The 288,358-nt window shown below is 40.6% G+C and overlaps 1 protein-coding gene and 1 pseudogene across 1 annotated transcript; both read right to left on the bottom strand.

The window, feature by feature from the left end:
• Window positions 1–71,726: 71,726 nt before the first annotated feature.
• Window positions 71,727–218,767, bottom strand: Arhgap18 (Rho GTPase activating protein 18). The gene is made up of 15 exons (XM_032894913.1): window positions 218,550–218,767; window positions 145,633–145,832; window positions 142,075–142,310; window positions 137,340–137,403; window positions 131,204–131,382; window positions 122,375–122,540; window positions 119,899–119,990; window positions 115,287–115,364; window positions 113,857–114,016; window positions 112,197–112,279; window positions 105,530–105,736; window positions 103,716–103,856; window positions 84,571–84,695; window positions 72,577–72,638; window positions 71,727–72,037 (listed from the first exon to the last, which is right to left on the bottom strand). The coding sequence occupies exons 1-15, from the start codon at window positions 218,660–218,662 to the stop codon at window positions 71,946–71,948; spliced, it is 1,998 nt and encodes a 665-aa protein (XP_032750804.1). The 5' UTR covers window positions 218,663–218,767; the 3' UTR covers window positions 71,727–71,945.
• LOC116892963 lies at window positions 136,701–136,975 on the bottom strand (annotated as a pseudogene).
• Window positions 218,768–288,358: the final 69,591 nt, after the last annotated feature.

Here is a 288,358-nt window from a genome sequence, read left to right as displayed (position 1 = left end):
GGAGCTGGGGACGGGCAGGGCCTTATGCGCTTGCTAGTGCGCTCTACCAAAGCTAAATCCCCAACCCTGGTTTTTTTTGTTGTTAGAGGTGGAATTATGTTTGTGTGTCTCTCTTCTTTTGGTTTTGTTGCAAGGAAATTACTTTCTTGCTTTTTCTAGGGTGTAGTTTTCCTCCTTGTGTTGGAGTTTTCCATGTATTGTACTTTGTAGGGCTGGATTGATAGAAAAATATTATGTAAATTTGGTTTTGTTTTTTCCAGCTATGTTAATTGAGAGTTTTGCTGGATATAGTAGCTTGGGCTGGCATTTGTGTTCTCTTAGGGTCTGTATGACATCTGTCCAGGAACTTCTGACTTTCATAATCTCTGTTGAGAAGTCTGGCATAATTCTGAGAGGTCTGCCTTTATGTTTCTTGACCGCTTTTCCTTACTGCTTTTAATAGTCACTCTTTGTTTTGTTCTTTTGCTGTTTTGATTATTATGTGACAGGAGGAATTTTTTTTTCTGGTCTAATCTATTCAGAGTTCTGTAGGCTTCTTGTATGTTTATGGACATCTCTTTTTTTAAGTTAGGGATTTTTTTTTTCTATAATTTTGTTGAAGATATTTACTTGCCTTTTAAGTTGGGCGTCTTCACTCTCTTCTATACCTATTATCCTTTCGTTTGACCTTCTCATTGTGTCCTGTATTTCCTGCATGTTTTGGGTTAGGGGATTTTTGTATTTTATATTATTTTTGATGGTTGTGTTGACATCTTCTATGGTATTTTCTGCCCCTTAGATTCTCTCTTCTATCTCTTGTATTCTGTTGGTGATGCTTGCATCTATGGATCCTTCCCCTAGGTTTTTTAGCTCCAGGGTTGTTGTCTTTGGCTTTTTATTTCCAATTTTTTTTTTTCTTTTTTTTTTTTTTTTTCTTTTTTTTTTTTTTTCGAGCTGGGGACCGAACCCAGGGCCTTGTTGTTTGCTAGGCCCTTTCGTGAGCTAAATCCCCAACCCTCTATTTCCAATTTTAAGTCCTGGATAGTTCTGTTTAATTCCTTCACCTGTTTGGTTGTGTTTTCCTGTAATTCTTTAGGGGATATTTTTGTTTTCTCTCTAAGGGCTTCTATGTGTTTACCTGTGCTGTACTGTATTTCTTTTAGGGAGTTATTTATGTCCTTCTTAAAGTCCTCTATCATCATCATGAGATGTGATTGTAAATCCAAGTCTTGCTTTTCCAGTGTGTTTTGATATCCAGTATTTTCTATGGTGGGAATACTGGGCTCTGATGATGCCAATTAGTCTTGGTTTCTGTTGCTTAGGTTCCTGTGCTTGCCTCTTGCCATCAGGTTGTCTATGGTGTTAGCTTGTCTTGCTGTCTTTGACAGTTGCTTGACCTCCTGCAGGCAGGCCCACATGTAGACTCTTGTAGACCTGTTTTCTTTCAGCTGGAACTTGGAACAGAGAGATGTTCCTGGGTTTGTTTGACCTGAAGCCTTCAGGCCCACTTTTCCCACAGCTCCATTCCCGCCAACAGTTAATTTGAGTCATTCCACACCATAATCAAAGCAATCCTCCCCAAATATGTTCAGAGGCTCACTTCCCAGGTAATCAATTGTTTTTATCAAGTTGACAACTCTAACTATCACACCATCCCACTAAATATCATGTTTTTTTTGTCCTAGAAAATGTCAAGTTCAAGTCCACCCCTTCTAGATCTTCATTAAAATACATTAGAAGTTGCTGTGGATTTTAGTCACAGTAATGTGTCACACTACAAGTTATTTATACTGTCTAATTGAATTTCATCATTCATTACTAAGATTTTCTGTGTCCTTCTTGGCTATGATTCCTAACCTTTAATGACCACTCTTCTACTCTCAACTGCTGTGAAATCAATGTTCTCAGCTTCCACATGTAGATGATGACTTGTGTGGCATTTTCTTTCTGTGTTTATCATAATATCCTGCTACTGTAATCATACTGCCACAAACAGCAACTTCATTCTTTTTGTGACTTAATAATATTTCATTGAAAAAATACTTTAGCCATTCATCTGCCAGACAACTGCATTAATTCCACATCTTGCTACCATGAATAGTCCTGCAATAAACATGGGAATGTGGCTTTCTCATTGGTATATTGATTTCATTTCTTTTGGATACATAGATAGCAATAGAAATTCTGATACTTAGTTACAGTTTCTCCAGTGGAGTGCAAACATTTCTCTTTGCCCAATTCTCATAAGCATTTATTAAATGTTGTCTTTTTTATATAATCATTTTGTGTGGGATGAGATGCTAGCACACCGTTGCCTTGATTGGCGTTGCCCTGAAGATTAGTGCCTTAGAATATTTCTTCATCTATTTGGTGGCTATTTATATAGTAATGTCCACTAAGAAATACCTATTCAAATCAGATTTTCCATTTTTAAATCTTTCATTGTTATGTCACTTAATCCTTTGCCAGATTAATAGTTTGCAAATATTTTTCTTCATTATTTGGTTTGTGTCTTTGTTGTATTATTTGACATAATCTTATCTGTCAGATTTTACTCTCACAGAAAATGAATTTATTTATATCTCTGGTTAGTATATAAAACAGGTTTTGATTGAGATTGAATTGAATCTCTACAGCACTTTGGGTAGTATAAATCTTTTAACTGTAATAAAATTTCTAACTAATGAAAAATAATAGAACATGCTACTTTGTTGTCAGTAAACCCATTAAGTTAGCAATGTAGCTTTTGTTGAAACTGACAGTTATACTTCTGGTAACTTGCATTTTTATTTGTCAGAATTCCATGCATATCAGGTTGAAGTAAAATTTTTTTCTTCTGAAGCTAAGTTCAATCTTTATTATTATTATTTTGTTATTATTATTATTATTACTATTATTTCTTATTCATTTTACATCTTGCTCCCTTCCTCTCCCACCATCCTTTCCCCTATCCCCCTCTCTTTCTTTGAGACAGTAGAGGTTCCCCTCTGTATCTCCCCCCAACCCCCACTGGTCCTGGCACATCAAGTCTCTGTGAGACAGCCCACCTAGGAAAGATAACCCACATACAGAAAATAACAGCTTAACATTTTTGTTGAAATGCCCATTCTTGGCATGTTAGCTGGTCCTTGGGAGTCTCTACTTTATCACTGGCCCTTGCTTCAGGAATGTAGTGCCTCAGCCCAAGTCTAAAGCCACACTGATTATGGTGTTTTGAACTGGATAATTTCAGAGCAACATCATTTTATTTTATTTAACTCACAGATTTTATTGTCTTAATTCAGTAAATATTTATTGACTCTGCCTGGTCCAGAAAAAATTCCTTCCCCTAAGGTCAGGCATTTAGACAAAAGCCCCCCTGTCCAGGGAGCTTAAGGAAGTTTCTACTTGCTAAAAAGAGAAATCTTATCTCTGACAAGGAAACGTGTGGCTCTCCATTTACATATGACTGTCCTGCCTATTAACTTGTTAAGGTCACTGCCAGCCTCTAAGCTCCCTCAGTTCCATTCACAAGCCTCAGCCCAGCTCACAAGCCCTCTTTCTGGCTTTCTATTTAACCAGAGAAATCCTTTCTCTGTCACCTTTTGTTTTCCCAGGAGACAGGCTCAGCAGTTTTGGAATAATCATTTCCCTTTTTACCATGGAGTGGCTACTTTGGTTTCTTTACTGTGCCCACTTTCATTCAGAATACATACCTGAGATTTGGTGGTGAAAGAAAAGTCGTATTTCTTTGGAAGAAGCAACAACAAATACATAATATAATTAGGAAATATTTAATTTCTGAGAAAAGTCATCCGTATTATGTAGCACGTAACTCAGAATGAATGAGTAGATTTCCAAGGTGAACATATCACAAAGCAAAAATCACAAGTCGCCTGTTGCAACATGGTCCAGGAATGGAGGAGAGGATTCAGAGGGCTTGTGAGAACACTCCTAGAAAACAGAGGAAGAGTCTTTTAGCCTCAGTTTCATCAAAGCATAGGGTTGCTCTTGAAAGCTGTTTCCATGCTTCTCCTAGTTGTAGCAGACAGGAGTGGGTTTACTTCAGATTACTCATTGCCACTTGCTTTATTATTCAGATAATGTTTAAATGATTCTTTGTGTGGCTACGTGTAAAAATGTTTTTGACACATATGGTTGGCTTATCTTTGTGATTGCGTACAAGTCAAACTCATATGAACTTTACTCACCTTTCTGTACTCCCCAATATAAATTAGCTGAGGCACTGAATAAATGTGGCTATCACATGAGACTTTAGTTTTTCTCATTCACTGGCTTCACTCTCCCAGGTCCTACTACCTCTGGAGCAGTGACAGTTGACAAGCACAAAAAGGCTAACACCATTTCCTGTTTCTCTGCATCACAACCCTAACACCTCAGCAGCCACAGACCTGACTCTGGTCAAGTGGTAGGTAGAATAGATTCTAGATGTGCCTGGAGAATCTCAAGAACAAGGTAGACGAGCACACAGAATGAATGGTGTTGTAGCATCGCTACCTGCAGAAAACACTGCTAATGTGTACATGCCCTGTTGTCTAATTTAGTTCCTAACACATGATATTAAAGATAAATTAGTAGATTCTCTATCATAACACTTTTGGACAGTAAAAAAATTAAACTTTTCAAAAACACGAGATTATCATTCCCATCTAAATTCAATGAGAAAACAAATCGACTAATTGTTTAAGGAGAATTTTGTTTTTAATTTTTAAAACCTACATTGTGATAATTTGGAACACATGTAGAGAAAGAAAACACAATATTTCTAAAGGGTTAAATAAAAAGTTAGTACTCAACAGCTTGTGATTTTGAGAATGTCTGAGCAGATATCGCTCAGTAGTCCATGCTTATGATGCTGCACTACATTAACTACCCTGACATTTGCCACTCATAATAGCATTGCCATGTTTATTTTATTGTATGTCAGATGTATGATTACTATAATTTAACTTCTCTGCAAAGATGCTATTTACCAAATTACTTTGACTATTTAATCTTATGCAAGTTACTAAGAAACTATTTAACCAACAATTAAAAAGTAAACTTTAGGAGAAGGGTATTTCCAGACAATAATTACATCTCTTAGAATAAATTATGAGAGTAATTTAAAGACCCCACTTTTGAAGTCAGACTTTAGATGTGGCTAGAATTGGTCCAATATGCATCTTTAACTCTATCCACATAATTCTTCTGTACTTGTATTCAATTATTCATTTGGTAATCTATTGATTCTCTCATTTGTGTGATAGATGTTTACTTCTTGTCATAATTCTGTCATGAATAGTTATGAGTGAGAAGTCAGAGATTAATCAAAGCCTGTTTGTGACCTTGAGATGTTTGCTGACTAGTTTATAAAGAGTTATTTACCCAAATAATAATAATTCAAAGGAAAAAGGGTCATAGACATTTAAAAAGTTAAATAATTTCAGCATTTCTAACCATGGCCTTCTAAGAGATTTGCTTTAAAACCTAGATTTGTGCTAGACAGTCCTCAGTTTAGGGCTCCTCGGGTCTCCTCCATTCACCATTCCTGATTTTCTTGTATACTACTAAAGATAGGGAAAGTATTTTTAAAAAATCTATTCCTTTTGGCACTGGGACCTCTGCTCTTCTTTTATTTCCTTGGTCTGGGAGGCAGGCTCCTGCCCATTAACACATAGTCATACAAAGGCCAAAATACAAACAAACAAAAAAACCCCAAAAGGCAAAAAACAAAAAACAAAACAAAAAAAACCAAAACAAACCAATAGTTTCTTTGGTTGGGGAGATAGCTCTGTAAGCAAAGTGCTTGTTACATACACAGAGACTTGACGTGGATCTGAAGAACCAATATATGTCAGGCATGGTGGAACACTTGTAATCCTAGCACTGGGAGAGAGAGACAGGAAGAGCCTTATGGTTCATCAGCCAGGCTCATGGGAGACATTGCTTCAAACAGCAGAGTGGATATCTCCTGAGAATGGCACATGAATGTGTCCCTGGCTCCCACACATGTGAACATATGTGCAATGTACATGTGTACCAGTATGTATACATGGACCTGAATATGCATGAACCAGCATGCATACACTCATATGCACAACAAATTTAAATAGCATTGTGATCAAAAATTATACGGCAAACAAATCATGACTAGATTTAAAATGTTACAAAGGTAAGCATCTACCCATTATAACCACCCTGTTTTAATGTTTACCATCAAATTGTGATTCCTTGATTGATAGATATATAAATTAAGTACTTGATACAGATTATAATTTCCTCAGTAAGGGAAGTAATCAAATTTATTAAGGATCAACTGCTGGCATATAGCTTCAATTACTTATTATTTTCAACAATGAAAATTTAAAAGTGTTTTCAAAATGACTTTGACTTTCCTTTAAAAGCTGAAGGTGGTAGGTTTGACTTAGTCTTACTGACTTTCTGGCATCAAGGAAAGATAGAAAACAATAAAAATAATCCAGTATGTTATTCTTTTTTGTTTGCTGACATGTTTAGCTTTTCAAAATCAGACAGAGCTCCTTCATTTTGGTCTAGACTATTCACAAAGAACTGCTTGTGAGACTTTAGGAAAAGTTTTATTTTCATGCTAAGTAGCTGACTTTTTTAAAAATTTAATTTATTTTTTAACTTATTCAGTTTACATCCTGTTCACTGCCCCCATCCCAGTCATCCCCTTCTATACTTCTTCCCTCATCGCCCCTCACCTTCTCCTCTGAGCAAGTGGGACCCCTCTGGGTTTCTTTTCACCCTGGCACCTCAAGTCTCTGTGAGGCTAGGCACTTCCTTTCCCACTGAGGCCAGACAAGAAAGCACCAGTTAGAAGAATGTGTCCCATGGACAGGCAACAGCTTTGGGGATAGCCCCTGTTTTCTTCAGGACCTACATAAAGACCAAGCTGCACATCTGCTACATATGTGTGGAGAGGCCTAGGTCTAGCTCTAGAATGTTCTTTGGTTGGTGGTTTAAACTCTGAGAGCTCCAAGGATCCATTTATGTGGACTCTGCTGGTCTTCCTGTGGAGTTCCTATCACCTTCAGGACCTGAAATACTTCCTTCTATTTTTCCATAAGAGTCACCAAGCTCCATCGACTGTTTGGCTATGGGTATGTCTGAATCAGCTGCTGGGTAGTGCCTCTCAGAGGACAACATGCTCTTGTCTGCAAGCATAACAGGGTTATTAATATGGTTAGGGATTGGTGCTTGCCCATGGGATGGGTCTCAAGTTGGATTGGCCATTGGTTAGCCATTCTCTCAGGCTCTGCTCCATTCCCTGTGCCTGTATTTCTTGTAAATAGGATACATTTTGGCTTGACGGTTTTGTGGGTGGGTTGGTGTCTCTATCACTCTACTGGGGTTCCTGCCTGGCTACAGAAGGTGGCCTCTCCAGGTTCCATGTCCACAGTGTTGTGAATCACAGCTCAGGTTACTCCCATTGATTCTTGGGAGTCTCCCTTATCCCAGGTCTCTGTCATATCCTGGAGATGCCTTCCACCTCCTCATCCCCATCAGTTGCAGATTTTCATTCATTTACATGGTCATCTAGCCATTTCTCCAATCCTTCCCCAAACCTGATTCTGAACCTCCCATTACCCTCCCCAACCCCTCCGTCCCAGTTCCCTCCCTCTGTCTGCCTTTTATGACTATTTTATTCCCCACTCTAAGTGAGATTCAAACTTTGTCTTATGGGCCTTCCTCCTGTTGTTGTAAAATACAAAAAATAAAAAAAGTAGTTGTCTTTTATCCCACTAGGATTGGCACCTCAGTGCCCCAAGATATCTTGCCAGAAGCACACATTCCAATTCTGTGGCGGCCCAGACCAGCCACCCCACACTCCATTACATTTAAATCTATACATGAAAGAACATACGACACAATAATCTTAGATCCTATTGATAAGATATAATTGCCCACCTAAACATGCAAAGCCCAATACCATCCATCCCTTAAGAACATTAATAACAACCTGTAAATACACAGAGCAAAATCTTTTTTTTTGTATATTATTTTTTTATTTTTTTTTTAACCTGTAAATACACAGAGCAAAATCTTAATCCCCTCCCCTGCCATGGGTGTTCTCTCCCTCCCCCTCCCCCCAACTCCTGTTCTCTTCCTCCTTCCCTGTTGCTCCAGTCAGGTCCAGGGTCCCATCCTTAGTCCCTTCTGGTTGCTTCAAATATCTCTCCTCTTCAGCCTCTGATCCTTCCTATTCTCAGTTCAGTGGTTTTTCTGCTCCAATGACAAAATCTTAACACCTGCCTCTTCTTCTATCTTCCTGTTCCACCTCCTCTTCCTTCAAACTTCTCCCGCCCATCCTTCCTTCTCCTCCACCTATATTTTATATTTTACAAAGTCAATGGGAAGAAGGTTCTGGAGAAGCCACCTGAGTCTTGAGTAGTGACTAGGCAGCTGTTCTTGGGGCAGTGGAATTAGCATCAAAATACAGAACTCCAGGGCAAACCACAACATCCTTCTTGTTTAGCTTCTTTAGGTCTGTGGAGTCTCGTATGGTACCTGTATTTTGAGGAGCACTTAAAGAAGTGTTCAAAGTCCTTAGGCATCAGGGAAAGGCAAATCAAAATAACTCTGAGGTTCCGTCTTACATCCATTAGAATGGCTAAGACCAAAAACTAAGATTGCACGTGCTGGCAGGGATGTGGAACAAGGGGAACACTTTTCACTGATGGCAGGAGTGCAAACTTGTATTTGGATATCAATTAGATTGTTTCTCAGAAAACTGAGAATAGTTCTACCTCAAAGTCTTGAGGTATACCACTCCCGGACATATACCCAAAAGATGCTCCAACATTTTTCAAACTATGTTTATAGCAGCTTTATTTATAATAGCCACAAACCAGAAACACCTAGTTGTCCCTCAAGTGAAGAATGGAGAAAATGTGGGATATCAACACAATGGAATATCATTCAGCTGTTAAAAGCAAAGTCATCATGATTTTTTCGGGTAAATAATAGAACTTGAGAATTTCATTCTGAGTGAGGTAATCCAGTCCTAAAAGGATATCCATGGTATGTATTCATTTATAAGTTGATAATATGTTTTAAATACATATTTGAAATAACTTGTAATACAGCAGACTGAAGTGATAGAATCATTGAAACAAGACTCATCGAGAGAGAGACAGACAGACAGACAGACAGAGAGAGAGAGAGAGAGAGAGAGAGAGAGAGAGAGAGAGAGAGAGAGAGAGAGGAGATCAAGCAGAAGAAGTGAGATGATTGGCTCTGATATTTGTAAGGAAGGAGGTTTCCCGCAGGGTGGGGGTCGGGAGTGTCTTAACTTTCTCATCTAACCTCAGAGAGACCATTTGATACTGAGAAGGGAGAGAAGATCTTTTCTCACACATTAAGCTTAATGTGCAGGTACAGACCAGTGTCCTGTAACTAGGATAGCCTGCAGAAAGCACCTCACCAGGTCAGAATGTGCAGGTAATTAGGTGAGGCCTGTCTGAAAGTATAACTGCTGTGTGTCAGCAGATGTGCCACGCATTGAACATTTCTGGACAAGGTTCTGCCTGTTGGTGACTACTGTAACTCTTTTTGCTATTTTTATTCTCTCGTAAATGAAAAGTATTATTTGATATCTTATGTATATTTGTTGGTAACATGGTTTTAAATTCTTTTCAATAATTTTATTCTCATGCATCTTGAAATTTCTGATCAAAGTTCCGGAACTCATCCAGCCATGTATCAAATCTAGAGAAAAATTCTTGGGCAAGCAATTAAGTTAGTGGCTATGTAGTTACTATTGTAGGGAGTGTCATCAACCAAAGCACAGTGCACAGCTAATCCAACTGTACTTCCCCTGGTAGAGTCAAGAATTGCAGGTGCATCTCATCAATAGAATTACAGAATTAGATGGCATCATATTTCTTGCACAACTCCACAAGCAACTGCTTCTCTGTGTGAGCTTTTTCTGAATGTCTATGCATTGATGAATTTTCAAGCTCTTCTTATCTATCATACCTCTGTTCTTTTGAAATACTGAGCAATATCACTTTATTGACTGTTTCTACTGACAATAATAATACACACCATACATTATTCCCACACCATAGTAGTTTATAGTCTGGAGCTAATAATGAAGATAATTTACTGTTGTCTATAGATGACAATATGGACACTATAATAGAGCTGCCAACTGGAAAGTACACATAAATGAACTACCTAAAGCCTCTGCAGAACCACATTAATACAGCGAGAACATAGGAGAGGGCAGGCTTTTAAAAGTCAGTGTTGCTCCGATTTCTGTTGTAAATACAATACACGGAAGCAATTCCTAGAAAATTAAGAAACAAAACAAAACCAAAAACAAACAAACAAAAAGCTCAAAAAAAAGAAGAGTTTTGCAAATGTCTTAGTAAAGTCAATGAGAAGGCAATGAATGAAGTCTTTTAATCTGTTATCTCTAAATCCTGATATCTCTAAATCCTAAACCCTGCATCTAACGTAAATACATTTCAACATGTGTTTGTGAACTGCTGTGTTGGCACATATACACATACAGAAAATACTAATAGCAGGACTTTTGGGAATTAACTTATTCAACATTTTACATCCTCAAGGGAGTAATTTTTAAGATAAAATTTAAACAGTTAGTTTACATGTTAGCATTGATTGCAATGTTGCATATATTTTATGTTAGCTTGACATAAGTTAGAATAACTTTGGAACTTCAGTTGAGGAAATGTCCCCATGATATTAGCCTGTGGAAAAGCCTATGGTGAAATTTCTTGATAATTGGAAGTGTGTGCAGTGCCAGCCCTGGGCTGGTGGTCCTAGGTGTTATAAGAAAGCAGGATAAGCAGGCCATGAGAAGCAAGTTATTAAGGAGATTCTTCCATGGCCCTTGCTCAGTTCCTGCTCCAGGTTTTCTGGCATGAGTTTTTGCTCTGATTTTCCTCAGTGATGGAGTGTGACAGTTCCAAGATGAATTAAACACTTTCATTCCCACAGTGCTTTGTTTTGGTTATGGTGTTTTACCCACCCAAACTAAGATAAATACTTTTTACTTATCAAGTTTTTAAATTTAAATTTCATAGTTTCTAATATTCATGGTATAGATAAACTGATTTTTTTATATCTTTCTGTGATGAATATAGTGGATCAGCTCTTCCATATACACCATCAATATGTGTCCTTTACTAACTAATTGGAATCAAATATACAAAACTATTAAACCTTCACTGAGCCTATACAAAACTAGTAAACCTTTTCCTGATAGTTTAGCAACTGCAGTATTGAACATTGCTCATGTGTAGACTTTACTGCTGCATCCAAGAATTCAAATCAAAAGTTGTCATCAACTATGCCAATCATTCCTTCCTGAATAAAGACCTTTAATGTCACTCAGAAAAAAATACAAAAAAATAAACCCACCTATTCTTTTCATTTTAGTATTCTCCAAAGTAATACTAAGTTTTACAAAAGTATGGTTTTTGAACACAACACAACACACACACACACACACACACACACACACACAACCTATTGATTTTCTTCATTTAGAGAACCTATTGTACGGTTTTTATTGGACAGAAGAGAAAATCCCTGTGCTATTTTGCCCTGGCCTCAGGATGGAGGTCTCCTCTGGGGTGGAAAGCAGAAGAACAAAGGGTATATCTGGCCCTAAGTTACACTTGTCTCATTTTTCTTTAAAAAGTTGTCTGAAGCAAATGAGAAAGAGCAATAATGCATATTTGAACTTGGTAAAAGTTATGCAGTGTCTGTTTGAATTTACTTTACCGTCTAATTGAATAGTTTAAAAATAATCTTAAATTCTATAAACAGGTTTCATTTTCCAAAACGTCATTTTTTTTATTGGAAATACATTTTTTAATACAATGAATTCTAATTTTGGTTTCACTCCCTCTCCAGCTCCTCACATCTACCCTTTCTTCCCACCCAAATAAATCCATATTCCATTGATGTTTCTCATTAAAAAACAAACAGGTATCCAAAAACAGTCTATATAGTCTAAAGTAAGAAAATCCTATGTGCTTCAGAGTTTATTAGATACACAGAGAGCAGGCTTCCCAGGTATGGTATTAATTGCCACATTTAAATTAAATTAACAAAAAGTTTAACAAAATATATGATGAGAAACTGACAACTATTAGATAATTCACACAGATAAACTAAGGGGCTCTATGCCTGTGAATAGTATCAACTCAAATTTTAATGTCTTTGCTGACCTTTAGAATGTCTTTTTTTTCTTTCTTGAACTTACTGTGTAGTTTAGTGTGAGCTTGAACTATTTTTTTTAAAAAAAGATTTATTTATTTATTATATATAAGTACACTGTAGCTATCTTCAGACACACCAGAAGAGGGCATCAGATTTAATTACAGATGGTTGTGAGCCACCATGTGGTTGCTGGGATTTGAACTCAGAACCTTTGGAAGAGCAGTCAATGCTTTTAACCTCTGAGCCATCTCTCCAGCCCTTAGAAACAGATTTATGTGTACTCTGGTGAAGTGAGGCCTTGCTGGGATAGAATGGGCTCTAAATCTAAACACTGGTATCCTTAGAAGATAAAAAAATGTAGAGACCCAACATTACAGAACATGAGATCATTTAGTTAAAGACAACAGAATGCAGGGGATGAAACAAATTCTTAAAAACCAAAACAAAGCAGGTGATGCAAGCCAGAGACAGTAAGAGGCAGGTAGCAAAGTTCATTCCTGTTCACGAGGACCTAGGATGACAAATGACCCTGTTAATACTTTGCTTTTTCAAAAGAAGCTTTTTAATTTTTTTTTTTAGAATCGCTCCTCTCCCTACACACACCATCGACTGAGTCCATTTTTGTTGCTTAAAAGTATATATGTGGGGCTGGAGAGATGGCTCAGCAGTTAAGAGCACTGACTGCTCTTCCAGAGGACCTGAGTTTAATTCCCTCTTCTGGTGTGTCTGAAGACAGCTACAGTATACTCACATAAATAAAATAAATATTTTTTAAAAAGTATACATGTTTAGGGCTGGACAGTTATTGAGATTGGGTAACTTATCAGGGTCATTCCTGAAGAGGACTGATTCCTCCTCTTTTGGTAGCCATTGATTACCTATAGCTCTTCATCAAGGGAGTCATCCATTTATGGTCTTGCATTTCATTTTGGATTTCTGGTCTCCAGAACTATGGGATAATCAGTTGTGGTTGTTTTAGGCCCCCAGTTTATGATAATATGTTATGGTTGCCACTGAATTCTAATATTTTCTAATTGGTGATGGGGGCTGGAGCTCAGGAAGGCAGATAGAACTTCCAACTTTTCAGGAATTTAACCCCCCAAAGTCCACATCCTGTCCAGAAATAGCTGAGCTAGGCAGCCTTAACTTCAGATGAGAAAGCAGCCAGAAGTGCCTATAACTCCCCATGATATAAAAAAAGATACAAAGAAAATCATAGAAACTCTTTGAGAAGCTCATATAGTTCATAATTGGCAAAGGCAGTCTTATGGAGGCAGAATGATGATATCGTTTAGGTGGAAGCAGCTGGTAGGGACTCATAATTTTCTGCAGCTTACTTCACAATGAATGAGGACTAAGGAGACACTCTATGGAAATGTAGATTCCTCTTATGCACACACACATGCACACACACACACAGACATAGACATACATACATACACACACACACACACACACACAACACACACAATGTGAGGGAAATGAAAATGAAATTTGAAGAATAGTGGGCCTTGGTTGAAAGCTGTCTCATTAATGAATTCAAAAAGGATTGAAGGAGCTGAACGGGCTCGCAACCCCATAAGAACAACAATGCCAAATAACCAGAGCTCTCAGGGACTAAACCACTACCCAAAGACTATACATGGACAGACCCATGTCTCCAGCTGCATATGTAGTAGAGGATGGACTTGTTGGGTACCAAAGGGAGGAGAGACGTACATTTGGAATGTAAACAAAAAATATCCAATTAAAAAAAAGAGAGAAATGCTCAAAGTGAATTGTATTTTCTCTGTGATTAGGGAATGAGGCAGGAGCACAGGGCTGATTATTAATGATATAGATACTTGGTACAGCCTAAGTACATCCCTCAGACATTTTGAAATACTTACGGACAGTTTTCATTTCGTTCACTTACATAAGCTTAGAGGTGTAGAAGAACATGCAGACAGGATCTGACAGCCAGTATATGTGCCATACTGCACGTCTAAATAACCATGCTCACCATGCTCCTGAAGCCAGAATATTAAATTATGAAGTCATGTGAGTAGCTGGCCTGTGAATGAGTTTGCCCTCTCCACATCTCTTTCAATGTCCTCCTTCTGCACCGAGATCCTGATGGGATGAGTAGTCACTGTGCAATCTGAGGTAATGTGCTAACCAACCAAGTCTACAGGCTTTCACTCCATAAATAGTTGCTCGCATGCAGTGTTCCTTGAGATCATCTTTGGAGTGGTTTATCTCTGTACCTTCTGCTGACTCATGGGCCTTGCTGTCTTGTTGTGGTTTGGCATAGAGGACATCAGGATGTATACCCTGCACCGTGACCTGGTTATCCCCAGGCATGAGTGACATCTTATGGGAGTTACCGTGTGAGGTTTGTCAGTACAGAATTAAGGCATGGTTTCCTTACTGCTTTTTGCAATGGAAATGTTTTGACATTAAAAACATACTAACATAAATCTTCGGGAAGGTAGTATTGAAGTTGAATAAGAGGCACTTAGGTAGAAATGCTCTATCTGCTGATACTGTTGCTAAGTGCTGTCCTTGAATTCATCTATTGTTCAAATTAAATACCACATAGCCATTCAGCAACTGTGAATCACATGGCCATGTCTTCCCACTGCCAGAACAGTTAATTAGCTCCAGTGGCCTGAATGTCTGGGAAATTGCAAGAAGGATTTATAATTGTGCAATGAGGTACAGCAAGTGGCTTAAACGTCTTTGTTCAGCACTTACAGTTTCTAGACCATTTAGAAACTCAGTCATCTGATCTAAATAGAGCACTTCATTTTTTTTTCACACCCTGACAGTGGCCTTAGAATCATTTTAGTTGCTGGATAAAAAAGGGGACTGGTTCTTATAAAAGCAAGTAATTCTATAAAATCTAGAGAAAATAACTCTACAGAGCCCATAACATGAAATTTACTTTATTTTCTTTAAAGGCCTCAAAGTTGAGGGATTTGGTGAAAAATCTTTCTTATCGTATTTTGTGAATAGAATAGTTTATTACAATCATGTGTTGCTTCTGTCTGCCTTGCCCATTCAGTCTGTCTGTACATGAAGCCCTGCTCTCTGGGAACTCTCCCCACTCACCTTGGGGAGAGCCCAGTTAGGGTGAAGGGAGAACCCAATCTCAGGTCGTCTCTGGGGTCAGGAGTGATATGCACTCTGTACAAACTCTTGCTGATGACTTTCCTTTGCCTCATGTGGTGCTTCTGTGTCTTTTCTTAAATTGCAAAATTCAGAGGTCAGGACAGTGCGAACAATACCATGGAAAGATTCCTGTGCTTGGAAGGCTCCATTATATCATTCCCCCAGGAGCACAAGTGGCCTAGCATGATGACTTTCAAATGGAATCCCCCACTCAAGTTGACATACACAGATGTAATCTTAAAAGAAAAATCATTAAAGACTGTGGCCTATTGAAGAGTTACCAAAAAGTATGGTAAACAATCTGTGCATGACAGTAAGTGTCTGTGGAACAGGATTTCAATCTTATCATCAGCTACACAGCAGTATAAGGCTAGCCTAGGGTATATGAAAATCTGGCAAAAAGTAAATAAATGAAAGTGTGCTCAAAAGCAATAGCCTTGTGGATTGATTTTCTGAAGGAAAGGTTTTAATCCTAATGATGCCTTCTGAAAATTTACTCAAACTCTCTGAATCTCTGTTTTCTTAACTGTAACAATGCAGACTTAGAAGTCTGACAGAGGACCTCAATGAAATGAAGTGAGATTTTTCTTAGAAGTGTGCTGGCAAATGGTTAACAGTCATCTCCACTTGCTACTGTTATGTGTGGGCGACAGTGGTGAAATTGCCAATGATACTAACACTGCAAGCAAGGTCGAACATCAAGTTGCTGTACATTAACACAAAATGAAAAGGCTTGAGGCTTTAGGAAAAGGGCCACAATCCTTTTTATGACCAAAGGACCATTGAGAAAAAGACTTAGCAAAATACAGAGGGAAGCATCAAGGCAGCAAATCGCTTTCATTTCCATTCATTAGATTCAGAAGGGAAAAATGAAGTCAGCACAATTAGAGATGTATGTAATGGGAGATGGGGCTGGCTGGTGGACTTTAGTTATTTAGGCACTACTGTGGTTTGTCTTTGCGCAGTGGGTGTATGTTTTCTGGTAGCTCTAAAAATATGTAGTTTTTCTCTACCTCTTCTATTATTTTTCTTGCTTTCTTTGCATACTGTATTTCACTTTTCTTTGTTCCTCCCCCTTGCCTTTGATCTCATAAATAATATGCTGCTTTTCTGAGTCATTGTAAAGGAGTTTTGGTGATATTAAATTGGTACTCATAAACAAGGAAGAGAGGTAAGGGAGTATGCTGTTACTTTAGGGTGAAAAGCTATGTTGTTTGACTGCCAAGAGAGTTGCAGCTTTGATTGACATGAAGCATGAGAAATAGTGAACATTCCAGAGTGATATGAGATCTCTTGGGCAGAGGAGAAAAGCTCAGTACAAGCCTGGTGCAGGTAGGGTTCCCGCTGAAAGGCAGGAAAGAAGCAGTAGTTTAACACTGAGGAGTAGCAGTCATGGAGGGAACATGTATGGCTCCTTGTCCAGGCCTGGAAAAGGGCTATTCTTGGTTTATATTCTTACAAGCAGCACAAGTGTATTCTTTAATGCATGCAAGGAGTATAAGTCAGGGATTTATGCATGATGAACTGGCACATAAGCATTTTGGTTACTTTCATTCCAATGTGTGCTCTTATGTGCATGTGTGCATGCAAGCACACACACGCATGTGTATGTGTGTGTTGTATGTGTCCATACTGTGCATGTTCAGTCATACTCAACTGTATGCTCACATGTGAAGGACAGACTTTAGGTATCTTCCTCTACCACTTAACAGATTAGTTTTTGACTCAAGATCTCTGGAACTTGATTCTTTTTGGCTAGGTTGGCTGGCCAGCAAGCTAATAGGGGTCATCACATCTGTGCTTCTGTCCACAGTGCTGGGATTACAAGTATGCACCACTGTGCCTGGCTCTTATGTGGGTACTCAGAATCTGACATCAGGACAGTACCTTTGTGCAGTATGCACTTTGCCAGCAGTAGGACTAGTAGTGGCTATTCCCATTTTATCTGTTATTTATTTACTTACTCACTTGCTTTACATCTCAATCTAAGCCCTCCCTTCTATACCCTTATCATAGTCCTGCCCTCCCTTCCCCCAGATAGTCTCAATGTTTGTTAGTGGTGACTGGTAACAACTTCATCACACATTCTTTATCTGAAGAAAAGCTGTGAAGTGGAAGAAGAGAGGAGTTGGGCAGATCCACACTGGCATTAGCAGTATATGAAAATTATCCCCTTTCTATTTAGATAGCTGATTGTTCAAGGTAATGGTCTAGATTAGGAGAAACACTCTGATTAAACCAAGTCATCTGGCCTAGTTCCATACTGAGTTTCAGGGGCACTAAATCTTTTAATTTCTCATTCTTTCAATTGAACCATTAGCTAGAATACCATGTTCCTTGGCTGTGCTAGTTAAGAGTTCTCTATAATTAATTGTAATAGCAGCTTAGCCATTCAAAATACCTGAAAGGGTAATTATTACCCTAACAGAGAGAACTCGTCTGTATTTCAGACAGCCACTTGGCAATGGCATTATGGGCAGGGCCGCAGTACTTAATGAACTGGATACCAGAAAGTCAGTTTTCTGAAACACACATTCGGTTTCCAAGGTGACATAAGTATACCAGGGGACACAACAGATCTATGCCTTTCTTTCAAGCAGTGTAAACGAAGAACTATAGGGGTCAGTACAGAAAATGAAGGACAGCAATGGGTCCCTCAGGAAAGACAAAGTGGATAACAGCTTAATGTAGAGTTACACAGCAACACTTTCTCTTCCTTGTAATGGTTTCATGCATTTAAGATTGCTTTCTAAAACACAAATACACATTCAAAAATATTAAAGCCAGATGTGATTGTGCCTACCTGTAATCCCAGTCTCTGGGAGGTTGAAACAGGCTGCAACTTTGAGGCCAGCCAGGGTTACAGTTACACTTTAAGTGTATGCCCAGTCAGGATGTCACATTATACCCTATCTCAAAAATTCTTTAATGGTGCTGGGGAGGTGACTCAGCAAACAAATCTTAAAATTTAATATTTAAAGTTTTTTATATTTTTGAAGATTGATGTTATGTACTTTCAAATGTTACTTGTGATATAATTCAAAATAATGTTACAGTATAAAACTTACAGTTAAATTTCCATGCCTTTAATGTTCCTCATCTGGTCTCAGTGAAATTAGTGTTTTCAATATTCTGGAATAGAAACCTGTGTTGGCAATTGCAATGACAAGGAAATATTTACAGCACAAGAATCTAGGGAAATGGGGATTGTGGGCTATGCAAGAATTGTTTATATCTATATCATTCTCAAATTCACTATTATGCTTATAATTCTATTTCATTTCTAGATTTATGCAGTAGGTGTATATAATTAACAAATAGCATCTGCAACCAAACAACAACAACAGCAACAACAACAACAACAACAACAACAACAGCAACAACAAACCCATGGGAAAGGAACTGGAGACCTTATCAGAAGAAGGACTAACAGGTACTCCAGTTGGTGGTAATAGTGTATATGATGCCTTTGCCTTTGTAATATGAGATTAATTTCTTAGAGAGCTTAAAGGATCCACTGGGAATTTACAAGAGATATATTAATTCGTCTTATTCCTGTCAATTTTTACAAGTTCTTGTCAATTGTGATAATTGCTTTGGCTTTATGTTTATGACTAAAAGAATTTCATCTTTATGCTGTATCTTTATACATTCTAGAGATTTTGTTCCCATAAGTTACAGAAATGCTCTTATTTGTCAATAATGTATCAAAGCGTGAGATGGGATCCAAAGGTCACTTGCAACTCACCCAAATACCTCACCTTGAGTCATTCATTGTTTTGTTTATTCAGAGCCTATGTTATTCAGAAGACACATCCTGTTATGAGCTTTGATGGCTTCACTTACCTATTCATTATTCTGCCTGGTTCTATTTCAGTCTTCAAAACTAAGCTTAAGGAAGTCCATACACTAAGGAGAGATGTGATGGCTATTATTCGCTGTCAATTTGTTTATGTCCAGAATGAACTAAAATCCAAAACCGAAGAAGGCACATCTGTGAGAGATATTTTGCTTGGTTTGAAGTGGATGAATTTACTTTTAGTCTGGACTTTTTTTTTTCTTTTTATTTTTTTTTTTTAATTAACTTGAGTATTTCTTATATACATTTCGAGTGTTATTCCCTTTCCCGGTTTCGGGCAAACATCCCCTAATCCCTCCCCTCTCCCTTCTTTAATGGGATGTTCCTCCCCCATCCTCCCCCATTGCCGCAGTTTTCTCCCCCAACAATCTAGTTCACTGGGGGTTCAGTCTTAGCAGGACCCAGGGCTTCCCTTCCACTGGTGCTCTTACTAGGATATTCATTGCTACCTATGAGGTCAGAGTCCAGGGTCAGTCCATGTATAGTCTTTTTTTGGTAGTGGCTTAGTCCCATTTTTCTGTATCCATTCCTCTGTTGAAGCTCTGGTTGCTTGGCATTGTTGTACATATATGGGGTCTTTGAGCAAGCCAGAATCCCTTCTCTCTCCTTCTCCCTCTTTCACAGTTATTGAGATTAACTTTATAATTTCTGTTACTCTAAAACTCCAACTAATACACATTTTGGTATCAGAATTGGTTCTAGAACAATATAAGTATGAGGATGCATTTTTAAATATTATTGGTATATAACTCTTTTTTCTTTTAATTTTTTATTGAATATTTTTTAATTTACATGTCAATGTTATTCCTTTCCAGTTTCCCAGGCATAAGCTCCCTCTATCCTCCATCTCCCTTCTTCTTTTCATTCTTATAAGGGTGTTCCTTCCACATCCACCATTCCCATTCCTACCTTCCTGATGTTCCCCACACTGGGGTTCTAATCTTTGGCAGGACCTTTTGGTTTGGATACTAGGGAAAAAAGAAACCAGAATGAGGGTATTTTTCAAAAGACCCAAGTCTGGATAGAGAGGAGACAGACATGGCATTAGTGAAAAATGGCAAGGCCATCCTCTACAGTAGTTGGAGGCATGGGTCAGTCCAGGTATAGTTTTGGGTAGTGGTTTAGTCCCTGGGATCTCTGGTTAGTTGGCATTGTTGTTCTTATGGGGTTGCAAGCCCCTTCAGCTCTTTCAGTCCTTTCTCTAATTCTTCTAGCGGAGTCCCATTCTCAGTTCAATGGTTTGCTGCTAGTGGTTGCCTCTGTATTTCACATGCTCTGGCTGTGTATCTCAGGAAAGATCTATATCCAGTTCCTGTCAGCGTGCATTTCTTAGCTTCATCAATCTTATCTACTTTTTGGTGGCTGTGTATATGGGGCCACATGTGGGGCAGGGCTCTGAATGGCATTCCTAAAGTCTCTGGTCCAAAATTTGCCTCCATATCCCCTCCTATGAACATTTTGTTCCCCCTTTTAAGAAGGAGTGAAGCATCCACTTTGGTCATCCTTATTCTTGAGCTTCCTGCGGTCTGTGGATTTTATCTTGGGTAATTAGAGCTTATGGGTTAATATCCACTTATCAGTGAGTGCATACCATGTGCCTTTTTCTGTGATTGGGTTACCTCACTCAGGATGATATTTTCTAGTTCAATTCATTTGCCTATGAACTTTATGAAGTCATTGCTTTTGATAGCTGAATAGTACTCAATTGTGTAGATGTACCACATTTTCTATATCCATTTTTTTGTTGAAGGGTATCTGGGTTCTTTCCAGCTTTTAGCTATTATAAGTAAGGCTGCTATGAACATAGTGGAGCATGTGTTTTTGTTGTATGTTGGAACATCTTTTGGGTATGTGGGCAAGAGAGGTATAGCTGGGTCCTCAGGTAGGGGAATGTCCAATTTTCTGAGGAACCTCCATACTTATTTCCAGAGTGTTTGTACCCATTTGCAATCCCACCAACAACAGTAGAGGAGTGTTTCTCTTTCTCCACATCCTCGCCAGGATCTGATCATAGAGTTTTTGATCTTAGTCATTCTGACTGGTGTGAGGTGGAATCTCAGGGTGGTTTTGATTTGCATTTTCCTGATGACTAAGGATGTTGAGCATTTTTTTAATTACTTCTCAGCCATTCGATATTCTCAGTTGAGAATTATTTGTTTAGCTCTGTAACACATTTCTTTTTAATAGGATTATTTTGACTCTCTGGGTTCTAACTTCTTGAATTCTTCATATATTTTGGATATTAGTCCTCTATCAGTTTAGGAACATAAGATCTTTTCCTAATGTGTTGTTGCTATTTTGTCCTAACGACAGTTCTTTTCAGTCTTACACCCAGGACTTTGGTAGTTTTACTGAGATCCCAATTGTTGATTCTGATCTTAGAGCCATGGTCAGCCATTGGATGTTTTTTAGTTTTAGGGAAATTTTGTTCATTGTTGCCCATATGGGGTCTCGAGACTCTTCCCCCAGTTTTTTTTTTCCATCAATTTGAGAATATTTGGTTTGATGTGAAGGTCCTTGATCCACTTGGACTTAAGCTTTGTACAGAGCCATAAGAATGGATAAATTTGCATTCTTCTACATGCTGACCTCCAGTTGAACCAACACCATTATTTGAAAATACTAAATGGGTGTCTTTGTGTCTGTTTTTGATCTTTTGCCTCTATTCCCCTGCCATAGGGTATTTCTTTGTTCCCCTTTAAAGAAGGAGGAAGCATTCACATTTTGATCATCTGTCTTGAGTTTCCTTTGTTCTAGGCATCTAGGGTAATTCAAGCATTTGGGCTAATAGCCACTTATCAATGAGTGCATACCATGTGTGTTTCTCTGTGATTGGGTTACCTCACTCAGGATGATATTTTCCAGTTCCGACCATTTGCCTACGAATTTCATAAAGTCGTTGTTTTTGATAGCTGAGTAATATTCCATTATGTAGATGTACCACATTTTCTGTATCCATTCCTCTGTTGAAGGGCATCTGGGTTCTTTCCAGTTTCTGGCTATTATAAATAAGGCTGCTATGAACATAGTGGAACACGTGTCTTTTTTATATGTTGGGGCAACTTTTGGGCATATGCCCAAGAGAGGTATAGCTGATCCTCAGGCAGTTCAATGTCCAATTTTCTGAGGAACCTCCAGACTGATTTCCAGAATGGTTGTACCAGTCTGCAATCCCACCAACAATGGAGGAGTGTTCCTCTTTCTCCACATCCTCGCCATTTGCTGTCACCTGAGTTTTGATCTTAGCCATTCTCACTGGTGTGAGGTGAAATCTCAGGTTGTTTTGATTTGCATTTCGATGACTAAAGATGTTGAACATTTCTTTAGGTGTTTCTCAGCCATTCGGCATTCCTCAGCTGTGAATTCTTTTGTTTAGCTCTGAACCCCATTTTTAATAGGTTATTTGTCTCTCATGGGTCTAACTTTTTGAGTTCTTTTGTATATTTTGGATATAAGGCCTCTATCTGTTGTAGGATTGGTAAAGATCTTTTCCCAATCTGTTGGTTGCCGCTTTGTCCAACCATGTGTCCTTTGCCTTACAGAAGTTTTGCAGTTTTATGAGATCCCATTTGTCGATTCTTGATCTTAGAGCATAAGCCATTGGTGTTTTGTTTAGGAAATTTTTTCCAGTGCACATGTGTTCGAGATGTTGCCCTAGTTTTTCTTCTATTAGTTTGAGTGTATCTGGTTTGATGTGGAGGTCTTGATCCAATTGAACTTAAGCTTTGTACAGGCTGATAAGTATGGATCGATCTGCATTCTTCTACATGTTGACCTCCAGTTGAACCAGCACCATTTGCTGAAAATGCTATCTTTTTTTCCATTGGATGGATTTTGGCCCTTTGTCAAAAAAAATCAAGTGACCATAGGTGTGTGGGTTCATTTCTGGGTCTTCAATTCTGTTCCATTGGTCTATCTGTCTGTCTCTGTACCAATACCATGCAGTTTTTTATCACTATTGCTCTGTATACTGCTTGAGTTCAGGGATAGTGATTCCCTGAAGTCCTTTTTATTGTTGAGGATAGTTTTAGCTATCCTGGGTTTTTTGTTATTCCATGAATTTGCAAATTGTTCTGTCTAACTCTTTGAAGAATTGGATTGGTATTTTGATGGGGATTGTATTGAATCTGTAGATCGCTTGGTAAAAATGGCCATTTTTACTATATTAATCCTGCCAATCCATGAGCATGGGAGATCTTTCCATCTTCTGAGGTCTTCAATTTTTTCTTTCAGAGTCTTGAAGTTCTTATTGTACAGATCTTTTTACTTGCTTGGTTAAAGTCACACCGAGGTACTTTTATATTATTTGGGTCTATTATGAAGGGTGTCGCTTTCCTAATTTCTTTTCTCGGCTTGTTTCTCTTTTGTGTAGAGGAAGGCTACTGATTTATTTGAGTTAATTTTGTACCCAGCCACTTTGTTGAAGTTGTTTATCAGCTTTAGTAGTTCTCTGGTGAACTTTTGGGATCACTTTCTAAATATGCTATCATATCATCTGCAAATAGTGATATTTTTATTTCTTCTTTCTGATCTGTATCCCTTTGACCTCCTTTTTGTTGTCTGATTGCTCTGGCTAGAACTTCAAGAACTATATTGAATAAGTAGGGAGAGAGTGGGCAGCCTTTGTCTAGTCCCTGATTTTAGTGGGATTGCTTCAAGTTTCTCTCATTTAGTTTAATGTTAGCTACTGGTTTGTTGTGTATGGCTTTTTACTATGTTTAGGTATGGGCTTGAATTCCTATTCTTTCCAGGACTTTTTATCATGAAGGGGTGTTGAATTTTGTCAAATGCTTTCTCAGCATCTAATGAAATGAATCATGTGGTTTTGTTCTTTCAGTTTGTTTATATAATGGATCCACGTGATGGTTTTCCGTGATATTAAACCATCCCTTCATGCCTGGGATGAAGCCTACTTGATCATGGTGGATGATTGTTTTGATGTGCTCTTGGATTCGGTTTGCCAGAATTTTATTGAGTATTTTTGTGTCGATATTCATAAGGGAAATTGGTCTGAAGTTCTCTTTCTTTGTTGGGTCTTTGTGTGGTTTAGGTATAAGAGTAATTGTGGCTTCATAGAAGGAGTTTGGTAGTGCTCCATCTGTTTCAATTTTGTGGAATATTTTGGATAATATTAGTAAGAGGTCTTCTATGAAGGTCTGATAGAATTTTGCACTAAACCCGTCTGGACCTGGGCTCTTTTTAGTTGGGAGACCTTTAATGACTGCTTCTATTTCCTTAGGAGTTATGGGGTTGTTTAACTGGTTTATCTGAACACATTTCTTTTTAATAGGATTATTTTGACTCTCTGGGTTCTAACTTCTTGAATTCTTCATATATTTTGGATATTAGTCCTCTATCAGATTTAGGATTCATAAGATCTTTTCCTAATGTGTTGGTTGCTATTTTGTCCTAACGACAGTGTCTTTTGCCTTACAGAAGCTTTGTAGTTTTATGAGATCCCAATTGTTGATTCTTGATCTTAGAGCATGAGCCATTGGTGTTTTGTTTGGGAAATTTTCCTCAGTGCCCATGTGATCGAGACTCTTCCCCACTTTTTTTTTTCTATCAATTTGAGAATATTTGGTTTGATGTGAAGGTCCTTGATCCACTTGGACTTAAGCTTTGTACAGAGCCATAAGAATGGATAAATTTGCATTCTTCTACATGCTGACCTCCAGTTGAACCAACACCATTATTTGAAAATACTATCTTTTTTTCCATTGGATGGTTTTAGCTCCTTTGTCAAAGATCAAGTGACTATAGTTATGTGGGCTCATTTCTGGGTCTACAATAGTATTCCATTGACCTACTTCCCTGTGTCTGTACCAATAACATATAGTTTTTATCACTATTGCTCCATAATACTGCATGAGGTCAGGGATGGTGATTCCCCCAGAAGTTCTGTTATTGTTTAGTACATTTTGAGCTATCCTGCATATTTTGTTATTCCAAATGAATTTGCAAATTGCTCTTTCTAACTGTATAAAGAATTGAGTTGCAATTTTGATGGGGATTGCATTGAATCTATAGATTGCTTTTGGCAAAATGGCCATTTTTACTATATTAATCCTGCCAATCCATGAGCAGGGGAAGTATTTTCATCTTCTGAGATCTTTTTCAATTTTTTCTTCATAGACTTGAAGTTCTTGTTATACAGATATTTTACATGCTTGGTTAAAGTCACACCAAGGTGTTTAATATTATTGGGAACTATTGTGACAGGTGAAATTTCCCTAATTTCTTTCTCAGGCTGTTTATTCTTTGAGTAGAGAAAGGCTACTGATTTGTTAATTTTATATCCTGACATTTTGCTGAAGTTGTTTATCAGGTTTAGTAGTTCTCTGGTGGAAATTTTGGGGTGACTTAAGTGTACTATCATATCATCTGCAAATAGTGATTTTTGATTTCTTCCTTTCCAATTTGTATCCCTTTGTCCTCCTTTCATTGTCTGACTGCTCTAGGTAGGACTTCAAGTACTATATTGAATAAGTAGGGAGGGATTGGGGAGCCTTGTCTAGTGTCTGATTTTTGTAGGATTGCTTCAATTTTCTCTCCATTTAGTTTGATGTTAGCTACTGGTATGATGCATATTGCTTTTACTATATTTAGATGTGAGCCTTGAATTCCTGATCTTTCCAGGACTTTTATCATGAAGGGGTGTTGAATATTGTCAAATGCTTTCTCAGCATCTAATGAAATTTTTTGAGTTTGTTTATATACTGGATCATGTTGATGGATCTCTGTATATTGAACCATCAATGCCTCCCTGGGGTGAAGCCTACTTGATCATGATGGATGATAGTTTTGATGTATTCTTAGATTCATTCAGTTTGCAAGAATTTTATTGAGTATTTTTGCGTCAATATTCATAATGGAAATTGGTCTGAAGTTCTCTTTCCTTGTTGGGTCTTTGTGTGGTTAGGTATAAGAGTAATTGTGGCTTCATAGAAGGAATTTGGTAGTGCTCCATCTGTTTCAATGTTGTGGAATAGTTTGGACAGTATTGGTATGAGGTCTTCTATGAAGGTCTGACAGAATTCTGCACTAAACCCATCTGGTCCTGGGCTCTTTTTTGGTTGGGAGACTTTTAATGACTGCTTCTATTTCTTTAGGAGTTATGGGGTTGTTTAAGTGGTTTATCTGTTCCTGATTTAACTTTGATACCTGGTATCTGTCTAGGAAATTGTCTATTTCCTGCAGATTTTCAAGTTTTGTTGAATATAGGTCTTTGTAGTAGGATCTGATGATTTTTTTTAAAAATTTCCTCAGATTATGTAGTTATGTCTCCCTTTTCATTTCTGATTTTGTTAATTTGGACACACTCTCTGTGTCCTCTCATTAGTCTGGCTAAGGGTTTATCTATCTTGTTGATTTTCTCAAAGAACCAACTTTTGGTTCTGTTGATTCTTTCTATGGTCCTTTTTGTTTCTACTTGGTTGATTTCAGCTCTGAGTTTGATTATTTCCTGCTTTCTATTCCTTTGGGTGTGCTTGCTTCTTTTTGTTCTAAAGCTTTTTGGTGAGTTGTCAAGCTGCTAGTTTATGCTTTCTCCAGTTTCTTTTTGGAGGCACTCATAGCTATGAGTTTTCCTCTTAACACTGCTTTCACTGTATCCCATAAGGTTGAGTATGCAATTAATTAATTAAATTCTAAAAGTCTTTAATTTCTTTCTTTTATTTCTTCCTTGACCAAGTTGTCATTGAGTAGAGTGTTGTTTAACTTCCATGTTTATGTGGGCTTTCTGTTGTTTTTGTTATTATTGAAAACTAGCCTTTTTCTCTGGTGATCTAATAGGATGCGTGGGTTTATTTCTATCTGTTTCTATTTGTATCTGTTGAGGCCTGTTTTGTGACTGATTGTATGTTCAATTTTGGAGAAGGTACCATGAAGTGCTTACAAGACGGTATATCCTTTTGTTTTAGGATGAAATTTTATTCTACAAATATCTGTTAAGTCCATTTGTTTCATAACTTGTTAATTTCTATGTTCTGCTTAATTTCTCTTTATGATCTGTCCATTGATGAGACTGGGGTGTTGAAATCTCCCAGTATTATTTTGTGAGGTGCAATGTGTGTTTTTAGTTTTAGTAAGGTTTCTTTTATGAGTGTAGGTGCCCTTCATTTGGAGCATAGACATTTAGGAGTAAGAGTTCATCTTGGTGCATTTTTTTCTTAGATGAATGTGAAGTGTACTTCCTTATCTTTTTTGATAATTTTTGGTTGAAAGTCGATTTTATTCAATATTAGAATGACTACTCCAGCTGGTTTCTTGGGACCATTTACTTGGAAACTTCTTTTCCAGCCTTTTCCTCTGAGGTAGTGTCTATCTTTGTCTCTGAGGTGTGTATACTGTATGCAGAAAAATGCTGGGTCCTCTTTAAGTATCCAGTCTGATAGTCCATGTCTTTTTATTGGGGAATTGAGTCTATTGATGTTGAGAGATGTTAAGGAATAGTGATTTTTGCTTCCTGATTTTTCATTTTTAGGGGTGAAATTATGTTGTTGTATCTCTCTTCTTTTGGTTTTGTTGTAAGGCGATTACTTTCTTGCTTCTTCTAGGGTGTAGTTTCCCTACTGGTGTTGGAGGTTTCCATCTATTATCCCTTGTAGTGCTGGATTTGTAGAAAGATAATGTGTAAATTTCTTTTGTCATGAAATATCTTGGTTTGCCCATCTATGTTAATTGAAAGTTTTTCTGGATATAGTAGCTTGGGCTGGCATTTGTGTTCTCTTGGGGTCTGTATGAAATCTGTCCAGGATCTTCTGGCTTTCATAGTTTCTCGTGAGAAGTCTGGTGTAATTCTGATAGGTCTGCCTTTATATGTTACTTGACCTTTTTCTCTTACTGCTTTTAATAATCTTTCTTTGTTTTGTGCATTTGGTGTTTTGACTATTACATGACAGGAAGAATTTCTTATCTGTTCCAATCTATTTGCAGTTTGTATGCTTCTTGTATGTTTATGGGTATCTCTTTCTTTTGGTTAGTGAAGTTTTCTTTCATAATTCTGTTGAAGATATTTACTGGTTCTTTAAGTTGGGAGTCTTCACTCTCTTCTATACCTATTATCCTTAGGTTTGATCTTCTAATTGTGTCCTGGATTTTCTGTATGTTTTGAGCTAAGAGCTTTTTGTCTTTTACATTATCTTTGATGGTTGTTGATGTTTTATATGGTATCTTCTTCTCTGAGAATCTTTTCTTCTACCTCTGTATTCTGTTGGTGATGGTGCATGTGACTCCTAGTCTCTTTTCCTGGTTTCTATCTAAGTTGTCTTCCTTTGTGCTTTCTTTATTGTTCCTATTTCCACTTTTAAATTCTGAATGGGTTTTTTGTTCAATTCCTTCACCTGTTTTGGTTGTGTTTTTCTGTAATTCTTTTGAGGATTTTGTGTTTCCTCTTTAAAACTTCTACTTGTTTCTGTGTTGTCCTGTATTTCTTTAAAATTATTTTATGTCCTTCTTAAAGTCCTCTATCATCACCATGAGATGTGATTTTAAATCTAAATCTTGTTTTTCTGGTGTGTTGGGATATCCAGTACTTGCTATGGTGGGATAATTGGGCTCTGATGATGCCAAGTATTGGTTTCTGTTGCTTAGGTTCCTGCACTTGCCTCTTGACATCTCCTTATCTCTGGTGTTAGCTTGTCTTGCTGTCTCTGACAGTGCCTTGACCCTCCTGTAAGCCTGTGTGTCAGCTCTCCTGTAGACCTATTTTCTTACAGCTGGATCTGGGTACAGAGAGCTGTGGAACTGGTTCAGCTCTGAGTGCAGGTAGAAAAGGGATGAGGCCTCTCCCAAACTGCTCCTGGGTTTGGGCTCTCTGAGGTCTGCAGGTTGAATGGAGCAGAAGAGTTGATCTTACCTCTGCTCTCAGTTGCATAGGTGCTCCTGGTGACTGGCTTCCAGCTCTGGGCATGGACAGACACAGGAAGGTTCCTGCCCCTAGGTTCCTGTATCCAGAGGGCTCCAGACAGGTTCCTCTTGGGCCAGAAATGTGAGCAGAAGTGGTAGTCTCCTCTGAGCTCTCAGGACTGTCTGCACTTCTGAGGGTCCAGCTGTCTCTCCCATGTGATTTTCAGCATTAATCTTTAATAATTCAAGAACATTGTGCTGAATAAAATGAGCCAAAGAAACTGAATGATCTAATGTTTACAAGTCTTAAATTTTTATACTTTAAAATATCAAATGTTTCATTTTGATACCTTTTTAGTCTTCTTTATGCAATTAAAAGAAGTTTCATATCATTACATGTAAGTACATCTCAAAAAAGTGTCTTGTTGTGAATGGTTCCAGTTAATGGAAATTAGATGCTTCTTTTCTCCTTGTCACAGTTTTTTTTAATGTCTTACAGGCAATCTTAGTGTACAATTCAGAATATAAACTATGGCTCTCAGGAATCAAATGTGGAATTTTTCATAATATTTACAGCAAGGTGTCTGGCATCATGAATGCAGTGCTCTTCATCTGTTTTTCATTCATTGTTTTGCATTAATCAAGGTTCTCTAGAGAGAAAAACTGATAGAATGAGTATATATTACAAATGGGGTTACTAGATTGGCTAACCTAATAGGGACTGAGTAGTCAACACTGGCCACTGGTAAGCTTGAGGGTCTTAGCATTGTTAAGGCCCCGAGACTAGAGGTCTCATCCATCTCAATCTAGCACTGAAGGCCTGGAGGACTCTTTCAGGGCCAGTGCTCTGCCATCCATGCTGAAAGACTGAAAAGTCTGGGTTCTGATAGCAATAAAGGATGGTGGCGGCAGTGTTGCAGCCATAGTAGATGCATTTACCAGTACAAAGTAAAAGCAGGCAGGCAAAAAGCAAAACTCTTTCCTCGGGCCCTCTTATACCTGGGCCATGTTGAAGGTCCTGCCCATTCTGAAGGAAGAGTCTTTCAATCTTACTTAATCCTTCCAGGAGTTCCCTTATAGACTCACCTAGATCCATGTTCCTTTGGTTGTTTCAGGTCTAATCAGCTTGACAAGATTAACACCATAACAAGTATTCATACTTGGTGTATTCCAGTATTTTCTCAACTGTACCTAGTTAGGAGAACAATTTCACATTATCCTAAATTACATAATGCTTTTTAAAAGGGAAACACAGATATTTGCCACCTTTGTGTTACAAAGACAAAAACTCCCTTTAACTCAGAATTATTCATGATAATGCGTAGTTTTAGCAAGACTATTCAAGTCATATTGCCGAGACACTTCAGTGGGTCATACCATGAAATTACAGGATATAAATGGATGATTTATATAAGTAAGTTGAATGAAAGAGGAAAACAATAGTAATACCAAAGTTCATCATACCAAGTGACAAGGACGTCATGAACTTGGTTTGATAAACAAGAATATTTGTGAGTATGCATTTTAAATATAAGGTATACGCCAATGACTTTACTTCTGTGGATTATAATTTTAAAAGGATGAAGGGGATATTATCAAAAATAATAGTATGATAGAAAAAAAAGGAATCAGTAGAAATGCTCCCCCAACAGAGTGTATTTAACAATTGGTCCCCAATAGGTGGTGCTACAAGCGTTAGAAGGTAGACATTTCCTGTAGAAAGTATGTCACTGATAGCCTTGACGGACTTCCTGTTCAATCTCTCTGTTTCTTGTGTATGGATAAAAATGGGATGAGGCAGCCTCCTGCTCCCACAGCTCTGCTTCCTGACTGTTGCCATACCTTCACTACAATGACTTCTGGAAGAAGTCAAATATACTTTCTTCCCCAAGTTGCTTTTGACATTGGTATTTTATTATATGAATGAAAGTAACTAATACAAGTGATTTTTTTTTATTTTTCTGATAATGAATTAAGAATAACAATAATAAAATAATTTTAATTATTATACTAAGAAGATGTGTACAAGTTATCTACTAACCCAAATAATGTGTGTTTGCCTAGACATTGTATACCATTTAACTAATTTCCTAGAGATATTGCATTTAAAAGTATGCCTTAATCAGGCTCGGGCTTATTTTCACAGGCTAAAGATTGTGAGGCTGAAGATTTGTCATGAGCTCCAGAGACTATAGAATAAGACTCCATGTCTAAAACCAAAAAAACATTTAAAATTATAATCAACAGCTTCTGTAATAGTCATTGCTTTGATTCCAACAGATACCAAGTCTTCTGTCACAGCCTGAAGCTCATCTCTAAAAGAATGAAGAATCCCGAGAACAGACTTCTGGGTTCAAGGAACTGAAGACAGAGTTAGCACAATAATGTTCAAAATTCTGTCTTTGAGTTAAAACATTGCAGAACCATTTTTTTTTTTTTTTTTTGCTTTGCTTTTGCAAACTCTAAAATGGAAAGATCTTCAAAAAAAAAGCATTGAGGAATCAAATAAAAAATGCAAAGAACAACTTCAACAAATCAAATTTCATTGAAAAATCATGTATTTCTCAGGACCTGTTTTTAATAAAACCATCACACCAAGATAAAACTAATGAAGATTTTACATAGCTAATGCATAATAACGTTTTGCAGAAAACAATAAACTGCATTTTGTTTGCGATGTTTTTAAATCTTTGTCCAGAGCAAAGGAGCTGTGAACTTTTTGCAATTAAGGAATGAGAGCCACTCACTCTTTTTCTTGGAGATCTGGTCAGCCCATGAATTCATTTCCAGAAACTGAAAATTCAACAAGTGAACTTTTCCCCATCCTTCCACCAAGTCTTGGAATGATAAAGCCATGGCATTTCCAGTGAAGCCTCTTGGAAGCCCCACCCTCCTGCATGGGGAAGTAAGATGTGATAGTTGGAATGGTGGCGCCCAATGTGGGGAGAACCAGTAGATGAATAGAAACAGAGATGGTGTTGTGAAGAGTGAAGGGGAAAGATTACATTCTGGAATTTTCTGTCACTCTGGCCTTTTCTGCTTCACAACCACCATGGTTCTTGTGCTGTAAGGCTGTGAGTAGCATTGCCCCATGCTTGTAACTTGGAATTCTAATTGTTGGCCATAAGAATGGCATAGAAGGTACTGTGTACCAGATTTCCTAGCTGATTTTCATAATAGTCCTTGATGGTGGTACCATCATCTCATCTGCATTTTAGATGTGAAACATGATAGGTTTAAACTGTTTATATGGTCATTCCAATGTCACCAAGCCAGGAGATCCCAAAACCAGGAATCCGAATCTTAGCCCATTCTCACCTCATCAGACTCAAATGTTCTCTGAAAGTAAAACTGCCCCCCTCCCTTAGACTTCAAACACTTTAAAGGTGAAACTAGCAAGCCTAAAGTGGAAGAGAGTTGGAAGATCTGACCATTCTTCCCATATGTTATTTCAGTCCTAACATGTGCAGTCACTATGGCGATAATACATGTGTAATCTTACTTGCTTTTCCTTAGTTTGTAGGTAAAAATGTTAAACCAGCCGAAAAGCCAGAAGAATATTTATTAGCAGAGATTATCATAGAACTTAAAGACAGAACAGCAACCTGAGCTCATAAGGGCCACAGCTAAGGACTGAAAGCTACTGCCTCCTGTAGTCGCTCTGTGCATCCAGTTTGGCTTCCCACTGTATCTAAGCTTCAGTCTTTTCTTCTTCTGAATTGTTTCTCAACATTGACTTGTGGAAACAGGCAACTTCCACTCATATCAGCACTTTTTCAAGGGGCCCACGGAGGAGCTCTAGCTATGCCTAATCTCAATTTTAAATCCTCTAACACCACAGATTGGGTGGCATGAGTCAACTCTTGCTACCAGCGGTCCAATCAGCAGGGCCACTGAAGGATCAGGTAATACAGTCCTCACTGTATAAAACAAGCCCTTACACCAAGAGGTGACTGGACATCCTGGAGGGGCAGAAGATTGGCTACAGCACAAGATAAGGTAAAGGTTGACTTCATGGTGTATGCAAGTTCAGAGGAAGCTTTGAGTACTGATGGGCAAGAGGGGAGAAGGTCACAGAAAGGGGAAGCCTCGATTCAGATCCCACAGAGGCTGACTAATGGATTTTTCTAAAATATGCAATAGTAGAAACAGATACTTTAAAACGATGGACTGATGTTTGAAAGCAGAGTTTTTAATAGTCCAAAAGACGCTGTAAGAATGATGGAGTCACTTCAAATTCTTCCAAAGACAAGATGATAAATGAACTTCTCAGGAATGTGTTTTCTCAAAATGAAAGCCATAGTACCATACCACAACTAAGGAATAATCAATCATTAATTAAATGATATAGACGTTTTAAAGTCCGTATTCTTCCTCCTGATTTTTCTAAACAACCCATCTACCTGATAAATCAATCTAAATTGCTCCATAATTTAAAGGGCTGGTTATCTATCAAAATGTTTGCATGTTTATTATAGTCCACATAGTACAAATATGAAAACAAAAGGCCTAATTTTGTTAATGGAAGTTCTGTAATTGAAACAGTCTAATGCATTTATGAAAGATTAATATGGCAACTTTTCTTTGTGGTTGTAAGACAGACATTCAAAAAAGAACCCTCAACCCAACAGCAATTGCAATGCCTTCTTTCTGTCACTGGCAAACACTTTCTGAACACATTCAGGGGGAACATGGCTACAGGATCCATGGTCTTCTCTTCCAAAGTAAATAGATTGTTTCTTATTTTAATGGAATCAAATGTGTAAAGCTAAACTAATAGTATGCCTCCAAAGTAGTAGTGACCTGGAGTAGGGCGTGTTCACAGAGAGAGACAATATCACATACTGAATGGTTCTTGCTATATGATTTTCTGGAGGAAAAAAAATATAGAGTCTATAAAAGGACCAGTGACTCTGCAAGATCTCAAGGGCAAAGGAGGAGTAGGGGTAATGTGGGACTTTTACAGCATTGGGGCTGTTCTGTGTGAAACTGTGATGGCAGACATCTATAATCATGCATTTGCCAACTTCCACTAAAATACAGTAAGCCATAATATGACTTGCAAGCTGCAGTTAATAATTTACCAACATTTTCCTCTGTGCCAATGCATTTGAGGCTCTTTCCCATCTTCTCTTTGATTAGATTCAGTGTATCTAGCTTTATGTCGAGGTTCTTGATTCACTTGGACTTGAGCTTTGTACAAGGTGATAAATATTGATCGATTTGCATTTTTACATACAGACCGCTAGTTTATTTGTTGAAGATGCATTCATTTTTCCACCGTATCTTTTCGGTTTCTTTGTCAAAGATCAAGTCTCCATATGTTTTTTGGGTTTACTTCTGGGTCTTCCATTCCATTCTATTAATTGAACTGTCTGTCTTTGTACCAATACCATGAAGTTTTTGTTTCTTTCTTTCTTTTATTTTTTTTTAATCACTATTGCTTTGTAGTATAGCTTGAGGTAAGAAATGGTGATTCCCCAAAAAGTTCTTTTATTTTTGAGAATTGTTTCAATACCCTGGGCTTTTTTATTTTTATTTTTTTAAATATGATATTGAGAATTGCTGTTTTGATGTCTGTGAAGAATTGAGTTGGAATATTGATGGGGATTACATCGAATATGTAGATTGGTTTTGGTAAGATGGCCCCTTTTACTATGTTAATGCTCCCTGGAGCGTGGGAGGTCTATCCATCATCTAAGGTCTTCTTTGATTTCTTTCTTCAGGGACTTGAAGTTCTCCTCATACACATCTTTCACTTGCTTGGTTAAAGAAACACCAAGATATTTTATATTATTTGTGACTGTTGTGAAGGGTGTCATTTCCCTAATTTCTTTCTCAGCCTGTTTATTCTTCAAGTAGAAGAAGGTTATTGATTTGTTTGAGATAATTTTATATCTAGCCACTTTGTGGAAGTTGTTTTTTCAGCTCTAGGAATTCTATGGTAGAATTTTTAGGGTCACATATGTATACTATCATATCATCTGCAAATAGTGATATCTTGACTTCTTATTTTTCAACTTGTATCTGCTCAATCTCCTTTTGTTGTTTAGTTGCTGTGGCTAGAACTTCCAGCACTATACTAAATAGATAGGGAGAGAGCAAGCAACCTTGTCTTATCCCTGATTTCAGTGGAATTGCTTCAAGTTTGGCACAGGGGAAATTTTCCTGAACAGAACTCCAATGGTTCAGGCTCTAAGATCAACAATTGACAAATGGAACCTCATGAAACTGAAAAGCTTCTGTAAGACAAAGGACACTGTCAATAGAACAGAACAAGCCACGGATTGGGAAAAGATCTTCACTAATCTAACATCTGATAGAGGGCTTATATCTAAATATACAAAGAACTCAAGAAGTTAGACTCCAAATAGCCCAATTTTAAAATGGGCCACAGTGCTAAATAGAGAATTATCAACAAAGGAATTGTGAATGGCCAAAAAGTACTAAAGAAATGTTCAGCATCCTTAGTCATCAGGGAAATGCAAATCAAAACAATCCCAAGATTCCACATTACACCAATAAAAATTGTTAAGATCAAAAACTCAGGTGACAGCAAATGCTGGCAAGAATGTGGAGAAAGAGGAACACTCTTCCATTGCTGGTGGGATTGCAAGCTGGTAAAATCATTCTGGAAATCAATCTGGCAGTTCCTCAGAAAACTGGAAATAATTCTACCTTAAGACCCAGCTACACCGCTCATGGGCATGTATGCAAGAGATGCTTCACCACAAGAATATGTGTTCAACTATGTTCATAGCAGTCTTTGTTGTAACAGCTGGATGTTCCTCAACTGAAGAATAGATACAGAATATGTGGTTCATTTACATAATGGAATACTATCCAACTATTAAAATTGAGGACATAGTGACTTTATAAGCAAATGGTTGAAACTAGAAATCATCATCCTGAGTGAGGTAACCCAGACCCAAAAGGACATGCATGAAAATGCAGGGACAAAAATGGAGGCGAGACTGAAGGAAAAGCTACCCATTGATCAGCCTGACTTTGGATCCATCTCAGGTGTAGGCACCAAACTCTGACACTACTGCTGATGCCATGTTGTGCTTGCAGACAGGAGCTTAGCAAGGCTGTCCTTTGTGAGGCTCTACCAGCAGCTGACGGAGACAGATGTAGATACAGCTAACCATTGGACTAAGGTAGGGAACCCCTATGGAAGAGTTAGGGGAAAGACTGAAGAAGCTAAAGGGAATTGTAACCCCATAGGAAGAACAATAGTAACAACTAATCCAAACCACTCAGAGCTCCCAGAGGCCACCACCCAAAGAGCATACATGGGCTGGTTCATGGACCCTGGTTCATATGGAGCAGAGGACTGCCTTGTCTGGCCTCAGTGGGAGAGAATGAGTTAATTCTGTGAGGTAGGGATGTGTGGGGGAATGGGGAAACATTCTCTCAGAAGCAGAGTAGGGGAATGGGGTGAAGAGTTCAGGGAAGGGGGACCCAGAAGGGGACAACATTTAGAATGTAAATAAATAATTTAATAAAATTACAAATTAAAAAAAAGCTCATGTCTGGCAAACTGGGAAATTTGAAATGTATATAAAAAGTCCAATAAAAAACAAAAAGTTATTTACCAATATTCATGCATCAATTTTAACAACAAATCATGCAAACAAAACATTCCAATAATGGAGAAATCCACATATATTATTTGTCATTACTTAAAATTAAGTTTTTTTTTCCTATCAACAAATGGGATAAACAGAGTTGTGTTGTTGGCTAATAGTGTTCATGATAGGGGAGCAAATGAAGTGTCATTCCTTCTCAAATGTTTTGATTTTAGATCTAAGGATTCATGCGACCATATCAAACAGGCAGACTGGCCCCTGAGTTTGACTCAAAGGAAAAATAGGTGAATGAGATTCCATTTTAACAGGCAGAGATTCAAGAGTCTGTGGAAACTGTTACACTCTCCAAGGGAAACTGAGAGAAGGAATCTCCATACGTAAATGTTGGGTTTTAAAAAGATAAGAGTAAAGAAGAATGAGAAAGAAAAAGTGGAGAGATTTCAGAGTAGTGTTTGGAGACAAGTATTAAGACTTTACCCTCTGAGTGATACATTGGTGAAGAGTCGGGCATGCTCATTCACCTAACGGGATTTTCTACAGTACATAAAATATCCCACTATACCCCAGAGCCATGCCCAATTATTGTTTGTCGAATAACATGTATGGGACCTAAAAATAATGGATTTAGGCTCTCTTAAGTAACTAAAACCTTATTGTAAAATACTTGCAAACAAAAAGCCACGTGCTAAGTCTGGTCAGACCCAAAGTGTAAACCTCTCAATAGACTTCTACACATTGAGAACAGCCATGCTGAAGCTCTGGAGCATCACATTACATTTTACACCGTATCCGTTATGCTTTATATACTATCGATTATATTTTTATGTACTTATTGACCACAGGGGAAAACAAAAGAATCCAAAGTAGAAAAACAATTAGCTTTATATGGTCCTGCATGATTATGTCTCCGGTACCACCATTCAATCCTCACTCATAATCTAATCCTCTTTCTTGTTCATACTTATACATATTATAACCACATGTACATCTGTCATCATACATGCATAACAGGATTCATGTATGAGAGGATATATTATTTTTGTTTCTGAAATTGTCAGATCTTGCTTAATATTATGTGTTCTGAGCCCATCATTTTTCTATAAATTTTATGGTTTCAGTTTTCTTTAGAGCTGAATGGAGTTATATTTTATATATATATATGTGGCTTATGTTATTCACTCATTAATTGACTGACAGGTAGATTGATCAACTGCTCGATATGATGAATAATGCAGCAATAAAAAAGGGGGTACACAAATCTGTGGTAAGCTATGGAGTTCTTGGGTGTACGCTTGGGAATGAAATAGCTGGGTCAGGCAGTAGTTCTATTTTTAGGTTGTTATTTTTTTCTTTTGAGGAATCCAATTTCCACAATGTCTGAATTCATCTTTACCTTCCCCAACAGTGAAGATGGGTTCCTCTTCACATTTCTCCAACATTCACTGTCAGATATCTTGATAGGCATTCCGACTAGGTGGAATAAAGTGGTGTCTCAAAGTGGATTTAATCTGCATTGCAATGGTGGGCAGAGACATTTAACATATGCTAAAATAGTCATTGGCTATTTCTGTTTTTGGTTTTTTTAAGTCTCTGTTTTTCATTAGCCCATTTGCTGATTGGCAGTTTTATTTTCTTGATATTTAATTTCTGCAGTTCTTTGTAAATTCTGGACACTAGTCCCTTGTCTTCAATACACATGGTAAAGATTTTCTCCCTTCTGCAACTCTGATAATATTTTGCTATGAAGAGACCTTTTTTTTTTTTTTTTCCATACAGACCCATCTGTTTGGCCAGTTCCTGTGTTGTTGCCAGTCTGTTGAGAAAGAGCTTGGCTGCCTCTATGTCTAGAAGCATGTTCCTAGTGGTTGTTGGTTCTCAGTAGTTTCAGCATTTTGGGGTCTTACATTCAGGTCCTTGATCCACTTTGAATTGATTTTGGGCAAGGTGAAAGATACTGATCTAATTTCATTCTGCAAGTGGACATCCAGGTTTGTCAGCACAATTTGTTGCACAAACCATCTTTCTCCATTTTCTTTCTCTTCCTTCCTTCCTTTCTCTCTCTTTCTCTTCTTTCCTTCCCCTTTTCTTTCTTTCCTTTTCTTTCTTTCTTTTTCCTCCTTCCTTCCTTCCTTCCTCCTCCCCTTCCTCCTCCTCCCTCCTCCTCCCCTCCTCCTCCTCCTCCTCCTCCTCCCTCCTCCTCCTCCTCCTTCTTTTTTGGTCTTCTCTGACAAAAATTAAGTGGGCATAGCTTTGTGTTTTTTTCCCTGGGTCCTCTTTTTCTGTTCCACCAGTCTCCTGTCTAGTTATATGCCATTTTAAGAGTATTTAAAAAGAAAGATAAGTAAGAGTATTATTGGATTCAGAGAATGTGGGGTGTGCTTTTAATGATAAAAGCTAAAGGCTGTTTCTGGATAGAACTTAACCCTGACAAGGACAGTTCTGTAAAGACTTGAGCCCTGAAAGGGAAACAGGAATTAAAGAGGGATTTTGTAGATAAGCAAATTTTTTTATGAAGGGATTATCATGTTGTCAGCCTATGCCTTGCATATCAATCTTGCTCTTTCTCACCCGTGAATAAAATTAAATGGGAACATTAAATTACTTGAACATGTGTGTATCCACATGACTGATAAAAGATGCTGTCTTTACGAAGCCAATCTAGTCTTACGAAGAACCCTTATGCTCAGCAAGATGTAGCTCCTGTAAATGACACAACATCAAGTAGGCAGATCACATCTGTCTGCTTGCCAAAGCCCTCCTAGACATGTATTTTTTTTTTAATAGAAGAAAGGTCTTTCTAGATTTCTATGCCTTAAATCATTTACTTAAATAAGTCACTGAGTCCACCAATAAGTAATAAAGTCTTATGGGCTTGATGGAGTAGACTGAAACAAGAGAAAATGTCAAAAGACAAATGTAATCTACTAGCCTACAGTAACAAAAAGATGACAGCCATATAGAGCAGGGCACAAGCACCACTGCCCTCTTCCTGCTACCCAGGCAAGCACACACACGTACTTCAGAAGATATTGGCTTCTGAGAATGAGGCACATCCTAGACTGTGTTCTGCTCCTCCTGCAAAAGACACCCATTCTAGGACTAAGCTCCATTCTTAAGATACATGATCACGAAATCCAACAGAATCTGTGGGTTCACCTCAAGAAATAGCACAATAAATTTGAACGTAACTTGGCGTAATTGAAATCTGTCATTCTATTTCAAAGTCAAGGTATTGTAATAAAGTTAGGCTATGAGAATGGTTATGTCAATCAATTTAGGGCAGTTAATATGCAGTATTTGAGAAACTAGAACAACAATAATTAATGAAGCTATGACGAGATGATTGTGCAGGCAAAATATTTGAATGAAAACAGTGGCTGTGGGAGCTGGTGTAGAAGCATTCAAACCAGACCAGGAGACGGTCTGGTAAGACACACAGAGACAGAGTTCCTCTTAAGGGTGAGTTGGGAATTGTAGTTCAATAACAGAAAATAATCTACTCCTAAGACCAAAGCCCAGAGATTACTTATACTACCTACATAATTGAATGCAGGTAAAATGTTTATAGTTAGATAGCTAAATAGTAATATTTGAACCCCATATGTAGGTAAAAATACCTCCTTAATTCCTTTTCCCAGAGAGATATAAACATTTAGTCTATCCTGATAACCCAACGCAAATCAAAGGATGATTGCATCAAAGTTCACCCTGGGAACTAATGATTTCATTGTGTTTACATACAGCGTGTGTATAAGGGAATAGTATTTATAGGAGCATGAGAAATCTCAAAGCAGCTGAACTGGAAAAGTTTCTCTCAGCATTGATGATGGCTTCCCTGTTCCTACATAGATAGAGCCCTGCCTCAACCTTCCTTAGCTTATATCTTGGTCAGGGTTCTATGCTGTGAAAAGACACAATGACCGCAGTAACTCTTTTAAGAGAAAGCATTTGGGGGCTGGAGAGATGGCTCAGTGGTGAAGAGCACCGACTGCTCTTCCAAAGGTCCTGAGTTCAAATCCCAGCAACCACGTGGTGGCTCACAACTATCTGTAGTGAGATCCGATGCCCTCTTCTGGTGCGTCTGAAGACAGCTACAGTGTACTTACATATAATAAATAAATAAATCTCTTTAAAAAAAAAAAGAGAAAGCATTTAATTGGGGCTGGCTCACAGTTTCAGATTTTTAGTCTATTATCATCATGGCAGGAATCATGGTGGCATTCAGGCAGAAGTCGTTGCCAGTTCTACATCTGGGTACTTAGGCACTAGGAAGAGAGAGCCTGGCTTGGGCTTTGAAACCTCAAAGACCACCCAGAGTGACACACTTCCTTCAACAAGGCTAGACCCATTCCATCATGGTCACACCTCCTATTCCTTCTCAAGTAATGCCATTCCCCAATGACTAAGCATTCAAATATATAAGCCTATAGAGGCCATTCTTATTTAAACTGCCATACTCTATGTACTCTAGCATCTGCAGAAGTTCTAGGCCTCACGCAATTAGTGCAGAATTGCATGTAATTGTCTGGGAGGAGCTGATGGATAGGCCTATGGGAGTCATGAAGTTTCATAAGCCCCCCAACTCACCCTTCTATGAAGGGATGTCAATAATTCACATGCCACTTCATAACAAACTCTTGCAAATAGGCACAGCTAATTTCATGAAGATGGCAGTCACCGCCCCCCAACCCCAATCACCAGGGATGACATTCTACAACAGACTTCAATTTTGGGCCTTTCTTTTCCAATTTGAATAATATAATTCTTCCTCCCTTAAAAAAAAATCTCTACTGGTTTTGGAGTTGGATTCCTTACTTGTCTTCTTTTGAATTTTAATTTATGGATAATTCTTAAAGTCTAATTTTGATTTGGTTAAAAACCTTTAATAGCTGAGAGAGAGAGAGAGAGAGAGAGAGAGAGAGAGAGAGAGAGAGAGAGAGAGAGAGAGTGTGTATTCTCTGAATTAAATTTTCCATAGTTGGTTACTAGTGATTTTTGGCCTGCTTTTAGATAGTATGTGTTTAGGATTTACCAACACTTTAGTTTATTATCACGTCCTCAATTTTCCCTTTCCCCTGGATTCTTTCGTTCTATTGCTAAAAATTATTAAAGTAGCTCCTTTTGTGGAACTAAGCCTCTTGATGTAAAATTTCTGGAAAAGTGTCTAGCTTTTAATCTTAATAGGTTGAGGGAGGGGTTGGGGATTTAGCTCAGTGGTAGAGCACTTGCCTAGCAAGCACAAGGCCCTGGGTTTGGTCCCCAGCTCCGAAAAAAAGAAAAGAAAAAAAAAATAGGTTGAGGGAGAGAATTCTAGACAAACACCTTCAGTCAGTACTCTGAAGACTGGAGTCTACTTATTAAAGCTGTCTAACAGATCCTGATTAGCATTTTTGGGCTGTTTTTGTCTTCTCCATGATAGTTCAGGGTTTTTCTCAGTCTGCAGTCACCTGCTCTTTGACTATAACTCATCAGGTGAAGGCTCGCTTGAATTTGTGTTATTCAGATTTCAATGTACGTTTTTCAACTTAAGACTTGAATATCCTTCAAGGGTCTCTTTACACATTGTCTCTTCCAAATTCCCTTTTTCCTCTTCCTTTGAATCTTAATTAAATTGGAGGTTTTCAGTTTGGTCTTCTGTGTGCCAATCTGTCTTTCATACTTCCAGGGACAGATCCAGGATTTTTGGAGTCTGCACTTTACACAATCTGGGACTCATTTAGGGGATGATATAAAAAGGTGAATATAAAATAAAATGCAAAAATAGAATGTCTTTAGAATGTGAGGGGAAAATCATTTAAATTATAAAAATTATAAATAAAGTGAATACACAGGAACTGGAGAAATAAATGCTCAGTGGTTACAAGTTAGACTGCCCTTGACCTGGATTCTAAGTACCCACACTGGGCAGCTCACAGCTTACTGTCCATTCAGCTCTGAGTGTCTTTGGAGGATGGGTTTGGTGTAACTACTGCACTCACTTGTACAAACCCACATGCGAATCTATAAACGCAATTTAAAAATAAAATCTTAAAAAATAATATACCAAATATATTCCTATAAATACCATGATATGTATATTAACTTCTGTACAGACTCCGTAATGCATTTTCCTCCTTTATATTTGGGTACTACATTCTTCTGTGACAATGGCATGAAGTCATTTTTAGTTGAGAAATGTATTTCAGTGTCTCCTCTAATGGGCTTCTATCAGAGCCTCTTTTAAAGCGTCCTTTGATCTCTCAGCACCTCATTTGTATGTATAAGTGTTGTCTTTTTTTTTTCTTGTTTTAATTATTGCTCATTATGGAGACATCTTCCTTTTGTTTATATAAATTCTTGTTTCTCTTCCTGGCACGTGGTGGCTATGTAGCCTGGGAAAAGCAATTCTCAGGTGTGAAAGTTGATTTTTAGCTCAGTCTAAGAGCCATCCATCCATCATACCAGGGGACTTAAAGCATCCTGAAGCATCTGGTGACATCTCAGCCACTGTCAGGACGCTGAGAGGGTGCAATCATGCTTGACTTGCTTTATACAGTCCAGGATCCCTGTGCAGGAAACGGTCCTGCCAACATTGATGAACTTCGTCAAGATATTCAGCGCCCTCCTCCCCAAGTGGTTCTAGATTGTGTCCCAGTTAACACTTTACCATCCCAGAATGTAAGTAAGATGTCCTCAACTCCATACATCTCAAACTTAGCTCTTTCTTCACTCTTACTGTCTCAACACCCGGTGCCTCAGGGTATTTTTGTATTATAAAGTGTTCTTAGACCTTAATCCTGAATGCCTGTCATTCAAAGCAGTGTGGCCAAGTAAATATTCCTAGATCCCTCTCCTAGGTGAGGATGCCTGCCGTAATAAATATACAAAGAAATTATGAGAACTCCAAATTCACCTCTTCAAACACAGGCTGAGTAGCCCCAGGGCAAGTCTACATAAAACGTGTGAATGAAGCTGTGTGACATAGTTTTAAGAGTTGTAAATTGCACTTCAAAAACTTCACTTTTGTGCACTGTAGAATCATAAAATATGAACACATCGCTGAAGGGATTCTTCAGCCGGGTGGGATCCATGTTGGCAACTAAAGCTTAAGGCTTCCTATTTCATTAAGTGTTTTTTACATCTGCCTCTGGATGCGTCACATGGCTTTCTTTTGTGTTGAGATTTCGCTTCAATTTTCAGTTATCTCTTCACCAAAGTCTACCAGTTAGCCTATCTGCTGCTCAATTCATTATAATGATCTTAATTTGTGATTTTTTTTATTATTTCATACCTTCCTATATATCTTATTTAGAATGTGTTCTTGATTTCTTATTCAGTTTCTTATGAATCATCATTGGTCATGGTAGCTCATTAAACACTTTAAATCCTTACGTCCTTATTTATTCTGTTGTTTTTATTACCTATCATTTTTTTAATGCCAATGCTTCCAATTATTTTGTCTGCCAGCAGCATCAGAATAAGAATGTGTTGTGGTTTTTTTTTTAAATTTGGGGGTGTATGCTTATCACGAGAGTCTTCTATGTGCTTTGCTTATGGACGTATTCTATGCAACATTTGGTTTTTATTTTCATGAATAGAGTGCAGATTTCGTGTTGGGCTACCTGTGGGCTTCGGTCCCGAGGCCGCTGATGTTAAAATCCCAACTCCTGCTGCAGACCAGATGTCAGGTAATTTGGCCATTTATCAAGCAGCAGATTGAGAAGTAAATATTATGGTAACACTCAGACACACAAATGCTTTGATGCCGCTCAGAGTTAACCTCAGCAGCAGATGGTCCACGACAGAGAAATAAACCCCTGACCATGTTTAGTGTTCAATTTTCAACAAAAGAACCCAAATATTATTAGAAAGGAAAGTATAAAAAGTCGTTCCATGAATTCAAAGCCCAAGGACAGAGGCCCTCCTCCTCCTATGGCCCCAAACTATATGGCCTTGGTAAGGATAGACAAGAATGTCACGCTGGCTCTCCAGCATGATAGCTATGAGCTTCCCTAGACTTCCTGGAATTTTACACTTCATATTTTCATAGTATTTCAAATCTAGCATTTATCTTAAATATGACTTATTTCCCCGGCCAAAAATATAAAAGTTTCCCCCCATCATTCCATCTATTACGAACACCTGTCCTCAAATGTACATGTTCCTACCAGAGATACTTCAAATAATACTGCTTATCGCTGTGTCTGTCTGATTCTGTCTTTAGTAGAATGGAAGTGTTTTGGCTTTTGGTTTTGTTGCTTTTGTTGTTGTTCTTGGTTTCCATATAACTAAAAAGACTTGGTCCGTCACCAACAGACTCCAGAATTCGACTTCGGCTGCCTGGTCACTAGAGTGGGGATAGAACATGTACCTTCCATTTTCATCGTGAACATTGGTATTTTGAGGCAAAGTGACTAATGTGAGTTAGATGTCATCAAGGAAAATGGGTCTCTTATGCTGTTAAGATAGATTCCTGAATGTTAAAGACAAAACTTTTTTCAGGTATATAAGCTTTACTCACCATTATATTTTACATATACATCCTCAGATGGGGATCCTGCATTTTGTTATTACTTGATTTTTCTTTTACAGCTACATTTGGGGGGTGTAGGTATATGGTGCTCAGTTAACCTTACAGGGTATGTAAAATTTTAGTTATGGTATTATTTTGGTATCTAGGTGTTTGGCTAAAAGAGGAGGTAGGCAGGAGGATGGATGGATGGATGGATGGATGGATGGATGGATGGATGGATGGATGGAAAAACACTCTAACATTTCTAGGTCATGTTTTATTGTCAGCTGTGCTTGCCCCAATCTGTTTCAAGTTCTGCATCTGGTTTCTATTATCTCTAAAGCATTTCTCCATTCCCCAGTCTTTTTGGACACTTGCAAGCAGTCAGTCACTACTAGCAACCAAGAAAATTGCAATGGAAGAGAGAATCTTATCATGAAGAAATAGTAATTTACAAAGTGGTACCCCTGAGGCCTGCATTATTAGAGTCTCCCGATGAGCATGTCTCCCCTTGGGGGAGCAATTTGTACGACAAAAAAGAAGCTGATTCAACACATTTCTGGATCTGTGTCCTCTCCTGATACTGGCTGTGCTATAACCAAGTCTGTGAAGTGATCAAGTTTCGTGGCACATGTAATCATAGCCCAGCAGGACTTCAGTAAACAACAGAAATTAGAGGTAGCAAGGGAGAGCAAACAATTATGGAAGAGAAAAGTTAAGGATTGGGGAGAGGTGGCTCCAGAGGCAGAAAATTCCCCCTCACTCAGCCTTGAGTCCATGGAAACATAAATCCAGTGGTGGATTGCACAATTGTCCAACTGTAATGGGCTTGGGTCACTACCAGCCTGGGAATGGCCAGCCAGGCAATCTTCAAAATATGCTGGACAGTTATGAGTCCCCTGTTGCCATTCTACGCTAAACAACAGCGGTAGTAATAATAACTCCAAAAGTTTTACAGACAATGAGTCTTTAAGGCTCAGCTTGCTGTAGTTTCGAGATGAAGATGTGGCATGGCACATGACCGCATATTACCTGGGAGCTTTGGGGACACAGTGTTATCAGATATCTATCTGAAACTAGAGATTTCACTAAATGAGACCCCCCCCCACAATGGGGACAGGTTTAATGGCACAAAAGAGGTGACCCATTCAATGATTTTTCTTTTCTCAATTTTAAGGTTCCTTGTGTATGTATTTAAAACTTGGAATTGGTTTTATTTCCCTTATTTCCCTTTCTGAACTTGTCCTAAAGAAAAGTACATCTAAAAACTCAGTAACGCTTCTTTATTTCACATTGTTACTCGTGTTGATGTCCTGGGACAACCCCAGAGCCTCCCTTATCTCAAACTTCCCTTTCAATCTGTCTTTGTTATCCTTATTCATACAAAGAAGTGATTTTTGTTTTCTTGTAGGAATTCACTTATAGTTTTAATAAGTAAGTGTTTAAAATGAGAAAAAAAACATCAAGCAGAATTTAAAATGCGAACTCCACCACAAGGTCCAAAAATAATAACGTCAATATGATCTCCGTGAGGTAAAATACACACAGCAAAAAATTCTGCCTTGTTCTGTGTGCCTGAGACTCCTGCTCGCAGTTTACTATGTGCTGATTATTCTGAGACGCTGCCTCGTACTTCACATTTGAAGATGGTAGCCCAAAGATGGCGGCAGGGGGCAGGGGCCAGGAGCCAGGGGGCAGGAGGCAGTCAGTCTCTGAAGTACGAAAACCAACACATGCATAGTTTCCCACCTCAATCTCATCATAGGTTTTCCAGGTGTTTCCTGGGCTCAACTGAGCCAATGGCTCCCCATCCCCCCAGCTCACCACCACATTCATGGCTGCCTCCACTCATGCCGAGCCACAGCACGTGGCCTCACCAGCCAGAGTTGTTGCTCTCAATATGTGGTTATGCTAAACCAAGGCAGAGGCAAGAAGAAACTTTTCCTTAGAAAATGCCATACCATTAGGCTGATCTACCAAAGACATAGCTCTTCCTGGAGTGCACAGGAAAATGCAGATTCTGTCGTAATTTCAAGTGGCTGGAATCCTCTCTGAACAGCACCTTTTCGGTGTCTGGATGTTCAGACCCAGTGCTGTTTCTCTTACATCACCTGTTAAGGAATACTTGCAGTAAATAAATACACAGGAAAACTCCATTGACCTAAATAACTATTTGCCTGTCTCCTCCAGACTTAACTGATAAGAAAGCAGGGGTTCCTTAGAGGCTTCAGGGTAATCACGAAGGAAACAATACAGAAAACTATAGTGGCGATATATTTCAGGTAATTCCTCGCGACTAGACTCTGGCCACAACCATCCGTTTCACTACTGCTTCCCTGAGTTGCTTTCTCGCTTTTCTCTATCAGAGCCTCAAATCAATCTGTAACTACTGTTGGGAGGGCTTGCAGAGCGGCCATCGTTTTGTGTGGAACACTCTGCACTAAGTCCCTTTCTTCATTAAGAGACTCTGAACCTCATAATGGGCATTAAGCAAGCAGAAGAGGGCACCTGACAGTAAATGTTTCCATTTAAAGCAGACTTCTCCAGAAGCTAGGAACAACAGAAGGAACACAGCATTCAGGAAAAGGGAGACGATGAGCCTGCATCAGCATTGCAGAGCTCCTCATTTCCAGAGAGTGTAAATGGACTCCCTAAATGCCGCTTCCCTGCCAGCTGACCCACTGTTTATTAGCTGTGGAGAGAGGGATCAACAGCAGTTAGTTCCTCCATCCATGGTGATCACCTCATTGGCTTTCTGCAGTGTGAATGGATGATCTCTTCAGCTCTCTCAGAATCATCCTATTTGGGGGCCTCCCCCGGAAGGCAGCTTCCTAGACAACTGTCCCCATTCAGTTTCCAGGGGAAAGGGATCCTCTGAGACTCTTTTCCTCATTGAGGGTGATACTGGTTCCTTCCCTGATTCCCCAGTTTCTCACAGTTGTATAGCTTGCTAAGATATATACCAACTGAAGTCAATCTTCTTCCGGGATGCCCGGCAGGAAGACAGACTTCCCATGACCACAATGTGCTCAGCAGACCAGTGCACGTGACAGTACTATCCGAGGTTAGCACAGCCTTTGCCTGGTCGCTTCATCTCAAGCTCAGTAATGATATTTGTTCTGTGTACCTGCCATGCCAGTATGTGTTAGCTTCCTGTAGTCTTAGGCTAGATAGCCAAGGCCTCACCACGGACATCTGCTAATAGCTATGTTGTTTTGAGTGGGATCACATTCTGTAGCCCAGGCCTCTTACATCAAAGCAATTCTGACTCAGCTTCCCAAGTGCTAGGATTATAGATGAAAGCCAGTGCGCTTGGCTACTTTCATATAATTAACTTTCTTTATTCAATTTCTTTTCTCGTGGGATGCTGGGGTTCAGGTCTTGCACATGCTGCACAAAATTGTTCTACCAATGAGCTAATTCTCCTTTATTTTCTGTCTTGTGCTAGACCATAAGTAATAACCACTTAGAAAATCCTTGCATTCTCAAGGCTCCCTTCATATATGGAAGCATTGCTTGGCCTTTAATAATTTCTGTCCCACTCACCATCCTTAAAACATTATTGCATGTTAACTGCACACGATCCGCACGAGCTTGCTCCCATTGGACTACTGCTCCATAAAGGAGCCCATCTTTCTCATGCCAAGATTATCCCTAAACTTTTGCCCATATTAGACACCTCTTTAGCGATGAGGCAAAAAAAAAATCTGTTAGATTTCTACACAAAATAATCTAAGGCACACCTACACCATGACTTTTACTTTTAAAAAAATCTGAATTTACTATTTTGTCATAGTGAGTTGGCCAGGATTCAGAATTGATCACAATCCTAACTTGCCAAGTTAGTGAATGTTCCTGAAGTCATGCTGAGAAACAGTATGGGCTTTCAATGTGAAGAAATTTCCAGTATCCGAGCCAGGACAGCCTGGTTTTGACAACGAAAATTCCCTGTAGATAACCAACATTCATCATGTAATCTTCTAGTGCATAACCACAGGAGAGCCAAACTGACTTCTGTGGTGATTATTTAAAAAAAAATAGAAAGAAAGAAAACTCGAGGAGACTCACCTCCTGGCATTTTGGATAAATGCCCATAGTTAAAGTTGAAATTTTTTAATGTACGCTACAATCCTCTCTTTGATCTGATTCTTCTACTGGATTTTTTTATCTTCTCAGTCCAGGCAGAAATATATTTAGCCACAGTTAACCCTCTAGATATGGGAATTTTAATCTCAGCTCGAAGAATACGTGACTCCCTAAAGTATTAAAATCTGAGCATAAAATACAATGTAAACAATGAATTTATTATATTCGATGGCAGAAGCACATGGCCAGGCTCTGTTTCTCAAGCAAGCTCTGAAGTGTATGGAGCTCTTGGTTTAATGTTTGGAATTAAGTCACAAAGATGTGTGTCATAACACCAGAAAGGAGTCGACACAAACATACCAGTCTAGGTTATGCTCGGAAACACAAACTTCATTTTTACATCCCATATATGCTTGGGGTTTTGTTTGTTGTTTTTTGAGACAGAGTCTCACTGTGTAGCCCTGAGGGCCTGGAAATCACCCTGTAGGTAACCCAGGCTGGCATCCACCTGAGATCTGCCCCTCTCTGCCCATTTCTGCCCCTCTCTGCCCATTTCTGCCCCTCTCTGCATGTGATGGCTTGTATATGGTTGGCCCAGGGAGTGGCACTATTAGATGTGGCCTTGTTGGAGTGGGTGTGTCACTGTGGGTGTGGGCTTTAAGACCCTCACTCTAGCTGCCTGGAAGCCAGTATTCTGCTAGCAGCCTTCAGATGAAGAGATGGAACTCTCAGTTCCTCCTGCACCATGCCTGCCTGTATGCTGCCATGTTCCCGCCTTGATAATAATGGACTGAACCTCTGAACCTGTAAGCCAGCCCCAATTAAATGTCCTTTATATGACTTGCCTTCGTCATGGTGTCTGTTCACAGCAGTAAAACCCTAACTAAGACATTGCACCTCTGGCTGTGCGAGGATTAAAGGCATGTACTTCCACAACTGGCTTTTGACTGTGTTCTTGTTGACTCTTTTCCTTAGCTTTGGAGGCTGAAGACTTGGGGGAATTTTGCACTGGGAACACTATGAAAGACTCGGAAAAGTGAAAGAGTGAGAAAGAAATGAAGCTGAAGACAGATAAGGCGATGCTACAGAACCTTGTAAGGATCAGAGTGATGGAGCTAAAGGTGCCCTTGAACTGAGGCCTCTCTAGTCAGTCAGGCTGTACACAGAGAAGGGAACTCCTGAGATTAACCCTGGTGCGTACTAGACAGCTAGTTCTGTTGTTTCACTGTTTTGAGACAGGGTCTTCCTATGTAGCTCTAGCTGGCCTGGAATTTGCTACATAGACCAGGTTGGCCTCAAATTGAGAAAGATCCGCCTGCCTCTGTCTTCCAAGAACTGGAATTAAAAGCATGTGCCATCATGCTCAGCTGGTAGAGAGTATTTTAAAGAATGGTCAGTGTCATTGTATCAATGTCACCAATGTATCAATGGTCATCATGTTAGTTATGGTCATCTGTATCCCACCAACAATGTGGTGAAGACTTTTTTCTACCTACCCTCATCAGCTTTTGTAATTGGCACATGGAACTTTCTATTTCTATCTCCATGACAACTATTGATATGTATCATTTATTTTCATGTTGTTAGATTATTGATATTCTTTTTAAAAATATTACTTACATCATTTGCCCATTTTAAGTACATTGTTTATTTTGGGGTTTTTTAAATTCTTTCTATATTATAAAGGTTAAGCTTGTCCAATAAGTGCTTGATAAATATTTTCTCCATTCTGTAAGCCATCTCTTTATCCCACTAATTGTTCTGTTGCTTTCCCAGAGCCATTTCAGTTAATATCATTCCATTTGCCAAGTTTTTATTTCATTTTCTATGCTTTTAAATTAGCAGAACATTGACAGAACCAATGTATCAAATACTCTGTGTTTTCTCCTATAGTTTTAGAGTTTCTGATCTTACAAACCTTTGTGGTCTATTTTGAATTTTATGCAAGATAAGGGGTAAGGGCTACGTGTTAGTCTTCCACCTATAAATATACAGCTTTTCCAGCACTGTTTATTTTATTTTATTTTATTTTTTGGTTCTTTTTTTCGGAGCTGGGGACCGAACCCAGGGCCTTGCGCTTCCTAGGCAAGCGCTCTACCACTGAGCTAAATCCTCAACCCCCTCCAGCACTGTTTATTAAAGACACCTTTTTATTCTCCATTATATATTATTGGCACCTTTCTTGGAAATGAATTGGCTATAAAAACCTGGGCTTCTCTCTTGGATGGTTATCCTGTTCCATTGATTGACTCAGTCCCCAACTTTGTTTTTGTTGTTTATGTTGTTTTGTAAAAACCATACCATGGCTCTATAGTATGTCATGAAGCCAGCTTAGCTCTTGCATTCACCTTCCCCCATTTGCTTTTGGCTACTCTGGCCACTAGACTCTCTTGTACCTCCTTTTGAAAATGTTTATTTTTATTATTTATATGCATGTATGTCTCTGTGAGAGTTTCTACCATGTGTATGTCTGTGGGAGCGAGAGGAAGGCATTGGCTCTCTGGTAACTTGAGTTGTTGCAAGACATCAGACATGGTTGCTGCGAACTGAACTCCAGTCTTCCGGAAGAGCACGACGTGCTCTTAATGCCTCGGCCATCTTTCCAGTTATCTCTTGTACTTCTATACAAACTGGAGATTGTTTTTCCAGTTTTGAGAAGAATGTATTTTTGAGAAGAATGCTATTACTATTTTGATGTGGGCTGCTTTGAGTCTACAGGGTACTTTGAGTATATGGATATTTATTAATTAGTAGTAGGGATTATTCTTTAAACCTCATTAATTATTCCTATTCATAATCATACTAGTCTTCCTCTGAGTGTTTTCAATTTCTTTCTTCAGTGCTAACATGATTAATCTTAATGATTAACTTGATGGGATATAGAACCAGTAAGGAAACAAATCTCTGGGTGTGTTTGTGATAAGATTATCTAGCATAAATTAATGGAAATAAACAGAGTCATCCCGAATGTGGTAGTACTGGAGCTGAAACCATGGCTTAGTGCTTAAGAGGATGGGCTATTCTTCCAGAGGACCTGCTATTAAACATTCATATGGAATTCAACACATCCATATCTCCAGTTCCAGGGGAATCTTCTCACTTTTAGATTCAGCAGATATTAGGTACTTCGTGGTTCATGGACCTACATGCACACAGAACATCCCAACACATTTAATCAAATATTAAAGTGGGTAGTACTATTCAATGATCTAGGATGCATGCCTAAATAAAAAGAAGAAAGCGAAACCGAGTACAGACATGCCTGGATGCTTGCTTCCTGACTGTAGATGCTTCTTGCTCTTGCCACAATATTTTCCCTACAATGAGATGCAGCACCTAAACTTTGAGCCAAAATAAAACCTCCCTCCCCTCAAATTGCCTCTTGTCAGTTATGTGGTCATAGCATCAATAAAAGTAACTAAGGATTCTATGGTTTTTATTATACAAGTCTTTCACTGTCTTAAGTTTACTCTTAGGTTATTTCTTTTTGGCTATTGTGAAGAGGATCACTTTCTGGCAAACTCATTTTCATTTTAACATATAGAAAATCTACTGGTTTGTCTGTACTGATTTTTTATCCTGATTTTTTTTTGATAATTAGCTCTAATAATCTTCTGGTGGAGTCTTCTGAGTCTTTAACTGTAAAGCCATGTCACAGACAGACAAGGATAATTGGGATTCTTCCTCTTTATTTGTATTCCTTTTGCTTCTTCCTCTTGCTTAATTACATATGCTATTTATTTCTTTTCCCCCTTTCTCTATCTCTAATCATATTTATTTGCTATTCTTTTCTTTATTGGTGAACCTAGATGAAAATCTATTAATTTTATTTATAATCAGAAAAGCAGCAGCTCATTGTTTGAACACATTTTCATATTCTTTACTCTCCATTTATTTCTGCTCTAATATTTGTAATTTCTTTCCTTCTACAAATTTGGATTTTCATTGCCTTCCATATATTTGACACGAATTGTTAGAACTGCTGAACTTGTTGCCTCAACAATCTGTGAATGTTCTATTTCTCTTTTCATATGTTTTTGAGAAATTGGATAATTTAACCATTGGATGCATCTATGAGCCTTTGTTTAAAGGTGTGTTGTTCAGTCTTCATGAGCTGGCATAATTTCTCAGGTTTTTTTTTTTTTTGTGTGTGTGTGTGTGTTGACTTCCACTGTTATTTTATTGTGATCAGAAGAGGTACAGCGTATGGTTTCAGTTTTCAGAAGGAGGTAAGACTTGTTTGGGTTGTGAGGTGGCCTAGTGACTAAAGAGCTCGCTGTGCATACTGGTTAGTGTGATGGCCTACCTGAACTCCCATCACGTAGAAGGCAAACACAAGGGATCCCCAGAGCAAGCTGGTGGACAAGCAAACTAGCTGAATTGCAAGCTCTAGCCTCAAAGAATAAGACACAGAATGACTGAGGAAGACACTGATATCAACCTTGAGCTTCTACATGAACATACACACACTGTACTAAGCACCCATGTAAGCAATATTATTCACACAAGCACAACACACACAGAGAGAGGAACATGCAAAAATAAAAGGCTTGTTGTATGCCCCATGTATGTTTTTGCTGAAAAGAAAGTTCTAGAGATTTCTGAGAAGAATGTGTACTCCGTAGATGTTAGATATGATATTCCTTAAATGCTCTGGTGATCCTGAAACTCTTGCATAAACCAGGATAACCTCTAACTCAAAGACATCAGCCTGCTTTAAAGTTATGTATCACCATGCCCACACACACACACACACTCTCTCTCTCTCTCTCTCTCTCTCTCTCTGTCTCTCTCTCTCTCTCTCTCCAAGTCCAATTTGTGCTACATATAGTCATTTATATGAGACCATGCACTGGAACATGGTCAATATCTTTAAAGAGCAGGGGACACACACAAAAGCCAACAATTGTCAATAGGTCCTCAGCTAGGAGTAGGGGCTTGTGAGCCACTCCTTCCTCCAAGCCAGAATACTGAGTGGCTTGATCCTTTCTAGGTCTTGTGCAGGCCATCTCAGGTGCTGTGAGACCATGAGTATAGCCAGTCTGCTGTGTCCAGAAGACTCTGCTTCATTCCAGTCTCATTCTTCTCTTATTCTTACATCATCCCACCTCTACATGGCTGGTCTCAGAGCCTGAGGAAGAAGCGTAGAGTTATATATGTGTCACATTTGTGCTGAGTCTTCCACCAATTCCCTACACTTTGATCAGTTATGAGTTTCTGGGTTAACTGCCACCCAGTGCACACACAGACTCCTCTGATGCAGACTGAGGGCTGAACTAAGCAATGGGCACAGAAATATGAATTTAGAGTGCTTTTGATACTATGCCATTTTAGTATAACAATATTATTGTGTCTACCCTGGGGCATTTCTTCACTGGCGAGGCAAGTTTATTTTGCTGGTTGTCTCTCAACAGTTTTTGAGAATTTCATATCTGAGTACTGTATATAATTTCTACTCCACACCCCCCACCCCATGCAACTGCTGCTATGTTCTCTCCTAATCCCTTTCAACTTTATGACATCATCTTGTTACCATTACATACACTAATAACATACACATATTTTGTTGTTTAAATAAACATAAAATGATAGTAGCCTCTCCTCGTGAGCTTCCCCTCCCTCCATGCTAGAATACTGACTAGCTCGATCCTTTATAATAATCCTGTGCAGGCCATAATCAGTTTCCCTATGTATTTTTCAGTCATCGTTTATCTTTTATTCTTTATCCTTTATTCCTTACCTCTCCCTGCTCTCTTTTTCCTCAGTATTGCCCTCTATCTCCTAACCCAACATAAAGATGCCCACCCATTATGTTGGGTTTTAATCCATTCAGTCAGTCTGCATCTTCTCTGTCTAAATGTATGCATATATATCTATGAATATGAATGCATATGTGCCCATATATATGTGCATGCGTGTGAAGACCCCAGCCTGAAGTCAGGTGTCTTCCTCTATTGCTCTCTATTCTTTGAGATAGAATCTCTCACCAACTTGGAGCTCGCCTCTTCTGCTAGGCTGGCTAGCCAAAAGTTTCCGAAAATCTTCCTGTCCTTGCTTCCCCTCAGCTTGCTCTCTGCTGGAAATACAGATATGTAGCACTGTTCTTGGCCACTTGCTGGTACTAGGGCTCTGAACTCGGGTCCTCTTGCTTGCATGGAAAGCATTTTACCAACTCAGATGTTTCCCCAGCTCCAGTTTGAATCTTTTAATCAGAGGTTGTTCATTTATATTTAAGATTTTTATTGATCATAAGAACTTATACCTTACATTCTTGATGACTTTCTAGTTATTTTTAATATTTTTTGTTTGTATCTAATGGTGTGGTATATTGGACTATTTGATCTATTTCTTTTCATGAATCTGCTCGTCCTGTGAGACTTGAGCTCCCCATGCTGGCCCTCTTACTGGGTTGTCTTCCTCACTCTTGGATGTGGGACTTCCTTAATAAGCATATTTTGTAAGGCAGGTCTGCATTATGAATTCGCTCATTTTTGTATGTCTTTAACATCTACATTCTGGCCTTAATATTCTAATAATGTTTTTGTATACAATATTCTTGGTTGGCATTTTTTTTTCAGAAATTGGAACACATAATCACCTTCTTTGCTAACTAGAAAGATTTTCTATAACAAATCAGCTGGGGTAGTCAAGGGCTATCTTCAAATGTGACATTCTGCCTTCCTTTTTATAGATCTTGTAACTTTAGTATGATACATTTAAATATAACATGCTACTACAAAATTTTTATGACCATTTGGGGTCATATGTGTCCACAGACAGAGATGTTAACGTAACTTTGAATATTAGACTCATTTTCTCTTATTATTTCATTAATTGCTTTCATGATCTATCATTCTTCTTTTCTTTATTGGGCATTTCAAAAACATACATATTTATCCAATTGTTTCAAAACCAGAAATGTTGGTGTCTTCTCTCTCTCTCTCTCTCTCTCTCTCTCTCTCTCTCTCTCTCTCTCTCTCTCATCTTCTCAAGCTTAAATAGTTTTTCCCCCTCTTGGTCCATCTGTCATAGTTTTCAACAGATTGTGTTCTGGGATGTTTTTCTTTGTATTTTTTTTTCTTTTAGATCACTATGTCTTTGCTGAGCTTTTTAAAACATTCCTATTCTACATGGTCTTTCGAATGTCATTTAACTGTCGACCCATATTCTAGGATCTCACTGAGATTTCTTTTAAATAATTATTTGCGTGTGAGAGAAAGAACTCATGCTATGGCACACATGTGGAGAAGACAGACCAGATCTTTGGAATCTGTTCTCTCTCCACCTTGTGGAATTTGGAGATTGAACACTTGTCATCAGTCTTGACTACAAGCCTGTCTCCCTGCTGCTCCATCAGCAGAGCCATCACTGAACTCCTACATGCTTTTGTTCACAACCATTACTTTGTGGCCTGTTGCTAGAGCATTTTTTGTATTCTTCAAAGGCATCCCTCTACCTGTGTCTTCGCACTTTCTTGTTATGTTCAGATTTACACCTTTTAAATCAGTTAGCATTGTCTCTTTTCATGGGATGACATTAGTAGGCAGCTGCTTCATACAGACATGAAATGGCTTCATTTCTTGATTGGCATGGTAATATAGTCTCCCTACAAGTTGCTTGGCTATAATCAATGACTTTAGGCACACTGAGTACTAAGGGAGAGTTGGAGAAACCCTCTGTTAACTGTGGGCCATGCAAGAGTGGGAACACTAGTAGTTCAGGTAAGTGGGAACCAGATAAGATTGGGTGATCACTGGGTGGTGGATGCTCCCTCTGTACTTACTAGTACAACCGGAGTAGTGGCCCCATGAGGTAATGGAGACTTCCTTAGATGTTACTGATGCTAGTCAGCCCTGCTACTTCTAAGGGCTCTTCCACTGCTAACTCCAGCAGCAATGAAGGGATTGAAACACATTTTCAACTTAGCAGCAGTGCAGACCTACGCACTGCAGTGAGCAAAGCAATGTGGGAGCTATGGCCCTTGCTCTGTCCCTCACACTCAGCTCTGAAGCAGCCCCAAGTCACATACCAAATAGAGGAGAGATGATAGCAGGAATCCCAGTGTTCCTCTCTACTGTTCTGATGCTGGTTCAAGTCTGGGGCTTCAGCAGCTGGTGGACTCAGGGTTTTTCTCCTCAGGCAACAAAGTTTCTCTTGGCCCTATTGGCTGTGCATGTCTGAGGGCCTGGAAAGTATGCAGTAATGTCTCTGTGTTTTAACTTATATTTCCTTATCACTGCTACTAAATGCTTTTAGATACTTGGTTATTTCTCTTCTTTGGGAAGCATTTATAAATGAGGCTTAGCATATGATGTAACACATTGGCAGTTGAAAGAATAGTAGAATCAAGAATTTTCTGACTTTTCCCATTTCAGTCCATTTCAGTAGATTGTAAAAGAATCCCTTGACTTGCCTACACATCCTGTCATAAGACCCTCATCTAGAAGATTCACTCAATACATGCAACGAAAAGGAATGTCAACATCTCCAAGGTCTAATGAACTTTTGCAGAAAAGATCTAGTTAAAACAAAATCATACCACTTCAACCCCTTCATCAGGCAAAGGCAATATAAAATACATGTACCATTGAGTGATCCATTCCTTTTTATTAAGATAAACCCCTTTGTGTATCTACGGGTTCCATATATATATATATATATATATATATATGCAAATAGAATGAAACTACTTCTAGTTCATTGTTAATGACTCCTCTGTGTTGCTTGCATTCACCCTTCATATTTTACAGTAGGTAATAGATTGTTGTTGATAGTATTTATCCCACTGTGCTATAGAAGAAAGGAGCCGGTTCCTTCCATCTCCACAGTTTTACTTCTATAACTTCTAACTTTGCGATTGGGTGTTGTAGACTGTGACTAACCACATTCCTATTCATTCTATAAGACTGACTTCCTTCCTAGTTTCCAAAAATAAGAACATAAGATATTTATCCTTCTGTGCCTGGCTTATTACACTTAACATAGTGACCTGGTCCACCTCTGGCACATAGCATATCATTTTTCTATAATTGTAATTATTAATTTAATGGATCATATTGCAGTTCCATTTTTTTATTTCTTTTAGAAACCACCATACATTTTGTCACAGGAGCTACACTAAAGAGCAAGAGTCCTCCTTTCTCTACATTCTTAATAGCAGTTTCTGTAATAGATAACAGACATTCCAAGTAAGTAGGGTAAGGTGATGTCTCGTTGTTTTTATTTTATTTACCCCATGATGTTCTTATTAATGATTTTGATCTTTTCCCCTTTTATAGTCTCATCACTGTGACAAAGCACCTGACAGAAAACCACCAAAGGGAATGAAGGATTTATATCTGCTCACAGAGAGCTTGGGGTGCCTGCCCATACTGTATCCACAGTCAGGAATCAGACAGGAATGAACACTTGTGCTCAGCTCACTTTCTATCTACTCAGGTCAGGACTCTAGCTTAAGAAATGGTGCTACCCACAGTTTAGCTGGATCATCACATCTTTGTTAATCAATGTAATCTCTACGGACAGGCCCACAGACAGGCTCATGTCCTAGGTGGTTCTAGATCCTGTCAGGTTGACAACATTAACCAAACACCCTATACCTATTGCTCATTTGTATGTCTCATTTTGAAAGTCTACTTAGATCCTTAGCCAATCTTCAATAATGAAGTATTTTTTCCTATACTTTAGGTTGGCTCTTGAATCTGTTGATTATTTGCCTTGCCATATTTCACTTATTGTCCATATAATACCATTTGTCTGCTTTTGTGTCCAGTGTTTTGAGTATCTTAAACAACGACAACCATCCACTTACATCAATGCCTATAAGTATGTTCCCCTGTATTTTCCAGAAGTCACCTAAGTGTATGGTGGATATGTAGATCTCCAATCCATTTTAAGTTACGTGATCTGTTTTTCTCTTTTGTGTATGTACATCTAGTTGCCCAGTACTATTTGAAGATATTGCCATTTCTGCCATGTATATTCTCAGCACTTTTGTCAAAATTCACTTGGCTGTGTGTATATGGATTCATACCTGGATTCCCTTACTCTGTCCTTATAATCTGTCAATTTGTCTTCCAATTTGATGGATTTTTGATTGCTATAGATTTGGAATCTTGAAATAGGTAGTTATTTCTATGTCTCCTACTTTTTTTTTCAGAATCCCTTTTTAATAATGAGTGTTTTAAGATTTCATATTAATTTCAAGATCCTATTTCTGTAAAGAATGTTGTTTGTATTCAATGGTCACTGCACTGAATCAAAAAAACCACATTGGATAGTATGGCCATTTTAACATTACTGATGAATCTAATAAGCACAGGCTCTCTTTCCTCTGCTTCCTCTTCCTACTCTTCCTCCTCCTGTTCCTTCTCGTCCTTCTCCCTCACATCCCCCTGCTCATCAACTTCTATGTATCCTTCCCAAGTTTTCTTCTAATTTTTAGAAGTCATTGCAAATGGCATTATTTCTTGATTTGGTTTTAGGAAAGGTTGCTATTTTGATGCCTTTTATTTCTTTGTTTCGTCTAATTACCTCTTATTAGGACTTCTAAAATGATATCAACAAAAGTGGTCAAGCTGGGCATTCTTGTCTTCTTCTGGATGCTGGGTAACTGCCAGTGAGCTGTTGTTTTGGGGGTAGTCATATAAAGACTTTACTATTTGGAATTACGCTCTATCTACATCTAATTTATTCAGTTTCATCAGAGATGATATTGGGGATTATCAAATGTTTTTGTGCTTACTTGGATGATCATACAGCTCTTGTCTTTAATATATGGATGTTAACTATTGCATTTATTCATTGGTAAATGTTTAGTCATCCTGAAGTCTTTATGGGGGAATCTCACTTTACCCTTTTTAAATGGAATCTTGAATATGGTTTGTTTGTATCCTAGTGGGAAGTTTCACATCAATTATCAGGGTTATGGGATTTTAGTTTTATGTGTTTGGTTCGATATTAGCATAATGCAGTACCTTAAAATTAGTTTAGTAGTGGTCTTTCATTTTCCAGTTTTGGTATAGTTTGAGGATAATTAGAATAACTTTTAAAACTATCTTATAAAAATCAGGTGTCAAACTCTGTTATTGGAGTTTTGTTTGATGTGAAATAGTGAAATAGTCACTATTTCAATCTTGTTACTCTTTATCTGTTTATATTTTATATGTCTAATAAACAAACTCTTGCTGGTTATAAATGGTCAGAAAATTTGACCATTTGTTGAAGGTTTTTCTGTGAATAAGGGATAGTTTATGCCAGTTTATGATCCATTGTGTTTCATAGTAAATCCTCCCTTATTCATGTTTGATGTATAGGGTCTCCTTTTTTATTTGGTTAGTTGAGCTAAAAGCTTTTAAATTTTATCTTTTTCACAGAATAAGTTCTGTTTTTAATTGCTTTTGTTTGTTTTGATTAAAATTTCAATTACTTTCTGTCTTAGGGTTGCGTTGCTCTGAATAGATGCCATGACGTTGGCAACTCTTATAAAGGCAAGTATTTAATTGGGGTTGGCTTACATTTCAGAGGTTTAAGTCCATTGTCATCATGGCAATAAGCGTGGCGGCAGGCAGGAAGAAATGATGCTGGAGGAGTTCTAAAGAAGCATCAGGATGGAGCCAGGAGTTCTAAATTCCAATCTGCAGAGAGCAGGAAGGGTGAGAGAACCAGTGGACCTGGCTTCATCTTCTGATACCTGTGACACACTCCCTCCAACAAGGCCAAACCCACTCCAACAAAGCCACACACAACAAGGCCACACCGACTCCAACAAGGCTAAACTTACTAACAGTGCCAATCCCTATGGGCCTATGGGGGACAATTTCACTTAAACCACATCTCCTTATCCTAATTATTTTTTTATTTTCTAAGTCTGTAAAACACATCATCAGTTATTTATAACCTTTCTCTTTTACATATGCGTTTATTACTTTATTTTTTATAATATTGCTCTTGATATAACTATATATAATACAGTTTATCTTTGTTTCCATTCAATTCAGGAAATGTTGGCTATTTAAAAGCACGATGCTCAATTTCCATTTATTTATAAATTATGTCTGATTTATTTATAAATTATGTCTGATTTATTTTTAGTCCTAATTCATTGTGGTAAAGAAGACACAGCATCTGATGTGGAATTCTAGAGAGCTGCAGGGTACAGCAGTGCAGGACGTAGGATGGTCAGGAAATGTGGGGAAGGCGCTGTGGGCTCAGGAAACATGCCAGGTAAATATGTGTAAATGAAGGATGGGGATGGGGTTGACAGACTTCCCAGGGAGCCAGGGGTGCTATTTCTCCATAGGCAGGTCTGGGAGTGTGGTAAGGTGTCTCCTCACCAGGGAAAGCTAGTAGTTGATTTTATCGAGAACCTAGGCCTACAGTTTATTTTTTCTATTGATCCATTAATATCTTTCTTTGAAATCACGCTCATTATATTGCTTTATTCATTGCATAGGTAGCTCCCTAACCATATGATTGATGGTTCTGTAAAAACTGTATTTATAGTTAGATTTTGTTGTAAATATTTTATAAATCATTTTTTAATATTAGAAAAAAAAACCACTACTTCTCTCTCTGAATGTCTGCGTTCTTACACTGGAGATGATAAGATACCAACAGTGCAGTGAAATAATAGGGTAACTCTAGCCAGTCTTTGTCCATGCACATCAGTGATCAAAATTTCAGTATCTTTTATGTCCACAAGCATATTGGGTATTTTTAAATAGATCAGTTTAAATATCATCTGACTTACCTGGGGAGAAGCAATTTGAGGCAGTCTCAGGTTGAGAGGAAATTGGCTGAAAGAACATTTCATATTGCTAACAATTACTACTATTGAGTAAGAAAACTATGAAGCTGGAGAGAGGGTTTGGTGTTTATCACCGAACTTTAAAAGTACTTACTGCTATTACAAACGACTCGGGTTCAATTTCCACCTGGTGGGCCACAACCATCTTTAACTCAACTTCCAACAGATCCCATGCCTTTTTCTGGTCTCTCCAGTCTTCTGAATGTGCATGGCAGACATAAACTTCATGCAGTCACACACAAATATACACTTTAAGCTTCCTTTTAGAAAAAGTTACAGGTGAGGAATTTTCAAGATCGGACGTCACACTTTCTAGGGAAGCTTTCTGACTTTTTCTAAACAGCACCACCATAATAGAATATTATGGACTGACTGCTTAAATAACAAAGGTGTTTCTTAGTTCTTGGAAATAGGAAGTCCATCACCAAAAGGTGTTAGATAATTCAGTCCTGGGTCAGCCTGTCTTCTGGCCAAAGAGAACCACTTTCCCACAGTCTAGATCACCTTTCCTTGGTGCATCCACATGGAGAGGCTGCTCCTTGGTCACATGACAAGCCAACTAATCCCACAATGTTCTCTGAGCATATCTAGTCATCTTTACCCCTCAAAGGTCCCATGTCTAAATACCATAATTCTGGATATTTGTCCTTTTAAAAATATATTCAGAAGAGATCACATTCATTCCTTAACATCTTCATTAAATAAGTACTTTTCACTTAAAAATGCCTCCAGCATTTTTCAAAATAAAATTTTAGAGAAAAAGAAAATGAACTATTTAAAGCCCAAGCAGAGGAAATATTCTCCACGAGTAACTGTGATGCCATTGACATTGGAAATTGAGTCATGTAGTCATTAGGTCTATATTCTGTCACACCTACACTCACTAAATGTATAGACAGGATAAACATAAACATCCTAAATATAATTTCTGTGCTTCTCCATTAGTAACATATAAAGAGATAACATTTTTAAAAGATTTATTTATTTTATGTATATGAGTGCTCTAGCTACATGTACACCTGCTTGCCAGAAGAGGGCATCAGATCACATTATATATACATGGTTGTGAGCCACCATGTGGTTGCAGTGAATTAAACACAGGACCTCTGGAAGAGTAGTCAATGCTCTCAATCGCTGAGCCATCTCTCTGGCCCAAGATGACATCTTTTATGAATGTACTATAATAAACATATGAGCTGTGATTAGCTTAAGTACCCATAAAATATAACTTAAAACAGCAAAGTATCATTTCTTTAAACATGAAATTAATGAATATAAAAGAAAATAGTGGAGAAACATTAGATCTCACTGAACCACTAATAATGGAAATATGAATTAATACTATGACAATATATGCAATGAGACTTTCAAATATAATAGTTCTCTTCCCTCAGTCATCACTGTATGGTATGCATCTTAGAATCTGAAAAAAAAAAAAAGCATAACATCCAGATACCAAATCATTACAAAATTCAGTTTGTTTCAAACTATACAATCTCAAACACCAGTAAATCATTATAAATTACTGTAATCAAACCACCATGACTTCTGTCACATAATGCAAGTTCACAGGGTTGAAAAATTGTGTACTACTACTCTAACTATAGTTATTTATTCCAATTTATATTCATATGTAAAAAGGCTTATGTGTGTTTATACATATGTTGAAATATATACATATATATAATAAAATGTTGGAATTATTAAAACTAAATGATGTCTATCCGGTGGCAATTAGAGGAAAATACACCTAAAATTTTCACAAAGAACTTGTTTATGATAAAATTTAAATCTTAAGTATCAAAACTTGATATACTTTTGTTTCATAGACATCAACATGTATTTTGGATAGAAACATAATCTTTTCATATAGTGGAATGCACTACTTTTGGATGACCTAAAGAGGAAGAAGGATGAAGCCCCAAGTAAAAGAATTATGTAAGCATTCTCATTAATTAGGTTTCATAGACTTAAAACATTTTATCAAATCACTGTGGGGTATTTATTCTCAAAATATATTAAAGTCTAAGTTTTAGAACTTGTAAATGGCAGCCTAAGGATAAAATGTTTAGTGGCCTTGGAAATGTTTGCAAGGTGACTGTGATGAGTACTCCTTAGTTTTCAGTTTAAATCTGGGATGAACTAAAACCCCAAAATGGCTAGCCACACCCATGATGGATTTTTGCTTAATAATTTAATGTGGAAAGATCCACTTCTAATTTGGGTCTCTGAAGTGAGAAGACAGAGATTTAGTCTTTTGAGGTGGGAAGACACATCTATACTCTGGGCTCCTTTTCATGTTGGAAGCTACCTAAAGAAGATGGAAGAAGGAAGCTCTTGTTCTTGTGCACCTCACTAGCTCTACATCCCTTTACTGGCATTAAAGCCAGTGAACAAGTGAACAACTATTAGATTTCTTGGATCTTCCATTCAGAGACAGCCACTTCTGGATTAGCTGGACTGTAGCCTGTAAGCGATTCTAATAAACCCATATCTATCTATCTATCTATCTATCTATCTATCTATCTATCTATCTATCTATATCTAGAGAGAAATACAGACAGATAAATAATAGATAGATCAATTGATTGATCGATCGATAGATTCTATAAGTTCTGTTACTCTATAAAACCATGACTAATACAGTGACATATTATAGGTAGAAGCTAAGGAAACATTTGAAGAGCAGAATTCTAGGGCATCTAATGCACTGTTTACATTTCAACAATTAAACATGGGAACCACAGCTTTGTAGAACACTTGTTTTCATCCTTGTTTGGAGTGGCATCAGAATTTACCTAGGGTATGTTCCCCAGGCTTTACTCCATAAAGTGTGCCAAGAGACAACCCTTAGTACAATATAGGGACACTGAGGACAGTGAGAATAGAATCTCAAATGAGGGATTTTTAATTTAAATAATTATTATTTATAATATGTTTACAAAGTATGATGTTTCCCTGTGGGTTTTCGTACACATTTTGCTTGGGTTAGGCTCTTTCCTTTGCCCCCTCCTCCCTCTGGCCTCTTCTCCATTATACTGTTTTCCCCAGTATAGTTACTAACATGAAATATGCTTTAGTACATCTGTGTGATCCACCCTTACCAAAGACCAACTTCCAAATAAGCACATTATTTAGAACCATTTAGTTTAAACTTGGAAAGCCACTTACATGTAAAAATGTCATGAAAGTAAAATGCAAATGAGTGATCTCTTAGGATTTGGCAAAGTCTTGGAGATAATTTTCGTATTTGGCACAGTCAGTTTTCTTCAAAAGTTAATTATTTAGGGGTATGGATGTAGCTTAGTTGGAAGAGTGCTTGTCTAGCCTTGCTTCACCAGCGCCACATGAACCTGACACGGTGGTCCACACCTATACTCACTATACAGGAGGTGAGACACGAGGTTTTGAGATTCAAGGTCATCTTCTGCAATACAGTTAGGGCTATAAGAGATACCGTCTTTAAAAACATCACTTTAAGTGCTCTTCTGGAGAGGAAGATTTCATCAAAAAAAATTGAATTAACTAAATGCATAGACATACTCCATTCAAATGTTAGAACATCTACGTGAAAACTATTTTCAGATGATATGCAAAATATCAAAGAATTCTCCCCCAAAAGAGCCTCACCTCCACTGTGCCCCACCCAATAATCACACTTCAGTTCATATCTTCCAGTTCCTGCCTGCATCTTGCTCTATAAGAAGACATGGGTTCCGGGTTGGGATTTAGCTCAGTGGTAGAGCTCCTAAAGCGCAAGGCCCTGGGTTGATCCCCCCGGGAAAAAAAAAAAAAAAAAAAAAAAGAAGACATGGGTTCCCACCAGTCTCAAGTACCCTCCGCCTAATGTAGGAGGTTCGCCCTGAATTCTCGCTCTGATACTTCCAGCTCGATTCCTGTCTTACTGTTTTCCTAGTCATCTGACACAGTCCATCCCTTTGTTGAAACCATTATCCTTGGCATCTGAGTTTTACTCCTCTCATAGGATTATTCTGTCCCAAGATGCTGCTTAACTGTCTCTTTCCCCATCCCAAAACCACCACTTTTATTACTGCATCCACCAAGTATTATCAAAATATACATCTTTCCAAAAAACACTTCTTGAAAGATACAGCCTTCTTCAGCCTTTGGTCACCCCTCACCTCAAGCTTCACACATCATTTTCTCTCTCTGTACCTTTGTTTCTCTATTTCCTCACTCCTTTTATCTCTCACTCTCCCCCTTCATCTTTCAATCCTTTCATCTCCAATCAGTACCCCACTGAACTTTGAGATTGGTTGAGAAGCAGCATCCTTCATTCTCAGGGTCATTTAAATATTTTTGCTTATTATTTGGTAATGTTATACTGATCCTATCTCTCCTGGAGCCTGTGGAGTCATCCAGACTCTAGAGTCCAAGCATATAGCACCGTCCTTCCTCATCCTCACTACCCACTGCACAGGTCTAGTCCTGAGCCTCGTTCTTTTGGACCTGGTCTAATCTTTCACATTGTAAATGGGTTGGCACCTTATATACTCATGTCCCTGTTCTGATTGTGCAACTGCTATTATCCTCTCTTTAAGTTCTCACTGTATTTTATCCTACAGTTAGTTAGACATGCCTCTGCCTTTATCAAAGCAGAGTCCATTTGTAACGAACGCATTCACCTCAGCTCCGGCCCACAACTCTAAGTATAATTTCCCTGTGGACATGCATCGCCCAATTGCTTTTTACATTACCACAATATGACCACAGTGTAGAGTAGAGTAAACATGTATGGAGGAAGAACAGAATGGCAGAAGGGAAATCATGGCAGCCATATTTCTTTCTTACCCGGTAACACTGTTTGTAATGCTGGCTAAAGAATTCGGTGCCATAAGGCATTATTATACCTAATAATTCATTAATTCTTTATGCTTCAGAATCAAACATGTTGCTTTTGAGAGGTTGAGGCAGAAAAATCCTGAGCTCAGAACAGCACGGAATACATAGTAAAACCTTCATCTCAAATAAATAAATAAATAAATAAATAAATAAATAAATAAGATCATAAAACTTGCTAGGCACATTTTTTTAGCAGTATAGTATAACATGCACAATGGCCTGAGTCCAATTCTAGGGACCAAAATAAAGAATCGAGGGGAGTAAAGCAGGCCAGCTTCTTCCCTCTCAACATAAAGACAAACATGAGACTAAAGGAAGCATGACCTAAAGGAAATGGATTGTATCTGACTCATGTTCTTGGACTTTTTTTGCTAAACTACATGATACAAAAGCAGGCAAAGGTAAGATACCCAAGATCCCCTCCACCCCTCCACACACCTTTTTGTACATAGCATGGCTACGGGAAGGCTGGGAGAAAGTAAATATTAACAACTTAAGAACTTCTAACAATTATACCAGGGTCATTCTCCTTATGAACCTCTCTATAAGGGAGGTGCCTTGTTCCTGGTGGCTTCTGGTTGGAGGGGAAGATGACCTAAGCAGAGAGAACATGAAAGCTCTCATTTTATCAGGGTTATAGGAAATGTAAGAAGTCACAGAGCTGAACAGCTGAGAGGTGGCGGGGGCTAGACAGCAAAAGCAGGATAAACAGGAGTGGAGGCTCTCCCTGAAGTATGTCTGGGCTGCTTTAGTTAAGAACTAGAGACTTAAAAGCTCAGGATGAAAGCCTTGCTAGACAAAGCCAGTGTCTTGGCTTCAGGTACAAGCACCTCGAGTGTCTTTCCTGGTAGCCACTCATACTAAATTGTAGATGTGTGTGAAAATAACCCAAGATTCCCTTCGAAGAAACCTTGAGGAGTTAACGATATAGTCACAACAGGAAAAGGGTTCTCTTGCTTCCTCTGATGGCGTTCTGATCAGTACTTGGGGTTCCAGTGAAAAGAGAACGTGATGCCAAGTCCAGATTCAGGTTATGGGGCCAGTAGAAGTGGAAGGGCAATGATGTTGATTGTGGATTAAGTATGGAATTTGAAAAGCCATCAGCCCAAGAAAGCCAGGAAAATAAATTGGGATCTTAGTTAATGGGAAAAGCTGACACAAGATGCCTAGAGTCCTCCTAGGCATAGCAAGTACAATAAAATAAAATAAAATAAACGATATCCCTGTGCTTCCAGGTCTGACATGATGGAAGAGAACTCTGCCCTTCTGGTAATCTTCATTGCAAATGAAACAAGCCACCTTCACTGTTGGGCTGAGCTCATGTGGAGGAAAAACATGTTCTATTCAACTGACAATGGCACCCAATTTCAAAAGAAGATGTGCTACTACAGACTTCCAGTGAAGTAGTTTGGCCTTTGACCTAAAGCCTTGAGTAAGATGAAGGGGAGGACGGCACTGAGTATCTAGGTAGGAAGTGATTCCTAATGTGGAGAAAGTAATATTCATAAGAGATACTGTGAGAATTACCTGACAGGAGGACAGTACTTTCTCAACACAGCTGCTATCCCATCCTCTGATTCTCTTGTTTATTCTAATCTGGTGTTAATATGTCTATTACACCTCTGCTCTACGTCAAGGGGGAACACAGATCACTAGTATGATATTGTGAGAATTCTCATGGTACAGTTCTGATATTAATCATAATAACCACTAATAAAAATGCTGTCATTTATTGACTGAATGTTATCAGGTAAGTATGCTGCCAAGCTCTTGACACAGACAGATTCTAATAAACTACCAAAAAACTGAATGTTTCCATTAATATTACAGAAAACAAAAAAAATGAAGCTCAGGTAAGAAATGCGCCCAAAGGTCACACTAGAATATCCCACATTGTCTCCTGCACCTATGACAGTTTTCCTCAAAATAGTAAATGAACAAACCTCAAAACCTCACCTAGACCAGAAGGCCTCCCTCTGAAGCTGGTTCCACTTATAGGTTTCTGCACGCAGCAGCAGAACACCTTAGGGGGACTTAGCCCTGCTATAATCACTCCTAATATTTTCAACTATTCATCAAGATCAACAGAGATAAATCCCATAACCTATCAATCCTAACTCATTTGAGCTACAAGAGGATCTGATCGGACTTTGCTGCCTTTCTGTGACTTCTCATACACTATAATCTCTGACTTCGGGGGTTGGGGGTGGGGCGTTTCTTTCTGCTACTTTGTGCGCCAGGAAGTTCTAGGGCCCCATTTCCTGTTTCTCTCTGTATAAATCCACACTCCCTCCCTTAACCTCAGCCAAGATCGTATTTAATCCAGACTCCACCCTACGAAGAGCCAAGCTACCAATCTTGAAATTGGACATTCTTGTCTCTGCCAGAGAGCCCGAAGGCTCTTCCTTTACCGTGCAGAGTGTGCACGATGCGTCATTTCTTCAAAGCTATAGCTTTTGCCAACAGTGTGTTCTTACTGACTGTTCTGACACGAGCAGTGAATTACCACCCGCTTAACCCAAGACTCAGGATCTTGGAACGGCCTTTGCATTTCCCTCTCTGACCTTTGCTTTCCTTCTCTGGCCCTGAGTCCACTACAGCCACACTGTTGACAAAGCACATTCCTATGGTGGGCCTTGGTCCTAAATGTTCCCTTTGTTTAAAATGCCATTCTAAATATCCGCACAGAAAAATCTCCTTTTTGTCCAAGCCTTTGTTTAGTTCTAGCTATTCAAGGAGACCACTCTTTTCATACCTAGCTAGGCATCCTTGACCAACTGGGGCCTTCACCTGTTTTATATCCCTGTTGTAGTCAGCACCTTTCCGTACACTCTGTAGCTCTATTCCCTCATTTCTTTTGCTTAATTCATTACTTGTCTCCATTATTAAAATGTGACTCCAACAGGATCAATGCCTGTGATTATTTTGTCTAGTAGGGAATCTCAAGGGTACAGCTTACTTGATACATGTCTCCAATAATTATGCGTTGACTGAAGAAACATGTACATACTAAGACACATAGAGACAAAGCACTCCTATTTCTGAGCTTCTTACCCATATCCTTTCTGGTGTGCCTCACGATACTTTTGCTTAAACAAGACATTACTGAAAGTTTAATTCTGGGTCTGACATACCTGTCACAATTCATTCAATAAAGGACTAAAGCAGACAAATTCATTAAACACAGACACACACACACACACACACACACACACACACACACACACCCCACTGATGTTAATTATTACTTACAACTTTGGAATGAGTAACTCAAACAGAGCCCCAAAGTGTTATCGTCTAACTGCTGTAGGTGCCTGGCACCAAGCTGCAGCAACATATGTGTGAACTCCTCCTGTTCAGGTCTTAAAAAAGTCTTTCTTTAGATTCAAAGGAATCTCTGCCCAATACTGCCACCTACTGACAAGTAGGTGGGAAATCAGGACAACCACAAAGTGTAAACCAGTTCTACAAAGTGAGAAAACAATGGCCTTTCCCCGGAGATGGTCAACAAGGAATTTATTTCAATCCCCTATAACTAACTACACTACATCAAGGTTGTGCAAGTGGAAAAAAACAAGGTCTAGAATTACCTCGAAGGACTGTGCCAATGAGTGAGGTGACAAAGCAGCAAAGCGAGAGAAGGACGAGGAGAACAGAAGTCCAACCGCAGGTGACAGGGTAAACATCGACTCGCAAAGTTTTCATCAGCAACAAGAGTTCAAATATTTGAGACTCAAAGTAAATGTGCTTGTTTTCACATTACTGTCCCTTCCTTAGCCAAGCAGATGGCCACTGAAAATTAAAACTTAATAGATATGAAAAAAAGAAATCAAACCTCACTGCATTAATGGCAGGACATGTAGAAGCATATATATGTATGCATGCATGCATGTATGTATGTATATATGTCTGTATATGATATATATTAAGTAGATGTGTATATAAATATTGCATTATGTATACATGTGTATGTTTACATATATTGCATTAAGTATATGTGTGTATATATTTGCATTATGTATATGTGTGCATATGTATACATGAATGTATATGATATATATGAAGTAGATGTGTGTATAAATATTGCATCACGTATACATGTGTATATGTTTGTATATTTACATATATTGCATTAAGTATATGTGTGTATAAATTTGCTTTCTGTATATGTGTGTATATGTATACATGAATGTATAGGATATAGATGTGTATACTACTACATATTGCATTATATATATGATATGTTTGTATATGCACATATGTTGGTTGTTAACAGACGCCGTTCAGTGCCAGGGAATCTAGACCATGAGTTCCAGGAATGACTAAGAATAAAACAGCCTTTTATTTTCCCCATCAAAACCTGGGAATTTTCTTCTAGCCCACCCAGGCAGGCAGGCAGTGTGCTAACAGTCACTCAACACACATTCTAGAATCATTTCTTTACATCACTATCATGACTCTTGTAATTTTGTTGTTTCTGAAGAGCCCTAAATGTTTCAAGCACATATTTTTTTCTTCAGAATTATTCATTGTTTGCATTAAATTGTCAATAAGAAATTTTGTTAACCGGAAAATGAATATACTCATAATAAAAATAGACTAAAATGTGTTTTGAAAGCCCTAAAGAATAGATATTTATGTAAGGGGGAAGGTGTGTACAGGGGAAGAAACCTCTCAAATGCCTTCTGAATTTAAAAACTACACAGGAACATAGAACCAATAAAGAGTAGTAGTAAATGGGACTTAATTACATTGAAAATAGACTGTTAATTAAAATAATTTAAACAGACAAAAGTAGACTCATGAACATGCCCCTGCAAAAACAATAATTCCAGGAGAAGATTGTTTAGAAAAAGTCATTTAATTATGCTCCAAAAATACTCATTTTCTAAAATAATAATAATAATTAACAACTGTGGAAGCCACAAAAAAATCTATAATTTTAAGGCTTGAGGGTGTCACTCTGTAATAATTGAGTACGGCTGAATAGTTAAGAAACCTGTTGCTTTTATTTACACTCTTGATCCAGCAAGAATGATGACATGGCCTCGGGGTAGTCATCTACACTGGCTTTGATTTGATGACCCATTCAGCATTTGGGTTCAGATGGTACAAGTCCTTCATGTATGTATCGTCATCAAGGCAACGTTCCCCTGTGAACGAGATGGAGATGTGATATCAATTAACTTAGTGGGCACAACCAATGGCTTAAGAGTTTAGATTTCAAAGTCTTTATCACTTGCTCGCCCTGGTTTCTCATGACAACATTCAAAGGACTAGCCCAGACATTGAAAAAGTCAATTGAGTAGTCTAGTCATTCTCTAAATGTCAGAATCAAATTAAATTAAGGTACGGAAAAAGCTTTGTGTGATGGACTTTAAATGCTTCATTAAAACCATTCCCACTGTTATTAAACATAGCGGTCATTTTAAGTGAGCCAAGAAATCACACTAATTCCCAAGATCTCACAGTGAAAGGAACAGTCAAATGTGCAAAGGTTGAGGTCGAATGACTCAACCTCAAAAAGAGGCTCCAGGAAAAATAGCCAGTCCAGTCCTCTCAACAAACCCATACCAACCAGCAGCTGGCTGCAGCTTCCTACAGTTGCTTTAGAATACAGCAACGTTTTTCTTCCACAGATATAAATGTCAACCATTGGCAACATCACCATATAGAATGAATCTGTGCTTACCAATATTTCCTCCAATCTCATACAGGAAAACTTCTCCTTTCTTGAGTGTCTGGGCAACCCCACTATCAGGGACAAAACAAACCGATTAGGTGCATCGTCAAACAGCTTGCAGCTAAATCCATTTAACAGGTGGGGAATTCTAGCCAGCATAGAAAATTCATAACTCAGACATACTGCAGTTTTATACTTTTATATTTTTCCCCCTCTGTTAAATGTGCCCAATAGGTAATAAAAGTGTTACGCTTGGAAATGAAATAAACAGAATAAGGTATCTTAAGGGAAAAGGATAGATCAATATCTAAATTTGTAAGCACCAAAAACCCAAGTTCATACAGCACTGGTATAGCACAATTATTAATATGATTATCTGTTCTTGTATAGGCCAGGCTCTGACTCAGTTTTCTCACTGTGCTTACTTTTCATCATGGGACTGTGTTAGAGGACAATAGTGGTGAACAAGATGACCACAAGCAATGGAGACCTGTCCCATAGGGTGGCCATTCAGATTTGGAGGTGTGCCCATCCATACAGTGCAGAAGTAAGCACTTGGGACTTGACTCTACTCAGTGTGCTGCTTACAAATCTGCATTCTTCAAGGAATAGACTTTTCCACCTACCATAAAAAGCTGCTGTAGCTTAAGCCCATAAGTACATTCTGCCATGTTTGACTTTACATAATACGTCAACAAATGGGAACCTCTGGCTACTCCATAACTGTGTATAGCTTTTGGTTTTACATAATTGGTTACAAACGTAAACATTTATAAAATATTAAGTGCACGCATAAACAAAAATCCTCCAATTTGGGTTGGGGATTTAGCTCAGTGGTAGAGCGCTTGCCTAGCAAGCGCAAGGCCCTGGGTTCGGTCCCCAGCTCCGAAAAAAAGAAAAAAAAAAATCCTCCAATTCAGTGATTGTTCTAAGTAATTCTATAAAAGAATTGCTTTAAAACACGATAAAACTTTAGAGCCAAACTTTGTATTTGTTTGAAGCTCCTGAATTTGATTTTGAAGTCCTCTGTGGTATGTGGGTTAGGTGAACAGGGAAGTTGTGGGTTGCTGATAAAAGGTCCAGAAGAGAGAGGCTAAAGAGACAGCTCAGCCGTTAAGAACATTGATTATCCTTGCAAAGAACTAGGGTTCGATTCCCAGCACCCACAAGGTGGATTAGAACTAGTTATAACTTCATTCCCATGGAATCAAACACCTTCTGTGGGTGCTTCATAGACACGGTGCACACACAACATACACACACACTCAAAACATGCATGTATATAATTTTTTCAAGACTAGAGGAAATATATCATGTAAGCAGGAGGAAAATAAGCAAGTTTGTGTCTACTTTGTCTACAATACCATAAACTCAATTTTTCTTTTTCACTCTTCCAAATGAGTAATTATTCAGGGCAGATATACACGATTCAAAAAGAGGTGGAGGTGGGGCTGCGCCCAGAGCTGAACAGGTCCAAAAACTCTCTGTACCCAAACCCTGAGGTGGAGAGAGCGAAGTGCAGACAAGTCTGAGAGCTCAGAGGAGACCTCCACTTATGCTCAAATTCCTGGCCCAAGAGGAACCTGCCTTGACTAGTGCCCTCTGGATTCAGGAACCTACGAGCAGTCAGGGGCAGGACCCTTCCAGTTTCTACCTGCATCTAGAGCAGAAAGCCAGTAGCCATTATCAGTGACACACCTGAGAGCAGAGGTAAGACCAATTCTTTTGCTCCGAGTGACCAATCTGGAGACCTCAGGACACACAAACCCAGGAGAAATCTGAGACAGGACCCTTCTGGTTTCTGCCTACACCAAGAGCTAAGAAGTCCTACCCCTCTCTGTATCCAGATCTGGCTGTAAGAAAATGGGTACAGCAGGGTCAAGCCACTGTCAGAGACACCAGGGACAAAGTGATGTCCAGAAGCGAATGCCGGAAACTAAGCAACAAAAACCAAGACTACTTGGCATCATCAGAGCCCAATTCTCCTACTACAGCAAGTACTGGATATTCCAATACACCAGAAAAGCACAATTTGAATTTAAAATCACATGTCATGATGATGTTAGAAGACTTTAAGAAGGGCATAAATAGCTCCTTAAAGAAATACAGGACAACACAGTTAAACAAGTAGAATCCCTTAAAGAGGAAACACAAAAATCACTTAAAGAATTACAGGAAAACACAACCAAACAGGTGAAGGAATTGAACAAAACCATAAAAATGGAAATAGAAGCAATAAAAAAAATCACGAAGGGAGACAACCGTGGAGATAGAAAACCTAGGAAACAGATCAGGAGTCCTAGATGCAAGCATCACCAACAGAATAAATTAGAAGAGAGAATCTCAGGGGCAGAAAATACCATAGGAAACATTGACACAGTGGTCAAAGAAAATGTAAAATGCAAAAAGCTCCTGAACCAAACCATCCAGGAAATCCAGGACACAATGAGAAGATCAAACCTAAGGGTAATAGGTATAGAAGAAAATGAAGACTCCCAACTTAAAAAGGACCAGTAAATATCTTCAACAAAATTATAGAAGAAAACTTCCTAACCTAAAGAAAGAGATGCCCATAAACATACAAGAAGCCTACAGAACTCCAAATAGATTAAACAAGAAAAGAAATTTCTCCCATCACATAATAGTCAAAACACCAAAGGCACAAGACAAAGAAAGAATATTAAAAGGAGTAAGGGAGAAAGGTCAAGTAACATATAAAGGCAGACCTATAAGAATTATACCAGACTTCTCACTAGCGACTATGGAAGCCAGAAAATCCCTGGCAGATGTCAGACAGACCCTAAGAAAACACAAATATCAGCCCAGTTAATTGAGCAAGACTCTCAATTAACATAGATGGAGAAACCAAGATATTCCATGACAAAACCAAATTTACACAATATCTTTCCATAAATCCAGCCCTATAAAGGATAATAGGTGAAAAACTCCAACAGGAGGAGGAAACCACATCCTAGTAAAAGCAAGAAAGTACGCTCCTTGCAACAAACCCAAAAGAAGAGAGGCACACAAACATAATCCACCTCAAATAGCAAAAATAACAGGAGACAACAATCACCATTCCTTAATATCTCTTAACAACACTGGACTCAATTCCCCAATAAAAAGACATAGACTAACAGACTGGATATGTACAGAGGACCCAGCATTTTGCTGCATACAGGAAACACACATCAGTTACAAAGACAGACAAAACCTCAGAGTAAAAGGCTGGAAAAACAATTTTCCAAGCGAATGGTCCCAAGAAAAAAGCTGGAGTAGCCATCCTAATATGGAATAAAATTGACTTTCAACCAAAAGTTGTCAAAATTAATAAGGAAGGACACTTCATTTTCATCAAAGAAATAATCCACCAAGATGAACTCTCAATCCTCAATAGCTATGCTCCAAATGCAAGGGCACCTACATTCATAAAAGAAACTTTATTAAAGTTCAAAGGACACATTGAATGTCACACAACAATAGTGGGAGATTACAACACTCTCATGGACAGATCATGGAAACAGAAACTAAACAGAGACATGGTGAAACTAACAGAAGTTATGAACCAAATGGATTTAACATATCGATAGAACATTTCATTCTAAAACAAAAGAATATATATTCTTCTCAGCACCTCATGATACCTTCTCTAAAATTGACCATATAATTGGTCACAAAGCAGGCCTCAACAGATACAAGAAGATTGAAGTAATCCCATCAGATAACCAGACTAAGGCTGGGCTCCAATACAATAAAAATGGCAGAAAACACACGTATATATCGAAGTTGAACCACGCTCTACTCAATGATAACTGGGTCAAAGAAGAAATAAATGAAGAAATTAAAGACTTTTTAGTATTTAATGACAATGAAGGCATAACATATCAAAACTTATGGGACACAATGAAAGCAGTGCTAAGAGGAAAACTCATACCTCTGAGTGCCTCCACAAAGAACATGAAGAGAACATACATTAGCAGCTTGACAGCACACCTAAAGGCTCTAGAGGAAAAAGAAGCAAATACTCCAATAGCAGTAGACAGCAGGAAACAATCAAACTCACGGCAGAAATCAACCAGGTAGAAACAAAAAGAACTATTCAAAGAATCAACAAAACCAGAAACTGGTTATTTGAGAAAATCAACAACATAGATAAACCCTTAGCCAGACTTACCAGAGGGCACAGAGAAAGTATACAATTCCTTCTATGAAGCCACAATTATGCTTATACGTAAAACAAAGACCCAATAAAGAAAGAGAAGTTCAGACCAATTTTCCTTATGAATATTGACACAAAATTACTGAATAAAATTCTCACAAACCAAGTCCAAGAACACATCAAAATGATCATCCATCGTGATCAAGTAGCTTCATCCAGGAATACAGGAATGGTCCAATATACGGACAACCCATCAACGTAATCCACTATGTAAACAAACTCAAAGGAAAAAAAACATGATCATCTGATTAGATGCTGAGAAAGCATTTGACAAAATTCAACACCCCTTCATATTAAAAGTCTTGAAAAGATCAGGAATTCAATGTCATTCCTCAACATAATAAAAGCAATATACAGCAAACCAGTAGCCAACATCAAACTAAATAGAGAGAAACTTGAGCAATCCCACTAAAATCAGGCACTAGACAAGGCTGTCTACTCTCTCCCTACTTATTCAATATAGCACTCTAAGTCCTCGCCAGAGCAATCAGACAACAAAAGGAGGTCAACGGGATACAAATTGGAAAGGAAGAAGTCAAAATATCAGTATTTGCAGATGATATGATAGTATACGTAAGTGACCCCAAAAGTTCCACCACATAACTACTAAGCCTGATGAACAACTTCAGCAAAGTGCCTGGGTATAAAATTAACTCAAACAAATCAGTAGCCTTCCTCTACTCAAAGGATAAACAGGCTGAGAAAGAAATTAGGGAAATGACACCCTTCACAAGAGTCACAAATGACATAAAAAAATCTTGCTGTGACTCTAACCAAGCAAGTGATAGATCTATATGACAAGAACTTCAAGTTTCTGAAAAAAGAAATTGAAGAAGATCTCAGAAGATGGTAAGACCTCCCATGCTCATGGCTTCGCAGGATTAATGTTGTATAAATGGTCATTTTGCCAAAAGCAATCTACAGATTCAATGCAATCCCCATCAAAATTCCACCTTAATTCTTCATAGAGTTAGAATAAGCAATTTGCAAATTCATTTGGAATAACAAAAAACCCACGATAGTGAAAACTATCCTCAACAATATAAGAACTTCTGAGGGAATCACCATCTCTGACCTCAAGGTATACTACAGAGCACTAGTGATAGAAACTCTATGGTATTGGTATAGAGGAAGGTAGATCAATGGCATAGAATTGAAGATCAAAGAAATGAACCCATACAACTATGGTCACTTATCTTTGACAAAGAAGTTAAATCCATCTAGTGGAAAAAAAAAAGAGCATTTTCAACAAATGGTGCTGGTTCAACTGGAGGTCAGCATGTAGAACAATGCAAATCGATATATTCTTATTGCCCCTGTACAAAGCTCAGGTCCAAGTGGATAAGGACCTCCAAATAAAATCAGATATACTCAAAGTAATAGTAGACAAAGTGAGGAAGAGCCTCAAACACTCATGACATCAGCCCTGGTGAAATTTCCCGAACAGAACATCAATGGCTTATGCTTCAAGATCAAGAATTGATTAATGGCACCTCATAAAATTTCAAAGCTTCTGTAAGTCAAAGGACACTGCCATTAGGACAGAATGGCAATCAACAATTGAGAAATGATCTTTACCCATCCAATAGAGGGCTACATCTGATAGAGGGCTAAAATCCAATATGCACAAAGAACTCAAGAAGTTAGACTCCAGAGAGTCAAATAACGCTATTTAAAAAGTGTGGTACAGAGCTAAACAAAATTCTCAGCTAAGGAATATCGAATGGCTGAGAAGTACCTAAAGAAATATTCCATATCCTTAGCCATCAGGGAAATGCAAATCAAAACAACCCTGAGATCCACCTCACACCAATCAGAATGACTAAGATCAAAAACTCAGGTGGCAACAGATGCTGGCAAGAACGTGGAGAAAGAGGAACACTCCTCCACTGTTGGTGGGATTGCAAGCTGGTACAACCACTGTATAAATCAGTCTGGCGGTTCCTCAGAAAATTGGGCTTAGTGCTACCTGAGGACCCAGCTATACCACTTGTAGACATAAACCTAAAAGATGCTCCAACTTATAACGAGGACACATGCTCCACTATGTTCATAGCAGCCTTATTTATAATAGCCGGAAGCTGGAAAGAACCCAGATGCCCTTCAACAGAGGAATGGATACAGAAAATGTGGTACATCTACACAATGGAATGCTACTCAGCTATCAAAAACAATGAGTTCATCAAACTCATAGGCCAATGGATGGAACTAGAAAATGTCATCCTGAGTGAGGTAGCCCAATCACAGAAAAACACATATGCACTCAGTGATAAGTGGATTATTTACCCAAAAGCTCAAATTACCCAAGATACAATCTACAGACCACATGAAGCTCAAGAAGGATGACCAAAATGTAGATGCATTGGTCCTTCTTAAAGGGGGGAAATACTCATAGGAGAAGATATGGAGACAAAGTTTGGAGCAGAGACTGAAGGAATGACCATTCAGAGCCTGCCCCACTCCTGGGGATCCAAATATATACAGCCACCAAAACTAGACAATATTGCTGATGCCAAGAAGTGCATGCTGACACTCTCCTAAGAGGCTCAGCTAGAGCATGACAAATCCAGAGGTGAATGCTAGCAGCAAACCATTAAGCTGAGAAACTCCCCATTGGAGGAAATAGAGGAAAGATTGAAGGAGCTGAAGGGGATTGCAACAATGTAAGAACAACAATACCAACCAACCAGAGATCCCAGGGACTAACCCACTACCCACAGAGTACACATGTATAGAGCCATGGCTCCAGCTGCATATGTAGCAGAGGATGACCTTGTTGGGCACCAGTGGGAGGAGAAGCCCTTGTTCCTGCCAAGGCTGGACCCCCCCAGTGTAGGGGAAAGTCATGGCGGGGAGTTAGAAAAAGTGGGGGGTTGTTGGGACGGGGGAACAGCCTCATAGATGAAGGGGTTGCAGGGATGGGATAGGGGGCTTATAGACAGGAAACCAGGAAAGGGAAAAACATTTGAAATGTAAATAAAAAATGATTCAATTAAAAAAAAAGAATGACTAGAAAAAAAGGAGGGAAGAAATAGGTTTTCTTTGATGAGCAAAAACTACATTTAAGTAACCTAGCAACTCCAAATCTAACAGCAGAGTGATATTTATATATTTTTTAAAGAAGAAGTATTTGTGTTACATGACATTTAATTAATTTATTTATGTATTTGTCCTTTCCAGGATAGATAGCTGGCTCAGTAGTTAAGAGCATATACTGCTCTTTGGAGAGGACCTGAGTTCAGGGCCCAGCACAGTTACGGGAACTGGCTCACCCATTCCAGGGGGTCATCAAGCACAGCTTTTCTAAGGAGTTTGTGGTTCTAGGGTTATCCCACCTTCTCTATCCAGGACCATGCCCTGCATCTCTGTCTGCCCTGGGCCATGCACCCGCTCACACTTTAGTTTTTACCTACTGCCAACCAAGTCACACTCTGATTCCAATCAAGAGTTTCTGTGGATGGAATACTCCAAAGGAATATTATAAAAGCCTTGATTTTTAAGACCCTATTCCAATATTGCTTTCAGAGACAAGTCTCAAGTGTCTACATAGTTCTTTCATTTTCCAAAATGCTTAAACAAATTTTCTGGCACAAGATAGCTTTCGTATAAGACCAACAAATTCACTAAAAAATGAGAAGCATCAATATTTCACCAAAGACTGATGAGCAAATGGCCAATTTTTTATAGTTTTTGGTTTGATGAATGCTCATTGACTTGGGTTGAGGTAGTAAGAAAGGGAATGGTGAAGGAAAGTTAGCTAGGTTCCAGAATGTTCCAAACAATAAGTGGGATATAAATGGGAAAAAGTACAGATTAGAGGGCAAGCACAGTGCAGACGCTTACTGAGCATTGCCCTCGCTGTGTCCCACATAGCCATCAATAGGATGTAGTGGTCTCTTTCCTACTCATTTCCCATGAGAATATAAGGAAGTTCTAGTCTGCCCTGCTCTTCCAAATGAGAAATGAAGACTTTAAGCTAGGACGTGGGAGATGCTCAGCAGGAAAAGTTCCTACTGTCAAACCCAATGACCCATAACCAACATGGCAGGAGGAGAAAACCAGTTCAAGAACTGTGTACTGATGTACATAATAAACGCACACAAAACACATTACAATATCATCATTTAAAACACCAGCCCCAAGTTGAAGCCAGAATAGCATGTGTCTTAGTTAGGGTTTTACTATTGTGAACAGACACCATGACCAATGCAACTTTTATAAGGACAACATTTCATTGGAGTTGGCTCAAAGGTTCAGAGGTTCAGTCCATTAAATCAAGGCAGGAACAACATGGCAGCATCCAGGTAGGAATGGTGTAGGAGGAGCTAAGAGTTCTACATCTGAAGGCTGCTATCAGAATCCTGGCTTCTAGGCAATTAGGATCAGGGTCTTAAAGCCCACACTCACAGTGATACACCTATTCTAACAGGATCACACCTTCTAATAGTGGGCTCCCTGGACTGAACATATACAAGCCATCACAGCACGCATTTGAATATCAAACTATACAATATACTATTCTGGTTGTACAGTATGGCAGTCATAGTTATTAAAGTCACAGTTGAACACATTGCACAACTTCATAAGGATTTACAATTGGAACATCTAAATAGGAAAGATGAGCAGAAATCCTTGGAGCTTGTAGGAGGCTCCTGTCGCAAGTCACCTGGATCTCCAGAAACACATGCTGGGAGGAAAGGGAACAAGCCCACGGAGGAAAGAAAGGTCAAAGGTGGGGATGAGAGAGGGAGCTAGTTGGCTTTATTGTAGCAGAGTCACTCCAGGAATTAAAGATCAATCTGAGAATTTCCAAATGCACCCAGCCCCTAATTCTGAGGGATTTAACTCAGGGCTTCAATGCCAGTGTGACTCCCAGAGGCTGCTGTGCGATGAGTTGAGAGGCTACCTCTGCGGGCAAAATCTAGGTCCATGTGTGATCTTGGAGAAGCATGTTCCCTGCCTAAGATCCTATCAGTGAAACTGAAGGAATGATGGTATTTGCTGCAGACAGGGACTGCAAGCAAGTTGACACTGGTCTGCAGAGGGCTTAGTGACTGTCCGGAAGTCTCCATGCCACTTCAGGACATCTATGAGCTATGGAGATCCATCCATTCTCCCACCTTATGTAATAGGGTGGTTGTCTTAAGGTTATCTTTTAACACCTGGCAGTGTCAGAGTACAAACATTAACATAAGGTGCTATACTGACTCTGAAGAGACATCAGCACACAACCTGACTGAAGCTCCCCATTGCTAGAAGCACATAAGCCTCAATGAAAGACTAAGAGCATTAGTACTTATACTGAAATGCTAACACTCTGGATTTCATTCAAGAACTTTAGGTTAAAATTCTTGGTTGGTTACCAATCCTACAACAGATAGAGGCCTTATATCCAAAATATACAAAGAACTCAAAAAGTTAGACCAAGAGGGAGACAAATAACCCTATTAAAAAATGGGGTTCAGAGCTAAACAAAGAATTCACAGCTGAGGAATGCCGAATGGCTGAGAAACACCTAAAAGAAATGTTCAACATCTTTAGTCATCAGGAAATGCAAATCAAAACAACCTGAGATTTCACCTCACACCAGTGAGAATGGCTAAGATCAAAAAACTCAGGTGACAGCAAATGCTAGCGAGGATGGAGAAAGAGGAACACTCCTCCATTGTTGGTGGGGTTGCAGACTGGTACAACCATTCTGAAAATCAGTCTGGAGGTTCCTCAGAAAATTGGACATTGAACTGCCTGAGGATCCAGCTATACCTCTCTTGGGCATATACCCAAAAAAGATGCCCCAACATATAAAAAAGACACGTGCTCCACTATGTTTCATCGCAGCCTTATTTATAATAGCCAGAAGCTGGAAAGAACCCAGATGCCCTTCAACAGAGGAATGGATACAGAAAATGTGGTACATCTACACAATGGAATATTACTCAGCTATCAAAAACAACGACTTTATGAAATTAAGAAAAATGGTTGAACTGGAAAATATCATCCTGAGTGAGCTAACCCAATCACAGAAAGACATACATGGTATGCACTCATTGATAAGTGGCTATTAGCCCAAATGCTAGAATTACCCTAGATGCATAGAACAAATGAAACTCAAGACGGATGATCAAAATGTGAATGCTTAACTCCTTCTTTAAAGGGGAACAAGAATACCCTTGGCAGGGAATAGAGGGCAAAAGATTAAAACAGAGACTGAAGGAACACCCATTCAGAGCCTGCCCACATGTGGCCCATACATATACAGCCACCCAATTAGACAAGATGGATGAAGCAAAGAAGTGCAGACCAATAGGAACCGGATGTAGATCTCTCCTGAGAGACACAGCCAGAATACAGCAAATACATAGGCGAATGCCAGCAGCAAACCACTGAACTGAGAACAGGACCCCCGTTGAAGGAATCTTAGAAAGGACTGAGAGAGCTTGAAGGGGCTTGAAACTCCATATGAATAACAATGCCAAACAACCAGAGCTTCCAGGGACTAAGCCACTACCTAAAGACTATACATGGACTGACCCTGGACTCTGACCTCATAGGTAGCAATGAATAGCCTAGTAAGAGCACCAGTGGAAGGGGGAAGCCCTGGGTCCTGAACCCCCAGTGAACTAGACTGTCGGGGGGAGGGCGGCAATGGGGGGAGGGTGGGGAGGGGAACACCCATAAGGAAGGGGAGGGGGGAGGGGGATGTTTGCCCGGAAACCGGGAAAGGGAATAACACTGGAAATGTATATAAGAAATATTCAAGTTAATAAAACAACAAAATAAAATAAAATAAAATAAAACTAGAAAAAAAAATTCTTGGTTGGTAAGATGACTCAGTGGGTAAAGGCGTTTGTTGCACACGCCTTGTGACCTGCGTCCAGCCTTTAGAATCCATATCAGGGTAGAAAGAGAGAATGGACTATTTTTTTAAATAGAATTTTAATTTCATAATATAAATAGGAGGAATGTCACTAAAAGTGACGTAAGCCAAAAATAGATATTTAAAGGGGAAAAGCTATAGGACCTCTCAAGTTCAAGACAGGTTGAATGGAAACCACACAGACTATAATGCATACAGTGAGGAGGAGGAGCTCTCTAAGGACTGTATAGTGTCTGCCGGAGGACAAAGAAGGACATGGTCCTCCCAAACGAGGACAGCTTGTCCTCCTCGCCTCACTTCAGACCTCAGGGGACTCGGTGTCCTTTGCAATCACCCGAGCTTTCAGTTTTCAAATTGGAACATTTCCTTCTTATTCATTAAATTTCATAGAGAAAGTTACGTCTTCATTTTAATCGGCTGCATCCTAATTAGCAATCTTTGTAACAGCCTCCAAACAGTAATTAACCTCCAACCAAGTGCTCTGTTAAGACCGTTGAGTAGTTTCCTTTGCCAAGCTCATTGTAGGCAAATGGTGAAGGGGCACTCACCCAGGCTTCGTAAAACTTCAACTTGCACACAATCTACTTGTGACTGTTTTATTTCAAGGATCTAATTGTCAACTGTGCTCTGCTATTCATACAGTAAGACGGTAAGACAGACACACAGACACACAGACACACAGACACACACACACACACACACACACACACACACGGAGCTGGAAGAAGAAGGAAAGGAGATAGCAGGGAGGAAGGGAGGGGGGATAGAGGGAGGGAGGGAGACGGAGAGGGGGAGGAGAGAGAGAGAGAGAGAGAGAGAGAGAGAGAGAGAGAGAGAGAATATGAGAGAATATACATATAAATATAAAAGTGAGTTATCCCACAAAATAATTAAAACAGGCCTCTACCTTTCTTGGCTCAGAAACCTGGCAAGTACGTCGCTGGCTTTTAGTTCTTCAGTTAGCTGTATTGCCATGGAAACTTTTGAAAGATGGGGAGCTTGCACTCGAATCACTCCCTGAGGAACGTCAGCCTGCAAAGCAATAATGACACTGGAGCTGAGCTGACAGCAGCTGGAACCTGGAACTCTGTACAATACATGGTACGGGAAGTGTGCTTAACTACTACCCAGTTAACTCCACTGCATAAAGCCTTAACTACTGTATAATGTAATTTGCTAAATTACATCAAACCTCAAATATCCTCTTAATGGTGATAGGGGAACTTTATAATGCCTGTGCAGTAATGCTTAATTATTTTTAAAGACGTAAAGAATGACGGCAATAACCATTACTGCCGTATTAAGTGCTGATTTCTGAGGGTTGTCTACCGGAGAGCGCTTCCTCATGTAGCAATTTATGAAATTGAATCAGAAAGAAGCCACTGGGTGCTGAGCCTATGTGTGCATTAACAAAACCTTCCCGCCCAGTATCAAGAGTTCCTCTACCTTTTATGTCCCTGGGTGTGAAAAAGAAATAGACTTTCCTGATACATTCGCACCGTATTCGCTTCCCACTCGGTTACTAAGCATATTATACTTTTGACTTAAGAGAACCAAGTCTAAGCCCTCTGCCGTCGGATGTGCAGGACACAGCTTATGGATTTAGAGATACCCAGTGGAACATTTTTGAGGTTTGCAATACCGGAACATCAGCTACAGCATTCAAAATAATAGGCTTAATTAATTCCTAAATGGTTTTTTGCTAAAATAAATACTAATTTATTATTTATAACCATATGTCTCAAACAGATTTGAGAACAGCATGCTCAAATTATGTTTAGATAGGATTCCTTAAATATTACACATACCCTACTTAATTCAGCCAAAGTTTACAAGCATCCACTAAGAACTGTTACTTCTACTTACCTGCCAGATAGGAAAGATACACAACCTTTAGCATACATTACTCCTGTGCCTATTAAATGGATATGGTCTCGAGTTACTTTTGCTTTTAATCAAAAAGCACGAACACATTACAGATGCTGTGAATGTCTTTGGAAATTAAATGGAAGTATTCTTCTAGAACCAGGCAGAATAAAAAAAAAAAAAAAAGCATATGCCCTCAAACCATTTAAAATTGGTTCTCACTAACAGGAGAAATTTCATATTGGAATGGCAGAGAAAGAAAGGCACTGCATAAGAATGCCTAGCAAACATGGGTACCATCCAGCAGGTCCGACCACAGGCAGTCTCAACGCCCTTCCGTCATGCAAGTGTTGCTCTTGTCTTCTCCTTCCTGGGGTATGTAATCTGTCCCAACTGCCTCAGTATACTCTGACCTTGGCATGACCCTGACCTCTAGTGCAAGCTACATTATGTTTTCCTTTTAACGAGGAGACAGACTTCTTTCATCTGTAATGTAATGGAAAAATGAGCTATTTTCAACAATAGATGGATTTTTTTTCCGGTGGTGGTGGTGGTGGTGGTGGTGGTGGTGGTGGTGGTGGGTGTGTGTGTGTGTGTGTGTGTGTGTGTGTGTGTGTGTGTGTGTGTGTGTGTGTGTGATGTGTTCCTTTCTGAGCAGGTATTAATGGTGGAGCACAACTCAGACTACAGGACCTTCTCCCTTGACATTGCCCTGTAGCTTCGTTCCTCCTCTGAACAATAAATGGGATGCCTTGGTCACAGCTGTTTCCTTAAGCTGATACCAACAACTTGAATGTCAGAGTGAAAACTGTAATGAGACACTTGGAATGGGGTGGGGGGGGCTGTATTCATAACCCACTGTTCACTTGTCCCACACAGTGACAGAAACAAACAGTGGCACTTCGAATGAACACACGCTAGCCTCGCTATTACTTTGCCATGGCTCTGAATGGAAAACCAGGGTCGGTGGATAACAACGTACTTACGATGATGAGGAAAATTAGGAAACTCTGGTTAATTTACAGTACCAGCTATATTTAAATTGGCTTAATGAAAGCAGTAACGAAGAAACATCCTTCCAGAGTCACCTTTTACCCAGCCCTAGCGAATGAAAAGGTACTGTGCAAATGAACCAGAAAGATAATAGTGTCAGGAAGAGCTCGACAGTGTGGCGTCATCAGCAGCTACTTGACTTTCCTCCCATGATTCCTTGTGGTTTACTTTCCTGTTTAGAGGGGTGCAGGAGGGAATCTATCCTCTCTGGTAGGTCCTAAACCCTGTGGGTATGTATCAACCACTCCTGTTTCAAGGCTCCGTTAAACCACTTCAGACTCCATGGAAACGACCTACTCTACTATGATTCACAGAATCAAAAGAAATAAAATCACTTAATATTTTCATCAAAAACAATGGAATGGCAGTCACATTTTTCTATACCAAGGTATACCAGCATGCATTTTTTTTTTTTTTTTTTTTTTTTTTTTTTTGAGCTGGGGACCGAACTCAGGGTCTTGCTTGCCATAGGGCAAGCGCCTACCACTGAGCTAAATCCCAACCCCTCATTTTTTTATTATTTTATTTATTTAAATTTCAAATGTTATTCCCCTTCCCAGTTTCCCCTCCACAAACTCCCTGTCTCTATGTGGGTGCTCCCCCACCCACCCACTCCTAACTCACTGTCCTAGCATCACCCCATGCTGGTGCATTAAGCCTTTGCAGGACTAAGGGCTTCCCTTCTCATTGATGCCAGATAAGGCAATCCTCTCTACATATGCTGCTGCAGCCATGGGCCTCCACATTTGATGTTTTAATTATCATGTGACTGGAGGAATCTCTTTTCCAGTCCCATCTGTTTAGCATTCTGTAGGCTTCTTGTATGTTTATGGGCATCTCTTTCTTTATGCTAAGGAAGTTTTCTTCTATAATTTTTCTAAAGATGTTAGCTGGCCCTTTGAGTTGGGAATCTTCACTCTCGCCTATACCTTTTATTCTTAGGTTCAGTCTTTTCATTGTGTCCTGGATTTCTTAATTGTTTTGAGATGGGAGCTTTTAGTCTTTTGTAATTTCTTTGACTAGTGTGTCAAATGTCTTCTATGGTATCTTCTGCTCCTGAGATTCTCTCTTCTATCTCTTGTATTCTGTTGGGGATGCTTTCGTCTATGACTCCAGATCTCTTTCTTATGTTTTCCATGTCCAGGGTTGTCTCCTGTTGTATTTTCTTTAATGTTTCTATTTTCATTTTTAGATCCTGGAAGGTTTTGTTCAATTCCTTCACCTGTTTGATGGTGTTTTCCCATATTTCTTTTAGAGATTCATGTTTCCTCTTTAAGGGCTTCTACTTTTTTTTTAACCTGTGTTCTGTATTTCTTTAAGAGAGCTATTTGTGTCCTTAAAGTCCTCTATCATATTCATGAAATGGGATTTTAGATCTGAATCTTGCTTTTCAGGTGTGTTGGGGTATCCAGGGCGTGGTGTGGTAGGAGAACTGGGTTCTGATGTTGTCAAGTGGCATTGGTTTCTCTTGCTTATGGTCTTGCCTCTCACCATCTGGTTATCTCTAGTTCTCACTACCCTTGCTGTCTCTGACAGCAGCCTGTCCCTCCTGTGAGCCACCTGGTTGTGTCAGACCTTCTGGGACTCCTGCTGTTTCTGTGATCCTGTCCTGTGATTCTGGTGTGTCCCAAATCCTGGGATTCAAGCTTTCAATGGGCGTTGCAGAAATAGGTGGGGAGCTAAGGCCCTGGGGGCCTGCTCTGGGAACAGGTGCAAGCCAGAAGAGACCTGTGCTTCTGGCTGGGCAGGGGTTCCTGCTTCCCTGGTTCCTGTAGGGGTCCCGGTTATGCCAGGTGTTGGGGCAGATGTTGTGGCCTCAACTGTAATCCTGAGTGTGTCCAGTCTCCTAGAAGTTGAGCTTCCCTTGTGATCCTGAGATCCTGGTGTGTCTTGACTCTTAAGAGTCAAGTTTCCTCTGGGTGTGGTAGAAGTGGATGGGGAGACAACACCCTGTGTCCACTCAGGCACTGGAGTAAACTGGGAGGAGCCCCTTCCTCTGGCTGGGTGGGGGCTCCTGTGTCCCTCGATCTTGAGGGTCCCGGTTACTTCAGGTATTGGGGCAGATATTATGGCCTCACCTATGATCCTGGGTGTCAGTATGCATTTTCTTAATAGTTAAAAAAATACGCACTTTGTTGAAGTTTAAGACACCCCACTGCCCCCTGTTGCTTTATATTTCTCCCTATACTCTGCAACGACAAGAAGGGATAGAATTGCAGAAAAGGAAATTAACAGTGCTACAAGAGGCGAATTCAACCATTTACTTCTTCAGGAAGCCATGGAAAGTCCAAGGTTCTCAGCAGTGGCATGGGATTGCTGGGCGAATAGCCTCTCTTTTCCTGAGATACCCGTACCAAAAATGAAGACCTATACTAAAGTGACCCATGTCCTACACTTTCAAAATGAGCTCAGGAAGTGTGGCCTTGGAGCAAGCAATGGGCTTTCTCAAGATCTACTCAGTTTCAGTGAGGTATCAGAATTTCTAAGAGAGTATCACCTCTCATACACTCATAGAAGTTTGGAAGTAAGAGTTTCAAAGCCTGCTTCTGAGGGCATGCCATTAATTTTCAAGTACACATGTAATATAAGCAAATTGTCATGTTATACATATATGGCACCAGAGTTTACCTTTACTAAATTGGGGTGGGTCACATGGACATTCTACCACATGCTCCTTAGGACTTGGGATAATACCATCTCCTATATTTCTCACCCTCTACAAAAGGGAGTGAAGTTAGGCCAACTTGAGTTTAGTGTTAACCCTTCCCAAACCAGGCACTGTAGAAAGGTTGCCTCATCACATATAGTGAATACTTCATTGCCCAAGCTACTGGGGCACATGGCACTTTCTCAGGATATCTTTGGACATTTCTGGCCAACTAGGGAACTTGCCATGAAACAGGATTTGTTATATTGAAGACAGAAGCAAGCCTCTACTTATTCAAGGCCTTCCAACTTAGTTCTCCCCTTCCCCTCAAATACAAAAAACCGAGAATAACTCAGTGTGAAGCTGCTTTTGCAGAAATGTACAGAGTAGATAGTAAAGACGAAAATCACTAAGATCTTTTTGCAAAGCTTTTGCTGAGTATATCATCAAGGGATGGCACATGATATTTATATATAGATGATAAACAATAAATGATACCAAAGATCTAATTTAAATGGTATATGGCACACTCAATTAAACTCCAGACTCACACTGTATCCGATGCAAATAATATTAGAATACTAATTACATCGGGCTGCCAAGCTTTGAAAAGACACTGTACCTGACCAGCAAACCAAACAGTATGTTATCACATATGACACAATATTAGCTGAATAATCTTTATGATCTTCACATTTCATGGCTGTGACAGATATTCTTGGTGGACAACTCGAATACATCTGGAATTAACTTAAATCCAAGTAGTTGGGTATAGCTCTGAGGGATTTTTTTTTATCTTAATTAAATTATTTGAAGTGGGAAGACTCATTCTTAACTCTCATCTTTTGAGGCAGAAAGGTTCACTTTTTATCTGGGCCACACCTGCTGCTGGCAGCCTACATAAAAAATATGGGAAAAGGTGGCCTGCTCTATTTGCCTGCTCGCCCTTGTTCTTATTGTAAAGTCCACTCCTTCACTGGCATTAGAGCCTACTTCTTCAGGATTCTGGCATATACTGAAGACCAGCTAAGAAATCCGGATTGGTGAACTGAACAACGTCTTGGGCCTTCTTTTGGTAGACAGCCATTGTTGGAATAGCTGGACCACAGCCTGAAAAGCATTCAAATAAATCCCCTTTATACACAGAGAGACAGACAGACAGATGGACATAAACTCTGTTGTTCTACAGAACCCTCACTAATACAGATTTTTGGTGCCAGAAGTGGTTCTAGAGCAACAAAAGTAAAAGTATAAGGATGACTGTTTATGTGGCTGGAATAGACTTTCTAATATGCAACACCTAATGTTACTGAAGCCTTTTACAAGCTTAGAGAGTACTAAAAGCCCATGGTGTGAACTATTGTACAAACTTATGGAGACCAATGCCTGTGATTACTCTGATTCACTAACTGTTAGAGGTAATGGATTTGGTGACTGTATACAGCACTTTTGGCAGTATGGGGAAACAAGGAAACAGGAGATAGTAGTTGGTTGCTCCTAGCATCATTGGATGAACTGACAAAGGAAGAGAATGAGCTCTGGGATAAAATTAACCCACTTCTAGCATCTCAGAATGTGGTGAAGGACAACAATAAACTTGGCAACAAAACTGGTCACCTCTCTAGATGCATATAAATGGTGTAAAGGTTGCTAATGTGCCCAGAAGAGAATCTTGTCTCCAGCAACTAAAGTTGCAGAACAACAAACCAAAACCCTCCTTATAATGTTGGTTGAATAACAGTGATCATTCAAGTGTCAGCCTCAGAGGGTGCCAGCAGTTAAAGTGAAGGCATTGATTGCCAAAGAATGGGATCCTGTGACTAGGGATGGAGATGTGTAGGGAGACCCTATTGAAGCTGAGAACTTTGAATCCTCTGATTCTTAATGGATTATCTCACTGGTGGAAGTAAACTGTCACCATCAGAAGATCTATTCCTATCCCAACTCACTTAAAATAGTGCCTCTTCCATTTTTGACTGAGGAAATTAATCCTTATTTTTGCTAACTCAGCAGTGACTTTCTCAGAAGAAGATGCCAGGCAAGACAATACTGATGTTCCTAGGGGACCACCAAGAGTTTCTTTTAGACCTATAGCTTAAGGTTGAACAGGTTCCTAGAGGGGAGCTAGAGAGTGTAGTCCATAAGGAAATGCATGGCACATCTAAAGAGCTTAATCAAGCAGATGTCTGGGGCATATGTGTGACAATGGATTTTATAAGTGTGGGATAATGGCAGAAGGAACATAAAACTGGATAAGGCTGCGTTTATTGATATGGGTGAATAGGCTAGAGATTCTAGATTTAATATGGAAGCTTACACATTTAAAAATGTGTTAAAAGTTTGTTTGAATGGTTGGCTAAAATATCGGTCAAAAGATGGTCTACTAAGATTAATAATTAAAGAGTGAAGAGATTTTAAGGCTCAGGGAAATTGCATTGCTAGAGTAGATGTAACACCCAATCTTTTCCATGGAAAGGCCCAGTAGATATGCCCTTTACTAACCCTATAAAATGCAAAATGGTGAAAGGGTCATTGACAGCTGAAGAGGTATTTTCTGCCACTTATCCACATGTGCTAAGACCTTAGGGCTGGAGAAATGGCTGCTCGTCTGGATGAATTAAATGCACTGGGCGTAATTGGGCTCTGAAGTAGCAGGAACCAGGTGGCAGCACTGAATCACCAAAGGCAAGGTGATTGTCGTTATCATAATGTGCAGTATAGACAAAGCAATGTCCATAACAGACTAGTCGGTCAGCACAGGCAAAGCGATTTCTATGGTGGCATGACTTATACACACCTTTGGTACTAGCAAACCAATCATGGTGTTTCCAAAACATGAAATGTATAAGAAGGCAGTAAGCAGCACCCCTCGGTGGCCTCTGCATCAGCTCCTGCCTCCACGTTCCTGCCCTGCTTGAGTTCCTGTCCTGACTTCCTTCTGTGATAAGCAGTGCAGTGGGAGTGTAAGCCAAACAAACCCTTTCCTTCCTAGCTTGCTTTGGTCATGGTGTTTCACAGCAATAGTAACCCTAAGGCACTATAAATAAAAGCAACTTAATATGACATTTTTATAGTTGTAAAACATTTACGGGATGGTACATGTGAGTTATTATCCCTTTGAAGGCTATTTAAATTTACAGTGTTTTCATGGTTATAATTCTGAAATGAATACTTATTCCTTTAGATAAGCTCTGAACATAGTCTCTGTACCCTCAGCAGAAGATGTACTTCTACCACGACTCACTGATACATTGCCTTTTCTGCTTTTGACTGAGAAAACTAACCCTTTGATATCTGCTAAAACAGCAGTGACATTCTCTAAAGGAGATGCTTGACAAGACAATATTGATGTCCCTTAGAACCAATGATTAGTATAACCAGTCTTAAGGTTATGCAGGTTAAGAGGGGAGGAAGAAAGTTTACCCCCATAAGGAGCTCTGTTACACTACTAAAGAGCTTACTTAATGAGTTTGCAAATTCACTCTAGCAGAGGTCTGGGGAATATATGTGGGAATGGATTTGAAGGGTGTGGGATAATGGTAGGAAGAACATAAACCTGGATCAGGCTGAGTTTATTGATATGGGACCTCTGATTGGAGATTCTAGGTTTAATGTGGGAGCTTGTACAGTTTTAAAAGGTGTCAAAAGTTTGTTTGAATGGTGAACTGAAATATTTAACAAAAAATGGCCAACTGAAAAGACATTGCAAATACCTGATATCCCTTGGCTTAGTGTTGATGAAGGGACTTTTGAGGATCAAGGAAATTACAATGCTAGAGTGGATATGCCGTATAAAACCTAATTCCCCACAATGGGAAGGTGCAGAGGATATGCCCTTCACGAATCCTATAAGACGCAAAATGGTGAAAGCAGCACGAGCACATTTGTAGAGTTTTGTTGTTCCCTTTTCCTGTATCAGAACTTAGGGAGGGATAAGCTCAGTTTGAAGAATTAAATGCAATGGGGTTAATTGGGCCTTGAAGTATTAGGGGCCAGGTGGCAGCACTGAATCACCAAAGGCAAGGCGATCGTAGTTATTATAATGGGCAGTATAGACAATGCAATGTCCATCATGGCCTAACCCATAATGGTCAGCATAAGCAAAGTGAGTTTTGTGGCGGCCTGTCTTATATTAACCTTTGGCTAGTCAATCATGTTGTTTCTAGGCATGCCATAGATAAGTAATCTATTGCATCTTTATTTGATCTGTATAAGCAGAAAACTTCTCAAACAAATGAAAGAATGTCTCCATGGTGTCGGGACAAAAAGAAATCTTGACCCATGAACCAATATTCAGACTTGAGCCAGTTTGTAGATTCATAATCCCTTGAATAAAGGAGTGGCTAGTTTCCTCTGAGGAAGGATATTAATAAAGTACCTAAAATTTTAATTCTTAGCCTTTCTCCATCCCTTCCCCAGAGAGACTTCTGGCCTTTTACAAGGGTAATTGTACACTGGAGGAAAAGAAACAATCAGACTTTCTGAGGCCTACTGGATAGTGGTCCTGAATTGATACTAAGTCCCGGAGACTCTGAGAAACATTGAGGCCTTCCAGTTAAAGTAGCAGCTTATGGAATTCAGGTGATTAATGGGGTTTTGGCTGAAATCCAACTCACAGTAGGTGCAGTGGGTCCCTGAACTAATCCTGTAATTATTTCCCCAGTCCTACCATGTATAATTGGGATAGGAGTTGACAGAATTCTCACATTGCTTCCCTGACCTGTGGAGTGAGGGCTATTATGGTTGTTGCCTCTGCCAGAAAAAATAGTGACTCAAAAATAGCATCACATCCTTGGAGGAATGGCAGCAATTAATGTCATCAGCGAAGACTCCAAAAGTGCAGAGGTAGTGGTCTCCACCACATCTCCCATCACCCTACCTCCCTTTAATTCTATCTGGTCACTGCAAAAGACAGATGGATCATGGAGAATGACAGTTGACTACTGAAAAGTAAATCAAGTAGTGACTCCAATTGCAGCTCTTGAACCAGATGTGGTGTCCTTACTTGATCAGATTAACACATCCCCTGGTACATGGTGTGTACCTATTAACCTACGAAATGACTTCTTGGTACTGGTTGATAAGGACCACCAGACGCAATCTGCTTTCAGTTAGCAAAAACAGTAGTATACCTTTACAGTTTTACCTCAAGGATATATTAAGTTTCAAGCCTTTAGTCATAACATAGTTAGAAGGGATCTTGGATCGTGGTCTTTTCTACAAAAAATATCACATTAATGCACTGTATTGATGACATTATACTAACTGAACTACATGAGCAGGAGGTAGCAACATCTTTGGACTCATTGGTAAAATACATGAGCATCAGAGGATGAGAAATCCAACAAAAGTTCAATAGCCTCTACTTTGGTGAAATTCGTAGGAGTCCAATTGTGTGGGATATACAGAGACGTTCCATCTAAGGTTAATGAGTTATTGTACCTGACATCTCCCCCAACCAAGAAAGAAGCGCCTTTAGTGAGTCTATTTGGATTCTAGAAACAGAACATTCCTCACTTGGGTGGGTTGCTTGAGCCCATTTAGCAAGTGACTCAGAAAGCTTCGAGCTTTGTGTGGGGCCTGGAACAGAAGCCTCTTCAAAGGGTCCAGGCTACTACACAAGCTAATCTACCTTTTGGACCATGTGATCCAGCAGACATCATGGTATTTGAGATGTCCGTGACAGACAGGGACACTGTTTGGTGCCTTTGTCAGGCCCTTACTGATGAATCAGAGAAGAGATCTTTAAGATTTTGAAGCAAGGCCATCATCTACAGACGACTTTGAAAAATAGCCCTGGGCTAGCTATAGCTTAGTGGGAACTGAACATTTGACAATGGGCCGTGAAGTTACCAGGCAACTTGAGCTGCCCAACATGATCTGGGAATATTTTCTGACTCATCAAGTTGTAAAGTAGGAAGTGCACAGCAGCAGTCTATAATCAATTATATATTATATAAATAGAAATATAATAGCTATATATTAGCAAAATATTTATTTTAGCAATTATATATTACATATTATAGCAATTATATATATATAATTTATATATATATATATATATAAATATAAAATTGTGTGTGTATGTGTGTGTATGCCCAAGCTGATCCTGAAAGCACAAGCAAGTTACATGAAGAGGTGGCCCAAATTCCTATGGTTTCTACTATCATTACACTGCTATCTGTGGCTAGGCATGTACCTAGAGCCTCATGAGTTGTGCCCGATAATTGGTTGACTGAGGAAGAGAAGACGCGGGCCTGGTTTACTGATGAGTCTGTGCATTATGCAGGCACTGTCCAGAAGTAGACAGCTGCAACATTACAACCCATTTCTGGGACAACCCTGAAAAACACCAGCAAGAGAAAAAGTCACTGTAAAGATAACTTTGGGCAGTGCACGTGGTCATATGTTTTGCTTGGAAGCTGAAATCGCCAGATGTGATTCTTCCCTGATACATGGGCTGTAGCTAGTGGATTTGCTGCATGGCCAGGGACTTGGAAAGCACATGATTGAGAATTGGTGAGAAAGACTTATGGGGAAGAAGAGCGTGGAGAGATCTCTCCAAATGGGCAAAGGATGTGAAGATATTTGTAAATGCAACTCAAAAACGAAAGATGACTTCAGCAGAAGAGGAGTTGGGTAATCTAGTAGATAGAATGACTCATTCTCTGGACAGGCAGCCTCTTTTCCCAAACATCCCCACTGCCATTGCCCAGCGGACCCATGAACAAGATGGTCAGAGTGGCAGAGCTATAAATTACTCATGGGCTCAACAGCATGGACTTTACCCATCAAGACTGGCTTGGTTACAGTTGCTGCTAAGTGTCAGATCTGCCAACAACAGAGACCTACACTAAGCCCCAGATATGAATGACTCAGGCACCTTTATGGCACCTAAAGGTACCAAATGTGACACTTGGACCCAGGATGAAGAGCTAGTGACCTTGCAGAATGTTGATTACATTGGATATCTATTCCATGGAAAAGGGTAACACGTGTCCTTACTGGACTTGGTTTTTATGGTTTGCCTTTCCTGCATTTAATGTTTCTGCCAAAACCACCACCACTGGACTTAAAGAATGCTTTACCCACCATCAAGGTATTCCACACAGTATTGCTTCTAACCAGGAACTCACGTTGCAGCCAGAGAAATGAGACAGTGGGCCCGCAATCATGGGATTTACTACTCTTACCCTATTTCCCACCACTCTGAAGCAGCTGACCTGATAGAGTGATGGAATGGCCCTCTGAAAACACAGTTCCAGTGCCAATTAGGTGGCAGCAGCACAGAGGGCAGGGACAGAGTTCTTCAGAAGGTAGAATATGTTTTGAACAGTCGTTAATATAAGGTAAGTTTCTCCCATAGCCAGGATCCACAGGCCTAAGAGTCAAAGGAGTGGAAACAGGAATCGTTCTATTCACTGTTACCTCTAGTGATGTGCTAGGGAAATTAAGGCTTCCTGTTGTCATTGCCTTAAGTTCTGCTGGCCTAGAAGGTTTTGTTCCAGCGCAATGAGTGCTTCTGCCAGGAGATACACTAATATTTCATTGTACTGAAAATGCTGACTTTCCCCTGGCCACTTTGGGCTTCTGATACTCTTAAGCCAACAAGCTAACAGCGTTAGGAGTGTTGAACCAGATTACCAAGGGGAAACTGAATTGCTTCTCCACAATGGAGGTAAAAAGGATTATGTCTGGAGTGCAGGAGATTCTTAGGGCATCTTTTGGTGCTACCATGACCTATGATTAAAATCTAAGGAGTATGACAAAGGGCACAGTCCCGCCAGGAATAAATGTATGGGTCACTCCTCCTGGAAAGTGTTAAGACCTGCTCAGGTACTTGCTGAGTGTGAAGGAAATACAGAATGGATAGTAGAGAAAGGTAGTTAAAAATACCAACTAAGGCCACAGGACCAGTTTGAAGAAATGAAAATTATTATTTACATAAGCATTTCTATTGTATTTTGTTAAGAATATATTTGCATAGATATTTGTGTTTTCCTTCCTCAACTTCTTTCCCATGTAGTATAATACCAATTGTAAGAATATCAGTGGTTGTCATATTTAAGTTTAAGAAGCTAAAAGAATGTCCCTTGAGGGACATTGCCACAATTTATAATGTGCTTGCAGTTGTACGAAGGGTCGTTGTATTACATTAGGCATAATTATGGTCTGATTAAATATAATGTGTTAGCTATTTTCCGAAGTATTGTTATAGCATGTGGGGCATATGACCTGGTTACTCTTTTCTCCTTTAGAAGTTAAGCATGACATGAAGAGGCATGATTGTGTATCAAATTGACAGGGATGGACTTGTGATGTCTTTTCTTGGTTGTAAACTTGACTCTACCTGGAATTAACTAAAAACCAAAATGGCTGGGCACATCTGTGAAGGATTTTTTTTTCCCCCTTACTGAAATCATTTGAAGTGGGAAGACTCATTTTTAATACAGATCTTTTGATGGGGGAAGATCACCTTTAAGCCGAGCCACACCGTCAGGTGGTATCCTATACAAAGGACGTGGAAGAAGGAAGCTCACTCTTTGCCTGCTTGATCTCGCTGACAAGTCTGTTCCTTCACATTAGAGTCTACTTCTTTGGCACTGTGACAAACACTGAAGAAGAGCTGAGGCATCCAACCTTACGGACTACTGTACAGGTGCTGGGTTCTTCTGTTGGTGGACAGCCATTGTTGGACTAGTTAGACCATAGCATGTAAGGTACTCTAATAAGCCCCCTTTATACGTATTCATTCTATAAGTTCTCTTCCCCTAGAGAACCCTGTCTAATAGACGGGCTAACAGCAGTAATGCCATCCATTACATTGAGGAAGAGGCTGCCTGTGAAGTTGCCTGACGAACAGCAGACCTGCAGTAGCTAAGGACTAATATGCCATTCAAGCTCAGTTCCCCGTGAGTTTACAATGTAAAGAATGTTAATTTCCTCTGTATACCGAGACTACTGCTAACAGAAAAACACTCTCAAATGGTCCTCATGCATGTTACAGATTGAGCTGAGGTGTCTTTAGAGAAATCCGGTTGTAGTTCTGATATGGTTAAATAGACCATGATCTTTCTGGCCAGGTGTAAACATTACATTCCTTATAGTTTTGCCTTCCAGAAATTTACTGGACAGTCATGACGAGATATTCTTCTTTTCTCTTAAAATACATTAAAATGGACAGTTGACACTTTTAGTGCTGCAGTTTATGTGCATTTATCTTCGAAAGAGCAAATTAGAAATAAAGATCTCTTTAAAAGGTCAGATATAATATATACTTTAGAAAATTAAGCGAGGACATTTTAGCAAAGTATCTTAACCAGAATCACATGTGGATCATCTTAGTGTGAACTTCCAATACCAGGAGATGGTGATATAAAGAGATCTTCTGTCTTAAACGCTGCTACAAATGAGTTCTTTGTTATCAAGATGCCTTTAACTTTAACCTGACTCATAGATTCAGAAAACATTAAGGGCCCTAATTGTTTACACAAGTTGATCAGCACTTAATTCCCAGTGAAGTAAGTCCTAATATTTTTCTTTGTTTTTTACATGATATTTTTATTCTCTTTTTAAGATTGGAGTATGTCATAAAAAATGAAAGAGGAGTGTGACGTAGTTTGATTTGATTTTTCCACACGAGTCTCTGAGTTAAGCCAGACTCTGTTGTCCTGACCTAAAAAGTAACTGCTGGAACTGGTGACCAATACCTGCTACAATGGTCAATGCCTGTGATGACCTTCTCAATAAAACCCCAAGTACACCCCTAGGAAAACAGTGGCTCATGGGTAAGCCACCAAAGTCTGCATGCTATTCAGTCAACTCCAGCATCCTCCAGCCCAAGTCCCTAAACCTGAAACCCTTACAAGATAATCTAGGGCTTTTGGAAAATTCACATAAACATTTCAAAACCAGAGCTCTGCTTTAGTGCCTGACACCAGGTCATCCCGAGTGAACGTCGAAGATAAGGACACTGTGAGAACTTTGGTTTCCTCGGCCCACGTGACCGGAAGCAGGGGATAACACCGGGGATAACACCAGACTCCTACAGCCCACACAACTCGTAAAAGTCTAGCTTCTCTCTGGGAGGTGAGCTGGGGCAGCAGTGGAGGGATCACAGAATTCAAAGACTGGGCTGGAAATGAAGCCTTGGAGTTTCAGCAATTTGTCCCTAAGTGATCATCAAAGCGGCCCCGGCATGCTCATTAGACCCAGGCCATCTGAGGAGCTACAGGTACCAGGATGGGATGTCTGTGATTAGCATGAGAAGACTAAAGTGGGAAAAGTATGCAGAACAAGAAGAACAACCTCAACAAAAGATTTCATGCTGGGGTTCACATGCAATTGTTTCTACCTTTTCAATATTGGAGAAAATACACACTTTAGAGTGCAGTACAGTGGGACGGCCCTTTCCTCTGTTTGCTCTATTGTTCCATCCTCAGTTCCCTCCCCCACAAAACCCACAATACAACTAAATATACAGGCTTACATACACCAAAACTGGGTTATGTGGAAAGAGCAAGATTCCCAATAAGTTAGTTGCCAACAGAAAATAACTATTTCTAATGATGTATAATCGTGTGATTGTATCTTCCTATCATAATTAATGGACAAATCCTTAATAGTATTTAAGAACATTCGTGTTCATATCAATTAATTAATACATTCTATTTGTCTTATAAGGTAAACCAAGTTTTATCTTACAACTTGGCTCAAAGTACTCGTTTATCTAGTCAAGCTTATCTTAGTAACATGGATGCCTGGTTGTGTATACTTCGCTTTAATAGTGTACACAGTATCTTACGAATCGACATTTCTAATCTGCAGCTACCTGGCTTTATTATCAGGGCCTGACAGTGCTCCATCATTGATGACAGTGACCGTCATCACTGACCCCTCTGCAGTATTTGGTGCTTCTAAGTCAGCACTTTCTACATTTGCTCTTCTTGCCTGAGACTCTAAGACAATATCCGTTTTTCATGTTCCTCTTAGTTCTGTCACATCTTTCCCCATCTTCCGTGGCTCCCCATGGAAATACTAGCATGCCTTGGGTGTGTTTTGTCGCATTCTCACCCTTGAATCTTTCTTGAGTTACGCAGCACTCTGTGGCCTTGAGAACAATTCTTTAGGCTGACTCCAAAGATGTATCTGAAGCCCTGAATGACACTGGACATGCAACCCACCCCTAAGTCTCACAAACGGAATTCAGTCTCATTCAGAATTCATCCTCCCGTACTCCTAGCATCGATGGGAGCCACATTTCCCGACTCCTACGCTCTTGTTCTGAATTTCTTCTTCAACTGGACCTTGCCCTATCCAGGATTATTTTAAAAGCTACCCGCAGGCCATTTCATACCATCAGCCACACATGATAAGAACCAGCACAATGAACTCAAAGATTTGGACATATTCTTGGAGGCTACAATCTGATAATCTGTGGAAATGTTGAGGAAAATGATAAGGATTGGTAGATTTTTAAAGGTAGTTGGTCTTGAATCCCAACTCCTTTCTCTTTAGAGAAACTTAAAATTGCCGCTTAAAGTATTTTTTCCTTATCTGAGAGAAATAAGGCAATATACCCTAACTAGGAAAATAGGATTTTAAAATGAGATGTTTATAAAATCTTTAGCAATGTGTCTTATCCTAGGTAAATGTTTACAAAATTTGGGAGTAGGAGAATTAAGCTCAGGGATACAGTAGTAAGCGCTGGGTTCCTTCCCAGAATTAGAAAGAAAACAAAATCCTAATTCTCACCCCTCACGAGTCTTGTGTTTTACTCTTTGCTGCTGTGACTTTTTTTATTTTTTACTTTTTTGTGTACTTCATGATATAAATATACCATGCCATCTCTAATTAGACACCTCTTTATGATTAGACTATTTTCAAATGTGGCTAGAGAAAATGCCAATGAATGTGAAAAAAGAGGTTTGAACGTGGTTAGGAGCACTTATTGAGCTTCTAGAATACTGGGGCTCAGTTTCCAGCACCCACATAGCTCAGTTCTCCAGCTCCAGAAGACCCAACCCCCTCTCTGGCCCACAGACATTTGCACGCACATGCTCTCACACGCAAATATACACATGATTAAAACTTTTTTTTTTTAAGCCAATAAGCAGCATAACTTTTAGATGGTTGCCGCATGTCAACAGATGCTCTTCAAGTAGCATATTCCAAGTTATATTTTCATCCATTGGGTATTACCCCTTGTCTCCTACCAAACCTCACTGTATTCCCTAAACTGTCCCTCACAAGGACTGATCTAAAACGCAGACACAGAGGAGTACACTAGGACCTCAGGCTTGTCATAATTCCCACTGGAATACAAATTCAAGGCATGGCTCTATCTTGACCCTCTTCCTGCTTTCACACTTGCTCTGCCAACCTGCAGACCTGTCTGGCTAACCTAGGTCTTGATTGGCCCTCTGAAATCACTTAAATGTCTATCCTTAGCTTTAGATGTCTTCCCATACTCAACAGGTTCCATATTGAAATTAAGATATTTCCTGTCGGGCTGGAGAGATTGCTCAGTGGTTAAGAGCACTGACTGCTCTTCCAGAGGTCCTGAGTTCAAATCCCAGCAACCATATGGTGGCTCACACCCATCTGTCATGGGATCTGACACCCTCTTCTGGTGTGTCTGAAGAAAGTGTACTCACATAAAATAAATAAAATCTTTAAAAAAAAAGATATTTCCTGTTATCTTAATTTCTCATATCACAAATTTTGGGTCAGTGAATTTTTTTTTTTTTTGAGAAAGTTTCTCTGTATAGCTGGGTCCAAAGACTAGGCTGGCCTCGAACTCAGAGATCTGCCTGCCTCTGCTGCAGTCATTCTTCTGCCCTTTCTTTCATTCTTTTACAACTTATATCCTTTTCACGTAATGAATCTGAATGACTGTAACTTTAAAGCACATTGGGAAATCAACCAGTCCTCTACCCATACTTTGGTCTGAACCACAACTGTCCCTTACCTTGGATCTAAGGTCCTCCTTTTGTCACAAAGTCTAGCCTAAAACTTCCATTTTCAATCTTTCAGTTCTTCTTCCTAGTATACAGTACCTGGAGTAGGCTCACACACATACACACACACACACACACACACACACACACACGCACGCACGCACGCACACAGACAGACACACACACACACCACACCACACCCACCCACCCACCTCCCCTCCCCCACAGACACGTTAGTCTAAGTTATCCCCTTCTATATAGGGTAGGAAGGCAAGCACCCAGCGTGGGTCTCTTTGAATATTCTAACAGAGGATTAAGACTTGGTATCTTGGATCAACAGCATTTTGCTAAATATCTAAATTTTTCAGAAAAGGAAAGGGTAATTTGGGCTCACAAGACTACAAGGCCAGTCCCCTCTTTACATTGTGTTTGAGGTAACAGCATTCCAGAGTGAAAGAAAAATGGCCTGTAACAAATACTTTCTAGCCCTATTTTAAAACTAAGCTCTAAACAACATTATAAACAACATTGATAATTTCCCTTACTTCTACTTTGTATCTGTTAGCGATATTACAATTGACTTTTAAAACATTTTTACATCTCTAAGAAAGTATTATTTTTAAAGAGAGCTACAAATAAGTTTAGGCCCCCCCAAAAAAAAGAAGATTATTTTGGTACCCCACCACACCCCAGCAGACCATAGGAGAAAAATTGGACAAAGGCTGGCGACTGCATTTTCATGGTTTCCCACAAGATGTCAGCATGTAACTGAGCAAAGTCAGGTGGGGTGAGGGGTGTTTTCCCTTAAGTAGAACAATAGAAGGTCTCTCCCTCATTCTTAGAACTGCCACCAGGGCTTTGTTAACTCAATTCATAAATATATCTCCATATATGTTTTGTTATTGTAAACACAGTTCTTAATATATTTGTACACTAGTTTGTAAATAATGGATTTGTTTTATTTTAACTCGCTTCTCTACAATGGAAGTTAAAATTCTTCGGATCAAATTAGAAACCTTAAATACTTTTCACGGCTCTGGGGAATCCAGTCAAGTCTCTGCGTGAATTCTTATGCACAAAGCTTAGTGGACTGCAGAGGAATTTCACTCAGTCTATGTCATAAAATCAGTGGGCATCTAAACTATACAAAAGGAGCGTGCATGTGCGTGCATGCATTCGTGCATGTGTGTATGTCTGTGTGTGTATGTGTGTGTGCATGTATGTGTGTGTGTGTGCATGCATGTATGTGTGTGTGCGTGTATGTGTGTGTGCATGCGTGTGTGTGTGCACGCGCACACACATATACTAAAGAGGAAAATTGGGGATAGTCTTCTCTTGAGATTATTTCTTTGTTCACCATTACTAAAGCACACACTGAGTCCTAAAACCTGACTAACTTTCAATATTGATCATTAGAAGGAAAGAAACTGGTCTCCCTCACATCTACTACTGTTCAGTAAGCAGGAGAATAGCACACCGTGGAAGGACTTAAGTCCCAATAACTGTGAACCCTCAGGGAGTGCTTACACCATTTGCAGCTCTATCTTGCTTTTCGTGTTTTTCCCGGTCATAAGCCATTTTCTTCAGCAACTTCTTCATGGCTTTCCTTTCCTTCTTCTGATGCGCAGTATTGTGCTTCCTCACTTGGTTCACAATAAATTTAGGGATCTGTGAAGAAAAAAAACACTTCAGCTGGAGGAAGAAAAAGACAGGCAACCTTTTTAAACTACATAATTTTTCTTGTTGTTATTGTTGTTTTTTATTTCAAGAGGATTATGGGTTCTGTTTCTCAAAGACTAAGCCATTTAAATGTACCGTTTGTTAATTCTATGAAAAGAAATGAACCAGGAACTCTCTGCATCCACTTGGGGTAATTTACCACCCACTGTGCAAGGTCCCAAAAGGGACTTTGTGAAGTTCAAGGACATATTGGCCTCTCCTTACCTTGGATGTCAACCCAGGAGGAGATTCCCTGAGAAGATCCTTGGAGGCCGACACCTCTGCAGCTGTTCCTTAGCAACCAGCCCTCCCTACTTCCTGTAAAGCCATCTAACCCACAAGTCCCTTCCAACAAAGCTGCTGTCAGAGAAGAAAAAAGTTCACCCGTCACCAAAAGCCAAAAATTGGTTAGTGGTACTCCTAAAGATATGCTAAACTTCTAAAGACAAGGGAAAACTCATTCTTAGAAATTCCATTAGTAACAAAACGTTTTGGGTCATTAAAATGTAGCTATAAAATAATGCTGTCCTTAACAGAGGCAGACATGACAGATGAGCATTACTTTAAAATATATTTAAAATGACCTGTAGCATTTGCCTTTTGGCAGGATATAAAAAGCCTTGAGGATCCAGGGAGCATCATTTTTTATCTTCTAAAAAAATATTGAGATTAGTAGAAGCTCACATTAAAGTAGTAGTTAATATAATTTAGTTTGGGATTTCTTTATTTCATTTTTCTAAATGCTTATTAGAAGAACTCTTTCTCTCCACAAAAATATAAATTTCACTGAAAAATGAGACTGCAATCAACCAAATCCCTTATCAACATGCATGTGGATTATCTGTCAGAACTTAAGAGTTAGGCAGGAAATCAGGTTCAAGACCTCAGCAATCATGGTGCAGAATGTGTATGGCCTTTTAAATGAAACAATTCTCAGGAAAATAAGGAAATGAGGAGAATCAAAGACAGGGTGAGCACTTTCAAACACGACAGCCTGAACACCAGGCCAAGGGGAAGTGGCTAGTGGAACTGTGGAAGAAAGACTGTGTGCAAGGCACATTTTCTTGACCTAATTTTACAACTTTAAAACTAGAAATTCACAAGGCCTTCCTTACCTCCGTGAATAAAATGCCTCTGATACCTCTGGACTCACAAACATACACACGGTGTTATTTTTAAGCCATTTAGACAAGAGAGCACATTGCTTTTTAATATCACCTTCATAAAGTTATTTTCATGATTACTGTGAACAATTATGCTAGGAAATTACATGACCGTTATTGCAATTTTCAAACACATACCATGGATTTTTCTTACAGGTGACACCTAGATCTAAAATGTGTATGTATAAATGTGTGTGTATGTGCCCATGTGTCTTAACTTAGGAGAGAATGTTGGGAGAAGAAGAAGAAGAGATCCTAGAATCCATGAGAAAGAGTTATGGAAAACATATAATAAAAAGATAAAAATAGTACCACCTGGATGGGAGGAAGAGAATTTGCCAGTAGGAATGCAAGCAGTAAGGGATAAAAAGTATAATGTCACACACGCATTCAGCTGTCACTGTGAAACCCAGTACTGTGTACACTGCCGTAAAAGTGAAGTTAAATACATATACTTACTGTCCACAGAAGTTTCTGGTACCTAATCAATAAGTGCATAGTATTTGCTGTCCCTGCTGCCATTTCAAATTCTCGGTGTTCACTGGACTTCAAGCCCAGTGCATGGCACATGAAGAGATTCGGGGCCATGACCATTGCTACATTCACGGCTGTCATCTTGTTCTTCTCTTTGTTATCGATGACTCTTTGGAGAAATTCAAGCAAGGCCTAAAACAAAGATGACCAAGATTTCTGTCATACACGGAGCTAAGAGGTTAAGGTGCTGTATTATAAAGGATTTTAACTCATTTAAAATTGAGCGTATTTAACTCTTAAAAGGCCTTCTGAAAAAGTCATTTGAAAACCACCTATTAGATAAGCTTCCTAAAATATATTCCTGACACACACAGTTTAAATGGAATTACCTTGAAGGGGACAGCGTCCCTACTAAACACCACAGGCTACCCAAATAAAAAGCCCAGGGCCAGAGATGAGCTACCTCTTTGGAAGTTAGCCAATAATTATTTCCATTGCTCTTGAGTATCCTTCAGGATTTAAGATTATGAAGACACTGCTGAAGACACCACATACTTGAGAAATCACACATGGTATCACTTGAGACCCACCACACATGGAGACAGCAAGATCGTAGTGACCTCAAAGCTTCATCTCCACCTGCTAGATTTCATGGTGCTGGAAGGTGCTATAGATGCAACCAGAAGAGAAAGGTAGACATCAATCTTATCCAGCTGTGAACTCTGAACTACAGTCATGACTAGCCTGGCCAGATGTGCCCACTGGAGTACTTAGTGGCACAAGTGTCATGGCAGCAACCAACCACTTTCTGGTTAGATTTAAGGCTCACTCACGAGAAGGAAACTACACTTGTTACCATCTAGGCTAAGACCCTGTGGGCTACACAGATCATAGAGCCTAGTGAAGAACTTACTACTAATAGTATCGTGCTAAATGAAAAACATATTTGTGGGGAGCGGGTGTGGCGGCAGTCCCAAGATGGTGCCCAGGACTGCAGCTAAGTCTCATGACTAGCACCTGACTTCCTCACACACCTGAAACTAGCCACGTCCATTGTGAGAGCTGTGCAGGCGCACCATGATGCAAGATCAGGCCATGTGACGTGGACCTATGAACTGAGAATACGCAGTCTGGACTGAGGAGGCGGAGTTGAGGGAGGATATAAGGGAGTGTGCTCGGGGGCTGAAAGGGAGAGAGAAGAAAAGAAGAGAGAGATTGCTGCTTGCATGCAGAAAGAAAGGTTCCTGAATAAACTGCTTTGAGAAGAACGTCGTGGTGTCGCTCCTTTCTGCGCGACGGAGACGGAGATGACACATATTAGAGCAACTCTTTCTGACTTACTGCTATTTCCATAGACTAGAGCCATTCTTAAGCCACATCGGAAAAGCTTACTCTTGAGATTGCCAATTAAAACAGAGACCCATAACTGGCTAAGTTGTGGAGCATAGGGGACTACAGAAGGCTGAGCCCTAAACTGTGTGTCTACGTCACAGGCCTTCCCTTCAAGGCTGAGGGACAATGAGACTGTAAAAACCAGGTGACAGATGACTAGAATAAAATAGTTGTTTACCAGCCACAGCTATGGCGGTGCACATACAAACACGCAGTACTTGTGACAGAGCGAGTGAGACCTCCACAAGAACAAGCCAGTCAAACCTCCCTCATGGAGAAGAGGAGTACAATGTCACACGCCTAACAAAGCAACTACTGGCATTTGATAGCACCTGGGAGGGGATTCAGAACTGGCCCCACTCCCAAGAGTACTTAGGCTACCTAAACAGGATTCAGCGGTCTTCAATGGGGGAAAAAGGACATGAAGTTGGGTGGGTAGGGAGGTGAAGGTGGGTCTGAGAGGAGTTGAGTTGAAATTAAAAAAAAAATAGAAATTGTATGGAATTATAAAAATATTAATAAAATAGTTAATTATCTAAATTATCAAAAATTAAACAGAATCCAAATAATAATAAAAGTGTTGTTTAAAATAGAAGGAGGAGAGAAAAATGTTAAAAGGGAGTCTGACTTGTGCTATACCTTGATTGCTTTCAAGCCTATCAACCTGAGGTCAGTCATCAGAACCCACCGGGCAGAAGGAGATAACCAACACATTGAAGCTGTTTTGTAAACTTCACACATGTGCCAACACGATGCACCTACATACATAGGCACGTACGTTTTTAGAAAGCTGTCAGGGCTAAGGAGGGCTCAGATGATGAAGTGCCAGCCATGTAAGCATGCAGACCCAAGGTCAGTTCCAGAACCCATGTAAAAAGTTGGGTTAATCCATTTGCTTGAAGAGGCAGAAAGGGGCTTAGTCACCAACCTGCCTAGTCTAATCCAGTGATCTTTAGACATCAGTGAGAGGTCATCTCTCAAAAAACAAGCTCCTTAGAATGACACCCAAGGTTGACTCTGGCCTACATAAGTGCGCGCACACACACACACACACACACACACACACACACACACACACACACACACACACACACACACAGAGAGAGAGAGAGAAAGAGAGAGAGAGAGAGAGAGAGAGAGAGAGAGAGAGAGAGAGAGAAGAAGAAGGAAGAGGAGGAAGAGAAGGAGAAGGGGAGGGGGAGGGAGGAGGAGAGAGAGACACTGAGACTCGAGTGCATGTATGCACACAAGCGCTTGCCCCGTGCACGTGAGTTATGCATAGCCACAATCCTCTATCTATACCAACAGACTGTCAGCAAAGCTCCTCAGACAGACTGACAAAGCCCCAAATGGTGTATCCTTCTCAGGAGACTGGCACTGGGCAACTAAGGCAGAGGGTGTGTCTGACGTGGCAGACAGATATGTGCCTTTCCAGCCCACTGAGCCTATAGGAGCTGCAGAGCACTGAAAAATAGCTTCAAATATCATATAAACATTCCCATGTTTCAGAAAGTAGTAATTATTTCACCTGAAGGAAGGAGGGAAGGAAGGAAAGAGGGAAGGAAGGAGGGAAGGAGGAAGGGAGGAAAGAAAGAAGGAAAATAGAGAGGGAAAAAGGAAAAAAGGGGAGAGGGAGGGAGAGAGAGAGGAGGGTAAAAAAAAGGGGGGGAAGGAAATGAAAATAAAGGGGAGATAAAAGAAAGAAGAGAACATCTTTAAGCAAGTGTGTTCCACCTCGGTTTCCTTCACACTAGAGGACTCCAGAGCCTGCTGGCACAAAACCTAAGCAGAATGAGCTTTGTGATTGGAAAGGGACAAAAGAAGGCTCCGAAAAACTGACAGACTGGATGATGCGGAACTCTGTGAACCAGTTAGGCCACACTCAGCATCACATTCTTCCTTCCACGACCATCATACTCTGAGCTGTCAGCCTCCCCAGCCACCAGCAGCTGAGTCACGCTTCTCTGCCAAGGCAGAAGGCTCTTTTTGCCTTTTCCTTTGAATTGATTCTCTCCAGAGTAACTTTAGCTGTGCACATGGGTTCGAGGCTCTCTGTGAGTGCAGCAGCAGAGTAGGTACCAGTTAGAGACCATCATTTTGATCCTTACCCGAGGCAGACAGTATGGCCACCCACCCCAGTGTGCACACGAGAAAAGTCTTCTGTTTTAAAGAATATTACTAAAGGGTATGTGACCAGGAAAAGCTGCAGGAGGGATTTAATTAGAGGTCTCTATGGCTTTTGTTTCTGAACTCTTAAACTATGCAGAGAACCACACTTTCATAGTTAGCCTAAATAAGCTAGAACAAAACGGAAGGAGTGAAGCCAGATGATACTGCCCTTTTTAGAAGATTTCAGGGCAGAAACAAAAATAACAAAAGATAAATATATAAAACAAAACAAAAGAAGGAAAAAAACAAAAGACTAGCTTCTAGTGCTAAGAGGTGACCTGCATCAGGTTCAGTTGTAGTACAGACCTTTGAATCAAGCTAAAGGCAAAGGCTTAAGACCTAACAGCAAAATTTACGTATGTAATATCTGCTACAGTGCTTGGAAATTGTAACCCAAGCACCATGCTGTATTGAAACAACATGTTCACAAATGAGGACAAAAGATTAATTGAAGTTTAGGAAAAAATATTGAATTCTGTTCCACAGAGACTAGAATGGTTTCTCAGGGACCAAGTGTATCTCTTCCTTTATGAGCATAAATTACAAAGATTAGATAATTATTTTAATTGTGGTGTGCATATGCAATAGGACTGTTTAAACTATTGCTAGAGGAATGCCAGAAGAAGGGAGGGGCAGAGAGGGAAGGGGAGAGAGGGAGGGAGGAAAGAGAAGGTTAGCTGGTAGGATGTTGGCTCAGCCCTTGACATAGTGACAGTGGTCTCATGTCTACTGAACAATGTAGTATTTTAAGCAGTTATAAACAACACTGAGAGACAGGTGAAAGGTCAGACACCCTGTAAACCTACGCATGAGGTCCTGGGCACAGGACAGGACCATAGCTATAAGTGCTTGATGGTTGTTCCTATGTAAAATATGAATATGATTCTTCTAGTTTTCAGGGTGTATGACGACATATATAATCAAGTTTTAAAATGAAATAAAATCCAGTTTAAAAGAGGGAGGCAAAGAGACGGCTCGGCAGCTAAGCAATGTGCTCTTGTGAAGGGGCCTGAGTTTGAGTCCCAGCACCTGTCGGAGATGGCTCACAGCCACAGGTAGTTCAAAGCCCTCTTCTGGACTCTGCAGATACTCGTACTATGACCCTCATAAAAAAATAAAATTAAAACCTTTGAAAGGGGGGTGGGAGGCTGGGCAAGTGGCTTGGTGCTTAAGAGCAGTTCTGTACTTGGAAACCTGAGTTCAGTTCCTGGAAGCCATGTTGATAGCTCATAGCTGCCTGTAACTCCAGCTCGGACACTCTCTTCTGGATCCCAGAAGTACTACATAGGTGCATGTGTGCATACGTGTGTAAACACACACACACATATACATACTTAAAAAATAAAAATTAATCTTTAAAAACCCTTAAAGCTATAAAAGGTCTAACCATGGGTAACTATATAAATATAGGCCTTCCTTGATGCCTATAAATAAGTCTTCCCTATTTCCCCAAGTCAAACATAGGAACAGCTCACTGATCCGATAGATGACAATCGAAGGAGTGGGGCAAGGGACAGATGAGGAGAAGGAACTCACAGTAAGCCTCCCCAACTTATACCTCAGTGGAGTTTCTCTTCTCCTTCGTGGATATGATTTACAGTTTATGAAGGTACAGTTTGCCTCATACTTTAATGATGGCTTCTTTTGTTAGGATTGTCTGAAAGCCTCCTCAAAGCTAGCTAAAGAAGTAAAACTATTGACTGTATCTCAAAATTTCGCTAAACAGCATTGTTCACATTTAATCATAAACTTACCCTTTCACCAAGATCACATAAAAATGCTCAGCCATCTATATATATATATACATACATCCACAAGTAAGCAGAATAATAAAAGAATAGGCCTAGACTGGGAAGGCCAATCCAAAGAAGGTTCTAGAGCCGCCTTCCTCACTAGCAACCACCATGGACTGTCCTCCCGCTAATTGGTTTCAAGAGGTGTAGGTCTATTTGAACTCAGCGATCTTTTAGGTTCCCTTACAGAGCTCATTCTCAGGGGCCTGTCACACAAGCAAGCACTTCATATGTGAGAAAAGGATGTCCCTCCCCTCTCTGTGATGGAGACTCTGTCCAAGACGTGCTCTGCCCAACTTTATCCTAGACCAACATTAGCCACAGTCTGCACACTCCTACTCTGCCATTTTGCTCCTACCAAATTTGAAATAAATTGCGTCAGGGTTGGCCTGTCTCAAAACTAACCAAACGCTGCCTCCTGAAATTCTACTGACAACCTGAAGAACGAACTTGCCTCTGAGTGAAGGAGCAAGCCTTTGGAAGTTCTCCTGTGGTAGACATTCTATGTTTTCAGTTGTGTTCACAAAGTGCTTCTTCAAGGGAAGTAGAGGAGAGCTCCATTTTGTAGCTGTCAAGAGCTGTGCCTCAAGTTAGTCAGTGCAGTTTTGTTTTTCTTTTTGGATTTTTTTTTTTTTTTTCGGAGCTGGGGACCGAACCCAGGGGTGTTTTTCTTTTTGACAGGAGATCATGCTTTTGGGGCTGACCTCAAACTTGCTACGGAGTTAAAGTTGACTTTACAGCTGGGGACCCTCCTGATATTGAGTGCTGAGATTATAGGCGTGTGCTCTTGGGTAGGAAAAACCTTGTATTCACTCGCTACATAAGGTTAGATGCTAAGTAAGCACTCTATTGACCAAGAAGCATCCCCAACCATCAGAGAATTTTAACGAGCTGCAGGGGAAAAAAAAAGTTCGACAACTTGACAACCCACCAGGTTTGGTGGGGTTGTTTCCTTAAAATTTCTTCATGAGAAGAGTTCATTTTAAACAGAAAGAAATGTGGAAGATAAAAAGGCAAAGTCAACACACAAACACACACACACACACACACACACACACACACACACACACACAAAATAAACCCTCTTAAAACCCTTGGTAACATCAATAAAATTAGCAACGTAGCAGACTAACTCCCAGTAAAAGGCTACCTCTCAGTGTCTGCCCTTAAAAACACTCTTTGCCATTTCAGATGAGCATTGCTGTTTCCAAAATAAGCATGGGATTGTTTTTCCACAAATAATGAAAAATGACCATGCATAGTTCAAAGGGATATTTAGTGTAAATTAAGAAGCTGACCTTCAGTGTGTCTCTGTTTGCGTCAGGTAGAAGAATGACGAGGAGGTTCAAAGCCTGCAATTGTTCCTTTTTGGTTGGAAGATCTGTAGAAAGATCAAAGAAATACGAAAACTTTAGGGGAACACTTTCCTTTCTTTTCGTCCATTTTTAAAGGGGGAAAAATGTTATTTGGTGTGAGCATTCCAGTGAAATGCTAGACACAGTGAGTGAGCCGCCAGTCTCACCAGGGGTGTTTGCTGGAGATCAGAGCAAGCAGCTGCTCAGAGCACCCTCAGTCCTAGGATGCTAGCTTCCAACTGTGATCCCATGACGAGCGGCCTTATGTTTGCCGACACACAACAGTGATTTGGAAATAATTCTAACTTCCATGTGGTAATTACCCTCCGATGGAAACACAGAGATCGGACTGCCCACGAGATGCTGCCCACAGGGCTTCCTGCGCACTGAGCTTTGTTTCTTTCAAATGTCAAGGGAGCAACACACAAAAGGAGAGTCTATCCGGTCTGACAGACATAGGCGAAGCCTGGCCTGGAACACAGTAGGTGCCCAAAATGAATGCTTGTGGGATCGATGAGAAACCAAACAGCATGTGAAGGTTCCAGGAGGTATATGTCATTGTCATTGGTGCCTAATATCACAGACATTTAAAATCACATCATGACCACTTTGTTAGATAGCAACAATTTGGTCCATATCCAGGAAATACACTCAAAATAATGGAATTTAATCATTAAAAATATTTTTAACAAAAGACTTTTTTTTTTGCTAATGAAGAAATTAAGCAAATACTTTAAATAGCAGTGTTAGCATCTTCTGTAGATATTCTGAGGGGAAAAGTTATGATATAAGATAACTTAGACACTAACCCCAAAATTGCCCATCCCCCCCCCAAAAAAAATAGCATGTGATGGTACCGGTGGGCACTCTATCTCTCCATCATTATTAAGATTGACTCATTCGCTCACAGTGTTCTGGCTTGGAAGTTAAGATAAGATTACTGCAACAGCATGACAGTACCATTCCCTGTCCTGGTGGCCCCTAGGAGTACGTAAGACAGCCATAGCACTAGATAAACCTTGTGAAATCTCCCTATTCCCTCCCAGGAACCGTATCAAGACTGATGACTTATTTTACATTGGAGTTTTCCAGGACCAGAAAATGGCCCAACACCAGAATTTTGCAGCCCTCTACCTATGAGGCTACAAAGCACATTCTCCTATATATAGGTCCAGGTTCCCATTTTCAGGCAATGGTCAGGGAAACTATCTCTCTTTGTGTTTCTATAGTCAGTACTAATCCCCAGATTCTCCACTGTGTGCTGCTTTCAACATTGGCAAGAAAACCACAACAGAGATCTACATGACTCATGCTGTTTAGAAGAGAGAAACTCGAAGTTTCCAGGTCTTAACGGTAGAGGTACTGTGTTCCTAAAGGCCACGCAACTAATCTTCATTTTAAGAGAATATTCTGGTATGTTTACTTAGCCATGTATACGAATGAAAGGAAGTGGTATGTGTCATCAGAGCAACTCTTGACATCAGTGAATCAACATGTCTAAGCAAAGACGTCCGGGTAGCATGGTACCTTATGCTCACAATTGTCACTCTGACAGTGTGTGTGGAACTCACTCCCAGGCTACTTCCAGGTAGAAAGTACTTACTCTGGACAGCCTGGAAGGCTTTGAGGTACTCCGTGCTCAGCAGAGGCTGGGGTAGTTCTCTCAGAAAGAGCTTCAGCAGGCTGGCCGCATCGTGCTGCTTGACACTTTCCCAGTTGAAAGTTCCTTCATAAAACTTTGCTTCTAATTCTTGGCAAAGATTCTGAATGGTGCGAGGGGGAAAAAGAAATTAGCAGGAAGCAGATTTGTCCCCTGTGAGTGTGATATGTTTTTTTCACCTTACAAGATCTCTAATCTCCAAAGGAATACCTGAATAGTAAAAGTCATCATTTTTCTGTTACACAGGAAAATGCCATTCCCAAACTTTGATTGTCCTTTACATGAAGAAACTATACCCAAGGTTAAGAAAGAAAAAAGTTTAAACATTTTCACACACTTTAATTACCAAAGGTTTAATTAAGAGATCAGTTAAAATCACCTTCCACCGAGCGTGGGACCTAGATGCTATAAGTTGTCAAATAAAAAAAAAAAAAAAACAAATTTATAAGACAATGTTTTTAAAGCTATTTAGAGGCCTATCACATAACTCACAAATCCAGATCTTACACAGAAGCTACCTCTAATTTGTCACCTCTGTGGCTAAGCAGCCATCAAAGTAAGGAAAGATGCCTGCCCTCGCTGTGCCACCATTCCGCTGCCGTCTCAGGCTAGCACTGTGAGTCCATGCAGAGTGAGGAAGCTGGGCTCCTTCACTTCAAGCATTCTATGAGAAGTGCCAAACCAACTACTACTGCCCCTAAGTCAAGTTAGTTTGTGAAGACTGTTTTTCAAAACTCATTTTTAGCATGGCATAAGACCTACTATGTCCAAAATCCTTCCAAGTTTCTACTACTGGAACCCCTTTCTCGAAGGATGGTTTGTGGGGTTTTTGGTTTGGCTGGGTTTACTATGGTGCCGGGGATGGAACCCTATGCCTCTGTATGCTAGAAAAGTGGTCCACTATTAAGCTACATCCTCTGATACAGAGGAACATACTGAGCTACCCCCCTCTTGATCGAGTAAACTTACCCATGTTTTCTCCTAACAAAATCACCCCCCCCCCTTTTTTTGCCTAATTGTTTTTGTAACCAGGGTGGTATGCTCCCTCTCCTTTTAAAGATCAAAACTCAATTGCTATTACTCATCCTGACGACATTTCTCACCCAGCTCCCTACTACCGTCTGAGTCATGATCTTCTCACTCTCACAGGATTATAATAGGTGATGAGGGGATTCGGAAAACTAAAAACTTATAGCCAACCAGAAGGAGTTTGTAGAGGAACGATGAACTGAAGCTTCAGATGTTTTATTGTTTTGTTTTATCGCCTCTGCTAACAAGAATAAGGGGTGGGGAGGCTAAGTTGGCCTTTAAAATTCACAAGCATAATTAAGCAATAAAACTGCACATTAACAGAACTGAAGCGTTCCAGTTACCTTGACTCTCATGGCTGCTCCTGGTATCCGCAGGAGGCCCTCAGTTTCCAGACTGCCTTCTTCAATGCAAGAAATCAGCTGTGGAGAAGCCAAGAAACATTTTGATCTCGGTCTTCGTTAACAGGTAGAGTTTAACATCTGTCCCCCATTGCAAAGCTGATTCCGAAGGCATGCAAAGTGGGTTTGATGAGGTTTAGAGTGGTGTGGGACCAGCATCTTCAAAACTATACAGGTAAAAACTAGAGTTGCAATTTGAAAAGGTTTGTCTTTTTCTCCTTTGTAAAAGAAATGTATAATTTCACACGACAGCTGGGCCTCTCCACAGGATCAGAGAAAAGATGTTCTCTGTGCAAAAGCAACTCAGAACACCACTATGCGTTTTCCAGCAACATGCATTGTACAATCACAGAAATGTCATGCAATTCCAGTAGTTGCACATTTATATACTGTATTTAATTGGTTTCAGGAAACAATATTTTTATGGGAAAAAGAACTGTTACTAATATTCATTTTAGGCTTCTGATGGCAAACTTAAAGAAAAATGCTTTTGAAGAGGGCTTCTGAGTAATGCTAATACTCAACTAATGGGCATGAACCTAGCTCTACGACTCCACTAAAATAAATTAAATTAAAATTAAAATGTAGCAGCCATGGGGCTGGAGAAATGGCTCAGGAGTTGAGTATGCACTGCTCTTTCAGAGGACTCAAATCCAGATCTCAGCTACTGTATATAGGAGGGTTCACAATTGCTTATAACTTCTGGTGGAGGGGATCACCAGGATGGCTTTGGTCTTTGTGGACGTCTCTGCATTCATATGCACATACTCCTACACAAAGACACACAATTTTAAAACTGGGTAAATATCGAAAACCGTATAATATCAGTCAAGTAGGGAATTATTACAGAGGCAAATTGTTAAAAAGCTATGAGGAAAGTAGGAGTGGTGGGCCCCCGTCAGGGAGCATCCAGTTAGAAAACCTGGGTCACACATCCCTTCACACACCAGTACATGGTGAAGCTTACTGAGAAGAGAGTATCTAGGTGCTTCTCTCCTGCAGCCCATCCCGATTTCTCAAGTCTTCTGCCTTGTAAAACTCAGACATAGGCTCCATGCACTTCTGATCTCAGTTAAATGTTCTCTGTACACCTTGGGGCATGAAATCCCCCAGAGTACAAAAGAATATTTGATAAAGAATGTCTTTTTCAGGGAAACCTCTCCCTGTGGAGTTTATCATACTCCATAGACCACATAGAGCACACTGTCACCCCTTTCACATGAGAGTGTCTGTGAGGGACAACTCTTAACATGTCTTAGTAGGCTTCCGAACCTCTGCTCTACGGGTCCCAAATCAGGTATACCAAATTCAGAACTGTGGATCCTGAAGTGTTGGTGACTTTTCCCTAACTACCTATTTTGCCCTATCCAGGGAATCCATTTTGACCAGAAAACCCACTGATAGAGAGACTCAGAGTCTCAAATTCTCCTAAGAATACATTATTGGGTGAGGCATCACTGATCAGTCAAGGAAGTACATCAATTTTTAAAGTTCAAATTTTCCTAGACCACATCTTTCCAGGACTACTGCAGAGGAACTCAAAGTAAAAATAATTATGAATTATTTGAGATTAGAAGGACATCGTTCAATAAGGAATTTCATACCAGATATTAAAATGTTTCGTGTATGACCAATTTTCATTTCATTTCGCCTTATAAAATATTTGCATGTCTTATTAAAATATCCAACTGAATGCAGGTCGCTGAAGTCAATTAGTTTTGAGCCATCTACGCCTTTTACTTTTATTAAGTACAGAAAAAACTTGTGGCTGTGAAACAGCTAATTGAGATTCATTTCTGAATTCTGTATTTGAATCTTTTCTTAGCGGTCTCTAGGGCTGGATCCCAACATCAAGTTATGTGTTTGCTGTCTGCAACAAAAGCATGTGTTATCTCCTACTTCTCACTTTGAAAATCATGTGTTTTAGCTACATTATTAATTAGCTACATTATTAGCTTTTCTATTAACAGGAAACATATTCCAGTTTTCTTTAATGTTTAAGACTTACAATAGACAAAAATAACCATACATAATTATGCTATTTCGTGAAACTTAGGATTTTCATATTTTACTGATATTCCATATATCTCAAAATATAAATCTGTATGTCTACATCTATATATACTTATGTATATGCATGCGTGTGTGTGTGTGTGTGTGTGTGTGTGTGTGTGTGTGTGTGTTGAATTATAAAATGGAAATAAAATCAGTCTCTTTAGGCACAACACTGAATTGGGGGATCATCGGACCAACAACAACATCGGATTTAAAAATTTCATCAGGAAATGCACTTTTTCCAGAAAGCGAACACTTTTCTTCTAAAAAAAAAAAGTACTATTAAAATGAACCACTGCTCATGATTAAAACAAACCACTGTGTGCCTCTGAGGGGTGAGGGAGGAAAGGACAGGTGAAATAGAAGATGAAATTAACTGAGATAAGATTAGCTTTGGTTCGTGTCACCTGTCCCTTCAACATTAAGGATGAAGACTCTGGAGCCTGGGAGTGGAAAGTTTCTCGAAATCGGTTGTTTTCTTTTCCCCCCTTTTACAAAGTTGAAAGGCAGAAAACAAGCTGTGGGCCAATAATCAAAAAATGCTTCTCACGACACATCCCTTTGTGCATTTATCAAAACACAATGCAAAGGCAGACTGGTGAAAGTGGCCTACCAGTCAAGTCTTCAATTGCCCCTCTATTTTTAATGTGAACAAAACTGAAATATTAATTCAAAATAGTAGGCTGCTGGAGTCTCTAAAGTCTTAAAAACTAAATCGAATCAAAATTTCACAGAGAGGAGAAAAGATTTTGGTTTTTGAGAAAGACTGCAGTCAGTATTCAGCAGCCTACTTGATACAGACTGAAGATTCACTGGACCTAATATGAATCTAAATTCAACAGACTTCTCCATGTCATGTGGAGCTGTGTTGCCCACCTGGTTAGCATTGTAGCGCACAGAGGTTCAGTCAAACAATAATCTAGAGGCTTGAATGACAGTGCCTTTCTAGAAGGGACCGACATATGATTGCAGGATTTAAGGCATGCAGGTCACCCTCTGTGGAATGGTGAGCCTCCTCCCATCAGGTGAAGACGCAAAGGCAAAGCCAGAGGTTTGCAAAAACCTTTCTTCCTCAGGACTGCAGCGTCAACTTTTGCTCCAGGGGCTCCCCTGGTCCTCCTTCCACATTATCAGACTTGCTGGAACCCATTAGCTGCATGAACAAAATCATTAAAAGAAACCTCCCCACACAGATATAGGTATAGATAGAGACATGGGTATAGGTGTTAAGTAGAGCTAGGGACATAGAGGTTCTATTGATTCTAGAGGACTTGACCTGAGGAAGATACTATGGAGATAAAGCTTTAGACTCCATTTTTGTATAGCAACTCCATCCTTTCAATTAAAAAAAAAAAAGCAACAGGATGTGTAATGTCTACTTTTTTATCTTATCTGAATAACTGTTACGAACTATTAATACACATACAGGTTCAACAGGCCATGATAGAATAAGTCTACAGAGAACGTATCAAAAGGCATGTTAGATACAAGCTTAGATGCAGGGACATGTAGGCATAGACAGATATAGACAGACATAGGCATAGGCACAGGCATAGACATAGGTGTAGGAGTAGACACAGACTGTATTGATTTGGCAGGATTTGACGTAAGGTAGACGCTGCTATAGAATTCCTCTTTGTGTAGCAACTCCATCTTTTCAACATAAGAAAAACAATGGATAAAGGGCAAGAGTGGGCTAGCAGTGGCTCACACGGGTAGTAACTGATGGAGAACAGAACTGTGAGCACCAAATAGACCAAGCCTTAGGATTGGCTGAGTAATCCAAGTAAAAACCCATACACGTACACGTATATCTACTGTGCTGAGACATTACAGAAACCTATACACTGGGGCCAGTGCAGAGGATCTAGATCTTGGGGAAGTCCATGGATATTTGGCCTGCATTCCTTCCTGTGTTTTCTTAGATGTTATCAAATGTAATCTGTTTTGCATAATGATGGCTTAGAGGTTGAGCTGAAATTCTTTTTATTGCTACAGATAATCCTTTTATGAATAACTGAGTGGCGACTCCAGAAACAGCTTTATAGTTTAGCAATCATTTTCTAATTCTACTTTATGGTTTCTTTGCCTACTCTGCACGTAGGCGCTGCTAAATTAAGTTGGACATCCCTACTGCAAATCAGAAAGCTTGAGAAATACATACACGCATGAAATATTCATGAGGATTCAATTCTCTAGGAATTTATACACAGTTCCTGCTCCTATGTATTATGGAATTGAAATCTCAATTACACAAAGGCAGCTAATATAGGACAGGAAAATGATACCAGGTAATCATAGTTACAGTGATATCACAGAAAGCATCACCATAAGATAAAAGTTATGAGCCCTTGAAATAAATTTGCTTCCTGAATAGAAAATCAAAGTATAAAGTAAAACAGCATACCAATTGGAAAACTGTATTATAACAGCCTGAGTGTAAAAGGCCACTATTAGCCTAAGAATGTTCATGTAGCCTGGCCAGTTCAGCCCTACTTACTTTTTGAAAGATCAAGGGTATTCGTGTTCCAGGCACTTTTCTTTGATCTTGTTCTAACAATGTAGTTAAAGGAATACCAAAAAGACCAGAGTCTGCAAGGAGAAAACAAAAGCCCGTCACTTCCATCAACCAGTAATAAAGACTAAAAAGGTGAGATTTCTTACATTGTCATTTATACATCATATTATACTAAGGGGGTGACACTAGGAAGCCACTGGGTAGACATATGCCAAAACAGCCAAATCATGGCTCTACCCTCTAAAACAATCCAGCAGGGATAGATATCTGAACAAATGATTGCATCCCCGAAATAATCCCTGAAAGAGCCAACTGACGCATCACACAAACATACTAGTGTCAGGACATAGAAACTAGGCAAACGGTTGATGAGGTACAGTCAAATTTGAACTCCTAATGTCTAACCAAACACCAGTCATCAACACCCACCTTTACTGAATGGACATTTAACACTCCCCGATACAATTACATATAATTACTTGCTTTCTGGGAATTCAGCTAGTTTTACAATCCTGTTCTAGAAATGTGTCTTCCAAAACTGTAGTAGGCATCTAGCATTGTTACATTTAAATTCTTTGAGCACACGCTGTCTGTCTGCCTGCCTGTCTTTCTCTGTCTCTCTCTGCCTCTCTCTCTGTCTCTGTCTCTGTCTCTGTCTCTCTCTCTCTCTCTCTTCTCTGTGTGTGTGTGTGTGTGTGTGTGTGTGTGTGTGTGTGTGTGTGTGTAAAATGGGTAATAGTTATACATTTTCCAAATTCATCTCTTTTGCCTTTGCCTTAACTTTCAAATGAACATAACTCCTACCTACAACCTTCTTCTGGGCTGAGGGTTACCACACATGTGCGAACTCTGCTCTGTCCTTTAGAAATGACACAATCAAGAAACAACATTCATCTGTGGGGGCAAGCAGAAGGGCTCGCCTGTGGTACGAGGGCAGACACTGGACATGGAGAAGCCATTTGAAGAATAACAGGGAACCTTTTGGCCTGAGCCTCAAGCAGAGAATTAGTCTCAAGGACTCAGAGCACCCAGAGTGTATCTTGGATAAGCCCTATATGTATTTTAAAAAAACTACGAATTTCCTGGGTTTTCATTAAAAGGTTGTCAGATTTTTAAGAACATTTTAATAATTCCCTCTCCAACATATAAAGAAACCCAAACATAAGAAAATTATATAAACAAACAAATAACAACAAACACCTCTGTAAGCCCCTTTAAAATCTTGGGCATGCAGCCATAGCCTTTCAAACTGCATTACGACTTTATAATTGGAGAGCACGTCATAATGAGTTTTGAATGGAGCATTTGAAGTCTTTCTTCTCCACCAGGACTTGGGGGAAACCAGAAATAACCACTGAACTTAGAAATTCACCACTGCAAGCCTCACGCTAAAATGCTCCCGAGAGCTGAGCAGAGAACAAAGTCTTTACAGTCTACCTTGACAGAGACACAGGAAAGGCAGAAACGGTACGCTTCTTCCCTTCAGAGAGACTATCTCTACAACCCAAAGCAGGTACATACTTGTCTCGGCTCACGTTACCATAGCAACTCAATAATCTTCATTCCCAGTGCCTCTTTAGGAGGCACCTGTAAGGTTAAACTAGAGAACAGAGATGCCCAAGCAGGAAAAGCTTAGTCAGTAGAAAATTACCCGGATTTCCAGACCAAGAAAAGAAGAGAATAGTAAAAAGGTGTCTGCTCGTTATCGTGCTATCAGAATTAGTCTGTGGCTATATTAGATTAAGAAAGCGGCTTGCAAAATCGAGATGGCACGTGGAGAATGCCAACAATGCGCTGGCACTGCATCTCACAATAGCATGGCTTTCTCTCTAGAGGAAAGAATGTTCGGTCAAATACTTTTAAACAATGGCATATAGGGGGCGATGTTCATGAGGTCAAAGGGCTTGCCGCGCAAGTCAGGAAACCAGAGTTCGATCCCTGGAAGGAGAACTGACTCAAAAGAACTGGTCTCTGCCCTACAGATGCACACTGCAGGGCTGGCTTGCCCACATGCACATTATAAGCACAAAAATCAAGAAGACAAACTTAAGTTTTAAAATAGAATGTGAGTGAACACAGGGGCAGATTGTTAACTGTCCCTACTTCATCATGGAATACCAAAAGTAACCATTCAAGAGCGACCTCCTGAAAGCCATTCTCTAAGATCTGCTTTTGAAAATAAACAGGTTTACCAAAGGCTTCTTTCTCAAGCCTACAGAGTTTTCTAAAGAGGAGACCATGAGCATGATAATTCCTTGAATAGCAATTCCTTTTTCTGGGAATTAAAGTTTTTGGTTGTGTGTTTTCTGTTTATCGGTTTGTAAAAAGCAATTGAGAATTTGAACTCCAGATGTATTCAAGTCTCAAGTTTATTCACTTGGTGTTCCATCAGACCACCAAGAATACCACCCAAGACCCAAGTTCATTTTTGCGATATAGGAAGCAACTCTAACTTTACCTCTGGTTTTGATTTTCACAGCTTTCTGTTGTTTGAGTTCCACACCCAATACATCATACAGGGCAGTGAGTTCGATCAGGGATAGATAGCAAACTTTCTTCATGTCTTGAGGTGCCAAGTCTCCAATCCTTGTTGTACCTGTTTTATCTTTAGGCAGTCTGAAACTCTAAAAAAAAAAAAAAAAATTAATTAAAATAATAAAGATTATCAATATCTATCTCTTGTACTTTTTGTAATGAAAGCATTCTGAGTATGGCAAGAAATGATACTCCGGTGTCAGGCAGGGAACAAAGAGAATGTACAAAGAGGAAGTTAGAGGACCCGCCAAAAATAAATAGGAGGAAGAGAAAGAAAATTTGTGTCCATGAGGATGGCTTAGGATGGTCCAGGTACCCCCAACATGCATGATGTTCTCTTAATTGTCATTAAGAACCAGTAAGATCAGCAAAGAGAAGCTAGCCACCATTAGAGGAGTGGGAGAGGCTGGATTTAGAGCCAGAGGGTCATCAGTTATCTAGTTATTGATTAGCTATGGGATTGGGCAACTGAAGAACGGTTCTTTCTGTTAATTAGGATGAGAAAGGGAAAGGGGGAAGGGAGAAAGAGAAGGTCCCCAACATTCAAGAAGTTGTTGTGAGGTTTTAGTGGGAAATACAGCTAAACTACTGTTGTATCTGCCATTATTACTGCTTTACTGTTGAGTATACGTGGGTCAAGATGCTACCCAGGACCACAGGTCTATGAGTGGAGACTTGGCTGTTTTGTGTGCCTTCCTCAAAGTTTATCTCTTAATGACTCACGCTCCTTTATCATTAAAAACATTAAATATAAGAAAACAAGACAAAATAAATGAACACATTTCTGTACCATACTTAATACAAATTACAGTCTCACTGTGTTCACTGAATAAAACAATGATCATTCTCTAGTAGTTTAATTAAAAGAACATGATATCAAGAGTGTTTTGTGGAGGCAGGGGATTGCCCTGAAATCCTTGAGTCGCTAGGGACAGTCAACAGATTCCCTCTGAAGTATTCGTTCTCCAAGTGTGGCCAAGAGAACCTTGTGGGTATCAGTTAGTCCAAGAACCCCAAATTAACTTTAATAATATAGCAAGTTATATTTTCTTTCTTTGCCATGCCAATTCTCTCATGGGTGTACAGAGTTTTCCAGAAGTAAATGACATATATATTTCAACAGACAAAATACAAAAAGAGTTGTTTCTGCTTTTAAAAAGGTATTCATGTCAATAATAGTTAATGATAATGTCTTATTTTAATTTTTTAACTGAAGATGTTTTTTGGTGTTAGAAATCAAACAAATGTTTTTTTTGTTTTTGTTTGTTTTTGCATAGTGACAATCAAACTAGCATCTTGTTCATTCTTGGCAAGAAGCCTATGTTCACCCAACAGTCTCTTACTTCGATAAAACTCCACAGTCAAATTTTAATTTCTGATATAATAAATATCCTGAATGGCAGACATAATGGTAGACATTTTTAATCCTAGTGCTCAAAAAGGCTAAGGCCGGATGATTGCTGTGGGTTTGGGAACAACATGGGTTACATAGTGATTTCAGGGTAGCCTAGCTATAGAGTAAGACTCTGTCTTAATTACATACATCCATAGGTTAATTAATACATACAAAGATTTTTGAGGCCTTAAATCATCTTAAGACCATAGTTGAACTAGGAGGCCATGAATGTTTGAGCGACCATTTCCTAGAAGAACACAAAGCTATTGTTACATCAGAATCTTTGGGAAATTAGGTAGCCATTCAAGTACCCTCAACTCCAGAGGGCTTGAGTGTCCACCAAAAAAGAAAATGTCTTTCTGACCTTCTGGCAATCCATTCTTTTCCTCTGAGAATACTAAACAGAACAGTAAGGGTATCCGAGAAGGTGGAGTCTAAGAACATTTTAAGTATTCATTCATGTGACCTCTGTGGTGAATACAGAGTGGAGAATGGGGAGCTACAGTAGGGGGTATGTCCTGTCTCCACACCCTACCGGCTGGATTAGGGTTTCATCTCTGTGGCAAATTGTTTGGAAAATATAACTTAAGGGGGAACGTGTATTTTGATCATGGTTTCAGTCCATGGCAGTAAGGAAGGAGAGCAATGGTGGTCAAACTCATCTCCTAGTGGCCAGGAAACAGAAGGAGGGAAGGAAGGGAGAAAGGAAAGAAGGGTAGACAGATGGAAGGGGAGTGGATATACTAGGGGTAATGGGGTGAAGGAGGAGGGAGGGAGGGAGAGAGGGAGGGAGAAAGAGAGAGAGAGAGAACACACATATAAACATAAGGCCGTCATCTATTTCTTATTCCTTCATTGGTAAAATGTATAAATACCACAGATCCTATCACCCAGTCTCACAGGTAGAGTGGCACATGTAAGCATTCAGAAAGCATTAAGTACACATGTATGTATGTATACACACACACACACACTATATATATATATATACTAAATATATATATACATATATATATTAAATATATATGTGTGTGTGTGTATATATATATATATATATATATATATATATATATATATATATATATATATATTTGCACCAAATATATGGGGTTTTTGAGACATGGTCTCTCATATAGCCAAAGTTGTCTTCAAATTTCCCATAGAGCCAAGACTGGTCTTTAACTGGATTCCCCTGACCTTCTCCATCAAAATGCTGAGATGCAGAACTGTGCCCCCCATGCCTAGTCTATTACTCTATTTTTTTTCCAGTGAATTTTAAAAATCATTATAATTTTTTTTTTTAGTTTGCTTTTCCCTGCATGGTATGGCCAGGGAAGAAAAAAACTTAGATTAATACTCATAATTGTTAAATGGTATGTCACTATATTCTGTAGAAAGTTCCACTAGACTAAGAAGGGGGCATATTATAGGTTGGGAACTAGGCTTTTAGGAAGACTTGAGCATGGTCACATAGACAATGGCATCATCCTCTGACTGCCCTATCAGGCAACACTGCTGTTCAGTTCTACACTTCCGCATCCACCAGGCAGGTAGGCAATGGTCTAATGGATGGAGCGAGCCCCTTGAAAGCAGGGCTACATCCTGCTCACCTCTCCAGCCCCAGTGTCTTTGCCTTCGTATGCTTAAGGTGCTCTGCCAGAGTCCAGTGAAGGAAAGCAGACACACCCAACACAGACAGGATGACCACGGTGAAGCTACTTTACCAGCCTTGTTCTTCTGTTGGCTTTGTTTGTTTGTTTGTTTGTTTGTTTTGCTTTGTTTGAGACAAAGTCTCCTTGCAGCCCAGACAGAACACACATTCAAAATCCTCCTGCCTCTACCTGCCAAGGACTAGGATTTCAGCTGTGCCCCTGTACCCTGCATTTACTTCTCTCATGTTCCGCATTGCCTGAGGATCTGTCACATTTCCTAAGCTTTCATTTGTTAAATGCAATGTTGGTGCTGGGCAAACACCTGTCCCTGAGTCACATTGGCACCCACAAAAAGCACACCCCATTTCTCTCACGCATGGCTCTGTGCTTCTGCTCATGACTATGCTTTCAGACCAGCTGAACCATTTACATGTTTAAAAAAAAAAAACAACAGCTAAAGTGTTTCATTAAAATCACTTGCTTTGGGTCTAATAAGCCATGTAATATAATTACGTAAAGTATTACCCAAGGTAAATGTTTAGAGAAACCTGAAATACTATTAGTACAAACATTTCATTTACCTAGCAATATATGTCACTGGCTTGTTTATTTATTTATTTAAACATTGTGCTTAATAAAGGAGTTGGCTGTTTATCCCAATGTTTAATTCATAGCAGCTGCTTTAAATATTTATGAAGTTTCCTGTCATTTCATTTGTGTATTTGTATGTGTGTGAGTGTGAGTGTGTGTGTGTGTGTGTGTGTGTGTGTGTGTGTGTGTGTGTTAGACTAAATGGTACCTTTGGAATAATGTATTTTTAAATAATGTCTTATTTTAAAAAGAAATAGAAGAAAACATTTCCAGAATGCATTAAGTTTGTTAGAGCTTCTGGATAACATAAGTAGGTAAGGTGGTTCTCCCTGACTGAACCCTTCTTTTGCAGGCTGTAAAGCATGGTAGGTGTCGGGAATGTCTTAGCCTTTAGCAGGAACACTGAACTTGACTCTTCTAACTCATCAGCCACTCCCACCCTCTAGCTTCAGGTTGGCAATTGAGAGCAGAACTTGCTCACAGAGCCAGGCCCCAGCATGCTCCACTGTCTAACTCATTTGCACATTTAAAATCTAGTATCTGCCTCACAAAGGTCACTCAGGGGATGAGAGACCAAGTATCACCGCTGGACATGTAGCTGAGTTTGCAAACAGCTGCACCTTGATATTAAATGCGATCTCCAAATGTAAGGGGAGAAATGTGAGTCTGCTGTGAGCCCATAAAGAATTTACAAAGACTGCCTACTGCTGCCTGAAAAGAGAAGGGTGAGAAATGAGGTCCCCGGAGAGCAGCTCATTATGTAAAGCCTGTGTATTTCCTGGGGAAGAGACATAGGGACGAACTGGAACTTAAGGTTCTGTCTGTCTCGACACCTGCTTAGCATGGCACCAGCATAGTCACTCCATCGACCATGTTAAGGACTCGTGGGACCTATACTGCATGCCCACACATAGCAGGCATTTCTGAACCATGCTTACGGAGATGAACGGGTGCACGCAAGGTGAAATCCATATGCGGGGATGATTGACAGTCACCACAAGTGTGGTACTGATCATGGAAAAGGCGCTCTCAAATCTTTGATACACTGGGTTCAGAGGCCAGCAAAACTCTCACAGGACGAATGAGGGTTTCCAGAGAAGCACGAGACAGCAGAAGGGGGATAAAGAAGAGGTATTTCATAGCTCGGCACAACAGGAACACCACCAAGAAGCGGAGCAAACACAAATTAAGTGGGTGGAAAAAAAAATAAATGGGAGATGGAGTTTTGTTTCTAAAACCCCCAAAAGGAGATTAATCACCTTTTATTTCATTATTCAGAATGACAACTTAAAAATCGGTAAAACCTTTATTTTGTTTAATTAATCTCCCCTATGCTAGCTCTGAGGCCTTTTATCTTCTGTGGTGAAGACTTTGCCAGATGGAGAGAGTTCTATTCCTTTTAGGAGGATTGGGAGTGGGGAACATTACACCCTCTTCTGACCAGGCACACGCATGGTACACAAACACTCATGTAAACAAAACACTCATCACAAAAAAGTACAAAAAAAATTTGAAAATAAATAAATCCAAAGAGTTCTCTAAAAAGAGGGCCTAATCGGGGTGGTCGGTCAAAGATAGAAGCTAGAATTATTTTACTTTGATTTATATTTGCCTTTTGGGTCATACAACTATCTGATACTCTCAGAAAATAAATTATTTGAAAAGAGCCATCTTTAAATATTAAGAATAAACCAAAGCAAATTAACCCAACCATGCAGAAAATAATCTCCCTAAAAAAGCTACAGTTCAGAGCTTTACTGTATTAAGTCTCCTTTGAGACGTCCACAAGGACACAACTGGCTGGACGAACGAACGGAAGTTTAAATCTTTCTTAAGGGTTCACACACATTGTGGCCAACTCTGGCATTTCTCATAAATAAACAAGCCACGGTGTTTTTGTCCGTACCCATACTGTCGGCTGCCATTTCCAGAGAACTAAGCTTCTCAGAGTGGAGGAAAAGAAGATAAAAACCTACATCGTCACTGAACGAGGCTCCCAAGGGAAAACCAGCCCAGGGACCTGAACAGGCCTAGCACCATTGCCAAGGCAGAGATGGCCACTTCTACTTCACGGGACTAGGGAAAGAGAGACACTTTTAAGTCTCAAGCAGGAAATCTATTACATAAGCACAGAGATATTGTCCCATGGTATCATTAAACGTGTATGAATTTATGGGTCAAGAGACCATTTTTATAAACACATACGGACATGAATCGGTCACTGGTAATCGATGACAAAGAAGCAAAAATGAAAAGTGAAAACATACATAAACGAACAACAAACCATCCCGATAATTGTTTTCTTAAAAGAAAACATCCCGGATGGAGAAGAAGAAAATATTAGAACCTCTGGGTCATTAATAAATTAATGGAGTCGGGTATGGCTCTGAACCAAAGCTTTAATTACACAAAAAGATACCCAGATAATCACCAATAGAGAACATGTGACCACATATATAAAGTATCTAGAACCAATCAAACCCAGGAACCCAAATCTGACACAATTGATATCAACTAGTTTATAAACACATAGAAGCTATGAAATTGTACTGTGGGGACAGAAGGGGTCAGAGGGCGAGACGCACCTGAACTTAACAAGGTTCCTTCAGTGAACACTGAGGGACAGGGCTGGGAGAAGGCACAGGAGGAAAAGCACTCTCTGAACAAGTGCGGGACCAGCAGAGGCAGGGGTGTGTGTGAGGACTGGCTTGCTATCCATGCCCCTGGAAGCTGAGATGGGTGATCTTCCCAGAAAGATGGGTGGCCAGATTAGCTGCTTCAGCAAGCCCTGGGACTTGATTTAAATACCATTTACCAGCACTAACTAGGGTGAAAGAGAGATTTAAAGACTTCTAATGGGCAGTGGTGGTTCGGGCTTTAATCCTAAGACTGTGGGAGGTAGGGGCAGATGAATCTCCGAGTTTGAAGCCAGCCTGGTCTACACAGTGAGTTCCAGGATAGGCAGGCCTACACTGCGAAACAACAACAAAAAAGATTCCTAACATCTACCCTCAGGCCTCCACATGCACATGCACACACATGTACACGTATGCATATATGCACATGCCTGCACACACATGAGCATGCACGCACATGTGCAACATGCATATGCACATGACAAAGATAAATGCAAATAAAGTTTAAAGAATGAGGGAGCCCAGAACAACAGATAAGAAGAAAATGGATAAATAATAAAATGAGGGGGGGAGGCAGAGACAGAGAGAGGGAGGGAGGGAGGGAGGGACGGAGTCGGGGGGGAGAGAGAGAGAGAGAGAGAGAGAGAGAGAGAGAGAGAGAGAGAGAGAGAGAGAGAGAGAGAAAGCAGAAGAGAAATGGAGGAGCAGAAGTATAGGGGCCATCTAAGTGACATATCAACCAAATCCAGTGGGTTTCCTGTGGAGCCTGGTTCTCAAACTGCAAGGACAGCCATGATAATTGAGATGAAATCTGAAATTTGAAAGCTTGAGTATCTGAGATTAAAGCTTGTTAACATTTTAAAGGTACAGTAATGACAACATGGGTGTGCAGTCTTTAAAACCTCTGTTCCTGTTTTGTTTTGAGCAATGCAAGCTTTACCGATGATAACCAAAATTCAGACACACACGTGTTTCAAAATAACACAGACCAAGAAAGGGGAGCGAGTTACGGAGGCGTCAGGACTGGCCACGTTAGAGAGGCTTAGGCTGTGTGGTAAGTATTTAGAAGTAAAATGTATGATCAAAGAAAAAAAAAGCGAAATATTCACAGCAGAAAACACTCTGCACAGAAGACAGGGATCCTAAATACCATTCGTTGCTAAAAGGTATCAGTTTCTTTAAAATCCAGCTGCCTTCATGCCTAAGAGGGAGAAAGTGACAAGCTGATCCTGGAGCATCCTGTACCAGGAAATTAAGTAGGGAAGGGATGACGACATGAAACACCAGAGGAGCCAGCTACAGGCCCCCACCAGGCAAGGGGGCCAAGGCTGTGTAACTCTGGCCATCAAAGACAAATTCTAGTATCTATAAAATGCTTAATGAAAAACGTCAGCAGGTAGAGGTATGCAAGGCTGAAAGGGGAAGGAGAGCAACCAGTCACTGAGGAATATTGCCACCAATCAATGTAGAAGGGACGTCACAGTTAGCCAATCAATGTTTCTCAAAGCTCAGCTTAGTTATTGGTCCAGAAAAGGGTAACATAGACTCTGAACTACTGCATATGAGTTACAAGGTAGCATAGCTCCCATTTCCAGGACTAATCTAGTATACACTGTAGAGAAGGAAGGTGTCTTCACAGCATGAGGCGAAGCCTGTATCTTGGTTAGCCAACTTGCTGACAAAATGTCGGAACCGGAGAGAGGCCTGTATCTCTCCAGACAACAGTTTTGGGCTTGAGTTTTAGCCTATTATCTAATCATGATGAAATGACCAGACAATTCTTCTCATGTCACAAACTCTTCACAAAAAAACTGTTAAAAACAAAAAAGGGAACCGAGAAATATAAGAAAACTAATACAACATACATTCCCTGTTCAAATCTTAATGGGGTAGACAGACATAAGAAGCTATGAGTATCCTCATATCAAAATGGCCAAGGTTTTCATGACTGTCTGCTAAACATTAACTTTAGTACCTAACTTCTATCTCAAAACTTGAACCTTTACTCGGCTTTTAATATTTATGTTTTCTGTATATACGAGTGTTTTGGCTGCACCTGTGTCTGTGCATCTTTCTATGTGTGTGCCCGGTGCTACAGAAATCAGAAGAGGGAATCTGATCCCCTGAGACTGTGCACATGACTGTGAGCCTCCCATGTGGGTACTGGGAATCAAACACAGATCCTCAAAGAGCAGCCAGTGTCCTTCATCCCTGAGCCATCTCTCCAGCTCCAACTCGCTTTCGAGGACCTTGAAAAAAAATCTCAAAATACAAATCAATGCATACCTATTAAATAGTGTGTATATGGACAGATGCTGAAAGAAAGGTTAGAAAAAATTATTAATGACTACGGGGTCAGCTGTGGATAGCAATGTAATATGTTATGCCACCAACTTTGCTGCGGGTTCTCAACTTTAAAAACACAAAGCTTGTTCAAAAGAAATCCTTTTAGAGCCATGTGAATGTGTACTACGTACGGGTAAAGAGGCATCATTTCCTCTCGTCTTCTGCATCCTCTCCTTACTGAGCTCTTTCTGATTGACAGCTTGTTCCGCAAAGGACACCTCCAGATTGATATCTGTTTCAGACGCAGGTATGTCCTCAGGCACCCGTGGGATCGGCTCCTTGTTATCCACAGCCCCACTAGATGGCTGGTCTAGGAGAGAGAAAAAAAAGAAAATTTAACTGCATGCCTTTTATTTTTTAAAAAACTTCCAATATATTAACCAGACCTGTGTGAAAAAAAATATTCATTTCTCTTTCGCATCAATTTACTGTTATTTTGATAACAAAATGTCTACTCAAGGATTGTACCAGTTGTTCATGGGGGAAAAGCTGAGAGAAGTAACTGATAAACCAGGGTCCGACTGGGACTTCTTTACACAGTTTTTAGACTGGGTATAAATTCAAAAGACTACCAGAAAGCATTAAACTCAATGGCGAGTCTCAGAAAGTTTAGTAGATGCAGCCGCTGCTTTATTCTGTTCTGAGGAACTAAAAGCAGGAGAACAAGAGGCACTACATTGTATCTCTGCCTTTCCTTAAACTTCAGAGAGGAATACATCTCAGAGCTGACTGCCTCCACGCCTTGGAATGTTCTAGAATGTTACCTCCGGAGGGGTTAAAACTTCCAAAACAACAGCTGATGCCAACAACTCCGAAAGTGGGATCTGGAGGTGCCTGGCACCAAAACCAACAGGTTTTGCACCTGGTTTTATTAAAAAGCATAGAGGCCCCCTTCCAGCAGGAGTTAAAGAAGTTGTGGGTATTTGCATCAGCATTTTGAAATTTTTATTTGGGCTTTTTTATTTTGTCTGCTGCTGATCCTCTAGGAAGTAGTCAATGTTGAAATTTTTCTTTCTTTGATAAAAGCAACAGCTACTGGGATAGAAGCAAACCCTTCCGAAATTCCTTGGTAAATTTCTCTCTCTCTCTCTCTCTCTCTCTCTCTCTTACAACTCACTTCAGAGAAATGCCAGCATGAACCAGTGTTGCCAGTGTTGTTCGGTTGCTTCCCACTCCCAAACACTGATTTATACGAATTTATAGTGAGATGCCAGGAACTGAAAAGGCAGAGCCTGCTGTGGCAGCCCATCCCTGGGACTTCAGCACTGAGGAGGGAAGCTAAGAAATCAGGAGTTCAAGGTCATCCTCCACTGCATGGTGATTTTGAGGTCACTGGGGCTAGGAGAATCTATCTCCAAAAAAAAAATAGGAGTGGCAGAGAAGGTAAAGACATTGCAATACAAGCCACACAACCAAAGTGTCTTCTCTGGATCCCACAGCCTGAAGGGAGAGCTAACTCATGAAAGCTGTTCTCTGACCTCCACATGTGCACGATAGCATGTGCATGTCTACACAGACATACACAAACACACACATGCATCATGCATGTTCACAATAGTCACTAACTGAAGAAAGTTGTTCTCTGACCTCCATTTATATACCATAGTATGTATAAGTACACACACACACACACACACACACACACACACACGTGCATCATATATACACACAGTAATAGGAAACATTACAATATACAGTATATAATTTGCAATAGTGAATAAACTTAAATAAATTAGCAAACCCCAAATAAATAATTAAACTCACACCTGGGCATAATTAGTACTTGCTTCCGATCCAAATAGTGATTTACTTTGCTCGCTGAGCAAAATGAAACCTTGTCTCAAACAATAAAACAAAACAAAACAAAAGCAGTGCTTTCTATGTTTGCCTACTGATACTGCACAGTGGAAAACAAAAGGATACAAGAGGCAATCCGTTTTAAAAATGTAATACGTACGTGTCAGAAATCCAGAGGGATTTCATTTAAAAGACCTCTGCTCAGAACAATTTCTGTCACTGCTTAATAGAACATAGAAACAACCCTTTTGTTTTAATCAACATAAAATTAAGGATTAGATATGAATCTAGTTTTAGTCATTCCCACTAAAGCAGGGCCAGCAGCATGACCATGTGGCAACACAGCCGTATGGGACTTGGACAGGACTTGCCTTTGTTTTAAAGCTTCTCTATAGCCAAGTTGAAACCTACAGAAAGCCTAGATTTCCATGTGAGCCAGCTCAGCCGGCTCTCCGGCCAGCTTTTAGTTCGGCAAGCAAGTAAACACATACCCGTGTCAAAAGCTCAGAATAAAAATAAACAGAACACTCAGAGAGGGTGTTATCGGCTCCCATCTCGGTTATAGTTGTGCTTTTCAACAGTCTATGACAATTTTAAGTAGAATACTTAATAACTTTTATGATTAATTTTTAAAGTATTATCATAAATGTCAAAACAAAAATTAATTTTATTTTCCCATTAGTTTATATGGTTATCTTTTTTTTTTCTGTGAATACATTATTGGTTTCCTAGGAAACCATTCAATGAAAAAAATGATTAGCCATTTTCGTAAATTAGGAGCTACTTTCAGCTGATGGATGTCGGTGGACGAGAATTTAAAAAGGATTCTCTTCAGTGCTTCAGTGTCAGCTACAATAATCATGTCCTCCATGCATACCAAAGTAAATACACTGCGCTGAGTCCAAAATGGAGCCATGCATAACAGACTTAAAACAAATTGATTTCCTCCAGGAAACGAGGCAACGAGAATGTAAAGCACAAAATACACAAACCTCGGTTCAGATGTGAAACCCAGTTCAGGCAGGGGACAGAGGGAATAACCATCAGTGACAGCGGGAGATGCTGGTGTCACTGCTTGAGATAGACAGCAGTGTGGCTAAGGAAAATGATGGAGCCATCATGCCGATACAGAGAAGTCAGAGGAAAATACTGACATGAATTTCTTGCCTGTTATAAATGATAGTATTCTCTCTCTCTCTCTCTCTCTCTCTCTCTCTCTCTCTCTCTCTCTCTGTGTGTGTGTGTGTGTGTGTGTGTGTGTGTGTGTGTGAGCATGTTTGCACACACATGGTCAGTACAGGGGTTTGCATGAGTTTATGTTTGTTTATTCCTGCAGATGGGGTGTGTACACGTGTATGGGGAGGTTGGAGGAAAACCTGAATGTCGCTCGCTCAACTTTGTCTCCTTGACTCTTAAGACAAGTGGTGTGGGGCCATTGGCCTAGGGCTTCGCAAAAAGGCTAGTCCAGCTGGAAGCAAGCCTAGGGACCCACATGTCTAGACCTTTCTAGTGCATATCATTTCTTTAATCCAGTTTCCTCTTTTCTATGTTTATGTGTGTCCACTCATTCATGCACATGAACCCACAGCTATGTACGCACGTATGTGGAGCTTTATGTATATCTGGCTTTTCCACACGGGTTATGGGAATCCACCCACGTCCTCATACGTTTACAAGGCTAGCATTTTCCGTGTGAGCCCTTTGGTAATTGAACCATCCCTCCATTATTTCCCAATACTGAAGAAGGCAACAGGTCTAAGTTATATAACTACTTTTAAAAAAACTGTCCAGTTACCCAAAACCAGAGATATATCTCTTTTAAAAATACTTCTCTCAGGGAAACAAAAACTAAAAATAGACAAGTTCACTATGAAAATTTTTCAAGTATTAATTTATTACATAAATGCAAATAATAGGCCTTTCATAGAGTTGTGTCATTTTACGAAAAGTGAAGAACATAGATTAAAATGTGGATTAATATGAAATGGGACAATAGCGACATTCAAAGTCTATTGTCTTTTAACTTGAAATCCTTTTGAAGGTCTATTTTTAGTTTTATTTGTATTAGTGTTTTATATATGTTTGCCTGTGCACCACATGTATGCTGTACCCAGAAGGGACCAGAAGATTCCCTAGCTTCCCCTGAATCTGGGAAGCAGCACCGTTACCTTCCAGTCTCTGCTTGTGTCCTGCCTTGGCTTCCCTGGGTGATGAACTGTACCGTGTAAGCCAAGTAAATGCTTTCTTCCCTTGAGCTGCTTTTGAATAGTTTTCTGACAGCAACAACAACAAAGACTGACATAAATCTAGGATGATTTCTTTCTGAACTTTCTAATGTGCCTAAAACACCACGGTAAGTCAACGCCAACGAGTGGGCCCTGTCCCAAGCAGGTGCTGCAGCGGCAGCTACCTGGTGACTTGGCTGGCACCTTCCTTCCTACTGTTTAGCCTTCCGGCAGAAATAGATATAAATCAGGCCACCAGTTTGTCACATCTCTCTTGCCCACTGCAATCTCAGCCTGAAAGCACTCATATAACAGACGTGTCGCCCAGAACCTTTGTTGCTATAGCCTACATGATGATGTCTGGCAAGAGACGAAAACATGAAGAAAGTACAATGTTCTCCTCAATATCTGTTAAGCAACTGGCAGTCACTCTTCCCCAAAGCATATTGACACTGGCACAAAAGATCCGTCTGTGTCTCTGAGGGCCCAGCTCTCCAGCAGGCGAAGGCGGGCCAGCTCTGCCAGCCTGCGTGCCACTTCAGTGTCTGCTGGCACACAGATGGGGAAATACTCAATGGTTCATTCTGATACAGCACATTTAGCTACAGAGGCCTCCATAGACGAGACAGAAAAGAGTGTTTTTATAGGTGTGTGTGTGTGTGTACACTCAGATGTGTAATGGTCATATATGTGTGATATGATGTTGACATACATATGTGTATATTATATGCCTTTATTTTTCAGGTGGGGATACAGGAGAGAAGTACTAAAAAATTCTAAACAAAGATTTTATATATGCTCTCATATACCTAAACCTTCCCATACAACTTTGTCCTCGTGAGGGATTTCTACAGGAAGGTTGGGAATGCTCCTAGGGCCTCTAGTTTATCTGACAGCTATTTCTTGTCCCCGCTACTTCAAAGCCCAAGGCCACACCATCCTGTGCAAATCCCCCAAATGTTGAGAATGTAAATGCACAGCTCTCCTGTGTCATTGTTTCTTAAGTAACGAGTGGGCCTATGTTTTTAAGCTTCAACCTAGAACCTGAACTAAGAACTTTTTTCCTTCTTATAAACACAATAGCTGCTTAATAGAATCTTTGTATTCATTTTAATTTCTAATTCATCCATGAAATAAATGTTTAATGTGAAAGTGCACGAAAAGGGGAATTATAACTCATTTTTTAAAAAAATAATCTTTTTCTTACACGTTTTTCTAAAATTTCCGAAAACAGAACCATTTATGAATTTAGAGCTTATGACTCACCAATGGGGACTAACTCCACAGCCCAGAGACATGGCATGGGAAACATAGCTTCCCAAGTCTAAACCTCAGTTCTCTCATCTGTAAAATGGACTGAGAGCAGCTATTAGCCAGGAATAATTCTTTTTTTTTTTTAAACTAAAACCATCTTTATTTTTTTAATCTTTTAAAAAAATAAGACAAAACAAAACTCTTCTTTTCCCAAAATAACCATGATTAGCTTAGAAAAATGGATGTATATCTTCAAAGTGTTTCCCTTTAACGGAAACTTCATTTTATAGAATCTAAACATTAAAGGTTTGAAAAGAAAAGCCAGAATCCAGCATAAGTCAAGAAAATCCACTCATACTTCAGGGCCTTCTCCTCCAGGAACCAGCATTGTTACATTATTTCCATTTAGTAGAATTTGATTAATTTTGTAATTCTTCTTCCTTCTGGTATAATTTCAAACTCTGTGACATTTTCCAACACCATACTGACAAAGATATCAAATCCTAGAAATGTACCAACAATTTCTTTATCTCTCTTCATCACAATGTGAATTCTTGATCCTATACACTTGTCCACAAGCTCTCGTGGCAGGAGTTGAGACGGGTTCATGGTCACGTTAGCCACCATGGCCACGCCGGAAGTCCAGGAATCATTCTTAAAGGTACAGGATGAAGCAAAAAGCTCTACATGTTACTTTGGATATGATAAACATTCACAAAGATACACACACACACACACACACACAGAGAGAGAGAGAGAGAGAGAGAGAGAGAGACAGACAGACAGACAGACAGACAGACACTGAGATCAGATGGGAAAATTCATAAAAATGATGAAGGACCAACTCTGTTCAGAATCATGCATTTATCTGTATTGACCTTACATTGGTGCTTTCATAGAAGTTGCCCAGCGGAACTGAAGGGAATATATTAGATTATAAGTGTTTATTACAGCAATTTAAAAGACAACCAAGAGCACAAGTCCAACCTACCATCTTTTCCTTGGTCTTCGTTTTCCTTTGTTCCGACTGACCGCAAGTCTGAGTCATCTGGAGACTGAAGAGAGAAAAGGAGCCACTTAGTCATCCTCAACTCACAGCTAGAAAAAAGAGCGCCGTAAATAACGCCATTATAACCTTCAGAGAACAAGAAATGGACAGTCAGGGAGCAGGGTGCTATGGTGATAATCAATAGAGTGTGTGGTTACTCATAGCAGTGAGACATACACCAAACACAACCAGGAACAGGAATGATGCCAAGCGTGCCTCGGTTATCTGAAACACCACTATCTACATGAAATGTTAGCAGCATCCAGTGATGAGATAGACGTGGTTTACTTAGACCACGACATAGTATTTAGCAACAACAACAGAAAGAAAGCCCAAACACATGCTTCAGCACTAACGAACACTATACTGTGTGGAAAGAACAGTCACCAAAGCCAAGCATGGCATGATTCCATTTATCTCCAAAGTCCAGAGCAGGCAAATCACACAGACCCAAAGATCCGTGCTTGCCCAAGTATTCAGGACAACATAGGAAGCATTTGTTGATGGGTAAGAGCTTTCTTTGCAGGGCATGGAATAAAAATGTGTCATACTTGACTAGGGTGATGGCAGAAGTGGCTGCATTATACATCTCTTTTATTACTGATTTTAAAGTATTTAGTTTTATTATAAATTTATCTACGGATATATTCTGATCATACTCAACCCTTAATTCCTTCTCCTATTGCCCCTTGCTCTCCTGGAACCCTGTTTTGTTCCAAACAAGCGATCTTCTTCATGTCTCGTTTTTGGGGGAAAGGTGACCTACAAGTTTCATTAGGGTTCCTTGCATAGGAACGGGTGAGGAGCTGTTACTGGAACATAGGTGACTAAACAGTCACTTCACCCGTGAAGAAAATGACTTCTTTTTGACTTATTGTTGATATAGTTTTTCACTCTGTTGCCTGGTCTGCATCACACAGGCAATCATTCCCAGATTGAGTTCTATGCTGTGTAGGGTGATCATATAAGTAAGTGGATTTTAATTCAACAATTCTATCATCAAACAAAAGTACTAGCTAATGTATTAGATGTTAAATAAAGTTTCTTTAAAAAAAAATAAAAAGGGACCAGCAAAGTATGGTGGTTTCAGTCTGTATTCCCAGCATTCTGGAGGCTGAGGCAGGAGGATTCTCATGAGTTTGAGACCAGTCTTGGTGATATAATGGGTTCAAAGCTAGACTGGGCTCCAAGGATAAATTCTGTTTTTAATAAATAAACAAACAAATAAATGGTAATCTTTAATATAAGGTAGCTCATAGAGTAATGTGCTTGTTATACGAATACAAACATGAAGATGCAAATTGAAACCGAGCATGTGTGTAAACACCTGGGCAAGGGAGCATGCATCTGGTAAAGACAGGTAGATTCCTAAAGCTTTCTGGCCAGCCATTCTAGCCAAATTGGTTAGCTTTGGCTTCAGTGAAATATCCTATCTCCAAAAATAATGTGGAGAGTGATTGAGAAAGACACTCGGTGTCAATGTCTGGCTTCCAAACATATACAAATATGCACACACAAAACAGGTTGTTTAAAGAAGGAATGTGAGATAAATTAAAACCAATCGGCAATAAGCAGTGATATATTGAAAGGAATTCCTTTCCTTCTCTAGAGGAATTGTTGCCACAAGCCATGAGACCTTAAGAGATTGACCTTTAAGGGTTACAAACAAGATGAGTTAGAACTGGCTCCAGATGGGGCTTGGTAAGAGGTTGGAGGGGTCAGAAAAGGCAATCTGGGCCAACTATACAAACATGTCTAGGTGAATGAATTATTTTTAATAACCACTCTACTGGATTCCATCTATACATTGAAAAACTAACCTTTCTAGTTCCCTCACAGCACTATTATCCTCATATACATATATGTGTGTGTGTGTGTATGTGCGTATGCATATGTGTACGTGTATGTGTATATCCTATGTGTATATGTATCTCTGTGTATATATATGTATGCATATGTATATGTGTATATGTATATCCTATGTATACATATATGTGTATGTATGTGTCTGTGTAGGTATATGTGTATATGTATATCCTATGTGTATATGTGTGTATGCATATGTGTATATGTATATTCTATGTGTATATATGTGTGTATGCATATGTGTATGTGTATATGTATATCCTATGTGTATATATGTGTGTATGCATATGTGTATGTGTATATGTATACCCTATGTGTATATGTGTGTGTATATGTGTGTGTGTGTGTATATATATGTGTATGTGTATATATATATAGTGTGTGTGTGCATGTATATATATGTGTGTGTGTGTATATACATATGTATGTGGATGTGGATGTGTACATGTATATGTATATCGTGTGTGTGTGTGTGTGTGTGTGTGTGTGTGTGTTTGTTATCCACAAAGGACTTCCTCTCTCACAGGTTTATAAAAAGTACCAGGGCTGCCATCAATGTCATTAACATGTAAGTTAGAGACCTATAGGACTCAAGACAATGTCAAGTCACAGAAGCAACACATTGTATGGTCAAAGGTACATCTTTGTTGGTTACAGTAGAACATCCTCATTCCCTCAGCCTTTAAGTGTGCAGAAGGTTGGCTTTGCATGGCACAGCGAGCACATCCAGGGATCCCAATCTTATACATAGACTTATATATAGACTTAGAGCATGTGGTCAGACTGTTTTCATTAGTAATTGAAGCTACGCATGCACATGGATACATTCAGGCATTACATTTCCTGGTGTCAGCACAGGCTTTGTCTTAAGTATGGACACTGGAAAAGGAGAACACACATTTACCCCAGAACAGAAAAACCACAAACAGAGATGGATGCTTAAAGGGAGGGGAATGGAAAGTCATCCTCTGAAGAATGGTGGTGTTTCAACTAAAGGCATTCAGCAAAAGAAAACATTATCTTAATTTGCTTGTGCTACTTCTTTCTCAGTGACACCAAACCAATAATAAAGGCCACCAATGATCTTAGATTCTAAAACCAGACGGGTTAGACTTTTCTAGGAATTTGTTGGGAAAATTAAAAGACTCTTATAGCTCCAAGTAGCAACACCATGCCGTCCTCAAGACTAGCAGGAATTCCACACCATATATTTTGCTAAGTCTGCCCATTCCTGCTTGTCACTTCCTCTGAGCTTTCTGAGTGGGCAGGGCTAGAGAGAAGGCAATATTCTTTAATTAGGGAGGAAATGTCATCTTGTATATCCTTACCATTCATTTTTCTATAATTAGAAACCTAGTTCCATCCTCCAGCCCTGGTAGATGTCCCAAATAACCACTAGATAGCAAACAAGGATGTAACTTAGACAAGCGCCTGAAGCAATCCAGTGACCCAGGAGGTTTTCTGTAAATGCGTTGAATGTGATCTGCAGCAGGCCATGCGAGCAAACTAACAGCCTGCAACTCAAAGGATTTTGCAGAAAAGCAAAGTAATGGCAAAAAGTAGAGGCCGTCTGCGTAACGACATCACCAACAGCAAAGTGTCTTAAACGTGAGCGCTTCCATTCTGCTTTTTATGAAAAGCCATGAAATTTTTATCGCTCTTTGCTTATACTGAAAACGGAGTCTCGAGTTCAGGCTGCTTACAAGCGGAGTCGTGTTTGAAAGTGGAAATACTGCAGAAGAGAAAATGCTTTAAAGTCAAACAAAATTGGGTTTAGCATCTGCAGGACATTGAGCAAGTCACTTAAAGCCTATGAATCTCAGTCGCAGGATGGAAATGTTAGCACCTCACTTACAAGACAGCTGAGAGGACTCAGTGAGCTCCGTTACCTCAGTAGCTACGGCAGCAATTGCTACTATTAATGTTGCCATTGTAACCATTATTCAAGAACTCTCTTGTTACACTCCCACTGATTCTACTGAATTTTTTAAACCAGAGCTGATTAGGCCAGTAAGCAAAATTTTTCTGTGCTCTTAAAAACACCAGCAGACTTCTCCTTGTTGGTAGCGAGAGCTTCTTGACGAAAGTTCCACATGATTAAATCAATCCTTATTTCCTCATAGATCAGCTGTCGGTGCTCTATCAGTGGGCTATTATGCACAGTACTGCTCAGGGCCACACAGGTCTAGTACTTCTACTGTCTACTAAGTCTCTTCATTTCACACTCTTCTATTTCCATCAGCATCAGCATCTTGTGTGAAAACATTAACCATTTGGGTTCATCTTAATTCAAATCTATATGCCATGTAGGATGCAGGGGGCTAGACACAAAGAGAACATTCCTTCCCATCTCAAAAACCCAGCTCCTGGAATGCTATCACTTACCTGATACTCCACTTCTACCTATCCTTCGGTGAACTGGAAATTCAACGATTTCCTCAAGCAATAATAGATAGGAACTAATGCCCTGGGTCCTGCCTTTCTATCAGAAACAACTACTGCTCAAGCTGTGTAGAAGGCCATCTCCACTACTCTCTCCCACTCAGTGGTGTGACGGGCACATCTACTCCAAGGACCCATCCTCCCTAGTACAGGATTATTGCAAGGAATTTGAACTTGCTTGGGTATTGGTCTCTCTGGGGTAACTTCTAGAAGGGCGAAACTCAAGAAGGGTTCACTGCCAACACAGTGCTTTGACGCTGGGTAGAGAACAGGTGCTCATTACGTTCATAATGACTTGAGTGGAACTGGACTGGTCCAGAGGACTCCGAGCGTTTCATCACTTGCTTTCATTATCAGAAAAGAATCTTACTTTTTCTTGTGCCTCTCTCTGTTGAGCAAATATGTCTCTGACGTCAGGAATGTGGTACTGTTTGCTTTTCTTCCTCAGGGTTTGGGAGACCGTTTCTACCCGTTTCTGGACGGCTGCTGCCTGAGTCCGGGTCAGCGTAGATAAAAACACGATGCTCTCCTGAGAGTCATCGGCCGACTCTCCGAAAAGATTGGACAGACCCGCCTCCTTGAGCCATTCTTCTTCCAGTTCTCCCTCTAAAACAGTTTTTGTTTAAAAAGGAAAAAGAGAAATGGCATTGAAATCACAGAGAATGAAAACACGTTCATACTTTTAGACTATCAGAAATCCTGACTGAAATGCTTCTACTACAACCAAGGCATAGGGCTGAGAATTCTTATTCGAAACTTGGACAACTGCCATCCTCTCTGGCCAGAGTAATAGCAAATTTTGGGTCAATTTCATATATACTTAATTAAAAATTTTAAAATTGTTTCACATGTAATTAACCTCCACAACTTCCTGCATATTAACTAGGGAAAGCTGCACGGCCGTCGTTCTCCTTCTAGAGGTGAGCGAGCCATGAGGAGATAACGCGTTCCAGAGGGTGGCTCAGGAAGTCGGTGTTGAGAGCGTGCACGGAGGCCTAGTTTCTTGGCTTAAACTCAAGGCTATCTCGGAGCCCAAAACTAATCTCCGAAAGGGTTTGTTTTCTCAGTTCCATGTAGCTAATGAGGCATACGGTGAGGCAGTGAAAAAAATATATATAACTGGGGATCTCAAATTAAATTTTTTAATTTTTTTCTCAAATGAGTGCATCAGATAATATAGATATTAAAGAATTTTTTAAAGCACATTATTTTCAACAAAAAAAGAGATTGCATGAAAACTAATTAGATAATGGAATCAATTTAGAGCAAAGTAGGAATTCGGCTATAAATTAATACAATTGCCTTCCATGTCTGTGGTCTCTGCATCTGAAGATACAGCTAAGCTAGATTTGATGTGCTGCTAAAAGCAGTGTCTGACATGAACATGGGTATCAACTGCATTTCCGTTCCTTTATTTCTTTTTCTTTAGACAGAGTCTTACTATGTAACTCAGGAAGACTATAAGTTTTGGTGCCCTCTGTAAAAGACTCCTCAATGCCCAACCAAGCCTGACCATAGACATTTAATTTCTTGTCATTCCCTAAACACAACATTATAACTATCTGTATATTACATTGCATTGCTTCACAAACCCTAAATAACACAAAGACAATTTCCAGAATACAGGAGTACATAAATAGATTTATGCAAATTTGTAAAAGATATTTTAGTATCCATCTGTTGATTTGAGTGCTCCAGAGGTCTTGGAACCAATCATTTCCTGTACATCGAGGGGTGCTATATTATCTAAGACCTAATGAAGCTTATAGAAAAACAGATAGAAAACTAGAAATGGAGTCACCTCAAGTACCATGTTCAGAGAGAAATAAAAAAGTAAGGACAGGTACAAAAGACACAAAAAGTCTACACCCCATTTCAGAAGCTTCGCCATATTTAATTCTGCTTTTTCTTGTATAATCTAAATGAGAGCCATCAGAGCTACTTCGTAACCAAAAGATCATGATATTTTGCAAACATTATCATCTGTGTCACTCGTGACTGATTTCTGTCCTTCTGCAGTAGAGCAAATACTTGAATATAGAATCAAGGGCCAATAGCCCAGGCCTCAAAGAAAACATCTGGCCATTGTGATTACTGATGACTAGATAGGCAAAATGATCCTCTAGGTGTGCTTACCCAGATGATGGCGAGGAAGGAGCCTGACAATGTCATGACAAAAGGAAAACAAGATTGTTATACCCACTTAGTACATTAAAAAATAGAAGGAAAACCCAAACTATTTAAAATCTAGGAAGAGCAGGGCACTGTGTCTCATGCCTTTAATCCCAGCACAGGAGGCAAGGACAGACAGATCTCTATAAGTGGGAGGCCAGCCTGATCTATATAGTGAGTTCCAGGAGATCATGTCAAATAATTAATAATAATGATGATAATAATAATACCATCTAAGAAAGTATGAGTATACAGACTTATGTCCATTGGTCTTCATCATCTGTTAATTCAACTTAAGTTTGGAGAAGTCAAAGCTTAAGTGTGGTTTTCCCTAATATATTGTTCCCTACTAACTGACTGGCAAGTGGCTTCTGTCTCAAAACACAGACTGAGAGAAGATTAATAATTATGACAAATAAGATACGTTTTATTCATCATGTATTTAGAAAAGCATAGGAGAACATGAATGAGAAATCGATTTAGCTGACTATGGTTTTCTTTTATTAGTCTGCAAAATATTAAATTGAGAAAAATATCCAAGCCTGGTGGTACGGTGACACACACCTATAATCTAAGCCCTTAAGAAGGCTGAGGCAGGAGGATTAAAAAATTAAAAACAATTATGTTCTACATAATAAGATCCTGTTGAACAAGAGGTCAGAAGCCAGACCCCAGATTACTACTGGGAGATTTTTTTAAAAGAGTATCAGAAAAGAAAGTCCTACTTATAGGGTTACATAGCTCGTTAGTTCATCAGACACTGAGGTGAAAGTTGAGGATGTCTATACTATTGGATCACAGAACTGGAAATAATTTTGTTTGTTAGCATTTATATAACTACTGGTACACGAAAATATACATACATATTTATGAATCGTACAGAAAGAAAGCCGCAGTTTTGAAGACAAATCAGGCATCACAGATATGGCGACTTCATGAATTTAAGAGATTAAATAAATAGTACAAAACTTAGGAAAAATATTTAAAAATGAAGTGTTACATGTTGACTTTAGAATACCAAGTATAACAGTAAATACTGTTGGGAAGAAAAGAAAGAAAAAATGATGCACGAACTACCAGAAAAAAAAAAAAACACATAAGGGAGCTGAAAATGCTTGTGTCTTTTAGCATCCAAAGCTGTACCCTTCCATTGACAGAGCATGCTGTCTGGATACTGTGCTGAGCGATACAGGACCAGATCTAGCCGAGGTCAAAAAACCACATACACAGGTTGCTATATCTATCTGCCAGACAGAAATGTATTGGCTAGAAGCAAGATGAATACCTTTGAATGCTCAAAAGACCACCATACATGGAAAAGTAGATAGAATGAACTCATTTGTTCTTCCTTAAAGGAGAAAGATTGCAGTGATGCATTCTGAGATATAAGAAAACAGACTTCAAAACAGCATGGTTCTAACAAATCAAGCTACTTGACGAATGGAAAAACGGAACCACTGCAAAGTTGGAAGCTTGCTATCACCATTTCCTGGAGATAAAATAGCCTTGAGGCTAATATAGTATGCAAGGAATAAAAGTCAGTATAGATGAGATTTTAAGCTGCAAGTCTAACTCACTGAATCCCTAATAGAATGGTTATCCTTCCAAGGTGAGTTTGCTCACAACACTTGTACCTGGTAACTCTGCTACTATTCAGTAACCTTCAAGTTCAATGGCGACCAGCATGGTTATTTGGGGTCTGTTGCCTTCCTTTCTGGACATTCATAAAGACCTATCTTATCCACTTAGACATTACCATCAGGCTCTTTGACAACTATGGCCTCTTGACCTTCTTGGCAGTTTTCAGTAGACCTCTTGATGTTTTCTAGTTCTGTCCAATAGGCTTCCATTGACACTTCATCCAAAGAATCCTGAGAACTCGATCGATCGAATGGAGGTCTCTCTGAAAGTTTGGTGGAGCTTTCTGGGTTCATGGTGTACTGGCCATATCTGCGACTATAAATGCAAAACAAAATGTGGTTCATTTCAGATGAGAAACTAACACCATTTCCAAAACATCACAGCACAGGGTTAGGGGATCAAGAAACTCCTTAAGTTCACCCTTGTTTTCTTAATTGAGGGGTATTATGGTCAGCAACACTCCAAGCAAAACGGTTTGATGATTCACTTAAGTTACGTGCTCTACCAAAAATGAGGACAAGGAATAAGGAACCACTTAATTTGCCCTTTCTCTTAGACACATTTAAGTATGACACTTTTAATTTGGAAAGTAGTAGAATGAGACTTGATTATTGGCTATTCATACACAAAAAAAAATGGGGAGTAAGTTTTATATAGCGCATAATTTTTATCAATTATATTTATACCAAACTCAACCAACTTGTAGGCCATTGTTTCCATCTGTGAATAAGGTACCACTGCTATTTCTGTCTTACTTTTTATACTGAAATATACAGATGCTAATTTATGAAATTTCCTTTACAGCCTACTGAAGAAAGCACTTTTAAAACTTATAAATGTACTCATGACCTGTACATATAAATAATTTCTAACATGGCTAAATACTCATTTACTGGAAATTCTGAATAACTTGAAATTGCCTCCGACATTTCCTGTTATTTATGAAAAAATGAATCGAATGAGATTTACTTTTCATTACATTTATTTACTCTGGGTAGAAGGCGGCTCACAAATCATGGAGTATGTGTGGAAGTTGAGGCACAACTCAGTAAACTCAGTTCTCTCTTGCTATTGTGTGGGTCCCTGCCATTGAACTCAGGTCACCAGACTTAGCAGCAAGCACCTTTTCCTGCTGCCTCTCTCAGCAGCCTTTGAACGAGATCTTTATGATCTCCAATAAAGTACTTTTCCTTAGACTCACACCCCACCTACTTCTGACATTGAATTATGAGAATTTACAATAAAAACCAACACAGAATGGAAATAAACTTTCATTTCTCATTATTTACAGATAGAAAGAAAATGGCACGTAAGCACTTCAAAGAAGCAACACTTTCATCTCTGGTGTTCCTTGCTTTACATAAAATGCTTTTCAATTTTAATAGTACTGTTGGAGTGGGGATGGTAATTGGTGGAAAGTGTTTTATTATTCTAATTTCAAAGTGCATTTTATCTCCCAAGAAGGACGGCTAAGAAACAATAATTGCTAGGCCGGTTTTATTTCCTGTACATATTGACAATAAAGAGAAACATAATAAATAAAATTCTCTAGTAATCCATGAATGATATTCTCACGTCTAAAAGGGTCTTTCCATTAATTATTTAAAGAGTAGGATCTTAATGCCATGTGAGAGAGCAGGTCCTTAAACTCAGACAAATCTATCCAGTTGAATTCTAAATAGTTTGTTAAAAATGAAAAAATATCAAAAAACAAAAAACAAAAAAAACAACTTCCAAAGAAATGGGCCGTCACCGGGCAGTTAGCTGGGAGGTGCTAGTAGGCAAGGTTTATTTGCTAAGGTTGGTTTTTACATATTTTATTAATGCTGCTTGTGAGAATGAAAGGGAGGATCATTACAGTTTCTCCTTGGAGTAGGGCATGGCACCCTACCCTAGCAATCTTTTTTTTTTTTTTTTTTTTTTTTGGTTCTTTTTTTCGGAGCTGGGGACCGAACCCAGGGCCTTGCGCTTCCTAGGTAAGCGCTCTACCGCTGAGCTAAATCCCCAGCCCCTACCCTAGCAATCTTAACACTCAGTAGAGTAAGACAGCAGCATTGCAAACATAATGTCACCTTGGGCTATGGAGTGAAACACCCACCACATAAATAATACCTCTTTCCCTGACAGCAACCTTGAAGTGGAGTTCAGGGACAGGGTCAGTGAGGAAGGAATGTTTGTAAATCTCTTTCACCCAGTCTTCATCGTCCACTGTAGGCCTCCTCCATTCTTGACTCAAAGGCTACATCTGTCCTCCCTCCTAACCCACTCATCCAGTTTATGTCACAGGAATGTAGCCCCCAAGCCGGGAGACTGACACCTATCAGGATAGCTAAAGACGATTCACAGATGTTCCCCTTTCGTTTTTGCTGCTGTTTGCTTTGTGGTAGCTATGTGGGCATCGTGTCTTTGCTTTTGTTTTCTCTCTCACTGGAGTATAAAATTGGCTGCCATTTTCTTATTTCCTACCTCTAGCTCTTACGGTTCCTGTGTTGGAGACCAAGGTGAGTCCTGTGAACTGGGACAAGTATAATAACTAATTCCAGATAATTTGGTTTATCTGCTCACAGGGAAGAGATACAGGTGAATAGAACATTAGGCCTCTCAATCCTGAAGGAAATGTGTTTATTCTGGCAAGAAACTTCTGGTAAATTTCCATTAAGGCAGCATAGTATGTGCAGAAAAATTCCAGGGCACTGAATCACAGCACTATTACATTTTGTCTGTCAAGCCCCGCCTTCAAACCGTGCACAGAGCACCAACTTATACCTCAGCGCTGACTCAATAGTGTGACTTGGGTAGATTTAGGTACTGAACCAATTTGCGATAACCTAAAAAAATAAAAATCACTATATCATGAACCCTTTTTTTTTTTTTTGTTTCGTTTGTTTGTTTTATTTTTGTATTACTGGTAAATCTTGTTGTACTATATTTTCCATTTTTAAAGGGTAAAGAATGGGAGGCAACAAGTATTCAGTAATTTCCTATCCTTTGCTGGGTTCTGTCAATCTAGTTTTTTTTCTTTCTTTCTTTCTTTCTTTTCAGACAAACTTTCTTTCAGATGTGGCCAGTTCACATACTGCACCCCTTTTTTTCTTTTGAAAACACACTTAACTTTTATCCTACAGGCAGCTAAGAGCTAAAAGTCAGCTACCGTCTTAAAACAATTCTGGTAAATGGTCAGTTGCCCTATTTTCTCTTCTTTTAAGGACTAGGTCTTTTATAATAATAATGTGTATTCCGAAATTTGTGTTCAAAACCAGAAAGCACCGTCTGCTAGGTGTAATGACTTAGAGCAGGAGATTTCATTTCCACAGGATCTCAGCCAGCATGTGGTGCTGAAAGCTTTCTCTTGTGTGTTTTTTAATCAATTGTTATTACAGCGCTAGATATTAAAGCTGAAAAATATTAAGCACTATTCGTTGGCTAAGAATGTAATGTTTTTGGACGGAGAACAAGAACACAAAGAAGAGGAAAAAGATGACAATAAAATAGATGACAAAGGAAGAAAAAAACAGAAAAACAGCAAACAAGAAAAACAAGAAGATTGAAGAAATAAGAAGACAAGGATAAAGATGTGATGAAGAAGAAGAAGAGGAAGAAGAGGGAGAAGGAGGAGGAAGAGGAGGAGGAAGAGGAGGAGGAGAAGTAGGAGGAGGAGGAAGAGGAGGAGGAAGAAGCGACAAACCCAAAACGAATGAGAAGGGAGATGAGCAGCACTGCTCTTTGTGGGACTACATGTAATGCCCAGCTTCACAGAGGCCATCTGGATGTTCCTATCTGCTGCAGTCAGTCTCTGGCTATGCCCCACATGCCCTGAGATATGCCACTATTTTCTCATGACAGAATGAGAGCCGAAAAAGCAAACAGCACAGGGACACTATGAAGACAGCATAGATTCTGAGTCCCCTGAAAGGAGTTTTCCATTCTCCCATGCCCCCAACCACACTTTGAAAACCACCGATCTGCTTCTCAAAAACACGCTAATGGGTCTGATTTTTTAGCAACTTGGTGGGGTGGGCAGGGCTCCAGAAAGCACTACTGACGAAAGCAGGGATGTCCTTCCTGGTGTCTCAACCTACTTCTTTGTTTTCATTTCGTTTTGCAGACTTCCATTTAAAGAAAAAAAAAGCAAGCCTTGGGGTTTATTCATTCCAATACCATCTTCATATTTACAGTATGGTGACAAGGAATTAAGACATCATTTCAAAAGCCCTACCTTGCCAGTACCCTTTATCATTCACTCACGTCTATTCCTAAAAGAGAAGAGCACAGCTTCCCCCTACGCAGGGCGTTTGATGATACGGATTTCCTCTGTATCATCCATGGTCATCCATGGTCTCTTCCTAAAGTCACCAAAAGGCAGATGTATTTGTAACTATAGGATATGAACTGGAATGCATATTTAGCAATCTGGTCCAATTTTTATTTCCTGTACCCTATGTCCTGAAGGCTTGAAAACCTACACTTTACAGTACAGTTCTGGCTTTTGAATTACAAGAAAGTAGAAGGCCTTAGGACTGCCCTCAGAGGCAAGGGCTATCTAATTTTTCTCTTCCTTTTTCTGCCCCAAAGCACGCAACGACTTTCTCATATCCCCTTATCTGAAGAAGTAAACTTCTCAACAAAATACAACCTTCTTAAATGTCTTCCCTAGCAACCTTGCCAAGTAACCGGGAGATCTCAGCCACTGGAGAGGAAAGGCACCAACCTCCCTCACTATACTCAAATAGGCCCTCCATCAATTCTTCTAGTGACATAATTTGCAATAATTCTCGAGAAATTCAGACTGCAGAAAATAAGATTTGCATTGATACCCTGTTTCTTTCAGGGGTGGCTCCCGTGCCCAGAGATGAGAGCAACCTGGTTCCAATCTGTGGTCCATTCCTTGGGGCTCATTCCTTTCTACTAAAAATCATTTACTATCCCCAGAAGGTGTCGACGGCTCACTGGCTCTATTTCTCTTTCTCCTACAGAGCGTACTCGTGCTTCATTCATCTGACCCTCTCTGAGGTGCCTATTTTGAGGGACTCTGATGCACACAGCACATTACACACATGCATAAGCCTTTCTCCTGGCAATCTGTCCACTGTCAGTGCATGCCAGAGGACCAGTGAAAGGCAGAAATCCACCCACTTAGGTCTGCATGCAGTGCTTCAGTTCAAAGTCTAACCCCTCATTCTATCCCTTTCAGAGGCAAATTCATTTCCTTGAAGTTCTTGGATAACAGACCATGATTTCGTATTTCATTTTCTTAATGAGGCGGGGGAGGAAGAGGGAGAAGGAGAGGGAGGGGGAGAGGGAGAGAGGGAGGGGAGAGAGAGAGAGAAGAAGGAGGAGGAGGGAGGGAGGGAGGGAGGAAAAAGAAGTTTCTAAATATTAAAAATGACTATATTTGCCATTTTATTTCTGGTCCTACATTTATTACTTTTACTATTAGTACTATTAGCTCATCATCAGTATCACTATTGTATGTGTGCATGTGCCATGGGTCCTGGAGGTGAGGGGACAAATTTTGAAATGTGAGGAGTTCCTTCTGTTTCTAAGGGCTTGGGCAAGAGGAGTAGGGCTTGGGCCATCGGGTTTGGGCAGCAAGAACTTTTACTGTCTGAGCCATTTTGAAGCCATCCTTCCTCACCTCACATTTATCTCCATACAAGAAATAACAAGAAGGACCTAGAGTAGAGGACATAGAGCAGAAGGGTGGAGATTGTTTTTGCATTTTACTCTGATCAGAGAAAAAAAAAGTTTCAATCCAGACCATAATATTGTTATCAACCATAACAGTGATGTATAGCTTATGTAAAAAAATCACATTTATTAAAATAAATTTAAAGATACACTTGTAACATAGATTGCAAACCTCTCTCAACATTTTCTAGAGGAGATGACGAGGTCTCACGACTAAATCTTTCTCCAGTATAACTCGGCAAACAGATGGAAAAACTTGTCCTTCTCAGGGGTCAGTTTACTATACCAAACAGACCCTCAAAGATAGAACTGACTTCTGTCTGTCTCGATAGATGCATTTTTGTGAGTTTATGAATAGCTAGACTAAATGTATCTTGATAAATGTCTATAGGAGACACCCCTAAATGCCAATTATTATATTAACTGTGGTGATCCAGTCTAAGTTGACTGGATATATAGTATACTAAGAGATATGCCACTGGGCACAACTGAGCGGAAGCTGCTTGATCAGGTTATTGTCAATGGAAAGATTTACCCTAAGATGGATGGCACATTCCAAGGGCAGCCAAATCAAGAAGTCCTCAAGGAAAAGCTTAACACATGGCTTTTTGCCCTTTGTGCTGCCTTCCCATGGGTCTAGCAAGGCCATCTACTGCCCTAGTTACTTTCCCATTACTGTGAAGGGATACCATGACCAATGCAACTTACTGAAGTAAGCCTTTGGTGTGGGCTTAAAATTCCAGAGCGTGAGTCCATGAGCATCATGGTGGAGAGCATAGCAGCTGGCACATAAGTATGGCATGGGAACAATCTTATCCATAGCATGAGGGGGAAAGAGAATTAACTGGGAATAATGTGTGTTATTGAAACCCTAAATTCCACCCCCAGTAACACGCCTTCCCCAACAAGGCCACACCTCCTATTCCTTCCCAAAAAGTTCTAGGGACCAATTATTCAAATATATGAGCCTATGGGGTCCATTCTCATTCAAACCACCACATCTGCTGCATCTGCTGCTGGCATCAAAGCACAGTCTCTTTTGCCTTCCAACATAGGATGAAGACCAGCCCATCTCCAGGAGTCCTCTAGCTCTTCAGTGCCGGACTGGAATTGTAGAGACATCTCAAGGACTAGCAAGTATGGCCATTGTTACCCTACCTAGATGTTATCACATAAGTCAACCCATCAAACCCTCTTTGTTTCTCTTAATTATGTTACATTTTGATCAGCCCCCCCTCCCCACATACATACACCAACCCTCCAGTTATCCCTTTTTCCCCTGAAAAGGGGAGTCCTCCCAAGGATTCCCCTTGGCCTTGGCATATCAAGTTGCTGCAGGACTAGGAACACCTCCTCCTATTGTGGCTAGGCAATGTAGCCCAGTTTAGGGGAAAGGGATCCAAAGGCAGGCAGCAGAGTCAGAGAAGCCCCTGTTCCTTCTGTTAGGAGTCAGACAGGAAGACCTAGATGCACAACTGTTGTATACACAACTGCGCAGCGGGCCCAGGTCTATCCCATGCATGCTGTCTGTCAAACTCTCTTGATTGTTACATCAGTCTATTGTTCTGTTCCTCTACAAAAGCCTGACTAATACAGCAATAAAGAGAAAAATATATTTCAAGCCAAACTATACTTTTTTAAAGCACACAAAAAACCACACACACACACATACACACACACACCCACACACACAAAGACAAACATAAATGCTGAACCCCCACACTTTAACAACTGCGCTATGACTACTTAGTATCTGACCTTGGTCACTTATGCTATTCACAGACATAAGAAGCTTAACTCCTATCCATGAATCATGCTCCCCAGAAGTCCAGTGTCAAGAAATACAATGGGTGATGCGATTTGCACTTCCTAGTGAGAAACTGAGAGGCCTACTTATCTACCCAGGTATGAATCTTGCACAAATGGCCCACAAAATAAGAGCAAGTAACTATTATAGGAAGATCTGCCCCCGCTCAGTAGAAGTCTCTATGCTGTTCCTTTTGTAAATTTTTTTAGTAAATTCACCACTTTTTCATGTCATTGATAAATTCTTTTCATACTCATTCATGTCACTGACCTTCCAAACTCTGTTTCACACACTGCAAGTGCAGCTTCTATGAGGTCTCACTTTGCCTCTTTTCTCTCTGGTTACTCATAGTGGTCAACCAAAGGACCTGTAAAAAACTGAAGGTCTCTGGCCAGAGCTTCTCTTCATGAGACACAAAGGCCTCTGCACTGTTACTCTGGGCCACCCTCGCCTTATAGGGTTCCTTTCTGTCCTTTTGAAAAAAGCCTTATGTCTTGTTCACCATCAAAGTTCCCCAGACAAGGCAACTTTTTGGTGGAACCTGAAGGCAGTGGAAAAAGAATGGCCACCTTTTGTCTACAACATTAGGGTCAGCTTTGCTTATTTTTATGCATCCCTTCTCTCTTAACACTTAATTTAATTGCCCTGGAAGCATTTTTATAGCTAATTCCCCCTTAATAAGCTGCTCTTCTTCCTCTCATTTTTCTTTTCTCAGGAATTGGAGGGACCAAAGAGCGTACGGCTGGTGCCAACTGAGTCAAACCTTCTCTCCAGCATCTGCAAGCCAGTGTGTGTGGCCACTGTTTGCAAGCCTACCATTGCCTCTCCCAGACAGGCTTCCTGATCCTGATCTGGGAGACTGCGTAACCAGACCTCCACTTCTCTGACAGTGGGTTGCTCCTTTTTTCTCATGGCAAGCCTGTATCCAAGTTCAGTTTATGAATTGACTTTTAAGGTCAAGTTCAACCGAACCTGCTGACTTGCTTGGTTCAAGCAACATAGATGACTCTAAAGCAAACTTCAACTTATTCTTGAGTCATGCCTAAGAATGTTAGCCTCAGGTCTCTGGTAGACAAATGGGCAATCCATCACCTAATGGGGGACACATGATGCTTCCTTAGTTGCCCCATCATAGGTTATACATTCTTCACTCTAACTCACCCCTGGGATGTACTCTCCAAAATTAGTCTAAATATCATCTTTCCAACCTCAAAGATGAGTGTCTTATTTTCTTTTTCAGCAACATGTGGCCTTTGTATACTCTCATAAGGCTAGGAATGCTGGTCCCACACTTCCATGCTGACAGTGACAATATCATTCTATAGATTCCTACATTCAGGGTTGTCACAGGACTTCCCATTGTGGAAAGCTCTAGCAGACTCCTTACTAGACCTTCTTGCGATAGCCTGTCTTTCTCAAGCCCAGCCCTGAATGGCAATAATGATGGGCCCCTCTTGGGATGCACTCAAGTGCACTCAAGTTCCTGTTCAACCTGAGGTTCCCTTCCCTTTCTCTCCTCCAACCCCTGTTACCAGCCTCACATCCATCTGATGAGCCTCTACCTTTCCCCTCTACTTCTCTACTTCTTTGGCTCCTTTCTCTGTTTCTAGAAGCTCTCCGACTGTCTCTTCCTTTACCCATATGTAGGCTCTCAGTCTACACTCACATCGTTGCTTTTTGTGGAAACTCGGGAAAAATTAGAAGCCATACCTGTGCCACAGGAAAACATTTTCTTCTTTGGGATACAGTTGGTGGGGTCATTTAGCCCCATGTGGATTCATTCATCTACCTTTTCCAGTGTCCATTTGTCTCAAATCTACTTCAAACTAATGCTAACTAGGCAAGGTGTCTATCTTCGTTAGGAATGCAAAGGTCCGTGACCTTTGACCTAACCTGGCAAGACATTTTTAATCACTATAACAGTCTGCTGTCCTCTTAAAGTAGAATCTGAATTTGGCCTTTAGCAGGTCCATAAGCAGTTAATTTAGACACAGCCTGGCTGACTCCATTGGAGTTAGTAGCCAATACAGAACCATGCTACATAGCAGGTAGTGGTAAAGAAGATGATAGGGGAAGTAGCTGTCAGAACTGCATGATTGCCTGCCTCTTAGTAGGAATTAAAAAGGCTATAATCAAACCTGTTAGCTCATAACAAACTGTATGAGACAATACAAGGTCTTTCAGAAAACCCTCACATAAGTTAAAAGACCAATCCGATGAGACTGTCCCTTATGTCTACTCATGTCTCCAACTGCTGTCAGTCAAGCTATAAGGCCTATCCTACCACCACCTGGCCCCTTGGGGCTCTCCTTTTTCCTTTCTGGTAAGGGGTAGGTAAAACACATGCTTTAACAAACACTTTTAGAAACTAATGAAGAACCAAGAATCTTTTTCTCACCTTTCTAAATGTTGCCATATGCTTTTACAAGCTTAGCTTCTTCCTCTCTCTCTCCCTTGTCATCCTAAAAGACCCAGCTCTGAGGGAAAAACTTCTAAACCCTTTCCTTCAAGGAGAATTCTGAAGCCATTGCTCAACCAGCATCCTTACCACAGCATCGCTGGGGCACCTGGCTTTCACCCCTTACCAGAGCATCGCTGGGGCACCTGGCTTTCACCCCTTACCACAGCATCACTTGGGGTGCCCAGCTTTCACCCCTTACCACAGCATCACTAGGTACCTAGCTTTCCTCCTTACCACAGCATCACTTGGGGTGCCCAGCTTTCACCCATTACCACAGCATTGATAGAGTGCCTACTTTTTACCCCTTACTAAAGCATCACTGGGTTACCTGGCTTTCACACCTTACCACAACATTGTTGGCCTACTGTGCTAGGCCTAGGGTTTCTTCTCATTCTTGAAATCAGTATTCACTTCTGTTCCACCTGTCTTCCTGAATTGGGGTATCCCTTTTATCTATCATGGCTTTATTTGTCTTCCTTATCCCTATTCCTAGACCTTACAGCCACCTACCCCATTACCTTTCCCACAATCTCAAACAGTATGACTAAGTCTTCACAGAGGAGTGCAGGTTTGGCCTGCACTAACTCCCAATTGAATTGACAGCACCTATCCAGCCACTCTATTCATGGGTCATTATCTTATCTTCAATCATTAGCCATAGACCCTTCCGGGCTTCTTCAACATGCTTCTCAAGCTTTTCATGTCCTATTCTTCTAAGGCCCTTCGGCAGGGCGGCACCACCAGCCAGGACCCCCCGATACACCTGCTCAGCTACAAAATAACTCCAGAAGAAAAATACTCATGCTTTGTTAGTGACTTCACACTGCTAATCTGTCAGGGGATGAACTATAAGAGGCCTAAAGCAAAGTTGAATTGACACACATTAAGAGCTAGACCATGACTCCTTGGGGTTAGATCCCAATGATGTAAAGTGTCACATACAGATATCTGAACCTGTATTCTAAAGATCCTGTGGCACCCTAGACCTATCTCAAGAAAAGTAATCTGCAGTAAAAATGTATTATTTCAACAAGATAGTGAGTTGTTCTAAAACATAATTGGTGTCATCCTAGAGCATGACTTCAAATATAACCCATTAAAAACAAACCAAAGTTTGGTCTAAAAATGTTTTTTAAAGTTTTCAAATTTTGCTCCTCTTCGTTCACATCATCTCCCTGCTGCATATGAGAAGCTTGCTTCTAGCCAGTGGTTTCCTTTCATTACGGCAGAGATAGTAAGGTAGTCATCCATACTAGGGGGAATGAGAAAGCTGTTAATACCCTGGAATGGCCCATCAGAAGCTGCTCCCTTAGCATGGCTGGGAAGAGTTGCAGCCTATGAATGGCCCATCATTTGCTTTCCTTTGGAAGTGAATGCTGGCTGTTTAGCTGAAAAAAAGTAATTATTAGAAGTGGCTCTGACACCCAGAAACAAGGAACCCTAACAATGTCTAAGGCCAGAGAGAAACTGGTTAGCAAACTCCCACAACCCAGGGGAAGCCATTCCAGAGAAAAAAGACCTCTCCCTCCTCCCTCTCCCCCTCCTCCTCCTCCCTCTCCCCTCCCTCCCCTCCCTCTCCCCTTCCTCCTCCCCTCCTCCCCCCTCTCCCTCTCTCCTCCTTCCTTGTCTCTCTCTCCCTGTCTTCCTCCCTCCCTCTCCCTCTCCCCCTCCCTCTCCCTCTCACCTAATTGCTAACCTTTTAAAAGGACCACTAAGTTGATTTTCACTTTTCAAGTAAGCTGCCATCTTTAATGATTTCCGTAGAGGACAAAAATAAAATTGTTAATTTCTTTCAGATTCCCCTTTAAAGATAAGTCCCTGAACATCCGATGTATTGTTATATGGTTGTTCAGAGTATCCATCCAACTGTAGCAGACAGTAAAACAACAGGAAATGAAGGTGTTCTGGGGATGAATGAAGACAGTCTTGGGAAATATCCCAGGCTATCCCAGAACTCAGAATCATTCTACCTCAGCCTTCTAGAGGTTACAGATGCACTTGACTACCTGTTGCTTACCACAGAAAAACAATGAACAAATGAATGGATCATCATGCATCTTTGGGATTTTGTAATTGTTGTTTCTTTTGTTTTGCCTTAAAAGCTTTTCATCCTGTGTCAACATAACTACAAGAATAAGCAGATAGCAGACACTACCGTGAGGTCGATTAAGAAGTTAGGGAAGGCACAAAGAGGGTTTGGGAGAGATGGCTGGAACAGACTGAAGTCATTCAGTCCTCTTAGGTACAGACATAGGATCCTGAAATGGTGGTCAGAGACATAGCTCTTATTTAGAGCATTGGTTCCTGGTAGACTTGGTTCCTGATTATTCCTTGGTTCCCCCAAAGTCTCCCTAGAGCTAGTAGTTCCTCCTAACTTACAGACATAACTCAACAACTAGCTAAATCAGAGCAAGGAGTTCTTCATTTTCAAAGTTATCTTCCAATGTTGAAGATATGTATAACGGGACATAACAATCCCAGGATCACTGAGACATTGGTTCAAAGTCTATCAAGTGGCATCATGTTACTTGCTCATTATGTTACTAGGACTCCAATCCGTTAACACCAGACCTTACATACAGTTCCTTCTGTAGAATTCCTTCCTCTTTTGGTCTTGGCAGCTGTTCAGCTCCCTGGACAATAAACAGCAGCATCTACTTTGCATTCTGTGCAAAACTCTGCAGTGTGCTGTGTTCCCTAGCTGTCATGACTCAACTTCAGTTCTTGGGCTTTTTATTTTCCAGTGGGAGCTGGTATCATCTTGCCCATACAGACTCCCACAACCCTTAACCACATCATCCTGTACTCTGACAGCCTGCTCATACTTGTGTCTTCACATCTTGACTATGTATCTTGGCACAAACCTCTACTGTTTCTCTTCATTTTAGTCTTGCTAGGGTCAAACACTATTTGCCTTAACAAATACTTGTAAGTTTTTTGATTATTAATTATGGAATTCAGCCCGCTACTGAAATTTCAGTCCTCATTTAATATCCAAAGTATTTGGTTGCATAAAACTACGGAGAAAGGATAGACATGAAATAGAAAAGCAGCCAGCTGAGAAATTTGAGAAACCCTAACATTGACAAAAGCATCACCTGATGTCTCTGTGACTCTTCTCTCGGATGTTGAATAAAAAGTATGATTCCCAAAGGGAACAGAAGCACACAAGAAGAAGCTGATATGATACTCCCTGGAGCTAACATTACAGAGCAAGGGAAAGAAAATTGGCCTGTAGTTTGCAAAACATGCCAGCCATTGTTCTAGTACCTTAATCTCTATAATAAGAAACTATTTGTTGTTGACATTCTCCAGAGATGGCCTTTCAGTAAAGCTCTGGTCCATTTACCTAGAGGTGCATGATGAATGAAACCCACACCAGATGTAGGTAAATTATTCCAGCTCTTCCTGAACAACAGTGGTCTGACAACTGTTTGGTGTGAACATCCCAGTTCCTGAGTGTCACAATCCCCAGGACACGTATTTCCTGACACAGACTCAGGCCCTGTGGTAGCTACCACACCTTCCACAGTGGGAATCTTCCCTTCCTCTCTCATGTTGATGTCACTGCTACAACACTCATTCTCAATGGCCGCCATGCTCAAACATTGCCCCAGATTTGCAACAATTATAGAGCTCCTTGCTATGGTTTGAATAGAAGTTTTACCCCCTGAATACATCCATCGACCTCCTAATGCTCAATGTGATGGCAATGGAAGCTGGGGCCTCAGGAAAATGAAGAAATGTCCTTGTAAAGAAGCCCAAGGCAAGCTGCATTGCCTCCTTCTGCCGGCCGAAGAAACAGAGAGAAGGCATTCTTTCCCCTTTCCCCCGTTTTATGACATTGTCTTGCTGTCTACTCTAGACTGGCCTGGAACCTAGGACTTTCGTGCCTCACCTGGGATCACAGGTGTATGCCAGCATGCTTGGCCCTGATGGTATTGTGATCTTGGAGTTTTTAATATGCAGAACTATAAGAACATTGTTTGGTTTTTGTGGGGTATTTTTTTGTTTGTTTGTTTTGCTTCGTTTCTTTTTATAAAGCCACCCAATTTAAGGAATTTTGTTTCAGCAATCCCAGTGGATTAAAAACATCTTCAGAGAATCCCTCCCTCCCTAGGTTGCTTTCTCCCAGCCTTCCTGAGTTTGTCTGAAATACACTATTAAAACTTCCGTTTTCTGAGCTGGAACCTGGCTTCCTCACAATCAACTGTATAGTTCTCTTCTTTTTACCCACCCGATGGCTTTAAAGATGGCGGTCAGCTCGAAGCTTTCATCAGTCTTTCATCCTTTCTTTTCACTACACTTGGAAATCACATTTTTCTCCACTTTGGTTTTCAAAGTTCTGCTGCTGCTTTCCTTCCAAGGAGACTATCAGTTATCAAAACATTTTCAGAGGCAACTCAAAGAGGAGACGAACTAACAAAGACCAAAGGCCATTCTGCCTCCTGACATTCCGAGAGTCAACATCTAAAGTCCCCTATCACAACTTCTATTAGTTCTCAAAACAGCCTTTAAACAGGGATTAACTCACACAGGTCCATGGACAGCAGAGTGAAAATTTCCCTCAAGACTTAGCAATAGGAGACAGAGGAGGCAGTTCTGTTGGCAGAATGCTCGCCTGCAGAGTACACATGATGCCTTGGGTTTGGTCCTCAATATCAAATAAAACCAGGCGTAACTGATGGTGCATGCCTGTCATCTCAGGACATAGGAAGTAAAGAAAGGAGGATCAGAAGTTCATGATCACCCTGTACTACATCGAGTGAGGCCAGACTGTAGCATATTGAGACCTTGTATTTAAAAAAAAAAGACTTAATTGTTATTTCAAGATCTAAGATCCAGAAAATATACATTGGATGCTGGTCAGGAAGTTCTGTATGCCGAGAACATCAGATCTATACATTCTTTCAATGTTCATATTCATACTTTCATATTTATTCTCATTTCCTCTCCCCCAACTTGTCTCCGTCTCTTCTTTCCCCTCTCTCACCTCTGTGTGCCCCCTTTTCAAAGTGTCTCTTGCTAGCTCTCTTGCCCCGTCCCCCTCCCTTTCTAGTAAGGATCAAACTCTAGCCCAGTGCATGCTAACCTAGACCTCCCATCATTGACTCTAGGCCCTAAGTTACAATATTCTGATACCTCAACAATTTATAAACAAAGTTGCTATTGACTTTCAACATCTTAAATACTAACAAAATATTTGTAAGAAAAAAAAAACCAAAATTCCAAACAGTATCTTTAAATTTAGTATTAAAATAGTACTAAAGACAATAATACTAAATTATGGGCCATGCCTTGCCCTTCAGTGGGATGTTCATATGCCCATTAACAAACTTGCATATGTGTTTCTAAAACAAATATATAAAAGACAAGATCTTCTGATGATGATTGAAGTTAAGCACACAGGTATGTTCTGGACAAGACAAAGGTAATATTCAGCCATCTTAGATCTTCCTAAGTATCCCAGTAAATTAGAAAAGTCATCTTGACCCTTGAGAAATCTATAGGGGTATATCACCAAGCTTCTAACAGCCAGACAAACCCTGGAAGGCAACATGAAAAGTGAAAGGGTATTTGTGTTTGCGTTAGAATATAAAAATGGAAAGACGATGTATAGAGTTGTTCCTCAGGTAAAACTGAATCATTCGTAATGCCAGCGATGCTGTGGCCAATAACACATTATGAAGAAAGCAGTCTGCATCCAGTAGGCTGAAAACCATAATGACTTTCAAACATCATAAAATGTGGAAGGTCAGGAAGCATTTTTATAAGTCAAGTGTTAAAGTTGGTTCTACACGGAAATAGGATTGAGAAATTGCTTAAAAAGAAAACCAAAAACAAAAGAGACAACCTCGAAGACAATCCACCTGCATTTCTTTCAAAGAGTGTTCAGCATTCAGTCACAAAGTATATGCTATGGCTACTTCAAGACAATATTTCCTTTTAAATTGAGATAGAAAAGGTTCAGATGTCTTGAATTTAATCACAAAACTAGAGGGGTAGAAAGGGAGACTGGGGAAGATATCAGAACAACTATAGCTAAAAGCAAGATTCTTAACACATATATGAATCGAGAATAAAACTCTTATACAAATCCACTGAGTACCACCATTACTGCACCATTCTATTTGCAACCTGGAAGCAATGGGTATATCTGCTTACGAACTGTCTTCCTACCTTAAGGCTTCTCCACTTCCTTATCCAGTCCCTCAAACCTCTATCAAATGTAGCTTCAATAAAATCAACGTACACTTTCCATCTCCAATTTTGCCTTATAAACATACACCTAGCTTTAGGTTCAGGGAACATCTTTCTCTACCTGCTATGTAGCTTGGTTACGTAAAGGTAAACTATCCCCCTCCTGAGGACTTGGTCCTTTCTCAGGCTAGTATCTATAACTGTTCAATAGATCCTTGAATTGGAAGGATCCCTCAATCTTGAAGGTTTATTTTAATAAAATTATGTAAGACCGTTTTTTAAATTTTCTTAACATGTTTTGGATCCTGAGCTGATCCAAACTTGAGAGAAAATACGCAGCCTAAAAATCCTTTGAAGGATAAAACAGCAGGTAGGGAACAACAACAATTTCACATTTAAAAATACAGTGTGAAAATGGGGGGAACAGGACTTACTTTACCATTTAAATAATAAATGATCAGAAAAAGAAAAATAACCATTTCCAGTAAAAGACAGTAAACTTTGTTTAGAAGGAAACCAGGGGTGAAGGGGTACCTCTAATATCGAGAGGGATACCACTAGCAGGGAGACCTAAATGTCCAAGGTGGGAGGAAAAGGAAATGTTGAAGGTAGCTGAAAACAGAAATCTCTAGCACAACTGATACTATTCCTGGACAGTAGCACGCCATGCCACCTAACACACAGCCGAGACTGAGTCACGAGATCCAAATTCCCGTAACTGGCTGTGTGTGTGTGTGTGTTTGTGTGTGAGTGTGTATGTGTGTGAGTGTGAGTGTGTGTGTATGTGTGTATGAGTGAGTGTGAGTGTGTGTATGTGTATGAATGTGTGTGTTAGTATGTGTGTATGTGTCTGTGAGTGTGTGTGGTGTGTGTGTATATGGTGTGAGTGTGTGAGTGTGTGTGAGTGTGTGTGAGAGTGTGTGTGTGTGAGTTTGTGTATGTGAGTGTGTATGAGTGTGTGTGAGTATGTGTGTGTGTGAGTGTTAGTGTGTGTGTATGTGTCTGTGAGTGTGTGGTGTGTGTGTGAATGTGTGTGAGAGTGTGAGTGTCTGTGTTTGTGTATGTGAGTGTGTATGAGTATGTGTGAGTGTGAGTGTGTGTGAGTGTGTGTGTGAGTGTGTATATGCTTAAGTGTGTGTGTATGAGTGTGTGAGTGTGTGTGAGTGTGTGTGTGTAGGAGGGGTGAATGCATTTGGCACAATAAAGGTCTGCATAGTGAAGATTTGTAGTGTTTTCACTGCACAGAGGGTCTTCTGTTCTTATTAAACATGATGGCTTAGTAAGCAAACATGGGAAACAAAGACTTGTAATATCTTTCTACCAGCATTCCTCAGCATGCAAATACCCAGTTAGTATATCTTGGGATTGTGTTGCAATGCTATTTGAGTTACTGGCTTGAGCTTCATTTATTGTATGAACTGTGGCTTAGGATTAGGGATCGGAACAGAATTCCCCACTCAATTCCATCTCCAGTCTTCTGTATTTACCCCTCTGCTTTGTAATTGCTCCAGTCCCAGACTCCCTTGTTGCTAAGTCTCTCTAAAGAAACAATCCAGAATAACTGATATTTATTTCCTCACAAGATGACGACCCCCAGACCAAACTTCCTGAGGCCCCAATTTGACACTAGCCAAGGTTTCCAAGACTCATTTCTCATCTATGCCCCAAGTTACCCAGAAAGACACAGAAGAAAAATCTGTTGCCTTAGAACCATCACATTACAAGACATTAATCGGCATGCTACTGAAGAGAGGGCAGAGAATCCTGAGAACCAGAATATTCTGAATAGGTTTCAAAAGAGGATGAAATGCCCACCAGAACAGAACACAGCACATTCAGGTAGAAGGAATCATACATAGATGCTAATGGAGATGATGACATCAAAAAAAAACAAACAAAAAACCAACCAAACAAACAAACAAAAAAAAAACAACTTCCTTTGCTCCTTTCAAGGATATGTCTGCAGAAAGATCACCCTTCCTAGTGTTGTAACTCTTTAATACAGTTCCTCGTGTTGAGGTGACCCTCAGCCATAAAATTATGTCATTAGGCTCTCATAATCAATTTTGCTATTATTATTAAACATAATGTAAGTATATGATATGCAATCACTGTGAGTCACTGGACCCCACGGGGGTCACGACCCACCAGTTGAGAACAACTGCTAAGGTGTAGATGAAACACTTTAGATGTCTTCGTTTCTTTTTTTAAATCGCACGCTTGAGTATGGGCTGTTAAGGGTTCCCAACTCATCAACGATCTAGTTGTTCCCTGAAGCAGGTTCTGTAACATAAAAGGCATGGCGTTTATGTGAAAAATGTCTGTGAACCCTGTTAGGTCTCAGACCCAGGGCAAATGGGTGAAGTGCCTATAACCCTGCCCTCTACTCACACTCTCCAGTCCAGAGGCTGGGCTGCCCATCCTTCAGCTGCCCATCCCTGTACAATCAAGTCATGTTGGCCATATCTGCCCTTTTTAGCCTTTTGGCCTTCAGGCCTCTTGGTCTCAAGTCTCCCGTCAACAAACATGGATCAGCTCAGGGCTGTGATCACTCTGAATCCTTCCAGGTACCCCTGACATCTTTCCCCCACATCCTCAACAAAACCTCTCCTGCATTATACCTAGAAGTATTTGTATTTGTATTTGTGGTTGAAGTGTGAAGGGGTTGGGGAGAGTATTCACATGGGTGCAGATACGAGAGGATGCAAGGATGTGTGGAAGCCAGAGGTTAACACTGGCTGCAATTCACCAAATAGGCTAGTCTAGGCTTGCTATCCCGCTATCCACTTAGTTCTCCATTCTCCGCACTGGGATTATAAACCCAACTTATTTATTTGGGCTTTGAGGGTTGAACTCAGTGCCTGTGTGAAAAAAACACTTCATTCACTGAGCTGGCTCCCTGGTCCAGGAAAGATAATTTTCAGCCTTATTACTTCAATACAATTTCATTAAACAGTGATTATATTTAGTCATTACCCCTTCTTTATAGATATCAATTTGAATGCTGCCTTTAAGCAATATTTTAAAAACAATAATTATTATTTAAGATGACGTTAATATTTATTTATATCACCTATGTGCGTGTTTGCTGGGGATCGAATCCATAGCAGTGGCTTTCAACCTCTAGGTCTCAACCCCTTTGAAATTTCATGAGATATACTGCATATCATGTATTTATAAAGATTCATAACAGTAGCAAAATTACAGATATGAAGTAGCAACGAAAATAATTTTATGGTTGGTGGGCTCTCCACAACATGAGGACCTGTATTAAAGGCTCGCACGCAGCATTAGGAAGGATGAGAACTACAGATCTTGGGTATGCTAAGCACATGCTCTACCACTGACCTCCATTCTTATTCCATATTTTCCACTTTAAGTAATGAATATGATGGGCTGGAGAGATGGCTCAGTGGTTAAGAGCACTGACTGCTCTTCCAGAGGTCCTGAGTTCAATTCCCAGCAACCACATGGTGGCTCACAACCGTCTGTAATGGGATCTGATGCCCTCTTCTGGTGTGTCTGAAGATAGCTACAATGTACTTATATAGAATAAATAAATCTTTACAAAAAAAAAGTAATGAATATGACAAAGAACATTGCGATTTGAATGGTGGCAACATGTCGACGTTTTGGTAGTGATGTTTGGAACCCTGGTTCATGCTTGTTAATAATGAATAGATGTGTAAGCTGTAACTCGGAGGACATTCATTCAACAAATCCTGACTGCACGTTAGACGCAGTACTGTACAGTACAGGCACCGGCTTTCACCTCTGACCAGAGCAGGCATTGTTTAAAGAGGTCAGGAAAAGAACAATGCAGGGCAGAGAGGGGAAGGGCTGTGGTTTGTGTTCTGTAATTGTAGACACACTAGGTGTTGCAGCTGGGCCAGGGCGAGAAGCCAGAAAGTGGAAAAACCAAACAAAACCAAGCTGTAGTCTGTGGAGGAGGTAAGAAGGAAATCCCAGGTTCTTCCTATACCTTGTTCTAATTTTATAAAACTCTCTGCAGCCAACAACCTCTTCCTGTTGTTTAATTCAACCTCGCTTCCCTTTACTTCAAGCCCATTTCCTCTAAGCAAATAAAGAATTAATCATTGTCCTCTTCATAGAAACTCCTTTGCTGGGACCTGGAGTTGTCGCTGGTATCACTTCTTTATTTTTTTTTTCCTCCTTTAAGAAGCAGTATCTTCCAAACACAATCTATGTGATAGTTAATTGCCACTGCTTCTGCTGTTTTGAGACCAGGTCTTATGATGAAGCCCAGGGGCTTTAAAAGCTCCATCCTTCTGAAGCAACCTCCCAAACACAGGGCTATGCCACACACTGTCATGGTCTCCTTCAGGACTGCTTACAGGTAACAGAAGACCATTTTTGTTCTGAGGTACTTCCATTGAATTATTGGTTGCTCTTCAAGAGGAAAGCTAAACTGACATTTTGATTTTAATCCGGGTACCTGTTTAGGTCCAAGTAGGTCTATCTATGGCACAGGTAGCTCGGTTAAAAGTCTAATCAGACATTGTTTTTCTCCCTCACTGAGGAAATAAGCTCTTAATAATTGCTCTTCTTGGCTCCTTTTTTCAAAAAAGAAGGGAAAAAAGAAACCCTTACTGATCATTTGCATTAATATTATGCTAATAAAAGTAAGGGCATGCTAACTAATTCCATCTCTTCAGTAGTAACTAATGATCATGGAGAGAGGTAATTTGCATGTTTCCTTGATTGGAGTGAATTGGCATTTAAACGTTCATTGTCGTCATTTTCGAAATAATAATAATAATAATGCCTATTGGGCCAGGTGGGCAGACGGAATTTCTCTAGTGGAACCATCTTTAAAGCAAGCATTTCCATTTTGCTTCTATAAATCTCAAATGATAAGAGCGTACAGTCAAACCGAGAGAAACCATCTGCATCACAAATAGCTCTCGGTTCCTCCCTGCAGAAGGAATTCATTTGCTGTGGAAGGCCATTCACTTCTACTTCTGAGTGCTTATTCCTCAAAACGCTTCCAAGTACTGTGGGAACCAGGATTAAAAGAGGGTCTTTTCCATCTGGGCTGCATTAGGCTGCAAGACAGCCCCTTCTGCAGATGCAGTTTTTGCATAATTCATTGGGCCATTTTAAACCCTAATGTGCATTGCAGTAAGCGATGGAGTGCACTGGAGACAAGTGAAATTATGAGCAATCTCTCGAACATCCAGCTAATTCTCACTTGGGGCTGCTGCTCCATGAATCACTGCGGCTGCACCCACATCTTATCTCCAGTGCCTTCTCACACCTGAAGCGTCCTCATCTTTCTTAGTCCATACTAATAGCCTGAGACGGTCTATTTTTTAAGTTATTATCACAGGGTAGTTTGGGAAAGAAGATTCTACTCCGAGAAGAGAAAGCTTGGCCTGCTTCCAGCTTTACTGTTCTTTGTAAGGGCGTGACAGGCACAGTTGTCCTATAAAAGCAAGAACAGTACCTCAAGTCGCACCTCCATTCCATATGTGGTTATCACTATCCTGTGTCAACACTGCCTTTCAAATTGACACACCTTAATTCAGCCTGCCATGTCACCTCTAGCTGTGCTTTTTAAAGACCAGGTGGCAGGGAAGGGCATCTATCTCTGGGTCCCTACCAATCCCCAACTATCTCTCAAGCTCAACATTTTGTTTTAATCAATTGCAATTTAGGGACATATTTTAGGATGCACTATATGACTATAGAATTTTTTTAAAAAAAAATTGCTGCCTTAAAAATTGTAAATTTAAGGGCTGGGGAGATGGCTCAGTGGATAAGAGCACTGACTGCTCTTCCAGAGGTCCTGAGTTCAATTCCCAGCAACCACATGGTGACTCACAACCATCTGTAATGGGATCTGATGCCCTCTTCTGGTGTGTCTGAAGACAGCTACAGTGTCCTCATATACATAAATTTAAAAAAAAATTGTAAATTTAAGAAAGCAAGCCAAAGCGAGAGCGAGAGCGAGCGAGAGAGAGAGAGAGAGAGAGAGAGAGAGAGAGAGAGAGAATGAATTCGTTCTAAAGTGGTAGAATCGGGGTTGGGGATTTAGCTCAGTGGTAGAGCGCTTGCCTAGGAAGCGCAAGGCCCTGGGTTTGGTCCCCAGCTCCGAAAAAAAGAACCAAAAAAAACAAAACAAAACAAAACAAAACAAAACAAAAAAACAAATAAAGTGGTAGAATCCTTAAGTTTTTTTAAGCACTGAAAACTTGATGAATCAAAAACTACCCATAATAATATCCTAGGCCTTGTGAGTTTTGAGCAAAGAGACTGTGCCCACAATATGGTTGGGATATGGACTGCTAAGCTTACACTAAAATTTCTTAGGCTGAAGAAATGTCTCAGTGGTGAAGAGCAGAGCACTCTCTCTGGAATCATAAGGACCTGAGGTAAAAGCCCCAACACCCATGCAAATAAGCCAGGCCTGGTCTCATGTGTCTGTTAGCCCAGCACTGGAGGACAGAGACGAGTGGAGTCTGGGAGCTTGCTGGCCCGTCGGGCTAGTCAAAATATATAGCTACAGTTCGATGACATCTCACGTCAAAGCAATGAGGTTAAGTGCAATAGAAGTCCTTTCCTGACCTCCCAAAATCCAAGTGTAGGCACATTTACACCTGCCTATTATACACATAAGCATACGTCATATACACATCAAATGAAGTTTTAAATTTAAGTAACACCTCTCATTTTGTCTGACTTATTTCTTTCTAGACATAGGGCTTCACTATGCAGCCTAAACTGGATACCCTTATACCCTCGCCTCAGCCTCCTAGGTCCTAGGATAATATATACTACTACATCCAGCTGCATTTTCTTATTCATATCATTCTCTGGCTCATGGTATAAAGCCATGCTTATAAGCAACATCAATTTCTAGCATACAGTCACGACAGAAGTCATCTCAAAGACCCAACTGGAAGAGCTCAGCTCTGTGTGGGATCCTCACATACACTTAACTCCCAAGGTTGCAGACAGCTAAGAAGCACAATTGGAGTGGTAGGAAAACTGGACACATTATGAGTGAATAAACAGGTAAAAATTTATGTTTACTGTCAACATACAGTTTAACCTGTTATCATCACAACATGTAATTAATATGCAAATATTCTAATTGCTTATGTCCTCGACTTCATTCTGAGACCTTAAATTTTCTTTTGGAATTTTAACTTTTAGCAGAATAACACATTTTACACTCAAGTCACCAAAGATGGCTGATAACTTCCATACTGAGAAGAGCAGCTACATCGTGAGTAGGGGGCTGTAAAGCAGGTTCTCCCTCAGGCAGCCCAGCACATGCAATTGCTACATTTCCTTCTGTTTCTAACAGATCAATCCAAGGCTGTTTATCCACAGAATGTTTGGTTTTCCAGTGAGTCAGGATTTACTAAAAACCTACTTAACATTACCTGAGACAATGATAAGGAGATACATTTTAGATAAAGTAGGCCAAATATTCAGTAAGCAAGACATGTACAACTCCAACATCATATGCTAAGCAGTGGCTGCTATGGAAACAGACCACAGGAGCCACTCGTTCTAGCAAGGATGCTGTTACTGGGGGATGGGGAGATGGCTCAGTGCATAAAAGCACTTGCTACATGGAAATAAGGACATGAGTTGGAGTCTCCAGAAACCATGGGGGAAAAAAATATACAGATATCATCACTCATACCTATAACCAAAACAAGCATTGGGGGAAGTAGATAGGTTGGTCCTCGGGGCCTGTTGGCTAGATAGGACCCATAGCCCAGCCAAAAGGCAAGCTATGGCTTCTAAGACAGGTCTCGCTCAAGATAATAAGGCAGAGAGTGGCAAGGTTAGAGCAGAAAATTACCTCCTTTGGGTCAAAAGAATAAAATCTCTGGCTGGCATGGGCACTAGTTGGGCGTGTTCAATGACAAGAAACCAAAGAGGTTGTGTTTTTTTGGGTTTTTTTTTTTTATATATATTTCTTGTGTTGTTTTGGTTTTTCCTAATATCTTGCTTTTGTTTGTTGTTGTCTATCTAACTGAATGGTCTCCAACTCAAAACAAACTTCCTGCCTCAGGCTCCTGAGGGCTGAGACTACAGATGTGTGTACACCACTGTGCTAGGTGCTTTGGGGCTTTTAACTCTCATTAGGCTATTGGTACTTGGGTTCCTATGGTGCCCTGTGTACATAAATAGATCCTTAGGCCTTTTCTTCAGCTAATCCGTCCATTGTTGAGCATTCTGGCTGAATTAATGAACCTTCAGAGAGGCAGGAAGGGAAGTGTGCTTGTCTCTACAGTCCAGCCGCACCAGGCCTAGGTCACCAGGATCTCGGCCTGCATCTCGCACTTGTTCAATCTCCACCTCCCGTGTCACATCCTCAGGTAACCCAGGGTCCAAGCAACCAGGAACAGTTGCTCCAGGTATCTGCAGAGGGAGCTCAGGGGCTCAGGAAAGAGTTACTGGCTAGAGGATAATTTTAGAATCATTAGCATATACATGAGACTTAAAACTATAGGACTGGGGGGGGGAAAAGAAGCTTAGACACAGAAAACAAATTTACATAGCAGAAAAGAAATCTGCGTGGTGTGGCAGAGGTTCCATGTGTGGAATGGAAATAAAACATCGTCAAGTTAAACACTAGCTCACTTGCTAAGTACACTAAATAAACACAAACATGAAGAGAACAAGGAAGGGGGTGACTCCACACTAATGCTATAAAGAATGTCTACTAGTCAAGCATGGTGGCGAAGGTCTATGGTGGCTGCTACTCAGAAGGCTAAGGCAGGAGGATTGCGTGTCTGAGTTCAGCTTGCACGAGAGAATAAATTTGAGCAGAAGAGCAACTTCTGAATTAAGAAGTAGGAGCTGGGTGGTGGCGGCACACCAGTTAATCCCCAGACTCAGGAGGCAGAGGCAGGGGAAGCTGTGAGTTCAAGGCCAACCTGGTCTACAGAGTGCGTTCTATCTAGGACAGCCCAGGCTACACAGAGAAACCCTGTCTTAGACAAAACAAACCCAAAACAACAGAGAGAAAAGTAGAGACAAGGAAGTTTAGGTAGCTGGGATTGTAGCTCAGGACATGTCAGAGGATATGGGTTCCATCTCCCATCCTAACAAAATAACCTAACACCCTTACTTACGACTAAGTCAAACTCACTTAATATTTAAGGGTGCCAGACAATAAAAACAAATTCCAAGGTAAGGAATGTAAAATTAATAATAAAGATTCTTTGGTGAGGTTATACATTCATGCAAGACATGGCTTGGTCTGTCTACCCTACCTGTCTAGCCCATCTCCCAATTTTATTAACATGTAGCCCTGTGCCAAAGTAAGGAGACAGAGTCAGAGGTCTGGATTTCAGGCTAGCTTCCCCAATACTGCCTGTCCTTAGGCAGGCCCTCACAGCTCTACACACCAGGGTCCCCTCAGCTGGAGAATGAGGACCTTGGAAACAGAACGTTCTCCTCTACTAGCGCTCCCAGCTGTGACTCTCTGCGCTCCAAGTTAGCAACGAAGTGGGAAGCAATTCCACTCCAAACACTCCTTTGAGAATAACCTGGAGAATGTATGCAGCAACTGCTCCTTCTCCACTCTCAGAACACCCCTAAATCCTCAGCCCATCAGCTCACCAGGGTGAAAAGTGTTCCCGAAGTCCTCTTCAGAGAGCAGTAGCTGTGTAGAGCAGGTTTCAAGTCCACCCAGCAATTGTCTATGTTCTGTTTCCCAGGTGACACTGTCATAGTTGCCTACTGTTGCCAATGCCAACACACACACACACACACACACACACACACACACACACACACACACACACACACACACACACACTCTCACACACTCACTCACTGCAATAAATGCCCTTGAAACTCAGCCCCTCCCAAGGCCTCTGCAAGCTGCTGCCCTCCAAGGCATAAGAACCTCTGAACGCTTCTTGCTAGAGGCCAAATGATTAAAAAACCACCATGCATAAATTACTAACTATTCCATGTAAAAGCCTTAAAATATAGTTTTTAAAGGTTTTACTGCAGGTCACAGAAGCAAAGACGGTAACGGCAAGCTGTGCTCTCTAATGTGAGGACTGACGCACATGAATACAGATAAGGCAGAAGATGAAAATGAACAGACAAGGACAGGCTGCTCTTTCAGCAGTGATGGCCTCCCAGTGTGAAAGGCCCATCAGGGCACGGTACCTCCTTCTGAGCCCTTTGGAACAAACACCCAGGGTGCTCCCACACTCTCCTTCTGAAGTGGATGAAGTTTGTCCATTCAGCTCCTTGCCTTAATGTCTGTCCAGTGTGGTTCTGGAGAGAAGTTTTCTCTCTTCCCATGCAGACATCCTTCCAACCAGCCCATGGAAACTACAAGAGTGTCTTCCCATGCGGTAAACACTTCCCCATATAGCAAAGTTGCTATCAAATATTCTCCGAATCACTGCATGAGACTTCTTGGCCATGTATGGTTAACCTGTTCCTTTGTATCGGGAAGATTCATGAGTCCTTTGACTTAGTGAATAGGAACTCTTCATGCGACTGCTGTCATCCCAATACTACTTCGGTTGGTGACTTTGAAACCAATTTGTGGGGCTGCAGAGATGGCTCAGTGGTTAAGAGCACTGACTGCTCTTACAGAGGTCCTGAGTTCAAATCCCAGCAACCACATGGTAGCTCACAACCGTCTGTAATGGGATCTGATGCCCTCTTCTGGTGTGTCTAAACACAGCTACGGTGTACTCATATAATAAATAAATCTAAAAATATGTTTAAAAAAAAGAAATCAATCTGTGCCATGCGTAGTCAGACTCCATCTCAAAAGACAAAGAAATAACACAGAGGCACTCTAGGCTAAATGGGATATGTAAGCAACCACATGCTTAAGTCTGTCTGCTTTTAATTCCAACACATCTCTGTTATTAATAAGAAATTTAATAGCCGAAAATCTTCTGGGGGGGGAGGAAGCTTCTGCCATTCGGCATGTAAAATGTAAATGTTAATTAATTCAGTTTTTATTATTTCCACCGCCCAGTCGCTCTGCTGTCAGAAAGGGAGCCATTGGTGGTTTGCCAAAGACAATGGCCACAATAAACACTAAGAGGCACTTGTACCTGAATTTTAAAGACAAGAAACTGAAATTTGGAGAAATAGAACCCCCTAGACTAGAACGTGCAGACTATAACACATGCCAAGCAGCCTGAGACCTGCCCTTTTTACCTCATGCAGACCTTCCCTTCATCCCCCCCCTTCTCATCGCCTCACATACTATTACCCCACCTCCCCACCCCGGCACCCCCTGGCACATCAAGTCAGTGTAGGACTAAGCTGCATGAGGGGGTGACCGGGAGGAGGGGTGCTTACATTGGGATGTAAAGTAAACAATTAAGTTATTAGGGAAAAACAAGATGCCGGTCCTCAGAAAGAGATTAGAGCTAAAATAACCTGAGAGCCCACTAGCCTGCCCATAGGAGCAACATCACAGCTAGCTATAGAGATGGTCCAGCAAATATGGTTTGATTACCAACGTGTCCAAGGTACGGAAATAGGAAATACTACTGGTCTCACTTCTGACAACAGAGATAAAGGTAACAAAACAAATGAAAAGGAAGCATCAAGTCGTCTGCATCCTTTCTTGCCTTGGCCTCAGAGTCGAGCCCTGAACCCTATCGCACTGTGCAGCTTGCACAGCAGACAACTTGGGTAATGCTCCCAGGAGCGCCCAGGTGTTTGTATCCATGCAAAACCTCTTTGGTGTTCTTCTGACTCCCAGGAAGGAAATGGTGTGACCAATTACCCCCCTTTAGGAGACATGGCATTAGGGCCTAGAGAAAACACATTACTCTTCACCCTTATCGCCAGGGTTATAAAGATGGGCAATAAATACTCTTTTATTGATCATTATTTTCCCTCTGTGAACTTTGACAACCTGGCCCACTGATGCTTGGCCTAGTCCAAAGAACAATTAACAAGTGATACTACGTTATTCTGAAACTGAGTCCCATAATACCTAGGTTCCTTCTTTGTTTAAAAAGCAGAAAAGAGTTGAGAACGCACAGGAAAACCTCAAACCTAGGAACCGGCAAGGAGATCTGGCAGGCAGAGGATTTTACTGGGCTAGAGTGGGCATCAGGTCTTTTTTATTAGCAAACCATCTTTTTCTCTTATAACACGATTCTTGGAACATGAGTGGGTGTTAAGTGCATTAGTCCGACTGTACACAAGAAAGGTACTTCCCAGCATGCCCCAGTCCCTACCAGTTCATTTTGTGCTACCCACCCACCCAGGCCTTCTGGGTAATTCGAAGGGAGCCTACGTTCAAGAAGATTCATACTATGACATTCAAGCACAGATCCTCTATTCCAAACCCATCACCAAGGAGCTAAGAAACTTCTGTGGCAAAGTAGGACTTGCTGGGACAAGAAGACGGCAGAGTAGATGGCACGGGACTCAATTCTGTCCCTTCCTCCCTCATAATAGTGGCATCGCTTTGATTAGGTTATGTGCACTGGATGGATCATGATGACACGCTCACATACAATGGGGACAACTTGGAGTGGTTATTATGATTTTTTTTCTTTTATTCCCAAACCCAGATATACATCTGACAGGAATTGTAGAAAACAGACTTTTCTCAGAGAGACATTCACAAAGGTGAAAATGGTAAAGACAGGATGTAATCAGAAGAACTCTTGTATAAAATAGAATCTAAAAACCCCATTGCATCATTTTTCCTGGGGTCACAGGCAAACTATATAAAACTCTGCCTCAGTTTCCTGCTCTTTGCCAATGTTTAACTCTCCTTCTAACTCCAGAATGAAGGTATATTAGGCAAAGTCATCAGCAAAACTCCTTTATTAAAAATTTCAAACTCTTTGTATAAAATGGGGAAATCAACCAGCATATAAACTTTCCAATATGAAGGTATATACAAATTATTTTTTTTTAAGTTTATTTTTGTGGGAGAGGATGCAGGTGACAGGGATGATATGGACCTCAGAGGACAATTCATCAGGTTGTCAGGCTTGGCACCGAGTACCTACCCTCTGAGCCAACTCACAAAAGCCATCCATCTATTTTCCCAAAAAAAAGAAAACGGCCCTCCTCCCACTTTGGAAAGTTGGTAATTCTACCCTTTCTTAAAATAAAGAGGAGGAGGACCCGTTCAGTAGAAGAACAACTCCAGCTGGTGACAATGTCATTTCAGATAGTGGCATGGCTTTATGACTTTCACAAACTTGACAGACTGGATCAGAAGCAGCGCTTGTCCCAGAAGTCAGAGGTTTCCTGGGGCTGCCATTTGCCTTCTTGAAATGCGGTTTCCTGTGCATCCCTCATTGGGCTGGTCTTCACTGTACAGCACAGTCCAGCCTCCAGCCTCACCCTCCCACGTCCGTCCAAGGACTGTAGATGTGCATGACCATCCACGACTTAATCGTTAACAGATGCTTTTTGCCCAAAATACTTTAAAAAAAAATTAAGACAATATTAAGGCAGGTATTAACCAGACTATAGGGAAGTAAAAATACTTTTGATTTCCAGGTACTCAACAGGGAAATTCTTTATGAAAGGGTTTTCTTCCTCACACATAATGAGCTCCTTAAGGAAGCGTTCAGCAAACCTCAGTTGTCTCGTGGGGTCCTGGCTATTCTCAGATCAAGGTCCGCCAGGCAATGGCAATAGGTACATGGAGGGCAAAAGAAACTGACAGGAACGTCAGGAGCTCCCAGCAGGCTCCTGGCAGAGTACAAGTCTAGTAATATCTACTGGGCTTTTAGCCAAGAAATGGAAGGCGACTGGGCATTCAAACACAGGCCTGGACAAAGGAACTGCAAAAGAAGGAGAGGGAAGATGGCAATGAAACAGGGGACACTGGAAAAGCAAGAGGAGGTGTCAGCAGAGGTACCTTGCCTACTGCCTACCAAACAGAATAAACTTGGCTGCAATTCCAGCATGTGGGCGGCTAAGAGGAACATAGTGAGTTTTAAACTGGGCGAGGCAGTCGAGTGAGGCCAGCTTGGATTATATAGAGAGATAATAAATGAGAAAAATAGATCAAGGATATATACATGCATATAAGATACACACACAGAGAGAGAGAGAGAGAGAGAGAGAGAGAGAGAGAGAGAGAATGGAGAGTGAAGCCAGGCTGACAACGGTCCTCAGTTATCTCCTCTGTAGTACAAACACCCTTGATAATTTGAGTCACTGTACATTTAAGGTTCTCTGGCTATTGCCTGCACTTTCAGAACTAACGTGCAACAGGCTAATTTCTAGTCCCTGGCCCCATTCTAAAGACACAGAAAGGCACATTATCCAAGCCAACCTTCGTTGCAAGGCCCCTGTCTCCTTTTGCTGTAATTCACATTAGAGTGATCTTTTTCCGGAAGACGGCTGTTCCTGCATGAACAGCGTGCAGTGCCAATAGGGTACCTTCAACCAGCAGTTCCCAAACATCAGCTTATCCGCTTAGTCAGCAGAGATGCCATGCCATGGACTTGGCACATTTCACTGTCTTCACAGTCTTTTTTTAAGTCCCTACACCATAATTGCAGTAAGTATGGAGCAGTTTGGTTCCTCAAGTTCCTAGGCTCTTCAGTCTGACATTCCGGACCCCATGAGCTCTGGTCCCACTTCTTACCCATTGGCTCCGGTTTATCTCCCCCCTTTTTTCCTTAAGCACCCCACTCTGGTGCAAAAGAGAACTGCGTGACCCTGCAGACTTCTACCTCAAGAACCCTGTCTGTACAATTGTTAGCCCGGCTCACAACTTCTCGCTTTCCCTAACCCTCTCACCACAAGAATGTCCATCCATCCACCCTCCAAACTTCTACCACTGTGCACTGCCTTTTTCCAAGCTCACCCACAGAACAATCCTAAGAGGGGACTGAGCTTCCTGTAGGAATTGGATAGAAAGTTGCACCCTGAATCACTGAAGCCCAATAGCCCTGCAGTTCACTAAATGCCAAACTCAGAGCAAACCATTTGAATTCTTTGAATATCTACCATTCCCTTACTTGTCAAATGAAAACAACACCGCCTATCTTGCAAGTTGTTAAGAGAATTAGAAATAACTTATGCAATAGTCCAAGTAAGAGTTGAGCACACCTAAATCAAATATCCAAAACCTGAAACACATGTGTTCCCAACGTCTCTCTTTTGGGAGCACTGTATACCTTAGTGATGACCAACCTGTAAGATCTACGCAACCCTTCCCAAATGCAAAATCGTCCTACTCCCAGCCTCAAAGCTGGGATACATTTGGTCTAAAGGATCTCAGCTAAAGAATAGCAGCCTGGATTATCTCGTAATATTCAATAAATTAAGCCAGGCATAGGGGCAAACGCCTGCACAGGGGAAGCAGATCCAGGTGGTTCTCTGTGAACTGGAGTCCAGCCTGGTCTACAGAGGGAGTTCCAGGATAACCAGAGCTACACGGTGAGGACCTGTCTCAAAATATAAAGTAAAATAAAAATGAAGTAAAACGAAGGTCATGATTCAAAAATGAAAACAAAACAACACTGAAACCAACAATGTGACTGCTTCAAGGTCAAGGAGCCTCAGGCTGTGGGACAAGAGTGTACACTTCCTTATTCTCCCATGAGGATTTGTTGCCTGAACTTCTCTATGCTAAGCAGTGAACAAGCGCTTTACAGAGCAAACAGAAAAAATATTTAAAATTATTTGCATCAAGATGTTCACAAAACCAGCTTTAAAGGCAATGGTTTTTTGTTTTTGATTTTTTTTTCTTTTTGACCAGTTGTACTTTTAATACCTCAGTTCTCTACAGGGCACAAGGATTAGCAAAATTAGGCTGGACACATTCAATAACTCTGGGTCTCTGTTACACACAAATGAAACCTGGTTTTTTTGTTTGGTTTTGGTTTGTTTCCTATTTCTTTATGTCACGTTATTTCTTTAGTAATTTGTCTCAATTTTTCCCCTCAGATTTTTGCTCTCAACTCCTTCTAGACTGAAGTAAAGGAATATTTGAATTAAAATTTACCTTAAATCTGAGTCAAGAACGTACCCTAAGAATTTTACTTGTGACCATAATGAGCTTTAATCTGGATATCAGGTATAAAGGGCTTTTCCCCCTTCATCTAAATCAACTTACACAAGTGAAATAAGTGTTTAAAAAAAAAATCTACATCACAGCTTTTTGGATATTTCACTATTTTGACATTTCTATTTTCTCTAGGCAGGCGTTGACAGTCGCTCACACTCATAGTAGATATTAGAGAATTTTGAAAATATCATGGGATCTCACGAATGGGAAATAAACCCTCTAGCTGGAGGCTAAAGGGACACCTATGAAAACAAAGGAGTGGGGTCCCATACTGTGTGGCAACAGCTTTCCCTCATTTCATTGCAGCAAATATTTTATAGTTAAAAGAGAGGTAAATTATCTGGAGTGGGGTACCACTTGCTCTCTGCTTTCTGGCGACAGGAAAATCAGCTAAAGAAGAGATTTATGGACGCCTTCGTTATTTGAAGAATCTTTTATAAACATACTTCATATTTCTTTAAAAGGATCCAAATTCAGCTAAACTGTGTGATGTCATAGGTCGGGCATTCCCACTTTGAGCTCCCCCCGCTGAGCCCTCTGTGGGTTCCCCTCTCTTCTTTAGCTTCTTACAAGGCTTCTAAATGCAACCCCTGGCAACCCCATTTTACCTGAGATAGCTACCCAAACCTATTTAGAAGTATGGTTTCATGGATATGAAAATCGATATTGAATAATAAAAAAATGAAGTTTGTTTTAAAACAATCCTTTGCGTTTAATAAAGAAATGAGTTTGCATAACAGTTAGATGATATTTGGTACTGGGGAATGTAGAGCCTGAGAGCTCTTGGATATTTCGATTTTATAATCATTATACATAGTAAATAATACGAGTGTGCTCAGGATGAGTGCAGAAATTGCTGAAATTTATGTCCTAATCCCAGGATAAAATCCATTTAATAATTTATCAAATTAACAGCTCAGTCATTTTAGTTTTTTAGTTTTTTAAAATTATAGCTTAATAACAACGTCAGTCTCTTCCCTTTCTTGCCTCCAAACCCTTTCACATCCTTCTCCCCAGTCAACTGGAGGCCTCTTTTTTCACTAATAGTTATTGTCTGTGCGTGCGTGCATGCGTGCATGCGTGCGCGTGCGTGTTTCTAAGGATAAACTGTTCAGTATGTACAATGTTACGTGTTTATCTGATTTCAGGATTGTATTGTGGAAAAGCCAAGGCGAGCTCTTCCCTGGAGACCAGCACCTCTCCCAACCTCCACACTCCTCCTCCATTGCTTGTTGTCCTTTGTGTGAGGCTGATGGGCTCATGATTCCGCTTGGCATTTTTGTGGCTGTTGTGCCTTTCTTGTTTGTTTCTTGGTTTGGTTTAGTTTGGAGACAGAGCCTCACTATGTGACTCTCTGGCTGTCCTGGAACTCACTATGCAAACCAAGCTGACCTTAAACTCATGGACATACATCTGTCTCTGCCTCCCAAGTGCTGGGATTAAAGGCGAATGCCATTATCAAACTGGCTATGCTTGTTTTTTAAGTAAACATTTTAACAGAACATAACCCAAAGGTATATTAATTTGATACATACATGCTAAAAAAATGACAGCGGGAAAATATACAAGTATTTGTCCCCCACGGTCAAACCATGACGTTTTTATAAGTCTTTATTCATACGGTATAACGGCTATCCTTCATAACACAACCATATCAAATCCAGGCTGACGTGTTCAGGCAGTGTTGGTGGCTATTGCATAACATGATGTATACAAAGCAAAATGTGTGTGTTGCGTGCATAGAATCAAAGCTGCAGCGAAGCCACGCCAGCAAGCACTCCCAAAACGACAGGCTCCGTACATGTTTGATTTTGAATTCTTAGCCATTCTGCAGTCAAAACCTCTTACTGTTGGCAACGCTTTGCCAACCCTGCCACAGGTAGGAGCTAGACAACCCCTCCCTCTCTATCACCATAACTGCCCATCCATCATAGCCCTCTCCAACAGACAGGTCTTGCCCTCTTTAGGTCCTGGAAACCAGTAATGGCTGGTTCCCACACGTTTCTCGAGCTCGTATGGCCAGGGTTTTAAGCCCCTCTGGATATAAAGCCAACCATTTAGCATCATAGCATTCACAGACTGTACCGTTTTGAGATCTCTGGGGTTGAGTGGAATCTTGAAAACCGCTGAAGAAAGGACTCTGAGCATTAGCATACACACTTACCCAGAGCTAAACGCTCATTTCCCTTCACCTTTGCCATTCCGGAGGGAAATTCAGACAATTGATATATTTGTGTGAGTATAATAGACATTATCTTTCTCACTTTATATAGAATGGAAATAATATAAACTATATATTTCAGCGAGTGCTTGGATGTCGAACAACATAAACAGACTGGTGAACTTTTCGTATCTGATGATAATTAGCTTAGGTTGGCCAAAAATGGTACCTCTTCCTTGAGTGTATGTGCCAACAGGGTCCCAGCACGGAATCCCAGCAACACAGTCACAGCCTTTTTCAACTCAAATCACAATGATGTCTAATTCAGGGGCTAGTGAGATGGCGCGGAGTTTGATCACAGGAACCCACACACACAGGGGAAGGAAAAAAAAAATACCCAAGTCTCAAAGCTGTCTGCTGACCTCCACATGCACTCAGTGCACATGCCTGCCTACACACACACACACACACACACACACACACACACACACACACACACTCTTATGGAGATGTCTAATGTCTAATTCACAATGACTGACCTTCCTCCCTTGACAACTCAAGTTTCCAAAGAGTCTGGCTTGTCAGTTCACTCTCATATCAACTCTCTAGGAAAGCAGGGTAACGGGTGGGCATGGTGTGCACCCTGGATCTTGGCTAGTGCCCCACTGTTAGCTTTTCCTTAGTCCTTGCTTGGTCTGGGCTGCTTCCTGACGTTAGCTACATTACACATCTCCAGTGTAGTGGTAGCTGCCTGAAAGTTCCTTTAATGGCTCTTCTAATCCTGCTGAGCCAATCCCCTATTCAGTCTCCAGTCATACACAATTTTGCTTTCAGAATAATAAAACAATAAATAGTGAATGCCCCCCTTTAGACGTGACTTGTCCATGCCCTATGTCCAAGTGGAATGTGTTATTCCTAACACATCAAGTTCTACATTTCACTCAAAAGCTGGGTCCTGTTAACATCCTCAATGAAACTTTCAGGCTCTTGCCCAAATTGACCCCTGACTTCTCAGATTATTACCAGCAATAGACTCGCAGATATGAGAGGCGCCTTTAGGTCATACTGGTCAAGTCATTTTACTTTACAGAGCAAGGATGTGAGGGATGGGCAGGCAGCATTGGGTCATATGACTGGCTGCCTGCACACAGGCTGCAATTTCCATCTCTTCCCTCCCTGGCCAGTGACACAGGTGACTCAGTTTCTTCATAATATTTATATACCTTGCAAAATAGCCAAACGCTTTTCTCTAAAAATTAAGCGTTTGTATGAATTTTAGAAAGCTTATATGACTGTGCTTTAGAATTACCATCCATTGAGTGCTTTAAAATGGAAATGGTTTCCTTTGTTATAGTGTTTCCATCCTGCATGGAAATTTAATGCAAATGTATGCTTCCTATTTTCCTTGTTAAATCCGCTCTCCCTCCCCCAACTCAAAACCATCTCCAGGTTGCATCTGGTCAAAATAGTATGACCTCTTAAAGCAATCGTTAATGTTTTACAACTTCTTGGATGAAGTCTTTCTATGCTGCCGAAGCCCATCTTGAATGCAAGAACTCGAGTCGTTCTCTCCTGTCTTAGCCTGCTAAGTGCTGGGCCTTCTTCAGACATGTTCCACCAAAGTCAACTTACAAAAAATAGAAAGGAAGGAAGAAGGAAGAAAGAGAAAAGAAAACTCTTTCCTTTTTAAAGATTTAGTTATTTCTGTGCAACTGCTTACAGAAGCCAAAAGAGGGCACCACTTCCCCTGCAGCTAGAGTTAGCATGTGGTTGTGAAACATCTGACTGGGGTGCTGGGAACTGACTGGGGTCCTCTGAAAAGCAGTCTCTGCTCTAAGTGCGGAGACATCTCTCCAGACCCTCTTCACAAATCTTAAATGAGGTACCAAATTAACGTCCTCAACGAAGTCATTTAAACGTGGATGCTTTTAAAAAGATTTACGTATCTATGTATATAGTGTATTATTCCATATGTTATTTAAAATTCAACCAACTGTAGAAATGGGGAGTGTATACAGGCCACAAAACTTCATTTAAGGAAAATACAAGGAAAAAACCTCAACGTTTCTTGCTTAAATTTCACTTTTTGTAAATGTTAGAAACACGAAAAATCAACCAATCTCTCTCCCTCCCTCCTCCTCCCTGTCCTGCTCTGCTCTCACCCTCTTCCTCCCTCCCTCCCTCCCACCTCACACTTCCTCTCTCTCTCTCCTTGCCTCACACCTACCCTTCACTTTGCAATGATGACGATGACCATTCTATGTTGAGCTTCACCCAGCTATGCTCTCCCAGCATTCACGAGACATATCTCATAGCATATCTATAACCTGTCTAAAACTGTCGGTATTTTATTCACGTGAACACTGCTTGCTGAAATCCTCATTACTACAATCTATGAGGAGAATGGAAGCAAACTATTGTATGATGTTGGCCAGACGGGAGACTCACATGAAGATTTATAAGACATGTCCGTGAGGGAAAGGAAGAGGGCTTGGGCTGCTGGCCTGGCTGTCATTAACTGCTTAATTTTAGACACGTCCCCTAACCTCGCTGGCCCACTTCCTTCCTCACCAATCAATGTAGAGATTGTGAACATGGTTATCTGAATATACACCAGCACTCTGCAGTCCTAGGAAACTATAATACATGCACTGAACTATTTTTCCATAAAATGACTAAGTTCCTTGACAAACAAATGTCTTGAATTAACTACAAATCCCTGACGCTCTGACATCAGCTCTGTAGTAAATGTGGCCAATTCTATCAGTAATTCACAAGGTTTATTTTCAGAATCACTCAGGAAATTTTGTTTTGCATTTATTTCTTTCTTTTGTGTGTAGGGTGAGGACTAGAGAGCCACGGTGTACATGGGGAAGTTAGAGGATAGCTTGAAAAAGCTGGGTTTTTTGCCTTCTACCATAAGCCATTTCTTTACTCCTATTCAAAATAAAAATTGACATTATAGGCTAATGCTGTTATTCTCCGTTACTCCCTGGAATGTCATGGCGACAGCCTATTGCTGAAGGTACCACTCAGTGCAGTCACAGAACATGGAAAAATCCACCTGCTGCCAACCTGGACGCTTTATCGCTATGGTTTCGCTCTCCCAGTGCTGAAAGGGTCTCGTACTATTTTCTGTGTATACTTTCTCCGCGGGAGAAGGGTCACCAGTGGTATTACCCAGTTGTGAATCCTGTAAGCTACAGGAATAGCTAGCGTTGAATGATATACCCATGGGCACAATTCTGGCACAGATGTTATGGAAGTAACCAACCGCTCTTTACTTGAAATTAAAGCCCACTCCAAAGGACAAAACTCATTCCTGAGGCCATAACTGAGTCAAAATTACCACACTAGCTAGTTCACGGGCCCTAAGGTGGCTGTTAGTAACACGTGGGTCAAGACTGATCCTTCCTTCAGGATCACAGGTCAGATACCCTGCATATTTATATTATGATTCAGAGCAGTAGCAAAGTTATAGCTATGATGTAGCAATGAAAATAATTTTATGGTTGGGGGTCACCACAACATGAGGAACAGTATTAAAGGGTCACAGCACTAGGAAGGATGAGAACCACTATCCTATGGGGAAAAAAACTAGAACTATTATTCTGATAAATGGCCATAATAATAAACTGCCCCCTCGAAGTCATAAAATAAAATTTAAATTGATGTAAAAGAAGGGACAGAAATGCTGATTTTCTTCGCCATTTGTTTTTTGGAACCCCTGCCCCTTTTTTAAAGTCTACCTCTGCTGCCTATCAAATAACTCCAAATCACCTCCAATCGGGTTTAACAAATCACTTTCCCCCGCCATCAAAACTGAAGGGGCAACTGAGCCGTGTGCAAGAACCGACCCATAAGCAGGTGAGGGAACTACTGTATGACAGGGCTGGAAGAGGAGAGAGTACACTGAGACAACCCCCACCCCCACCCCCTCACACACCCCCATCTCCCACACACGGCCTTGGCTGGCCTAGAACTCACTGAACTAAACAGGCTGTTCCCGAATGTGTAGTACTCTCCCTTCTTCTCCACCTCACGCATCACTGATCAGTTACTTGTTTTAGTATATTTACTGTCAGACTCTAATTCTTTGTCCCTATATTCCAGAAAAGGTTACTGGAAGGGAAGCAAAGAGGGAACTCCTCATATGTATATATGGTCAGAGCTCCTGTGGTCAGCATCCATGAGCACTGAGCATGAGAACTGTGTCTTCTTCCTCCATCATGAAGACTAATGGCCCCATGAACAGTAGAGGGGCCACAGGGCAGACCCCACTCAGACCCACGACTCACAGCAATCAGTGATCAACTAACAGCAATTCAGTTGCTTAGCCATGGAATGTTCATAAACATTTTCAATGAAGGATCAAACTATCCCAACTCAAATATGGACCCCACGATGGCCATGCCCACCCTGTACCCTGCATGCCTTGACACCTTGACAAGTTTCTAAGCCATTGGGAAGCTTACTCACAAAGCACCCCCTTTCCACTCTTCACCTTGGAGGTAAATGCAAACACCCGCTCTATATGTCATGTAACCATGCTCTTTAGAACTCTGGAAAGAAAAATGGCATTTTTAAAAGAAAGAAAAGTAGAATAGCAATTAATATTCAGAATGTGGAGAAAACTCTCTTGTGTACTATATGGATGCAGCACCTGTCAATTAAAGCTGAGTGGCCTGTAGGCAGGAAATAGAAGGTGGGACACCTGATAGGCAGCAAGGATTCTGGGATAGAGGGAGACGGGAGGACGATTTGGTGCCTGGGACCAGAAAGGAGGACACGCATGAAATCTGAGCAGAGGTAACCTGCCACATGTCAGAACTTACATCAGAATAAATGGGATATTAAGTCATGAGACAGGCAGGGAACAGCCAAAGTTTATGGCCTAGGTATTTATAAATATATTCTGAGTCTCAGGGGTCATTATACAGGGAGCCTGGGGCCAGAGGAAAAAAACTCAGATTTTTACACAGCCAACACTGAATTTTGCATCGCGTAACTAAGATTAAAATAAACAAGGCCAGATTTAAAGTAAGAGCTTAAATTTTAAGAGTCCTATACGAAAGATTAAGTTTAAAGAATAAATTGCCTTCCCTGACTCATCTAATCTCCATGAAAATCACGCATGTTTATGGTAATGGGCACCTAGTTAACTAATGTGCCTTTGATTTTGCCAGGCACACCAACTTAACAATTCCATTTCTAAAAAAATTCCTCTAAATCTAAAATCTCTTGCTCAGACTTAGGTGCGCTACTAGAAAATCACCAGAGCTCTTCTAAAATGGAATGTTGATGCTTACAGAGTATTCAGCCATAGACACAGTAACAATGCACGAATGTTTTCCTCAGAATTTTGTTATCAATACGAGTGCTTTGAAAGGCTCTCCAGCTCTCCCCTCAGACACACCCCTCCAGTCCTGTTGTTTGATACTTTTCCTAAAGTCACCTCTTTCTATCATCATTAATCCAAAGATTTGCAGATAGCTCTGCTCCCAGAATTCAATAATCTCATCGCCAACTGGCATTTGAATTTCTATAAGAACATAATTCTGCTCTCGAATCTACAAGTTTAATGTATAAAGTGCAACAACTAAAAAGTAACAAATACCTAACATGGAAGCTTATTCCTGTAATTCCAGCACTTAAGACACTGAGGCAGGAGGACCACAAGGAGTTACACCAATGAGTTATAGTATAACCTGGGCTATGCTATGCTATGCTATGCTATGCTATGCTATGCTATGCTATGCTATGCTATGCTATGCTATGCTATGCTATGCTATACTATACTAGGCAACAGATACCTATCTCAAAAAACATTAAAATGACTTGAGAAATATAAAATTGATGAATATCATTCTTATTAAACAAAACAAACAAAAACCTTATGCCTTTTATTTCTGCCAAGGTATGATACAAGCTGATGTCATAAGATGAAATATGTCCATATCTATGGCAGAACCACTAGACCTCTCAGCTGGATTTCTTTAAAACTGAGCCCCACTGAGCCCTAAGGATCCATGTTCTTCAACACTTGAGCCTCCTCAAGTCTTCGAGCAATGTTTAGAGAAAACATGAAATAAAACTCATCTTATATCGATATATATGTATATATATACAGGTATTATATATGTATATACAGATATATATATATATATATGAATAAGTCCAAATGCATTATTAATCACAGAGTTGCAGTCTCCATTGGTCTCTTTTTTAGAAGTGATCTAACTACTGGCTCAAGAAAAGGTGTTCTTTATGTCTCCTATAGTCGGTCAGTGGAAGATTACTTATCAGATTGTCTTACAAAATGCCAACAGGCTGAAGAAATTCACACAATCACAGTTATCCATCGCTCTGTGCCAGTCTCTTGATTAAACACTGGAAATACAACAGTGGATACAGAATACAAAATCTGGAAATGCAACCATAAAAATATTGTAATTTCTAACAAAAATTAGCTGTAAAGGCCATCTGGGAGGCCAGGGTGGGGACACAGGTCAGTGAGTAGAGGGTTTGTTTGCCATTCAAGAAGCATCCTATTATCCAAGGAATCAAGAGATAGAGGTAGAAGGTCAAGAGTTCAAGGTCATTCTCAGTTACACATCAGGTTTGAGTTCAAGCCCTAATCGTATACATGAGACCCTTTCTCAAAACAGGGGAGTTGGCACCTTAATAGAGCTTGGACAATAGAACAGAACCATAGTTCTCAAAGTTGTCTGTATCCCCACCATGCCAACCTGGGTGTCACTGAAACAAAGGAGCAAAAAGCTGACACCCTGGGACTCAGATTCATTTTTCTTGAATGTGGCTTCAGTTTGGAATTTCTAATTTTGCTCAATTGAAAACTTTGAATTTGGATGTTAAACGTCTCTGTATTCATTGAGCTGCTGTGAAAATGTTTCCAAGTGCTTGAATTTTGCACAAAAAGGCAAACATACTTCTCCACTAACTATACTAGACAAGATAATGGCCCTAGCCCAAAGATCAGCATTACTGTCAGCTGCGGAGAAGTCACCAAATAGCTAGGTGTCCTCTACTAAAACAATTTTAGTTTTAATATTTTCTAGTATGTTTTAAAAACCTGTGATTCAGAGCCGGACAGTGAGAATATCACAATCATGGAGAATCCTGCAGGTGGTAGGATGCATTTGAGTGTTATCTATACTGACTCTACAAATGCACTCCAAAGTATATTTCTTACTAAATCCTTAATGCACATTTCATTTGTCCTAATTTGCCTTTTCTCTAAGAGATGTAACAAAAAATGTTCCAATTAATATTTATTACCCAATCAGTCTATTCTGGTGCCACCTGTCATCTGGACAGTTACTATTCAAAGGAGAAATTGTAGTTGTTATCCATTATTTATATCCTACCAACTTGGTTCCCCCTCCTGGCAAGAATATGAAAAAAAAAATTGTGAGGGAAAATAGCTGGAATGGCAGATTGAAGCCAATTAGGAAAAGTACTCAGGCTTTGAAATGTACTCATTTGGAAAATATTTACTGAGGACCTATTGTGTGCCAGAAAATGTGGATATAATTATAAGCAGGCCAAATAGAATGTCAGATTTACAGTCAAATTGGGACTTGGTGCAACTACTCATGACCCAGTTAGAGGGCTGTTTAGGGAAAGCTGACCTGACAGAGTGACCCTGAACTAGGCTCCACTTTCCTTCGGAACGCACACTGACACAAGTGAGTAAAGAGAATTCTGCCATCACAGGTTGGGGGGCACCGGCATCCTGATCAAATTCCTTTCCATTTCAGCGTTACTCTTTTTCCCCTGCCCTAGTTGCACGTGGTACCGAAACAAGTGACCACAAATGTGGTGGCTGAAGTCAACGGAAACTTGTCATCTCTGTTTGGAGATGGGAAATCAAAAAACAAAATCTGGGGGCAGAGATAAAAATATGAGGAGAGCTGGGCTCCCCCTTCATGGTCCCAAGAGCGTCTTCGTCTCTCAGTGTCTGATGAGGCTAATATTCCCATGGTCAGCTGACTGACCAGGGTGTCTAAGGTCCAAAATCTATTTGAAGAGTTCATCAACCTTTGAAAGACCCCCAAATGTTTACTCCTGGGTTCTTTCATTCATAAAGAATGTGGAGAATTAATTAAAGAGACCTGAAAAGCACCACACAATTAAAGTTGATGTTAAACACAATTAAAACCTTCTTGTTCTCTTTCTCCTCAGGCACAGCCTCACATTCCACTGCAAAACAGTCGCCATGACTCTCACTCATCCACTCCTTTCACTACCCTACCACCTGGATTGAAAAGCCCTGGGAGGAAAAGCCCACAAGTACCAGTTCTCAGGCATGCTATGACAGAAGAGAATACGGACACACACAGAGTCTGGCATGGTAGAATCCTACAGCTAGGTCCCTTCCAGTCTCTAGAACTGGAACAGGACACACAATATTTATTCAGGGGACCCTCTAATCACAACCGCTTCCCACTGACCCCAACAGTAAATCTTGGCTACGACGTCCAAAACCGTTCTTGTATGTATAATAGAAGAGAATGGAGAAACTGAGGTTCCAGTCAAAACCTGGTATGTGTGAGCACGTCAGTCAGATTATGATCCTAGCACATGGGAAGAGGTGGTGGCAGATGCAGAAAGTCATTCTCAACTATACAGCAAGTCTGAGACCTAACTCTGTAAGACCTAACTCCTCCCCATCTCTCTCTCTCTCTTCAGAATTATATTGTAGCTTGGCCATGCTTTCCTGGCCACAAAAGTTCAAAAGAAAGAATGTCAGCCTGACTTGCCTCCCGCTCCAAGAGCCTGGGTAGGGAGTTGCTGTCATCCTAGAATCTGGAAACCCAGAGGACTCTTTGCTGAAAGGTAGTTGCTACCTCATCTTCCAATATTGAGCTCACGTTGGGCTGCGTGTAGATCACAAGCCATTAAAAGGATTTTTATTCAGAACTATTTCTTAACTACTTAAAGGTTTTCTCCAAAATGGGAAATATCCTACATAGAAAATCGATTAAGAAAGGGTGACCCCACAGTTGCTTGTATCCATGAATATCTGCTTTCTTCCCATTCTAGATCTGTGCTACCATTCGCTGGTCACTTTAGTCCTTAGCTTCTCAAGTAAAAACAGGACAGTCACCTCAGACAGAAAGATTGCAGTGGAAAAGCATTTCTACTTGCCAGGGCCATTTATGTCCTTTTACTTAAAAATAAATTTAAAAAAATGCAAGATGAATGGACAAAATAATTTATTTCACTTCTGTGTTGGCTTAAAGCACAATTTAAGAAACAGTAATGCAGAGGCAAATTCCAAATAAGTAATCAGAATCCACTTGACATTAGTTAAGTATCCCAGTTGTAGGGCAAACACTTTTGAGGCAGTTCAAAAACATTAAACATCAAAATCTACCTAATTCTCAAAGATGAGGAGCAAGCTTGGGTTGGGAAGACCACTATCTCCTCTTCCTTCCTCAGGGCCTTACCTTAGGGAGCAGAAGTGCTCAGCAGGTTATGTGTGTGAAAAGTCCATCATGTCCTTTCCACTGTACCTCACCACAGAAGGTCCTTCCAGCCCAGGAAAAAAGGCTACTATACAGTTCTCGTGAAGTTCGTTTTAACTTCCCAGATTTAAACTTCACACTGTTGAGGATGGAGGAATGGCTCAAGAAGTGGATGCTCTTGCCATGTAAGGGTGAGGAGGGCTGAGATCAGATCCCCAGGATCTGCATAAATAAATTCAAGGTGAGTGGACAGGCCCACCTGTAAGCCCAGTGCTTAGAAGACAGGGCAGAGAATGGAAGAAGAGAGCTAGAGAACTAGACAAGCCGAGTCAAGTGAGTTCTGGGTTTGAGTAAGCGGCTGTCCTTCAATACATATGGTGGAGAGCAATGGAAGACATCCAGTATCAACCTCTGTCCTCTAAACATGCATGCATACTTATCCACATACATACATGTGTCCATGCATGCTAACATGTATGTAAATACCACACACACATGAAAACACAAATGACACTGAAATTACAGAATCACAGCACTTTTTTAAAAGAATAGTTGGTGATCTAATACATCCAAAAGATAATTTCATTTTTCAGATTTTCCATCGTTTTTTGAACAAAAGACTTTCCCCATTTCTTCCCACCCCTGAGATTCCACCCAAACAAAGAAAGGATAATCTTGGGAGGTGTGGATGAGAAGGCATCTAACTGGCACAAAGGAGATTAACTGTAGCTGTATTCCAAACAACCTATAATGTTCACTCCTAGCCAAGCTAGGACCCTAACTTGATCATAGAATTGTGCCCATCTCCCTTCCATGTGGCTTTTGGCTAGCATCCTGGTGTAATAGAACCCAGAAAACAAACAAAAAAACAAAGACAAGGGTCTGAACCACCAACCAAAAAACATGCATGGGCTGAGCCTAGGCCTCCCCAAACTTATGTAGCAGATGTGCAGCTTGGTCGTTCTGTGGGTCGTTCTGGAGTGGGGGCTTCCCCAAAAGCTGTCGTCTATCTGTGGAATATGGAATATGCTCTTCTAGCTGGGCTGCTTTGTCTGGCTTCAGTGGGAGATGATGTGCCCAGCCCCAGACACTTAAAATGATGAGAGGGATGGAGATACCCGGGGGGATCCACGTGCTCAGAGGAGAAGGGGAGGGGGGAGGGAGAAAAGACTGTGGGAGGGGGTGACCAGGAAGAGGGCAGTGGGTGGGATGTAAAGTCAATAAATAAAAATTAAAATATAAAAAAAAATGACCAAAAAGAGAATGTCAGAGCCAAGGAACAAACAGTTCTAGAAGGAACAGAAGCAAACCCTCCAAGACCCTCCTGATGTATCCTGGTGATTAAGTGTGCAGAGCAATGGAAACATGGATGTCTGACTCCCAGGTTAGCAACTAATATTCTTAAGACCTGTTACTGAAATCAACCCGAAGTACAAGGAAACTATTCCAAAGGATGAGGCAAATTATCTCACAGTGTCGCCACTCACAGTGATGTCTGCACACACGTGTACAAACACACACACACACACACACACACGCACACATGCACTGGCTGTACACATATGTGCACACACACTGTCTGTATACATGTGCACACACATCCTGGCTATACACTTGCACACACACATACTGGCTCTCTGCATACACAATGGCCGGTGTAAACTTGATGTTGGGACCAGGAAGACAGGAAACAACCTGCTCAAAGATTCTAAGAGTTTATATTCTAGAACAGATAAAATACTAGTCACGTGAGCTGGAAAATAAAGAGACTAAATGGAACGCACACCCATATAAGGCCTGGCTTTTTAAAATTCACACACGTATTGCATTTTTATCAAAGAACGACAATTCCCAAGAAATACGTCACCATCAAAGGACGTCCCTGGATAATCCGATCTCACATTGAGCTCTGCTTCTCTCCTTCTGCTTGTCTTTCATTTTTAGGCTAAACTTGGGAATGGTTTTCTCAGACTTACATACCTCAGGAAAAATGGTATCATTATAGTGCTTGAGATTAAACCTCAGACCGTACACAGCAAAACATAAACCATGCCGCAGTTGTATCTCCACCCAGAAAAGTGTTCATTCTCTAGACTGCAGAGTAAAGGTAGCCAACACAGCACTGCGGTCTATTTGACTGGCCAAACACGGCCCCCTCTGAAAGAAATTAAAGAAAACAAAACTGCCCTTTTCATTAGCCCCGTTTGATTAAAATATCTGACATGAAATAATTTGTGCTGGGTGTTCTAGCATAAGCCTATAGTCCCAGCACTCCAGAGGCAGAAAAACTACAAATCTGAAGTTAACCTGGGCTATGATGTAATGTCTGATGGAGGAAGAAACCCTGTCTGATGGAGGAGGAGGAAGAGAAGAATCTGTCGGCGAATTCACCCAAGCATAAACCAATATGATGTCTTTTATAGTTTTATTAGCGTGACTTATGGGGCAAGGGCCTAGGTAGGAAGACAGAAAGCCCTAATGGATCACAAAGCCAGGAAGCTAGGATAGACACTAGAAATATATGAGGCTATTCTACGTCACAGTTGTCCTAAGAGCTTGCTCCATTTACTTCCAACAACACAGTAAGGAAGAAGCAGGGTGCGCCTTTCCTTGGCACATGGTGAATGCGGTAAACAAGAGCCCCACTAGGAATAAGAAAGGTTGCAGAGAAGGCTGACTGCAGGCCGTTCTCAGTGGAAGACTGTCACACAAAGGAACACCGAGAAAACATGAAGGACGATTACTTTTCTGTCCTTGGCGGTGCTGAAGATTGAAACCAGGGCTCTGTGTGCAAGCAAGGCAGTCCCGTACCACTTGGCTAGACCCTAGCTCTCGACGGTTACTTTTCAAAGTGAGGACTGAAAGAGAGAAGCAGCCCAGGGCCAAGGAGCAGGCCTCTACAGCACGAGACGAGTGAAGGACGGTCAAGTCGAGTTGCAGCGCTTGAAAACAAAGGAAGGCTGGGCAGAAAAAAAAAAAGCAAAAATACAAAACCAAAATAGATTTCAAAAAAATAAACCTAGCTTAGCAACAGCCCCCTGCAGCAGGCCTGAAAGATGAGTCCAGGATGACTCAGATGTCATGAGTGAAGGAGCCAGCAACAGGACTGTTGAGGTCAAGGGGAAGTAGGAAAGGAAATGATACGTGTGGTGCCTTAGCAACGTACACATCCTGACATATCTGTGGTTTCCCTAGAAGAAAATGCCTGCTGAGACATTCTGCATTCTGCAGCTGGGTTAAAATTTAACTGCAAGGGTAACAGTATCTAAGCCGGAGAATCATCTGCGTTAAGATAGCATGTCTAAGAATGTGTGTGGAATAAAAACTAAAAAGCAAAGACAGAAGAAAACAATCGCACGAGTAAAATTACCAAGGAAGTTGTGCCACCAATGACCTGTGTTTCCTTCAGGCTGTTTTCAAATGTTTGATACTGAGAATACCACCTAATGCCACAGCTGAGGATGTCAGAGTGCCGTGTGGTTCCTTACTAACTTCACAGAGGCAAGCACTCAGACAGACAGACACACACATGGTCACTCACCGGCTTCACAGTTGTGCATGCTCACACTGGAATGAGCTCTCTGAGTAGTCACAGCTTTTGGCACTCTTGAGGCCTCCAAGGTCATCAGTGCTTTGCCCCCTGAGGAGTCTCAATATTACTCACAGGTTAGACAGATTGACCGTACGGTAGCCAAACCACAAAGTCACAACACTCGAGCTCAAAACACAAGTTATAACCTAAAGCTTGACCCCGCCCTTCTCTAGTGAAATTTTCCCTATGATAAGTAACAAGCCCTCTTGAATTACAGAAGCTATCGGCACTAAAATGTTTACCATACTAAATATAGCTCTTCACGGCCATAAACCTGTGCACTGTGGACCAGGTACAAGCACTGGGAACTGCTTGTGTTTGCATAGGCTGGTGCCTGGGAGGCTGAAACAGGGCGATCACAAGTTTAAGCAGAACCTTGTACCAAGTCAAAAAGAATTAATAAACTCTTGCACCAAAACAAATCAACGTACCCTGTGTGAGTAGCCTGCTTTTTTTTTTCAATCACTGTGACAAAATATCTGAAGGAAAAAATGAAAAAGAAGAGAGGTTGATTTGGGTCCTTAGTTTCAGAGAGAACTCAGTCTGTTGCGGTGGGAAAAGGTATGGTGGCTGGAGTACATTTCTCCTCTAACAAAAGTATACAGTAGCAGTTTTAATACAAGGTGACAGAAAGAAAAGCAGGTCCCTGTTTAAGAGTTGGCCTAGTGGTTATGAGCAGTGGCTGCTCATTTAGAGGTCCTGGGTAGGAGTCATAACACACACACACACACACACACACACACGCGTAGCTCCAGTTCCAAGGGATCCAATACCCACTCTGACCTGTGCCGAAAAGATGCAGATAAACTAAAAGACAGGCGACAGGTTCTGGATGTAACACTTAAAGACTAGAGGCAGGGTTGGGGATTTAGCTCAGTGGTAGCGCTTGCCTAGCAAGCACAAGGCCCTGGGTTCAGTCCCCAGCTCCAAAGAAAAAAAAAAAAGAAAGAAAGAAAAAGAAAAGACTAGAGGCCATGATCAACATCCACTTGTATGGCCCCACCTCCTAACTTTACCCCTTATAGGGCTCTGTAACTTCCTAAAACAGTGCCACAAGTTAGCGACCAAGTGTTTATACACATGAGCTTCTATGGGCCATTTTAGGTTCAAATCATAGTGGAATGGGCAAGGTCATTGAAATGCAGAACAGAATCAGTTTTTCCTCAAGCTCAGGCTGGAGACAGGGGGCACAGTGTGGTTAAGTGGCAGGATAGACCATGGAACCCGACTAGAGTTTAGAATTCAGCTTTACTCTCCTGACGTGTCACCTCGAGTGAGTTCCTTAAGTCTTGTGCCTTGGTTTTTCCCAAGTCATAACAATGAAAGCTGCGACTATAGTATTACATGGTTAGAGACCGAAGGTTCTGTAGGCTGTCAGGCCATAATCCCCCCAAACATACGGGCAGGTGATAAAAACTTGAAGAAATTAGCGTCATCTGGAGGCCAAGGAGATTCTGGGAAAGTCTCTAACAGGTGCCAGTTTAATTTAATAGGGAGCTTTCAGCCTGGCATTTTCCTGGTGGTGTGGTATAGCCACCCTTATGGTTATTATGCAGCTCATATCACACAGTGGGCACAAACATAGAGACCATTTCAGATCACACAAGACAGCAGCAGGCAAACAGAAGTGACTGAGTGAGGATCAGTAATTAGATACTTTGCAAAATGCCCGCTCGAACGTGACCGTGAACTGGACAAATTGTTAGAGATCACTTGATAGCTTTTCCAAACTCGGCACGGAGAAGATCACTCATTGCTCTCCAACTTCCTCTATTCCTTCACCCTTGACCAATGAAGATGAATACAGATAATTCTACAGTTCCTCAACATTACAATGTCCCAGGAGTAAGAGGCCTAGCTGGGTTCTACATTTTGTCCCTTCATTTGGCCTGTGTCGCATTCTTCTCGCCCCTAGAAAAGGAAGGACATTTTTATATTTATAATCCCAATGAGCTACGAAACATTTTAAAATCCTTATTTTAAAAAGAAATGTCTGCTTGGGTACATGTGTCTACATTTCTATTTTACAGAGCTTATGATAACTAGATTTCCTTCAAGGCCACACAGCTCTGAGCCCAGCTCTGAATGTGTCCTCAGGTCACCTCTCTGAATAATAGAGTCATCCACTATGCGATAAGTACTAATACCCACCGTGCTGATGCCCTACTGAGGACAGTCTACCATTCCGTCTCCCTTAGACATATGGTCATGAGTAACAGAGCTGTTCACCCTAGTCATTACACAAAGCTCTTATGCACACCCATGTGGTCATGAGAGGGGCCTAGAAATGCACCTCCAATCTCAAGTCTGCCAAAGAAGAGTAGTTCCCAGCCAACCACACCACCAGGAAAATGCCAGGGTAACAACAGTTCCCTACCTAATTAAACTGACACCTGCTAGAGGTTTTCCCAGAATCCCCTTGGCTCCCAGAGGATGCTAATTTCTTCAAGGTTCTGTGACTTGCCCATATATTTGGGAGAATTATGGGCTGAGAGCTTCCAGAAACTTCAAGCCTGTAACCATACAAGCATCAGTGCAGAGTTAACGAAGCCACCTCAGTATCCTTCATTCCAAAGCCTGTTCTTCATTCGTACAGCTCACCGCTTGGGCACAACGGTTAGCTACAGATGGCGAGCAGGCATTCTGCTTACAGGCCAAACCCTAGCTTCTCCACACCACACCCTCAGGACTTTTAACTCTGGTTCATAGGTCACGGAGCAACTGTGAATCACCAGTGCCCGGCCTTCCCTGTTTACATGAATAGTAGAAACTGCACCTGTAAACTCTGGAAATGAGGAAGGGCTGAGGCCTCATGGACAGCCAGTTGCTGAAACATGACTATCAGTGTTTCAAAGTGTTTCCTGTCTGTCCGGGCCCAGCGCAGAAAGCCATAGAATCCTCCCTCTAATCTGATACCAAACAAGACATGTCCAGATACCTTAATTCAGGCTTAGAGCTACCACAGAAGGCCTGACATGGAGATACATATTCTCCTACCAGAGCAAAGAGAGCAAGCCCGTGAACCCACTTGCTCTGGCAAGATGAGCTTCACAACAAAACAAAACAATGTAGGTTGTCCTGATACATCTTCTTCTTCATTTGGTGGCCCTCTCTCTCCTTCCTCACAGCACTCACTGAAGTCAACTCCTGCCAGGACAGCACAGGAAAATTTCAGGTGGCATAAATTCATCAGGGAACAAGTGTATTTTTTTTTTTTGACATCTTTGCAATGGGCTATCATGCACCCCGCTCCTCACTTCACTTAGCCTTCATAGCATTTCTAAGATACAGAGAGGTTTAGAGACTTGAGCAAGGTCAGGTAACCAGTGATTGACGGACTAAAGTCACAGCACGATGCCACCTCATAATCCAGGAGAATAATCCATTCTCCCCTCGAATTACAATGCAATTCGGTACAGAAATCCCAGTTCGACAGATTCCAGGGTCTATGATACAGCACGTTAGTATTGTTTAAAGTGGGCAGATGACCATGTAGAGAAACCCCACTGGTCTTCCAGGCTGGCATAAATTGAGCCCGACTTCCCATCCTTGCCTTCCTTCTATTCCAAGGGTCCTGCCCTCTATCTAGGTTAACACCCTCGTCGTTCTCCAACTCAGACCTCCTCTCCTCAGAATGCATCTAGCCCCTTCCCTGAAGGTTTAGTATGCCCAGGTAAACTGACAGGTCCAACATACAAGTTTCTCTTACCCTTAGGGGATAGAAGATGTCTGACATCTGTAACGCCCACAGCATGCCTGATCTATCCTCTGGTACATAAATGTAATCTCCTGCTCTGGAGCACAGACAGGTGACAGAGTTCATCATCTTTGGGAGAAATTGCAAAACTACTTCCAGAACGAAAGAACAAGTGTGCCTGGCATGGAACGGTAAGCCATGGACCTCCCCAACAAACTCAAAGGACTTACAAGGAACAATCTTTAAAAAAAAAAAAGACTTCTCTGGAGAGATGACTCAGTGGTTAAGAGCACCAACTGTTCTTCCAGAGGTCCTGAGTTCAAATCCCAGCAACCACATAGTGGTTCACAACCATCTGTAATGGAATCCAATGCCCTTTTCTGGTGTATCTGATGACAACTACAGTGTACTCATATACGAAATAAATAAATAAATCTTTAAAAAAAAAAAAAAAAGACTTCTTATCACTGACAGTTTTCACTCCCCAGGAGAGGAGCTGCTACCAGTGAAGATGACTCTATCTTTTGGGACTTCATAGACTGACAGAAAGGACCCATCCCCTATAGTATTACTGTCTAATAGACAAATGGGTGGTTTTTCTCTCTGGCTTTTTGAGAATCTAAGTGTACACATGAACTCGCAGGCATGTGCATGTGTGAAGGGCAAATGTTGACATCAGATGCCTTCCTCAAGTACTCTCCACCTTGGGTTTTGAGACAGGATCTCTCACTGAACCTGGAGCTCACCCTGTGGACTATTCTTGCTGGCCCAGGAATCTCAAGGCTCCTGTATCTGGCTCCCAATATTGGGATTATAAGCACACAATGTCATGCTTTTTGTAGGAGTCTAAACTCAGGTCCACCATGCTTTATACGGCAAACACTTTCTCCACTGAGCCATCCGCTTGGCCCTCTGAATCATTTATTAATATACAAATGTTCTTCAACTCTTTGGACTTTATTGAACGAGCTGAACCAACAGGGCGATCTTCAGTCCTTAGAGGAACAAATGGCTGCTAACAGTAAGAATCACAGCTGAGTATTCCTCTGAAGCCTGTGGAAAGGCAGATCTCACAGAGGAACAGGGCTCTCCTTGAAGATGGCGACATGGGCACGTGCTGTGGTTGCCTTTAGAAACCTCAGCAGCGTACTTCCCTTGGGATACAGGCATGAAGATCTACTCACATATTACAGCTTCTCACTAAACATTCTCCTGATTAAAATTCAGAAATGACTCGTGTGCAAGGTCTGTACAGATGGTCACCTGAGAGGGTAGAAACACCTCCGTTTCTCCCTTCAGCGGATCACACATGTGCTGTTCCTAAGGACCAGAAAATACATTCTTTTTATACTACCCCAGCTTCTAGCACGCAGGCTTGGGGGACTTCCATTCTGAATCTTACAACTGCAAAGCAGATAACACATCCAGTTTTAAAAGGAGGCAGGTTTGTTCCTGTCTTAACTAGTCACATGAATTTTAATTGAGTCTAATGTCAATAATGAATAGACATGCAAGTGCTTTAGAGAACCCGACCATTTACAGTATTGTATTCATTACAAAGTCAACATAAATACTCTGGTCAAGGACGCATATAGACATGGTTGGCATGGAATTTGTAAAAAGGTTCCTATTGTTTATTCACAACACTATTATCTTCATATACATGCCAGGCCTAAAGAGGTTCAGCCCATGAAGATCAATACCTCTGCCTCTAAACTAAATATATGCTAATCACATATATGCCTTCAAATCTTATACTTTAAGGAACTCTTCAGCAAGTGATATGGGTGAAAGAGTAATGGGACATTATACCCTGATCTCAAACCATTTAGCACTATGTACTACGTGTAGATGCTTCTTCAAAGGCAGAATGACGGATATTCCCAGCACAACAGAACATGGCGATCCACACAGCAAAGACGCAGCCTACTGTGGAATCCACAAGCACAGCTTTAGAATCTATAGAATAGGCTTACTTTCAAACAAAGAATTTTTTTTCCTGATTTACATTCTCCCAAGACATAATACAAATATCCAGAGGTATAAATATTCACTTTGAAAATACTCATACACAGAGGATATATATCAAAAACACACCGTTGTAAAGATTTGTGGCATTTCATATTCCTTTCAAAAGGAAGATGAATGTGTGATGTGTGTGATACTACAATTTCATGAGCCTAACAACATATGTCACAATCTAAAAGATTCATGGAGAAGCAAATAAATTACATATGCTTGCACGGTATTTGGAAGTTTTCTGTAAATTCCTGAAATTGTAAATTCAATGCTACTGACGTTTTATTCAACAAAGATGATTTCTGAGTTATTTTTTTTGTAAGTCTGGTTTTGTGCAAAATCACCACGAAAAAAATGGCTACCCCTCTCGTTTAACATTTTAAGGCATCCGTTTGATACTCTAGCTAATAGTATAATGTGTGCTATGCTACTATACAGAGATATTACAATCTAACTGGTTACTCAATCATGTGGAAGATGTGCAAGAGGGAAGGAAACGACTGATCCAATGCTATAAACACAGAGCATGCTTTGTGTAGACTTGGTCCTAGATAAAAGGCTGTGCAGACTTTGGCCCAAACTCTTATTGGGATGGGGCCCTCAGAAGACTGGGGAACTCGCACTTTATGATCCAGGAAATAGGAAATAGTGGTAGATAATAGTGAATCAGGCAGACCAGTATTGTTGCTCTCCCCATGGCAAGACCTCTCTTGACCTTAGAGGAATTCTGTTACTGTTGACAGTTTTCAAAGCAGAATTTTCTTAACGAAGCACACCATTTCAATCATATTTCATTATGCATTGGCTATAACAATTTCAGGAGGAAATTTAATTCTCCAAGCATTAAAACGTTATAGTCAAAGGATCATAAGAAAAAAGTTTTAGAAGACCCACATTGAATGTCAGTAATAGTAAGTAAATATAATATAATTAATATAATATATAAAATGTAAGAAAGCATTCCAAAGAGCTGTTTCCCAGGATATAGATCTAGAAAGCACATGGGGGCCTGAATGTGAGCTACACACATGTAACACCTGATAGGCGTATGGCTGATTCTTCTCCATGTAAGTACATCATCCTCCCAGTCTCAGAAGGTGAAGTTCTCAGAAGGTTGCTGAGCGGTGACATACACCCGATGCTACAGCCATGTTCTCTAGTAACTGCTCGACCTCTATTCCTCGTCTGCCCAAGGTCAAGGTATGTTCTCCTGTACCCATGCTACATCTATTAGCAGACACATCTCGGGCACAGTGGCTCTGTGACCACCAGGGCCTGGCCTGTGACTACCTTAGTGCTGATGTGGTTAACACCTTTAAATGGACTTAACTGTCCCTCCTCACCACAATTGTCCCCCTCTTCCACCCTACTGACTATTGTTTCATTCTAGACCCTAAAGCCCAGAAATTTCATCCTCCTTTAAACTGAGGTCTTTGGGCAAGGATAAGGACTTGGAAGTCTATAGACATTTCTGTCAACCTTATTTTTACATTGTGAAATATTTGCAAAAATGCGTGCCTCCTTCCTTTCTTCTCCCAAGGAAAACAGGCTCTCTCAGGGGACTGAGGCCTCACTCAGCAGACCCATTTTCAAAGTGATTACACTAAAGTTGGGTTCCACATAACATACAGGTCATTTTCTTTCTTCCCTGGCCCTCCTATCCTGACTACACTGGGTCTACAGACTTCTGTTTTGAACAAACTTTCAAAGCAAACTATGTTCCTAAGTATGGAGGAATGGTATACAGCCAAGGAGCCTCAGCAGTGTCAAATTTTAGCCTAATTTGAAAGCTTGCTGACATCTCTTAGAGAACTCACCCCAGTAATGGTCATCTATGAATGGAACAGTCTGAACGGACACAAAACTCTATTATACCTAAGATGTACAATTTGTGGCAGCAGGGACTTTTTAGAAGCATGTCATGCAGGGACACCTTGGCCTGGAAATCAACTATTTATACACACGTCTAGCTTTGGGACCAAGAAAAAGCTGGTTCACTTAACTTCGGTTTGCTTGCTGACAAATTTCTAATTACTTAGCCTAAAAATGGCGTTGCCTCTGAAAGAGCCGCAGTGTGCCCGTCACCTGGTTAACATTTGTAAAACTGGAGTCTAAAGACTGAGAGGCTGAGTGAGGCTGAGTGACCGGTAAGCAGGCCACGTGCCCCAGACAGCCCTCACTCGCCACTTTCTTAAGCACCTTCAGTAATTCAACCAAAAGAACCCACCAAGTAGATGGTTTTATATTGAGATCTCTGCGTCTGTGGTAGGCTATGGTTTTCATGTCCTTACCATGCCACTCCTACCCCAATGACCCTCCTACCCACTTAAATACTTAAATGATTTAATCAGTTTACATGGAGCCTCTGGGGGAACTCTAAATTCACAGACAGGGAGAGGGCCCACTCAAACGGTCAACGGAAAAACTTTTATTTAGTGCCAGGCCACTGAGACAACTGGGATGTTGGGGAAGACCTGGAGATACTGGGAAACCACTGTGGTCTTAAACTCTTTCTCCCAAAGCTTAGGGAAAATCTACTTATTTGTCTTTAAAGACAAATGAATGGTGGCAAGGCATTTTATTACTGTGATCTTGTCAACCTTGGAAGAGTTCCCAGTTCATAAAGGCTACAGATGGAGAGGCCCCCAGCTGGGGTTGTCTCCTCCGCTCCATCTACAGAAGCCCAGATTTCTGCCTGTATTTCTGCAGTCCCCACACACTTCTTATCTTAAGACTTCTGGACAACCCACATCACACCTGCCGCAGGTAACATCTTCCCCAAAACCTGCGGCCCTGATGCCATTTGAACACAAAACTTGCCAATGTCACTTATACTATGGCTACATGATCAGACTTCAAACCAGAGCTTATTTATAACCACCAGTTGTTTGCTTGTTCGCTAAGAGTGCTAATTATAGGGATTAAAGAAAGTCCATTCTAAAGTTTGTAGGAACACAGAACATGCTCGACAAATATTTGTTTTGCTTTTCCTTTACCATACCATTCACCCCAGTTACACGAACAACCGACCACAAAACACCGGGAACACCTTAAGGCTACATAAATTACTTATTAAATGGCAGAATTGGGGGGAAAAAAAAATCACGACTCAACCAGTTTAAATAACATCTTGGTGTCTGAGAGTTGCTGAAGTGATTTCCCCAAATGGGTACTTGGCCATCAACAAGTTGTCCCGGATCCAGATTGGCAACACTTCTTCAAAATATTAAAAGCAAGAAAGCAGAGCCTTTATTAGAAAAGGAATATAAATCAGCTAGAATTCAAACATTTCGCTGTTCTCAAACTCACGCTGTATATGCTTCCAACATAGCTCTCGCAGTTCACAAATGTTGGAAGTAAAACTATTCTTAGGAATGGCAGTGGTGACCGTCCCGACAGCCAGTTTCCCGGGACTTACCCAAACAATAGAGCTTCAGGCAGGTGGCTCGACTAATGTGAACTTTGTCATTATAAATAAGATAACTTATGTGTCTTTGTCATATTAAATGACGTAAAACAGCTGTGGTCCTTACGAAGCTCTACGGTCTAGAAGGAACCGCAGTGACTAAGTCTGTCCAATTCTTCAAAGTAGCCAAACACATAGCATGCATACCCAAGACAGAAATGAGTTTTCCTAAAGCAAAATTTGCCACCAATGCCCAATGCAATGGACAAACCACCACGGTGGGACGGAGAACTGTTACAACTCTACTAAGTGAAATCCAACCGGTAAGGCCAGGTGGTGTATCTGTGCTTGGCCAGGTCAGAGCTCCCCTCACTGATGCCCTGACCCAATGCTACAACTGTCCTGTCCTTGGTCCTTCTCCACATAGATATGTAAATTACTTTGTATCTTCAGTTTGGGACTGCCGCTGCTTACGGTAGGACTTAGTACATATATTTAAATCATTTATCTATAGAAATGACAGTGTACTTTGTTAGATCGTGCAATTTAGAAAAAACACTTTTTTTTGAGGTCATCCAGAGACTGCCCCACCTGGGGATCCACCCAATATGCAGGCACCAAACCCAGTCACTATTGCTGATGCCAAGAAGAGCTTGCTGACAGGAGCCAGATATGGGTGATACAGATGAGGATGGTTGCAGCTAACCATTGGTCTGAACAAGGGGACTCCAATGGAGGAGTTAGAGAAAAGACTGAAGGAACTGAAGGGGTTTGCAACACTATAGGAAGAACAACAATATCAACCAACCAGACTCCCCCCACCCCCCGCCGCCCCAGAGCTCCCAGGGACTAAACCACCAACCAATGAATACACATAGAGGAACCCATGGCTCCAGCCACATATGTAGCAGAGGATGGTATTGTCCATCATCAATAGGAGGAAAAGCCCTTTGTCCTGTGAAGGCTCATTTCCCCAATGTAGGGTAATGCCAGGGTATTGAGGTTGGAGTGGGTGGGTGGGAGTGGGAACATCTTCATAGAAACAGGGGAAGGGGGAAGAAGGTATGTGGGAGAGGGAAAGGAGATAACATTTGATATGTAAATACATAAAATATCCAAGAAAAATAAAATTAAAAAAATACTTTTTTAAAAAACAGGTTTTTTTATGAATACTTTTTCTTTAAAGATTTTATTTATTTACTTTATGTATCTAAGTACACTGTCGCTGTCTTCAGACACACCAGAAAAGGGCATCAGATCCCATTACAGACGGTTGTGAGCCACCATGTGGTTGCTGAGAATTGAACTCAGGACCTCTAGGAAGAGCAATCAGTGCTCTAACCACTGAGCCATTGCTCCAGCCCTAAAAAGTTTTCTTATTTCTCACTGTCATATTAGGTTTTCGGATATAAAGGGAAATTTTGCCTATAAAAATACTAGGTGGGTCATTTTGCTTTGTTTGCTGAAAGACATATACTAACGGAACTTTTTCTTTTGTGGGGGGTTCACCCCAGCTATTCCTAGCAGACTATGTCAAGTGTACACTCAACCCCATTGCTTCCGCTTTCCAAATGCTCAGAGGTCAAGAGTGCAGTGCGTGCAAAGCTGAAACTTAAATATCTTTACCGTGACCACACACTTCAGGAAGCAGAAGCAGGCTACAGAGTGAGTTCTAGGCCAGCTAGGGCTGCATAGTTACAGTCTCCAAGTTGGGGATGAGGGAAGGCGGGTAGAGGAGCACAATGGACATCAGAAGAACTGAACACTTCTGTTGACGCACTATTATAAAAGAACGCAAAGTAGCTGACTGATCCCAAGTATACAGTATTTAACACTCTTCTGCACATAAGCTGAAAACGATATTTTTAATTCTTACAAATTACATGCCCTAGAATTAGCATCAAGTGTTTCACAAAACACGGGCTCCTTTGACAAATTTAGAATATGCTACTTGCTACAATTTTTTTCTTCTATCTTTTTGAGCCCTAAAATACTACCTGGATAGTATATACTACAAGAAGTGTCGCCTAACAACAGTCAAGTGTTGCTTACCCTCAAACATCAGACCACAAAATCCTTTTTAATAGGAGGTTTATGGACAGGACTCCACAGGCAGTTTGGGAAACAAGAACCTCATACTAATTCATGCAAGAAATTGTGCTTTAAGAGGATAGACAAAGGGCTTTTCTCCCCTGAGGGGAAGTACATAGCAATTGAGTGTGTCTTTTGTTCGAGGTGGCATGCCTGGGCTTCTTCCTCAAACATCAGCCTTCAGACTCATCTTAAAAATGAGTCAGTGGCCGGGTGGGATGGTTCAGTGGTGAGAGCACTTGTAGTGCAGGCCTCATGGGCTGTGGTCAGTCCTCAAAACCCGTGTAATCGTAGTGGAAGGGAAGAATTCAGAACCCCACAATGCTATTCTCTAACCTCACCCAGGCTCTGTGAACCACATGGCCCTGCAAACATGATGATAATAACAACGGCAATAAAAGCTTTTGAAATTTTTTAAAAAAGAGAATTAGCCTCTTCCCATTCCTGCAAGGCAGAGGTCCCAGGAATTCCTAATCTATAGTGTAAGAAATAAAAAAAAGTTTAAAAAATTTTTCTCTAAATTGATCTAACAAAGTGCATAGTCATTTCTATAGACAAGTGATTTAAATATTTGCACTAAGTTCCACCCTAAACAAGGGCAGTCCTAAACTGAAGATGCAAATCATTTTAAAGAAATATAAATATCTCTTCTCTTAAAGTACTGGGGGGAAGGGGGTTTGTTCGTTTTAATTCCTAGTAGGGAGTGTCAGTAACGCCTGTAATCCCAGCACTTAGGAGGCAGACTGGCTGATCTCCGAGTTCAAGGCCAGCCTGGTCTACCAAGAGAATTCCAGGACGGCCAGAACTATGCAGAGAAACCTTGCCTTGAAAACAAAAAAGCAAACAAACAAAACAAAAAAATTCCTTATTTAGATAAAAACTCCCACTGCAGAGTTGAAAGCTTTTTTTCCTCATTGGGTGGTATTTTTCCTCCTTGTAACGAAGTATGGCTTCCAAGGAAGGAGAAGTAAGTACAGCATCATAAGCTAAGCAGATAAAGGAGAAAATTAGAACACGGGGGTTAAGTGCGGAGGGGAGGACGGAGCACGGAACACAGGGATAGCCAGCACTGAGGCCTTTTAAAAAGCCATACTGACACCTACCTCCGAAGATATATACATACATACAAGGAATTTAATGGCGTTACCACATAGTGACGGAGACGAGACCTCAGCCGGACATTTTTATTTTACCAAACAAAACTCCCAGTTCAAGAACAGATTACATTTTCTGAGTCTTTAGGAAAAGGCGTCTTTTAGGCAAACATACCCAAATCACGAGCCATAGCCAGTGCTGATTACGATACTCAGCTCAAGAGTAAGATTCTATTGCTAAAGACACCACGTGCTTATTTAGGACAAAAAGCATGAAGCAATCCAGCTGATGCTCAACTTGAAGCATCCGCCCTACTGGCTAGTGCTGAAAAGGAGTTGTACAGGCTACCAGGAGAAAAGACAGTCGTCCCTCTCATCGGGCTTCGAACTTTATTGTTGAGGTTACACTCCAGTACCGCCTCCCAGCCGCGAGCTCCCCGAAATAAGACTTAGACCCAGACCAGAACGAGAGCTGGCCTACCACCGTCTAGCTTTCCTGCTGTAGAACATATCAGAAGGTTTCATGACAGCCAAAAACAGTGCCACTAGCCTGAAACCAAGTGTTCAAATGCTTAAGCCTGTGGGGGACATTTCACACGCAAGTCGTATATACAGCATCCTCATGTTTTTAGTTTACAGCTTTTACTGAGACCCAAATTTGAGGTCAACGTGCTTTTTATCATGTATCATGTCATTCCAGGCTGTTATCTTTTCAAGTCAGGGTTTATCTGTTTAACACATACAAGGTGGCCTGGAATTCCCAGTGCAACTGAGGCTTCCCTCAAACCTGTGGCCATCCTCTGTCTCCCAAGAACTGGGATCAGTGACACATGACACCCGGCTCTGTGTACCAATTCTTAAGGGCAGAACCTAAGTCAAGAAGAAATGGGACTCAGGGGCTGGAGAGACTGTTCAGCAGTTGTGAGTTCTTGCTATTATTCCAAGGATTCATGTTTTATTCCCAATACCCATATTAGAAGACTCAAAACTATCTGTAACCTAAGTTACAAAAGACTGAACACTCTTCTTCCTCCACAGGAATCTACACAATATATGTATACACACACACACACACAGACACACACACACATATGTACTCATACACATATGTACACACACACGTGCACACACATGCACGCACCCACATACACACACACATATATACTCATACACATATTTATACACACACACACACACACACACACACACACATGATGCCCAACCCTTACAAATAAAAATAAATATAAAAAACATGGGAAGTAAAGGATTTTATATAATTACCTAGTCACATCTACATATACACCTATGCAACTCCACAATACAGAGTAATTCGGAATGCTACAATTCAAAACAATTTAATTTAGAAACGTGAGTACAATACCTGTCCTTGTCCTCAATTATCAATGACAATGAGTTTTAAAAAGTAAAATACTATACACATTTACATCTACCGTCACTGAAATCATTTTTATTGGCTGACACGTGACACCTTTTGACTGTATTATTTGAACAGAGAGAAATCAACAGGCACACATGAGTAACCCTAGTGAAGCATTAATTATAAAACACATTAATCAAGTTACATGTTTCTAGACCACCTATAAATAGCCTGTTCCTTTCAACTTCCTGCAGCCAACTTGGCTTTCCTTATCTTAGCCAAACTGAACTTCAATTACTCAGCCAAAGTTCTTTGAAATTTAGATACTTTAAAAGAGGTATTCTAAAAACATGGCTCTAGAATATGTCTGAATTTCATTGCAACCTTGTTTAAATCAGGGAGTCTTATATTTATTTTCCTATAGACCAGTGTTTCTCAACCTGTGGATTGAAACCACACCCCTTTGGAGGCTGTATATCAGATACCCTGCATATCAGATATTTACAAGGCATTCATAACAATAACAAAGTTACAGTTATGAAGTAGTAACAAAATGATTTTATGATTGGGGTCACCACAACATGAGGAACTGTATTAAAGGGTCATAGCATTAAGAATATTGAGAACCGAGCTGGAGAGATGGCTCAGTGGTTAAGAGCACTGACTGCTCTTCCAGAGGTCCTGAGTTCAAATCCCAGCAACCACATGGTGGCTCACAACCATCTGTAATAAGATCTGATTCCCTCTCCTGGTGTGTCTGAAGACAGTTACAGTGTACTCATATATAATAAATAAATAAATCTTTAAAAAAATAAAATAAAAAAAGAATATTGAGAACCACTATTATAGAATCATTACTTTTAAAAATTTGAATAACGTCAGACTTAAGATACTCTCTACTTACATGACTTTAAAGAATTTTTTGAGTTGTCTAAACCTTATCCCAGGCAAACCCAAACTTTATGTTGTTCGTTCATATATAACACCTATTATTTTCCACCATGTGGTATATGATGTCATTGGCTTTCAGAGAAGATACATTAACTCTCCAATCAAATCTCAAACTTCTTATTAATATAAATCCAAAGCTTATCTTACAGTTGCAGGTTAGTGTACGTATGGGAGCGACTTTGTTTTATGGTCACATGTTGTAAGTGTGAGTCCATACATGCCCCAGTACATGGGTAGGTCTTGTACTGTTCCCTGCTGTGTATAGCACACTGGCTGTCCATAACCTTCTGGGGTTTGCCTCACTGTCCATCTCCCATCTCATTGGGATTGCTCTGTCCCAGGCTTTCGGCGGGTTCTGTGGATCCAAACTCAAACCGTGCTTACTCAGTAAGTCCTTACCCACTGAGCCATCTCCCCAGCCCTTCCATCCTAGTTGTTTCACAGCCTGAGGTAAAGTACGTCTTACTTTACTCAAGTACTCCATACCAGTTCAAAACTGATTCGACTAGGATCACCGAGAACACAGATTAATCTCCACCTTTCTGACTCTTCCAAAACAAATGACAAGGGCCAGCGGGACCACTCAGCTTACGACCAAGGCTGAAGTCCTAAGTCCTATTCTGGGTACCCGCTGGGTGGAAGAAATGAATTTACTCAGAAAACTCATCCTCTGCTCTCTACACGCACACCATGGCACCCGTGCACATTCACACACAGACACACAGATGATCACTTCTCAGCCTTTTAGCTAAGATCAAGGGTAGATACATAGATGATAGATGGAAGATATATGATAGATAGATAGATAGATAGATAGATAGATAGATAGATAGATAGATAGATAGATAGATAGATGAAAGAGGGAGAGACAGACAGAGAAAAAAAGACAGAGAAAGAGAGAGGGGAGAGAATTCTTGAAGTGTTAAAAGGAAGGCCAGGCATATTACTACATGCTTTCAACTCTAGCACTAGGGAAGGAGAAACAGGAGAGAGACTCTGTGAGTTCAAGGCCAAGCTAGCCTACATAGTGAGTAACGGATCACGGGACTACACAGTGAGACCCTGTCTTTTTAAAAAAAAAACCATGGTTTTAAGAAACTAGCAAGTGTAAACAGGCACATGATCCCTAATGAAAATGCATACATGTGTAGGAGACCTGTGACGTGTGTAGGGGACCTGGAAAGACAGCTATCGGAGTCATGCCAAGGTCCCTTATGCTTTGGAAAGGATATTATATTTAGAAAATCTAAACTAAACACATACACAAAAAGATAAGGAAAACATTTACTTTTCCTTTACAGAAAGTCAGAGAGCAAAGAACAGTTAAGTAAGTATATGCTGAACAGTAACCACCAAGTAGGGTTGACGATTTTATTTGGGTTCAGAAAGTTGAGTCCCAAATTCAATAGGAAATTAGAACATGTCTCTCCGAGCAGCAGTGCTACAGATAAGTGCTATTTTCTGCCTAATAAAAAGGAACCTATTAACCATGAGGCGGAACTGGGTGACTTCAGGATCCGCAGAACGTCTACAGGTCACGTGCTTTCTTTTCCCCTATGGAAAACGGCCTTTGCATTTTTACGTGGCTCTCCTGGCTCGGACCTCCAGCTGTCTGACTTCACTCCGTCCTCCCAGCTGCTTGCCCTATTCCCTCTGAGTTGGGAGCAAAGCAGCCTGTTCTTGTGGACATTTTAGAAGCGGGAGTTTGCAGATCACGTAAAGTTTGGGTGCAGGAAAACGTCTGAGAACGGACTAGGAAGACACTTTCCAAATCTACAGCCTAGTGTATAGCAGACTGCTGAAGAAAATACACTATGAATCACACAGGGAGAAGTGGTAATGTGTTTACAGATTCCACACTGGAAGGTCGGCGGACATGAGTCAGTTCTGTCCTTCCATCATGTGGGAAGGGTCCCAGGAATGCAGGGTCCCGGGTCCCAGGAATGCCACTCAGGCCATCAGCTGGGCAGCGGTTAGACTGACAGTGAATGCCTTTATCCTGTGGGCCATCTCTCCAGGTCATGTTTTCACACCTTTTTGTTAAAAGGGCATATCTGTGGGTATCCGTTCCAGGAAGCATTCATTACTTCCTGTTTCTGAGTTTAGCAGCTGTTCATTAAATATATACATATGTTTTAAGGGCAAAAAAAAAGAAGTATAAAATGATTCTTTTCTTAAGTACTTAGCTCCAGAGTGATGTACCCACAAGGACTCAGGCCATGCACAGTCAGGCTTTTCCTGGAGGCTCATGAACAAACAGCTTTCCTTGCTGCCCTAGAGAGCTTCCTAGTTTATTAAAGATGACTAATGATTTATGAGTTTACATGCTCCAAAAGTAAAAAAGAAACAAAGCCCGCTCAAAGCACTTACTCAAATTAACTTTTGATACTGTGAACCACCCCCCCACTTAAGACACTTTTTGTGCATTCTTTATAGTTCTTAAAACAGGTAATCCGACTTATTCCAAAAACGCTTTTTAAGATAAAAAAATGTTATCCTGTAAAAGGGTGAAAGCAAACATTCATTTCTGAAATTATTAACACATTAATCTCTCAAAAGGGCTTTCCAGTACTTTTCCAAGTGCGTTCTCTTAGAAAAGATGCTAGACCCTTCCTATGGGAACCTGTTCTCTCCTCAGGCTCTCCCCTCTAAAATGACCCGGAATGACCCCATAGCCCATTGCCTGGGAACTCGCTTTGACTTAGTTGGGCTAAATGGGTAATAGAGCTCGCTATAAGCACGAAGAGCTGAGTTTGGATTCCAGCACTAGGCACAAAATTGGGCGTAGCCACTCACATGACTCTAACTCTCTCTCCCCCACATGCCTTTAATTCCAGCCCTGGGCTTGATAAAGACAGAAAGGCTAGTGGGGCTTTCTGACCACAAACTCAGGTCTAGGTTTAATGAGAGACTCTGTCCCAAAGGAATATGGTAGAGAGGATAATGCAGGACACCTAACATGCCCCGCCCCCGCCCCCGGCTTCCCTACTCACACCTCCCTGTACACACACACTGTACATTCAGTTCTCTGTCCCTCTGTCTCTGTCTCTCTCTGTCTCTCTCTCTCACCATATATATGCATAAAAATTGGATGAGATGGGCAAATACAATCCTAATTTAAATGTTTGATTAAAAACATGGTTTATTCAGTTAGCTCTAAGACACAAGGTGATAGAAAGACACCACTGAAGCACCATCGGTGTCATGGGGAATGGTCTTGAAGAAAGAACAAGCCTGGGGTTGGGGATTTAGCTCAGTGGTAGAGCGCTTGCCTAGCAAGCGCAAGGCCCTGGGTTCGGTCCCCAGTCCAAAAAAAGAAAAAAAAAAAAAAAAAAAAAAAAAAAAAAAAAAGAAAGAACAAGCCTGTCACAAGTGATACCACATGACCAGTCACTGAACAAAAAAAGAGATTGAGTCCTTTCCCTGTGACCGAGATCCCTGGTATATGATAAACCCCACTTCCCCTATAGAAATATATTCTTCTCTACCCCAAAGCAGCTCTAAAATACAATTGCAAGACATGAGGTTTGCCGTTCTTTCCACACAGATAGTTCAGTGGAGTTGGTATTGAAAGGATTCCAGATGTTGGGAGTGGCCGGACAGTTCTCCGTGGTTCCTGTTTACGTCTATAAATAAGTACCTGGCCAGCTCGAAGTGACAGACGTAGTTAACTGAAGCAAATGCGTCCACACGAGGAACTAGACATGCGTTCTGCTCCCCTTGCCCAAACTCACTCCAGACACTGTGGCTCATTCTTTTTCTCCTCTAATAATCTCTTCTACTGTTCCATCTCCTCTTACTGGAAGAAAAGGCTCCGGATCCATCAAACAAAACAAAACAGCACACCTCCAAGCATTTGTTTGCAATGGAAGGTTTGGACCGGGAGAGTAAACGTCTGATGTAGAAATTCAAGTGGGGCTTGTCACCACACCATCTTCGTTTTTCTTCCTCCTTGCAAACGAGCAGGGCAAGACCCGTGAGCTTAGATTTCCACAGCTCTGAGCATACATAGTAACACCCCAAAAATGGCAGAGACCGCTTCCTCGGGACCTTAAGTAAAGCTAAATCAGTAAGCGGAGCAGCAGATGTAAGGAAACCTCCCTCACTCAAGAGTAGGAAGCCTAGTAAAAGAGCTCCCAGCAGGGCAGCCTCGGCCTTGAGTGCACAAGGGGTTTGTCCTAACATATGATACGGACGTTTGCAGCCTACAAGTGAGTGAGAACTAAGACAGATCGTTTGTTCTGGTCTTCCACTGATTATTAAAAGTGACGTAAATACAGATGTCATGCAGGTGATTCCCAAAACTACGTATCACGCTAAACAAGCAATTGTTGAGTCTGTTTTGCTTCGGCACTTAGTAGAACAAACGGTAAGAGAACTTGACACATAAAAAGAGGACTAAGAGCTGGTAAGACAGCACCGTGAGTAAGAACCATGCCAACCTTGAGCATCCCAGGAGTCCATTCAGTAAAAGAGAACCAACTCCCACAAGTTGTCCTCTGACCTCCATACATAGGATGGGGCACATACAGTCTATCACATGCATACATACATACATACATACATACATACATACATACATACAAACATACATACACACATACATACACACATACACACCTACATATATACCACACACCAGGTAAATAAATGCAAGAAAATCAAAGAACAATGATAACCTTGCCAATGAGATCAAGCCCCACTGAGAGGCCAGAGTCTGAACAGTAAGAGAAGGGAGCACTGTGTATGAAGAAGAGGGGTGTTTTTTCAGGAGGCTGGAGCAGGGGGGTGCAGTTATAAGATCACTAGTTCTTATAACTTAAAACCATAAACCTATAACAAGTTCCACAAAGATAACGTTAAAGGATTCCCTCTACCCCCTCGATACACATGCACGCATGCACACATGCACATAGACATGTGCGCACACGCATATACCACAATCATCATGTAAAGATGTAGACAATGAAGAGGCAATGTTTTGCTGCCTAAATGCAGGTAAGATCTGCCCAATCTAGAGTATGTGCATCTTAACAACTCAAGAGGTAGGGAGATTCTGCACTACAGACCAAAGGCATTTGGTGGTTAATTAAAAAAAAGTCTTTGTGTCATTGAAAACAATTAACCACATTGATGGGTACAAAGATTGCATTTCCTTACTACATCCTACAAATGTGGCATCAGGAAACATCTTTTAAACAGCTGCAATTAAAAAAAAAACTTATCAACAAATATCCTTTTTGCGCAATAATGTTTCAGGAAATATGCAAATTTGGAAGGAATTACTAATGGCATGGAACATAGGATTTTCAAACACCATGGGGAGTCACATGAAAATGGTGGCCCTGGGCTGGATACATCGCTCAGTAGTAGAGCGCTTCTCTGGCAAGCACAGGTCCCTGAGTTTAATCCCCAGTCCCAGGAGAAATAGACAAAAATGCTGACCTCCTCAAGGAAAGAAAATCATGCCTTTTTCTTAATTCAAGACTTATATTTAGCAAAAAGACCAATTCAAAAGACCAACTCTCTCCTCAACACAACCTCCTTACACACTGCAGGAAGTTTTTCCATCTAAATCAGTAAGCAGTCTCTCCTTTATAAGAACGTAGCTCAAAATTCACACAACCTTTATCTGAGTTTGCTCATACATCAGGCATCAGGAAATCCGGCAGACTCTTCTCCAAGAGTTCGCGACCCACTCCCTCCACTGCTGCAATGACTAAGAACTTAGTCCAGGCCACTGTCGGTTCCACCTCCTATGTGGGGCTATTTCTCCAATTTATATAATCAAGCCCTATGACCTTTTGAAATTGAAGTCTTTGTCCTTCCTCTCTCAAAACCTTCCTCCCTCCGTGTCTTCCTGTCTTTTTAAAAATTCTAATCAGAAAGTCCCAACAGCTCACAGAGCCATCATTTGTCCGGTAGCTTCCTTCTCTCCAGCCCTCTGGCCATGCAGGGCTCACTGCTTCTCTTACCAGAGCTCCAGGGCTTCCTCTAGGCTCCTGGCTCTTTTGCGTTCTAACCTCTCTGCCTGTATAACCCTTGCTCACATATACCTGCTAATCCTGACCAGCCGCAGTTCCTGGCTTATTTTCGACTCCAGGACACCTCTCCCTCTTCCGACACATACTTTTCCATACGTTTAAATATGAAATGTCTTCCGTGAGCTCATGTGTTGAACCCCTGATCCCAACTGGTGGCATTACTGGGGTGGGGATAATAAAGTACTTCTGTAAGTAAGGCCTGATGGGAAGAAATAAACCACTTGAGGTGTGACTTTGACAGCCTGACCCCTACCAACCCAGACCCTTAGTCTCTCTGCTCCTTGGCTGCCTTCTCAACACCACACTCCTGCTGCCATGTTGCCTAGCCTTGACTCAAGCCTAAATCAACCCCAGCCCATGGGCTGAGGCCTCTAACTAGAGTCGAGGTGGGTGCTTGCTCTCTTGCCTATCACAGTGAAGAAAAGCAACAAGCCCAGTCACATTCTCCATGAAACACCAGAACAGGGACAGTTGCCTGATTCTCAGTGACAACTCAGAGACAGTGTTTGGAGTGGGTGACTTACAGAACGTACAGGCTCACAGAACAAAGCATTGGGTGAGACTTGAATGTGCTTAGAGATGAGCTATGACTAGGAAAGTGACAGTACTTTCCACTTGCCAGTGCTGCTGGGCAAAGGTCCTTAAGGCAGAGGAGAGAAGTACAAAGAAGACGGAGGGAGGCTAGCTGCCAACAGGTGACCCGCCCACATTCCACTGAGGTTCTGGGCTTCACAGCCCAACTGAGGACTGACTGAACAGTCCTCAGTCCAACTCAAGAACCAATGTGGAAGAAAAGACATACCCAAGGCCTTTCAGATTTCAAAAGACTAAAATTTTATTCTAATCTTCATTTCCCAGTGTCTTATCCCTTTACCCGGGGAGGGGAGTGAATGAGAATTGGAGGGGCTGAGGGATTAGGACTCAAACTCGATAGATACCTGAAGATTACTTTGAAATCCTCATCTTCCTCTTTTCTCCTCTATGCTGAAATTACGGGTATACATGAGCACACCCAATTTCCCATAAATTTTTTTATTGACTTATTACTCATTTATTCATTAAGCTGTGTTGGAAGATACTTTGAGAGGCAGCCACAGATAACCCAAACTGACCTTGACCTTTCTGTAGATAGACAAGGCTAGGCTTAAATCTGGATCCTCCTTTCATTCCAAAGATATGTGCCACCACACCTAGTTTCCAAAATCATTCTTAACTAAACAAATGACCTTCTATTTCTTTTCTTTTTTTTTTTTTTTTTAAGATTTAGTTATTTTATGTATGTGAGTACACTCTAGCTGTCTTCAGAAACACCAGAAGAGGGCATCAGATCCAAGACAGACGGTTGTGAGCCACCATGTGGTTGCTGGGAATTGAAGTCGGGACCTCCGGAAGAGCAGTCATTGCTCTTAACCACTGAGCCATCTCCCCAGGCCCTGACCTTAACCCTTGACAAAATGAGATTCCCAAGCAAGGCAAACAGAAGAATTTCCTCTGTGGCTCAAAGTATTAAGTGAAGCTGCCCGGAGGCAGACTCCACCCCATCCCTTTGCATGAATCCATTATCCAACTTCTTCCAGCAAGGAGACTAAAACTAACAGGCAGAGACCTAAGGTCTGTGGTACATACTGCTAATGATTATGAGAGCAAGAATCCAGCCATACTGGACTTCTAGCCTTGGGTTTCAGGGTTCTGATAACCCTTATATGAAAACCATGTTTGGGGGTTGGGGATTTAGCTCAGTGGTACAGCGCTTGCCTAGCAAGTGCAAGGCCCTGGGTTCGGTCCCCAGCTCTGAGAAAAAAGAAAAAAAAAGAAAACCATGTTTGTTCAAGCAAGCCACCAAAGGTCTCATTTCCAACCTATTTTAAGCTATTAATTTTTTTTTAACTGTTAGTTTTCAGTAAGACAGAAAATATCACTAGAAATTAATATTAAAAGAAAGAACATATAAAGTAACCATTGCCATTTTCCCCTTTAACATGATGCTAGAGTCAAGAGAACAGTAATACGGGCTTGTTTGGTTTTTTTTGAAAAATTGTTTTTTCCTAAAGCAAATATTGAGATGCCTGCCTGAAAACACAAGTAAGTAAATAAAGTCTTGTAAATATAGCTGTCCATAAAAAGTGGTTTCCTTTGGAAACATCTGCATACAGTCCGCCAGCAAACTAATGTTAACATGTTCTTTCAAGTCCTGGTAGCTTGAGGAAAAAACACTGCAAAAAAAGAAAACACAAAAACAGGATTCTCCAACTGAGAGGATAAAAACAGAATTCTGCCAACTGGAAGCTCCAGCCAGGAGTAGGACGAGTTCTTCAATCTGAGGTCAGGGCCTGGGTTCCGGCTGAGATAACGTAATTCACAAGGAGTTCTATGATATCAGGCTGCTCACCAAAATATCAATTTCTCACCATCCTCAGTGTTCATAAGACCAGAATAGCAATAAAAAAGGATTTGGCAAGAGAAAGCTAAAAATCAAAACGTTTTCTATAAACACCTGAAATCATAATTAGAACCCTTTGTATTTTGCTGTGTTAGATATAAAATATAAAGTGTATAAGCATGTTATATAATATGTATATATGTTAACTCATATATATGAATTAATCTATTAAGCCATGTGATTCAAGAAGCACATATTATTATTTAGAATAAATGAAAAATTTTGATAAACAAGGTCAGAATTTTAAGCTACCTCCAGCTACTTTTCATGCGGGATCTAATTCAGCCTCTTTATATGAGTTTTACTTCAGCTTTACTTACAAAATAGGCATCAGCTATCACTGAAATCTTGGAGCACCTTCCTAATGCTTAAACTCCCGGTCAGCCAACCCACCCATAGCCAGCATCCGTTATGACCATCCTTAGAGGTCATGACTGATCCTATCTCTTCCACTGCTCAAATCCCTCCCTCATTCCAGGAAGCCTTACTCCATGCCAACTCCGGTCTCTTAACCCCTTCCAGGTTAAACAAGGAACCTCCTTAAGCTACGTTCTGCTTAGCTGATAAAGGCTAAAAATTAATGAGGACTGTTCCCCCTGCCGCTCCCCCTCCTGCCTCAAGCCAGTCTTCTCTCTTCTTCCCACACCCCCCAGCTTCACTAACTATCCCTTATGAAAACTGAATCCCACAACAGGGTGGGTAACCAATACTGCCCTGAGCAGACCTGCCTTTTACAGTCCATGTAGAGCTGTGGCCCGACACAAGTCACATATTGCATAGCCTACTGCCTACCCTGTTTTCTCTGCCCACCTTTGTTCCGCTTCTGCAATAGCTAAAAGCAAAACAATCCACACGTTTATTTCTTCAACCCCCTCAAGTCTAAATCTCCCAGAACAAGCTACAAACTTGCAGACAATGGGAAAAGAGTGGGTATGGTTCCGTGCAAAAGCTTCCGCTAAGAAACTTTGCTACGACTGAAGAATTTCTGGAGTTTGAGTTTGAACAATGGGGTGAAGGTTGGGACCCAAAGTCTCAGAGGTTTTAGTCGCTCTCACAATTGAGAGCTAAGACTCAGCTCGGGTTCTCAGGTCCACTCCGCCTGAAGCCACTTCCCAGTCATAAGGAAGCCAAGCTAGGGGCTGCTTGCTGCTAAAGGATGAATATTTCACTGTCCCGCAGAAGCAGGCATGGAAACACTTGATAAATCGCAAACAAAACAAAACGGTTACACGTGTGGCCCCAAAGCAGCCACTCCCTTTGAACTTTGGAAATGAATTCATCCAGTGGCTTCAATACAATGGGCAACATGTGAGAAGCAAAGTTCCTTAGCCAAGGTCTAACCCAGAATATTACAGCCTTTCCTTAGATTTTTCCCATCCTCCCCCACCTCCCCCCTCCATTTAGGGATTTGGAAAGTCAATGAAAGAAGACATTCTTTCAGTATAAGGCACATGCCTTAAGTCACCCAGGAACAACGAAATTTTTCACTATTACTTTTAATATCAAGATGGAATTGGGTTGGGGATTTAGCTCAGTGGTAGAGCGCTTGCCTAGGAAGCGCAAGGCCCTGGGTTCGGTCCCCAGCTCCGAAAAAAAAAAAAAAACAAAGATGGGATTGGACTTACTGCTAACTTTTTTTTTTTTTTTTGCAATCTTTCAGGCCAATATTTGCAATTTATATCTAAGACTGGAGATTACAAGTTTCAGCTTGGGAGAAGGTCATTAAGGAGAGAAAGGAAGAGGCAGGGGAAAAAAAAACCAACCTTGAAAAACAGAACAAAGTACACAGAGAGGCAAAGAGGACTCTGCGACTCAATGGTCTATAGAACGTTGGCCCTGTCTGCCTATAAAGTGATTTAACATTAACCACGCTCCCTCTACCAGCAGAACACTTACTGCCGGCTGACAAAAACTCCCTTTTGAAATCCCAAGAGCGCAGGGAGGGGTGCGTTGGGCTGTGGGAGTAATCTGCATACACTGAAGAATGTGACCAGCACAGTCACAGGCCACTGTCTTGGGCATTTTGCCCAAGCGGTCTGCTTTCAGCGAGGGGCGGAGGGTGCCACTCTGAAAACAGCAAGCAGAATGACCAGCCTCCCTGCTTTTTGGCAGACTTTCGCGGCTGACAGTTCCCGCGGAGTTCTGAGCCCATTCAAGAATTCCACCTCACAGAGAGTGTTTCCGACCCAGCCATTTGATCGGTCAGGATTTGCACATGCACCTGCTAAGCGACTGGTCGGAGAGCCACAGAGCCACATCCCCACCACCACCACCACCCCTGCCCCCCACTGGTGACCAGAAGGGCTCTCTTGCACTCGGGTGAATGAGATGCAAAGAACGAGGCAACCGCCTATGCTGCAGCATTAGGTCAGGCTTCAAGTACGGAGGTGATTTTCTTCCCTCATGACAACTTCCCCGTCACTTTGTTCCTGGGGCAGGTTGGGGTTTTGTTGTTGTTGTTGTTGCTTTCCTTACCTGGAGGTGGCTTCGTCGCCTCCCTTTGCATGGCTGTCCCCAGCGACCTGGTCCTTGCCGCTGGGGTGGTAAGCAGTTAGCACAACTCCCGAGGAACTCGAGAGCCAGTTCATGGTGAGAGAAGGGGCATAATTTCTGGGATCCTGACACAGAGGGGAATGAAGTTCCTGTCTCGCCTTGCCAACTTGCTCATTAGCAAGGGCCAGCCCCTCCCCTGTCCCGGCCAGCGATTCACAGGGAGAGAGAGGGGCGTGGCCTCTCCAGCTGGGCTTCCTGGCCCTGCAGTTACAGGCTGTGTGTGACTCACAGCTTTGTTTAAACCCGGCAGTCCCCGGCTGCAGCCGCAACAGCAGTTATGGGGGCCTGGGTGTATGGCACAGTCCCTACCCCCAGGCTCAACAATGCAAGTACAGGCCTAGAGAGCAAGTGAAGCGTGGATCAGGACAGAACCTTTCCCCCTTCCCCATTTGTGTTACCGTCTGATAATTTCTGCTGCTTCACGTAACTCGAGTAATGCAGTCCTTAACCCCTTCAGGAACTCAATATTCACCACAGCCAAACTAAGGAGCCCATCAAAGGTCACAGTGCCATCCTGGCCACCAGAAAGGCTCTGCTTTCCGCAATAAAAATATTGTTATTGCACGCCCTGCAATGTTAAACATACCTGTTGTTTTATCAAACACTATTTAGGAAAAATAAATTTCAAAATGTCTACCTAGTGACTTGTCTGTTAAAAGGCAATGGTCGAGGGGCTGGGGATTTAGCTCAGTGGTAGAGCGCTTACCTAGGAAGCGCAAGGCCCTGGGTTCTGTCCCCAGCTCCGAAAAAAAGAACAAAAAAAAAAAAAAAAAAAGGCAATGGTCGAAATAAAAGAAGTTCCAACATTTGCTGAGAGCCTATTACTTTCCATTGGCTGTGGGGGCGTTGGGGTGGAGTGCCCAGAAGCACTCCAGCTTGTGACACACACACACACACACACACACACACACACACACACACACACACACACACACACACAACGCACATGAACATGCACACACACACACGTGCACACGCATGCACACACATAATATTATTAGAAAGAGTACAGGCACAGTGAAACATCTTGACCAAAATAAGTTGGTGTCAGGGGATGTCCACCTAGATTCCGCCTTGTTTAGTCAATTGAAAAAGCAAGTTCAAAAGTCAGTTTTTTAAAACATTTCCTGGGTTCTTTTTAGCTTCTAAAAAATTAAAAACAAAAATTCCTGCTCTTTGATATATGTAACAATCTCAATTGAAACATTCTGCTTGGTATATATAAGGTATACATATATAATTATGTTTTATATGTTTCATATATTACATATAATTATATATAATATAAAATTAGATGAGGCCTCACGGTGTAGCCCTGGCTGACCTGGAACTTGCTTTGTAAACCAGGCTGGCCTCAAACCATAGATTCTCCTATTTCTGCTCCCAAGTGTTGTTCTTGGCACCACACCTTGATGGTGGTGATGATGGTGGTGGTGGTGGTGGTGGTGGTGGTGGTGGTGGTGGTGGTAGGGTGGTGGTGGTGGTGGTGTTTGGGGTGATTATTTGTGTGCGTGTTTGTAAGTCTGTCTGCCACAAGTGTTCTGGTGCCCCAGAGGCTAGGTAAAGTATCAGATTCCTTAGAGATGGAGTTATAAGGAGGTTGTAAGCTGTCCAATATGGTGCTGGGAACCAAATTCAGTCATCTGGAAGAACAGTATGTGCTTTTAACTACTGAGACATCTTTCCAGCCCTGATTTTAGCCTTGTACTTGCTATCCATTTGAGAACATTAAATTTGGGTATTCTCTGGCCAGGTAAGCCTGCCTGCAGCCAGTCTATGTGAGTGTGGGTGGGGAGAGCGAACCCAGACAAAGAAGCTACCCGAAGACCTGAATCCCCAGTCACAAACTAAAGTTCGTGGTCACCTTTGTGGTCACTCTTGATTAACTTAGCTAAAATTCCTCTGATGCTTTTGACTTTGCCGGTCCATATACACCTGGTTTGTATTTTTCATTATTTAAAAACGGAGAGATAACATTATTTGGATTTAAAATACCCACTGTCAGCTGAGTGCAGTGATACACACCTTTAATCCCAGCACTGGAGGCAGAGGTAGATGGATCTGAGTTCAAGGCCAGCCTGGGCCTCATGGAGAAACCCTGTCTCAAAACAAACAAACAAAAAAAGACAACAACAACAACAACAAAATATATCCACTGTGTTACTTGTGAACCATTAAAACCAAAAGCAATGAGGAGAGGAAAGGGTTTGTTTGGATTACATATCCGAATCAGGGAAGCCAAGGAGGGAACTTAAACTGGGCAGGAACCTCTCAAGACAGGAGCTAATGCGGACTTGGAAGGGTACTACTTACTGGCTTGTTCCACCTGATGTCTTATAGAAACCAGGGTCACAGTTTACAGATGGCACCACCCACAATGGGCAGGTCTCCCTTCAGTCATGCCCTGCAGGGTTGCCTACATACATACCAAAGCTGGAGGCTTTCTGTGAGCTGCTCTCGGATGGCTACAGCGTGCATGAGATCGACCTAAAATAGCCAGCGAGTCTACATTACCTTATGCATTTAATATTTATTTTATGCGTATGCATGTTTTGCTCCCATGCATGTCTGCTCCCCATGCGTGTACCCAGTGCCTGTGGAGGCCAGAAGAGACATACTACCTCCTGGCACAGGAGTCACTCACAGACAGCGGCCAGCGTGTTAGTGCTGGGAGTCAAACTGGTGTCCCCTGGAAGAGCCCTCTGCGCTCATGACTGCTGAGCTATCATGCTGGCCCTTCCAAGAATATACGGTTTTCAAAACTGCCTTTTCTGTCATGTAACATTGAACTTGTAACGCTCCCTTTAAATGACCCTGTCCTATACATTCCTCTCTCTCCACAATGGCTGCTCAGTACTTCCACATACTCCCCGTCTAAGGGCTCTCTGCTGTCCTCTCCTCTGCATCCTCACTTCCTCAAGCTGGGCCTTCAGTCAGGTGTTAGCTCCTCTCTTTATTTTCCAAGACAGGGTTTTGGTTTCTATTCCTGGCTGTCCTGGGATTCCTTCTGTAGACCCTGCTGGCTTCAGACTCAGAGACCTGCCTGCCTCTTCCTCCTGAGTGCCGGGATTGAAGGTGTGCACCACCACCGTGCCCAGCTCTTTACCCGCTCCTGACTCTTTCTCTGAACTCTTCCTCACACTGTAACTGACTCTACCTCAGTGCTACTTCTATGATGTCACTACTTAACAAACCTCCAGCGACTCTCTAGTCCCCAGGATCCACTGCTTTTCTTACTTTCTGCCTCCCCTACCCATCCCTCTCCCCTCAGTCGCACTGTCTTCCTTTGTCTTCCCCTCAGCCTCTGACCTCTCATTTCTTCACATCCCATGGCTCTAAGAAAATGTTAAATGGAGGAAGAATTAAGTGACTCTGAAGGTTCCAAATTGGTACACAAGTGGCTCGAATGCACGCACCAGCACCACTGAAGTGTGTTCCGGTTCAGATAAAATGAAAAACAAACAAACACACAAACATTACAGGAAAAGACAGCCAGAGGGAAACTACATTAGGGCTTGTGCTTTCTTGTATGAGAAAATGGTGGAGGGTCCCTCCGACCCTCTTGCCGTCTTGCTTAAAGGTAACTGCTCTTTGGTACCTTGTGTTTTGGAATTTCCTGTAGTTCTTGTGTCTTTCTCTGCTTCACTCTTCCTTTCCTTCCCCCTCCCTGGCCTCCTTTCATAACTGCTTCATTTCTTTTCTATTCACTCTCCTTCCTGTACTAAATCTTCAGTCTCTGGGTATGCAGGGGACGCAACCAACACTCATGAGTCAATTGATAATGACAGATGTTGTCCACTAGAAACCAAAACAATAATTAAGTTGCATCTCTACCTAATTATGGTATCTTCACTTAATGAATGAATGAATCATGATGTGCAGGTTAAAATACAGCTGTTTCACACGTTCAAATAACATTTGAGCTCAGGCAGAAGATTAACTGTGATACAAGTTGAATCCCACAACATTCATTCTATACAAATTTTGAAGCACAATCATTACATGGAAATTCTTCAGCCTCCTCCTTATTCCTTCTCTGTGGGTTCTGTTGTCACTGGTCTCAAGATATGCCTGCCACGGGCAGAAGACGGGTATACACAGCTTCTAAGTTAAGCTCGAGTGGGTTAAAAATAGTTTCGGACTTTTTACTATGTCATCATGAAAGGAAACCTACCCACCATGGACCAATGAAAGGGTGTTCTTATTTCATAGCCTCAATCCCACAACAGTACATTTTCCGAACCAGCATTCTTTCATAAATCTTCTTTTACAAAAAATTAAAATACAACAAAAAATCTAATGTCCCCTCACCCATTTCAGACATTTCATGTCCTTGAAAATGTTAATATTCCAAGCTATTGAGCTCATGTGCCAAATACTTCCTGTTATGAGTCAGCTTAGAAAATAATTTAAAACATCAAGACAGTTTAAACATGCATTGAATTCACCCTCTTCAAATGTGGTGTACTGGATGTCACAGGAAGGGGAAAGAGAGCTGTAATTTATGCACTCAAAATTGTTAAAAATAGGCTAGCAGTAACACTGCAGTATTTGACAATTTGACAACCATGTTCGAAAGCCATTTGAAAACTTCTTAGGTTCAGTGTTCCTAGTACGGAGGAGTTTACTAGCTACTCATATTTTGACATATGCTCCTCTTTAGTAACACGAGATTGACCTGGGAAGAAAGCAAAGTTGTAGCGGGATCAACACATTTATTAATAATTCCCCTTCCCATCAGTCAATATCAATAAGTAAGGGAGAATTAGCCACATCTATAAGGCAATGTAAAACCTGGACAGACACAAAGCCATGTGGAAAAATGATCTTCCAAATGGCAACCTTAAGCCCAGTGTATAGTTGTGTGATAGGACAAGAACTTGAATAGACTCATCCGTTACGAACTTCTTTCTTTCTTTTTTTTTAAGATTTATTTATTTATTATATATAAGTACACTGTAGCAGTCTTCAGACACACCAGAAGAGGGCATCAGACCCCATTACAGATGGTTGTGAGCCACCATGTGGTTGCTGGGGTTTGAACTCAGGACCTCTGGAAGAGCAGTCAGTGCTCTTAACCACTGAGCCATCTCTCCAGCCCATGAACTTCTTTCTTACCCAAGTGATATTTGGAGTAGAACTGACTAGTGAGAAGGGAATGCTGCACTCGGCCGTTCCGAGGTTTCCTCCAACCTCTTTCATGAGTAAGTCTGGAAAGCTTCCATTCCGGTCAGTTCTGTGCAGAGGGGCTGCAGTAAACACACGCTATCTATAGAAACGGAAATGGACCTCCGTGGAAATGGCACTTGTTACTAATCCTATCTGGGTCAAAGAGGGATGAGCCTTTGCCTTTATCTGGACAGCTGCAAACATTTCTACCTCATTATCAAAGTTATTTTAACTGTCCCTCCAGGGGAAAATATGTATGTGTCACAGCCAGAATAATATGCAACTGTTATGGCCAGAGGCTAATTTAGGGCTTCTTCCAAACACTGAAGAGTGAAAAAGGCTTTTTTTTAAAACAGCTATGGAGTTTGTTACTAATAAATAATATTTGCTAATATTTGTGTCCTTATTCTTTCTTAGGCCTGAATGATAGGGTTTCCTCATTTGCTCATACAAGAACCCTAAGAGATATATTGGAATTATGCCCACTCTATACTGGAGGAAGGTGGCACCTCCTAGCTTGTAGGTAGCATAAGCAGGGCACATGAGCCCATCTGTGTGTGTTTGTGCATATGGTTGTGTGTGTGTGTGTGTGTGTGTGTGTGTGTGTGTGAGAGAGAGAGAGAGAGAGAGAGAGAGAGATATTGTTGAGTCTGTACTTAGATCTTGTTAAAGCTAAAGCTATCTTGGTACCGACACTGCTGTGCTTATGGAAAGAGTCCAGTAGATAAATAGCAAGGACAGGAGTGTAGAGCTAAACTAGCCATCGTGTTCAAGCAAACAGAGTAAATGCAGTGCTTTGGAGACTTACATGTATTTTCTGGTACTTTGAAACAGTTCTTATGTCAACACACTAGGACTATATGGTATTCTAAGAGACAATCCTTTCTAAGAGTATTTTGCCCAAATAAATGAGACAAAAGTACACTGACCATGATAAACAGCCTTTTATTCTTTCTGATAAAAATGTCCAGCAATGATAGAATAGGTTTGTAACCCCAGAGACATAGGAGGTTTTTAAGCATTGGGCCTTGGAGAGGGCTTGGAAGAGCAGAACTGTGGCTGATGCAAGGTCATAGGGCTTCATGGTGAATCCACTCGTCATGTTGAAAGTAAACACTGTCTGACAAAGTCAAGTGCATTGCATGACTGACTTTTCCTTTTCTACTCACTCTTTAGAGAGCTGTATTCTAAATGCAACTAAGGTTTAAATGAGGAATGTTCTAAGCCTACACATAATAGAAAGGTTGAATTCTGTCTGTGCATAGAGACACAATTTGGAATATCTAGGGTTGTGTATCTTCAAATACTTTCAAATACAAAAGTCTTAGCAAGAAAATGAAGGGCAAAGGTTCCAAGGTTGCTTCTACCTCACAGAAAGAAACCACTCTAGGATCAAGGTTTCATCCTACACAAAGACTAGGAGGCAGATCAAGATTGCTGAGAGAACCTTCCAGAAGGCTCCAATATCAGAAAAGGGAGAGAAGTGGCAAGAGGACTCAAAAGGTAGAGTCAGGGACCTCACATGGTAAAACGGTGTCCTGGAGAGATGGTTCAATGGGTAAGGGAATAAGAAGACCAGAATTCAGTTCCCAGTACCCTCATCAGGCAGGTCACAACTGCCTGCCTGTAACTCTGGCCTCAAATGCATATACTCGTATAGAAACACACACACACACACACACACACACACACACACACACACACACACACACTAATTAAAACACAATCTTTAAAAAAAAAAAGAACAAAAAATACAGAACGTACAGCATTGTTTTACAAAGTCAGCAGCCCTACTGACCAACCATGGATGGCTCCTGAAGCACTAACTGAATTTGTTGTGAAGCCCATGATTTGAAGAATAGAATTTTGTGCTGGCGTATGTGACAACCTCCTCTCCATGTCGCTGCAAGCAAATCTCTGAGAACGCTTATTCAGGCTTATTCTGCTCAGGAGAAATTTATTCTTGGCTTCCCGGTATGACTTCCACTCTGGTCCTTGAAGGACTCTAGATAGGCCTGCCTCCACATAGGCCTGTCTGGGTCCAGCAAAGAACTTCCTCTGCTTGCACAAAACTCAGAAAATCAGGGTTTGCAGAACTTACTGCTATGGAAATGAAAGTAAAAATGGTTCAGAAATTAAAGTCAAGCTTTAGTGAGTGAGTGAGTGAGTAAGTGTGTGTGTGTGTGTGTGAGAGAGAGAGAGAGAGAGAGAGAGAGAGAGAGAGAGAGAGAGAGAGAGAGAGAGAGTATTTCCTTGGAAATAACTGTTAATTGCTTTTTAAATATGTTACATACATTTAAGTGCTTGAGAAAATTTGATATTGTGGCACGACTTTCATTTCCCACGAACCTATTAAAGTTGACTCATCCATCAATAGCAACCTAGAATCACAGAAAAAAAAAACTTCTATTTCTGCAAAATTTTGGTATAATTAGTTTTTTATTGAATTTATGTCTTTGTTTTATTGGATATATATTCTTTCTCTGTGAAAAGAATTTTCAGGAAAACTACATACAAAATTCAGAATACAGTTCGCTTAAGAGTTCAACCTTTCACATGGAAACAAAAGTGTCATCTACAAAGTTTGTGCTTAAGAACTTTCCAGTCTACTTACCAAAATAAATAAATTAATTAATTAATTAATTAATTAAACAAAATCACACACGCACACACATACACACACTCAGTCACCTTACAAGTTTGTGTTGGGCTTCATTCCTAGCTGTCTTAGGGCCGTTAGTTGGCCTGAGACCTGGTTGGACACACATAGCCCATTGCCCTGGTTTTGAAGTGTGACTGCTAAATTTCCACATATTCTCACAGTCCTTCCAGAAGCACTATTTAGACTCGGTACTACAAAGAACTTCCCCCCAGTGTCCTGTTTTCGGTCTAGGGGATACACAGCTCCTTAAATGTCCTTGTACGCAGTCAGCTTGTGTTCCTGAAATATCTTCTGGAAAATACCTAGGAAGGTATTTTCTATCATTTGGTTTAATAATTTGCTGGCATCTCCTTTTTAGAAAGACTCTGAGAACAAAGCTATAATCGAGAGGACCTAAGCCTTATGAAAATGTAAAGGCTCAAAAGTATAGGGCTGAGGCTTTTGAAGAGTTCTCTATAGTCAGTCTATGCTGCTCTTTATAGAAGCAACTACTGAGGTAGGGAGAGGGGAAGCAGGTCAAATGGTTATGAAGCCAAGGCTGAGAGACCAGGAAATCTCTACCTCCTAGAACCAATACATTTTCTAGAAGCATATTCAAGTTCAGGAGTTGCCACAACATAATCGAAAGAATCTACTGTAAGAATTTATGGCAGCCTTAATGAATCAATTTTCAAGCAATTATTTATTTATTGTATGTGTGTTGAGGGGAAAGGCACACATCACAGGATGTGTGTATAGTCAGTTGATGTCTCCTGCCAGATAGGTTCCAGGGATAGGTCACTGGGCTTGGTAGCAAGTTCCCTTATTTGCTAAGCCATCTTGCTAACACATGTACATAACTTTGCTTTTTAATCTCCTGAACTACACCCTAACTCCTAGGGGAAAAGGGAAATCTATATAAACTCTAAGATTGTCTATAATTCAAATAGCAAAAAAAAAAAAAAAAAAAAAAGGTGAATTCTATTAAAAAGTAAATCTATTTCCCATCAGCCTGTTTCCCCAGTATTTCATCTCTGTAGTTTCTTTTAAAAGTGTCATTCGTGTGTGTGTGTGTTTCTTTCCCAATAAAAACTTATACAATAATATTAAATACAATATATCCCATTCCTACAGGAGAGAAGTGAGCAGTGGTAAATCTACTAAAATTCCATGTGATCATCACCTTCCAAGCATGTGGCAACACCTTTCAGACATTCCTAAAATAGTCTAGAACATAGTGGACATTCGTAAAACTCAGCTTCCATTACAACTGCTATGGGAACAGGAAAGCAGGAAGCCTTGGTGTTTTCTGGGAGTCTGCACGTGTTACAGCCATGCTGCCTCTTCTGCTTAAACAGAAGTGTTTTAAAAATTTTTCCAGAAGGTGAATACAACCTTCCAAAGCCTTTGACTTTAAACTTTACACCGTGATGTTCTGAGAAACGTATCTCTCTCTAAGTTATCAAGGGCTCGAATCAACACAGTAGCATCACACCTTTGGTCAGGAAGATGAGACATATTCGAGAACTTTCCCTACTCTAAGTCTGCCTAGCTCAAGAGCAATATTTCTCTTAACCTTGCAAAGATTAACAAAACAAAGCTGTAGTGAGCGAGATAAATACAACACCCAGGAAACACACACACGCACATACACACACACACATACACACACACACATACACACACATACACACACATACACACACATACACACATACACTCTCAAACACACACATATACACACATATATACACATACCCATACACACACATAAACACACACATACACTCACGCACACACACACATACACACGTATACACACGTATACACACATACACACACATATACACATACACACATACATACACATGCACATACACACATACACACACACATACACACAAACATACACTCGCAAACACACACATATACAAACATATATACATATACCCATACACACACATACACACACACACATACACACACATACACGCACACGCAGAAGCAAGCCAAAACAGGGCAGTTTGATTTCTGTTGAGGGAGCCTGCCTTCACCCTATTCTACACAGCCGATTGGGAGTGCATATCCGTTCCAGGACTATCAAAAGCAAAGTCAGTGGAGTCGCTATCAAACATTTTCTTTAAAAGGCTTTTTTCAAAGATTTCACGCCAGAGCAAAAATTGTACCCTTTCAAATGAATGAGAGGCATGGAATGAAGCTCTCTGAGAGTTGCTCACTCTCCAACGGCAAGACCTGCCCACCAACAATGGCTCCTGTGGGGAACTTTGAGGAAATGAGCAATCCTTCATCAAACAAAAATAAATAAATAAATAAAAACAAAAAACAAAAAAACAAAAAACAAAACCTCCTGTCAGCCCATGTCTCCATTAAAGCCACATTTGGCTCATCCTACATAGACTCTAGCTGGCTCTAACAAATACCTCAGAGAAGCTTCGTGAATCAGGTACCACACAGCCCTCTGGAGTTTATTTTGAGGGAGGGGTGGGCTAAGGTGTAACTAGCTAGTCATAATATTGAACACTGGATCAATCTTACCAAAAAAAAGTATATTTCAATACTAAGAGAGGGAATGCATTTTTAAAAGGCAAATGACTTCAGAATGCGAAGAACTAGAAGAGAGTTCAAAGTTTCTCAACCTAAAAAAGTGACACGCTAAGGGGCAGACATGCTAATGCCACCAACTGGATCGTTGCACATTGCACACGTGAATAAACTATCATAGTGTACCCCATAAACATGCATGGGGACCATGTGTCAGTTTCTAAGGTGTTCTGGGAAGAGTGTGCTATGAAGTGGGGGCAGGGCGGGAGGGGGACTAATACAAAAGTAAATAAATACCTAGTAGGTCATTAGGGACTTCTGGTGCCTTAAACTATTTATTTTCTGGAAGCAGTGGGAAATAATGCAGGAAGAATGGTCAGGGTGGACACATAACCACATCTATGCCAAGAAGGGACACTGCCTGGCTATGAGTCACATGGATAGAAGCAGAGGACAGAGATTGGCCACAAGGTCCTGCAGTGAACATGGGTCCTGGGGACACAGTTTCAGTGGTGACATACTTGTCTGGACCCCATCTCCTCTTCCCAACCTGGGCCACCCATGGCAGGGATGATACAAAGGGACTCGGTGGCAAAAGAATCTGCAAGACCTGGAAGAATGAAAACAATTACCCCAGTTCAGAGCCGGGGCGAATGCGGACATCTAGCACACCGCAAGAGGAACAACCCGGATGTGACCTCGCAGAGGGAAGGCCTTGGAGAACAAGTGCTTATGGACTCTTGTGTGATAGGTGAAGGGAAACTTTCAGCACTAAGGTTTCAGAGCTCTAGACATTCCTCCCCAGGAAAGGAATTTGCCCAAGGGCCCAAGGGAATAAGAGTTATATGACCAGAAAGAAGAGGTGGGTGGGGACAGAGACAGACAGACAGACAGAGATACAGGGAGTATGTTCTGTGTCTGCGTTATTGAATGTTGCATTTGCCTATTGTCAAGGACGCTTAAAGTCTATTGAGGAAGTCTGCTCGCTTTGTTAAACTTCAGACTCTTCTGTTTGCTGTTTCGTGATCTGAGGCTAAAGAGATGGGAACTTACTGGGCACCGGTGAAGTTTTAGGCACTGAGAAGCCCTTCAGGCTAATCTCCCTCTGGTGCTGCCCGCCTGCTGTCTGTCCAGGCTGACAGGCTTTATGGTGAGCCCGTGCTTTATGGTGAGCCTGTGCATTACGCAGCCAAGTCTTGATAGTCGGGGCAGAGACTAGAGCCCTCAGAAACCTAACCTAGACTTCTAACAGCAGGCCCAGCCATCTTCTTCATTTTGGTTTGACATTTCATGGCTGAAATGAATCTATTTTCTGTTATTTGATACCTTGCAACATTCTTGAAAATATACTAAGGCAAACTAAAATCTCGTAATTGAAAGATGATAGGCATTCCGGCACATGGCTGTCATCCCCGCACCTGAGAGCTCCAGGCAAGCTTGGGTTACATACTGAGTACTGGGGTCAGTCAAGCTACAGTTGCCTAAGTAAAACCCTGCCTAAATTAACAAAAATAAAAGAAAAATAAAAGGCAAAGCAAAACAAAACAAAACGGGTAGACCTCAGAAATCTTAAAAGATATCCACACTCCCGCCATGATTTTATGGTTCAAGCCCACAGTTCTCCTATCTGAGAGCTAGTGTTTTAGAGCAAGCTCTGAGTTGTTAGTACTCATCCTTCATTTCCAATCCACCCTCAAGGTTTTGTCTTCTCCAAGCTAAAGAAAAGTATGAACTTGTTTATAGAGGACAGTGATTTTGAGTATTCTCTCTGAACAATGAAGCGAGAAAACATCTGCTCCCCAAGCGCCAGGCCAGCTGATATAATATCCTCTTCCCTCTTCCTTTTCCTCACATTTGAATAGAGGCCATTCCTTGTTTACAGGATGAGGGCAAGAGGTAAATTTCTTCCCAAAAAGGATGCAGTGCATGTTATGGTCATGAAGTTATTGTGTGAAGTCATTCAACGGTCCCTGCAAGGAGACTAAAAGACGAGTGTCCATAAGCCTGGGAGAAGCCTGTGGTAGCCAGGGCGAGTCTGGACTCAAAGGCTTCTAAAAAGCTGCTGTCTGCTCACTGATGCCATCAGGTTTCTGCCCCTGGGCCTGTGGGAATGGCAGGTGCCTAAGGAACAGGAGCAGGGCTGCTGTAAAGTACAAGTGAGGTGGGGGGCAGCCGGGGAGAAAAGGGCAGGAGGTCCCTGGCTTCTCTTCCTTGAAGTGCTTTACACTCCCAGCTCATAAATAAGAGTGCTAGAGTGGGGTTGGGGATTTAGCTCAGTGGTAGAGCGCAAGGCCCTGGGTTCGGTCCTCAGCTCCGGAAGAAAAAAAAAAAAAAGACAAAATAACAAAGAGTGCTAGAGCCCCAGGAGCAATGGTTTGGGTTTAATGAGAAAAATCAGGAAGACAGAAGGCAGAAGTAGAACCCTAGGATAGACATTCTTTGACCTAAAAGTCTAGATTTCTCATTATTGTAGCCTACGTACATCAGGAGCAATTTGAAAACTCGCTTTAAAGTGAGTTCAGTGGTGATCTGACAACTTCCCCCATCTAAAGGAGCTCCGCGACTCTGCATGTCACTGGTAAATAAATAGCATGGCAATAATATTATGGAAACCAACAAGGGTATCCTGCACTCCACTGTGGGAAGCACGAAGGTGAATAAAAGAAACATCTCAAGATCACGAACTCAAGGAAAGAAATGACCAAATGTAACCAATTGGGGCACAGGTGTTGGCGGTGTTGACATAAGACCTCAGTCTGTAGACAATGCATTAGGCAGCTCAGCCTGACCTCAAACTCAGGGCGGCCCCCTTGCATGTTCTCCCACCTCAGCTTCGTGGGTACTGTAAGTATAGAGGGAAGCCACCATGCTTGGTCGCTTTTGCTAACCTGATCCTTCTACAAGTATTCTGCATTTTTTCTTAAATACAAATAAAATTATTGCCAATATTTGTGTGTATCTGGTCAGTAATTAATAAATCTTTTAAATTTATAAATTTGTACTACTCTGACCCTCAAGGCAAGCAGCACGTTACCTATAAATAGTAATTAAGTGTAACATACAATGGAGGTGCGATGGGTGCATGTACGTGTGTGTGTATCTGTTTATGTATGTGTATGTGCGTTTGTGTATGTGTGTGTATGTGTATGTATATGTGTAGGTGTGTATCTGTATGTGTATGTGCATGTGTATATCTGTACATGTATGTGTATGTATGTGTGTATGTGTGTGTATATGTATGTGTACGTGTGTGTATGTATGTGTGTATGTGTGTATGTGTGTATGTGTGTGTAGTGTATTTATGTGTGTGTATATGTGTGTGTATATGTCTGTGTATATGTGTGTGTATGCATGTGTACATTATGTACATGTACATATGCTCACGTGCCTATTTATTGAGGCCAAAGGACACCCTTGAGTGTTATTCCTCAGGAGCTAACCTCCTTTTTCTTTCTTTTTAAAACTTAGAACAGGTTTGCTTATTGGCCTGGAACTTACTAAGTAGGCTACATTGTAGGTTAGCTGGCTTGCTAGAGAGCCCCAGGAATCCACCATCTTTACACATGTCTTTACCTCATCTGTGCTGGGACTACCAAGCACATATCAGCATGTCTGGTTTTCTATTACATAGGTTCTAGTCATTGAATTTTGGTTGTCATACTTACGAAGGGAACACTTTACAGACAGCTCTCTTTCCAGCTCAGCAACCACAGCTCTAGGTTTATTTATGTATTCTTCATTTTACACACTTGTTGCCTCACAGAATGGCCCAGAAGTCTCTACAACGGGTCAAGATTTGACCGTCTTTTTACGTAACTAATGAAACCTCAGAGCACAAAAGCAACCAGAGCAATTACAACATTCCAAACACTCTGAAGACTTTTTGGAGAAACAGGAAACCAAGATGTCTGCATGCTTATTACATCTGGCAAAGGAAATACCATGGATTCAAGACTTAGCTATACAATGGGCTACATCCATTCTCTCTGGAGAAGAAATGAGGGGGCCCTGTGGGTGGTCACAGCAAGAGATGCAAACGAACAATTGGTTCAGATTGACTTTGTCAGCCTGGATCAAGACTTCTTTGAGGAGTCTGATATCAGAAGGCTTGTTTCCAACAAACTTAAACATGGTGTAATATAGAAAAAAAATCTTGGTATAATGCAAATTCTTGCTGCACAAGGAAGTGTGATTACATCAAAACTTGACTCAGGATCCACGTCATTTCTTCCAAGAAGATGTAGAGATACGCTAATCTACACTGACTTAAGGAAGGGTCTGGCCTGGTCTCGGCCATACAAATAGCACAGAAGGCATTTGGGTTATTAGTCATTTCTGGCCCTGGTCACAGGAGCTTGGGGGAGCCTCTGGCTATACAGATAATGAGAGAGTCATTTGGACTATTAGGTATTTCTGGTTCTGGTTATGGGAACTGGAAATGGCCTGACCCAACAGATAACACAGATCAGCAGGCTGTAACCATTTCCAGTTCAGAGCTTTCTGGATGGAAGAACAGGTTGTACATCTTTCCATCTGAAAGACAACCCCATGTGCTTAATATTCCTGGTCCCCCTTGAGATCTGTGGGCATAAGGACCTTTGTGATGTGTTAAGCGTAAATATTTTTCAGGTTTCACATGCTTTAAAGATACAATAACACTGGAACCTTTTGTATCTGTTGGAAGCAGGGTCAACAAGACCTCACTAGGTAGTCCAGGTTGACCTAGAACATCTTACACAGACCAAGCTGGCCTCAAACATAGAACAATCTACCTGCCTCTGACTCCCTGAGTATTGGGCTTATAGCATTCCCCTGTGTATAAAAAGAATATAATCTTCTTGTAATGAATTCCAACTCTATAATGAAGATCTCTTCCCAAAGTGACCCACTATTACACCAGAAAAAAACTGGGTCCAATAATCCAACCACACTGGATCAAGCCAGCATTACATCAAAGTATGTACCCATTTCCTGTTTGCTTTCTTGTCCCATGTAACAGTTGCTTAAGACTGTTCCTTTAGGTGCTTAAATAAGTATGACTAAAACCATCAAACCCTAGTAGTTCTTAAAGTAAAGGCATCGATTATCTAGTATTAACTTAGGGCTCTGTCAGCCATCTTTTAAAAAGTGTAACCAGTGACATTTGAACATTTCATTGCATAATCATTTCATTTCTGTTATATCCCTTTTCAATATATCTAGCTCTCTATCCTGTCAGCACCATGCCATATTGAAGTTATATCTTATTGTCCCCTACACAGACTCTACAGAAACCCCTACATCTCTTGAAGGCAGAAAGTATTCACTGTATCTCTGTCTCCAAACCCAAACCACCACCAGGGATTTGGTCACTTGTTGATATTGCTGCTAATCCAAATGCCACTGGCCTAGCAAAGGATATAGGACTTCAGATGCCCCACTTCCCTAGAAAGCAGGCAGACAAGTTGGTACAACTCTGAGCGTATCATGGAGAGACAGAGTATATATATAAATTACTGATAAGAGCATTCTTCCCCTAGTAAGATAAATGTTGGAAGGCTGGAGTTAAGAATAAGTTATTAGGGCTGGAGAGATGGCTCAGTGGTTAAGAGCACTCACTGCTCTTTCAGAGGTCATGAGTTCAATTCCCAGCAACTACATGGTGGCTCACAACCATCTGTAATGAGATCTGGTGCCCTCTTCTGGCCTGTCATGAAGGGGCAATGCAGTAAAATAATAAATAAATCAAAAAAAAAAAATAAAAAAAAAAAAAAAGAATAAGTTATTATAGAATTGGTCATGGTTAATAAAGAAGTCTATCACCTGAGAAGGAAATCCACTGCCCACTTACACAGTCCAAAATAAGGAATCTATTTTTCTTTCTTTTTAAAGGTTTATTTATTTTATTAGTATTAACATTATGCCTGCATAATTCTATGTGCACCACATGCATACCTTTACACACAGAGGTCATAAAAGGGCATCAGATCCCCTGGAACTGGAGTTATGGATGATGTGAACCACTATGTGGGTGCTGGGAACTGAACCCCATAACTGCCGAGTCATCCCTCTAGCCTCTCCCTCTGTTCTTTTATCTCCCCCTTTTAAAGAACCCAGAATCACTACCACTTAGTGCTGACTAATTTGTCAGTAGTCACAACCTGTCTTTGTCTTTTTGAGCTTCAGAATACTAGTGTTTAAAAAATGCACGAGAAAAGAACACCAAGTCCGTAATCCTCCACAGCACAGCATTAAATTACCACGTTCAACTAATCAACAACTGTAATTAAGCCTAATTATAAATTACAAGTATCTAATTTTAGAAGACCTTTGCTTTATAAATCCTAGACATTAGAGACATTATTAACTTCGCTACTTGAAATGATTCCAAGGCTGGAAGCCTCCTTTGTGCATTCTTGCCTTGTGTTTATGGCCTGATAACAGACATGTAATCAGGATCTTCTATCTGTAGGATCAGAGGCAGCAATCACTTGACATGAACTGGCATCTCGGAGAGGGCACCTGCATGACGACCATCCAGATCTCACATTTGCTTATACTTAAGTTATCCCCGTGAATTTCAAGTTTTGTTTCATGTAATCTCCTGATATACTCCTCATCGTGCGGATGTGGTAATTCCAAGCCTGTGTCAGAGAGAGCCCTAACACAGGGAAGATTCAAGAAGATGTATGTAAACTGTCCATGCACAAGTGCATAGCAGAGGAGGAAAGTCTCTCATTTTTAGCTTCCCCCAACCATGTTCTACTAGGTTTGAAGCATTTAGCTAGAATCGAAATGACTAAAAAGTATATCCTCTCTGCCCTAAGTAATACCATAAAATAATATTCTGCTCACCTGAGACCTGATAGTTCAATGATATCCCATTGAGGTTTTTCATATATAAAATGAGGGTTGTTAGGTTAGGAAAAGGCCTCATTGACTAAAGCATGAGGACCTGAGTTCAAATCCCCAGAGCCCATGTAATATCAGGTACCAACATTTCTAGTCCCACTACTACTATGGCAGGATGGCCAACAGAAGCAGGAGAATCTCTAGAATTGATGGGCCAGTCAGCCTCACACACACAGTAGCAACCAACAAAAGATAGACCCTGTCTCTAACAAGATGTAAGGTAAAGACTAACATCTAATGTTTTTTACCTCTGTGCACGCATCTGCACTTACCCAGGAACATGTATAAAACCACATGAGTGTATATACACACACAATGGGGGTGGGATAGCAGACAGAGAGATTTAGACATAAAATAAAAAGATGGGCCACATTCCACTGGGGAGAGACCTTCTGAACTTCTTTCATATCCAATGTGATGAGTCCATGATTGGTTGACAGACAAAGACAGTGTGATGTGGTAGCCAATAGACCTCACATTGTCAACTATATGCATAAGATATTAACAGTCATCAGCTAAGGAAAGAGCTACTGACCAGCCTCACCTACCTCTATGGATACCATAAAACCAAGAGTGGTAAGCAGCAAGTTAAACAAAGGAAATATTTGCCTTTGTGGCTACTCCTTTAGAGGACTTGGCTAATCCCTAGCAAACCTTCAGGTCAGCTAGCAAGCACGTGCATCTCAATGGTTCTTTTCCCTGAAAGACAGCAATAGAAATATCTACTAGCCATCATAGGGCACTGGCCATATAAGCCGCTACAATAGTCAGTGGATATAGTCTTCTAATGGAGAGAAAGGTAGCCAGGGCTGCCTTGCCTTGAAAGAGGAAACTAGTAGGAGGGGTTATTTTTTTTTATCTTGAGGGACATTAGCAGTATGTGTCACGTGATGGTCACTTGGGACACTTCTGAATACAGCCATCATGGTGGTACCACACTGCTCATCCTGGCCAGTCTTTAAAAATGGCAGTTGACCCTCAGCAGCAAGCGAGACTCAGGACCACCAAACTTCAGTGAGAAATAATGAGGAACCCTGGAGTATTGGGGGGAAATAAACAAAACACACTCCTGGCTTTGGGAATTGTGCTTTCCACAATCTGTGTTCCAAAAGAAAAAAGGCTCGTCCAACAAGAAAAGGACTAGTCGGACCACATGCGATATGTTCTGCCAGATCTGTGTCTATAAGCATAGCATAAATCATCTAAAATGTGCAGCTCAACCATGTATTCGCTGTGTGCCACGAACCGTGCTAAGTGTGTTTTCATGGTCGCAATACTTAGAATAGCAGTGACAATTTTCACCATTTGATAAATTAAAAATTCAAACAAAATATGCAAACCCACAGACAGCGTTGGATCTGTACACGCAGCCTGTCACATCAACTTACGACTTCACTCTTCATGCCGTCTTTTAAACTGCCAGATCAAGGGAACGGTCGTTTCACTTAAAACACAGTGTGCATGAAGCAGGTGACCCAGGATCTCTGCACTGACAGAGACGTGCAGAAACCGAAATCAAAGGGAGGCGCGGGAAAGCGCGAAGGACACATTCTTGGTGTGGCTCCTTCAGTTCCAAATGCTCCCTGTTCAACCTGCCATTTCGTTATGCAAAAGCCAACGTTTTCACCCATGTTGAAAGAAGGTGAGCTTTTAGCTTTAATTTGGTTGCCACCTGCTGGCTGAAAGGCAAAAGAATCTTCCCTCTGCAGCAAAGGCCATGCATAAACAAAAGAAAGCCTTCCCCTTAACAGAGCCCGTGCAGATGAATCTGGGTTACCTTGTAAACTGGAAGGGAGCAGATACTGAACATGTGTGTTGTGGGACAGACACTACAGTGAATTCTCCACATGCGTTGCTGCTCGTACTCACCAATGTGACAACCCACCATTTTGAAGAGGAGAGGATCAGCTACTGGCATTAGAGGATACCACCGAAGAGTGGAAAGGGACTCCAAAGCAGGCGTGACAGAGCATTTCTCTATCCCTAGCATATCCCCTTTTCATTAGCACGTGGGTTTCCGTCACCCTGGAATGCCCAGGTAACCTTACAGCGTGTAGAAAATGCTGACTGAAGGCCTCACACCGCAGAGCTGCAACGTGCTGCCGAGTCACAAAGCATTCAGAAGATTTCCCAGCCAAGCCGAGGCAGGCCAAGAAAAGACTTCATCAATCCTGCAGGGGGCGCCAGTGACAACCATGGACTGGCTGGGTTCTGCTGCCTGAGATACACAAAGCCCAGTGCTAACCTTAGAAAGCTCATGGCTTGACTGGACAGGAGTGTAAATACTCGGCTTTCCTCTGCCTTTCTATCAGCTCCTTTTGTCTCGGGGAGGCATTACCGGAGGGCTAATGGCTGAGGGATTAACCTCGGCAGGCATTGTCTTCGACACTTCATATATTAACTAAATCGTCACACAATGGTTGAGAGAACCGGTGTTCTATTAATGGAGAACCGGTACCTTACTCTTTCTTTAACGGATGTAAAAGAAAACAACGTGTAATTCTACATAAATCTCTCACATAATAGAAGCAGTGTGTAAGCCCAAGCACTCTGCACCATTCACGGCTTAACCTCTTAGACAGTGGTTTTCGACCTTCTCAATGCTGTGACCTTTTAATACCATTCTTTATGTTGTGGTGACCCCCCAACCATAAATTATTTTCGTTGCTACTTCATAGCTGTAATTTTGCTACTGATGTGAATGTAATGTAAATATCTGGTATGCAGGATATCAGATATGCGACCTATGTAAACGGACCGTTCACTTCCCAAGGGGTCAGGACCCACAGGTTGAGAACTACTGCTGTCAGAGAAGGGTGCTAAGAAGCATAGAGAGGATAGAGATTAGAGAAAGATCAGTGGCCATTATTAGCTGGCCGTTCCCTCAGTCTTTGTTCTATCTGAGCAAGACCAAACCCTGACACTATTCATGATACTCCGTTATGCTAGTCTAGCAAGACTGACCCCTGAGAGGCTCCCCCAGTAACTGACTCAGACAGATGCAGACACCCACAGTAAAACAGTAGATGCAGCTTGGAGACTCCTATGGGAGAATACAAGGAAGGATTGCAGCCCCAAAGGAAACTCCACAGGAAAGTCAACTAACCTGGACCCTTGAGGTCTCTCAGAGACTGAAGCACCAACCAAAGAGTATACTCGGGCTAGACGTAGCCCTCCATGCACGTGGGTAGCAGACATGCAGCTTGCTCTTCATGTGGATACCGAACAACTAGAACAGGATGCTATCCCAAAAATTGTTGTCTGTATGCAGGACATGTTCTTCTAGCTGAGCTGCCTTGTCTGGTCTCAGTAGGAGAGGAAGTGCCTAGCTCCACAGAGACTTGATGTGTTAGGGTAGGGGGATACCCAAGAGGCCCTGCCTATTGAGAGGAAAAGGGGAAAGGGGGAAAAGGGATTAGGGAAGGGTTGTGGAAGGGGGTGACCAGGAGTGGGACAGTGAGTGGGATTAAAGTGAATAGATAAATTAATTAATTAAAAAGAAAGAAAGATTAGTGACTGAGGGCAAAGAAAGAAGTAGAGCAAACCCTGAAATTATCATTCAATCCTGTTTCCTATGACTACCATCATTTGTCTCTATAAACGAGAAGAGTGAATCAGAGGGTCAGTGAGCGGGGTTCAGCAGTTGTCCCAACAAGCCTCGAACTTGAGTTGGATCCTTGGAACTGACTCCTAATAGCTGTTTCCTGATTTGTATCTATGCCATGGCACATGCATCCCCCCACATTAATAATAATAAATTTAATAATGATACCATCACAATCATGAAGACTACTCCTACACACTACCTAAGGAAGCCCAAGACCAGGTTGCTGAGAAGAACAACCTTGTTTTAATTAAGAGTTTTACTGTTGCGAACAGACGCCATGACCATGGCAACTCTTATAAGGACAACATTTAGTTGGGGCTGGCTTACAGGTTCAGAGGTTCAAGTCCATTATCAAGGTGGGAGCATAGCAGCATCCAGGGAGGCACGGTGCAGGAAGAGTTGAAGTTCTACATCTTCATCTGAGGGCCACTAGGATAAAGATTGGCTTCCAGGCAGCTAGGATGAAAGTTTTAAAGTCCAAGACCACAGTGGCACAGCTACTCCAACAAAGCCACACCTACTACAACAAAGCCACGCCCCCTCCAATAAGGCCACACCTCCTAATAGTGCCACTCCCCAGGACAAGCATACTCAAACCACCATAAACCGGTGAATGGACTGAAAAAAGGGAGGCTTGCTCCGAGCCATGAACTCCTCTAATCTGGAAGCCAGATCCCTTCCATGGAAAGCATGGCATGAAGAAACACTTCTATGCGTAAGATGCGGGACTGTTATCGTAGGGAGCGTGTACTGTGAAGAAGTGCATGAATCCTCATCAACATGGCTTAATCAAATCAGAAAAGCTGTCAACTGGCAGGCCAATTTCAAATGTCAACGTAATACTCCAGAGTCAATGGGAAAGATGTGAGAATTACAACCCACTTCTGGCACCCTTTGGAAAGTCACGCCACACTAAATCATTGTCCCCGGATGAGATTTCACTTGGAAATTTTGGAAGGGGTAACGATTATCGTTTTGGAATCATTTCTCATGCTCGTCGGTGATGGCTATAATTGAAAGCGGTAGTTATGACTCGCACTTATCATGACTCAAACGAAATAATGACACTGAAGGCAGTGAGTAACGAGGAAGACAAATCAGAAGAAGATTAACCTGTCCAGAATTAAATAGACAGAAAATTGCAGCTAAGGATCCAGCGAGTTGACAGATATTTCTGCTTTGATTCTCTTCGTTTAACCTCTAAGGGAATTGGTGAATAGGAGACATCTTTTTTTGGTTTTCCACAAGAGAATTAGATGAACTCCTTCCTTCTCCTTTAGATGTAGGTCAGGGGAAAGCATGATAGGATCATGTGTCCATAACAGAAGACTCTAAAGAAAAGTTTATAGCCATATCGCCACCTCCATTGTTCTAAAATACTTCAGAATTGCCAACTGCAGAAGTTATACTTGGTTCTTTCTCCCAGCCCCATGCTCCCAGAAATAATATATTTACAAATATCTTGAGCACATAGTTAGGCTCTTATTAGAGAATAAAATATCTTATTAGATAACAAATTATCCCATTTATTCTAATCTACATTCTGCCAAGTGGCTGCTTGCCTGTGCTCAGGTATCATGTGTCCATCTTGTCATATCTTCCTGGACAAACCGCCTATGCCTGGCTCTTTTCCAGAATTCTTTTCCCAGATGTCCCACCTTCTATTCTAACCTTTTCTATAGGCCATAGGTTTCTTTAATTGACAGGTGATGGATCCACACAATACACAAGATATTCTCTCTACAGCCCACCTCCTGAAAATGTGTGCATGGTTCACTATCCTAAAGCTAAATAAACTATGTTTGGTGTGCCAGTTCAAAAAAGAGTTTATTGAGAGAGGGTAATCAGGAGGGTATGAAATTCCCAAAATATATTTTATAAGAAAAAGTGAAAGGGAATAGGGACACTGATCTTCAAGAAGGAAAGGCAAGCCTACGCAAGGCCTCCTGTGTCCTGAGTTCAGTTCGAGAAACCCACATAAGACGAACAAGAGAACTAGCTCCTGAAAGCTGTCATCTGGTCTCCACACCCGAGACTGCACACATGCATATCACGTTGTGCACACAATTGTTTCCAATCATTATTTAAACAAATAAATAACGGCAAAGGCTTGCTGAACGTGCCCGATGTTCTGATGTATCAGATAGCATGTTGAATGGTTTACATGTGTTGTTTAATCAGTGCTACAGCCTGAAGTATGATTCTAATTTACAGATGAAGACGTTGAGGACAGGGATACTCAATACTCCATAGTTATCCAAGATTGCAGACTGACAAGAGGGGATGGTGACACATCTGAGAGTGTCTCACGTCCCAGCCTTTCAAGCCACTCTAGGAACGATGTCTTCAATAGGCAAGTGCCCAAGTCTGCTGCAAAGACTGTGCTGACTGACAGGTCTTAGAACGATGCCTTGAGCCTCAGAATATGGATTTAAGTTCATTGTGATCTCCATGCACAAACAAGGACTTCTATGACTATGGGCATCTAAAGAGCTACCAAACTCAAATAAGTTGGTGCTTTTTTGCTTGTTTTCATTTTGTTTTTGCTGTAGACAGAACACTCAAGAGGAATAAAATTACAAAGAGATCACGATCCCTGGGTTTTTTTCCAGAACCCCTTAGTGTAAAATGGGACAGCTCTTTGTAAACTAGGACAGAAAACGTGCAGAATGAGAATAAATGAATAGAACTATAGGTCTTAATCTTAGTGAGTGTTGAATATATTTGACATTTTAGCAGTATATTTGATGTGGTTCCTAATAACAGAGTGAACTGAAAGCCAAATTTTCTGAGCTCGAATTTTCTAATAAAATTCTAAATTTAACTCTAATTGTTATTATTTTCCTACCTTTCAAGCAATGTCTTTCAAACAAATTAAATTTGGAATCCCTCAACTGCTAAAATTACAGTAGTAATTTAAAACAGTTGAAATAGAATTTGGCAATACAGATGAAAAATGTTTTAAAACATCTATAATCAGCAAAAAACCTTTCATGTTGACAGCCTATATTGAACAATGCTTTCTCAAGTTTAAACTTTTTGATGATAATGCTCACTATTTTCCTATCAAAACAAGGTTATGGTTAAAAGTAGATATTGATTGAAAACCCATTATACACTAAAAACTAAAGCTGTCATTTCTATTCTTAATTTCTCTCCATTTTATTATAATTTTTAAAATATGTTTGACAGCTTCATACCTTGTCTGCAAATGCACTCTGGTTCTCTTTGTCCTCTGTTCTTTCCCATCTCCGTCCCACTCTTCTCAGTCCCCATTCTTCCCTACAACCCCCTTTTGTTACACTCATACATTTTGTTTGTGATCCAAAAGCAGAGCTTTTTTTTTTTTCTTTTCTTTTTTTCAGAGCTGGGGACCGAAACCAGGGCCTTGCGCTTGCTAGGCAAGCGCTCTACCACTGAGCTAAATCTCCAACCACAAGGCAGAGCTTTTCTAAGCGGGGGTGTCTATGCCACTGTCCCCTGGAGTCTGATGTGATCACTTAACCTGTGGCTACTTAACTAAAGACGAAACCCACCTCTCTCTCTGAGGTTCTACCAAAAGAACCTAAAGGGTAGAGGGTTTGGAGAAGGGCTTAGAAATGCTGCCTCCTGGCTTGATGTTTCCACTGTAACCATGATCCCACGGCAGCTGGCAATGTATTGGTATTGGGCCAGCACAAGACTGGAACTATTATTAGTCAATCATGGACTAGAGAGGGGTCACAGGGCCCGATAGCTTCTCTTGCTGAATTTCTCCATTCCAGTGCCAATCTGTACACTTTAGACTACTAGGTAGATATAGCCTATGCCAATCCCCTTGGCATCTCAACTCTCTTTCCTCATCCTGTGTGTGAAAATTACAAACAGGTGTATCACAAGACACTTAAAATATGCTAGCAATAACTCAAAAGTTGCCCTGAAGGACAAGGGTAGCAGTTAAGACAGAAGGATGATAGTCAGTGGGACTAGTCTAAGATGCATTGAGTTGATGTATCTGAGGAAAGATGTAGATCCAAGGAGTTCGGGAAAGAGAGGCAAACACAGACAGGAATTCAGGAAAATGTCCTGGAGGCCAATAGCCATGCCAGCTGAATGCGAGGGAGCTAGATTTTATCACTCAGAGGATCATCCTAAGCTAGTAGGCATAGCAACCCTTCATTTTGTTGACAATTATTTTTAACAACATGACTTCAAGAGATGGTCCTCCCAGAAGTAGAAACTGTGCACCTGTGCCATTAGCTCCTCATGATGTGCAAATAGGATGGCTTCTAATCACCTTGGTAGAGTTGGCAAGGCTCTGCAGTCAAGAGTACTTGCTGTGTAGTCATGAGAACTCACGTTCAGATCCCAGTACCCAAGTAACAAGATGGGCACTCCACTTAACATTTGTAATGACAAGGAGGGCAGAGACAGGAAGATCACTCAGACTCATTGTCCTCTCCTCCCATGTCCAGGGAGAGCCCTGCCTTACAGGAATGAGTGGAAGGTAATAGAGAACACCCAATGCCCTCTTCTACCCAGCTGGTGTCACACATTAAACACACTCACAGTTAAAGAAGAACATGACTTCATTACAACTTCCTAAATACTTTTACCCTTGTATAAGGCAATGCCACCAAGACTTGTGTAGTGGCATGGTTTATCACAGCACAAAAATTCAAGTCACTACTCTGCCATAGTAAAAAAAAAAAAAAAAAAAAAAGGAGAAGGGGATTTTCAGTGCCAGAAACCCCCATCTCTTCCTCTCTCAGTAGCCAGTCTCTACTGTCAGGACTTATGACCTAAGCACGCATCCCTAAGTTGGTGGTTGAGATTTACTTGTCTTCTGAAATTGCTACAAATATAAAACTATAGTATATATTCTTTAATGTTTCTTTTACTCTTAGAATTATGCTTATAATATATGCATATTATTTAAATGATTGTTATTCTTTTGATTGCAACAGAGCACTCCATTAAGGGTATAATACTATTTACTTTCTCTATCATAAATTGAAATTAGAGCCATTTCCATTTTTAATCCATATAATTTGCCATGATGAGTATTCTTCTCTGTATTGCCCATCTATGAACACATCTCAGCTGAATATCTATCTTACTGGGCGATTGGCACGCATATCAATGACTTCAGCAGAAACTACCAAAGTATTTCCAAAGAGTTTGATGCCATAACATTGTCATCACTCGACTTTGTCAACCTTTCAAAATCTAGCCAATTTATCAAGGGAGAATATTTAGACAGGATAGTGCTTTGTGGGCCAAGGTAGTCTTAAACTCATGGTCCTACCTTAGCTTCCCTAATGCTGAGATTACGTGTATGCTAGTTCCGGTGGAGGCAATTTAAAAATAAATTGAGGGGATGGAGAAATGGCTCAGTGATTAAGAGCACTGACTCTTCCAGAGGTCCTGACTTCAAATCCCAGCAACCACAGATGATCACAACCATCTGTAATGGGATCTGATGCCCTCTTCTGGTGTGTCTGAAGACAACTACAGTGTACTTATATATATAATAAACAATTAAATCTTTAAAACAACAAAAGCAAATTGAATTTTATCAAGCACTGAATATATCCAGTTAGACAATTATTTATCTTTTGTTGATGTGATAACTCATGTGGGTTCTTTTACTGCTAAACCAATGTTATGTTTCTGGAGTAAGCTTGCCTAGTGGCTATATGGTAGCCTGCCTTTACTTCATCAGAATTGGTGCACATCTAGGCTTGTAAACGAAGTCAGAGTAGGTACAATTACAGCCTTCTCCCTAAAATGTCTTTATCCCAATCACTGGAACCTGTGAAGGTCATACTATCCAGCAATGAGAAACTGAGGTTGCCAATCAGCTGACCATAAAATGTATCCATATGATTATAGAATATAATATATTCTATATATTTATATATTCATATCCACATATGAACAAGGTAAAAACTTCTTAGAAATGAAAGGAGGCAGAAGAAGAGGTCTAAATGATGCTACACAGTAATGTCTAGATTGCTACTCAAAAGCTAGCTGGCTTTTAGATAAAGGTGACAGGGGAGAGAAGGAAAAGAAAGTTCTCCATTCCAGTAGTCTTTTCAGCGTGTGATATCATGGCTATTACTCTTCTCAGTATGTGATGTCATGGTTATTCCATGATATCATGGTTATTCTGATCTTATGAAAAACCTTCAGTGTTCTCTCCCTTTTTTCTGTTGTCTCATGTCTGAAAAATACACATTTAAAGAATATACACATAAAACATTGTAAACATCAACATGTTTCAGGTTGTCATACAAACCAGTGAGCATCATCATGGCACCTTTGGACTCATTATGATTCATTATGTTTAGTTCTCATTTGTCCTCCTCACTGATGGTCTTCCTGATTCCCCCAGGGGAATATCTTTCACTTTTCCACTTTTCATCTTATTATATCTACTCATTCCTTTATCCATTTCTCTTCTGTAAAATCTCTTCCTCCCTCTTATGATCTCCTTTGTAGTTTCATGACCCATGTGCATGCATGCATACATATGCAAATACACATGCAAACATATTTACATATGTATGTGTATGTATATATGTGTATGTATATATGTGTAAATGTTTGTCTCATGTATGACATTTGTCTTTCTGAACCTGGCTTCTTTTTTTATAAAACACCTTGAGTGTTCTGTGGGGTTCCTCTATGAAGCCATCTGGGTTGAGGTACTCCTGGAATGAAGTTGTAATTAAAAATTCAACTTATGTGAGGATTCCTGGGTTTCCTTTCTAAAGTCTTCTTTCCCTTTAAGATTATAATTATTCAGAATATAGAAATTTGAAATAGCTTCAAATGTATTAGTATAAAGTTGCTGATGGAAGTCTTCTCTTCTCTAAGCACATATGGATTTCCCTCCTCATTACTAGCACTACTGCTTTATTTCCTAATCTAAGAAAAGTCTTTTCATTGTATTCAACCTTTCAAAGGATCTGCTTTAGAGTATCCAGTTTTCTTAAATTTTATTTCTGTCTTTGTTATTAATATTTGGCTTTTAAAACACATTTAGTTTTCAGCATATTTATCTATTTGTTTATTATTTATTATTTATTATTGTTTATTGTTTATTATTTATATTTTAGTGTGTGCGGCTATGTATTTGCCTATGAGGGTGCACCTGCTTTCACGTATACTTGGAGGCCAGAGGGAGAACTAATGGAAGTCAATTTTCTCCTCCTGTGGTATGGTACTCAAGTCCACAGGCTTGGCAAGACATTTGTTTTCCCAATCAAGCTACCTCACAGGTGCTCATCTTTAGGTTTTTAATCTACATTTTTTTTCAGTTTTTTTTTTTTGTATTTTTTCTCCATCTTTATTAAATTGGGTATTTCTTATTTACATTTCAATTGTTATTACCTTTCCCAGTTTCCAGGCAAACATCGCCCTAGCCCCTCCCCTTCTCTGTGGGTGTTCCCCTCCCCATCCTCCTCCCATTACCGCCCTCCCCCCAACAATCCTATTCACTGGGGGTTCAGTCTTGGCAGGACCAAGGGCTTCCCCTTCCACTGGTGCTCTTACTACGCTATTCATTGCTACCTATGAGGTTGGAGCCTAGGGTCAGTCCATGTATAGTCTTTAGTGGCTTAGTCCCTGGAAGCTCTAGTTGCTTGGCATTGTTGTTCATATGGGGTTTCGAGCCCCTTCAAGCTCTTTCAGTCCTTTCTCTGATTCCTTCAATGGGGGTCCCGTTCTCAGTTAAGTGGTTTGCTGCTGGCATTCACCTATGTATTTGCTGTATTCTGGCTGTGTCTCTCAGGAGAGATCTACATCCGGTTCCTGTTGGCCTGCACTTCTTTGCTTCTTCATCCATCTTATCTAGTTGTGGCTGTATATGTATGGGCCACATGTGGGGCAGGCTCTGAATGGGTGTTCCTTCTGCCTCTGTTCTAAACTTTGCCTCCCTATTCCCTCCCAAGGTTATTCTTCTTCCCCTTTTAAAGAAGGGGTGAAGCATTCCCATTTTGGTCATCCTTCTTGAATTTCATGTGTTCTGTGCATCTAGGGCAATTTGAGCATTTGGGCTAATATCCACTTATCAATGAGTACATACCATGTGTGTTTTTCTGTGATTGGGTTACCTCACTCAGGATGATATTTTTCAGTTCCATCCATTTGCCTATGAATTTCATAAAGTCATTGTTTTTGATAGCAGAGTAGCATTCCATTGTGTAGATGTACCACATTTTCTGTATCCATTCCTCTGTTGAAGGGCCTCTGGGTTCTTTCCAGCTTCTGGCTAATATAAATAAGGCTGCTATGAACATAGTGGAGCATGTGTCTTTTTATTTGTTGGAGCATCTTTTGGGTATATGCCCAAGAGAGGTATAGATGGGTCCTCAGGTACTGCAATGTCCAATTTTCTGGAACCTCCAAACTGATTTCCAGAATGGTTGTACCAGTCTGCAACCCCACCAACAATAGAGGAGTGTTCCTCTTTCTCCACATCCTCACCAGCATCTGCTCTCGCTGGAGTGTTTGATTTTCGACATTCTGACTGGTATGAGGTGAAATCTCAGGCTTCTTTTGATTTGCATTTCCCTAATGACTAAAGATGTTGAACATTTCTTTAGGTGCTTCTCAGCCATTCAGCATTCCTCAGCTGTGAATTCTTTGTTTAGCTCTGAACCCCATTTTTAATAGGGTTGTCTCCCTGCAGTCTAACTTCTTGAGTTCTTTGTATATTTTGGATATAAGCACTTTATCAGTTGTAGGATTGGTAAAGATCTTTTCCCAATCTATTGGTTGCCATTTTTTCCTAACAGTGTCCTTTGCCTTATAGAAGTTTTGTAGTTTTATGAAATCCCATTTGTTGATTCTTGATCTTAGAGCATAAGCCATTGGTGTTTTGTTCAGGAAATTTTCTTCAGTGCCCATGTGTTCGAGACTCTTCCCCAATTTTTCTTCTATTAGTTTGAGTGTACCTGGTGTGATGTGGAGGTCCTTGATCCACTTGGACTTAAGCTTTGTACAGGGTGATAAGCATGGATCGATCTGCATTCTTCTACATGCTGACCTCCAGTTGAACCAGCACCATTTGTTGAAAATGCTATCTTTTTTCCATTGGATGGTTTGGCTCCTTTGTCAAAAATCAATTGTGTGGGTTCATTTCTGGGTCTTCAATTCTATTCCACTAGTGTATCTGCCTGTCTCTGTAAAAATACCATACAATTTTTATCACTAGTGCTCTGTAATACTGCTTGAGTTCAGGGATAGTGATTCCCCAGAAGTCCTTTTATTGTTGAGGATAGTCTTAGCTATCCTGGGTTTTTTGTTATTCCAGATGAACTTGCAAATTGTTCTAACTCTATGGAGAATGGGATTGGTATTTTGATGGGGATTGCATTGAATCTGTAGATCGCTTTTGATAAAATGGCCACTTTTACTATATATATATATTTTTTTTATTAACTTGAGTATTTCTTATATACATTTCGAGTGTTATTCCCTTTCCCGGTTTCCAGGCAAACATCCCCCTCCCCCCTCCCCTTCCTTATGGGTGTTCCCCTCCCCATCCTCCCCCTATTGCCGCCTTCCCCCCAACAATCTAGTTCACTGGGGGTTCAGTCTTGGCAGGACCCAGGGCTTCTCCTTCCACTGGTGCTCTTACTAGGATATTCATTGCTACCTATGAGGTCAGAGTCCAGGGTCAGTCCATGTATAGTCTTTAGGTAGTGGCTTAGTCCCTGTAAGCTCTGGTTGCTTGGCATTGTTGTACATACTATATTAATCCTGCCAATCCATGAGCATGGGAGATCTTTCCATCTTCTGAGATCTTCTTTAATTTCTTTCTTCAGAAGCTTGAAGTTCTTATAATACACATCTTTCACTTGCTTGGTTAAAGTCACACCGAGGTATTTTATATTATTTGGGACTATTATGAAGGGTGTCGTTTCCCTAATTTCTTTCTCGACTTCTCTTTTGTGTATAGGTAGACTACTGATTTAGAGTTAATTTTATACCCAGCCACTTTGCTGAAGGTGCTTATCAGGTTTAGTAGTTCTCTAGTGGAACTTTTGGGATCACTTAAATATACTATCATATCATCTGCAAATAGTGATATTTTGACTTATTTTCCAATCTGTATCCCTTCCATCTCCTTTTGTTGTCTGATTGCTCTGGCTGGGACTTCGACAACTATATTGAATAAGTAGGGAGAGAGTGGGCAGCCTTGTCTAGTCCCTGATTTTAGTGGGAATACTTCAACTTTCTCTCCATTTAGTTTAATGTTAGTGACTGGTTTGCTGTATACGACTTTTACTATGTTTAGGTATAGGCCTTGAATTCCTGTTCTTTCCAGGACTTTTTTTTTTTTCTTTTTTTCGGAGCTGGGGACCGAACCCAGGGCCTTGCGCTTGCTCGGCAAGCGCTCTACCGCTGAGCTAAATCCCTAAACCCTCTTTCCAGGACTTTTATCATGAAGGGGTTTTGAATTTTGTCAAATGCTTTCTCAGCATCTAATGAAATGATCATGTGGTTTTGTTCCTCCAGTTTGTTTATATAATGGATCACGTTGATGGTTTTCCGTATATTAAACCATCCCTGTATACCTGGGATGAAGCCTACTTGATCATGATGGATCATGATGGTTTTGATGTGCTTTTGGATTCATTTTGCAAGAATTTTATTGAGTATTTTTGCATCGATATTCATAAGGGAAATTGGTCTGAAGTTCTCTTTGTTCGGTCTTTGTGTGGTTTAGGTATAAGAATAATTGTGGCTTCATAGAAGAAATTCGGTAGCGCTCCATCTGTTTCAATTTTGTGGAATGTTTGGATAATGTTGGTATGAGGTCTTCTATGAAGGTCTGATAGAATTCTGCACTGAACCCAGCTGGTCGTTGGCTCTTTTTGGTTGGGAGACTTTTAATGATGGCTTCTATTTATTTAGGAGTTATGGGATTGTTTAAATGGTTTATCTGTTCCTTATTTAACTTTGGTAACTGGTATCTGTCTAGGAAATTGTCCATTTCCTCTAGATTTTCACGTTTTGTTGAATATCGGCTTTTGTAGTAGGATCTGATGATCTTTTGAATTTCCTCTGAATCTGTAGTTATGTCTCCCTTTTCATTTCTGATTTTGTTAATTTGGATACACTCTGTGTCCTCTTGTTAGTCTGGCTAAGGGTTTATCTATCTTGTTGACTTTCTCCAAGAACCAACTTTTGGTTCTGTTGATTCTTTGTATGGTCCTTTTTGTTTCTACTTGGTTGATTTCAGCTCTGTGTTTGGTATTTCCTGCCTTCTACTCCTCCTGGGTGTATTTGCTTATTTTTGTTCTAGAGCTTTTAGGTGTGCTGTCAAGCTGCTGACATATGCTCTCTCCCGTTTCTTTCTGCACACTCTCAGAGTTAGGAGTTTTCCTCTTAGCATAGGCTTTATTGTGTCCCATAAGTTTCGGTATGTTGTACTTTCATTTTCATTAAATTCTAAGACGTCTTTAATTTCTTTCTTTATTTCTTCCTTGACCAGATTATCATTGAGTAGAGCACTGTTCAATTTCCACGTATATGTGGGCATTCTTCCCTTATTGTTATTGAAGACCAGCTTTAGGCCGTGGTGGTCCGATAGCACGCATGGGATTATTTCTATCTTTCTGTACCTGCTGAGGCCCGTTTTTTGACCAATTATATGGTCAATTTTGGAGAAAGTACAATGAGCTGATCAGAAGAAGGTATAGCCTTTTGTTTTAGGATAGAATGGTCTATAAATATCTGTTAAGTCATGACTTCTCTTAGTCTATGTCTCTGTTTAATTTCTGTATCCATGATCTGTCCATTGATAAGAGTGGGGTGATGAAATCTCCTACTATTACTGTGTGAGGTGCAATTGGGTACTTTGAGCTTTAGTAAGGTTTCTTTTATGTATGTAGGTGCCTTTGTATTTGGAGCATAGATATTTAGGATTGAGAGTTCATCTTGGTGGATTTTTCCTTTGATGAATATCAAGGACTTCATAGTGTCCTTCCTTATGTTTTTTTGAGGACTTTTGGTTGAAAATCGATTTTATTCAATATTAGAATGGCTACTCCAGCTTGCTTCTTCAGACCATTTGCTTCGAAAGTTGTTTTCCAGCCTTTTACTCTAAGGTAGTGTCTGTCTTTGTCTCTGAGGTGTGTTTCCTGTAGACAGCAAAATGCAGGGTCCTCATTGCATATCCAGTTTGTTAATCTGCACCTTTTTATTGGGGAATTGAGTCCATTGATGTTGAGAGATATTAAAGAATAGTGATTGTTGCTTCCTATTATATTCATATTTGGATGTGACATTATGTTTGTGTGCTTGTCTTCTCTTTGTTTTGTTGCAAAACGATTAATTTCTTGCTTTCTCTAGGGTGAAGCTTGCCTCCTTGTGTTGGGATTTATTCTTTACTATTTTTTGTAGGACTGGATTTGTAGGAAGATATTGTGTAAATTTGGTTTTGTCATGGAATATCTTGGTTTCTCCATCTATGTTAATTGAGAGTTTTGTTGGATACAGTAACCTAGGCTGGCATTTGTGTTCTCTTAGGGTCTGTATGACATCTGTCCAGGATCTTCTGGCTTTCATAGTTGCTGGTGAGAAGTCTGGTGTGATTCTGATAGGTCTGCCTTTATATGTTACTTGACCTTTTTCCCTTACTGCTTTTAATATTCTTTGTGTATTTGTTGTTTTGACTGTTTTGTGACGGAAGGAGTTTCTCTTCTGGTCCAATCTATTTGGAGTTCTGTAGGTGTCTTGTATCTTTATGGGCATCTTTCTCTTTAGGTTAGGGAAGTTTTCTTCTATGATTTTGTTGAAGATGTTTACTGGTCCTTTGAATTGGGAGTCTACTCTCTTCTATACCTATTATCCTTAGGGTTCATCTTCTCATTGTGTCCTGGATTTCCTGTATGTTTTGGGCCAGTAGCATTTTCTGGTTTACATTATCTTTGACAGTTGTGTCAATGATTTCTATGGAATCTTCTGCTCCTGAGATTCTCTATCTCTTGTATTCTGTTGGTGATGCTTGTATCTATGGCTCCTTGTCTCTTCCTTTGGTTTTCTATATGCAGGGCTATCTCCCTTTGTGCTTTCTTTATTGCTTCTATTTCCAATTTCAATTCCTTCTCCTGTTTGATTGTGTTTTCCTGGAATTCTTTCAGGGATTTTTGTGATTCCTCTCTATAGGCTTCTACTTATTTATGTTTTCCTGCATTTCTCTAAGGGGATTCTTTATGTCTTTCCTGAAGTCCTCCACCATCATGATCAAATGTGATTTAAAATCTAGATCTTGCTTTTCTGGTGTGTTTGGATATTCAGTGTTTGCTTTGTTGGGAGAATTGGGCTCCGATGATGCAATAGTCTTGGTTTCTGTTGCTTGGGTTCCTGCGCTTGCCTCTCACCATCAGGTTGTCTCTGGTGTTACTTTGTTCTGCTATTTCTGACAGTGGCTAGACTGTCCTATAGGCCTGTGTGTCAGGAGTGCTGTAGACCTGATTTCCTGTTTTCTTTCAGCCAGTTATGGGAACAGGTTGTTCTCCTTTCAGGTGTGTAGTCTTTCCTGTCTACTGGTCTTCAGTTGTTCCTGTGGGCGTGTGTCCTGATTCTACCTGGCAGGTCACTTGGAGCAGAAAAGTTGGTCTTACTTCTGGTCTCCCCAGCCTGAAGTTGCTCCTCGGGGGTGGGTTTCAGCTCTTCAGGAGGGCAGCAAGCAGAAGTGCCTGCCCTGCCTTTTCGTGGGACCCTGTGCACAGGGGGCCTAGATGGCACTAGGCGTTTTCCTCTAGAGTCAGAAATGTGGGTAGAGAGTAATCTCCTCTGGCTTCCCAGGCGTGTCTGCCCCTCTGATTGTCTAGCTCTCCATCCCATGGGATTTGGGTGCAGGGAGTTGTTTGAGTGGATCACTTCAGATCCGGGCGAGGTCTGGACTGCAAGGGGCCTGCAGCTTTAGTGTCCCTATCTTCCTGTTCCCAGAGGCCCTATACAGTTTCCTCTTGGGCCACGGACATGGGCAAGGGTCGGCAGTACTGGCGGTCTCTCCTACCCTGCAGTCTCAGGAGTGTCCACCTGTCTGTGCGATGAGCTCTTTCTCCCATGGTGTTTGGGAGCGGGGAGACGAGATCATCGAGATTCGAACTCTAGCTAGAAACCGCTTTATTTACATTTTAAGACTAAACTTCATTGTACTTTTCCCACTGTCTGTCACTGGTTGATTTATATTTAGATGTTCTTCTTACATGACTATATATTTCCTTATTAATGAGGCTTTCATTTAACAATATATGCTATCAGGATATTGTATGTAGAAAACACTAAACTACACTCTCATTGTAGTTTGAATGTTAAGAACTAGAGACAAAGTAATTGTTTCTTCTATTTTGTGTTTTTAATGTACTCATTGATAATTTCACACATGTATAGAATACATTCTGGTCGTACTTGCACCATCTACTGCAATCAAATGAGTTTTGTGATTTGCTCTTTTGTCATCCATTTCTAGCTTGTTGGAGTGCTGAGCCCACATTTCAATCCTTTGAAATGCATTGAAAAGAAGACTCATGCTTCAAGTTATGTTTGCTACCTTGCTACAGGTTCCATGTATCTTAACCACGTGAGGTTTGCTCATTATGCTATTCAAAATGTCTCCATCTTTCCTGTTATATTTTTCCTATTCCCTGCTTATTATAGTGTTAGTTGGAGTACTGTATTAAAATATTTCACTATGCAAAACACCTCCCACCTAGCTATGGCTATACATTTGCTCATTTTGCCCTAGACTTCTCTAAATTTTATGTGGTCATTACTTCTGATTGCAAGTTGAACAGCTGGGCTTCTGCTCTTCATTCCAGCCTCTCCTCAGCTGTAAAGGGTGACTTGGGCTCTCAAGACTCACAAATATCTCAGGGTCAGGGGCTCTCAAAGTCAGTGTCCTGAACACATTTTACTATCTGGTGAAATCTGAGAAGACTACATTCTCAACTGAAATGAACATGATAAAAAATTGAACTCAAGTCCTTTAAAATGCAGTTCTTAAAATATTTAAAAAATAATTGACACTATAACCTAAAGTTTTCCTGCTGATACACTTAAAACCAAGATCCAAATGGGAGTTCTGGTCAACCTCCACAGTCTCAGTAAAGGGCAGTTTCTTAGGTTACCTGCAACAATGGTTGTGTGATATGAAAACATTTAATCTCTATTAGTGAACAGTATTGTCTCTTAACACCACTGTGGTTTACTATCAACATTCTTTTAGAAGTAGCTAGCTAATTCAGTGACATATTATTGAAATGAAACTTGTAGCTCTATTTATTCATTTTTCTGTTAACAGGCTCCATGAATTCTATTCAGTAAGGGAAGTATGATCATATGATCATGGACTATATATGCCGAGAACTACTCCTTTAAGTTTTTCAATGAGAAGTCATCATTTAGAAAATATTCTGATGATTTTTTCACCCTGTTCTTATTAGTTCTGGTTATTCAACAGATATCCACATCCTAGGGCTTTAAAGTCTCGCCAGCATAACTGATTACACATGACAACAAAAAGAATGAGGGAGAGATCATGAGACCTCAACCTTACACAAAGCACTATAGACAACTAACAAATGTTGAGAACAGGAGAAACAGTCTACCCAGGAAAGAACACATACAAAAAAATTGAAGGAGAGCAAGGTTAAGGGTACATGTGATAGGGTTTGTAGGGAGAAAAGGAAAGGGGAAATTATTTATTTATAATTTAAAAAGATAACAGAAATGCAAAAACTTATAAGGAGAATATTTTTTAAAACAAGAAATAATATAGAAGTATTTAAAAAATCATGAGGAAAAAAATACATACAAAAATGCTAAACGCCAATTTATCTATTTTATTTCAAATAAAATCCAGCAAGATAACAATAATCAATATTGACAGCAAAAGGAGAATGATGGGTTCGGAACTAGATTTGACTGAGAAGCACACAGGAGAGATACCTACTGTGCTGAGAATGCTCTTTGTCCTGACCTCAGATGTAGAATATGTATCACATAGGCTCCTATATACTCATCAACATGAACATTTATCACACCTGCTATTTGTACCCTCAAATCCTGCCTAGAGTCCAACACTGAAAGACAAAAGCGTGAAAACCATTAGAAGAAATTATTTCTACCACCAGGAACTATTCTACACACTGAATATCAAGCCATAAGCAAAGCTTGTATTAAGAAAGAAAAAAACCTTAATGATGCACAGTGATTAGAGACTTCTGACCAGAATGAACTACATGGCTGGAAACATTAATTGGGATGGTCTAGATGCAGTCCTTGTTAACATTCTCTTTTATTATGTCCTATTATATTAAAGTTTAATGTCTTTATTAATATACTTCCTGAATATACAAGCAGTTAAGTATTTATAGTAAAAAAATTACAGAAAATTCAAATGAGCATGAAAAAATAGTTTATAGTCCCACCACGACTATACTTCTTTTTATATTGGCAAAATAAATTATTTGCTCTGTAACTGGAATACACCCAAGTTAATAAGGGTTTTTTAACCATAAATTTAAGAATCGTTTCCAACATTAAAAAAAACAATTCTAATTGATTCCCTTCTCATTAAGAAAAAAAACCCAACAGGACAGGAAACAGCTAGGATATGATTTGCTTAAAGTTTTCTACAATAAGTAAAGAAGCAAAGGTCTTTGTGACATTTACAGTCAGTTCCAATCAAATTTTAAAGCCTACTGAGTCTGCAGAGACCTGTTTGGTCTTGTGTCAGCTCAGTGTTAGTGAACAGGACTACAGATTTTACAGGTTTTGAACACATAAGAGCTCCACAACTTAAGGGTCTTGAGAGCCAAGTGCATGAGTAGAAGTCAGGGCCCTGGGTAGCAACTTTCCCAGGATGGGGAAGAAAGTGGACAGTGTACATAGGAAACGGTGGTTGTCTTTTTCACACAGGGGAAATCAGAATTCCCATACTACTGTGGTTCCTCAAAGATCCCATAACAAAGAACAGTGCTTCTGTAAAATACTCTCCAAGAATATTTGGATATCTAAGCTTCTCAGAGTGACAACTGAGAACATCTCAACTTAAGGCTATGGCTTTGGAAACATCAGGGAATGATAGGAGCATACTTTTTCTCATCTCCAAGGTCCAATCTCCTAAAGGCCAAGTGAGTAAGCACAGAAAGCTCACTGACACTGCCAGTGGACACTATGGTGACCTCACTGCCACTCCATTCCTGATGGACACTATGGTAGTAAACACCATTTCTTCTATAAGTTCCAAGAAGGCTCTTCTTCCCCTTTTCCCCCCAATCCAATCCCTCAGTCTCATCTCCAATCTACATCAGGAAATCAGTGGTAGCCTTCTCTGCCCCTGTTCCCAATCTTCTGTGGTTCCCACTAAAGTCCCCTAATGTTCTTCTCCCCACTTGTTTCTTTGCCTCAGCTCCCAACTCTAGCAGGCATTCCCCCACCAACCCACAGACCGTTCCAGCCAGAAGGATAGAAAATCTGCCCACAGATCTTCTTTCCTTCTGTTCCTCTACATTCAAGCTGCAAGATTCATACCCAGGGCTATAACAGACCCTCTGGAGTGACCTCTCTTCACTCCACCTGTCCCCAATTCCAGGGAGACAAAATAAACAGATCCTCGTTGAACACTTCATTCTCTTCCCTTCTATGAATTTCTTCAGACCCCTTGCCTGACTTCATTCCTAAGTGTCAGCTCACAATACCAGATATACATTTTACCTGGAACCTTAAGTGGCCTCAAACATCAGGTCTAGAGAAAAGTTCCTACCAGGTAAGACAAAGGCATCACATTCTCTGAAAACCCAGAGATGAAACAAAATCCAAAGGACAAAACACACACCAAGAAAGACAAATCCAGACATCCGGACCTAGACGTATAACCATCCCAATCCCAGATGCCTACATGCCAGCATAAAAACACAGTAAAAAAAAAAAAAAAAAGCCAGGGCAGTATATCCTCACTAGAGCCCAGCTATGCTATGAGAGAATGCCCTGAATATTCTAACATAGATGAAGCACAAGAAAAAGACCTGAAACCACCTGTATAACAATGACAAAACCACCTGTATAACAATGACAGAGGTTCTTAAAGAGGAACATTTTAAAAACCCTATTGCAAAAATCCAGGAAAACAATACTAGGGTAAGGAAATGAATAGATGCTTTAAAGAAATGCAGAAGAACCAGAAACAAACAGTAAAAGAAAATGGTGAGGAACTCCACAGGATGACCAACAGAGTCAACTAACATGGACCCTTACAACTCTTAGAGACGGAACCACCAAAGAACATACACAGGCCTCTCTGCACAAATGTAGCAGATATGCAGCTTGGTCTTCATGTGGGTCATGAATGGGGCTATGGCCAAAGCCATTGCCTGTACGTGGGATATGTTCCTCTAGCTGGGCTGCCTTGTCTGGCCTCAGTGGGAGAGTGCGAACCTAGTTCTGCAGAGACTTGATGTGCCAAGGTGGGGTGGGGCCCCACCTGCTCAGAGGAGAAGGGGAAGGAGAGAAGGGGAGAAGGATTATGGGAGGGGGTGACTAGGATGGGGACAGTGAGCAGGATGGAAAGGGGACAGATTAAAAGATAATTAATAAAGAAAATGATACAACTTTTCAGGACCTGAAAATGGAGATAAAATCTGCAAAGCACAAATTGAAGAACTTCCAGAAATGAAACATTTAGGAATTCAAACAGAAATAACATAGGCAAGCTCCACCAACAAAATAAAAGAGATGGAAGAAAGAATCTCGGGCATTCAATATACAATAGAAGAAATAGGTACATTGATCAAAGAAAATATTAAAAATAGAAAACTGACACAAAACATCGAGGAAATCTAGAAAATTATGAAAGACCAAGCCTAGAAATAGGAATAGAAGGAGAAGAATCATAGCAAAAAGGTCTAGAAAATATTTGACAGAATTGTAATAGAGTTTCCTTACCTAAGGAAGAACATGCCATGGGCTGGATAGATGGCTCAGTGGTTAAGAGCACTGACTGCTCTTCCAGAGGTCCTGAGTTCAATTCCCAGCAACCACGTGGTAGCTCACAACCCTCTGTAATGGGATCTGATGTCCTCTTCTGGTGTGTCTGAAGACAGTTACAGTTACTTATATAGAATAAATAAATAAATCTTTTTTTAAAGAAAGAAGAACATGCCTACAAACATACAGGAAGCAAACAAAATACCAAATAGATTGGACAAGACAAGAAAGTCCCTTCGGTAAATAATAATCAGAACATTAAATGTTTAGAACATAAGAAATAGTATTAAAATCTACAAGGTAAAAAGACCAAGTAACATATAAAGGCAGACCTATTAGAATCACACCTGATTCTAATGGAGACTCTAGAAGCCAGAAGGATCTGGATGGATATGCTCCAGACTCTAAGAGACACAGACATCAGCCCAGACTATTATAACTTGCAAAGCTTTCAATTCCCATAGATGGAGAAAAGAATTCCATAATAAAGCCAAATTTAAAGTCTCTCTATATGCCCCAACATATAAAAAAAGACACGTGCTCCACTATGTTCATCGCAGCCTTATTTATAATAGCCAGAAGCTGGAAAGAACCCAGATGCCCTTCAACAGAGGAATGGATACAGAAAATGTGGTACATCTACACAATGGAATATTACTCAGCTATCAAAAACAATGACTTTATGAAATTAAGTAGGCAAATGGTTGAACTGGAAAATATCATCCTGAGTGAGCTAACCTAATCACAGAAAGACATACATGGTATGTACTCATTGATAAGTGGCTATTAGCCCAAATGCTTGAATTACCCTAGATGCCTAGAACAAATGAAACTCAAGACGGATGATCAAAATGTGAATGCAGATCGCTCCTGAGAGACACAGCCAGAATACAGCAAATACAGAAGCGTATGCCAGCAGGAAACCACTGAACTGAGAATAGGACCCCCGCTGAAGGAATCAGAGAAAGAACTGGAAGAGCTTGAAGGAGCTCGAGACCCCATATGTACAGCAATGCCAACCAACCAGAGCTTCCAGGGACTAAGCCACTACCTAAAGACTATACATGGACTGACCCTGGACTCTGACCTCATAGGTAGCAATGAATATCCTAGTAAGAGCACCAGTGGAAGGGGAAGCCCTGGGTCCTGCTAAGACTGAACCCCCAGTGAACTAGACTGTTGGGGAGAGGGCAGCAATGGGGGGAGGGTTGGGAGGGGAACACCCATAAGGAAGGGGAGGGGGGAGGGGGATGTTTGCCCGGAAACCGGGAAAGGGAATAACACTCGAAATGTATATAAGAAATACTCAAGTTAATAATAATAATAAAAAAATAAAGTCTCTCTATATAAACCCAGCCCTATAGAAGGTACTAGAAAGAAAACTCCTGAGGAGATTAATTAATTATACCCATGAAAACACAGAAAATAATCTCAGAGCAGAAAAAGAAAATCAAAAATTACACATACTCTCTCTGTCTCTCTCCCTGTCTCCCCCCTCACACACACACCACCCCCACCACCACCACCAACAACAACAAAAACAACAAAAAGACACTTTAAGTAAATGAACCTAAGAAGTGAGCTATGTTGCCATTTTAATATCTAACAAAACAGACTTCAAGCTAAAACTAATCAAAGACTGTACATATACAAAGTAAAAGTCCATGAAAATGACATTTCAACTTTTAACATCTGTGCCCCAAACACAAGGACATCCATGTTTATAAAAGTAACACCACTGTAGCTTAAAACACATTTATCCCTCGCATTTAATACCCTATTCTTACTAATGGACAGGTCATCCAGACAAATCTAAGCAGAGAGAATCTGGAGCTAACAGATATTTACAGAACATTTCACCCAAACACTTTTTTCTTTTCTACACTGCATGACACTTTCTCCTAAATTGCCCACACTCTCAAACACAAAGGAAGTCTCAGTAGTTAAGAAAATTGAAATAACTCTCTGCATCCTATCAAAGCATCACAGATTAGAGCTGGGTATCAACAAAAGAAACAGAAAGCCTACAAACGCTCATGCTAGGTGAACAAGGCTCTACTGAATGGAAAATGGGTCAAGACAGAAATAAAGAAAGACATTAAAGACTTTCTAGAGTTGATTCAAAATGAATACACAACATACTCTAAATTATGAAGCACAATGAAAGCAGCTCTAAGAGGCAAGTTTCTATCACTCAGTGCCTACGCAAAAAACAAATCTAAAGAAAACCAACAACGGCAATGAAAACAACCACAGTCACCAAAAACCTGAAGAGCTCTCAAACGACCAACTTAACTTGCATACATGAGAGCTCTAGAACAAAAATAAATAACTACATCCAAGAGGAATAGATGCCAAGAAATAAACTTAAGGCTAAACTTAATAGACTAGAGGGAAAAAAAAGAGAAAAGATACAAAGAATCAATGAAACAGAGACAGTTGTTTAAAAAAATCAAAAAGATAAACAAACGTGTATCCAAAGTAACCAAAAGGCAGAGACTATTTAAATCAACAAAATTAGAAACAAAAAGACATGAAGGAGGAAATCCAGAGAACCATAAGGACATACTTTAAAAACATATACTCCGCCAAGTTGGAAAAATCTAAAAGAAAGGGATGATATTCTCAATAGTTACCACTTGCCAAAGTTAAATCAAAATCAGATAAACAATTTAAATAGACCTATAGCCCCTGGAGAAATAGAAGCAGCCATTTAAATCCCCCAAACAATGACAATAATACGATCTGTCCAGCCTGCAAGATGGACTGGGGCAATGGTGGCACAGAACCTGTGGGAGGGGCCAATCAGTGTCTGATTTAATTTAAGGTCCAAGCCCTGAAATGGAACCCATACTCAATACTACTTATGTGACCAAAGACTAGATAGCACAGAGACTATGGTAAAACCAAAATTCTACTGGTCAAATAACAAGCCAAACCAAATCAAACCACAAACAAAACAACCCTCCCCAATAACCCCCAAAACCCTTTTGCTATACTCATAGATCAGCCATCATCAGAGAAGCTTCCTCCAGCAGCAGATGGCAACAGATGGATAGCCAGACATTACACAAAGAGTATCCTTGAACACACACCTCTACGTGGGATGTCTCCATCAAATCCTTCCCTTCAGAGTTTAGGGAGCCATGAGAAAGAGGAGGTGAAATGAGCTAACGAGCCAGAGAGGATAGAGGAGAATGTGGCCCTCTGAATCAATGGAGGAAAGCTCATGTGAACTCAGAGATTAAAGCAGCAAGCACAAGGTCTACATGGTTCTGCACCAAGTCTTCTGCATGCTATGTTGTAGCTTTCAGTTTAGTGTCTTTATGGGAGTCCTGAAGAAGAATATGAATGTAAATGAGGGCTCTTTTCCTTCTGTTGGGTTGCCTTGTCCAGACTGGATGGTTTTTACTTTATCTTATTGTGTTTTATTTTGTCTTGTTTGGTTGTTATCTCTTAGAAGCCTGATCTTTCCTAGAGAGAGAGAGAGGAAGTGAATCTGGAGGAGAGGAAAAGGGAAGTAGGGAAGAACTGGGTGAGTAAATAGAAATCATAAACAAGATACATTGGCGAGAAGTCTATTTTCCTTTAATAATTTTTATCATTTATTTATAAGTACACGTGTGTATCTCTGCATATGTGAATGTTTCTGAGGTGAGGAACTGGAGTTACAAGCAGTTGTGAGCAGCCTGATATGGATGCTAGGGATTGAACTTGGGTCCTCTGTGAGATCCATGCATGTTCTTAACCACTGAGCCATCTCCCTAGCCCCAAGAATCTATTTTCTTTTTTTGTAAGGTATGTAATGTGGGGCTTACCTTTTTCAGAGAGTTAGTCCATGAGGAGCATGGCAGTAGGCAGGCAGTTAGGTATAGGGCTAGAGCAGTTGCTGAGAGTTCACATCTTGATCTGTAAACGTAACTTTTGTTCTCCTGTTGTAATTGTCATCTCCACTGCCTCTGTCTGCTAACCTGGGCCTAGTCCCGAAAGCTTCTAGCCTGCATACCATCTTATCTAGGCCTAATTTGTTTTTAGCCTCTGAGACTTACTGTCGACTAAACTCACCCTTTCTTGTTCTTTCTGAACTCTAGCTGGCTGGTTCAATTTAGCTGTTCTGGATCAAACTCCTCTCCAAGCTGACTGATTCAATCTGGTTTCACTATAGGCCTCTGACTGAATTGTTCTGCTTTGCTTCAAACTAACTCACAGTCAATCTGTTCTAATCTTCTGGCTCCTTCTCATTCTCTGCCTGTGTCTAGCTTGTTCTTTCTTCAACCTGTCTCTGTATAACTGCCCCAGTAAAATTGTCTCCCTCTCCTCGTCTCCTCCTCTTCCCCCACTTCCCCCTCTCCCCCTCTTCCTCCTCTTCCTCCTCTTCCCCCCTCCCTCCTCTTCCCCCTCTTTCTCCTCTTCCTCCTCTTCCTCCTCCCCCCTCTTCTTCCTCCATACCCCATCTGTCAAATCTTTCTCTGATTTGTCACTTTGTCTGCCACTCAATTGGACATCACTTTCAAACCTGGGTGCTTCCTTCAACAAACTAAATTTACCTTCATTGTTTGGCCTTAAAAGCATGTACTATGGGCATATAGGTCTATATTGTGTCCAGTCAGAGGGATTAAAAGTTGAACCATACCATAACACAATCTCAGGGTTCACCATGTGACAAATGTCCTGCAACAAACAGAATATTTCATATAAAATTCTCAAAGGATTAATCAAAAAAATTTTAAATAAGAGAAGAATTGAGTAAGTGTCCCAATCAGAGACTTTAAAGTCATGGGGCCCAATAAGAGCTGAAAAGTGAATAGGCTCTACATCTAGGATTACAAATCTTCAAAACAACAGAGGCGAGGTTAGGAGCTGGAGCTTAAAGCAGTTGTGAGCTGCTTGTATGGGTGCTGGAAATTGAACTTGGGTCGTCTGCAAAAGCAATGCATTTTTTTAATGACTGAGCCATCTCTCCACCCATTTGAATCTATTTTCAATTTTAAAAAATATGAGGGGGGGTCACACATGCTTTTAATTCCAGCACTCAGACGGCAGAGATAGGAGGATATCTTGTGAGTTCAAGGCCAGCCTGATCTACAAAGCAAGTTCCAGGACATCCAGGGCTGTTATACAGAGAAACCCTGTCTGGGGTGGGGGGAGGGGCGAGTTTCAAGAAAACCCACACTGCTGTACTCAGGAGGCTTAGGAGACTCTTAATTCGTACACGGAATATTTCAATTTTCTTCATTATAGACATTTCTATAATTGGCTGTCTTCTAATATAATCCCCTACCCAAGTTGTCAAATCCTAAGATCTCTGAATGGTAAGACTTTTACCAGTCGGGGACTCTTAAGTGTGGGTTAAATGAATGAATGAGTAACTGGTAAATTACATATAGTATAGGTTCTACTCAGAGAAGAGAATCAAAATGAAAACAGCAGGGGCTGAAGGTATAGCCTAGTAACAGAGGGCCTGTTTAGCATGGTTAAGGCCATGGGTTCAATCTCCAGCATAGAGGCAGGAGGGGAACAAACTCAGGATTCACATTCTCATTTCATCAACTAGTGAACAATGTTTGAAGACTTCCATTGACAGGAGTTGGTCGTATCAACTGTTTCCATGTCCTCCGTACTAGGATTGCAGGTATGCACCATAATTTCCAGCAATGGTGAAGTATTATTAGAATAGTTCTCAGGGGAGTAGAAAAGGAAGTAGGGAAAGTATGATCAATAGACATTGTATACATGTATGAAACTCGCAAATAACAAAGATATAAAGAAACAGGTGCCAGAAAAATAGCTTACATGCCACTGAATCTACATTTAGAAACACTTAAAATGATCAATTTTGTGATATTTCATTGCAATAAAGAGCCAACAAGTATATATCTGAGTATTAGAGGAAAGAGAAACCAAGTAACATTAACACCCAAAATTGTGTGAAATACATTGAGCAGGTCAACAATTTTGTTTTTTGAGATAGGTTCCTATATAACCCGAATAGACCTTATTTTAGTAGGGCCGTTGAGGGTATCTTTGAGCTCCCGTTCCTCCTACTTCTATGCCCTAAGTGGCAGGTTTCGAGGTGTGTGCCACTATCATAGTCAGACCGTTTTTTGTTTGTTTGTTTGTTTGCTTGTTTTGTTTTTTGTTTTTTGTTTTTTGTTTTTTGCAAAACAAAAGAGCATTTATTCTGCAAAAACATCATTTCAGAATGGCATCACAGACAAAAACATTGGAACCCCTTTTATAACAGAACTGCTTAATTGCTTCTGAGGTAACAACAGACTTCTAAAACCTAGGGCATATTCCAAGGGGTTACAAAAACTGATGCTGCCCGCACTGCCACAGGTACTAAGAACCAGGCATAGGCCTGGGGGATTTAAGAAAAGACAGAGACTTGGGTCATTCATGCAAGAGAATGCCAAAGGTTTACTGAGGTTCACAGTATATATACCCCAACCACCAGGTGAAAAAACCCCTGGAAGCACAATGGAAAAACAAGTTTACATTCTCAGCAAGAAAACAGAAGCTGAAACCAGGATCTGACCTCAAAGGTGTTACTGCCCAGGCGTTACTGGCCAAACAGCAAGACCAGGATGTTCCTTTCTGAAGGACAAAGGCTTTCACATGCATCAGCAAGGCTCAGCAGTGGGTAAATACGGAGGGGGCCCAGGAGGGTCCAACAAAGAACCATTAACTGAACAGACCGACCATTTTTAAATGTGTTGATATGAAATTGAAACAGAGCCAAGGGCAAAAGCAAAGCTATTGAAAAAAGCAACAGAAGCAAAGATACACAGTTTTGTTATGAAATTAAAACAGGCCTTTAATTAGAGAAAGTAAGGCCAGAGTTTCTGTAAATGACATTCCTATTAGTGCCACTTTTATTACAAAGGATGGGTTTACAGCTCATGGTTGGTCATCAAGTTAATTAGCTGGTTTTAGAATAGAATACATTCAAATGTCATAAAAAATGTTGTTTATGAAAGATGTCATTTAAACATGGCCCAAAAGCTCTTTCAGAAGATATCCCAGTCCTGGTGTTTTTCAAGCAGTTTGACAGCTGACACATAGTTGTACTGGAGTGACTGTAAAGTTCTAGAAGAAATGACCTTTTTGCCTACCAACTTGGAGCTCTAGCATTTGTAGAGTGGGTCGAAAAAGGCTGCTACACTTTACACTTGACCTGTCATCCACACGGTGAACATGGACAGACACGACACATTCTGGTTTGGGTCATGGTTTTGTCATTCTGTTCTTTAAAATAAAGTATGCTTCAAAAGTGGGTCAGCCACAACTTCCCAGAATTTCCTTCTGAGCTAGGCAACATGTAACTGAGAGACCATGATCAGTGGGGGAAAGTAGAGTTAGAGACGGTAACAGGTGCACTCCTGTCTTTATATGTGTGTGTGTGTGTGTGTGTGTGTGTGTGTGTGTGTGTATCTCAAACGTATATACATATTTTAGGCCAGCCTGGGCCACATAGTGAGAACTGGATAATGCCCTCTCCTCTACAACGAAACAAAACAAACAAAAGCACAACAACAACAAAAACCCCAAGAAGAAAAAAAACTAATCATATAAAATGTGTCACCTAGCAATAGGAAAGGTTGATTTCTGGGAGACCAAGATGCAGCAGGAGTAAGAACACTTTAAGTGAAGATTCTGGAATTTTGTTTTGTTGTTGTTACTATTTCTTAATCAAATGCAAATAAAAAGAAAGGAAGAAATTAAAGGAAGGAAGGAAGGAAGGAAAGAAGGAAGGAAGGAAGGAAGGAAGGAAGGAAGGAAGGAAGGAAGGAAGGAAGGAAGGAAGGAAGACCTGTTTCATGATTTGGTAGGAGATTAATAATTATTACCTTGCTATGGAAATTAAGGCACAGAATCACTATAGTTTTTTAAATATGCTATTGTTAGAGCATCGTTCCCACCAAAGTTATTACTGGAGAGCCAATCCCCAAACTCTTATATCAGTGATATTTGTAAGTAAGTCATCTGAGAGACCACTGGGATTGGATAAGTCAAGGAAGGTGGAGCCTCTGGACACCATTGGTGACTTCAGATGAGGAAAGAAAGCAGGACTGTCCTTGCTCAAGCCAACTGAGCAATCCCCTCTGCCATGATGGGAAGCAGTATAATACCCACTGGGAGACAGCATCAGCAGAGGTGCAGTATGACACCCAGTGGGAGACAGAGTCAACAGAGGTGCAGTATGATGCCCAGTGGGAGACAACGTCAGCAGAGGTGCAGTATGACACCCATTGGGAGGCAGCGTCAGCAAAGGTGCAGTATGACACCCAGTGGGAGACAATGCCAGCAGATGTTTGGTGCCACGTTCTTTTGACTTTCCAACCTTTAGAACCATGAACTAAATAAACTTCTAGTTTTTTGTTTGTTTGTTTGTTTTTTAATAAAATAAGTCACCCAACCTCGGGTATTTGGCAATAGCAACAGAAAACAGACACACCACAATCTGTTAATGGCTATACTAAAGTGATGAATTTGTTTTTCCACTACTTTATTGAGTCAGGTAACCCAGAGTCAAAACAGTGGCACAGCAGTTTGCATATAACTATTAGAACCAATTCAATGTCAGCTTCTCCCTGTCCACTCCCCACTGGGCAGACAGTGACCCACTGCACTCCACAGATACTAACCGGACCCTCACTACTTCTCACGTTTGCTTTCGACTTCTTTGAACGTCTTGGCCACATGGGTTAAATTTGTAGAAATCTAACCAAGTAGCCCAAAATTAAAGGTGCAGACCAGTTCTGCCTGGCTGCTATTATTCCCCAAAACTACATCAGGATCAAATTCTGTTGCTTTGTAGCCTACTTTTTATCCTGATACGTGGATGAGATTTAGTCCGTTATTATCATGGCGGGAAGCATGGCAGCACGCAGGCAGGCGTGGTGCTGGAGAACCTGAGAGTTCTAGATCTTGATCTGGAGGTAGCCAAGAGGAGTCTGCCTTTCACAGGTAGCCGGAAGAAAGCTCTGGAATTCCACACTGGGTGAAGCCAAAGCATAGGAGACCTCAAAGCCCATCCCCACAATACCACACCTACTCCAAGGCCACATCTCCTAATTAGTACCATTCTCTGTGAGCCAAGCATTCGCACATATGAGTCTATGGGAGCCACACCTATTCAAACTACCACAGTTAGCAAGGAATGTCTTTGCCCCTGGGAAGCTATGTTTGAATTTCTGACTCATCTTTGGGTTAAGTTGGAGTTGACACCACTTGCCAGCATTTCGGTCTGAACTCACTCTTCACAACATGGGGATAGCTCCTATCCCTGACTTTGGATACTCCAGATTCAGCATACCAACCTGACCAAAGTCCAGATGCTGACCTCCTATATCCATTACAATTTCTAGTCTAAACAATGCACATAAATCAGAGTATGGAGTCATTATGAAGCGATGGCAATCTATTTCAAGAGGTAGGAAGAGACACTTCTGGAGAGTAGAGGATACGTGGAAGGGCCATGATTCAAGAGGAGAACTACATGAAATGAATCCCATTAGCCATCCATCAAGTACAGGAGAGATTCCCCCAGAAGGACATCACATCAGATAAGGCTCACCACAAAGCATGAGGAAGGAGAAACTGGGAACGGAGCCCAAACATCTTGGGAAGTATAGTACGTTTAGAGCTAGGAGAGTGGATGCTTCACTTCAACAGGCCCTTTGGTTTTCTTCAAGTAACTTTAAGACATTACCAAGCTACTACTGGTGAGAGGTATGCAGTATAGCATGCATCACTCTTGCCATCTGAGGAGAAGGCCAAGGACGAGCATGTGCAGAAGTGCAGAGAACTCTGACATGGGCGGCCTGGGAGAATTGATCTCTGGGGGGCCGAATCTCTTCTCGCATTATCTCATTCGCATCTTTACCAAGAGCGAGCCAGCTATTCAGACTCCTTAAACTTATTCTAAATGGGGAGATTATATAGTATTATATAATCACACTGATAGGATGTAAGCTTTAAAAAATTGTTTCCAAGAAAGCTGAGGGCCACCAGAGCCCTTCAGAATGGCAGGGTGCCAAGAAAAGCTTCTCCTGTGCCTGTGTGGTGGTTTGAATGAAAATGGCCCTCACATACCCTTAGAGAAGGTGAGGTGTTGCCTTATTGAAGTAGGTATGGCCTTGTTAGAGAAAGCGGGTTCCTGGGAAAGGCACTGAGATTTTTAGAAACTCAAGCCAGGCCCAAAGTCTCACTGTCTGCCTGCTGCTAGTAGACTCAGGTACAGAGCCCTCAGCCACGTCTCCAGCACCATGTCTGCCTGTCTGCCACCATGCGTCCTGGGACTCCAAGAGTGGCCCTGCCCTCTGAACTCTGGGACAGCCCTAAAGAAGTGTTTTCTTTATAAGAGTTGCTGCGGTCATGGTGGCTCTTGACAGCAGGGAAACCCTGACTAAGACAGGATAAAAGTTTGTGATAGAAGTTTGACACACAGTGAAGAGGAGAGGACAAAAAAAAAAATTATAAAAAAATCAAGAACTCAACAATATGCCAGAAGAAGCTTTTAAGTTCCAGCACATTTTTATTTTTAGAACATTACACTTCAGGGATGTTTATGTTTATGTGTGCTGTATGGATGTATAGAAGATTTTAGGGAGACGCACACAGTCTTTTTGTGTAATATTGTTTAAGAAGTGATTATGGGCCCAACTGAGGGACAAAGAGACAGAATCCCAGAGACCAGTGCTACACCGTACATAGCACTGAGAGTCGGGAAAGGATGAACGTTAAGGCATCGCCAAGCTGGGGACTGCAGGAAACACTCTGCAAGCATAAAGACCTGAGTTCTAATCCCCAGCAACCATATAAAAAGCCAGGCGTGATTGCTGTACCTGGAATCCTAGCACGATGGGGTGGAGATGGGTAGATGTTGAGAGTTTTCTCGTCATCCAGCCCAGCTCAAAATGGCGAGCTTCTGGCTTGGTTGAGAGACTCTTTCTCAAGGCAATAAGATAGACAATAGAAGGCACCAGATATCTTGCCTTGGCCTCTGCATGTATATACAAGATGTGTGCAATTGTATACACAAGGGCGTGTACATACCACTCTACTCATCTACATGCACCACACACACAAAACCAAACAATTTTAACTTGCCTACATTTATTATTTCATGATATTTTTAATGACATTTTACTCAGCCACACATTTTCACGAACCACATAAAGAAGGAAAAAGAAAAAAAAATGGCCAAGAGATTAATTTAGACCAAGAGGAAAAAAAAATCAATGCCTAATTCCAGGTATGGTGCATACAATCCCATCACTCAGAAAGACTGAGGCAGGAGGATCACAGTGAATTTCAGGCCACTCTGGCCACTCTGGGTTGTTTCACAAATTCCTGGCTACCCTGAGCTATGTATTGAGACCCTGTCTCAAAACAGAAAAGAAAATCAATACCTAAACATTTCAGGAAAATTACTTTTGATTCCCCATTGACAAAACACTCCACAAAGGCTAACGACTTCTGCGAACTAACCCTGCCACTCAACCTCGAGAATCTAGGCCAAAACCATCAGCCATTGGTAGTCTTTAGGCTTCTTTCCCTGCCAGCACAGTTTTTAATGTTTTTGCTTTTGGTCCAACTTTACCTGTAGAATTTTACGTGCTTAACATGTGTTTATCCATGCGTGCATTTGTGTGTGAATACCACATCATGCATGTGGAGCTCTGAGGACAATTTGCAGAAGTCAGTTCTTTCCTTCCACCCTGTAGGGTCTGGGGCTCGAGGTACGACTATGAGACATGCTATTGGAGCCTCTACCCACTGAGCTACCTGGCCAGCAGTATTAGTAGAAAGCTCGGTTTGTTTCTTGATATCAATGAGCCCTAGACCCATCTATTATTCCCACACAGTTGGCCTTCCGGCCAGGCATCCCTATTGCTAGTTATCTAACAGTAAAAGCCCAGAACCATCACTCAGCGACCCACGCCAGACTGGAGACTCTTTACTGTCCGTTTCTTATAAGGGCTGGGGGTACTTATTAAGCACAAGAATGTATTGAAGGGGAAATATCCTAAGGATATCTTCCTGTCATACTTTTAAAAGCTTACCTAAAAAAGAAAAAAAGATGCAATAGGGAAGAAGTATGGGGGGAAAATCCTAGCTTTAGTACAATGTAAACGACCAACTTAGCAAGACTTGGGTGCAGCGTTGAGATTAGATCTTTTCATTATACCTGGCACTTCCTTTGAGAGCTTACTATTTCCCCCTTCCTAGTAAGTCTTCTATTTCAGTAGAGCTTAAACAAACAACACAAACAAACAAGCCCCAGTCTACTCTTTCTTCTCTACTAGTTGAATTATTTATTAGAGAAGCTAAAATAGCAGTCACTACTTACATACTTGGCACTTGCTAGGCATTTGGTACCACTGTACCTAAAAGTTAGCTTGCAAATGAAGGTACAAGCTTCCTGGAGATGTGTCTTGCCATTCCTATGGGACATGGTTAACACTTGTAGACACTTCTAGAGGTTTATAGATTCCAGACGAGAACAGATGTGACATGCCCAAGGAAATGACACAGGGCAGGGGTGTGTGGCCTCAGGTCCCTGCTATTACCTCTAGTAGTCAAAGTATTAGAAAGAGATTTCACTTCCTTAAAGAAGATAAAAGCCAGGGATGGTGACCCGTGCCGTTAATCTAAGCACTGGAGAGGCAGAGGCAGGAGGATCTCTAGGGGTAAGAAGACAGCTTGGGCCAGCGGGTTTCAGGCCAGGCAAGGCTACATAGCAAGACCATGACTCGAACCTTTCAAGGATATGGGGAAGGCAGGAAGATGGGAGGGAGATGGTCAGGGAGGGAGGGTTGGATGAGTTAATGATCTTTACCAATCTGCTGCCACTTTGTTCAAGATGACAATACAGAAGAAATTAATCTATACACAAACAATTTCAATTGAAGAAGATTAAGGTTACATTTCCAGAGGCCTTGAATATGCTCTATATTTCTGAGAAAAAAGAGTAAAGACAGAAAATTCTAGAGCCACTACTGGCTGGCAGCATTGTTCCTGGTCTACTGCAAAACCATACACTTTCAGTCTTAACACTTTCAGAGTTAATGGAACCAGCACTGGGCAGACATATTCTCAGTGTGACATTGGCATTCATTAGACTGAACAGTAAGTGTACTGAAGGGCTCCTGGCAGCAGATACGGCCGAGTACTACAGTGACACTGCCCGAGTTCTCACAGACACGGATCTGACCGGATGCTCTCACTGGCTCTTCTCAACCTGACTTAATGATACATTGGTTTTATTTTCAGACACACACACACACTATTCCAACTGGATCGCTAATTGCTATTTCTATCATTACTGTCCTTAGCATTAATGCTAAAGTATATATACTCAGATCATCCCAAAATGCACTTTTTTTTAGGAAAAAATATAGTTAATTCTATATATCTTTTCTCTTGAAAGCATTAAATGCTACAATGTACAAAGCTGGTCCTAGAAGTCAAGTCAGAAGTAGAAGACAAAGAAATCGGGGGAAACATCAGCTCATTTGATTGGCAGGATGAACTTACCTACCCTTCTGTTTTTCCTTTCTGCCAATCGGTGACTACACAAGTATGTGCTACAGTGTGGTAGAATTCTGAACATCGGCATCAAGCCTGCCCCACCTGAACTAGAAACTCAGGATCCGTGTGCTGGTAGAAGGAAGGGCTGATTCTCACAACTTGTCCTTTGACCTTCCACATGGAGCACATATAAGCATGTCCCCCACCACACACACACACACACACACACACACACACACACACACACACACACACACACACACACACACAAATTTATTCAAAAGAACTGCTTAAGAAAAAACTCTTACCTACTGAATCACATCAGAATTTCTTTCTTTCCTTCCTTCCCTTTCTTTTTCCTTCCTTCCTTCCCTTTCCTCCTTCCCTTTCCTCCTTCCTTTTTTCCTTCCTTCCTTCCTTCTTCCTCTCCCCCCCCCTCTTTTTCTTTCTTCTGCATGCAGGGAGCCCTAATTCTGTGCTCCCGAGGGGGAGGGCAGCAGACAGAAGAGCATTAGTCATCTGCAATTAATTACTCATGCAGTTTTTCTAATCCACGATCATCTTTCGTTTTGAGCTTTCATCTGAGTATCTCTAAGAACTTTTGAGTTATTAATTATAGCATGATCTTCAAATAATTTTTAGCTTTGATTAAAAAAATCTTTGTTCTCCTCTTGGTTACTGTGCTCAGGTGCAGGGCCTGTGCCTGATTTCATCTGCTGAGCAAGGAGCATAGGTTCAGGGAATGAGCCCCTTGCCCTCCTCCCTAGGCTGTGCCTATGCTTGGGCCAAAATCAAAGCTTTCAAGCCTTTACCCACTTTGCGCTTATGTTACTGTGACTACTGTTTCGGTATATGAAGAACTTCCTTAGACAATTGATGGAGAGCTAGGGATGCCTCTTACCATGCAGTCAGTGGTCTAACTGGAGGCTTGAACAAGCCATTTTCTCCTTGAATTTGTTTTGTGTAATATTTGTTCCCCCCTCCTGGAAATCAGAATAAACAAAGGATTACCATATCCTTACAATCGCTGGCATGCGGTTTTGGAGAGGAAGAAGATACACTGCTTAAACCCAAGAAAGTTGACCTGAAGCACTGACAAATCCACTTTAGGGGTTGGGGAGATGGTTCAGCAGTTAAGAGCACTAGCTTCTCTTCCAGAGGACTCAGGTCCAATTCCCAATATCCACATGGTAGCTTAGAGCCATCTGCAACTCCGGTTACAAGGGATCTGAGGCCCTCTTCTGGTCTCCACAGGCACCAGTCGCACGTGTGATACACAGACACGTGTGCAGGCAAAATATCCATAAAGAAAGAGATAAAATAAATTTAAATTTTTGAAAATGGTCTTCTTGACTAACATGAGAACTTGGGTCCCAACCATTTCTTATCTGTGGAAGAAAAGGTCGAACTGCTTCTTTTATTTTCCATTTATATTAATTTTTAGAATTCTTTGATAAGTTTACACAGTATTAATGTACTTAGATCGCATCTGCCCCTGGCACTCACTCTCTCCTCCTTCCAATTCCTCCTAGAACCTTTGCATTACTCTCCCAACTTTATGCTGTCTCCTTCACACCCCCTCCCTTCATTGGGATCTAGTTAGGGCTGCTTATATGCTCATGGATGAGGAGTGCCATAAACTAGAGAACAGGCAACCTACCATGGACCACAGTGCTGAAGAAAACTGGCCCTCCCTCCACAGAGGTCATCCTCTGTCAATTGAAGCCATAGGTTACAAAAAAAAAAAATCCCCTGTCCAGGGGACATACTGATCTGAATGTTTGAACATCACTTATCTCTAGATTAGGACACTGCTATGCTTTGTTACCTTAGGAAATCCAAGCTCGTGCCATCACTTGACAACCACCTGAGCATGGGCTTACTTCGGGATCTCCTTAGGTCATCAGTTGATAGATAGATAGATGGATGGATGGAGGGATGATATTCAAGTCCCCTTCATCATAGAACTGAGAGAGGAGTTAAATGATCGAATCCAAACAGCATCAAATAGTTTGTGATAGGTTAAGTCTCAGACTTGCTTTGCAACTATTGGCTCACCCTTACTTTAGTTTTATGGCTTCATTTGTGTAGCTGTGATGATGAAACACACTCTTCCCATAGTCCCTTGCTGAGGCCATCTCCCTTCTAATCTGGAAGGGCCTTTCTTTCTTTCTTTCTTTCTTTTTTTTTAAAGATTTATATATTTATTATATATAAGTATGCTGTAGCTGTCTTCAGACACACCAGAAGAGGGAATCAGATCTCATTACAGATGGTTGTGAGCCACCATGTGGTTGTTGGAATTTGAACTCAGGACCTCTGGAAGAGCAGTCAGTGCTCTTAACCACTGAGCCATCTCTCCAGCCCTGGAAAGGCCTTTCTAACTGAGGATCTGGCTTATGAAGGGAACAGAGCTCAGACTGATCCTTCTAACTTCAACTGCCATTCTTTCTATAGCATAGGAGACATACAAAATGAGGCAAAATGGCATGGGTCTGGTCAAATTAAGGCATCTAATAGAAACACAATCTCTGATTCAGCCACACAATAGTCTTCCTTAGCCTTTAGCCTTTTGTCTACTACTTCTTACTCCACCTGTTTCCCTAGACTATGAGCCTCAAAAGAGGCAGGGGTGATGGAGTGAAGAAGCCAAAACTGTATGCCAACAAGGGGGTTCAGTATAGAGAGGTGCTTGTCACCAAGCCTGAAGGCCAGAGCTCGATTCCCAGCTTCTACATGTTGGACAAAGGGAACCAACTTCCCCATGTTGTCTTCTGAGGTCTACCCATATGCCCTGACACTCATATGCCTATGACCTTACACGTATACAATAGCATACATAAAGAACTATATGAGAAGGTTTAAAATTAAAATTATAATACCTAAGGTAAAAATAAATTGAGTTCTTGAACCCACAATCTGCCAGTTTAACAACCTAAAAGCAAAGCCTCCTGTTCTTTTTTTTTTCTGTTTCACCTCTGCACATGGAGCTTGGGAGAATTTTGGCTCTACTCTTTGTGTGTTATCAGAAGCCTATATTCCCGATAACAAATATATTATCATCCAAAATAGCATAGCTATTCATTTTATAGAGTTCACAGGACTCTATTTTTTCATATATTCAATTTACTATAATTTTGTTCCAGCCAGGGCCCGAGTTATTGAATAGGCACAATGCCAGGAGCTCTCTTCTTTGGTTCATCTTCTGCAAAAAAAAAAAAAAAAAAAAAAAGAAAGAAAGAAAAAAAAAAAAAATTGGCTATTTTCTCAAATTTATCAAAGTTCCATCCCAAATTGGAAATAACACAGAGTTTCTTATTGGAGAAATACAAGGTCAGATGTTCCCGACATTGATTATTAATCTGAATTCAATGAGACACTTAAGAAAATAAATTCTACAACTGTTCGGGGCTTGCATGTGGCCTATAAATATCACTGTCTCTTTTGTTCTCACCTGCCATCTAGTGGCCACTGCGGGAATAGTTCACTAAATGTTCCTGTGTAATCCTGGCTAGAAAAATGAAAGCGGGTTTTCACAAAGAACAAATCTAGCTCAGTGCTTTGTTTGTTTGTTTTTTTCCCATGGAGCAAAGTCACTGCTTTCTGGCAGTGACACTCAGATAATTACTAATAGATGAGGTATTTGACTTTGTTCTGGGACATGGAGGGACAGTCCTTTTTTTTTTTTTTTTTTTTTCTAGTGATGCTTACTGCTCATCATTACCAATGAATGATTTCAGCAGAACAAAACAGAAAAATATGTGATATTCACTTAAACACTGAAGTAATGGCGGCTCAGAGAATCATCTCAGTGGATAAAAGAACTTGCTGTGCAAGAATAAAAACCTGAGTTCAGATCCCAGCACCCATGCAAAAGCCAAGCATGGTGGCACATGCTTGGAATTCGAGCACTATAGACACTGCAGACAGGAAGCTGGCTACGGTTTCTGGTCTGCCAGCCTAGCAGTGTAGGACCCTAGGGGAATAAGACAGAGTAGGAAGTGAAGATGTAATCTAAAATAGCATATTAACTGGTATCTTCCTGTGGCCTCTGTATATGTACCCAGATATACATGTATACATACCCCACACAGACACAGGCACACAAAAGACATAATATGGGCATATTAAAGTTAGACCAATGACAGAATTTGGGGAATGTATATACTTCCCTCTACTGCGGTTCATCATTTATAAAGTAGGTATATCTGTCGGGTACCCATCGTGGCTATCTCAGAGAGGTATCATGGGAAATTTTTTTGAGAGAATACTAAAATCCTTAATAGAGCTCATGATCAACAACAACCAGTCTAAGACAGAAGGAATACTGGGACCCTTGTGGACAACTTAAACATGGCTGTTTTTTTTTTTTTTTTTTTTTTGGGGTTTTTTTTGGGTTTTTTTTTTTCGGAGCTGGGGATCGAACCCAGGGCCTTATGCTTCCTAGGGAAGCGCTCTAACCACTGAGCTAAATCCCCAACCCCCTTAAACATGGCTGTTAATTAACTCTAGCAGCATTGCTCTCTAATGGTTCTTCCCATGCATTAAGGCAGTAGTACAGTGCCATGGGCAAGAGCAATGGCCATTCGAGCAAGTGTGGACTCAGCCCAATGTTCGTCAGACGTGCAAGGCTAAGTGACCTAGGCTTCATACTTAACCCTCTATGAAGACATTTCAACATCTGTCCAATAGGTTTATTAATACTCACCATGGCTTTTATTTTATGAGGAAAAGTGTATCTTACCGACCATACATAGTATCTCATCTATCATATATAGAATGGCCTAAGTATTAGCTATAATCTTAAACCAAACAACAAAATGTCATTTGCTTGGTACATGTACTAATAATATTGTTCCAGAACCAATATTTAACAAAAACCTAAATTCAATAAAAGTCTGCTACAGTATAAAGGTTGAGTTCCTTATTCACAAAAACTAGAAAAATGTGTTCATGTGTTCTATCATATTTTCTAAGTGAACTTTTACTGTTTGAGACCGGATCTCCTTGTGCAACCTAGGCTCAACTAAGATTTGACACCCTCCTGCCTTGCCTTCCTGAGGAGTTGGAATACAGAATGCATTGCCATACCCAGATAAAATATCGCCTTCCTGAAAAATCTTGGAAGTCTTTGGTTTTAACAACAATCATTTCCCTTATCCTTGCCCTCTACTCCCTACCATGCTTGTACTTACTGTTATTCTCATCACAGTCTGGAAGAGCATGACCTCCCACTCTGTATTGTGCACGAGTATGCACTATAAAATAGACACACCTACATAGGATACAATGTAATCATCTACACACGAGACAACATAGCTGACTGCACATGATACAATGTAGCTGTCTACACACCACACAATGTAGCCACCTACTGACAGCACAATGAAGCCATCTACACACAGCACAATATAGCCGACCATACACACACACAGCACAATGTAGCAGTCTACACACAGCACAATGTAGCCGTCTGGACAACACAATGTAGTTGTCTATATAGGACACAAAGTAGAACTTCTACATAGTACTGAAGTCTTAGAGGAGTAAGTTTACACAGCAAGGGTTCATGGAGCAAAAGGGGGAATAGGCTTTAGTTCCAGCAATGCAGCTCTGTGGAACAGTGGCCTAGCATGCACACCAAAACTGGCCCCATGTAGACAAAAATGTCAGGAATGTTATAACAAGGAGGAGAAGCTGCTGCTCTTCTTACAAGTCAATCTCTGTCTTTTATACCAAGCGCTTTAACTGTACTCATCTCTGTGTTCTTTAGATGCAAATGGCAATGGCTACATCAGATGGTCCAAGATGTAAGCTCACTGTTTTTACTTTATAATGTGGACGGTAAATGGGGAAATTTGCTAAGCGTTTACTTTAATTTGTTTGAACTTCCTATTATAAAATTACTATGAGGCAGATGGATTATAAATAGAACTTTCTCATCGTTCAACAAGATCAGAGAGACAGTCTAGATGCCTTTGAGGGTCCATTTTCTAGTCCAAAAATATACTCTTGTTCTGTGTCTTCATATTGGAAAATCTAGATAGTTCTTTGTGATTGATTATAAGGCCAGTCTCTGTAAAAATTCTTTTTGTTGTTGTTGTTGTTGTTTTTTTTTTTTCTTTTTTTTTTTTTTTTCTTTTTCCAGAGCTGGGGACTGAACCCAGGGCCTTGCGCTTGCTAGGCAAGCACTCTACCACTGAGCTAAATCCCCAACCCCTGGTTTGGTTTTTTAAATGGGTTCCCATGACCAAATACCTGATAGAGGTGACTTAAGTGAGGACAGATAGATTTACTTTGGGCTCACAGCTTTAGTCTATCACAGCAGGGAAAACATTGCAGAGTGACCTTTTTCTATAGAGGAAGGAGAATGAAGTAGTGACTGTTCACATAGCAACAAACAGGAAGACACAGTAGGGCTGCACCTTTAACAGCTACGCCTAATGGCCCCCCTAGACCTTATCCTCTAAAGATCCCACAGCCTCTGCTGTGTTTAAATATATAGGCTTACACATTTGAACCCTTGCTCCCAGCTCGGGGCTGCTGGGAGAAAGTTACTAAATACTTTAGAGGTGGAGTTTTGCTGAAAGAAGTGGGTCGCTACAGGAAGGCCTGGGGGTTTATAGCCTGGCCTCACTTCCTGTTTGTGCTCTGCCTCCTAAGTGCAGGCGGAACAGGAGAGCAGCTAGCTTTCCAATCCTGTCACTATGCCTCACTTCCATAATAGAGTGTATGCTCCGTGAGCCAAAACAACCCTTCTGCCCTTAAGTTGCTTCTAGGAAGTTACTTGTCATAGCAACCAGACAAGTCATAAATAGAGGCACTCCCCCCACCATAACCACCAGCTCAAGTCCTTGAAGTGTGAACCTGTGCGAAGGGTTCATACTCAAACCAGGAGAGGCATGGGACCTAACCTCTGTATTCACAACTCTTAATCATTTTGTTTGTGTGTGTGTATGTGCGTCATACATGCAAATGATATGTGGTCATACATATGTGAACACATGTTCTGTGGGTATGTATATAGCACATAACTGTGGGTTCCTATATGGCACAGAGGACAATCACCTTAGGAGTTGGTCTTCGACTTCCACCTCGTTTGACACATTGTCTCTCTATTGTTCACCTCTGCATAAAACAGGAGGCAGCTGTCCCAAGAGTTTCTGGTATCCTCCTATCTTTCCAACCAAGCACTGGGACTCCACATGCATATTACTATGCCCAACTCTACTCAGACTCTGAGGAGGTGCCTCCACTCCTTGTACTGTACAAGTACTTTTCCATAGAGTCATTTCCTTGGACACATTCTCTAATTCCAATTTTTATAGTTTTGCCTACATTTTATTTATGCATTACAAATGCGGGTTGGATATACCATAGCATGAACATGGACATCAGAGGTCAACCCATAGGGTTCTCTCCTTCCACCATGAGGGCCCCAGGGATTAAATGATTGCCAGGCTTGGCACCCAGTGTTTTTATCCATGGAACCATTTAGCCAGCCCCTATTCTCTGATTTTTAATTGGCAAAATAGGATACACTTATTGTGTATACCTTGTTTCAAACTACATATGCATTGTAGAATATTAACTAAGTCCATCAATATATGCGTTAGTTCATACTTACCTTGTGGTGAGAATATTTAAAACTATTGTTAGTTTTAATGCATTATACTTAACTACAGTCATCATCACATACACAAGATCTCTTGAACTTATTCTTATTAAATGCTGTATTCTTCAGTTGCCATGTCAACCCATGATCTTCCCCAACATTTGCCCACTCACAAACATCACATATATTCTCTGCTTCTCTAGGTATGGCTTTTTCATCACCCCCCCCCAATTAGAGATCACATGGCATTTTGTTTTTCTATGCCTGGCTTATCTCACTTATCTTAGTACCCTTTCAGGTTCTTCCATGCTGCGGCCAGTAAAAGTGTTTTCCTATTTGAGGCCGAATAGTAACACTGTGCACGTGAAGTGTTCTTTGTCCTACTGGTGAGCACATTGGCGGACTCCATTTCTTTGCTACCATGACTAATTCCACCATGAACATGGAAATAATAGACATCTTTTTATACCATAGCTGCACAATCTTTTGATATATTCCCAGTGATGGAACTGCTAAACTACACAGTAGTTTATTTTTAAGCCAAAGAACCTCCATGTATTTTCCATAATAGCTGTACTAAATTACATTCCTATCATGATGTGTTTATTTATTGTGTTATCTTTCTCTTGATCTGTCAAAACTCAGGTTCTGTGAAATTGGGAATTACTCTTGTCTTTTACTCTCTGTATCGCTGGTATCTGGACTGTATAACTAACTACCTAATATGTATATGCTAGGGACTCAGAACATAGCAATCTCTTTCTGGGTAACATTTGACTGTCACCCCTTGCTGCTAGTCATTGATCTTTCTGTCTACTCACTGTGGCCCATCTTCTTGCCCCTTGTTTTTGAAATCTCAACAATATTAGACAATAATTTTGGTATTAGTCGTTAGCTCCTTGCTTCTGAGCTCTGCAGAGACATACCCTTTGAGCATGTGGCCTTGCCTCTGGGCAAGACCCATTTCAGGATGGCACTGCATCTTTTGAAATTTCTTTCTCATGTGTCTGCTCGTAGAGGAGATGATCTCCTTTGGAATGTCAGCTTCATGCATTTCCATCACGCCCAAGGTAACACGTTTCATTCTGTATTTTCACTTCCATCTCCTAAGCAAGCTATTATCAAGAAATGCATATAATCTACACGTCTGTAAAAACCCTCGCTTTCTGAAGGACAATGTGGTCATCATTACACATTATGAGAGATAGACCAAACCACGACCTCAATTTACTTCAGACACCCCCTCTCCAAACACACCTTCTGTTATTGTCAGACCCATGCCAAGATGGCATGGCTGCCCATCTGGGGCTTCATATAGTTTATATTCTCTAGTTAGCTCACCTGACAAAACATGAAGGGAATAGTAGCTGGCAATAGGCCAGGACTTTTTATCATGGCCTGGTTTGTATGACTATTATATATATATAATGCAGACTATAAGACAAGCTACACAGAGCATCATAGCTCTTCAAGGAACAGCATCAACTGTTGTGTCAGCCTTGCTGACATCTTCACACAGACCCATCTCACACATTGTACTCATTGGTAGTGTGGACTGTCCCTATTTTATCCTGTGTTTCACTTGGTGTCCTTATAAGCCCCCTATCCCAACCCTTGCAACAACCTAGGCAAATCTCCTGTTAAATTAAAACTCATGCATAGCTGGCACAGACCTTCAGGCTTTGCAGATCTTTACAAAAGATGATGAAAAACTCATAAATGGATGGTCATACCCACAATTAAAAAGTTTCTTTATACCAATTCCTGGGCTCCAGTTTCCAGAAATCCTGATTCAGGAAGACAGGGGTAGGGTAAAGGGGTATATGTGGAGGGAGGGAGGGAGAGAGGGCAGGAGACAGACAGAGAGAGATTTTATCTATCCATATAATATCTAGAAAATGTATTTATATTTCTTAAAATTTATCTCATCTCTGAACTTCTCAAAACCACCATTCAATCATTCCCTCATTATGTCCGGATTCATCTGAATTCATCTTAGAACAAAGTGACCTAAACCATATACTGATAACAACACAAAAATAATGGTACATATTTCATTTTGCTCTCAGCAAGAGAAAGGTTAATTCACTCATCCAATAGGCATCATGCTGAAATTCTATGAAGAAGTAAAGATGAGTAAAATATAGTTCATGTGGGCAAAAACAACCCTATGAGTTATGGGCACTAGTAAAACTAAAACTGCAGAGTTCTTTGTAAAGAGGGTATTAAGAGTTTATGAAAAACAAGAGTAGAGCACGAAAACAAATGTAGACTCCATCTATGCAGAGGGAAAACGTATTCCTATCCAATGACCTAAAAATACCTCTTACAAGCAAAGAAAGAATAAAAAGTCACTTAATTTTGTCCTCTAAATTAAAAGGGTGCCCAGATCCACACTGGCCTATCCTATTAAATGGATGAAGAACTTCTTGGCTGAGAAAATCAACTCTTCTAACAGGTCAACAGTGGTGACTTAATCACAGGATACTCATGATCCTAGGGAATGCTTTAATCAGTTCTTGCAGTTGAGTGACTCGCTCAACCTTGCACTTCCAGATGGGTGTGCTTAAGACTGTGCCAACACTGCCCTGTAGGGAACATACATCTTCCATCTCAGTACTTGAGAGGCAGAGGCAGCCTGATCTATGTAACTAGTTCTAAGCCAATAATACCAAGTAATACCATGCCTCAAAATGAAACAAAACCAAAAACCACACAAACAACAACAACAACAAAACCCTGCAGCCACACTCAGAGTAACAATGGTGAGCTGACATTCTCTTTTGCTCTGTCGTTGATCTGGTAACTATGGCTTTCTAGAAGCTATGAATACCCCAAGAAGTAAGTGCAGGGGTGTGTATCTAACTCCTAGCTAAATGGAAGCCTGGGGCAGGTGAATTTCTACAATGCGTGAGAATAAAACTAATTGAGATGGCATAGTGATGTCCTTCCCCCAAAAAAATTCCTTAGGAGGAAAAGCCCGTTTGTAGAGCAAAATGAGGCAAGTACAAGTAGCAGACATGGATTAGAAAAGAACAAATCTTTCCTTAACAAATGCTTCAAAACATCCTGTCTAATCTTAATGAAATGTCTATGAAAACATGTAAATTTTCACTGAAATTAGCCAGGTAAAAAGTTGAATTAATCCAAATGTGTGTGATGATGTCAGAGGTGAGGCAGATACAAGATAGTATGAAGCCTGTCATTGGACGAGAAGGAAGGATGGGCAGGAGAAAAGTTTGAAGGAAGGGGAGGAGACAGGACCGGAAGAGAGAAGGAGAGAGTTTCTGCAGGACAACATGGAGGCTGATGTTAAGATTCCATGCTGTAACTTTACAGGTTGTTATGAGTGGTCTTAAGGGATGGATGTGTACCAGGCTCTGTATGTTTAGGTGGGCAATTATATCTTATCAATTAGATGAAAGGTTATTGTGTTGTGTGTTCTTTCATGTAGTGATTTAAGTGTAAGAAAGTGTGCAGCAGCTAGAGACACTGGGCCACCACAGAATTGGTATGTGTGCTTCTGGCAAGATATTTACCAGATATCTTGGGGCACTGCGGTGCTGGACCTAGTGGGTTAAAAGACAGCATTTCATTTTTTTATAATTTTACAGCAACACAAATGCATTTAATACACAAGCCCATCCAATCTATAGATCATTGCTTTTGTTCAGACATCTGTCAAAATTATATCCTTACACTATACATTAATAATTGAGATTCCTAATATAGAATTGCCTATCTTAGATACATAGTTAGTTGTATGGAGTTGGTGATCTATAAACCAACATTTCAGTAATTATTCCTAGACTTTTAAAAGCAAATAAAATTTAAAAAAAAAAAAAAAAAAAAAAGGTTTAGCATGGCACAAATGCCTGCTTCTCATAAACAGAACTTGGGAGCTTTGTCAGTGTCTTGTATTTGTCACTATGCTGGCTACCAAAGCACCAAAGATATTCTACATTCCTTTTTTCATTACTGTTTTTCCTTATTTGTATTCTGGCATAATCGTCTACTTCAAAGCATTATAAACCGCAACAAAAAAATTAAAATGAGGGCTGGGGAGATGATTCAGTGGGCAACACGCTTCAGAAGCTTGAGGACCTGAATTTGGACTCACAGGAACCATGTACAGACCGTGTGACACTGTCTAGGTCTTGGGGTGGGAGGATAGGAAGAGGCAGATCCTGGTAGATTACCTGCCAGCCAGCCAGCAAGAATAGCGAGCTTCAGTTTCATTAAGAGATATGCTGCTTTAGAAACCAGATAAATGTGTCAAGGGAACACGTACCATCCATGTCTGACTGGCACTTGTGTGCTTACAGGTTTGCACTGAAATGTAAACCACACACACACACACACACACACACACACACACACACACACAGAAAAATTTAAAGGTCATTTGTGTTTTGTTTTGTTTTCTAAAAAGTGAGCGAGAGGGTGCTGAGTCTGTGATAGCGACAGGAAACTAATGTCCAGGAAAAAGTGCATCCAGAGCCTCCAGCTCTCTAGAGATTGGGTGATTCCTTCCCTTAGGGGTGTAGGAAGAACCAGGAAAGAGTCTCTCAGTGCCGTTTAGGTTTCTAGTAGACCATGGCCGTTGCGAACCCAGTGTAAGAGTGGCGTTTTGGAATCAGCCACACCCCCTCCAAGACAAAGGAAAGGGGAAAATGAATCTCATACATGGGGTGACGGCTAGTTTCCCTCATTGATACACAAGTTGCAGATGTGTCCTTGTAAAAATCCACTACGAATGGCAGGATTCTTGTGGAGCTGGACGTGGCAGGTGAATAGTTTTTGTTTCGGGCTATTTGACAAACCTGGCGGCCATATTGTAACAAAACCCCAGTTTAAAGGTTTTCCCAAAACTGTGAATGCAATGAAATCTCTACGAAACTGTTACTTTGAACCCGGAGTGAAAACATCTCAAACTCACCTTGGTCGAAACTCACATAAAAGACAAACTCAAAAAAGATAGCCAGTCCAGATTTAACAGTAGTTCTCAACCTGTGGGTCGGGACCCCTTCGGCGACCCTGTATTTCCAAACATTTTTATATTATGAAAACAGTAGCAAAATTATAGTCATGAAGCATCAACAAATGATATTGGGTCAGGTCTGAGCACAACACGAGGAGCTGGGTCGAAGGGTCACAGAATCAGGCAGGTTGAGAACCAGTGGTCTAGGCTCATTCTCTTTAAAATGCAGGATGCCCATGGAACTTCTAATTCGGAAAGTTCCAGGTGGGGCCTAAGAACATTTTTAGAAAACTTTTTAAACTTCCCGGATGATTGTGAAACACAACTCAGAGCTCAGAATCACTGCTCTAAGCTCATGCTTCTGAGAAGGGCACCCCGAGAGGAGCACCAGGCTCAAAATGCAACATAGAACATCAGACAGACCTAATGAGTCAAGGATTCTTGGGACCCTAGAGGACAAAGGATGATTCTGTGTGGGTGATCACTGCAGTTGAAGGAGGGAACTACATAACCGAGCAAAGTCCTCAGAGCTTCTGTGTGCTTTCTGTTCTCACAGTAGCATTGACCTTAGCATTTATCACGTCATAAAAGGGCCTGACAGCTGCGACCCAATCTCAGCTTCGATTCCTTCCTCAGGTCACAGCAAAGGGCAACAGACGTGAGCTATGACATTAGTGTTTTCTCCTTTGCAGGTCATATGGCCTCTGTCACACGTATTCAAGTGTGTCCTATACAATGCAGAAGTGAATGAGGCAGTTTGCTCTGATGACACTTTATTTACAAAACCAGGTATTCAGGCCAGATTTTGCCCAGGGCTATAATTCATCAAACCCCTAAATTTAAGAAAATGATGCAGAAGAGACAAGAAAGAAGAAAAGAAAGAAAAACAAAGAAAGAGCAAAACACACAGGTCACACCCAGAAATGTGCACTTCTGGTAAACACACAGTGGTTCAAGGACAGAGGCCAAAGAAAAGAGGTGCTAAATATCATTTGTCCACCTGCCACTTTCTCAGCAATAAACATCAGTTAGATCCATCTAGATGCACATAATCAAACATCACAGCAGAAGCCATACTGATGGTCTGATAGAGGACAAAGCTTTAAGCATTCAGAAACAATGCTTTGCTATTGATCACTTTATTCTACAAGTGAGGATATGGTGAGGCCAAGCTCTGTAGTCACAAAACAGATGACATTAGACCAGAATCTGAATCAATGGGTAGAATTATGCTACATGCAGATAAAAGTTAAATATTATATTTATGTAAAATATATAATTTAATTTATATTAAATATAAATTTATATTTAATATAAATATATATTAAATTAAATATATAAATATATTAGTTTATGTTTAAATGCTTAATATATCATTTTATTATACACATAATTATAAATATATTTGTATAAATGCATATTTAATATATATTTTATATATTTAAGTATATAAATATATTTAACTTTTATGTATTTACATATATTCTAGCTAGAATATATATATAAATAAATATATATAGAGAGAAATTCTAGCTGAGATCCTCACATACATTCTTGCTGGAGGACATAGGTATAGTTTCTTAAAGTTCAATTTTGAGAATGTCAAGAACAAACTCACAAAATAGTAAGAAAGGGAAAGAGACAGAAAATGAGGATAATCCGAGAATGACCTTATATGTTCAGAAGTTCAGAGTTGTCAAGATATGTGGTATTGAATGGGCTAACAACACTGTCAAGACCAATCTTAAAGAGAACAATTGGGGATTGTATTTGTTACTTTCCTTGTCATGGTGATCAAGAGCCTAAAATGAAGCAACTTAAGGGAGGAATGTTTAGGCTCATGGTTTCTGAGAGCACAGTCCATCATGGTGTGGTTCATGGTCACAATAGCATGTGGCTTGGACCCCTTAGATCTTGCAGAATAGGAAACAGATCTGGAGTTCAAACCCTCTTCCTCTGGCTAGGTTCCAACACACAGAGGTTAAACAATGTCCCCAAAACAGTATTACCTGCCTAAGCCTGTGGGAGAGCTTTTATATACAAATGTCAGCAGAACTATCACAAGTCGGTGCTTAATGGAACCAGGAATCAATAGTTGATTGAACCAAAGCTACAGCTTGTAGAATAAAGAGAGAAACATTTATGTGTAGCTTTTCTTTATTTACACAGGTACTCTTTCTTTTGGAGGAGGAAGAGCTAAAGAATTCTCTTCCTTTTCATTTGGAACACTTATAAAAAAGTAAGCCTCCTGGTTGAGTGGGCTGATGCACACTCACAATTACATATGAAAGCCTCAGCTCAAAGAACCATGAGTTCAAGGCCACTCTCAGAAAAATAAATAAAAGGGGGTGGGGGTAGGGGTGGGTGGCAGGGACAGAGAAGCTAAAACTACTGAGTCTGGAAATACAATATGAAGAACAGCTTGAGTTACAAACTGTGCTATCATGGAAGATGTTAGATTTTAGATGTTTAGAGACAAACCACTGCTTTCATAAAACAGACCAACTATTTTTTATATCATAAAATAAGTGGACCTTCCAGTTTCTGCCTGTGCCCAGAGCTGAACTGGTCCCACAGCTCTCTATACCCACATCCAGCTGAAAGAAAACAGGTCTACAAGAGTGCTGACCTACAGGTTTACAGGAAGGTCAAGGAACTGTCAGAGAGAGCAAGACAAGCCAACACCAGAGACAATCTGATGGAGAAAGGCAAGCATAGAAACCAAAGCAACAGAAACCAAGACTGCTTAGCATCATCAGAGCCCAGTTGTCCCACCAAAGCAAATACTGGATATCCCAACACACCAGAAAAGCAAGATTTAGATCTAAAATCACATCTCATGATGATGATAGAGGACTTTAAGGAGGACATAAATAACTTCCCTAAAGAAATAAAGGACAACACAGGGAAACAAATAGAAGCCCTTAAAGAAGAAACACAAAAATTCCTTAAAGAGTTCCAGGAAAACATAATCAAACAGGTAAAGGAAATGAACAAAACCATCCAGGATTTAAAAATGGAAATAGAAACAATAAAGAAAGTACAAAGGGAAACGACCCTGGAGATAGAAAACCTAGGGAATAGATCAGGAGTCATAGATGCAAGCATCACCAACAGAATACAAGAGATAGAAGAGAGAATCTCAGGAGCAGAAAATACCATAGAAAACATTGACACAATCAAAGATAATGTAAAATGCAAAAAGCTCCTAACCAAAAACATCCAGGAAATCCAGGACACAATGAGAAGACAAAAACCTAAGGATAATAGCTATAGAAGAGAGTGAAGACTCCGAGGTTAAAGGACCAGTAAATATCTTCAACAAAATTATAGAAGAAAACATCCCTAACCTGAAGAAAGGGATGCCCATAAACAGACCAGAAGCCTACAGAACTGCAAACAGATTGAACCAGAAAAGAAATTCCTCCCATCACATAATAGTTAAAACACCAAAAGCACAAAACAAAGAATATTAAATGCAGTAAGGGAAAAAAGTTAAGTGACATATAAAGGCAGACCTATCAGAATCACACCAGACTTCTCGCCAGAGACTTTGAAAGCCAGAAGATCCTGGGCAGATGTCATACAGACCCTAAGAGAACACAAATGCCAGCCCAGGCTACTATATCCAGCAAAATTCTCAATTAACATAAATGGAGAAACCAAGATATTCCATGACAAAACCAAATTGACACAATATCTTTCCACCAATCTATCCCTATAAAGGATAAGA

The sequence above is a fragment of the Rattus rattus genome, chromosome 2 (assembly GCF_011064425.1).
Source record: "Rattus rattus isolate New Zealand chromosome 2, Rrattus_CSIRO_v1, whole genome shotgun sequence".
NCBI lineage: Eukaryota > Metazoa > Chordata > Mammalia > Rodentia > Muridae > Rattus > Rattus rattus.
Note: the sequence above shows the minus strand (reverse complement) of the source record. Positions and strands in the feature narration are given on the sequence as shown.

Coding starts and splice junctions, on each gene's coding strand:
- Arhgap18 (XM_032894913.1), bottom strand. CDS start 218,662: ATGAACTGGCTCTCGAGTTCCTCGGGAGTTGTGCTAACTGCTTACCAC. Junction 119,991..122,374: donor TGTGAAAATCAAAACCAGAG/GTAAAGTTAGAG, acceptor TTCTCCTTGCAG/ACTCTGGTCTTTTTGGTATT. Junction 103,857..105,529: donor ACCAGAAACTTCTGTGGACA/GTAAGTATATGT, acceptor TTTTCTTCACAG/ATCCCTAAATTTATTGTGAA.